The following is a 288,358-nucleotide window of genomic DNA, read 5'->3' as shown; positions in this document are numbered from 1 at the left end:
TCCGGCTGCTTCTGTCCTGTGTCACATCATCAAAAAACACTAGTGACCCAGTGCCACTGGCAGCCATGCATGCCCAAGCCATCACACTGTCTCCGCCGTGTTTTACAGATGATGTGGTATGCTTTGGATCATGAGCTGTACCACGCCTTTGTCATACTTTTTTCTTTCCATCATTCTGGTAGAGGTTGATCTTGGTTTCATCTGTCCAAAGAATGTTCTTGCAGAACTGTGCTGGCTTTTTTAGATGTTTTTTAGCAAAGTCCAATCTAGCCTTTTTATTTTTGTACCATGCCTTTGTCATACTTTTTTCTTTCCATCATTCTGTTAGAGGTTGATCTTGGTTTCATCTGTCCAAAGAATGTTCTTGCAGAACTGTGCTGGCTTTTTTAGATGTTTTTTAGCAAAGTCCAATCTAGCCTTTTTATTTTTGTACCACGCCTTTGTCATACTTTTTTCTTTCCATCATTCTGTTAGAGGTTGATCTTGGTTTCATCTGTCCAAAGAATGTTCTTGCAGAACTGTGCAGGCTTTTTTAGATGTTTTTTAGCAAAGTCCAATCTAGCCTTTTTATTTTTGAGGCTTATGAGTGGCTTGCACCGTGCAGTGAACCCTCTGTATTTATTTTCATGCAGTCTTCTCTTTATGGTAGATTTGGATATTGATACGCCTACCTCCTGGAGAGTGTTGTTCACTTGGTTGGCTGTTGTGAAGGGGTTTCTCTTCACCATGGAAATTATTCTGCGATCATCCACCACTGTTGTCTTCTGTGGGCATCCATGTCTTTTTGCATTGATGAGTTCACCAGTGCTTTCTTTCTTTCTCAGGATGTACCAGACTGTAGATTTTGTCACTCCTAATTATTGTAGCAATTTCTCGGATGGGTTTTTTTCTGTTTTCGCAGCTTAAGGATGGCTTGTTTCACCTGCATGGAGAGCTCCTTTGACTGCATGTTTTCTTCACAGCAAAATCTTCCAAATGTAAGCACCACACCTCAAATCAACTCCAGGCCTTTTATCTGCTTAATTGAGAATGACATAACGAAGGACTTGCCCACACCTGCCCATGAAATAGCCTTTGAGTCAATTGTCCAATTACTTTTGGTCCCTTTAAAAACAGGGTGGCACATGTTAAGGAGCTGAAACTCCTAAACCCTTCATCCAATTTTAATGTGGATACTCTCAAATGAAAGCTGAAAGTCTGGACTTTATGTCCATGTCCATTATATAACTATAACTTGAATATGTTTCAGTAAACAGGTAAAAAAACAAAATTTGTGTCAGTGTCCAAATATATATGGACCTAACTGTATCTACTGTAAGTTGTAGGACAGAGTGTGTTTCAAACTTCTATCGCTTCTTCTTTCTAACTAATTTTCTGATTGGTCTGGGAGATTCTCACTGTAAACATAGCGTGCGTGCGGCGTGCCATGAGTCCATTTAACCTACTGGAGAGATGAGTCTACTCTTTGGATGAGTCAGAGAACGGGCTCTGGATGAGTTAAGGTAGCGCGAAGTTTTTGCAGCAAAACTAAGCAAACCATATTCTAACAAACCCATTAAACTACATCGAATTAAACGATATTAAATTACTTTTCCAGATGGATATCAGACAATTCTTCTCATGAAGCAGAGACAGGGGCAGGGAAACAGTGACAGATGAGGAGGAGGGTGAGAGAGGTAAGACTAAGGCTGTAGGCTATGTGCTAGTCAGTCATAACTAACCAGCTGCATAATGATTGAAAAAAGATTGAAAAAAAAACAAGCATTAGCCTCCACTATACTGTTTAAGAAATGAAGTGACAAGTTGAAATGTTCCTTGGTTAACTTTTTCCACTAAATTGCTTCTTTACTCTTGTGGAATGTAATTGTCTCGTCTCGTCTCGTCGTCTTCCGCTTATCCGGGGCCGGGTCGCGGAGGCAGCAGTCTGAGCATGGAAGCCCAAACTTCCCTTTCCCCAGACACCTCGGCCAGCTCCTCGGGAAGAACACCGAGGCGTTCCCAGGCCGGCCGAGAGACATAGTCCCTCCAGCATGTCCTGGGTCTTCCCTGGGGCCTCTTCCCGGGGGGACATGCCTGGAACACCTCCCCAGGGAGGCGTCCAGGAGGCATCCGAAAGAGATGCCCGAGCCACCTCAGCTGATTCTTCTCGATGTGGAGGAGCAGCGGCTCTACTCCGAGCTCCTCCAGAGTGACTGTGCTTCTCACCCTATCTCTAAGGGACGGCCCAGCCACCCTGCGAAGGAAACTCATTTCAGCCGCTTGTATCCGCGATCTTGTTCTTTCGGTCATTACCCAAAGCTCATGACCATAGGTGAGAGTCGGAACGTAGATCGACCGGTAAATTGAGAGCTTCGCCTTTTGGCTCAGCTCCTTCTTCACCACAACGGACCGGTTAAGCAACCGCATCACTGCGGAGGCTGCACCGATCCGCCTGTCGACCTCACGCTCTATCCTTCCCTCACTCGTGAACAAGATCCCGAGATACTTAAACTACTCCACTTGAGGCAGGACTTCTCCACCAACCTGGTATTCTGTGGGGGGTGCTTCGGGAGTATGGGGTTCGGGGCTCTTTGCTAAGGGCTGTCCGGTCCCTGTACGAACGGAGCAGGAGTCTGGTTCGCATTGCCGGCAGTAGGTCAGACATGTTCCCAGTGCATGTTGGACTCCGGCAGGGCTGCCCTTTGTCACCGGCTCTGTTCATAATTTTTATGGACAGAATTTCTAGGCGCAGCCAGGGGCCAGAAGGAATCCTGTTTGGGAACCACAGGATTTCATCTCTGCTTTTTGCGGATGATGTTGTTCTGTTGGCTTCTTCAAACCAGGACCATGCACTGGGGTGGTTTGCAGCCGAATGTGAAGTGGCTGTGATGAGAATGAGCACCTCCAAGTCCGAGGCCATGGTTCTCGACCGGAAAAGGGTGGCTTGCCCTCTCCAGGTTGGTGGAATGTAATACAAATGCATAATAGAAAACTTGAATCAAATACATAACAAAATTAGTTAGGTTATTCAGCTGTTTAGCTGTTCCATGAAATGTTTGGCAGGTTTACTGCATATGAAAGACAATAGAGTATGTTTAAATAAGCATCTTAATGCATTCTTGAACAGACTCTCTCTTTTTAACTTTACCAGTAGATGTATATCAGGAACGTTAAGGTGCATTGTGTGTGTGTGTGTGTGTGTGTGGGGGGGGGGGGGGGGGGCAGTGCCCCAGTAAAGCTTAATTCCTAGTGACGCCCCTGACTTGTAGCTTAGCACTTTAAAGTAGCTTTCCCATCACTCTCTGCTATCAATATGTTTGGCAATAGATTGGAATCAGTGAAAGTATTGGTGTGTGTGTGTGTGTGTGTGTGTGTGTGTGTATGATGCAGCTTCCTGCTGAAGTTTGACAGGACACTGGAAATGTGCTGTATAATGTAAAATGTCTCTGATCTCCCAGACAAGGGAAGGTGTCAAACAGTAAACACCTATTTAGAGGAAATGAATATATTTGCTGGGGTTGGGGCTCCTAATTGCTCACAATTAAATTAAATGAGCCCATGTAGCTGAGGAGTAGGGAATCGGTGTTCAGGCACAGCAAGAATCAGTACAGTCAGAGGCCTATCTCAATATGTGCGTCTGTATTCATCGTTCTCCATTGCTTTGTTGTGCATGGTCTGAAAAATATGCTGGCTCGCACAAAAAAAGAATAATAAGGGATGAGGCTGTTTCATATGTGGAGCAGACATGTGGATGATTATGTGCTAATGCTGCTCATTGCTGCACTTTTGTTTTTTGGTCTCCTCCAGCAGGATGAATAATGAGTGGGGCTGGCTGCTACAGCGCAGGGAAAGTGGTCCATAAGGAGCTGCGCTAATTCAGAAAGTCCCTTATCAAAACAAGCTGATGTGCGCTGAGACGTGTCGAGGTTGTGCTCTGCTGAGACAGAGGCTCTACCCTCCCCCCTGTGCAGCCCAGCAGCCCTGCTAATTAACCGAGCTACACATTCATTCGATGTCAAACAACAAATGCATACCAGAGCAGGACCGCTCTGAATCCTTTCCAGATAAACACATGCACTATGTGGGCAAACACTAACACATGTATACACATACTTTATGTATATAGGAATACATAATTGCTCCTTTTTGTAAAGGAGATTTGAATTTTAAATTTAGAATCAGTCTCTTAACACAGCAGCAGGAATCGGCAACATGTTCAGAAAGGCTTTTTTTTTGTAGCCCTGTGGGAATTTGGGGTTATTGCATTCCTACGTGATACTTTTATTTTCATTTTTATTTTGTTTATTGACTTTTAAAATGTGAATGTTATTATGTTAAAACTATGTGTACACGTGAAAAGAATTAAGTTTGTAAAGCACTTATCTGTTATGTTGGCCAATCAGAGTTAGGGTTGGACGTCGAGAAGGAACAGGAAGTGGTGGTAGTGAGGAGAAGAGTGAACGGGAGAGAACGAGAGATTAGTAGGCAGTTACGCAGTGACACTGGTGAACTGTAGAGTTGGCAAAACGCTAATTTTATGTATGTAAGGGTAAATGTTTAGTGACAAACGGACAGTGAGTCGCGTATGGACATTCTGCCTGAGCATAGTAGTGTTACATGTGATTTATATGGAATACTTTGGCTAAAAGTTTCCCGCGAGGATACCGTGAGTGCTAGTCAACCCGACTTAGCTCGTTGGAGTTCTACTTGGACTGTGCAAGCGAGTGGCCTGCCCGGCCCTACTTCAGTGTTCAGACCAGCAGATTCTGATCCTCGGAGGCACATTCGTTTGGCTGTGATGACGATGCCTGTTTCCCCCAGCACCGCCAGTGCTGCGAGGCTACCGAGAGGCTGACTGCGACGATGACAGCAACAGCAGCAGTGAGTTTTATTTCATGCGCCATGGCGTGAAGCGGCCATGTTGTTTTAGGTCTCTCCGCTCCCAAGCCCCGCTACAGGCCTGCATCTCTCTCTGACTGACATCTTGCTTTGGTTGGGTACCCTTTTCATTTTCGTTTATTTGGTAATGTTTCAGTTTAGGTTTATAAACTGCCGGCTTTAGGATCAGGTTTAGCCTAGGGGTTTTATTTTTGCTATCGCTACTGAAGGGAAACTTTTGAGTTGAATTGCAATTGAAAGTGAACTGAACTATTTTGAAAGAACTGAACTGAAAAGAAAAAAGAATATTTTGTGTTTTGAAGCATATTGCTTGAATGTATATTATGTAAATCTAATTTTAAGTAAATAGTTCAACTTTATGTTTTGGTGCATATGTGCATATTTTATTTGGGTAATTCATACTGTAGTAACATTTGAATACTAAGTTTAAAGGTGTAAAGGGTAAAAAGTGTGAAAATTCTGAAAAGGTTAACATTCAGTTGAGGTACATAAGTCATGCAAGGGTTTACGATATATTAAGAAAGAGACTGGATTTCAAGGTTTATTCATTAATTTGACATTTGTATTATGTTAAAGGGTTACTGAAGGTAACCTCGTGCTATGATTAGTACCACTGATTAGTTCCAACAGTAACATTGTAAGTGATTCCTAATTACCTAAATTAGTGCATTAGTTAACTCTAGAGAGAGATATCTCTCACCACACATGGATTCGGGGAGCGCAGTCCAACACATAGCCAGGCCAGCTAGGGGGCACTACATTTTGTTAAAGTTTTTTTTTTTCATATATAGGGGGTTTATACATGGTATACATTCAACATTTGCCATGACTTGGCCTAGTGGTTAGCATGTCCACCTCTCGACCTGCAGATTGACTTCTACTCGTGATTGGGTCATACCAAAGACCATCTTAAAAATGGCACCTATGGCCATCTGGCGAGGCATGCCACAATACAGATGCGAGCAGGGAGCCAAACTCTCGTGGTTACCAGAGGACTAGCCCCCCCACTGTAACTCTAGCTATGAAAGGCCGAGGGCTATAGAAATGGAGATTGGCGCCGCCCAATGTGCCTAAGGGCCTGATTAGTGCTTAGTAATTAGTATGTAGTACTTAGTAATTAGTACTTGGTGGGAGATTGCCTGGGAAGACCAGGTGCTGGCATGGGAGGGATTTTGACTTCGACATTCAGCATTTGAAGATTTGAGGAATCACTCAGCTCCTGGGCCAGTGTCCATACAGCCCATAAACTTGACACATGTTCATGATGAACTCACTTAATAAAGCAAGGCTGTGGGGCTGAGGGTATTTCTGGACTGCTCGTCACCATAGTTACAATATTCTCCCATAATTAGTGTCTCGGCTCTCTCCCCTGCATCGATTTATATGATCTCCTTAAACAGCTGTAAGGAAGAGAAAAGGCCTCTGAGGACCTGTGAGCCTTTGAGGAAAAGAAAATCGAAAGGAAAGAATAGAAACAGGAGAAGAGAGAGAAAGAGAGATAGAGAATAAAGAAGAGACAACAATGGTGTAACAAACAAGCCCTGGCATTATTATACGATTGCATGCTTCCATTTTAAATAGGCATGGTGTAACCTGAGGCTGTATTGAATGTGACTGAGATAGATGGGCTGCCTTAAATAGAACTATTCCTCACAGCCAGGAGTAAACACAACTAATGTTCACAGGGCCTTCTTTGCTCACACACCCATATATAAACACTCAGGGTGATCCTCTCAGATGAAACACACACACACACACACACACACACACACACACACACACACACACACACGTATAGAAATATTAGGGAAAAGTTAAAAATGTGTATGATAGGGCAACATGTAAACATCTATTAGACCATATTCAGAACAGATTATATTAGTATGTTTAATAATAAAACATTCACAGTATGCTGCACATTGTAAGCATATACAGTACCAGGCAAAAGTTTGGACACCCCTACTCATTCACAGGTCTTTCTGTATTGTGGCTCTGTTCTACATTGTAGAACAATACTGAAGACATCAAAACTATGAAATAAGATATGGAACATGTATGGAATTATGTGGTAAACAAAAAGTGTTTAAAAAAACTAAATATGTTTTATATTTTAGATTCTGCAAAGTAGCCAGCGTTTACCTTGACACTTTGCACACTATTGGCATTATCTTAACCAGCTTCATGAGGTAGTCACCTGGAACACTTTTCAATTAATAGATGTGTCTTGTCAAAAGTTAATTAGTGCAATTTCTTGCCTTCTTAATGCGTTTGCGATCAAAGAGTAAATAATAAATAATAAAAATACAGTAAATAGCCCTATTCTGCAACTGTAGTAATCTATAGCTTTACAAAAATTTGAGGTTTCTGGCAGTCAGTTGCAATTCACCAAAGGCAACGTTACCACAAATTTGCAGCAAGGTCATACTTCCACATGCAAATTAGTTTTGTGGCAAAATTCTGGTGGACTTCTAGCTAACTTTGTGGAAAACTTATGGCAAACAACTCAGTCTAAATTCTATTTGTTGCTGCAGGTTTGCTAGAATGCTTACTGTCCATCCATCCATTATTCGTAGCCGCTTATCCTGTGCAGGCAAGCTGGAGCCTATCTCAGCTGACTATGGGCGAGAGGCGGGGTACACCCTGGACAAGTCGTCAGGTCATCGCAGGGCTGACACATCGAGACAAACAACCGTTCACATTCACACCTGTGATCAATTTAGAGCCACCAATTAGCCTAATCTGCATGTCTTTGGACTGTGGCGAAAACCGGAGCACCCGGAGGAAACCCACGCAGACACGGGGAGAACACGCAAACTCCACACTGAAAGGCTTCTGTCAGTCACTGGGCTTGAACCCAGAACCTTCTTGCTGTGAGATGACAGTGCTAACCATTATACCACTGTACCGCCTAGAATGCTTACTGTTTGCAGGAAATTCACATTTTATGTGTTTCTGGCAAATGTTTCTGTGGAGCTAAACTTCTTAATAAAAACCACTGCTGATTAAACACAGTATAATTGATTTAAAACATAAAACTGAATCAACCATAACAAAACACACACTAACAAATTTGCCTGTTAAATATCAGTAAACTACAGGCAGCTACAGTTGGCAGCATTAACCTGTTACTCTACAGTGTATCTACTGTAATCTACAACAGTTTATTACTGTAACAGTATTAATACTGTGCTGTATACAGCGCCCTCCACAGTTATTGGCACCCCTGGTTAAGATGTGTTAAAAGCCTTAAAATAAATTTAATTTTTATTGCAGAAGCATAATCTCACACTGAAAATTGTAGAAAAATGTAACCCTTAACTCAAGTAAATTAAAAAAAAAATCCCTGACTAAGAAATAATTATTTTTCATAAAATCACTAAAATCACCTGTTCCACGGGTGGCACGGTGGTGTAGTGGTTAGCGCTGTCGCTTCACAGCAAGAAGGTCCGGGTTTGAGCCCTGTGGCCGGCGAGGACCTTTCTGTGTGGAGTTTGCATGTTCTCCCCGTGTCCGCGTGGGTTTCCTCCGGGTGCTCCGGTTTCCCCCACAGTCCAAAAACATGCAGGTTAGGTTAACTGGTGACTCTAAATTGACCGTAGGTGTGAATGTGAGTGTGAATGGTTGTCTGTGTCTATGTGTCAGCCCTGTGATGACCCGGCGACTTGTCCAGAGTGTACCCCGCCTCTCGCCCGTAGTCAGCTGGGATAGGCTCCAGCTTGCCTGCGACCCTGTAGAACAGGATAAAGCGGCTAGAGATAATGAGATGAGACCTGTTCCACAATTATTGGCACCCATAACAATTCCTAGAAAATAAATGTAATTAAAGCATTTCTGTCATTTCTGCTGTAGTTTATAAAGTTGATCAGAGTATCTAGGAACCTTAAATTAGTAATTCATCACATCCTGTTTCCCTGGGGTATAAATATGATGTGACACAGTGGCCTATTTCTCTTATCCACTCTTCAACATGGGAAAGACAAGAGAACACACCATTCAAGTAAGGCAGATGCGTGTCAACCTTCATAAGCCAGGCAATGGCTACAAGAAAATAGCCACTCGCCTACACCTGCCCATATCTACAGTCAGAGGAATCATCAAGAAGTTTAAAACAACTGGAACAGTGGCAAACAAGCCTGGATGAGGATGCAAGTTTACCTTGCCACCATGCACAGTGAGGAGGATAAGAGAAGTAAAAAGTTCTCTGAAGCTCACTGTTAGAGAATTCCATCAAAGAGTAGCATCTTGGGGTCACAAAGTCTCCATAACAACCATCAGGCACTATCTACATGCCAACAAGCTGTTTAGGAGGCATGCACGGAAAAAGCCTTTTCTCACTTACAAGCATAAACGTAAACGTCTGGAGTTCGCTAAGCGGTACTGGGACTTCAACTGGGACTGCGTGCTTTGGTCAGATGAGACCAAGATAGAGCTTTTTGGCAACAAACACTCTAATACATCACAAAAGATGAGTATGCAGAAAAGCACCTCATGCCCACTGTAAAGTATGGGGGAGGATCGGTGATGCTGTGGGCCTGTTTCTCTTCCAAAGGCCCCGGGAACCTTGTTAGGGTGCATGGCATCATGAACTCTTTGAAATACCAGGAAATTTTAAATCAAAATCTGGTGGCCTCTGCCCAAAAGCTGAAGATGGGTCGTCACTGGGTCTTTCAGCAAGATAATGACCTTAAACATGTGGCCAAATCTACACAAAAATGGTTCACCAGACACAAAATCAAGCTCCTCCCATGGCCATCTCAGTCCCCAGACCTCAACCCAATTGAAAACCTGTGGGGTGAGCTGAAGAGGAGAGTGCATAGGAGAGGACCCAGGACTCTGGATGATTTAGAGAGATTGTGCAAAGAGGAATGGTTGAATATCCCTCTCTCTGTATTCTCCCATCTTGTGAAATGTTATCGGAGAATATTAAGTGTACTTGTTGGCAAAAGGGAGTTGTACAAAGTATTAACATCATGGGTGCCAATAATTGTGGCATACATGATTTCATGTAAAAGAATTATTTCTTAATGTGGGATTTTTTTCCCCACTGAATAAATGCACTTGAATTAAAGGTTGGATTTTTCTCTTTTTTTGCACTGTTGTCCTATATTATTAAAAAAAATTATTAGAAGCCTAAGAACATCTTAACGAGGGGTGCCAATAATTGTGGAAGACGCTGTAGAATATAAACTTTACAATATAATACTGTATTTTGAATTACAGTTTCTTACAGTTCTATTAAAATACATTAAAATGCTAATTACACAATACATTAAAGGCTAAATCATGACCATCACGCACATAAGGATAAATTTAATAAACATAACAGGATTCAAAATGGGGGCGACATGGTGGCGTAGTGGTTAGCACTGTCACCTCACAGCAAGAAGGTCCTGGGTTCAAGCCCAGTGGCCGAAGAGGGCCTTTCTGTGTGGAGTTCTCCCCATGTCTGCGTGGGTTTCCTTCAGGTGCTCCGGTTTCCCGCACAGTCCAAAGACATGCAGGTGAGGTTAACTGGTGACTCTAAATTAACCGTAGGTGTGAATGTGAGTGTGAATGGTTGTTTGTCTCTATGTGTCAGCCCTGCAATGACCTGGCAACTTGTCCAGGGTGTACCCCGCCTCTCGCCCATAGTCAGCTGGGATAGGCTCCAGCTTGCCTGCGACCCTGTAGAACAGGATAAGCGGCTACAGATAATGGATGGATGGATTATGGATGCTTAGATGATACGTATTCAAGCACATTATTGATTAAATAAAATTACATCACATTCACAACCTCAGAGTAAATACACTGAATGAGTGCAAACAATTTGGAAAAACTGAATTTGTAGCTGAACAAAATTTTGTAGGCACATAAGTACAGTGGCATGCAAATGTTTGGGCACCCTTACTGAAAATGTCTGTTACTATGAATAGTTAAGTGAGCAGAAAATGAACTGATCACCAAAAGGCATAAAGGTAAATACGACATTTCTTTTCAGCGTTTTCTGCAAGATTTGGGTATTATTTTTGTTTTGTACAATTGGAGATTGAAAAAAGAAAAGGAACACCATGTGAAAGTTTGGACAACCACAATACATTTGAGTTCTCAGGTAACTTTTACCAAGGTTCCAGACCTTAATTAAACCTTAAAAAAAAAGACACAGACCTTAAAAAAAAAAAAAAAAGACACAGCTCATTGAGCTGTGGCTTGTTCAAATTCTTCATTAGGAAAGGTCAGATGATACAGATTTCAAAGCTGTATAAATTCCCTGACTCAAACTTGTCCCTAAAATCAACAGCCATGGGCTCCTCTAAGCAACTCCCTCGTATTCAGTATAATAAAATAATTGATGCTCACAAAGCAGGAGAAGGCTACAAGAACATAGCAAAGTGTTTTCAGGTAGCCGTTTCCTCAGATTGTAATATTATTAAGAAATCTCAGTTAACAGAAACAGTGGAGATCAAGGTGAGGTCTGGAAGATGAAGAAAACTTTCTGAAAGAACTGCTCGTTGGATTGCTAGAAAGGCAAATAAAAACCCCTGTTAGACTGCAAAAGACCTTCAGAAAGATTTAGCAGACCCTGGAGTGGTGGTGCACTGTTCTACTATGCAGCGACACCTGAACAAATAAAACCCCGATTCCAAAAAAGTTGGGACAAAGTACAACTTGTAAATAAAAATGGAATGCAATAATTTACAAATCTCAAAAACTGATATTGTATTCACAATAGAACATAGACAACATATCAAATGTCGAAAGTAAGACATTTTGAAATTTCATGCCAAATATTGGCTCATTTGAAATTTCATGACAGCAACACATCTCAAAAAAGTTGGGACAGGGGCAATAAGAGGCTGGAAAAGTTAAAGGTACAAAAAAGGAACAGCTGGAGGACCAAATTGCAACTCATTAGGTCAATTGGCAATAGGTCATTAACATGACTGGGTATAAAAAGAGCATCTTGAAGTGGCAACGGCTCTCAGAAGTAAAGATGGGAAGAGGATCACCAATCCCCCTAATTATGCGCCGACAAATAGTGGCGCGATATCAGAAAGGAGTTCGACAGTGTAAAATTGCAAAGAATTTGAACATACCATCATCTACAGTGCATAATATCATCAAAAGATTCAGAGAATCTGGAAGAATCTCTGTGCGTAAGGGTCAAGGCCGGAAAACCATACTGAGTGCCCATGATCTTTGGGCCCTTAGATGGCACTGCATCACATACAGGCATGCTTCTGTATTGGAAATCACAAAATGGGCTCAGGAGTATTTCCAGAGAACATTATCTGTGAACACAATTCACCGTGCCATCCGCCGTTGCCAGCTAAAACTCTATAGTTCAAATTAGAAGCCGTATCTAAACATGATCCAGAAGCGCAGACGTCTTCTCTGGGCCAAGGCTCATTTAAAATGGACTGTGGCAAAGTGGAAAACTGTTCTGTGGTCAGACGAATCAAAATTTGAAGTTCTTTATGGAAATCAGGGACGCCGTGTCATTCGGACTAAAGAGGAGAAGGACGACCCAAGTTGTTATCAGCGCTCAGTTCAGAAGCCTGTATCTCTGATGGTATGGGGTTGCATTAGTGTGTGTGGCATGGGCAGCTTACACATCTGGAAAGACACCATCAATGCTGAAAGGTATATCCAGGTTCTAGAGCAACATATGCTCCCATCCAGACGATGTCTCTTTCAGGGAAGACCTTGCATTTTCCAACATGACAATGCCAAACCACATACTGCATCAATTACAGCATCATGGCTGCGTAGAAGAAGGGTCTGGGTACTGAACTGGCCAGCCTGCAGTCCAGATCTTTCACCCATAGAAAACATTTGGCGCATCATAAAACGGAAGATACGACAAAAAAGACCTAAGACAGGTGAGCAACTAGAATCCTACATTAGACAAGAATGGGTTAACATTCCTATTCCTAAACTTGAGCAACTTGTCTCCTCAGTCCCCAGACGTTTACAGACTGTTGTAAAGAGAAAAGGGGATGTCTCACAGTGGTAAACATGGCCTGGTCCCAACTTTTTTGAGATGTGTTGTTATCATGAAATTTAAAATCACCTAATTTTTCTCTTTAAATGATACATTTTCTCAGTTTAAACATATGATATGTCATCTATGTTCTATTCTGAATAAAATATGGAATTTTGAAACTTCCACATCATTGCATTCCATTTTTATTTACAATTTGTACTTTGTCCCAACTTTTTTGGAATCGGGGTTGTATGACCTTCACGGGAGAGTCATCAGAAGAAAACCTTTCCTGCCTCCTAGCCACAAAATTCAGCATCTGAAGTTTGCAAATGAACATCTAAATAAGCCTGATGCATTTTGGAAACAAGTCCTGTGGACTGATGAAATCAAAATTTTTTGGCCATAATGTGCAAAGGTATGTTTGGAGAAAAAAAGGGTGCCAAATTCCAGGAAAAGAACACCTCTCCAACTCTGAAGCATGGGTGTGGATCGATCATGCTTTGGGGTTGTGTTGCAGCCAATGGCACAGGGCACATTTCATTGGTTGCGGGAAGCATATATTTGAATAAATACCAGCAAATTCTCAAAGCAAACATCACACCATCTGTAAAAAAGTTTAAGTTAAAAAGAGGATCCAAAACACACCTCAAAATCTACAATGGAATACCTCAAGAGGCACAAGCTGAAGGTTTTGCCCTGGCCCTCACAGTCCCCTGACCTAAACATCATTGAAAATCTGTGGATAGATCTCAAAAGACCAGTGCATGCAAGACAGCTGAAGAAACTTGTAGAACTGGAAGCCTTTTGCAAGGACAAATGTGTGAAAATCCCCCAGGTAAGAACTGAAAGATTATTAGCTGGCTACAAAAAGTGTTTACAAGCTGTGATACTTGCCAAAGGGGGTGTTACTAGGTACTAATCATGCAGGGTGCCCAAACTTTTGCTTCGGGCCCTTTTCCTTTTTTGTCATTTTGAAAATGTAAAAGATGAAAATAAAAAATTGTTTTTGCTTAAAATATAAAGGGAATGATTCATCTTTAACTTTATGCCTTTTGGAGATCATTTCATCTTCAACTTGCTTAACTGTTCACAGTAACAGCAATTTTGACCAGGGGTGCCCAAACTTTTGCATACCACTGTACATGTAAACAGGAGACTTTTTTGGGGGGAGAAATCAGTAAAATCCAACTAAACTTTTCCTTCCTACAATTTTTTGTTTTAAAAACAAAATTCCAAATTGTCAGATTTCCAAAATCCTTTATAAATTTTTGTCTGCCTTAGTGCGAGTGTATGAAAACTTTCTTGCCTAAGTGAAATGCCACTGAAAGTCCATGAGATTCTTCAGGAGAGTGAAGACCTGAGGATTCACTGGCAGAGATTTCTTGTTGATGATTTTACCGTCGTCTTTGACACCACCTCACCCCGGCTCGTCTTTGAACCCCTCTCTGGGTTTATTTCAGTGCAGCATCTGCAAACAGCAGTATAGCAGCGATTATTTGGTGACTTTTAGAGTTGTGAAATGCAAAGAACAAAAAGAAAGTTAGGTTTCAGGAATAAGGTGTCTTACCTCTGAATGAACTCCACAGCACAAGAGGCTGCTACTGTAAACTGAACATGTAGTACACTGTGAACAAAATTGTAAGCCTAGTCAGGAATGTAGATAAGATGCTTTACAAACATCATGACCATCAAGACAGGCAGCACGGTGGTGTAGTGGTTAGCACTGTCGTCTCACAAGAAGGTTCTGGGTTCAAGCCCAGCGGCTGGCGAGGGCCTTTCTGTGTGGAGTTTGCATGTTCTCCCCATGTCTGCGTGGGTTTCCTCTGGGTGCTCCGGTTTCCTCCACAGTCCAAAGACATGAAGGTTAGGCTAATTGGTGGCTCTAAATTGACCGTAGGTGTGAATGGTTGTTTGTCTCAGTGTCAGCCCTGCGATAACCTGGCAAGTTGTCCCGGGTGTACCCTGCCTCTCACCCATAGTCAATTGAGATAGGCTCCAGCTTGCCTGCGACCCTGTAGAACAGGATAAGCGGCTACAGATAATGGATGGATGGATGACCGTCAAGACTAATCATTCAGCCTTGAACAACCAGCTTGGTTTCACCTGAGACTAGAGCCCTGCACTCCCGCGGGAGTCCCATGGGACTCGCGGGACCCGCCGCAAAGCAGTGCGGCGCGGGACAAATTTTGAAAGCTCATTGCGGGCGCGGGCGGGACCGGAAGTGCACATATGCGGTGGGGGCAGGAGCGGTGATAAGCTGCAGTCCCGCTAACTAAAAACGTGTTTGAAATAAAATTTATAAATTATTAATTTATGTCTATCATATATAATTTGTGCTGGATATTTTATTTGGCATTAATAAAAACATTTTAAGATGCCTAAATTTGCAGAGAGAGTCAGATTGCCAGATTGAGTGAGGAATGGCATCTTAAATTTGCCATTGATCACTCTAATGACTCGCCATTCACACCTAGCTAGCAAGAGAACCATGAGTGAAGTGATTCACTACTTGAGTTAGTCTACAACTCTAATCAGAGAGACAGGTTACACAGTGACGGTAGGCTTGACTCAATGCTATCCCAGAAATCCTTCCTGTAATATGCAAATTTGGCTGTCCAATCAGAGGAGGCCAAATTTGCACGTTACAGGAAGGATTTCTGGGATAGCATTGAGTCAAGCCTACCGTCACTGTGTAACCTGTCTCTCTGATTAGAGTTGTTCACTCATGGTTCTCTTGCTAGCTCTGCTTTGCAATTTAAAAAAAAAAAACATTGGTACAAAGCAAGCCCATTCTCTTTTTTATGCTGATCAGAGAATTACAATGGTTTCTCATCTCATTCTCTCTAGCCGCTTTATCCTGTTCTACAGGGTCGCAGGCAAGCTGGAGCCTATCCCAGCTGACTATGGGCGAAAGGCGGGGTACACCCTGGACAAGTCGCCAGGTCATCACAGGGCTGACACATAGACACAGACAACCATTCACATTCACACCTACAGTCAATTTAGAGTCACCAGTTAACCTAACCTGCATGTCTTTGGACTGTGGGGGAAACCGGAGCACCCGGAGGAAACCCACGCGGACACGGGGAGAACATGCAAACTCCGCACAGAAGGGCCCTTGCCGGCCCCGGGGCTCGAACCCAGGACCTTCTTGCTGTGAGGCGACAGCGCTAACCACTACACCACCGTGCCACCCCCACAATGGTTTCTCATGTGACAAAAATGTGCAATTCGCTATTAAATATTTTAATCGCTTGACAGCACTAATTATTATTAGAGACACTACATGCTGAATTCAGAAACAAGGTAAATAATAACAAACGTGAACGTGAGCTGTAGATATTTATGCTCAAATCCACTCAAAGTAGGGGGCGGGGCACCATCACGCTGTGTCAAGACAAGAACTTTCCTGAGAAATAACGCGAACGTCTGCATCATGCGGGATTTGCGGGCGGGAGCGGGACAAAATATGGCAGGCGCGGGCGGGAGCGGGACTGAAAATCATAATTCTTTGTGGGCGCGGGTGGGAGCGGGACTGAAAATCATAATTCTTTGCGAGTGCGGGCGGGAGTGGGACTGCACAATGCAGGCGCGGGCGGGAGCGGGACTGAAAAATCCGACCCGCGCAGACCTCTACCTGAGACTTTAATTTAAAAGACATTGTTTTAATTATTTATTGAAGATGCACTGTGTCATTAATGCAAAGCACCAATTTTGAATTTAGCCATTAAATTCCAAGTGAGTGACATGTCCAGGTGCAGTTTGCAAAGAAAAAGATGAAACATTTTCTACAAGCACTTATTTTATTGAAATATTACATTATTTAATAGATTACATTGCTTTGTTGAATAAAACTAATTAATAAAATAATGTATTCTATTCTAAATTGGGTTGGTTCGCATTAGTTAGCTACAGTAGCTACTAAACAAGGATTAGCATTAGCAAACCAGTCATCTCTCACATTCAATTCTACAACTAAAACTAACTTCATCATGTAGTACTGGTTTTCTTAGCGAGAGAGATAATCTCTTAATCGATCCAAAAGTTCCACACATAACAAAACAGCAATTTACTTCAATGACGTATCTTACCTTGTTAAGGGTGGAGAGAATAAACCCTGATGAATGTTTCCATAGCAACAGCAGTGTCTGACCAACTGAGCAGGAACGAGTTCTATAAAGTTGGAAAGATATTCATCAACTTGAAGGTTCTGGATCAATAAATCATAAGTGAAACATTGTTAAAATGCAAACGACACCTCTTTTCAATCATAGTAAGGTAAGCTACAAGCTAATTTTCATACAAACGCACAGTCCGCCGAGCTGGAGAAATAACACTGGTCTCTGTGCAGCCGGCTATGACGTGAGTGCTCAGTACAAAGTGCAACACTGAAAAGAGATACTACAAAAATATTGAATAAATTCACTCTTACACAGTGTAGTATCACCAAAATCACTTCACACAACAATCATTATAGAAAACAGATGAGATAAACACAATTTTATCAACAAAACAAAATGCAAACAAGGGAAAAAGGAAGGAAGGAAGGGAAAAAAAACCCTAACATTGGACAACATTGGCAAACTTGTGGCAATATTTTCAGCAAACTAATTTGTTTTCTGCAAATCAACCACAAGTATGCTGCAGATTTCTAAGAGATTGCTTTTATCAGGGATATTATGGCAAGAACCACTCAACCATGTAAAGAGAAATGATGGTCCATTATTATTTTAAGATATAAAATGTCTTTTAATTCATAAAATAATTAAACAAACCTGTAGAGTTGTGACGGATGGTCAGTGCTGATCAAACCTTCAAAGAGGGAATTACGACTACAAACTACGAACGCGGCGGCACAGTGGTGTAGTGGTTAGCACTGTCGCCTCACAGCAAGAAGGTCTGGGTTCGAGCCCCGTGGCCGGCGAGGGCCTTTCTGTGCGGAGTTTGCATGTTCTCCCCGTGTCCGCGTGGGTTTCCTCCGGGTGCTCCGGTTTCCCCCACAGTCCAAAGACATGCAAGTTAGGTTAACTGGTGACTCTAAATTGACCGTAGGTGTGAATGTGAATGGTTGTCTGTGTCTATGTGTCAGCCCTGTGATGACCTGGCGATTTGTCCAGGGTGTACCCCGCCTTTCACCCGTAGTCAGCTGGGATAGGCTCCAGCTTGCCTGCGACCCTGTAGAACAGGATAAAGCGGCTAGAGATAATGAGATGAGATGAGAGAACTACGAACGCAATTCTCCAGTTGTACAGGTATGCACTTTATGTTGTTATTAAATATCAGCGGATTAACAAACTAACCTTGGTCATCGCCTTTGCCCCCTGGGTGTTGTTGGATGCGGAGCACCTGCCTGAATCTCCGAGGCCTGTCTGGAGACCTCCACAGCTGGGACTTCGGGGCCTTGATCGAATGGAGTCGATCTCCACTGCAATCAACTCAGCCAGCAACGCGCCTCTGGTCATGAGACCCCAGTGAGGGCAGGTCAGCGAGACAGTACGTGGCCTAGCAATGATATCGCTGGTGCATTGACTGCTTGCACTGCACCGATTCATTCATGCGGTTCTAATAAAACCTCTGTTCCAAATCCGAGTACCACCATAGACAAAAAATGTAATTCAGATATTCCATCCACGCTGAAGGGAACCACGTTTGTGAAGTGTCTAAATCCTGCAATCTCCAAAAACTGGAAATGAAAACTTTTCCACACTGTCAACCACTCCAGAATCATCTGGGATCCCAAATCAAAACCCAAGGGTATCTTAGGTGGTCATCTGAATGTTAGAAGCCTTAAATCAAAAGCTGATGAAATTCACCATCTTTTATTAGACTCCAACCTAGACTTCTTGTGTTTAACTGAAACGTGGCTCAGTAAAAATTCACCTGCATCCATAGTAGATGTTCCAGGTTACAATGTCTTCAGGAAAGATAGAGTGGGTTCCAAAGGTGGTGGAGTTTTAATATTTGTGAAGGACAGTATTCAGTGTCATGAAATTTCATGGTCATGCAGTGAACAGCTGGAATGCATCGGGCTAAATTTTACTCTCTCCTCAAATATGTCATTCTCTTTGATTGCACTATGTCACCCCCCTTCCTCTAAAACTTCCTTTTATGAAAACCTTGAAAGAATTTTAAAGGAGTGCAATCTCAACAAAGAGGTGATAATCATGGGAGATCTTAATATAAATTGGGAGGAGAAATCATCAAGGAAAATGCTTAAACAGATTGCCAATGTTTTTGATCTCACTCAGTTAGTAAATGGGCCCACTAGAATAACAAATTCATCCCAAACTCAAATAGACCTAATATTTAGTAATAAACCAGAGAGGATCATCAAAACTTTCAACATGCTCACTGGAGTATCAGACCACAATATGACTCTCATAGCTAGGAAATTAACCAAAAAACGGTTTACTCCACTAGTTCAAGAGGAGGTAACTGCTAATATCCCTAAAAATAGATGTGAGAGTTTTAAAATAGCTGTTCAGAGCATTAACTGGGAGGATGTGTTGACAGGGGAAACCTTAGAATAAAACTGCAAATGGTTTTCTAGTATATTACAGAGCACTAGTGAAGAATTTACATCTATACAAAGACATAAGAAAAAGAATACTGTTCCTTGGATTAAGTCAAATATTATAAAACTTATGAAAGTAAGGGATCTGGCCTTAAAAACTGCCCTCAAAACCAAACTAAGACATGACAGACACAACTTCACTACACTACGAAACAGAGTCATTAAAGAACTTAGAACAGCAAAGGCAAACTTCTTAACTATAATTAATAATGCAGGGGAGAATGCAAAAATAATTTGGAGCCAGTTGAAAAAACTAATAGGACAAAATCATAATGAAATAAAAACACTTGAGCTTGCTGAAGCTGGCAAGACAATAAGCAATCCAATTGAGGTAGCTGATGCTCTTAATAATTACTTTATGGATTCAGTTGCCACAACTATAAAGTCTTTTAGCCCTGGGCACAGTGGTAATATCCCACAAATCATACCAACTGAACCAGTATTTAATATCAAAGCTATTACTCAGGCAGATGCAGTGGCGGCTGCTGGTTTTTAAAACAGGGGAAGCCCATTTTACGTATTCATCGTAAAACCTGTAGGCCGGATATCAAAGCATAGAAAGGTGTGCCCCATTAGCATAGTGAACTAGACAACCCTACCTAGTGGCAGAAAGTATTTTTGCTTGTACATTTCATGTTATAGTCTGGCTTGCCAGGCTAGTGCCTCATATCCTTAATCAAAAATATCAAACATCCAAAAATCACTGGCTATTCAATGAAGAGCCTTGAACAATCATACCCTGATATGCAACACAGAGTCTTTAACACAACACCCAGCTGTGCAACACATCCTTGAACATCTTCTGCAACACAGTCTGGAAATTCATAACCAGCCCAGGTAGGCTATGCAACACACAGAACCTTGAATATTATACCCAGGTATAACCTATAACACAGAGCCCACCATTCTCTTAACATTACTAAACAATATACACACTTCAGATTCATGAACATTATATGATGCACACTATTTATGCACAAATTCTGCCCTCCGCTCCTTTTCCAGAAAATGGTCTGTGACCCTGTAGCTGGTTGTGCTTTCCAGAGACTTTACCAATTTCTGTTAGCAGCTAGCACTGCAGATCCCAATAAGGCTCAAGCTAGCCTACAACCAGATTGAACTACAAATGAAATAAACGAGTGAATTCGCGAATGATCAAACTGATAGAATGGATGAAAGTTAACGGAGCACAACGAGTAATATTTACATTTATTTACAGAGTAATGTACAGAGACATCAATGAGAAGAAACGTTTATATGAAAAGAAATTCAAACAGCACTTTGGCACACGACTACACTTTCTCAACATCCGCTAGGGACTGATCATACTTCCGTGTTCCTTGCCGACGCCAAAGTACAGAGCCCGCCCTCCTCACTACCTCCAATAATCCTTCATCAGCCCGGCTTCTTGTCCCTCCCACTGTCTCGTTTAATCCCAGAGAAGCCCGGCTTACCTGGAAGTGATGATTTTGTCGATTTTAACCAATAACAACTAGCCGAAATTGGCTGTTCAGAGCCCTCTCATAGACTGCAACGGAAACCCGGCTGCCAGCATATAGAGCCCATTGAAATAAGAAAGGTTACAGCCAGTGTTGCCAGATTGGGCTGTTTTAAGTGCATTTTAGCGGGTTTTGAACATATTTTGGCTGGAAAACGTCAGCAGTATCTGGCAACGCTGGTTACAGCCTGGCAGCAAAGGTGATTCTCGTAGCGAACTGCAAGTTCATCAGACATCACTCAAATAAGTTACAGGATAGTTATGAACGTAAATACAATCTTGGGCATATATTATGTTATGCAAGTTATTGTTTTAATGAGAATTCAACGTCATAGATGCCGCAGTTTGGGGAGAGAATTTTAGGGGAAGCTTGGCTTCCCTTGTTGTCTCTGAGAAATCACCCCTGGGCAGATGTCATGAGAGTGGTGGGGGCTCTCAAGTCGTCAAGAGCTAAGGATGTCATTGGTATGACCTCAGTTATGCTCAAAGAGCTGTCAACACCTCTGCTCTGTCCCATCACAAAAATAGTAAACCTCTCAATAACAGAGGAAGTCTTCCCAAGTGTTTGGAAATTGGCTGCTGTCTCTCCCATTTTTAAAGGTGGAGATCGTCTCTCTGCCTGTAACTACAGACCAATCAGCATCCTTCCTGTTATATCCAAAGTCACTGAAAAACTTATAGCAGAACAAATTATTGCATTTTTAAACACATGCTCCTCTCCACTGCATCCAATGCAATTTGTCTTCCGTGCTAACCACTCAACTGAGACAGCAAACTGTTTTTTCACTGAAAAACTAAAATCCTTATTAGACCGAGGAGGAATTGTTGGGGCCAATTTTTTTTAGATCTATAAAAGGCATTTGACACCATTAATCATAGTGTTCTCTTGTCTAAATTATCTACTTTTAACTTTTCTACGCATTCCATTAATTGGATTGGTTCATATCTAGCAAATTGATCACAGTTTGTTAGAGTAAGGAGTTATCAATCACAACCCATTGGTATGCCTACTGATGTCCCACAGGGATCCATACTGGGTCCACTTTTATTCACCTTGTACATTAATGACCTGCCAACAGTTTGCCTTGATGTTAATATTCAAATGAATGCAGATGATACTGTAATCTTCATCCATGGTAGTAGTGCAGTACAAGTTGCTGGTCAGTTAACAAAGTTAATGCAACAGGTTACAACATGGCTAAAACACAACTGTCTGCAACTGAATGTGTCCAAAACAGTGTGCATGTTCTTTAGTAAGTCAAATAAACATTTCAATGAGCCAGATGTATATGTAGCAGGGGAAAGACTGCAGGTAGTCTCAGACAGACCCCGAAGCCGCCGCCAGGCACCGCTAAAACCGCCATTTAGAATTTGAGCCGCCGCCAGCCAATAATTTTGTAAGCCAATTTGAGCCGCTATCTAATAAAATTTGGATGAGCCACTAAGAATTGTGTACATCAAATAATGGGTTTATCCACATCATGAGCTACAAGAAAAGTGACACAAACATAATCAACTGTACACACTAGTAGTAACACAATAGAGACGTATAGGCATACACTGTAGAGATTTAGAACTGATATCACAGCACAGAGAGCCACCACAAGCTTGCCGTTGTGACTACCTGTCTGGCTTCCCGCCCCTCACACCGTTACCACGATACACCGGGGAACCCGGGAACCCACCCAGAGCATCAATTGACTCCGATATCGACGAGATGGCTGCATTCTTTGCCGCTGCTGAGGGAAAGTGTAAAGGTATTTTTTGTTTGTTTGTTTGTTTGTTTCACATACTTCGAGATTGATAAAAAAAAAAAGTACTCCACCACTCTACTTTCATCGTAGTAAGATAGCTGCCAGTCCTTCACTGGTCATTGCTAGTGAGAGTAGATAGCTAGATGCCTTCCTCGAACAATCCAGATTAGCTTATTATTAGCATTGAACTACAATCTTGCTAGATTTATATTTACAATGAAGTAAGAGACCAGGGGACCTGTGGTAAATATGATTTCACGTTAAATGACCCGTATGTGTGTGTGTGAGAGAGAGAGAGATAATAATAATACATCTAAGTACTTATAATAAATAAATAACTTATAATCAATAAATGCTATCATACATACACCATTTGTTGTAGTACAATCAGTTTTTAACCAAACTGTGTTGTGGAAATAGCCTATGTATCTGTGTAACCAGTACACTGCATCTTATAATCAATTGAACGTAGACCATAGGCGTGAAGAAACAGTATCAGCCATTTGTAGCCATAAACATTTTGGTGGCTGCAGCAGCCATTAAGGTTTTGGCTGAGTCAGCTAGCCAGCCAATAATTTCATCAGCCAGCCATTATCCTGAAAACAAACGGCTTCGGGGTCTAGTCTCAGAATTTAAATATCTTGGTGTTCTGATAGATAGAAATCTTTAATTTAAAGCTCAGATCAAAAAGGTTTGTCAGCGAGTTAAGTTCAACCTCGCAAACTTTAGATTCATCCGGAATTGTATGTCAACAGAGGCTGCAATTATGTATATGCATTCAATGATCTTTTCTCACATTACATATTGCTTAACAACCTGGTCTCAGGCCAATACAACATCTCTTATGCCCATCCACTCACTATATAAACAAACTCTCAAAATTTTTATAAAAAAAAAACATAGACATCACCATTGTCTAATTCTAACAAAATATAAACTACTGAGTTGGGAAAACCTTATCAAATACACAAACTTATGTTTAATATATAAGATTGTTAATGGGTGGGCGGCACGGTGGTGTAGTGGTTAGCGCTGTCGCCTCACAGCAAGAAGGTCCTGGGTTCGAGCCCCGGGGCCGGCGAGGGCCTTTCTGTGCGGAGTTTGCATGTTCTCCCCGTGTCCGCGTGGGTTTCCTCCGGGTGCTCCGGTTTCCCCCACAGTCCAAAGACATGCAGGTTAGGTTAACTGGTGACTCTAAATTGACCGTAGGTGTGAATGTGAGTGTGAATGGTTGTCTGTGTCTATGTGTCAGCCCTGCGATGACCTGGCGACTTGTCCAGGGTGTACCCCGCCTTTCGCCCATAGTCAGCTGGGATAGGCTCCAGCTTGCCTGCGACCCTGTAGAAGGATAAAGCGGCTAGAGATAATGAGATGAGATGAGATTGTTAATGGTCTTGCTCCTTCAGTTTTAAGACAATTCATAAAAACAGGGTCATCTGCAAATATATGTACACAAAGCACAGTGAGAGGGGACTGTCTAATTCAGCTCAGAAAAAGCAGTTTTGGCCAATCTGCATTTTCCATTAGAGCTGCACCTGAGTGGAACATAATACCATCCCACATCAGAGACATAAATACATATCATACATTCAAATACAATCTAAAGAAGTGGTTAGTTAGCCACCAAACATGTCAACACTAAACAGCTTTATACCACTAGCACCTCTACTGATCAGTTGTATCTGGACGTTGCTTTACCACCACTGCCATGTCAGCCATGTTCTTTCTTCTGCTTTTTTTTACCTTCTCTTTCTTCCCCCTATCTTTACTGTCCCTACTGTTATTGTATGTTTTATGTGGTAAGTGTCTTTTTACCTATTACTTTTACCATAATGTATGTGCAGTTTATGTATATTGATTCTTTTAATATGCATCAGACCTTTTAACACCGGTCCATGGACAACAGATGTAAAATAGCCATTTTGGCTAATTCTGGCACATTTACATTTTATGGTTATTAATGTGTACTGTCCATGTCAAATAAACTTGGGAAAAATAAATAAATAAATAAATAAATAAATAAATAAATAAAGAAAAACCATTGAATTTGAAGGTGTGTCCAAACTCTTCAATGGGACTATTTATGCTAAAACCCAAAACACGTACATTACCACTGAAAAATTTGTACACTTTTACACATTACTATGAATGAGTGTGTCCAAACTTTTGACTGGTAATATATATTGAGTGCCAGAAGGGAATTCTTAGCACCTTCCTAGTCTGTATTTTAAAATACAAAAATTAAATCCCTATCATTTGACCTTTTTTAATTAATTAATTAATTAATTAATTAATTAATTAATTAATTAATACTATCACCCTTTTTACATTTAATTATGGTTTGGCTGAAAATGAAAGGGTTAAAATATTAAAATGCCAATATGATATGCAATTATGCAATATTTTATTGTTGGGTTTTTTTCTTCACCAGAGTTTCAAACTCTACAGAATACAGCCAAGAAAACCTACCCATTGATTTTGATTTCGGGTACTGGACAGAAGGCCTTATATGTCCAGTTATCCACCACCATAATTAGGCCATGACAATAGAATCAACAGTGCAATAATGTCTTCATTTCCTATGAGTGAGACCATTTCATGAGAGAAAAACCTCACTTCAGGCTTTCTGGAAGGCTAGGCCACATTAATATCTGTGAACACAAGTTAACTAATAGCTGGACATTGCTTACACATTTTTCTGTACAGTCAGTAGCCATGTATGTGAAGGGTATAAGCTGTAAAGTTAAATTAGATCAACAAACTAGCTAGATTTGATGCCAAAAGAAGGGAGAAAATATATTTGTAAATGGGTGATCATTGCTACAGTTACCATCAACTCAGTGGTTAGTTACACTGCTGTTTCAAGTACAACTCCAGATCAGAAGAAGCTGGGATGGTAAGGAAAATGCAAATAAAAAAGAAAGCAATGATTTCTAAATTGTTGATGACTTGTATTTCATTGCAGATCCAAGATATTTCATGTTTTGTCTAATCAATTTCATGTAATTTTTTAATATACTGTACATCCATTCCTGCATTTCAAGCCTGCAGCACATTCCAAAAAAAAAAAAAATACTGAGATGCAAACAACTTTGGCTGAGTAATGAGATAAAACAATTAAATAATGATGGGCCTTGAAACAGGTGATGTCAGCATGTAAGGAGCAAAGATGGGTCAAAGATCTCCAGTTTGTCAACAAATGTGTGAGAAAATTATTGAAATGTTTAGAAACAATGTTCCTCAAAGAAAGATATGAAGGGATTTGGATATTTTGCCTTCTACAGGAAATAATATCATTAAACGATTCAAGGAAAATGGAGGAATCTCAGTGCATAAAGGGCAAGGGTATAAGCCTAAGCTGAACACCCATGATCTCCGATCCCTCAGACAGCACTGTATCAAAAACTGTCATTCATCTATACCTGATATAATGGGCTTGGGATTACTTTGGCAAACTGTTGTCAAGCACTACAATATGGAGTTACATCCACAAATGCCAGTAAAAATCTTTACTTTGCAAAAAGGAAGCCTTATATTCACTGTGTCCAGATGCACTGTTGACTTCTCTGGGCTTGGAAGCATCTGGAATGGACCATCACTAAGTGGAAACATGTACTGTGGTCAGACAAATCAGTATTCCAGGTCAGTGTTTTAGAACCCATTCACGATTTATGCCATCGATGGAGATCGTATTGGGACTGACATTGTTACTCACTGTACTGCTCTCCTTCCACTCCAAGTCAGTGCAGTACACCATGAGTCCATTTCCCTCATTGTCACAATTTTCAAATATCCAATTATCTTGGGATTTCCATACATGCATCTTCACAACCAGCAAATCTTCTGGCATAACAAGGAAATTACCAAATGGTCAGAACACTGTTTCCACAAATGTCTTCAAGTCCCACATCTCATCCTTGCATCTACATCTGTGGAAGGTCTGACTGGTCATCCCATCACTCCTATCCCTGAGGTGTGCCATGATCTAATGGCCCTTTTCCACTACCCTTTTTCAGCTCACTTCAGCTCGCTTCAGCCCGACACGGCTCGCGTTTCGACTACCTCAGAGCAGTACGACTCAGCCCGCTTCAGCCCTGCTTAGCACCCAAAACTCGCACGGTTTTGGAGTGGGGCTGAAGTGAGCCAAACCGAGCCAAGTGGGGCTAGGGGCGTGAGCAGACACTCCCCTGTGCACTGATTGGTGAGGAGGAGTGTCCTCACATGCCCACACACGCCCCGCGAGCACGCTGGGATCTGTCAACACCATAAACCCGGAAGAATTACGAATTACGAGAATTTCTGAAGCCTTATGCGCCTCGCCTCATCCATACGCTCTTGCCAGTATCTGTTGGCGTTGTCGGTGACAACAAGCCACAGCACCAAGACCAGCAACACTAACGACTCCATGTCCTCCATGTTTATTGTTTACTATCCAGGTCGTGAGACTACCGCTTAAAAGGTCACTGATGTCACTGTTTGCGCCGCCTAACGACATCACGTGATGTCCACCCACTTTCGCTAACTCCACCCAATGTGTCCACCCACTTCCAGCCAGCACGGTTCAGCGCGGTTGTAGTCGAAATACAACTCCAACAGCCCCACTCAGCTCGACTCAGCCCAACTCAGCACAGCACGGCTCAGCCCAACTCAGCCGCGTTTGTAGTGGAAAAGCGGCATAAGTGAAGTGTTTAGCAAAACCAAAGCGAATGGCCTGCCACTGCATCGACCCTATGAATAGTGCCATGGACCGTCTGCCTGTCACCACACTTCCTCACAACCATATTTACCTATTGTCCATCACAGAACAACATGCCATGGAAGAGTATGTGACAAAAGCCCTGTGGCAAGGGCAAATTCAAACCTCAACATCACCAGGGGTGATTTTAGAGTCTGTTGTGGCCCCAAGCAAAAATTTCCAGGGGGCCCTTCTGACCAGTGTTCATCACCAATATGTTACAAATAATCTGACACCAACGAAAAATGTATGAAACCAAAGTTTTTTAAATTCCAAATGTGAAAATACAATGGCAAAGAACAATAAAAACAATAAAAAAACAAAATAAATAAGCCCTCGGGCCCCGACTCTCGGGGGGCCCCTGGGCCAAGCAGTTACCTGCCTTGCCTGTTCATAAGCTGCGTGTCTGAACATCACCCACATCATCTTGCTTCTTCTTTGTGCAGAAGAAAGGGCAGCCTTGCATTGATTATCAGGGGCTAAATCAGATCACTGTCAAGTACCCCTACTCACTTTCATTAATCCTGTTGGCTCTAGAACAACTTCAGTCTACCAAGTATACTGACTGATATTCACCATCACATATTATCCTGTACCAGATATGCCCAAGTTATAGTTCCATGTACCTTGCCAGCAGGTAAACTTATGCCCTTGCCCACACCTCAGCACCCTCACTGACCTGCTCGAGTCCGAGGGTGACATGGTCATTATGGCAGTCATTGAACGGTTCTCAAACTCTCTGCACCTGATCCTGTTACCAGGCCTTTGAGATGGCTGAGCTCTTATTTAATCATGTGTTCCATTACTTGGGAATCCCTGAGGACATTGTCAGTGACTGTGAAGTACTGTTTACCTCTAGAGTAGGTAAGAGTTTCATGGAGAAGTTGGGGGTCTCCATGAATCCCACTTCTGTATACCACCCATAGGCTAATGGGTAGGTCAAAAAAGGCCAATCGGGAGATTGGTGTCATTGCAATCATTGGTCAATCCCTGTGCACCTTCTGCTCTGATAACCAGAGTGGGACTGGGTGCAGTTCCTTCCCTGGGCTGAATATGCCCAGGACACTCTGCCATGCATCTGACCCCTTTTCAATATGTGGTAGGCTACCAGTCCCCCCCCCACACACACACACACATATTCCCAAGGAATGTCACCTAAACTGACTCACCCACAGTGGACCACTGATTTAGGCAGAGAATTCACCAATGCTTTGAACATGCTGCTGACTGAACCAAGTGGTTTGCTGACCATCACAGGGACAAGACACCACAGTATAACCTGAGGGATCAGGTTTGGCTGTCAAAAAGGGATATTTGGGGTCCATAGGGTTGTAGGAAGCTTGTTCCCAGTTACATTGGCTCATACAGGATTCTGCAAAGAATAAATGGGGTCACCTACAAGCTTTGTTGTTTTGTACATTGCCTGATCTTTACATGAACCTGCCCTTGAGTTTGAATCACATGTTGGATTTTTCTGCCCTGATCTCTATTAAACTCTTCCACTGCTTTTGCATCTGACCTTACCTGACATTATCCTACCATGCATTATGTTTTCTGGTATTTTACTGAAAACCAAAACACTGCTGTAATTGCCCAATAATTTGCAGTATAATCCTGTACAGTTATCCCTCCATCCATTATCTATACCACTTATCTGTCAGGGTTGCAGGGGGAAGTGAATCCAATTCCAGCTGACTTCTGGTGAGAGGTAGGGTACACCCTGGGCAGGTTGCTAATCTATTGCAGGGCTAACACAGAGACAAACAACCATTCACATTCACAACTTTGGGCAATTTAGAGTAGCTACCTAATCCTCTTGGACTGTGGGAGGAAACCAGAGAGCCTGGAGGAAACCCATGCAGATACAGGGAGAAGATGCAAACTCTGCACAGAAAGGCCCTGGTCTGCCAAGAGGTTTGAACCCAGAATTTTCTTGCTGTGAGGTGACAGTGCTAACCACTGCACCACCACGCTGCCATCCTGTACAATAAAAACAATATATTGCTGCCAATTTATAGCAGTGGTTACAGTGGAAGGTAGTGGTATAAACTGTGGTTCTATCTATCTATCTATCTATCTATCTATCTATCTATCTATCTATCTATCTATCTATCTATCCGTCCATGCATCCATTATCTATCCCACTTATCCATCAAAGTCACAGGGGAAGCTGGAACCAATCCCAGCTGATTTAGGGTGAGAGGTTGGGTACACCTTGGGCAGGTCACAAGTAAGGAAAAAAACTGTAAATTACACTGAAATTACTAACATATTTTAATATGTGTAATAAATGACATAAACCCCTCATAGCTTAATAATTACTTACTAGTAACATGGTGGTAAGGGCAGACATATTCTCACTAAATGCCATGGAAAGGTTGCACATTTTACATATTAAACTTCCTTCCAATAGATTCCTTCCACCAGATATGATAAACAACCCAGTAAAATCATAGTGATAATAAACTCTTTTCTTTAGAGATCATATTGCAAATGTATTCTCAATTAAATAAAACTATTATTTTATAGCATTTTTAACAATAGTCATTGTCACAAAGCAGGTTTCCCAAAATCTGGATGTAGATTTAAATAAATGATCAACTAATAATCAACTCCAGATAACATGAGGAAGAAACCTTGAGAGGAACCAGACTCAAAAGGGAATGCTGATGCTTTACTAGCAGAGACCTTCCTCATAAAGGGCAGCCTCCTATACTACCATGCCTTTTGCCAAGGGGAGCCCACTGACCTACTGATTCTGCCATATACATCCTTTGGGAGAGGAGGACACATGCACAATAAAAACACTATAACAAACCTGCATGACAGGTTGTGCTGGCCCTTGTTGGTTGCTGAAATCTGAAACATTTTCCAGTGTTGTACAATATGCCTCTGCATCCTTGAAGATTGAGATAATTGAGGGTCACAGATTTGGTGGTGTTGCTATTTTGATGGTGTTTCATTATTATCCATCCATCCAATTTCAGTAACTGCTTTATCCTGATCAGGGTCACAACTTGGGAATACTGGAATTGGGAATACAAGTTAGGTATCAACCATAGATGGGATGCCAGTTCCTCATTCTTAAGTAATTATGAGGTACCTGTTGCCAATTTAGTTGAACAAAACATCCAGAAACATAGTATCTTAATTATGTTGATATCCTATCATTACTTGCTTAAAGGGGATATGTTATAAAAAGCTCACTTTTATAGTACTTGTACAGATACATTTGGATATCTGGAATACCCACCAACCTACACTGTAAAAAATGTCCGTAGAATTAACAGTGAATTTATGTAAAATCATGACATAAAAAAACTGTAAATACAAAAACAATGAAGCAGTGTGTAATTTACATCAATATACTGTAAAACTCCTAACCAAATACCACTGTTAATTTAACAGTAAGAATATGTTGAATTGATCATTTTTTTTGTAGAATTTACAAATTGTTGTAGTTTAAACACAGACAAACTGTAATACTAAAACAGAATGTGATAGTTAAAATTACATCATTGCCCTGTTAAAAAAAAAAAGGTCACCGTTGTGGCTCAGTCGACTAAGGCGCCATACCATGAATCTGGGGACCTGGGTTTGATTCTGACCCAAGGTCATTTCCTGATCTCTCTCCAGCTCATTTCCTGTCTCTACACTGTCCTATCCAATAAAGGTGAAAAAAGCCCCCCCAAAAATATCTGTCTAGTAGATCATTGCTTGTAACCATTTTGAATCATTGTTTATTGTACAATGAATATCCGTAAAATTAACAGTTACGTATTGATTATTGTACATTGAATACCTGCAAAATTTACATTTAGTTATCATTAATTGTGCATGGAATCCCAGTGAAATGTACAAGTTATTCTGTAATGTTGTTTACATTTCACTGTATTTTTAACAGGATTATTCTGGCAACCACAGCTGCCAGTGTTTTTCCGTAAAAACAACGGATTTTTTTTTACAGTGTACAAACTCTGAAATTAAACAACCCAGTCAGTTTCTTTTAGGCTGCCTATTTCAGAAAATGTGCTTAAAGACGCCATTCAGATTTGGCTTCCTGTTCTATGTCACAAGGGAAGCTCATTAGAATTCTGCTGCCTGATCATCTGAGTATCTCCACTAATGGGTTAAGAACTGCCTTTATGAATGAATATTCATGAGATAAGAGCTACCTGGTTGGCCACCAAAAGAGAGGGGTAGAGTGAGCAGTGGCTCATTATCATTTAAAGGAACAGGCACTCGAATTGGCCGTTTTGAATAGGGCTGTTCAGACAGGGTGAGAAAAGAGCTGTGGTGCTTTATCCTTATGGTATTTTGACCAAAGGACGTCTCAGATATTTCATTAAGACCTCAGGGAACTGTGTCAAGTTGTGGAAAAGGGGTATAATATGCCACCTTTAATATCCAAAACCTGTAAATTACACTTACTGAGATTATAATTAAGACATATGGTACTGTAAAATAGAGTATTACCAAGCTTTAGCTGTTAAACAAATATCAAATTGTAACAATGTAGACTGAATGTCAAAGCATGACAGCTGACAAGGGAGTTGAATGAGTGGAAAACCATCTTTTTGTTTCCTCTTTCATTTTGTTCTCTGATTCCACTGAGCTGTGAGTTGGCAGTAGCTCAGTAGCTCAGCACTGATGTGGTGGTGTGTTTGCGGGGGGATTTGGAGACCTGTAGGCAGAGCACACACTGGGGAGTTGTGGTGTTTGTCCTTGTGTCTGGAGAGTGTGTGTGTGTGTGAGAGAGAGAGAGAGAGAGAGAGAGAGAGAGATATGCAGGGTAATAGAGTTGTGATGGCAGATTAGTGAATTCTCAGACCAAAGGTGTGGTGAGGAAAAATGACCTGTGTTTAATTAAACAAGCAAACAAAGGAGACAGAACTAGGAGGACAGAGTACGTGAGGAGTGGGCAAGTATGTAATATTTATATGTAGACCTATGCTTACCTGATGAACAAACACTTTCTCTTTCTTTCCTTCCATTCAAGTCTATAGTAAATATTTACTCTTATTTGGGGCTATAATCTTATCCATGAGCCGGGATTAGTCTCGTTCCCCTCACACAGTCTCCATCTCATTTACGTTGTCCTGCTTTCTTTTAGTTCAAATTTACCACAGCCTCATACTTACTTGAAGCTGTCCTGCAAAGACTCAGTAAACTGCTTGGTATAATTCAGAAGGTAAAAAAATAATAACCCAAAAAAACCAAGAACTCCCAAGAGACTATCTCCAGAGCTACATTATTGAAATATTCCAAAAACATATCCTAAGTATAGAATACCAGCCAGTGTTCTTACACTGATGTGTCCCAGGGTACAAAAGCAATTTGCATAAATTATATATATATATATCATCTCATTATCTGTAGCTGCTTTATCCTGTTCTACAGGGTCGCAGGCAAGCTGGAGCCTATCCCAGCTGACTACGGGCGAAAGGCGGGGTACACCCTGGACAAGTCGCCAGGTCATCACAGGGCTGACACATAGACACAGACAACCATTCACACTCACACCTACGGTCAATTTAGAGTCACCAGTTAACCTAACCTTTGGACTGTGGGGGAAACCCACGCAGACATGGTGAGAACATGCAAACTCCACACAGAAAGGCCCTTGCCGGCCACGGGGCTTGAACCCAGACCTTCTTGCTGTGAGGCGACAGTGCTAACCACTACACCACCGTGCCGCCCATATATATATATATATATATATATATATAAGTTGCATCATTGCACAGAAATAGATCTGCTGTCATACTTTTAGAAAATATTATTTAAGAAAAAATTTGAGAGAATATGACATATTTAATATACTGTAAGTATACTGTATATGCTGCATGTCTTCAGTTATGATTGGCCATAAATTAATGAACTCAGATTTAATGTAGTGACAATAATAGTCACAATATTGACAGTAGGTGATTCTTACTGTGTCAGCTGCCTCTCATTAAAAGCCCAATGCATGACAGACACCACATAAGCGCCATGAAAGAGAACCCTTTAGAACTGTGGATTTATTTCCTGGAATTAATTTCCAAGTATAATTAAAGCCTTAATCTCCTTTTTACCCTCAACAAAACAATTTTGTACAAACCCAGAGAAGCAATCCAAAATTAATTTACCGCACCAGTGATTAGTATTAATGCTTTGGCAGGTTTTTTTTTTTTAGCTCACTTCTCCCTCTCTCTCTGAGTGTTCAGAAAAAGGGATAGGTCCTGTTGCAACACAGAATATTCACATGTAATTAATGTAAGCCCAGCAGTGCACAGGGGGCTAGCAAGCATGTACTCTTAATAGCCTTCATCCAGGGAATGGCAGCTTTATCGCTTTATGTCAGCGGTGGCCTGCTTCTGCTATGAGTCTGAAACCCTGTGCATCAAGCTTTCATATCAAAGAAAGCCATTTCTTCTAATGTTGGCCAAAAACATGTCTCATTTTCTACATGGAAGTGTTCCAGGTATTGGCAAGCAGGATGAACTAATGCAAGAAGTGTGAATATCCAGCAGGAGCCATAACAGAGTATGGTCAAAGTCTGACCTGTAAGAACTCAAGCTTTATGCATATGTACCTGTAATTGAAGACAGAAGGATCAGAGAGGCTTATTGCACCAAAGTGGTCATAGGAATGAATAAGCACCTTTCCATAATTATAAATTAAATGGCGTCCAAGAAGAACTGAAGGAGAAGGAGAAACAATTACGGAGGAGCTCTGTGTCTTAAGCACACACTGTCGTTTCTGATGAGTCTAGGCTAGCATTTTTCATCCAGTTCCTCAGGTGATGTCTAGCAGAGATGTAAAGCTTTATTTGATTGGACTAGACTCCTAACAGCATGTATAACGAGGTGATGAAAAAGTACTGAAACATGGATCAATGTGAAGAGTGAAGCCTGGTTTGTTAGTGTAGATGAGTGCACATCTTTGTGTTGTTTTGGAGGACAGAGAGGAAAGATCAATGGTGCATTTGCTTTGTGTAGGTAAATGATCATCGGAGGAATGGACAGGTATACTCTATCTTAAGGTCGTCAGGGGATTTAAGACAAATTGAACTAAAACTCTCATCATCCTTTTCACTCCCAATTCTGAATCTTAACACCGGCATTGACTACACGCCAAGCTCAAGCCAAGCACTGCCTCATTCTTTTCCAGCAATAAATGGTTTATTTACACACTATTTGCTGTCTTGTCCAAGGGCATTACCTAAAGGTAAATTTTAAATTTTATATTAACAAACAGTTGCTTTTTATGTCTTACAAAAAATTTCCATATGAACGTTGATATCAAGTATCCAGCAGGCATAAATCTAAGCAACCAGATATGGGTAAAAGATCCTAACAAATGTTAGTTACCTTTTTTTTTTTAAAAGAACTTGATAAATGAAAATCCTTACAGTGATATTGATATCACATGTTTTCTTTTAACTCACAGTACACAAAAAAATACAAATCCACAATAACACTTGAAGCTACCTTCAATTATCTGTTTAACAACTCACAGGTCACTAAGCAGGAACTAAACAGGAATGAGTGAGTAGTTCTTAATTAATACTTATCTTACTCCTATTAACTACTATGAACTACTAGTTAGTTACTCAGCAAGTATGTTAGTAAGAGTTCATTATTACTGAGGCTTACATTTCTCTTGCAGAACTACTGGCCAGCTATGGCTCTTTGATAATAACTACTGATTAATTGCTGATCACATTGACACTAAGCCCATGTTTACATTAGACTGTATCAGCGGATCATCAGATTAACGTTTTTAAAACGATTAGTGTGCACACAGCAACACCAATACACGATTCGCGTGCACACAACAATACCAATACGCGGATACGCTCGGCTCCGCAGGCATCCTGCGCTCCAAATCACTCCGCCCTGAACAGCGAGTGCCCTCTGGAGGGTGCGCACTCCGGCCCTGCGCAGCTCACAGAGCGCGCGAGTGAAGCACACTAGCAGTGTTTTCGGGACTGAGCCGCTGTGTGTGTGATCCCAGCGCATATCACTTAACACTTGCAAGTGGAAGGATGGCAAGCCTAAAGACAATCATAACTACACAATGGGCAGTATTTGCATCAGTATTTGCAGTATTTTCATACTTTTATACTCTTTAATGAAAGATGATACAAGGCGGAAGTCCGCGCCGTTTTTCAGCAGTTGCGTCACATGACCAACGCCAGCGAATCAGGAAGGTGGATGTCACAGTGACGTTGTCTAATGAGGATGCCAGCTAGAGCTCAGCACAGCGTATTCGCGTATCTCAATGTTTACACAGCACCGGACCAGACACGATCTAGATTGAATACGTGGACGCTGGCGGATTCCCGTTTCCCGGCGTTTCCAGGTGGTTTAATGTAAACGGACAGTGCATCTGCGAAGAAAACGAGACAGATACGGTCTAATGTAAACGTAGCCTAATTCCCAATACCTCTCTCCAGGAGACCTACTACCTAATATACCGTAACTTATTCCAATACCTGTGTGTCTAAAATGTAATTGTCCACCTGAGCTATTATACAGTACTGTGCAAAAAGTCTTAGGCACATGTAAAGAAATGCTGTAGAACAAAAATGGCTTAAAAATAATGACATTAAATATTTCAACATTAAAAAAAAAAATTATAAACAGCAGTAAGCCATAATAAATGAAACAAAGCCAATATTTGGTGTGAGACAACCCTTTGCTTCAAAAATAAATAAATAAATAAATAAATAAATAGTAGTCTCAGGCACAGTTAGTGCAGTTTTATAAGGAAATGAGTTGTAGGTTTTACTAAGCATCTTACAGAACCAGCCACAGTTCTTCTGGACACTTTCATGGTCATACTTGCTTCTTAATTTTGCACCAAAACCCAGCAGCCTTCATTATGTTTTCTTTTTTAATCTGAAAAGTGGTCTCTTATGTAATATGCTGCTCAGATATAAACTTTTTTTTCTGTAACATTTAATTTTGTGCTGGAAAATGAACGTTTGGACTCGAAAATGTTTTCTTACTGACTTGTTAATGCAGAAGTCATTTAAACGAATCACACCGCACTCACGATGAAAAGGTGCAAAACAAAACCAAAAGACTGTTAAAACAAGAAAAAATGTCTGCACACTTAGATCCTTTTATTCATTTAATTGCCAAGCTTTCGGTCAGAGACCTTCCTCAGGGCGCCCTGAGGAAGGTCTTTGACCGAAAGCTTGGCAATTAAATGAATAAAAGGATCTAAGTGTGCAGACATTTTTTCTTGTTTTAATGTAGAAGTCATAAAATAAATCTATAACAAAGTTTGTATGAAAAAAAAAAACGGGTGCCTAAGACTTTTGCACAGTACTGTAGGAGCACTGCATCAGTGTGTTGATTTTATTTAGCCAGTCAAGGTCTAAAAAAAAAAAAAAAAACAAGCTGCAATGTAGCAATGAGCAACAAATATTTTCCATTAACATACTTTCAAAAGTGTTGTGAATAATTTACTTTTAAACAAATAAACACTACTGTTTCAATAATTAGTCCTGAATTACCATGTGTAACATGGTTGTTGATTACCATTACTAACTGAACAACAACAACAACGTAACACTTCAGTCATTAATAATGAGTTTCCATGTGTTTCACTTTACAATAAGGTTCGTAGATTCATCATTAACTACTGAATTATAATGCAATAAAACTTCAATCATTAGTAATCAGCTAATGAAGAACTACTCAGTCATCACTGCTTAGTTATCTATGGGTTGTTGAACAATATTATAATTACAATTACTGGTACCCTTCAATGGACCAAATGGTTGTATAAAATACACATAATACACAATGATTAAAATTTCCACTCAAACAAATAGAGAAACTGCAGTAACTGAAATTTATCAGAAAGTAAACTCAGATGCATACTACACCTGCATACAGTGATGAAGCAAAGAACATCAGAAAGATCACAATGTTAAAATTGGACAGTTGGATTCTTCAGGTTGTCAAGTTTTAAAATAAACATCTCCGTAACAAAATGCTGTTTTGTAGGAGAGGAAAGAAGAAGATGATGAGTGCAACCTACAAAATGAAGTGACTGAACTTCATTAATGGTGAATGCACCTGAAGTACAATTGGACTTGTGTGATGTACTCAGTTGAGACCAAAACCAAAAGATCACCATTTTTCACCACAAACACCTTCTGTATTTTCTTTATAGTAAAACGATGGTTATGTATGTAACCGCGGTTCTATGAATTTCGGATGACCGCCAGAGGCGGTGCTTAAAGCACCCGGATGTCCATCACATGCGCATGCAGTTCGAGTGTGTATACCAACAAAGTCGCTTGCGACAGGTGTGACGTATGTCACTGCACCGGTACTTAAGGTGCGTTCACCCCGGAAGCATTCTCTTGGCAGTCTTCTCGTCAGCCTTCCGAGTGACGGCCAAGCTCTGGCGGTCATCCGAAATTCATAGAACTGCGGTTACATACGTGACCATCATTCTATTTCATTTCTCCTGACCGCCAGAGGCGGTGCTTAAAGCACCCGGATGACTAATACCAACAGGGTCACGAGGAAGACCTACTTACCCTATGAATGGCTGAAAAGGGTGGCTGTGGCCAGTGGATTGTGCATGGCCACATTAACCCTATAAAACCTTGCAAACATGCAAGTTGAGACCCATGAGGCAGCGGCGCAGATATCAGAGAGTGGAACTCCACGTAGAGCCGCCCATGATGCAGCCACACTCTGAGTGGAGTGGCCTCGGATGTGGGGAGGGACTGGGAGGCTGCTGCTAGTGTAGGCATGGCTAATGACCTCCACGATCCAGTTCGATATTTTCTGTTTGGACAACGCGTGGCCGTGCCTATGTCCAGTGTGACACACAAACAGTGCATCCGACTGTCGGAATGCAGCAGTCGTTTCAATGTATGTCCTCAGTGCTTGAACTGGGCAAAAGAAGGACGTGATCTTGGCCCTGCACATTCTCCTCAGGCGGTGGTCTGAAGGCTTCCAGGCTGAGGGACTGATTGGTGTACGAAGAGGAGAAGTTCTTGGGCCGAAACGAAGGGTTAGGCCACAATGTTACACCCGTGCCATCGGGGCTCCATCGTAAGCACTCCTGGCCGATAGACAGGGCGTGTAGTTCACCCGCTCTCTTAGCCGATTCCATAGCTAAAAAGAATGCTGTCTTTAAAGATAGCCACTTGAGCTCCGTCCCCTATAGGGGTTCAAATGGAGGTTTACATAGTGCACTTAAACCCACGTCCCAAGCAAGTCCCAAGCTGGTCTTGGACTGCATTGAGGGGGTCTTATGCGCTGAGCACCTTTAAGAAAGCAGCTCACCAGTGTGTGGGATCCCACAGTCAGCCCGTCTACCCTATTGTGCATTGCGGATATAGCCGCTACCTACACCTTGATGGTGGAGGGTGCAAGGCCCTCGTCCAGACGAGACTGTAAAAAGCTGAGAATCACCAGTATCAGGCAACATGCCAGTTCCTGATGGCGTGCTTGGCACCAACTCACAAAGAGCTTCCACCTATTGGCATAGAGCGCATTGGTGGAAGGTGTGCGGGAACATGGATGGTCCGCACAGCGGTCGACTCACATTCTGCTAGCAGTGAGTCGGGCCCTTCAGAGGCCACACCCACAGCCGCAACCGTGCTGGGTTCGGATGCCAAATTTGACCCCCCATCTGTGAGAGGAGGTCCATCTGTGCAGGGAGACACCAAGGCTCCTTGTACAGCAACCTGTACAGGGTAGGGAACCAGACTCTCTCCGGCCAATAGGGGGCCATCAACAGCACCCTGTGGCCCTCCTTGAGGATCCTCTCGAGAGTGGGCAGAATTAGCAGGAGTGGTGGGAAAGCATACAGGAGCTGCTGTGGCCACTCGTGTGCCAGTGCGTCTTGGCCCAAGGGGCTTGACGTTTCTTTCAGTGTAAACCACAGGGGACAATGTGTCATGGCCTGGGAGGCGAAAAGGTCCACCTCTGCCCTGCCGTATCGCAGCCAAATACTCTGCACCACTTCCGGGTGCAGCTTCCACTCCCCCAGGTCGGGGTTCTGTCGTGACAGAAGAACCGCAGCAGTGTTCCTTACTCCTGGTAAATGCATTGCCCTCAGGCTCACCAGACGAGGGTAAGCCCATGTCATCAGGTGCCGAGTGAGCTTTCAGGGAAGGTAGTGACCTGGTGCCGCCCAGGTGGTTTATATGATAGACCACAGATGTATTGTCGGTCTTTATAAGGACATGCTGACCCACTAAAACTGGAAGGAAATGTTTCAGGGCGAGGAAGACGGCCCGCAGCTCTAACACATTGATGTGTTGTCCTCGCTGTTGTTGAGCCCATATGCCCCGGGCAGTCTTGCACTGCCACACTGCGCCCCAGCCGATCAGTGACGCATCGGTGGGGACTACTTCTCTGCGAGAGGGTATGGACCCCATGAGGACCCCCCCGCATTAGAAAAGAGCACTCTCTCAATGGGCATAGACATGAGGAGCAACTGGCCGTGATTCTGACTGGCCTGTGCCTGTGATGTTGTGGATGTAAACCAAGGCTGTTCATCCAGATTTGTAGAGGCCTGAGTGTGAGGAGGCCCAACGGAACTACCGATGAGGCCGCAGTGAGCATACCTAGTAGTGTCTGGAAAGACCTGAAGGTCGGGGTTCGTCCCTTCCTGAAGCGATGTAACCGTCGGACAATATCGCTCACCCGTCGCTGAGACAGGATTGCCCTCAACAGCTGAGAATCCAGCTCAAGGCCAAGGAAAACAGTCTTCTGGCTGGGTGTGAGAGAGCTCTTGGTGTGGTTCACCCTGAGCCCAAGTTTGGTGATGTGAGAAACCAGCACAGCTGGGTCGCTGAGCGCGTCTACCCTTGACTGAGAACAAAATCAACCAGTCGTTCAGGTAGGGGAGGATACGCATTCCCCTGCTCTGAAGTAGGGACAGTGCTACCGTGATGAATCTCAAAGATTCTGGGAAGTATGCATCCTTCAGATTGATGGTTGTGAACCAATCGTCCCGTCTGATGCTGTTTAAGACGTCGGATGTGTGCAGCATACGGAATTTGAAGACCTTGAGGTGGTCGTTCAAATGTCTCAGATCCAGTATGGGGCGAAGCCCACCCCCTTTTTTTGGGATGGTGAAATAGGTGGAATAAAACCCACTGTTTTGTGAAGGTGGATCTAATGGCTCGATGGCACCCTTTTCAGGAGGGTCAAGACCTCCTGGCGTAGTGCCAGAGCTTTGGCCTGGTCTTTTACTATAGTCATTTTGACCCCTTGAACTCTCGGCGGTCGGCATCTGAATTGTATGCTGTAACCCTGAGAGAGGGTGGATATAACCCAGGGGTCCGATGTTACCACTTCCCAGTAGGCGAGTTATTGACTGGTGAAGTGTCCGACCACTGGAGTGGAGTAGTCAACATCTGCCTCCACGCCCCCTATGAGCCCTGGGGGGGGGGAATTGTACCCCGACGTGCCTGTGCGGCGGCACCAAAGAGCTGTCCCGGAATCACTGGGAGAGTGCGGAGGGCCCTCCTGCAGGGTTCTGAGAGTGGTGACTGAGCCAACCATACCTGACGCCTGGCGAGAGTTAAAGACGACATTAGTCTGCCCAGCTCCCTGGACATGAAAGCAAATGCCTGCAGCGAGGCCTCGCTTAGGCTTTGCAGTGATGGGTCTGCTCCAGAAGACTGAAGAGCCTGAGACTGGGCCAGGATCAGGTGAGATAACGAATTGCCTGTGTGTGCAGCCCGTGCTGCAGCGTCATAGCTCTTCCCGATGAAGTCATCGGTCAAACGACACTGTGGCCGTGGACAGTGAGCGTCGGGTCTCAACGCCTCATCCGGCGAAAGGATCAGGGCCACAAGGGCTTGTTCGATATTTGGCATGCTGACCAGACCCTGACTGGATGCATCCTGCATCTCTACAGCTCCTCAACAAAGGGGGCTGAAGGTGGAACAGTGAAAACAGCAGAGGGGGAGTCTAAAAAAGGCACTCTGCATCCGTACTTCAGATGGCGCCGTGTCCCACCCCAGGCGGGCTAGCGCCATTTTTATCGCGGGCTTGACCATTGTGGAAAGCACGTCCTCCTCTCGAAGCTCCGTGGCCGGGGACAGCACCGGAGGCTGTGGCTCAGGAGGAGTAAATGAGGCAGCAGAGGTGAGAGCATCAGCAGGCCATGCCTCAGGCAGTTGTAGGTTATAGATCAAAGCCTTAATCTCAGCAAGCTCTGAAGGACCACAATGGAAATAAGTATTTTTACTTTTGTGTTATCCTCCGCAATATTTATATTATGTTTACATGTTATGTATATGTTTTTATTGTGAAATAAATCAATACAATACAAAAAGAAGCCAAGGTGCTCACTCGTTGCGCCAAGGGGTCCACCTTCTGCTACTTGGGCCTACAGGGAGCCTCATGTGACGGCTGCTTAGGGCGCTTCCTAGACTTCGGAGGCAGAGCGTAGTCGCTTGGTGCTGGGGGCAGTCAAGAGCCCAAACTGCTTTCCAGCTGAGCAAGCCTAGCAGTGCATCAAGCAAACAAAACGAAATATCCGCGGCGGAGTCAGGAGCGAACATACTCATCCAACCGCGTTCAGGTAATCAGCAATCAAAGCTGAAATAAACAAGCTACAGCGCGAATCAAAAGCGTACAAAAGCACCAAATAAGTATCACACTTGCAACAAAACGATACTTATTAGACCGCTACAAGGCGAGAAAATATCCATATGATCGCGGTGAAACTTATAATTAGAAGCTGCTGGCTGCCGAAGTCCGAGCGAACTCACTCATAACCGGTTTAGTTGAAAATACTTTACTTACCTTAAAGCTTTGAGACAATCAGCCCATAAACATGACCACTGTTTATTCTACTTACCTGAATATGGATTAGGTGACGGTAAACAAGCAGTGTCGAAGTACCAATACAGAGCCAAGCAACCAAAATGAAATATCCGTGGCAGAGTCAGGAGCGAACACACTCACCCAGCCGCGTTTAGGTAATCAGCAATCAGCTGAAGTAAACAAGCTACAGTGCGAATCAAAAGCGCACACAAGCACCAATTAAGTATCATACTTGCAACAAAACGATACTTATTAGATCGCTACAAGGTGAGAAAACACCCCTATGATCGCGGTAAAACTGAAACTTATAATTAGAAGTTGCTATCTGCCGAAGTCAGAGCGAATTTACTCAGCAATCAGCTGAAGTAAACAAGCTACAGTGCGAATCAGGAGCGCACACAAGCACCAAATAAGTGTCATACTTGCAACAAAACGATACTTATTAGATCGCTACAAGGCGAGAAAACACCCCTATGATCGCAGTAAAACTGAAATTTATAATTAGAAGTTGCTAGCTGCCGAAGTCAGAGCGAACTCACTCAGCAATCAGCTGAAGTAAACAAGCTACAGTGCGAATCAGAAGCGCACACAAGCACCAAATAAGTGTCATATTTGCAACAAAACGATACTTATTAGATCGCTACAAGGCGAGAAAACACCCCTATGATCGCGGTAAAACTGAAATTTATAATTAGAAGTTGCTAGCTGCCGAAGTCAGCGAACTCACTCATAAACGGTTTTTTACCTTAACCAAATGGCAAATCGCAGTCTTAAGAGGGCGAAAAAAAATGCAGCTCCAACCCGTTAAGGGTTTGTAAGACTCCAGTGATTGCTCTTAGAAAAATAATATAACTCGAAAACCTGCTCTGCACGAGAAGATGCAAGAGAACGCTTCCGGGGTGAACGCACCTTAAGTACCGGTGCAGTGACATACGTCACCCCTGTCGCAAGCGACTTTGTTGGTATACACACTCGAACTGCATGCACATGTGATGGACATCCGGGTGCTTTAAGCACCGCCTCTGGCGGTCAGGAGAAATGAAATAGAACAATGGCATTTTGTACAGTACAATGATCCCCTATAACCACTATAATATGGTAGTGGAGCATTACTTGGTGGTGGATCTTGAAGAGTGGAGCTTAATGGCAGCATGAATTCCACCAAGTGCCAGCCAAAAACCTGGTTGCTTCTGCCAAATAGTAAAACTTCATCACAAATGGATCACCAAATGTACATCCAAATCAAATAGAAATACAGGAACACAGAATCACTGTTATTCAATGGCCAGTTTCGTCTTGAATGTTATTGTAAACCGGTAGTCTTAGTTGAAAAAGGGCATTGCATATGCACAAATCTCATAATATAAAGGAACGGAAATGTTCAAGCTTAGTCCCATGTAAGCGTTACCAAATATTATTTGTTGGGTGGCAAAAATTTTACAACCAGAGCTTTGTGAAACAAAACAAAATCTTAAAACTTTTTATGCACCAAAAAATTGTGTTTAAATAAAACTATACAGCTTCTCCATATGTACTGTATCAGCTCAAAATGCTAATTGGATGTGATACTTCATTCATTCATTCATTCATTCATTTAAAGTCACCACTATATCCTGATTGGGGTTGTGGTGGCTCCAGAGCCTACCAGGCACACTGGGAGTGAAGCAGGAATACACCTGCTACTGTTACTTATTTCATATATTACGTTTTGCTTATTTTTCTAAATGGTAAATTTTTCTAAATTCAAGAGCTGAGTATAAGTGCAATGCATTATATTTAAAAAAAGTGGAGCTATTCCTCATAAGCATTAAAACACAATGAAGGCTGTTTGTTGAAGAAAGAAATATTTATTAATAATCATATTAATCATGATGATAGTAATCATAAGATAATGATATAATAAATAGTACTGGTTGTCCGAAGCACATTGGAAGCATACAGAAAGAGAACAACTCAAATGCAAAGTTAGACTCAGAACAGTCTTTTCATTTTCAATATTGATTTTTCTGCTTATTTTTCTAAACTTGTAGTTATTTGGAACAACTGCAAAATATATATGAAGAAAATAACCTGAAAATATTAAAAATAGCTTTGTTGTTACATTGAGCCAGTGTAGCACAATAAGAACACTGTTTTTTTAAATTTTTTTTATTTTGCTTTTTTAATATAACACATTTTGTATTGAGCTGACAGTAGAAGGAGATTTTGTACATTTGTAGAAAATAAAGGGGCTGGAAGCACATAGACACTGGACAGACTGACAGATGAATGGAAGGACTCATTTTGTTTGGGTACTCTTTCACTGAGAAGGCCTTCTCACACCCCACTCAAAACCTTTGTGCTTAGGGGAACTGGTGAAGACACAGATGGCTGCAGGTTGTGGAGAGGGTGTGTGACTGCTGAACTAGATTTAGGTTTGTGTTCATAAAGATTGGACTCCTTCATCAATCTGAGTTTGACAAAGTTATCTGCATAACTGCTCTTGGGCCTGGTAGGAAGACAAATTTTGGATGAGGGAATGTCGGAGGAGCACACGTTTCATTTCGTCTTAAGCTAAAGGGAGGAATATGAGCACACTACAGTTTGCATTGCCTTTTGACTTTGGGTTGAGGAAGACAGGGTGAGCTGACTTTGGTGCTTAGGTGGACATGTCTTCAGACGTCAAGGAAGAAAAAAGAGCACAGGATGAAGACAACAAGCCAAAAGCTACAGTGCAAGGGCTGATACCTTACAGCGGTCTAAAACCAGGACATGTAAACAAGATATATGTCATACAGACAAAAGCAAGTAAATAAATCCAGAGGTCTTGGATCTCTGTGAAATTGACATCTTTTGTTACTTTGTTCAGTTACAGTCTCTTTCAGTACAGAATCGTCCAGCCGGATTTAATGTCCCTGAAACAGCTTGTCTTGACGGTTAGCTCCCATCCGCCACTGCTGATGCATGCTGATGCTCCATAACTCTCCTCTAACAGGTGAACAAGTGCCTCCATTTTCCATTGTATAGTTACCTTTAATGTACTACAATCGCTGAGATACGAGTTGCCAGCTTGATAGAAAAACAAAGTATTGTTCTGAAAGCAAAAAAATGCAGCGAAGAGGAGTTATATTTTCATGGTGTGGAACGTGTAAGTTCTGTCTTGACATAACACCTGAGTCCAAGGAAGCTCATGATTTTGCAAAGCTTGGGAATGGCATCTGGAGAAGAAGTTTACCTACACACTATTAAATGTACCATTCTTTGACTGAACCAAAATCCTGGAAAATCAGCATGTCTGATTTGCATGTCACATTAAAAAAAAAAAATTCATGTTTTAATTTCACATACAGAGTAATACATCTTAACAGGAAGCTTTTGTATGTAAGTAAATTTTTCACATTTTGCATCAACAAAAACATTTTGCTGTTTTTTTTTTGTTAACCTCAGCACATTGTTCCTTTTCTCGAAGCACATTGGTGAACCAATTCTGACTGATCACACTGTCCTGGTGTGCTCCTTTTTATTGTATAACAGTAGTTAACACAGACATCTCCATTAGAACTCAGGTCCAGTATCAGAACAGAGACTAGCTAGACCATGTACATACATTTACAAAGTACTATTTAAAAAATAAGGACATATACCTAAAAAGTTCAAGAGTTTGAAGTACATTCAATAGCTGAAACGAAGAATCAGACAGACAGAGAAATGCCACCGAAGTAAAAATCTCTCAGTACACTGACAGTGCAAAACCTGAACCACCATTGAAAACAAGAAATAAAATCATCGTTTGAAGGGTCGCAAAGTCACAAATAGATATATTCATATAGAAATGTTTTTTTTTCTCCATACTCGTAATACAATAATACAACATTAGTAAATGGCTACAATTGACATTTGACCCATGCTCAGCAGCATGTTATTAGTACAATGTTTTACTATATATGGATATCACTAAAGTGGAGCTCAGTAGAAGTAGAAAGGTAACAGACTTTAGTAAAATTTCGCTTGCAACCCTTTGACTACTGCCCATCTCACTTTGTTTCCCACATTATAGCCGGCAAGAGCCCATTTTCAAGATGGATGGCCAAACTCCTGTGACAATACAAAGCAGACAGCTCCAATTGTCTTAATTTGTAGCCCCCTGACACCATATACAAAAGTGGTTTACTACACAACATGGCCAACTCCACAACAACACTACAATGTAATGCTTTTTGGTAGCACTGGGGCCACGAATCAGTGAAGCCCCTTTCCACCCATTTCCCACTTACTCCCCTGTGACCATTCCATGCTCTCTCTTTCTCACTCTCTCTCTCTCTCTCTCTCTCTCACACACACACTCACACACAGCCTTGTATGTCTCAGCGCACCCATTTTTCTTCACTAGGCCTTTATACATTGTGCTACTGAAAACAGAGGGTTGTCAGACAGCATGAATGCCTGTATGAACTGCATCTTTTCATTCGGGGATGGAGATGGTCATTAGATGGTCTTGTAGCTTGAGCAATGGCCATACTTAACCATAACCATTAAATAATTGATAATGATGATTTATCATACACTGCATGGGAACAGCCTCAAAGACATCTCTGGCACTCCATTTTTTTGTGGACAGGCTTTTGGTGGTATATTTACAGTATCTTGACTTGCCCTGCCTCTCCTATTTAAATATTATATGATCTTAACAAACTTTAAAGTCTTTTAAAAGTATCATCTATTGACATTGGCATGAAACGTAATTACAGTACAGTGGATCTATATTTGCAAAATTCAAATTAAAAATGATTTATTTTCAAATTCGTGTCAAGTTTATAAAACTGCTTTAAGCCATCGTTGACATTTAGGAGAAATGGAGGGTGAAGGTGTGAATAAAAGCTTCTTTTTCAGGCCTACATCAATGACTAAAGGCCCTTGACCTTTCTCTCTGGGATGTAATGCTGTTCAACAGGAACTTAGCCTTTGTCCACCAAGGCATTAGCTGTCACTTCTGACCCATAGCAGAAGGTCAGTGATGGAAGACTCAGGCCTACCACACACTGGAGCCCTAGAAGAAGCCAGGCTGCATGGGCTTGTGTCTAAAGAGGCTGCAGCCCATTTGTCTTACCCTATTCCCTCCACCCAGTGTTAAGGGCAGGATAAGCTAGTCTGCAAAAGGAGGGGGAGGTGAGGAAACAACCATGCCCCCTCAACCCCCTCTCCAACAGCGCTGCATTCATGCATCGTTTACCTCTGCTGACTTTTTTTTAAACATTTTATAACATATTTATACATACATATATCGCTATATAGATTTATATATATATATTTATATACACTCATCTTTTACTCTTTTTGAGATCACAAACTTAAAAAAGTTTAGAAAAATAAAAAAGGTTTTTATGATGAACTCTTGTCTCGTCCTCCACCCAGCCAGGCTGTCCCAGGTGAAGGCTACTTCTTCTTCTGTCCACTTCACAGCTTGGCTGTCGTTCATGTCTCCATCACAATATGATGCCTTCAACTCACAGCCTTGGTGGAAGGGATCCTTCTTTTTATGTGTTTTTGTATTTTTATGTATTTTGTTTTGTATCACCTCCTTAATCCTTCTTGTCGTCCACTATTTAGCTGATATCCGTCTCTTCTACGATCCTTCTTTTTCTCTTTTATTTACTAGAAACATAAAAACAGGCCGATTAGTGGAATGTTATCCTGTAAGCTATTGAATGTTAGCATGCACTTGTTAAATAGCTGAACTAATTAAACAATAAAACAAAACCTATTGCAATGAAAAAAAAAGCTGCTTATTATGTTCTGCTAATTGCATGGTCTCAGAAATTATATCAGAAATATCAGACATAATCCCTGGATATAATGCTAAACATGCATTTTGGGATTATCCCCTGAATCCTAATACAGAGGGGCTGAACTGAATGCAAGACACATTAAAGGAGCTTTGTCAAAACTGAGGATAAAAAAAGTAGCTTTCTGAAGGACGACAATAAACAAGAAGACCGACAGTTTCCACAGTGAAATCCGGGCAGATGTTAGACAGTCGGAGAAACAGAACAACAGAGAGAGGGTGAGAGGAGGAGAAGATCAGGAGCAAGCCTGGGAGTCCAAGGTGTCCTGGGGCTCTCTTCCTGACAGAAGCTCTCTAATTTAGGGAGATGTGGCACAGCACTGAAAAGGCTCACAAGAGCATGCAGGCCAACTTTAATTTTAACATCACTTTGTTGTTGCTCAGCCCTCCCTGGAGGAGCCCACAGATGTGCTCTGGCATACTGATCAAGCCCTATGATGGGCTTCTGTTCTCGACATGAGCCACTTTATCTCTTACACAGACTCATGATGGGCTCTGCTCTCTCGCTTGACAAACACAGACAGAAATAGACTCCGAGAAAGAGGTACCAGAGCTGCCCGAGCTGCTGCCTACTGAACTGTGACTGGGTACAGATTCTCTTTCAAATGATTGTGCCATAGAAGTTGTAACACTTCCAATCTCTGAGTTCACTAATAACCAAAATCAGCTTTCATATACAGTGTATTTATATATACAGTACCAGTGAAAATTTTGAACACAGCTACTCATTCATAGGTTTTTTTGATTATTCTCTACATTGGAGAACAATACTGAAGACATCAGAAGTATTAAATAACATATGGGACATGTATGGAATTAGATGGTAAACAAAAAAAAGTGTTAAAAAAATCAAACTGTTTCATATTTTGGATTCTTCAACGTAGCCACCATTTACCTTGATGACGCTTTGTACACTATTGGCATTATCTTAACCAGCTTCATGACGTAGTCACCTGGAATGGTTTTCAATTAACAGGTGTGCCTTGTCAAACGGTAATGAATGGAATTTCTTGCTTTGTTAATGCGTTTGCGATCAAACAGTAAATAATAAATAATAAAAATACAGTAAATAGCCCTATTTTGCAACTGTAGTAATCTATATCATTACAAAAATTTGAGGTTTCTAGCAGTCAGTTGCAATTCACCTAAGGCAACATTGCCGCAAATTTGCAGCAAGGTCATACTTTCACATGCAAATTAGTTTTGTGGCAAAATTCTGGTGGACTTCTAGCTAATCCATGTCAAAAATCACTCAACTAAGGCCATGTACACACGTAGCCGGGTATTTTTAAAACCGAACATTTTCCCCCCCTCCGTTTATAAAAATGTTTTATCCACACCACCTCGTCTTCGAAAAAAATCCCTTCCACACATAACCGAACATCTGCGTTTTCAATCACATTCATAAGCATTCCAAACATGTAGATGGCATTATTTCCCCAAATCCTACCCCCTAATCACATCAGAATAGCCCTCTGTTGGCGTCACTTCCGCCTAAACATAAAACATGGCGCCAAGCTCGTTCGTCTGGACAGACTCGGAGACAGAATTGCTTCTAAACACAATTTTGGAGTATAAACTTCAAAAGACGCAAGAAAACGTTGATTGGGAATCTTGTCAGTAGTTGGGCTTCTAAAATTAAACATGTAACTAGCACCTGCACAATAATTAACACTTTCAAGGCACTACTCCGATCCATTACTCTTTGTCCATGCTTAATCTGGCTTCTGCAGTAAACAAAGGTCGCACGTTTGACGTCAGGGCAGATTTGTTGTCATTTTTTGGCGCAGATTGTGACGTTCTAAAACGCAAAACTCCGGTTATCTCTGTCTACACGAAAAGGCATACACGGAGTTTTCAAAAATCTTCACTTTGCCCGGAGTTTTTTTAAATATTCGTTTTTGATGTGTTTTCATGTGGATGACAGGCCAAAACGTAGAAAAATATCTTCGATTTAGCAGATACCCGGCTACGTGTGGACGGGGTCTAAGTAAAGAGAAATGACATTCATCATTACTTTAAGACATGAAGTGTCTTTTAATAAAAATAAGGAAACAACATTGAATTTACATTGTAGTAGGTGTGTCTAAACTTTTGACTGGCACTGTTTAAATAAATAAATAAATAAATAAATAAATAAGTGTGTGTGTGTGTGTGTGTGTGTGTGTGTGTGTGAAGAATAGGCTATGTATGGTGTATGGTTTAAATTTTAATTTCAAGCTCAATTACATTCATATATGACGACACATCCTAGAATTCAATTTTTATTTCGACACAAAAACATATCTTTACAATACTATACTGTACAGAAGTATACAGAACTATAACTACAGAATCGTCAGAGTCCATAAGCAATAGATATGTGTAAAATTTTACTACCAGTCAATGTATTGAACATACAGTATGATCTGAAACATTGAAAATGTCCAGTACACATAGCACAGGAGCTGAGCAGCAAATACACAGGTGACAGATTATACATATAAAAGAAGATCTAATAGTGTAATATACTGTATACAAGTATTCATTATTATATATAATGTAATTATATAATTACAAAAAACTGCCTGTTGAAATGAAAAAAAAAGTGTGTGCATGTGTCAAATGTTAAGAGCGCATAGGGCATATACAGTGGTGCTTGAAAGTTTGTGAACCCTTTAGAATTTTCTATATTTCTGCATAAATATGATGTAAAACATCATCAGATTTTCACACAAGTCCTAAAAGTAGATAAAGAGAACCCAGTTAAACAAATGAGACAAAAATATTATACTTGGTCATTTATTTATTGAGGAAAATGATCCAATATTACATATCTGTGAGTGGCAAAAGTATGTGAACCTTTGCTTTCAGTATGTGGTGTGACCCCCTTGTGCAGCAATAACTGCAACTAAACATTTCCGGTAACTGTTGATCAGTCCTGCACACCGGCTTGGAGGAATTTTAGCCCATTCCTCCGTACAGAACAGCTTCAACTCTGGGATGTTGGTGGGTTTCCTCACATGAACTGCTCGCTTCAGGTCCTTCCACAACATATCGATTGGATTAAGGTCAGGACTTTGACTTGGCTATTCCAAAACATTAACTTTGTTCTTCTTTAACCATTCTTTGGTAGAACGACTTGTGTGCTTAGGGTCATTGTCTTGCTGCATGACCCACCTTCTCTTGAGATTCAGTTCATAGACAGATGTCCTGACGTTTTCCTTTAGAATTTGCTGGTATAATTCAGAATTCATTGTTCCATCAATGATGGCAAGCCGTCCTGGCCTAGATGCAGCAAAACAGGCCCAAACCATGATACTACCACCACCATGTTTCACAGATGGGATAAGGTTCTTATGCTGGAATGCAGTGTTTCCCTTTCTCCAAACATAACGCTTCTCATTTAAACCAAAAAGTTCTATTTTGGTCTCATCCATCCACAAAACATTTTTCCAATAGCCTTCTGGCTTGTCCACATGATCTTTAGCAAACTGCAGATGAGCAGCAATGTTCTTTTTGGAGAGCAGTGGCTTTCTCCTTGCAACCCTGCCATGCACACCATTGTTGTTCAGTGTTTTCCTTATGGTGGACTCATGAACATTAGCATTAGCCAATGTGAGAGAGAGGCCTTCAGTTGCTTAGAAGTTACCCTGGGTTCCTTTGTAACTCGCTGACTATTACACACCTTGCTCTTGGAGTGATCTTTGTTGGTCAACCACTCCTGGGGAGGGTAACAATGGTCTTGGATTTCCTCCATTTGTACACAATCTGTCTGACTGTATATTGGTGGAGTCCAAACTCTTTAGAGATGGTTTTGTAACCTTTTCCAGCCTGATGAGCATCAACAATGCTTTTTCTGAGGTCCTTAGAAATCTCCTTTGTTCGTGCCATGATACACTTCCACAAACATGTGTTGTGAAGATCAGACTTTGATAGCTCCCTGTTCTTTAAATAAAACAGGGTGCCCACTCACACCTGATTGTCATCCCATTGATTGAAAACACCTGACTCTAATTTCACCTTCAAATTAACTGCTCATCCTAGAGGTTCACATACTTTTGCCACTCACAGATATGTAATATTGGATCATTTTCCTCAATAAATAAATGACCAAGTATAATATTTTTGTCTTATTTGTTTAACTGGCTTCTCTTTATCTACTTTTAGGACTTGTGTGAAAATCTGATGATGTTTTAGGTCACATTTATGCAGAAATATAGAAAATTCTTAAGGGTTCACAAACTTTCAAGCACCACTGAATACAGTGGCATGCAAAAGTTTGGGCACCCTTGCTGAAAATGTCTGTTACTATGAATAGTTAAGTGAGCAGAAGATGAACTGATCACCAAAAGGCATAAGGGTAAAGATGACATTTCTTTAATATTTTCTGCAAGATTGCATTTTTATTTCCATCATTTACAGGCGTAAAATACCAAAAAATGAAAAGGACGTGAAGCAAAAGTTTGGGCACCTGACATGGTCAGTACTTAGTAACACCCCCTTTGGCAAGTATCACAGCTTGTAAACACTTTTTGTAGCCAGTTAATAATCTTTCAGTTCTTACCTGGGGGATTTTCATGCATTCGTCCTTACAAAAGGCTTCCAGTTCTACAAGTTTCTTGGGCTGTCTTGCATGCACTGCTCTTTTGAGATCTATCCACAGATTTTCAATGATGTTTAGGTCAGGGGACTGTGAGGGCCAGGGCAAAACCTTCAGCTTGTGCCTCTTGAGGTATTCCATTGTAGATTTTGATTAGATTAGATTAAATAAAACTTTATTGATCCCTTTGGGAGGGTTCCCTTTGAGATGTGTTTTGGATCATCATCTTATTGTAGGACCCATCCTCTTTTTAACTTCAACTTTTTTACAGATGGTGTGATGTTTGCTTCCAGAGTTTGCTGGTATTTATTCAAATCCATGCTTCCCTCGACCAATGAAATGTGCCCTGTGCCACTGGCTGCAACACAACCCCAAAGCATGATCGATCCACACCCATGCTTCAGAGTTGGAGAGGTGTTCTTTTCCTGGAATTTAGTACCCTTTTTTCTCCAAACATACCTTTGCACATTGTGGCCAAAAAGTTCTATTTTGATTTCATCAGTCCGCAGGACTTGTTTCCAAAATGCATCAGGCTTGCTTAGATGTTCATTTGCAAACTTCAGACACTGAATTTTGTGGCTAGGATGCAGGAACGGTTTTCTTCTGATGACTCTCTCATGAAGGTCATATTTGTTCAGGTGTCGCTGCATAGTAGAACAGTGCACCATCACTTCAGGGTCTGCTAAATCTTTCTGAAGGTCTTTTGCAGTCAAACAGGGGGTTTTATTTGCCTTTCTAGCAATCCATCGAGCAGTTCTTTCAGAAAGTTTTCTTCATCTTCCAGACCTCACCTTGATCTCCACTGTTTCTGTGAACTGCCATTTCTTAATTCCATTATGATCTGTAGAAATAGCTATCTGAAAACACTTTGCTATGTTCTTGTAGCATTCTTCTGCTTTGTGAGCATCAATTATTTTATTATACTGAATGCGAGGGAGTTGCTTAGAGGAGCCCATGGCTGTTGATTTTAGGGACAAGTTTGAGGAGTCAGAGAATTTATACAGCTTTGAAATCTGCATCATCTGACTTTTTCTAACGAAGAATTTGAACAAGCCACAGCTCAATCAGCCAATTAAGGTCTGGAACCGTGGTAAAAGTTACCTGAGAACTCAAATATATTGGGGTGCCCAAATGTTCGCATGGTGTTCCTTTTCTTCTTTCACTCTCCAATTGTACAAAACAAAAATAATACACAAATCTTGCATAAAACGCTGAAAAGAAATGTCTAGTCTTTACCTTTATGCCTTTTGGTGATCAGTTCATCTTCTGTTCACTTAACTATTCACAGTAACAGACATTTTCAGCAAGGGTGCCCAAACTTGTGCATGCCACTGTATATATATATATATATATATATATATATATATATATATATATATATATATATATACACACACATACACACACACACACACCCTATGCGTTCTAGACATTTTAATTGCACACACACACACACACACACACACACACACACACACACACACACACACACACACTTTAAATCACTCTGCAATTGCATACCTAAATTAAAAGTGCATCAATGACAGTCTTTATGTAGCAGCAATTCAGGGGGTGTACATGTTTGCTTCACATTACTGAGGTGTACAAATGTGTCACACTTTTGTTGCCATTTGTTGTCAGTTTCTACTGCATGTTATCATTCCATGTTCTTTCACTATATTATTGCATTTCAAAACATTTCAGGCAAATTACAGCTCTCAGAAAATGATCATTACTTATCTTTACTTTGTGAAACTGGTGATTATTTTAAAACTTTTGTCATAATAATTAGAAAAAAACTGGATTACATAAATGACGCTGCCATTTTGTACTGGCCCTTGGCCCATGGTGCTATCTTACAAATGACTGCATTAACAGAGCCAATTAGACGGGCAATCTTTTAATGGCTCACTGCAGCATCCGTGCAAAATGAAGACTTCCATCATGACAATCTGCAAGCTCACACATTCATTTTGATGCCAGCAAACTGTCCTCTAAGCACTCATCTCTTTTTCAGCACTATTTAGCCTCACACTCTAAATACTGGATCACACAAATGGCTAATGGAGTTATAATTGAGTAATAATACAGTATGATGCATATAATTCTGTTTAATATAGACAAAATGCCTATACAGAAAATGAGAGGTTTTAGTAAGAACCACTGAAATCAAAATGAATTTTTTGTTCATTTCTGCATTGTAATGTATCAATAGGATTCTGGAAATGAACTTGTGGAAATTGACATTTATTTTAGAAAGGTTTGAATGTTAAATATTTGGGCTCTGATTTAATAAAATCCAAAACAACGAGCACTCATTTCTGTGTTCAGTGGGGTAAATTGTGCATGCAGAGAGTGGGCGTGCTGCAGATGATTTACAAAGAATAATTGTGTGAATTACATCATATGCAAAGTAGGGGGAGGAAACATTATGGAAATGAGGTTTCCTGCATGTGCTAAATATTCCTGGCAGCCGCAGTGAATATGGATCTCCCAACGATTCCCAGAAAAGTAAACTAAACATGAAACTCAAGTACAGTGCCAACTACAGTCAAGCGAGGCAGGTCAAAAAAACATATTAAAATATGTTACGCATAAATGAATAAGTGTATGTGGAGCCATAAGTGTAGATTATGTCTATAAAGTATTTGTGAAAGAAAACCTTTACAATGGCTGTTTACATGGACAGTACGAATATGCAGCAAATATCTTAGTAATAAACTTAATAATACCGCAGTAATAAGTAATAATAAGTCATAATTTTGAGCATCTACATTATCAACTCATTATTACAACTTTGTAACTATTCTAACCTTGTCTTCATTTGGTGGAAATGGGCCTCCACACTTTTGATGCCCCATGCGCTCTGGACATAGTAATTTGCGGACACAATCGACATTCCTGAAGTGGCATACAGGGTTGGTAAATTACAATATTGCTGCCAAATTAATTGATTTACATTTTGCGCCTTGACTTCCTACCCAAATAGCATGTTTAAAATACCCACAATGAACAAGACATGTTATGAGGCCAATGTGAAAAACACGATTCTTTGTAGATCCCGTCAGAGTGCAGATTTAGTTTTTTGAGTCTTATCAAATTTGAAAAAAAATTTTTTTTTACACATGCAAACCTTTAGTAAATCAGGACCTGTGTGTTAGAATGAGAAAAACTTAATTTAGCTTTTATTTTGTGTTATAGTTGGTAGAATGACAGTGGAGTCTTTTAAACCTGTCTTTACTTAAAACGAAAATGAAACCAATGTCAGAGGGCAGCTTTAATACCTTCAAGTTACTTGGAAACATCATATAAACACATTTAAATTGCCCAACTGCACAGCACAGAGTTATTAGTATAACACAATTTGACATAATCAGTTCTCGTTTCTCTTTATGAAAAAAAGTATAAAGAAATATGATTTATTAACATAGTTATATAAAAAATCACAATGTAATATATGTTGGCTTATAATATTAGTTTAGAAAAGGAAGAATACATAATTTACTTTGTTTCTTGAAGTTTGAAGTACTACAGCAGAGCTATACTTTCTTAAATATGCTAACACATCTATTGTTACACACAAGTATACATCTTATCTATGTAGGCTTGACTTTGTTAGAAAAATGGTTATGTACATAGATGAATAAAAACAACAACAACAACAACAAGAAACTGTTTAAAACTAATAAAGTGCAAGCATGGATGTAGAACATATTTCAGTGTTATTTACAGGTTATGTTAGCAGTCATTTGGTAGCACTAGCCTTGTATTCCATTCCCACAGAGAAAGAGCTTGGTTGTTATCTAAGAAAAGATAGCAACATTTTCAGCTTGGAGGCACTGTGTAGTACCATGTACTTTGAGGTACCATCCAGATATATATATATATATATATATATATATATATATATATATATATATATATATATATATATATATATATATATATATAGTCATTCTATTTTAAAGCAAATAAACTTCATGTCTATGTGTCAAAATTGAAATATGGCAGGAAAATGTCTGGCATGTGTTGAAATGCTTGGTTTAAGCTTCAGCACTTATTTCTTACTCTCTAATAATTTTGTTGATGTATCAGTATGCTTTAAAAAACATTTAACAATGATAAATGCGTTAATAATTGTACTTGATGTTACCATCATTATCTTTGCAGTGTTCATAAGAAACTAATTAAATATTTAACCAGCATTATAAGGAAAGTAAGGAAAGGGTTGGGCTCAACTGCTCATTTTTTATTTCTTTTTATCAACACAAAACAGATGCTCTTTAAAGCAGAAGATGAAGCTCATAGAGGTGGTGGTGGATGTGAAGAGAGTGCTTATTTAAGTGAAATATTACGTTGTAAGGTAAATTTTTTCTTCAAAGAAGAGGAAGCACTGCATCCAATCACCGTTTTACAATGGGCTGCATGTGATTTCAGTCTAGCAGGAGAATGGTGTGTCTGAAGCCACAACTGCTATGGTAATAGAACGAGCCGAACAGCAGCGCTACGCGCAGAGTAAGCCTGGTGTATCTTCAAATGAGATCAGTGGTTATTGACTCAATGGTGTTATCTTTAATCTGTGGAGTAAATTGCTTTGGATGCTGCCCCTCCGTCCTGAGTCTTTTCTCCCTTTCTTCTATAACTCCCACCTTTCTATTCCATTTGAAGTGAGCAGGCAGCTATTTACTGGGCAGGGTGTGTGTCAGTGTATGGGGATGTGAGCTGCTTCTGAGCCTCAGGGACATGATCAACACCCTGAACAACTTGGAAACGAGAGAGGCCCTATTTCACAGAAAGGATTATTGGCTTCTCCCACTCTTTTTCTCTCTTACACACACACACACACACACACACACACACACACACACACACACACACACACACACACACACACACACACACACTCATAGTATGTTCTCTAAAGGCCTAGCATGTCTTATCACAGGCTTTCTACAAAGTGCTGGGTATGAGCATAATGTCACCTTGAGAGAGAGAGCTTCTCACCTGTGAACTTCTCCATTGGGAAGAAGAATGGCATGAATCATAAGAAGCACTGCCAGAATGCTCGAACACACCCATATTTAGTGGTATGTTCATGTAAAATCATGATATCAGATGACAGACTAAATATATTTAAAGGTAAAAACCACTCTCTCAGGGTGATTCAATCCCGGATAGTGTGACATGGTTAACCTATGGATCTTACCTGAGAGGAGGTACAGACCATGTCTGATAAGGTTCAATTGATTTTCTCAAAACTCAGCCCGTTCATCTTACTCTCCCTTCCTGTTTGAAAGAAGTCTTAAATCTTTGTTGTCTTATTAAGGATTCTGAAGCCACCTATACATTTTTGGCCAGCTAATAATGTTCCAGAAATATATGACTTGGTGGGACACACCAAGCACTTAACAAGTACTTCAACAGCAAATCAATACCTGAGCATGTTGCTCAGTACCCTATGGTGCTTCATCTCTGCAAAATGTGCAGAATCTCAAAGGAAAGGGAAGCCTCCTTGTTTCTCATTTTAAACTTACTTGGCACTTTTTGCCCCCTTTTTTTATTTTTACAGTTTTATCTCGTTATTGTATTTCAGCATCTCATTGCAAGTGTGACCTTTAAGAAGAAGTGTGTGCCACAACAGCAATGAATATTTCAACAGCGCACTGCTCTACCTTCACTGTCTTCATTTAAGCTGCAGTGGGATTTCAAGATTTTATCAGCTAGAGGGTGCAACAGACCATGTAGTTCCAAAACGCTCTTCATTTGTGATATTAATACTCTGTGTTTATTTACAGAATGATATAAGAGCTGGAGATAATAGCTGTGATTAAGCACACACTTGTGCTGGGAAGTCTTGCTCAGGGCACTTGATCATGAATATAAGAAGTCTATTCCCCTGAAAGAGTATTGTTTTGTTCTATTTAGATTTGAATAAAATTTTATTTAACGAAGTTTATGTTTCATATATTATATATGCTTCGAAAACATTTTTGTGTCAATCAATTACTTGAGAACATCAGCAGTTAATGTGAAAGATGAACAAGAAGGAAAAAAAAATGAACTGCATTCACTATTTCTGAAAATATTATGCTGGTCTGTAGCAATGGAATACATTTAGATTAACAGTATATCATTTCTTGACAGGAATACTGTAAAACTCCACATTAATATCAGCATGGGTTTGTGAAAAAGGGTTCAATAAAAGAGTAAAAATGACACAAAGACATTGCATTGGTTCCTGGAAGGTGAGGAGAGAGCTGTGCCAATGAGTATTTTGAAGTAAAAGAGAAATTGAAATATTATACATTATAACAGATGCACAATCAGCAAAAGGGAAGCTTAGCTACTCTACCATAAGGAGGAATGCAGCTTTTGGAACAAATCCCTTCGGGAATTTTCATTTCCCTCTAAAATTGCTTTAGAAAAGTGGTTAAAATGAGTTTGAAGGATGCACTCACTCTGATAGTCTAGCACCACTTTGAAAAAGATAACAAATCCCCCAAACAATGGTGACATATTCATACTGTACACATCATTCCTACCAAGTCACAATTGGAACGCTTGTGATACAACCAGATGGCTTCTTTTTTGTATCAATCAAGCAAGAGCAGAGAATTAAGTATGCTTGTGTTTCTGGCCAGACAGTTGCTTTGCCCGTGTTGCTTAGTGCAGTGCCATTGAGTAATACACATAAAGCCAATGCAAGGCTCTCTTCCTTCACTCCCTCATAACATAAATCAGCTGAGCTCATGCCCATAAATCTTAGGCCAGACTAAATGAGAAAGCTCATTGAACAGCACCTCTCCTCCCCACAAGCTGTCATTCAGCTCCTCCTGCCTTGGCCTACGCATTTCAATACAAACAAAACAGATTCCAAATCAATACAGTGGTGTCTCTCTCTCTCTCTCTCTCTCTCTCTCTCTCTCACACACACACACACACACACACACACACACACACACACACACACACACACACACACGAGAAAATTGCACAAATGCTAAGATGTTTGACTTGATAAGTTGTACAAGGTGGGGGTCGGTGGTAACCTGGAAGCATTTTGTTCTATTTAGTTTCCCAGGAAAGGAGAAGGTAGGTTGTTTGCGTTTTTGTTTGCTTTTTGTTTTGTCTGGGGATGAATTTTCTGTCTTTAGTATGGAGTGAAGCGACTGTACCCTCCTCTGTATAGGCTAGCCTGCAACATCAAAGATGAAAAAAAAAAGGTTCCAATCAGTGTAAAGTATTTGGGTTCTGTTTTCTTCCATTTCTTCTTCCTTTTTCTTACTAAATCATTTATTTGCTTCGCAGTGGCAGGTTTAATTCCATGGCTAATGTGTTTCTGAGCTGAAGGGTACTCTTAAAGTTAATGTTGTCTCCGGGTCAAAAATGACCCGAAACTGTGTTTAACAAGGGGTGTATACAGAAAACGAAGACAACAGGAGGGTTAAACCAGGTAGCGACTAAAGCAGTTCGCACAATCTTCAGGTAAAACATATATCTTATTACATTTTAGAAAAAAAATCCAATAGCACTAAATGATTTATAGCTATATAAACGTGATTAAAAGCCTTTATCCTGGCCTAACAACTCACTTCAAACCCACAGAGAGCAAAAAGGAGATGGTTCTCTTTAAAGGCTCAATATAGTTCTCTTGCCCAGAGGATAGTTTCTCTAGTCCTCGGGTTTATTTGATCAGAGATGTCCTGGGATATATTAAGCACTTTCTCACTACTCTGTTTTAGCTGGACTGCTGCTCAAACCCAGTGTATCAACTTCAAAGTCTCCATCTCCAGCCTTTCTAAAAAAATACAAAACTTCATGCCTCAAAACTTGGCATGAATTCTCATCAATTCTGCTCTCAGAGATTCAGCTAAAACTATCTTACTTTACCCTGTTTGAGACTCATTATTAAATTTATTTATACTTGATCTGATGATCAAATATGCTTAAAGTCTATGCTCTTGGTGCCAGTCCCAAGCCCGGATAAATGGAAAGGGTTGCGTCAGGAAGGGCATCCGGCGTAAAACTGTGCCAAATCTAACATGCGGATTGAGATCCGTTGTGGCGACCCCTAATCGGGAGTAGCCAAAAGAAGAAGAAGAAGAAGAATTTCACTGACTGGAGATTCAGTTGTGGTTCCTATCAACTTCTTTATTCGCTACCAGTTTGCCCTGTACACTAGTGAGAGCTGTAAAGAACTACTATTGCCCCATATCCAGCTCCAAATTTGATAATTTGTTGTGCTTTAGACCAACAAATTATGGTCTTGAGAAAGGGAGGATATTTTGAAAAAGGAAGAGGAAGAAGGAAGGGAAAAAAATCAACACAGGCCACAGTTTTAATTAAGTAAATGAAGAGGAAAAAATGGTCTTAATTAATGAAAGCTTTTAGCTAGCAGCTGCACTGGGGAATAATACTGTTTTGAGAATCACACGCATGTCAGCTTGGTAAATTCCAGCCATTTGTCTTAGGCAGAGTGTTTGTCCAATAAGCCCCATGGGCATGGGAAGGTGAATGCAATGAAATCTTTTTGGTCTTTCCTGCTCTCTATATCTTTTGCTATTCTTTAGTATCCCTTGGCACGCTGCTGCACGCGCTTGATGGTCATAAATCTTTAGATATATCCCTACCCACACCCGTAAAAACAACCAAAAACCCAAAATAAAAACATATTGTACAATTGTTTCGTTTGCACGGATAGGAGTTTTAGAATTTTTCATCTTTGATGTTAGCTGCAAAAGCTAGCTAAAAACAAACATTAACAGAACAACTATCCTCACAACATTTTGAGTGTTCTCATATGGAAAGTAAAATGGGTTGGACTTAACTCTTAAATCAGACTGACTTAATCAAAGTCAGCTCAATATCGACTTTGAGACCGAACATCCCCTTTCAATTACGAGGGAATTGAGATTCAATCTTCAATTATTCTGGACAAACTGATACATACCTGGGAAGATGAATAAAATGAGGCAAGTAAAAATATTCTCAGTTGTCAGGTTCATAGGCTGTGTTTGCGGTCACTAAACACAATCTACAACCACCCCAACTTCATATGTTTATTACTATGTTGACACTAAATCCAGTATTGTGAAAGTCCACTTTCATCTATGCCTTGCCACAATTACTTGCTTTGCTTCTTTGTAATTGGATCACACATTTTGAGCATCAACTGCTCGAGTAACATCATGAAAACGTCAGGAGTATTTCAGTCATCAGGAATATGATCAATTTGTGTCTGCAATTTCATGTTTCGGAAAGCAAGACTTACCATAGTGCCAACACTGTATGTGGCTGCAGGTCCAATCGTGTGGTGATAAGGGTCTGCTGTTGCATAGACTCTGCCATAGCTGTATAAAGAGGCGAGAATAGAGGTTATCCATTAATATTTCAAGAAGTGGATCAGCTTCTTCTTTTAATTCCCATTATTCTTTTATCTCTTGATTTTTTTGTGCGAAAATGCTACTGTCACTTTGATTAAATATACAGTATAGTATAAAGGTAAAGGTAGGTGGAAAACATGTTTGCAGTCATTGGCGTTTAGGTGAAAAAGTAGTTAGCATTTTATCTCTTTCAGGATGTGGTAAAAGTTATATTAATTTGAGTGGGACATGTGAATGGAGAAAATGAATAAAAAGAACAGGAGGGAAGCTGGAAGAGTGAGTGCACTTCAGATAGATTTTGTGTGTACGTGTATGCGTGTGTGTGTGTGTGTGTGTGTGTGTAGCTCTTTTCATTCTGGCCATGCTCCTCTGCCCTGCCTTGTTTGCCCAGCCTGCACTGGGGATGGCTGTTTCTCTAACTCTTTTCATTGTTGGCGGGTTGGAACTAATTCCTCCAAGATGGGCCTCACTTGTTCGCTTATTTATTTATTTACTTCCAACACTTCCCTTCTTCATTTGTTTACTTTCCCCCAACACACGCTTGCAAATGAGGGCCTGTGGGGAGCAGATAAGGCAGTGCAAGGCCAGGGCTAAGGGCAGGGACCGAGAGAGGAGAAAAGAAGAGACGGGGGGAAATCCTCAGCCCAGACATGGCTATTTCACATGGAAATGCTATCGGATCTGACCAGGTTTTTGTCATGCAGGATTTTCAGTGTCTGTGTGTGGTTTACCCGGGAATCCCCAGGTCAATATGGAGCTTGGCCATTCTGAACAAATTAGCATTACTCTGTAAAATATCAGCAGGTAAATCACTAAAGCCCCACACCAAAATGCAGTTTACTGCGAGTATATTCATTCATCATTTTACATACTAAATGGCTTTAAAAAAATAATTTTAGGTGTGAACGTGCTATGAGTCTTAAACACATAGCATCACCATCGACAAAGTTATTCCTCTCGAGTTAGCATAAGTTCTACAGAGTTCATATTCCTCCACTCTTGACAGAGTTCATATTAAAAGAACGGTTTAGAGGAAAATAAAGTCAATGCTAACTCTCTATTTAAAGGAGAACTGAAGGCAATTTTTTTATTAGCAAAATTCTATTTATCTCATTTTATTAAATGTAGAAATGCATTTTTGATAGCTATTTTGTCACTGCTATAGCAAGTTATGAGTGTTTGAAATATGCTATGTAATATATCAGTCCAAATGTCAAAGCAATGGCCGTAAATGAGATTCGTTGAGACCTGTGCAAGACATCGTAGAACGGAAGTAAAACGTACAGTGGAAATCAAAGTGACCAACATCTGCCAACATTGTCAAAAGACGCGCGCCCTCTTTTGAATGCTGATGTAATCAAGCCGGAAGTTTTGTTTGTTTTGATAGCAATCAGGTAAGTTTGAAAAAAGTAGGCAGTAATCGTCATTTAAACTCGTTTTTGTGCAATATTTCGTTTGGAAAACAGTTTTCAAAATGGCGGCGCTGACACCTGGCTGACAGTTCGTGTTTTGAAGTCTCGCATAAGCCTCGTGAAGCGACGCCTGCCATGGACCAAACGAACTAAATTCAACATGGCTAAAAACCGAATAGGCCAATAAGTATAATATTTAATTGCAAGTAGTTGCCAATATGGGGGAGCACGGTGGTGTAGTGGTTAGCACTGTCGCCTCACAGCAAGAAGGTCCTGGGTTCGAGCCCAGCAGCAGACGAGGGCCTTTCTGTGCGGAGTTTGCATGTTCTCCCCGTGTCCGCGTGGGTTTCCTCCGGGTGCTCTGGTTTCCCCCACAGTCCAAAGACATGCAGGTTAGGTTAACTGGTGACTCTAAATTGAGCGTAGGTGTGAATGTGAGTGTGAATGGTTGTCTGTGTCTATGTGTCAGCCCTGCGATGACCTGGCGACTTGTCCAGGGTGTACCCCGCCTTTCGCCCGTAGTCAGTTGGGATAGGCTCCAGCTTGCCTGCGACCCTGTTGGACAGGATAAGCGGCTACAGATAATGGATGGATAGTTGCCAATATGAGTCACGATATAAGGTTACTAAAACCGAAAACGTAATTGAATAACACGTTAATTAAGAAATAAAGCAAGTTTAAAAATGACTTCAGTTCTCCTTTAACTCATTTTAAGCAATCAACTGAAATATGTTTGATGCCAAAATGCAGGTTGTGCTGTATTTTCCCATGGAGCTCGTTGTTGAAAATAATAAAAACAATGTAGTTATCATGAAGCATGAAAATAACATAGCTATTTAGCGTCATCCGTCCATCCATTATCCGTAACTGCAGGGTCGCAGGCAAGCTGGAGCCTATCCCAGCTGACTACAGGCAAGAGGCGGGGTACACCCTAGAAAAGTCGCCAGATCATTGCAGGGCTGACACATACTGTAGAGACAAACAACCATTCACACTCACATTCACACCTACGGTTAAATTAGAGCAACCAATTAGCCTAACCTGCATGTCTTTGGACTGTGGGAGAAACCGGAGCACCCAGAGGAAACCCACACAGACACGGGGAGAACATGCAAACTCCACACAGAAAGGCCCTCGCCGGCCGCTGGGCTCGAACCCAGAACCTTCTTGCTGTGAGGCGACAGTGCTAACCTCTATGCCACCTATTTAGCATCATGCATAGTGTAAATGGAAGTTCTTAGAGACTTGCCTTGAATGACATTGTCAAACTAAGCTGTACACAATAAATAACTTATGATAGGTTTTGATCTGTCTGTACTGAAGAAAGTTGAATTGACAAAGTATGATCTAGGAATGTAGACGCCTGCCGCCTAGGAGATCCTGCCTCACGGATATCCAGGAGCAACAGTCACTGATGCAGCCACAGCTGTTCAGAGATGTTTCTCATTTTATTGAAAGACAAACAAGAATACAGTATATATCCACATTCAAGACCGTGTTGGAGCTACGGTAAATGATTGGAAGATGGGATCTAAGAGTGTGGTGTAGTTATATGCTTGGAAGATGTGATGTACGAAGTTGAGTTATCTGTGTATAACGGTAACGTCAACGGGTGATGAAGCATTACATCACTGGTCAGGATAGTGTTATGAAAATGGACCAGATGTGCGAGCGAAGATAAGTTTGAAGGATTTAACTGGAACTAGCCAAAACAAGTCGCAATCAAACCAGCCAGAACCAGTTGCAAGCATACTAAACAGATATCTCTATCAGCTTACAATAAACATATCCTATATTTCAAATGACAAATCTGTAAATGGCTGATAAATTGAAAGTTAAAACCAACATAGTGTATTAGTATGGTTTGGGGCCAATACAAGTCACAAGAAGAGGTTCCAAGGTCCTTGAAATAAATTCTCTGTCACTGTACTGGAGAGATGAACACCATTCTTCCTCAAGATATTCCCTCAAAAACTAGTGGACTCAAACCGTGGCAGCAAAATGCACAATATAACAGAGTTTTTCCTTTAATTTGGAACATGTCTGTATGTAAATCAAGTACTTATGTATTCAGTGATACATAACATTGACGCACAAGAACAGAAACCAAAGACAAATCTATTTGTCCTGGTTTGAGGCAAATGTTTGATGATTTTGTCTTGCAGTCTATATGCTGCTAATTGGTATTCACAAGCTTCTGTTACTTGTTAGCTACGTTAGCCTTGTAGTATCAGTCCAAATTTGAATAAACCATATATATTATAGAGTCACTTTAGTATCTGAGCTAAGCAAAATAAAAAAAAATTAGATTTTGTAGCTGTAACACACTTCCTACAGTAATCTGCTCCATAAAATATCAAATATATAAACATCACGTAGAGAGGACCTGTTAAATAATAAAGAGAATACAGAAGAAATGCTTTTTTTTGCTGAAGAAGGCTTGTGGGAGGACAGAATGATAGAGTAAGAGGCAACGGGAGGAATGAGAGTGTGAAGAGAAGAGGCGGCTGAAATCACTGCAGCAGAACGCCAGTCTCTTCACCTGCTCTGATGTGGATCAGCGCTTGCCTCTGATAAATCTTACATTATCTGTGCTCTTCAGGCTAGTGGGCAGGGCTGGGCCTTATCACCACTGACACGCTCAATCTCGCCCAGATTAAACCAGCGCCTGCTCTGATCCAACCTGACAGGGTCCCCACAGGTCTCAGATAAATTACTGACAACACAGCACCACCCTGTTTCTCAAACACACATCCCACCATGGCAAACACACACACACACACACACCTCCAAGCCTGAGATAAGTGGCCAAAGCTCTGGGAAGTAAGCTCACTGAGGTGTAAGATTATGTATGTATATATACGGTATATATATATATATATATATATATATATATATATATATATATATATATATATATATATATACAAGATTTTATATATATATATATATATATATATATATATATATATATATATATATATATATATATATAATTATCTATCTATCTATCTATCTATCTATCTATCTATCTATCTATCTATCTATCTATCTGACATGCTAATACAATTTATACCACAGTACTGTTTATTGATTTTCTACAACAGCAAGGCTCTGCCAGTAGTTCTAGCTATAATCGAAATCACACAATCAGGCATATTATATATTAATGCTCTTGTTCTAATATGTTACTGTTTCTATAGAAACTCATTCACAGGGAGTTATATGGCAGACGCTCCATAAGGCTAATATTAACTGGATTTAAAAAAAAGCATTATTGTTTATCAAAGAACAGAATCATTGATATGATGATCCTTTCTTTTAGGAGACATTTGATTAACATATATCAAATTAGTCTCAAGTGGCAGCACTTTATAATGGTCAGTTTGCAATACAGGAAAGAATCTATAGCCTAGCGGTTACAGGAGCAGCTTTAGGACCAAAAGGTTGCTGGTTCGATTCCCTGGATCAGCAGGAATGGCTGCTAACCTATCCCCTAACTGCTCCCCAGGCTGCTCTAGGTATGTTGTACAGTACATTGCTCTGGATAAGAGTGTCTGCTAAATGGCAGTAATGTAATGAAATAAACTTTCTGATTTCTCAGTCACATGACAAGCTGCTTTTTTTGTTTTATCAAATAGACGCTGGTGAGAAATGACTTTTAATAGCTACATTACCCTAAGTGATAACACAAACTTGCTTAACTTGTGAATGTACTACATCACATCACACAATGTTAATTTTTTTCTTTTTTTTTCAGCAGGCCTGGTCATGTTTTATTCCTTACTTACGAGACAAACACAATTAACTACTTAACCTTCCAGATTATTATTTGCTTATTCATTTATTCACAAAAGGTATGTAGCTATGTGAGTGATGAAAGCCTGGACTCACAATCAAACTCTACAGAGACGAGAATTATTGTCCCTGTCCAAACATGCTTGTAATTCCAAATGTTATCAACTTCTTTATATGGATGATTTACTTATTGGTGTACTAATGTGCACTGGGAGAAGTTCAAGCTATATCACTGGAAAAATACCAGATGTGAGGACATCTGCTACCGTTCCAAATAGAATTAAACATGAGAAATTCTACTGAGGACAGCAAATGTAAGCAATAAGCAATAATGCCCTGGGACAGAGAGGGTGCTGGAAGACTCTTACCTGTCACTGTAAGCTGCTGCAGCTGCTGCGGCTGGTTGGGCATATCTGTATGCCGCATAGCCACCCTATCAAACACAGGCGGTAGAAAACATTAGCCATATAATAAACAACCAAACAAACATGGGAAACATTGTAAATGGTTGAAAATGAGCTAGCTTTTACAGAAAATGAATCTGTGATACAAAGTTCCAGTTCCCTAGTTAATAAAAGTGCACAACTCCACACAATAGTTACCAGAGTGAACTAATCAAGCACATATATCTATCTACTCTGTGTGCAGTCAGTGATAGCCGCACTACCTGCTACATTCCTGTCTGCACAACATCAATTCAGTCAATCGAAATGGTAGCACTGGATGCCTATCGATCAGCATTTTAAGTGGGAATCTGGTATAAACATTTAAAACAGGTCAATGCTTGCTTACTGTGAACAAAACCAAATGAAAGATTTGGCTGAGGGTATTGGAGGACCTTTTAATTAATGTGGCTGGCCAATACAAATCCTTTGGCATGATGCCCGAGGGAGCTGTCCTGACAGGAAATGTGTTGCACAGAAGCCAAAGCATGACAAACACGAAATATTGCTTGTGTAAGCATTAGATGACATCTGAAAAAGCTATTAATTGCTCCACATAAGTCTGCTATTAATAGGCATGCTGCAAGCGGCATCAAATATCATTAGCTGTGATCATTAACCACCAAAGAAGATCAGCAATCCAGCTGGTTTTGGCTGATAACCATGTGCTCAGAACAAGCTTCGTGGGCAAATGCAATGCAAATATGCCTGGCTGTAAAGACACTTGAATGAATGTGCTTGCTGGAGAGCAAGTATCTTTAGTCACTTAAATGTTGATCCAAGTGTCTATTTAAATGAAACAGCTCTCCTCTTCCATCTCCACTTTGCTATTGCATTCTATGACATCTCGTCTATATATTATAGTGGAGTTGGCACAGTGTGTGTCAGACCAAGCAGAGCCTCCGACACAAGATTCAACACTAAATTATATATGCTCTCTCTCAGTTTTCAGTTGCGGATTAAAGTCAGACAGTCATTTGTGTAGATCAAGTGCTGCACAGCGAGGAGAAAAAGAAATCAGGTCACTGTAAGAACCGTATACAGACTGTATGGAGGTTTTGTTTTTCTTTAGCACCCTAGTGAAGTCCACTGTTTACATTTCACTATGAGATGAATGTTGAAGCAGCTATAGATATCTCTAGTTATAGATCTACCCAAAACACATGTTGGAATGGACATCATTATTCTGTCTTGGATGCTTTCCCTTTCTTTAGATCTGAAAGTTGAATTCCTTCCCATTTTCCCTCTAGTGACATAATCCTGGGAAAGGAGGCATGCTTTCTCACTCCCTCTGATCACCTGACTGTCTAATGCCTTCTGACATCCTGTCAAGAATAATTGTGCTTGGGCATGGGTCTGGCATTGAATGGGAGAATTTTTGGCTATAATTTAATATGAACTGAGAGGAGTAGATAAGAATGTGCTTCACAAAACAAAACAAAAACACTCAAGCAGCCAGCTTATCTAACATGATATGGCCCTTCCTCACAGTAAAATCAATCAGCTCCAGCAGCTGAGGAAACACAGATGAGTCAGAAGCCAAGAAATGGGGAGAGAGGGGGTGTTCATGTCTATATGTCTATGGTTCATATAACCAGCACAACAGCTTAAAAATGAGGGCATGTCTGGTTTCACTTCATGTAGTTTTGATGTGTCACCTTGGGAAAGAAGTTCATGTATAGAAGACCTTGACAAGGCTCTTGGTGACCATGAAAGGGTTGTCCTAGTGGATTTGTGCAAGCTACCTGCATTGACCCTAGCCTTATGAAAGATTCAGCAGCAGCTGTTCAGCCAGAGCAGAGAGATAAGATGCTAGCAATACTGGAGAGAGTTGCTCATGGAGGCTAGAGTTCTCCATCAGGCCATTGACAGGGCATGCAAGGGCGTCATCCTAACGACCCAAGAAGTGTGGTGACATGCAGACATGACTACAGAAACGTGCACAAGCACTGTTTTCTTTCTGTCTGTTTACAGAATCGGAACAAAGAGCAATGGCAAAAAAGGCAGAGGAAAGGCACTCACATAGATCTCGGCACCATAGAAACCATCTTGGTAAACCACACTGTGAATAAAAAAGGCAAAAATAAAAACAAGAAAGTGGATATGCAGCTTCTTTTGCTGTCGAAATAACAGTAATGAAATAATTCAAAGGGCAAAACAAAGAAAAAGTGTGCTTTAGGCTGAGAAGAGGAAATGCTGCAGCAAATGAGAAATGATGGTCATTTTCAGATTGTAGAGTAACTTATGTTCTGCTAGAAAACTATTGTTGTTTTCTGATGTCCTCTGCTTTATTACCAAGCTGATATGCCAGTGATTTAGTTCATCATTTGACTGAGAAACAAATCAGTTTAACTGTAAATATAAGGGCAATTTAAGTTAACAGTATTCTTTCTGAAGTTGAAGGAATACTTTTTTTTTTAAATCACGCAGACCTGCAAGGACCAAACAAAGCTTACAGTGTTATAATAATAGCTGCATTACAACAATCATAGGCTTGCTTAGCCCCAGAAAAATATTCTAGGACATTAACGTAAATTATATTATGTAGCGGAACTCACGCTCCATAAGTAGGAATAGGAGGAGGTGGAGGTGCGGCACGGAATGTGTTGTAGACTGCACGACCCCGGCCCCTCAAGTGGGCACCTCTATATGCCACGGTTGCCCCTGTAGTTGGGTATGGGAAGCCTGTGACTAGAGAAGAGAAGAGAAGAGAAGAGAAGAGAAGAGAAGAGAAGAGAAGAGAAGAGAAGGTTTTCTTAATTTAACTGTGCTCCCCATAGGTTGAAAACCAGTGGCTTAGGTCAAGTATTCACATCCATCCATCCATCCATCCATCCATCCATCCATCCATCCATCCATCCATCTATCTATCTATCTATCTATCTATCTATCTATCTATCTATCTATCAAAAGATGCATCAATGTGTGTTGGTGATCTGGTTGGATTTCATTTTATTTTGTGTCATAAGAAAATGTACAAATTCATACACCACCCCTAACTCTATGAATATGAAATATGGTGTGACACAGTGAGGCCACAGAGCTTCATAAATAGCATCCAATTGTATCTCTATTCTATCCACAGGATTCCAGGTAAAGCTAATGCTACACCTCCATACATTGTGATCTGAGGTATACCAGAGTAAATACATTCACCAGCCACTTTAATAGGAACTCATTCTGGATTCTAAAGTTTTGATTCTTGATTCTCAGCTGGCAGGAGTGGAACTCAATGTGGTCTTCTGCTGTTGCAGAAGATGCTTTTCTGCTCACCACAGTTGTAAAGAGTGATTATGTGAGTTACTATATCTTTCCTGGCAGCTTGAACCAATCTGGCCATTTTCCTCTGACCTCTCTTGTCGACAAGGCATTTCCATCCACAGAACTGTCGCTCCCTCGATGTTTTTTGTTTTTCGCACCATTCTGTGTACACTCTAGAGACTGTTGTGTTTGAAAACCCCAGGAGATCAGCAGTTTCTGAAATACTCAAATAAGCCAGTCCATCTGACTCAAATCAACACCCATGCCACAGTGAAAGAAAGTCACATTTTGAGATCACAATTTTTCCCATTCTCATGTTTGAAGTGAACATTAACTGAAGCTCTTGATTTGTATCTGCATGATTTGATGCATGGTGCTGCTGTCAAGAGATTGGCTGATTAGATAACTGCATCAAACAGCAGGTGGATGGGTGTACCTAATAAAGTGGCTGGTGAGTGTATTATTAGGAATACTTCCTAACTGATTCGGTTCTTCCTTTAAGCATTACTGAAAGACACGAAAGCTGTGTGTAGTTCTTTACTGCTACATGTATGTAGCCATTTTGATACCAACCATAACTCTGACATTACAATACATTTATTTGCATTTCTTGTGTAGCTAATATAGAATACACACAGCAGTGTTTGGAATTCAGTCAAGCTTTTTGTGGACTGTTTTGTTTTCTGAAGGAACACCTGGATCTTTGTTCTACCTTAAGCATGTTCCAGGCATCCAAACTGCAGTCCAAATGCTTGGCTGTACCTCTAGGCAGATGTGTACCAAATACTTAATTTTGTTAATGACTGCTAATAAAGGCTGGCTCTTGAAATAAAAAGGAGAGAATTCAGTGAGGCAAAGAATAATGTTCAGCTACGGGGTGGTGTGTAGTGCCCCTTTATCTGATGCAGAAGAAAGACAGATGGCAGAAGGTAAGGAGTTTGGTGTTTCATTTTGATATAGAGTGAAGCTGTTGACATTTTAATTTGTCCCTCCTAAGCTATGGACGGCAGTGTTAATATGCCAAACAGCAGTGGTCTGTGATATATGCCAGGCTATGGTCAATTTATCCTGAATTTCCCTTTGTATGCACTGCTCTTATTTTTTCCTCTTTGATTTTCTGTGTGCATTGTGTGTGCTATGATGTACACAAATGTAATCTCATAATGAGCTATGGGTCTGCATGCTGCACTGATTCAATAATATGCCATAAATCACCACAGCCAGTTATGACACCCCATAAAGCCCATGAAGCAGCAAAACTATACGGGTGCATAAATTGACTAATACCTCATATGTTGCTGTTATTTTGACTGGCAGCATGATTAAAAAGAAGACCAAACAATGCCCTAAGCAGAGAGAGTAACAGTACATAACATGTAAACCTTCAACGAAAATGTATTGATATAACTGGATGTGTTAGAAAAAAAAAACTCAGAAGACAATAACTAATGGCAGTAGTGGCACAAAAATACAACATTTGTCTAAATATAAAGTGTCATCATACTACCTAAAAAGCTTCCCTTGCAGTTTAGTGCAATGACATCCCCCATTAGGAGTCATTCATTGACAATGGGCTTGTTACCCCCCTCCCTGGGTCTTCATATTAAAATTCATTTCAAGAATTCCTTCACTGTGTTTTCAATAATTAAGATCAAGAGATGTACATTTACCAAACTGATCCTGCAGTCCTTTAATGTAATTTTCTTGCATTGTTTTAAAATTTAATTTCAATTAAATTAATATAAATGTATCTGTTTAGTGCGCCAAATATCCATATATGAGTGCATCTCAAACAATTAGAATATTGTGAAAAAGTTCAATATTTTCCATCAGTTATTTAAGAAAGTGAAAATGTAATATATTTTAGACTTGTTACACAAACTAAAATGTTTCAAGCATTTTTCTATTTTAATTTTGATAATTATGGCCTACAGTGCAAAAAGTAAAAACAATCTTAAAACATTAGAATATTTCATTTTGAGTTTGAGTAAAACAGTACAAAGACCATGCATCTCTTGGTTTAGTTCAGTACACACAATCACAATCATGGGGAAGACTGCTGACTTGAGAGTTGACCAGAAGATGATCATTGACACCCTCCACAAGGAGGATAAGCCACAGAAAGTCATTGCTGAAAAGGCTGGCTGGAAAAGGTGCACAAGCAACAGGGATGACCGCAGCCTTGAGAGGATTGTCAAGAAAAGTCGATTCAAGAACTTGGGAGAGCTTCACAAGGAGTGGACTGAGGCTGGTGTCAGTACCTCAAGAGCCACCACACACAGACATCTTCAGGAAAGGGGCAACAACTGTCGCATTCCTAATATCAAGCCACTCCTGAACCAGAGACAATGTTAGAAGTGTCTTACCTGGACTGTTGCTCAGTGGTCCAAAGTCCTCTTTTCAGATGAAAGTAAATTTTGCATTTCATTTTGAAATTAAGATCCTAGAGTATGGAGGAAGAGTGGAGAGGCACAGAATCCAAGGTGTTTGAAGTCCAGTGTGAAGTTTCTGCAGTCTGTGATAATTTGGGGTGCCATGTCATCTGCTGGTGTTGGTCCACTGTGTTTTATCAAGTTCAAAATCAACACAACCATCTACCAGGAGATTTTAGAGCACTTCATGCTTCCATCTGCTGACAAGCTTGATGGAAATGCTGATTTCCTTTTCCAGCAGGGCTTAGCGCCTGCCCACAGTGCCAAAACTACTACCAATGGTTTGCTGACCATGATATTACTGTGCTTGATTAGCCACCCAACTTACCTGACCTGAACCCCAGAGAGAATCTATGGGATATTGACAGGAGGAAGATAAGAAACACCCAACCCAAAAATACAGACAAGCTGAAGGCCGCCATCAAAGCAACCTGGGCTTCAATAATGGCTCAGCAGTGCCACAGGCCGATCGCCTCCATGGCATGCCACGTTGATGCAGTAATTTGTGGTAAAGGAGCTTCAACCAAGTACTGAGTGTATAAATTAACATCCTTTTCAGAAAATCCTTTTCTGATTGATCTTAGGAAATATTCTAACAATTTGAGATACTGGATTTCTGATTTTCATGAGCTATAAGCCATAATCATCAAAAATAAAACAAAAAAGGCTTCAAATATTTCACTTTACATGTAATTAATGTAGAATATATGAAAGTTTACCTTTCTGAATTAAATCCTGCTTGCACAGTGAATATTTTGTTTGTTCCTGCCTACAATATTTTGAATACTACTTGGTTCTATTTTCCAAAATATAAACAAACCAGTCCCTAAATTTTAATGACCACAAACATGACTGGAGCATTAGTAAGGATGAATAAAGGAACGCTGTAAATGTATTGCACAACAGTACACATTCATGTTAATGAACATTTTTGTTTGTTTGACTGCTCTCTCATGGCCACATAAAAGTAAAATCCTTTTTGTTTCATCCCACAGGGTCTGCATCCCAGTGCACATCTGTACTCTCAGTTGCTCTGTGAACCTTTCTGGTGAGCTTTCTATATAAACCCCCCCCAAAAAAAACTCAAGAAACAAATACTGTACCTCCTATTCATATCTGGTTTTGTATCTGTTGAGAACGCATTATCTGGCCATACTGAATAATGTATTTGTATTCAGTTCCATTACTAACCCTTATATATACATAGAGGCTGTTATGTGTGACAGTGCTATTCAGTAATCACAGATGAGGTCACCCAGAGGCGTCTTTGCAAAGTTGGATCAGTTAGGTATGACTGGGAGCAAATACATGTCACACTGTCCCTTGGAAATGTTTTAGTGTCTTCTTAAAACTAAAACCAAAAAAAAAAAAAAACCCAAAAAACCACCACCCCAAAACCCCCAGCACTATTAATATTTCCCTCCCATCTACTTTGCATTTTAATCTCATGTTGTTGGTCTTGACTCAACGTGCTGCCAAGCACTGAATACATTGTCTGAAGACACAGTCAATCAATCAATATTACATTTCCCCTGGTGTCCTTCATGCACGTGTACCCAGCATGGGCTGACATACTCAAGAGAAAAGACCCTAGATTACACAATTAAGTTCTCCAGGCAGGGATCACTGGCTCAGCCCTCAGCCCTGACTTAGCTCTATTCACTCTGCTTAGGCTGAGGAGAACAAAGAGACACTAAGGATGACAGGAAGGACTGGCACAGATACGGGGAATGGGAGAAGGAAAAAGTAAAGCAGAAAGGGCAAAACAGAAACATCATGTGTGTAAAGGAGAAGGAGGTGCGTGTGAGAACAACAGGTTTGGGGCCAGGAGGAGTGAGAGGTGGTGAGAAGAGAATAGAGGGACGGGATGGAGGAATGACAGTGTATTTCATTCAGTGTAGAAAGGGATGGAAGGATGACAGAGATGTGTGAAGGAGATGGAGGGATGGATGGTCTAGCTGCAGGAGGGAGAAGCCCGACTTCCCTGGAACAGGTTAAAAGCAGGCGATCGGAGGCCCTCATCCGTCATTCTCCTGAATGGGATTTGAGGACAATAAACCTGTAGCGCCAGGACGAATGGAGACGGAGTGCGCTGTCAGCACAACACGATTTATGGTGCCCAATTTCGCTGATCTCCCGCACAGAAACTAGGACTGATAAACAGTGATTAATCACTTTTACATCCGATTTCAGCCCCCCCATCCCCCAAAGTATATTAAATGTAGCCATAATTATACCAGAAAAAATGCACTGACCAGTCTTTTTGTTGTTTGTCTCTTTTTTTTTGAAAGATAGAAGGATCATGTGGGAGGGAGGAGGGCGATTTTGGATGGAGCTTTTCGAGAACCATCCTTATTAGTCAGGGAAATCTATATCTTATTTCCATTTTGTAGTTTCTCCACTGCTGTCCCTGGGGGCATGAGAGGCATATGGTGTCATTTAGGCTTGGCAAACTTTAGTGGTGTGTTAAGAAGACATGAAAAATTAGCATCCAATAAATCAAACATTCTGGCTCCCCAAGCCAAGAGGCTGAAGTGGTGGACCACAGTAAATCTGACTTGATGGTGACTTTTTAGAAAGTGCACGCTCATATGCTAGTGTATGAGTACATTATCATGGATGAGGAGGAGATGCGTATTTGTATACATTTCATATGTTGTTGGTGTGTCTTATGTTTCAACACATTGCCACAAACTTAAGACAGATTACATGGATCATACTGTAAAATATTTGTATTTTTCGGTAACTGCTTTATCCCGGGACACAGAACTATCCTGGGAACACTGGGTGCAAGGGGAAATAACAACTTTGATGGGATGATAGTCTATTGCAGTGCACCAGGCATGTACACCATCACACCTATGGGCAATCTAGAGTCTCTAATCTACTATTGGGAGGTGGGAGGAAACAGGAAAACCAAAAGGGAAGCCACATAAAAAACAAGCAAAACTCCACACAGAGAGTAACCTGAGCTCAGGTTTCTCCTGCAGGCCCTGGAGCTTTGAGATGGCAGCACTGCCCACTACACCACTGTGCCACCTCATAATTAAATTTTTCCCCCATAAATGTTTAATGAGTGAACAACTCCCATGCATGTGTCTGATACTACATAAGCTCATATGAGCAGATGAATGAGGGAGTGGAATTTTGCATAATGATATGCAGTTGATTGTGTGAACATGTATCAGCAGGTATTTGAGGCAGAAAGTGAAGGGTAGGGTGAGAGAGAGAGAGAGAGAGAGAGAGAAGAGAAGGAGAGCAGGAGGTAGGGTAGGGGGAAGGAGTGAAATGAAAATGATAAATGACTGCTTTCTGTCACAGGCGGTTATTTAGAGGTTCGTTGTAAAGCTGTCCTGGAATGAACAGATTTTAGTCTAATGAGCAAAAAGGCAGGCCGTTAAAGTGATGCGATGTGCTCAGCACTTCTTCCAAATGAAATAATACCATTTCCCCCTCATTAGGATGCAAAAGATCCAAAGAACACACAGCAATAAAGAAATCAGAAAATAGGGGTGGAGGGTGGGCAGCAATATGCCAGAAAGTCAACACTTTTCATTTAAACTAAACCACCAAAGTTATCTAAACTGCTATGTGTGCGCAAGACAAGTAAATACAGGTCTTGTTTTCATCTCATTAGCTTTTTAGCGGGCAGAAGATGCTGTTTGTGAAATAAACAGCATAGCAAGAACCTATAGAAGATGCTGGAATTGACATTATGGTATTTATGAAGCCATTCAAATAAGAGCTACTTTTTAAGTGCCATTCAACTTAACTTTCAATTATGTAATGTAAACAACACAATAAGTGTTTATCTGTGCTTAAAACAAAGACCCTGTAATGGTCCAAAAAGGAAATGCTGAAGCGTTGCTATTAGCTTTTATTAGCCATTAGCTTTGACTGTAATAGCATATGACAAGGTTAAAAATGCATTCTTTATGTTATACAAATAATATTGGTATTATTATCTTTGAAATATTGCTGAGATTTCTGACCTCATGCATCTTAGGTGTTAAGAATAAATCAGCAACGTGTTTTTGAAAGCTTTATTTATCAGCCAACTGTCAGAAATATCACAATAAGATGCTTCAATGTTCTCATCACTCGAGAGCCACAACTGTTGATGATACACATTAACCCCTTTCACTCCAATGAGCAGTTCACTGGTCAAAACAAATGTCATAGTATGCTGCGTTCAGTGTCCTGTCTAAGGCTACGTTTACACTAGACCGTATCTGTCTCGTTTTCTTCGCGGACGCACTGTCCGTTTACATTAACCCCCCTGAAAAAGCGGGGAAACGGGAATCCGCCAGCGTCCACGTATTCAATCTAGATCGTATCAGCTCCGGTGCTGTGTAAACATTGAGAATACGCGAATACGCTGTGCTGAGCTCTAGCTGGCGTCTCATTGGACAACGTCACTGTGACATCCACCTTCCTGATTCGCTGGCGTTGGTCATGTGACGCGACTGCTGAAAAACGGCGCAGACTTCCGCCTTGTATCACCTTTCATTAAAGAGTATAAAAGTATGAAAATACTGCAAATACTGATGCAAATACTGCCCATTGTGTAGTTATGATTGTCTTTAGGCTTGCCATCCTTCCACTTGCAAGTAATAAGTGATATGCGCTGGGATCTCACACACAGCGGCTCAGTCCCGAATCGTGGCTTGTTCACTTCACTCGCGCGCTGTGTGAGCTGCGCAGGGCCGGAGTGCGCACCCTCCAGAGGGCACTCGCTGTTCAGGGCGGAGTGATTTGGAGCGCAGGATGCCTGCGGAGCCGAGCGTATTCGCGTATTGGTGTTGCTGTGTGTACGGCTAACGGTTTTAGTGTCAACGCGAATCGTTTTAAGAACGTTAATCTGATGATCCGCTGATTCGACGTAATGTAAACGTAGCCTAATACTGTTACTCATCTAATGGCTCGTGTGCTATGTTATTTGCATGAATACTTGTTATATATTCACACCTCTGGCTGGCTAAACTGTGTTTTGTTATACTGTACACTGAACTATCTTTCAAAACAAAGATGTCTTTTGAAACTCAAGGATCTATTGATTGTAGCTGACAAGAATAGTCACCTAATAATATTTGACCAGATGTACTATTTTTGTTTTGTTTCTTACATTCCAGAAAGACCCGAGATGCAAAATGCAGTGCTGCTGTGAGTCAGAATGTGGTCCTTTAAGAGGCAGTTCATTCTAATGCCCAGATGATTTTCTTTTAATATCAATAAAGAAAACTTATTTAGGAACAACAAAAAAGATACAAAAAGGGCATGCTTATTTCATATATTTTAAATTAATTAAATGATTACTAAATAAAAGCATTTTTCTTTGATGCAATTCAGTCCAGTTTGTTAAAAAAATATGGTAGAAATATTGTATGGTTTTATTTTGGAGCTCAGAAAGAAATTGATTAGGTTGAGTTATTAGACAAAACAAAATAAAACATGAATAGTGAGCTTCCTAATCATAACTGAATTTGTATTTGTGTAAAAAAAATTATATATATATATATATATATATATATATATATATATATATATATATATATATATATACACACACACACACACAAAATGTATGTATGTGTACCACCACAGGGAACCTGATCATAAGTGCAAGGCAACGTATCTCATAAACACTTGACAACCGGACAATGAAATTTGTATTTTTATTTACATAAGATAGATGGCTTATTTTTAATTGTTAAAAAAATAATGTGGGATTATTTATTAACACATTTTACATTCATAGGGAGCTCCACTTTTAGGCAGTGCCCATATATGTTTAAACAGTTAAGAGATTAATTAGTTTACCTGCATAAAATTCAGGACCATAGACAGCTCCCACCACTGGGTTCAGTTTCCAGCCTACGCGGAACACACAAAGGGAGATTTATCAATGTTTAATGCTGGAATTCTTAATGCCTTAACCTAGCAAGTATTTTAAGAAAACTTTGTAGTCTAGCTCTGAGTGGGATCAAACAAGCAACAAAAGGTAATGCTTCAAATATAAAAGAAAAAAAAATGTAAAGAAGGACAAGATGAAATAATAAAGTGGTGTCAAAGTAGAGGAAAGGGCAGAGAATAGATTAACACAGAATATTGGAGGAAGAGTTTCTGAGAAAGGTTGCACTGGAGCAGTCTGAAAATTGCGAGATGCAGAATGAGAGCGAGGGATAGAGATGGGGGCATGAGAGAGAAAGAGGGAGAAGTGAAAGTTATCTAGTGTGCTGTCAGTGATGGATGGAGGCTGTAAAATGGCCTCCTCTTTCTCTCCATATTGGCTGACTGGAGCAGTGCTGGGGGGTCTGTGTTGCTTTCTTTCTCTGTCTTACTGCTCTCCCTCTCTACCAATCTACAGCAATAAGTTTCTGTGAGGTGCACTAAGCTTGGCAAAGCATCTTGTATAGAGTGACCCCTAGCTTCTCTGTGTGGTACATTCTGTATACTAGCTCCAGCTAAATTTGATAGGGGTTATGGCAGAGGTGGAAAAGCCACAAAGTTGCTTGTGTGCTGGCAGCATGCACTTCAATGTGGAGCTACATTTTTCAGGATGCTGTTATTTAGAGGTGTGTAAACTTTGAAGTAATGCAGCCTAATGTATAAAAGGAAAAGTGAGGAAAAAGCACTTACCGTTAGTGTAGGGGTTAGCCACTTTTTTGTTTGTCATTACTCGTGCTGTTGCATTATTTACCTGAATGAAATACGATCCACAGTGTTAGACGATATAAGAAGCAAATAAAGGTATACTAGCATGCAAACAGTAACTCACACTGTCGTGGAGAACAGAAAATGCAATGTCTGTATGTACATAAAGGTGACCATGCAAGATTTATAGCAGCTAGATGTGTTATCTCATCCAGCAAGTAAAACAAATTTTATTAGAATTCCTAATGAGCAAGGATGTCTGCTTCAGATTCCCTCTAGCAAGCCTATCTACAATGTTGTCTCGAACAGGGGGATCCAGTGTCAGTCCTGGAGGTTCAGAGCTCTACACAGTTTGGTGATTTTCCTGCTTAAAGCAGCGGTTCTCAAAGCATCGCCAGAAGCTCTGAGGTTTTAAAATTCTGTTGCTGTGGTGGAAATCACAAGCCACCATTATCAAAGTCATTATCATTGAGTTCTTTTAGCTATTAAACTGTTAATTGTATTGAACAAGATTAATTCAATGCTCAATAACTAAAAAAAAGAAGTAGTCCTATAAATAATGTCAACTTGGACCTAATGTGCTCTTTTAATGGAATGTTCTGGAGTAAAATGCTCTGTGGCTTCAATAAATATCCAAAATGTTATTGGACAGAATTATTGGTTTATTACATTTTATTGTTAAAATAAAAAGGCTGATATTTGAATAGTTGGATTATAAATCTACACTGAGGAGTATTAAGTTTACTCTTAATTAAAGGAGTCCCAAGCTGCAAAATGTTTGAGACCCTTGGCTTAAAAGACACTTAATTAGAGAAAAATCACCAAAATGTGTCCCTCCACAGGAATCCAGAGGTCACCCTTGGTGCAGGTGCGTATTATCAAACATGGTATCCCTTAAGGCAAGAGTAGTAATCATGAGCTCTAAACTGAACCTCAAGACGAAACAAGTATTTTGTCTGAGCTCAGCCAAACAGTATGCAACACAGAGAGTGAGAGCTTCTACAAAGGTGGGGGCTGCTGTGGGAATTCAAACATAGCCAATGGCAACAAGAACCATGTTAGTATTTCACCCTCACGTTAATTAGCGTTAATAGCTTTCCTTTCTACAGGGCCACTGGAGGTCATTTAGCTTTAGGAAACAACTGGCTTCGACTTTCCCTTGATATATAGGTCTTGGTATTATTTGTATATTATGTGAATTATCTTAATTGCCCTATGGAAAATCTTAATAGGCTTGTAGAAAGGGAGGATATGAGAGAGCCAGAGAAAGAAAGAGAGAGAGAGAGAGAGAGAGAGAGAGAGAGAGAGAGAATGCTGCATGTGCCCTAGGGAGTATGGCATATAGTAGATATAAGCACTATCTGTTTGAGATAAACAACTGAAATTTAAAACATCATTGGCAGCACTTTGATTTCCCAAGATGAGCTTAATTAAAACATATACTAAGCTTGGCATGCACTTATACGTTTTGCATCCAACTACAAAAAATCCAAACAACCCCTGAAACAAGTTTGCCCATGTATATGAGGCTGCCAAGATGAAACCCCAAGCCATTTAGAACACTTATATAAAAGTGGTTCTGATCATACGTGTTTAAATTCATTCAGCATCTGAAACTATTAATTTTATTGCAGTATTAATAAAGAAAACCTCACAAAATCTTGGCCAAGTGAGCAGTGTAAGATTAAGAATATACATGGCAATAACTTCTACACACAACAGATATAATTCCAGATAACAGCTTACAGTTAATATCCCACAAACACAAAGATTTATTCAAAACACACACATACACACATGCATCATGCGAAAACAGGCATCAGGTACAGTATTAGGAGAGCAGAATAAGAGAAAGAGGCAGGCAGGAAAGTAGGAAATTAGGAAAGCACCTCAATTTTGCGTCCCTCTACGATTGTACCATTTAGTTTCTCCCTTGCACGGTCTGCATCTGCACTTGTTTCAAAAGTTACAAAACCAAAGCCCTAATTGTGATAGGAGTGGCCAAAACAAATAAAGCAAGTAAGAAGTAAAGGAAAAGAGACAGAGAAAGGAAAAAGACACTGTAAGCGGAGTTGCAAGAGGGAAATGCATTAGTCACAGGTGAACTTTCAAAGAGGAAGTGATTCAGAGACTCTAAAACAGAACCTACAGATTTGTAAATAATAATTGCAAAGAGTTATCATAAAGTGACATACAAAACTAATCAATTTGCCAAACACAACTTTGATTTATGTACGTTATGTATGACGTTTACTTTACTAGTTTGACTTAAATTTGCCTTCTGTAAATAGCCACATGCTCATTGCAAATAAACCCCTTGCCCCACACACAGATAGATAAAGAGAGAGAACGTGAGAGATAAACCCAAGTACTCATTTTTTCTTCCCTCCTTGGCTGCTGTCAGCTCTAAATTATGGTCAGCCACAGCCCAAACACCATATCAAGTGCTGGCAATTAGACATTCATGGCAAACTAGAGCTTGGTTCAAGCTCCAGTCATTTACTTCATATACAGGGCACTATGTATTGCCTAGTAATTGCTTTGAAAGATAATGCATGGAAGACGGTGGCAGCCGACATGATCTCACATGTACAACCCCGATTCCAAAAAAGTTGGGACAAAGTACAAATTGTAAATAAAAACGGAATGCAATGATGTGGAAGTTTCAAAATTCCATATTTTATTCAGAATAGAATATAGATGACATAACAAATGTTTAAACTGAGAAAATGTACCATTTAAAGAGAAAAATTAGGTGATTTTAAATTTCATGACAACAACACATCTCAAAAAAGTTGGGACAAGGCCATGTTTACCACTGTGAGACATCCCCTTTTCTCTTTACAACAGTCTGTAAACGTCTGGGGACTGAGGAGACAAATTGCTCAAGTTTAGGGATAGGAATGTTAACCCATTCTTGTCTAATGTAGGATTCTAGTTGCTCAACTGTCTTAGGTCTTTTTTGTCGTATCTTCCGTTTTACGATGCGCCAAATGTTTTCTATGGGTGAAAGATCTGGACTGCAGGCTGGCCAGTTCAGTACCCGGACCCTTCTTCTACACAGCCATGATGCTGTAATTGATGCAGTATGTGGTTTGGCATTGTCATGTTGGAAAATGCAAGGTCTTCCCTGAAAGAGACGTCATCTGGATGGGAGCATATGTTGCTCTAGAACCTGGATATACCTTTCAGCATTGATGGTGTCTTTCCAGATGTGTAAGCTGCCCATGCCACACGCACTAATGCAACCCCATACCATCAGAGATGCAGGCTTCTGAACTGAGCGCTGATAACTTGGGTCGTCCTTCTCCTCTTTAGTCCGAATGACACGGTGTCCCTGATTTCCATAAAGAACTTCAAATTTTGATTCGTCTGACCACAGAACAGTTTTCCACTTTGCCACAGTCCATTTTAAATGAGCCTTGGCCCAGAGAAGACGTCTGCGCTTCTGGATCATGTTTAGATACGGCTTCTTCTTTGAACTATAGAGTTTTAGCTGGCAACGGCGGATGGCACGGTGAATTGTGTTCACAGATAATGTTCTCTGGAAATATTCCTGAGCCCATTTTGTGATTTCCAATACAGAAGCATGCCTGTATGTGATGCAGTGCCGTCTAAGGGCCCGAAGATCACGGGCACCCAGTATGGTTTTCCGGCCTTGACCCTTACGCACAGAGATTCTTCCAGATTCTCTGAATCTTTTGATGATATTATGCACTGTAGATGATGATATGTTCAAACTCTTTGCAGTTTTACACTGTCGAACTCCTTTCTGATATCGCGCCACTATTTGTCGGTGCAGAATTAGGGGGATTGGTGATCCTCTTCCCATCTTTACTTCTGAGAGCCGCTGCCATTCCAAGATGCTCTTTTTATACCGAGTCATGTTAATGACCTATTGCCAATTGACCTAATGAGTTGCAATTTGGTCCTCCAGCTGTTCCTTTTTTGTACCTTTAACTTTTCCAGCCTCTTATTGCCCCTGTCCCAACTTTTTTGAGATGTGTTGCTGTCATGAAATTTCAAATGAGCCAATATTTGGCATGAAATTTCAAAATGTCTCACTTTCGACATTTGATATGTTGTCTATGTTCTATTGTGAATATAATATCAGTTTTTGAGATTTGTAAATTATTGCATTCCGTTTTTATTTACAATTTGTACTTTGTTCCAACTTTTTTGGAATCGGGGTTGTACACACAAGACCTTCTACAGCCATGATTTTCAACCACTGTGCTGTGGCACACCAGTGTGCCATGAGAGCTGTGTCATGGGAAATTGTCCAATTTCACTTAATCGGTCCAAAAAATTTATTATTTAGTTGCTGCAAATAAATTGCCATTGTTGAGTGTCTGCGCCTGCAATGTAGTGGCTGGCTAAGTAATTAAATACTCTTCCGTGTCAGTGGGTGGCAGTAGGTAGCGCAATAATGTCCTTGTTAATTTAAGACAATAGAATTAAGTGATTATTAAGTGGCAGTGACAAGACATACAACAGCGATGGATAAATATTTGAAAAGGAAAAATGCAGACTCTGAACTGGGCCCTGGACAAAATTCTAACCCAGATGAAGAGCCTAGTATGAGTGGTGGTCAAAACAAGAAAGCAAAAATGGTGAGCTCGAGGAAATACAGTGAAAGTTATCTTTTGTTTGGATTTACTTTCACCGGGAATCTGAGTGCACTGACTCCATTATGCTTGGTGTGTGGGGGAAAAGCTATCCAACAGTGCCATGGTCCCAAGCAAGCTTAACCGTCATCTCCAAACGAAACACCTGTCACTTCAAAACAAGAACACGGACTATTTTGTTCACCTGCATGAACATACTGAGAAACAGTTAACTTTAATGAGAAAAACAATAAAGGTGTCTGAGAGAGCTCTCAAAGTTAGCTACTTAGTAGCGGAACTCATAGCCAAATCAAAAAAGTCACACACTGTGGCAGAGACATTAAAGGTAGACTGCCTTTCAGATTTTTCACATTTAGGTCATAAAAAGAATTTTCCCCGACACCCAATTTTTTTTTAGTGGACTGAAAGCTACTGAATTTGAATCACAGACTTCTGATTTTATTACTTTTTTCCCTAAAAGAACTATTAATGAATTTCCACCGTAATTTTCTTGCTTCACCGTGACCTCATTCAAGATACTACATCATGCATCACATGGTGGGTTTTCCCTGTTTGTGCAAGGCATTGTGGGATACAAATATGAAACGGGAGAGAAAAATGGAGGACATGAGTATGTGAATGAAACGTCGAAGACCGACTACAGTAACGGAAAGCGAGAAGAAAAGACGTTATGTTGCGAAGTAAAGGAAATGCAGGACCAAACTAATAAATATTGGCGGTCAGCAGGCACCTCAGTGTGATCAGCTGTTTGTTTAGTGACAGAATGATGCAACTGTCAGTGCACGGTCAGGGTAAACCTGTAGATGGTAGTAATGCAACACCGGATGCCGACTACTGTAAAACCCAAAAGATGAAGAAGACGACGATGACTCAGGTAAGTGTGTGCATGCACACTTGGACTTCCTCTGTCTGCTTGACTGCGCGAAGCGAGCGATTTCATGCACATTATTTGCTAGAGAATCCCCTCAAATTAAATAACTTCCCAGCCACAGAATGGCCTGTTTTTTAAAAGATATTACAAAAATAAACATATATCACAGGCGGCATGGTGGTGTAATGGTTAGCGCTGTCGCCTCACAGCAAGAAGGTCCTGGGTTCGAGCCCCGTGGCCGGCGAGGGCCTTTCTGTGTGGAGTTTGCATGTTCTCCCCATGTCTGCGTGGGTTTCCTCTGGGTGCTCCAGTTTCCCCCACAGTCCAAAGACATGCAGGTTAGGTTAACTGGTGACTCTAAATTGACCGTAGGTGTGAATGTGAGTGTGAATGGTTGTCTGTGTCTATGTGTCAGCCCTGTGATGACCTGGCGACTTGTCCAGGGTGTACCCTGCCTTTCGCCCGTAGTCAGCTGGGATAGGCTCCAGCTTGCCTGCGACCCTGTAGAACAGGATAAAGCAGCTAGAGATAATGAGATGAGACATATATCACAATGACCAAATTTCAGAGGGAACTAAATTTCACCGATTTTATGAAATCAAAAGGCCGTCTACTTTTAACACTACCTGCCTGCGAAGCCATTGTGAACGAGATGCTCGGCCCTGATGTGATTAAAGAAGTAGCTAAAGTCTACAGAGAGAAGCTGAGAGCTGTTGAGGGAGAGCTTCATGTATGCCTTTCTTCAGTTCCTGCCTGGATATCAGCTTTGTGTTCATCTAAACAGGCCCGGGTTTCACACTGAGTGAATATAAACAAGTTGAGAAACTAAACTGTCATTATATATGCTGTATTCGGCAACAATGAGTCATTTTGTAACTTTTTTGATTGGTGGTGTGCCGCGGGATTTTTTTCAATGTAAAAAATATTCCGTGGCTCAAAAATGGTTGAAAAACGCTGTTCTTCAGGTCAGATGTAAACATAAGCTAGGCTGTGTTTAAAAAAGAAAAAAAAACAACAACCATGAGTAGCATGAATACTTAAAATAAGTGGTTTTTTTCATCCATCCATCCATTATCCATAAGCGCTTATCCTGTGCAGGGTCGCAGGCAAGCTGGAGCCTATCGCAGCTGACTACGGGCGAAAGGTGGGGTACACCCTGGACAAGTCGCCAGGTCATCGCAGGGCTGACACATAGACACAGACAAGCATTCACACTCACATTCACACCTACGGTCAATTTAGAGTCACCAGTTAACCTAACCTGCATGTCTTTGGACTGTGGGGGAAACCGGAGCACCCGGAGGAAACCCACACGGACACGGGGAGAACATGCAAACTCCGCACAGAAAGGCCCCCGTCAGCCACTGGGCTCGAACCCACAACCTTCTTGCTGTGAGGCAACAGTGTGAACCACTACACTACCGTGCTGCCTGTTTTTTTTCAATTAGCATTATTATACTAAGTTATTTAACAGCTTTAAACAAAGAAACTCAGGTAAGAGCAACTCTTCCTGGATAATGAGCCCTCTACTGTCTGCAGTTTTATCTGGAAGAATGTCAATCTGCGAGACTGCTTTTACATTTCCCCACCAGCTAATACATGAAATTTCCAAGACCCGAACAGCCAAGTTGGTTTAAATCAGTGTATGACAGCTTTAAAAGGAGAATCACTGTGCACTGGTCAGATACTTCATTGAATTATAACTGGGTGAGTTGACACTAATTTAGCTGAAACCTCTCAGTTGTCTGTGTGCACAGCTACCTTTGAGTGAGTGTGGCTTGGCACAGTGCTATGTGCATGTGCATATGTGTGTGTGTGTGTCACTTTGTGGCTGCCGTGTGAGAGCTGTAATTACTCGGCTCATGAAGGGAAAGGGGACCTGTGTGGAGAGAGAGGGATGAAGTGACAAAGAGCTGCTCTTCCAGCTGACTTACCTTAGAGCCCCGCTCGTTAAAAATAATTTCCACATCTAAAATTTTCCCAAATTGCTGCAGAAAGAAAGGGAGGGGGGGAAGAAAGAGAAAGGAGAGACGGAGTAATTAGAACTCATCTCTTTTGCACTTTGTCACGAAACTTGAGCACATGATTGCATAGCTAACTAAAATAGAATACCCCCTGCTCAATGGAGCTACTTCCAAAGTAAATAAGCTTCACAATTCACTTTCTGTTGGACCAAAATTATGCAGAGAAACTGGACTCAAACACTTCTAACAGTTACCCATCATCGAAATGTGCTAAACGAGGCCAGCTGATGTGACTGTACCTCTGTGGAGAGTCGTGTCTACGCACTGTAGAGGGAATGAACCGGTTATTTTGCTGATGGCTGAAAAATTTTCAGAAGAGCACTATCATGCTGTGTATGCACCAGTGCTCTTAATGACACACTATGGCTTGTTATTTTCTGTGGTGTTCTCCCTGATAAAAAAAAAAAAGAAGAAGCTGGATGAAACCACAAGACAACGTATTTCTGGCGAGATTTAACACCCACCACCTCCTCTCAATTAAAATGGATAATTGGATGTAGGGGAGCCATCATAGCCGATGATAAACCATGTATTTGTTTATTATTACCATGACGAATACTGTCTCTGTAATTACATGTCACATTGGTTATTATTTTCCAGCCATTTGCATTGTGCAACTTTATCTGATGCCCCTGAAATGCCCAATCCCTCCTTTTTATTCGCTAATTAGAATTAGGGAGCATGTGCTGACCACAGACAAGGCACAGCTGAGATTGTGTTTTCGACACAACCTATAGTTTATGGATTTGCAGCCTGGATACCTGCCAGAAGAAGAAACCCGAACATTCCACCATGACTAACCTTTGATTCAGATCCTTGCAGCTTCAGTGAGGGCTGTACTCTTTGGTGTGTAGCAAAGTTTTGTGTCAAAGGACGCATCAGGCCTAAAGGTAAACTATGTGAGGGTAAGCTGGCCTGCTGATTTATTAGCACTGATAAAGGCCTTCTTCTCTGGAAGGTGAATTTGTTACTCCGCTCAACTCAGTGCTTTTTGGTTACTCCCACTCTCTGCATACGTTATGTTAATCAGTAGCCATTGCTAAGAATCTCCACTTTGAGACCATGAATCAACTTGCTTAATTTCAATAAATGAGTGAAAATATCTGTGTAAGCAAAGCGCTTGTGTTCACAGGTAAGACACATTATGGCGAAGAAGAATCTATTCTAAGCGAGAGTGCGAATTTTTTTTGTTTCTCCTACACCTTGGCGGTTACTTGTAAGAGGTAACAGGCAGGCATACTGCATATACTGTATGTTCTCTAGGGACAAAGGACCTAAGGATCCCATTTAAGTGGTCTTGCTTTGGGGATCATTAAGGAACGCAGCAGAATGAAAGTAAAACCTTAAGTTCCTCTAATGGGTGGAATGAAAGCAGGTTTTAATTGCTGTCTACAATGGCCATATTATTTCATTAAAACTAATTACCCTGTCAAGCAGGCCACGGCAGCTTCATTTCAGCACAACAGGGAAGAAATGGGCCTTCCAGGCACTGTGCAGCTCAATGGGATTGATCGAGGGCCTGGATCACTAATAAGGTTAAGAAGAGCTGCCTTTTATCCTTCCAGCTGTGGGGAGAGACGAGTACCAAATTTGTATGTGCATGCATCTGTGTCTTTATTGAAGGTGAGGAGGGGGTTTTGTCAACAAATTTAGAGCATGGCTCTAATCTTAACTGACTCCGCATGTGCTGGGAAAGAATAGCTAGTTTACTGGTGAACGTGCCAATTTCTGTTCAGCTTAGCTTGTTACAGGTCCTAGCCTCTATCCTCTTACACTTGTTCCTCCAAGCTCATTTTCCTCAGTCCAATTCAAATTTCAGAGCGAAATACAAACAATTGCTACTTGACACAAATATGTTCCATTTGTTCAAATTAAGGCAAATTAAGTCTGCCAGAAACAGCATCAAGTGTGTCCATTTGGATCTCAGTGTGAAGTCATTCGTGACCACAGCCATCACTCTTAACAAAATCTGTGGATGCTCAAGGTTGTAATCCACCCTAATGGGGTAACCAAGCTCTGAAATATTTCCCCAGTGAAGGCTCTCCCACACACCTTAGGTGAGTGCCCCCGCTGCAGACCCACCACAGTGGGCTTTCCACAATCACCTGATGGCAGACCGATTTCATAACCATACAGGTGAAATCAGGCTCACTCAGAGACTACAGTAAAGATTGTGGGCGGTTCTCATATTGTAAGAATTGGCAACTCCAGTCAGGCCATTTGGAGTAAATTAGCAAATATATCCACTATGAAAGGTGGAAGATACAGTGCATAAAAACAAGCCATCAGTGTATAATTCAATCTTTAACACTCTAAATACACAAAGCTACTAAACTAAGAAATTAGGAATAAGCAGGCATCATTATAAACACATTATACAAACACTTTAGTAACCTACAGAAACCATACGGTTCCAATCCTCTTCTCAGGCTCTGTAGATTGCAGTTAAAGTAGAGCCTGCCTGCGGGTGGCTAACTATTGGATTGAGTACTCAAACATCTGGGTGTCCACTAGGAATAACTTGCTTTCATCTAGGCTCTGGAATATCACTCTGTTAATTGGGCTTAATATGGAATTAGATGCAACACTGAGCTTTTCTCATTATTGTCATGATAGAACTTCAAAGTGCAGTTGGTGGCTGTCTTCACTGCCTGAGTAGTTACAGTTTAATGAAAGCTCCTCAGGCGCTAGATGCTTGGAGTCACAAAAAATACACAAGCTCTGGAGTGAGGAATCTGACATTTCAATCACGTTCCAGCAGCTCCTGTGTGGAATCGCCAAGGTGGTGCTTTAAACCCCATTTTATTCTCCAACATTAGGCCCACATATCCATTGGTGTAATTGCTTTGAATGTCTTTTTCTAATTATAAAATTAGGCTCAAATAAGGTTGGGTAATGAAGCCTGTTCAATTTTCATTCTTTGTTTGACTATGTCCCATGCCAATGTACTCATGTGAAAATAGAGTCATCAAATTAGAGGTTTGAGAATCTAAATTGAATTTTCATTCCTCTTGGATGAAAAGATCAAAAAAAGCCATCTCCTCACTAAAGCACAGGATTAAACCTTAAGATGAGATAAATTTATATTTTTGTATGGCTTTGATAGATTCTGCTGCTGGATGCCAAATGGTCGCTTCTAGCAAAATGGCTTACACTTTGATGAAGGTCTGAAAAAAAAAATTACATATCCTGATGAAAATAGAAGTCAGGAGATAGCTGGCGATGTGGCTGAAATTAGGCTCATTTTCTCGACCAAGAAAAGTCTAAATTTGGACCAAAATTGATTAAAAGTGTGAATCACATTCAATGCAGGACTAGATAAGAAACGGTTCAAAGTATAAAGAAATTGGGGTGGGTTTCCCGATAACGTTGCACTTTAGGGCTAAAGAGTGAGTTTAAAGATGCTCTTAAGCAAAGAAAGTTTTCTCTGTACATGGTTTTCCTGAACACACTCGTAAGAAGGTCTCTTAAGAGCAACTTTGCTAAGAGCTTCTTTGCAGCACACGTCCTCGCTAAAGGCATTAGTAGTTGCTAAGTCCAGTCAGTGAGGTCACATGGAGTTTGTTTTTAACCAAAAACCAATGAAATATAACATGCTTAAAACATGCTAATTGTTTCATCGTTAAATATTACATATATAATGTGGTAGTTAATAATTGAACCTATTTTACATTTTTGGACAATAACATTTTATTCCAAGCATGTTTTTTTAATTAAATGAACAAACATTCACACAAAAGAATGAGCAAATAATAAGCGAAATAATTCACTACAATGTTCTCCCTGTGCCTGCTCATTTCACTGTTTCCCAATCAAGAGCTTAAATGTCCTTTATAAATTGGCATGCAGCTGAGTGGGATTTAGCGTATGAAGGAGGTACAGTATAGTAACTATGGAGTCACCTGCCTCCTCCTCCCCAGACCACAGTGCCTCCCCACTCCCACCCCCATGGCCCCACTGCCTCCTCAGAGATACAGTTAGCATATCTGGGAACGTCCACAAAATGTCACATCCTTTCCTGTTGTGGGGGAAAACAGACCCTTTGCTACCATGCCGGAGAGTTGCTGTGCGGCTTTCTGCATGTTGAACAAACTGAAAAATCCAGAATTGAAATTGTTTAGAATTCTGAATCAAGCAACGGAACCAAATCAAAGATTTGGTCATGAGCTTTGGGTAATGACCGAAAGAACAAGATCACGGATACAAGCGGCCGAAATGAGTTTCCTTCGCAGGGTGGCTGGGCGCTCCCTTAGAGATAGGGTGAGAAGCACAGTCACTCGGGAGGAGCTCGGAGTAGAGCCGCTGCTCCTCCACATCGAGAGGAATCAGCTGAGGTGGCTCGGGCATCTTTTTCGGATGCCTCCTGGACGCCTCCCTGGGGAGGTGTTCCAGGCATGTCCCCCCGGGAAGAGGCCCCGGGGAAGACCCAGGACATGCTGGAGGGACTATGTCTCTCGGCTGGCCTGGGAACGCCTCGGTGGCCAGGTGTCTGGGGAAAGGGAAGTTTGGGCTTCCATGCTTAGACTGCTGCCTCCGCGACCCGGTCCCGGATAAGCGGAAGAAGACGAGACGAGACCAAATCAAAGAACACGGTGGTTGCAAGCCATCCAGCGCCAAGATGAATTCGGTCGCTTGTGGAATCCAGCATGCAAGCATGTTTATGTGTGTATTCGGCACTTCATTACAGCTGATGCTAACCAAGTTCGTTTTGTCCAAACAGTGTTAGATTTTTTTCAGGAACTACCCTGATTAGCATAAGCTTACCAACCTGAGTAATTTCGCAACACATTTTACAGCAACAACATGACACTGGTAGCTTCCTAGCTCCCTCCATTTAAAATGTACTGCCTGAGCTCATCTGCTCATTACCATTTTTTAAACTGTCTTGTTGTAGATTTAAAAAAGGATGATACAACTCACCCGGACTACACACCCTTGCTCTTCCTCAATAGAGAAACACACACTTCAACAGCCACAAAATTAAGATGGCTGGAAAGTAGGATGAAATGTGAACGTGTGCAGTGTCAGTCTCAGCCTATAGCCCTCAGTTCCACTCCCACAGCCCAACCAGAAACCCCAGTGACTCCTCCAGCATCTCAGTCTCTTCCAGGAGAACTGGGCCAACCAGACTGAACATGGTTTAAAAGAACAGCACGGCTTAGAAGAACAGCAGCTTATTGAGATGTACAATTTAAAGAGAGAGCGGGATGAGGCCAAGAAGGAGTGGGATGAAGCTGTCAGGCAACTTGAAAAGCCGAAATTTCTAGCAGACTGTGTTAGAGGCAATGACATTAAATGACATTAATTTGCACTGCGTGTAAATCCCTGTGTGATCAGCACATCGTCAAAACATGGCGAGTAACGTTAGCGCTGCTGCTGTCTCGAAACTGTGTATGGATGAATGGAATTCACTAAAACATGCTCATCCATTTCATCGTTGCATACATAGCTATATGGTGATGTTCTTATGATTAGTTTACTTAATAATATAAATTATGGTTAGTTTGCTTAATCATACCTGTGGGAGCCTAAATAAGGTAAATAGTGTAAGCAGGCAATTCAATCCAACTCTGGTTAGTTTTTGGATGTGTCTTTCTCTTTCAACTGACAGTCAGCCCTCTGTGTAAGACATGACACATTTGGAGCTTAAAAAACGTGCTTTCCCCATAGACATTATTACTTTTCCAGGAGGGGGGAAAGGATTGTTTTACCCCCATGCTGACTCTGCCCCCAAACTATGACTAGACCCCAACTGTATCTAACCTCTGGACCCTCTCAGCTGACCGCTTTCCATGCTGCAGCCAGCCGGAGTCTAGCTGGCTGAGAGTGCCAGTACAGCCGGGAGCTGTTCCAGTTACTCCGAGACCTGCATGACCAAAGGAAGCAGCACCATCAGGAGTGGATGGGCCTTAAATAGGCAAAACTAGATCTGCTGGCCAGGCAAGTGGGGCTTTGGAGTGGATTCGCTGGAGTGCACTCATGTTTATTTTAACTGTTATTTACAATGCTAAGTTGGCAATGTTTTGCCCATACATGTATACTGAGTGTGTGTGTGTGTGTGTGTGTGTGTGTGTGTGTGTGTTAACCCTGATTCCAAAAAAGTTGGGACAAAGTACAAATTGTAACTAAAAACGGAATGCAATAATTTACAAATCTCAAAAACTGATATTGTATTCACAATAGAACATAGACAACATATCACATGTCGAAAGTGAGACATTTTGAAATTTCATGCCAAATATTGGCTCATTTGAAATTTCATGACAGCAACACATCTCAAAAAAGTTGGGACAGGGGCAATAAGAGGCTGGAAAAGTTAAAGGTACAAAAAAGGAACAGCTGGAGGACCAAATTGCAACTCATTAGGTCAATTGGCAATAGGTCATTAACATGACTGGGTATAAAAAGAGCATCTTGGAATGGCAGCGGCTCTCAGAAGTAAAGATGGGAAGAGGATCACCAATCCCCCTAATTCTGCACCGACAAACAGTGGAGCAATATCAGAAAGGAGTTCGACAGTGTAAAATTGCAAAGAGTTTGAACATATCATCATCTACAGTGCATAATATCATCAAAAGATTCAGAGAATCTGGAAGAATCTCTGTGCGTAAGGGTCAAGGCCGGAAAACCATACTGGGTGCCCGTGATCTTCGGGCCCTTAGACGGCACTGCATCACATACAGGCATGCTTCTGTATTGGAAAACACAAAATGGGCTCAGGAATATTTCCAGAGAACATTATCTGTGAACACAATTCACCGTGCCATCCGCCGTTGCCAGCTAAAACTCTATAGTTCAAAGAAGAAGCCGTATCTAAACATGATCCAGAAGTGCAGACATCTTCTCTGGGCCAAGGCTCATTTAAAATGGACTGTGGCAAAGTGGAAAACTGTTCTGTGGTCAGACGAATCAAAATTTGAAGTTCTTTATGGAAATCAGGGACACCGTGTCATTCGGACTAAAGAGGAGAAGGATGACCCAAGTTGTTATCAGCGCTCAGTTCAGAAGCCTGCATCTCTGATGGCATGGGGTTGCATTAGTGCGTGTGGCATGGGCAGCTTACACATCTGGAAAGACACCATCAATGCTGAAAGGTATATCCAGGTTCTAGAGCAACATATGCTCCCATCCAGATGACGTCTCTTTCAGGGAAGACCTTGCATTTTCCAACATGACAATGCCAAACCACATACTGCATCAATTACAGCATCATGGCTGTGTAGAAGAAGGGTCTGGGTACTGAACTGGCCAGACTGCAGTCCAGATCTTTCACCCATAGAAAACATTTGGCGCATCATAAAACGGAAGAGACGACAAAAAAGACCTAAGACAGTTGAGCAACTAGAATCCTACATTAGACAAGAATGGGTTAACATTCCTATCCCTAAACTTGAGCAACTTGTCTCCTCAGTCCCCAGACGTTTACAGACTGTTGTAAAGAGAAAAGGGGATGTCTCACAGTGGTAAACATGGCCTTGTCCCAACTTTTTTGAGATGTGTTGTTGTCATGAAATTTAAAATCACCTAATTTTTCTCTTTAAATGATACATTTTCTCAGTTTAAACATTTGATATGTCATCTATGTTCTATTCTGAATAAAATATGGAATTTTGAAACTTCCACATCATTGCATTCCGTTTTTATTTACAATTTGTACTTTGTCCCAACTTTTTTGGAATCGGGGGTGTGTGTGTGTACACACACACACACACACACACACACACACACACACACACACGTATACATTCACTGGACATGAGCAATTGCATGCTCTGATTGGCTATTCTACTACTTGGCTATCAGTTCATATACCATGAGTAGAGAAAAACAAAATGGTGGAGCGTGTTGCTGAACCAACCAAGGACAAAATAAAAACTCTTCTTGAAAACAAAACACCAAAAATACAAAAAAAAAATATGCAACAAAATATGGAATGAAAGTCTTTAATGGTAAGAATGTATCTTTTTTTATTTTTCAATAATTATTATTCTAGCAATTTTCACAAATTGCTACTGTCATTTTGCCGGTTTATTTACATTCTTCATCTTTAAGCATTAAAATTTGTTGATTTTTTTTTTTAGACTGGATCAAAAGCTCAAAGAAGTTTGAGAATTACATCACTGAAATCTCCAAAGAAGAATTAAATAAATGTCTAAAGCTATTCTATACCTCAGCACGACAGCAAGATGGCACTTTCTACAACCCCCCCCCCCCAAAAAAAAAAAAAAATCAACAACAAAAAAACCCAACACTAAAGTCAATTCGTGCAGCCATCAATAGGTTTTTAAGAAGTCCGCCTAAGCGGAAATGATCGTCGGCTATCAGATCATGCATGACTCGATTTCGTGGAATAATTGTTTATATATATATGAGAATCATTTGCCTACTAATGGAGTTAAATTTGATTAAAACGTGGCAAAAATATCAATGTGACATTACCATATTTTATTTATTTATTTTTATTATTAATATATTCATATACAGTACAATTATACAAAACAATTATCATACAATTATACAAAAAATTAGAATTCAAATATAACACCGAATTTAAAATCAAGTGAAAAACCAAAATTAACAGTAAGGAATAATGTGTATATGGAGATATTTATTAATGTGTATATTGAGATATTATATGGAGATATTTATATTTCAGAGATTCACCCTGCGCACACACTTCTTTTAATGCAATACATTAGAGAAAGCCCACAATCTATCCATTTACATTCTTACATAGGACAAATATGGCGTATTGCATAATGGTCTGGAGTCGAGGTGTGGTGGGTCGTGGGGGGCGGGGGAGGCTGCTGGGGGCCCTGGGCCATGGACCGTGGGCTGGCTAACACACAGGGCCTTCCCTCTGCCATCTCATTGTGGTATATCTTGTGTGGGGGTGGGACGACACCGTGGCCATACTTGGGTGCCCAGGCAATCTGTATAATCAGTCAGTTAATCAAATTATTCCTATTCTTATCCCTATTCTTATTCCTCTTATTATTAACCTACATAAAGATAATAATACTCATTTCCTCTGAAACCCTCCTTCTCTGCGATCCAGCCTCCATCTCCCTGGCCCAACAGTAAGTCAGTACTACTCCTTATATACACACACACACACACACACACACACACGGACATCTCCATATTTTATTTAATACATGTCATTTCATAACATATTGAAATATATTCATAATGTTTTGCATATATTTATTTAATAATTAACTTGATGTACTTACAGTGCACAAGAAAAATCATTTAACACCAGCAGCAGATTCAACACCAGTTTCCACTCATTGATTATGAGTCCCTTGGAGGCGCATACACATTCTGTGTATTCAGCAGCGAGATGTTTTTTGTTGTGAAAGAGTGATCCAGGCCCATCATAAGTTAAGAGCAAACTAAAGTATTACGTTGGTTATGATGTTGTTTGGGAAAACTACGTTAGCTTAACAGTGGTTCTTAAGAGGCAGTTAAAGACACTCTTAGCGTTAAGAGTCTTTCAGGAAACCCAGCCCTGTTTCGTCATTCTAACGGACTTACAGTGTAAGATATACAACCCTGATTCCAAAAAAGTTGGGACAAAGTACAAATTGTAAATAAAAACGGAATGCAATGATGTGGAAGTTTCAAAATTCCATATTTTATTCAGAATAGAACATAGATGACATATCAAATGTTTAAACTGAGAAAATGTATCATTTAAAGAGAAAAATTAGGTGATTTTAAATTTCATGACAACAACACATCTCAAAAAAGTTGGGACAAGGCCATGTTTACCACTGTGAGACATCCCCTTTTCTCTTTACAACGGTCTGTAAACGTCTGGGGACTGAGGAGACAAGTTGCTCAAGTTTAGGAATAGGAATGTTAACCCATTCTTGTCTAACATAGGATTCTAGTTGCTCAACTGTCTTAGGTCTTTTTTGTCGTATCTTCCGTTTTATGATGCACCAAATGTTTTCTATGGGTGAAAGATCTGGACTGCAGGCTGGCCAGTTCAGTACCCGGACTCTTCTTCTACGCAGCCATGATGCTGTAATTGATGCAGTATGTGGTTTGGCATTGTCATGTTGGAAAATGCAAGGTCTTCCCTGAAAGAGACGTCGTCTGGATGGCAGCATATGTTGCTCTAGAACCTGGATATACCTTTCAGCATTGATGGTGTCTTTCCAGATGTGTAAGCTGCCCATGCCACACACACTAATGCAACCCCATACCATCAGAGATGCAGGCTTCTGAACTGAACACTGATAACAACTTGGGTCGTCCTTCTCCTCTTTAGTCCGAATGACACGGTGTCCCTGATTTCCATAAAGAACTTCAAATTTTGATTCGTCTGACCACAGAACAGTTTTTCACTTTGCCACAGTCCATTTTAAATGAGCCTTGGCCCAGAGAAGATGTCTGCACTTCTGGATCATGTTTAGATACGGCTTCTTCTTTGAACTATAGAGTTTTAGCTGGCAACGGCGGATGGCACGGTGAATTGTGTTCACAGATAATGTTCTCTGGAAATATTCCTGAGCCCATTTTGTGATTTCCAATACAGAAGCATGCCTGTATGTGATGCAGTGCTATCTAAGGGCCCGAAGATCACGGGCACCCAGTATGGTTTTCCGGCCTTGACCCTTACGCACAGAGATTCTTCCAGATTCTCTTAATCTTTTGATGATATTATGCACTGTAGATGATGATATGTTCAAACTCTTTGCAATTTTACACTGTCAAACTCGTTTCTGATATTGCTCCACTATTTGTCGGTGCAGAATTAGGGGGATTGGTGATCCTCTTCCCATCTTTACTTCTGAGAGCTGCTGCCACTCCAAGATGCTCTTTTTATACCCAGTCATGTTAATGACCTATTGCCAATTGACCTAATGAGTTGCAATTTGGTCCTCCAGCTGTTCCTTTTTTGTACCTTTAACTTTTCCAGCCTCTTATTGCCCCTGTCCCAACTTTTTTGAGATGTCTTGCTGTCATGAAATTTCAAATGAGCCAATATTTGGCATGAAATTTCAAAATGTCTCACTTTCGACATGTGATATGTTGTCTATGTTGTATTGTGAATACAATATCAGTTTTTGAGATTTGTAAATTATTGCATTCCGTTTTTATTTACAATTTGTACTTTGTCCCAACTTTTTTGGAATCGGGGTTGTAAAATAGTCTTAACATTCTATTTAGAATTAACTTAACAGCAGTGGGACACCTGAGGGGACCCCCCCCAGACCTTTCAGTCTGAACAGACATCTCACTGAAGAACTGTGTGAGTTTTTGGTGGTTTTAATAATTTTAAGAAACCCATGGCCCTGCACTGCTGTTTTTCTCTCCACTGGTCTGTCCAAAACTCTTCCAGCCTCCAAGGTTTCTGTGTTCATGTAGAATGCTAGAGTGATGCACCATGACTATCTATGCCATCCATTCCCACTAGTCTATCGATGACATGCAATAATTGTGCCCTTGGGTCCTTGCAAGATTTCACAGCAAGTGTTGCAACAGCTCTTACACACACACAGGAGCTGTCAGCAAACAAGCAGCTAATGAGAATCCAACTCTCACTTTTTAAGTACACTGAAAAGTCTCCGCTGGAGGAGACCCTGCTCCTCACATCAATACTGGGCAGAGGAGAAGAGAAGAGAAGTGAAGAAGACCATCTCTCTAAGAGAGAACAAAGAGGGAACAGATGTTCTCCAAGCTCAGCACTCACTGTGAATCCACAGCGCTTCATCAGATTAAAAATGCTACTGTCGCTTATACTTTGCCTTAAGTAAACACTAGCTCCAACTCTTAACAAGCTAAGACTAACAGCAATATGCTTTTTTGTATCCTCCCAGTCATGTTTGTAGTTTCCAGTAACAAGCTGCCAGTACGCAGGAGCTGAATGCTAGTAATTTAAAGTCAAACTATATCTTTCTCTGTCTTAGAGAGACACATATGAGTATTAAAAAAGCATATTCATTCAAAGGGTTCTATAAAACTGTAAGACATGCATGCATAGACTATGTTGACTGTCTCACACGCATATGGTACAACACAACCTTCTATCATGTCCATAAACATCTATACCTTTCTGCAAGTGATTTATTATGTGTATTTTTAAATGTCCATACTGGCTATATTGTATTATTCTATCCACATTCACTGGATATGAGCAATTGTGCACTCTGATTGGCTACTCTACTACTAGGATATCAGCTCATATACCATGAGTAGAGAAAAACAAAATGGCAGAGTGTGTTTCTGAACCAACCGAGGACGAAATAAAAACTCTAGTCAAAAACAAAACTCCCAAAAATACAAAAAGAAAAGCAACAAAATATGGAATAAAAGTATTTGATGGTAAAACGTATATTTTTTTATTTTTCAATAATTATTATAGCGTTTTTCACAAATTACTACTGTCATTTCACCGGTTTGTTTACAATCTAAGCAAAATTATTTTGTCAGACGTTTTGTATAAGCTTTTTATTTATCGAATTTGAAAAAAAAAATAGAAATGCCTTGTTTCTCAAAATCCAGTGAATGTGGATAGAATAAAACAGTTATTCCATTCAATCTCGTTGTACATGGCTTATAGCTATCAGCTCATGTATGACTCAGTTTCATGGAATAACTGTTAATTATATCCCTGATCAAAAAGGTCCTGTGCAGGGATTGGCCAAGGATGGCTCATGTGACATAAAATGGTTCCATCATTGATTAAGCAATGTATCTCGTGACATCAAAAATAAAATAAAAAAATGGATGTGGTGTGAGTCAGTCATGGTATATCCTGGATATACCATGAACTGACATCACATTTTCAAGCTATATGACTCACTTGAGTCACAGCTATGGCTTTGTGAGAATTTCTATGTGTAAATATGTTCTGGTTTGTTGGAATGTTTTGCCATTTGGATTTTCTAGATTTTTGTGCTCAGGTACAGTTTGGAACTTTGGAAAGTCTTTTTCAATTTGGATATTTTGACACTTGCATAGTGGAGAGGAACAAAGACGGTGAGATAGACCTCTAATTTTTTTCAGATTTATTTCTAATTCTTTGTAGTTAACACTTTTAGCTTGGAATTTTGTTGATGAGGGATATTTAACAGTTATTCCATGAAATCGAGTTGTACATGAGCTGATAGCCGAGGAGGCATGTGGCGCTGAGTCAGCTATAAGCCATGTACGACGAGAGTGAATGGAATAACTGTTTTATTCTATCCACATTCCCTGGATTTTGAGAAACAGAACATTTTTATTTTTTTGTAAATTCAATAAATAAAAACTTCATACAAAACACCCGACAAAATAATTTCCACTTAGACTGTAAACAAACCGGCGAAATAACAGTAGCAATTTGTGAAAAATGTGATAATAATAATTCTTGAAAAATAAAAAATATGTTCTTACCATCAAATACTTTTATTCCATATTTTGTTGCTTTTTTTGTATTTTCGGGGGTTTTGTTTTCGAGCAGAGTTTTTATTTCGTTCTCAGTTGGTTCAGTAACACGAGCCGCCATTTTCTTCTTCTTTTTTTTTTTGGCGATTGGCAAACCAACTTAAAGATGCATTACTACCACCGACTGGGCTGGAGTGTGAAGCAAGAGATATTGGGGGGTGGTTGGGGGGGGGAACGACGACTATCTTCTTTTAGCTCTTTATGTTTCTTTTAAATACTTGATAACAAAGTGATATATCTGACTTGATGTGCGCTGCCATTTTGTTTTTCTCTACTCATGGTATATGAGCTGATATCCTAGTAGTAGAGTAGCCAATCAGAGCGTGTGATTGCTCATTTTCAGTGAATGTGGATCGAATAAAAATAAAATATACCATGCACTGAGAGGCACCGGTAATTGTGGATTCTCTTCGGTGACTGGCATAGTGCTATTTTCTTTGGTGCTGCGCCCTTTACAAAATAGTACTGTGCCAGTCATCTAAAAGAATCCATAATTTCAACCAGAGCCTCTCAGCGCATGGTATATTTGATTACTGTTGGCCACTGTGCAGGATATTTTCCAAATGGAGAAGTTCTTTGAATTCTTTGCCGGATTTGATAACTTTGTTACGTACTCTCTTTATATTTGGTATGAAACCTTGGAAAAGAAATAGATTTTCTGTTCTGATGAAAACCAGCAGGTTTTACTGGCTGTACTGTGGCTTTAATTTGCCAGTTAGCTTAGTAACTTATGAGGTATCTATCATGTACTGTTCAATGCCACACACCTTCAGTAAGAGAAGGTAATGTATTAATATAACTATATCCATTTTATGTGCCTGTTTTATGTTCCATCTTAAAGCAGTAATTTTCGAGATGATACGCAGCCTTACTTTCCCAGCTAGTTTGCCAGTTTACTGTGCTCTAAAGCAATGCCCTGTGGTTGTACAAAATACATGCAAAAGCACACATTTCAGGTTATTTGCAGATTCAGTCAGATATCCACAGTTACTATAGGAGAATGGTCTTGATTATATGGTTTTTAAAATTCCTGTAAATATTTATATTCCAGTTATCTGCTCTAGTCATAGTTTTCTCAATATTAACCCAAGGACAATCTATATCACTGATGTGAAGGATAACTTTTACAGCGAACTCAAAAGTGAAGTACATTGGTCTGGGGGGAATATTCGGATGGCTGACCTGATTATTTTTAGATGGGATAATTGAAGCCTATCCTTGTCAAAATGTCGAAGTTGTTCTGCCTTACTAGCAGTATTTTATTGACAGCAAAATGATTAGAATGAACAAAGGTATTAAATATTTCTGTTTATAGATCACTGACAGCTCTGTCTGTACAGTGGCACCAGAGAAACTATCCTAGCTGCAGGCATTTATTTAATGAGTGTCGTAAATCGTTGATGTTTTCCCAGATGATAAAAATGTGCATTATATTCAAAAGTAATCTGTGTTTGATATGCTGTATATAAGTAGCTCAATAAGTGCTTTAAGTGTTGGGCTGCTCAAACAGAGTGAACACTGAATGAACATTGCCTGCTTGAGTACGACAGGAGAATGAATGCCGTGTTCACATACAGTTTGTTATTCTTCAGATCCTCCTGGTGTGGGTTCAAGTCTTCCCTTTCAACAGGGGAGGAACTTAATCTGGCTAGTTCTATGATTGTATGATCTATCTCACACATGGGTTAAGGCTGTAATGTAAAGTTCAAGGGAATAAATGCAAAAAGGGGGAAAAAACACTACACCACTATCATGTATTTAACCACAGAGCTCAAATTTGTAAAATGTACATTGTAAGTTTTCCAGTTGTTGCTGATTCTCAGAAATATTTTTTATGCACTAAATGGTCTTTGCAATTCATGAAACACATCACAAGTGTATGGCTGGGCAGAGATACTCACCCCGAACATTTGCCGGAGATCCGGGTCACGGAATCGGAATGGAATGTTGGAGACGTGTAACCGCTTGGGCTGCTGCTTCTCCGAAGAGTCTGATGGCTGGAGCTGGAGCTGCTGGGAGCCCTCTGTCTGCGCCACCTCATCTGCCTGCTGGAGACAAACACAACAATCTTAATTATATACACCTGAGATTAAAAAAAAAAGTGCTGAGACAAGTGGCCTTTGGTTTCTTTTATTCCAGGCCAAGTGAAGGAGGTAAGAGGAGAAGATAAGAATTTACCCGAGGAGTGACAGAGATCAAGGAGCACCAGTGGCGCATTACAAATTCCCTCTTCCTGGCCAACATTTGTATGTGGCACTGAAGATTAAAGAAGCTGTCACGAAATGTGGATACAGATTTAAAAGAAAATACCTCTGACATGTTGAGACCAGAGGATTCATTTACTGAGCGGCAGCCTATGAAGACCTGAGGGGACAAGAAAGCAAAGGGGGGTGCTGGCGGGAGCCATCAGGCTCAAAGTTGGTATGCTCATCTGTCTATCATAGAGAGAAAAAAAAAAGCCAGCATAGTGCTCTAGGATGGACGGCTGAGTGTGACACACATTCATCTAAGTTCTCACCTACCTGGCTCCAGCACTCCATCCCTGTCCCCTCCCTCCCTCCCTCCCTCCCTCCCTCCCTCCCTCTCTCTCTCCCTCCCTCTAGGTAGATATCGAACAAATGTCACAGTATGTATCACAGCATGTATGCATGTATAAATGTGTCATCTGGGGCTTTTGTTGTCTGATGTGACATTATTCCACTGGATTCTGTTTGTGCTGCACTTTTATAGATAGAGTCATTTGGTACATGGTAATGTATGGCCTGAAGACCCAGAGCGAGCCTGAGGCAACAGTGACTACAACGAACAAGGCAAAAAAAAAAACCACCACAGACTTTAAAGAGTGCTGTTTTGATTTCAAATTAAACAAAGGTAAAACATTATCTTAGCCAACACATTTGAGACGCAGTCATAACTGTCACAGAGCAAATTGATGAGCAAGCTACAGTAAGCGCAATTTAACATCTGACAGATGAAAGCAGCATATGAAGGCACTGATCTTCTGAATGGTCATTAATTTCAGACTTATCTTGTTTTGGGCCTGTTGTGTGCAGACATGCTCAGTGGAGGAAAAAGCATGTTGAGCAGAGAAGACAAGCAGCATCCCTTCATGTGCATAATGAATTAGAATAACATGGGTAGAGCAGATGAAAAGATGATGTCAGCTAAACATCCCCAGGATTAGCAAGATCAATGAGAGAGAAGTGCTGAAGGCAGCTACATTTGGCCTGGCCGTGGTCGGCAAGATGCATAGTTCTTCAGACAGAGAGAGGGAAATGGGTAGGGTCAGGAGTGAGGGGTGGGGGGAGTGAGGGAAAGGGTAATGTTATAATAAAACATTCAGAAGGAAATATAGAGACAGAAAGAAAAATCCAGAGGGAAATACAATAGTATGAAATATTTATATAAAGTAAAAGATTAGCATATATTCGCTGTGTATACGCAGACACAGAGAGCAGGAACAAACAGAACTTGTGTGCATGTGTGGCAGCAACTATCATATTATATACAGAACTGCAGGGTCAGTTGAAGTATGTTGAGATGCCACAGGGACTCAACACAAGCACCTGACATCTAAAGCAGAGATCAGTCAGCAGCTTCAGTACTGCATGAACTAAGGGCCACAGTCGGGAGTCAGACCCTATGCGTAGCACACAGAGAGGCCTCATACTGTGATTTTGACAGGCAGTGCAAAGATGAACTTATCTTTGATAGAAAAAACCAAAAAAACCCAACAACAATGGCAGTGGGTAATACCTTGTTGATGTTCTGATGTTATCTAATTTCAGATGTTTAGACGAATTTAAATATATACATCTGATTTGCCTTTATTTACAGTTGCATTTACATTTACAGCATTTGTCAGACACATTAAACAAAATGATTTGTGGTAAACATATACTCATGCTGTTGAAGCAGATTTCCACAAATCCGATTTGTCAGAGTCTGAAGAAGCCGACTGCCAAAAACAGGAGTGGTTGCTGATACACAAGTGGAAAAAATGACTATTTTGTTTCTTTCTTTTCCATTTAAAAATCAAATGCATGAATGTATTCGTTAAGTGCTTTTTGATAAGGTTCTTCAGTCTGCATTTCAGTGTACACACACACACACACACACACACACACACACACACACACACACACACACACACACACACACACCACCCGCTGGCCTTGAACACAAAGGCAGACAAGGATGTATGTGAGTCACAAGCTACATAATGAAGATGTAATGAAATATCCATCACGACATTTTTTTCCCCTCTATGATTTGGATTAAAAAAATAGCAAAGAGGGGTAAATGCAATGAAGACAGCTAATAACATAATGCTAACTGAAATATAAAAGACTTTGAGCTGCAAGGCATTCCTTTCTTTCACTCCTGACCAAGAGAAAAGGTGAAAATGACAGAGTACAATAATAGCTGAAATGAAATTTTAAAGCTGAACTTGCAAAAAGAAATTATTATTACAGCTGAGACACTGTGCGTCTTTATTGCAGGATCTGTACCTCTCACGTTTAGTTTTTTTATTTATTAGGATTTTTCTCTTTGTTCAAAATCAATCGTTTTCCTCATTAAAGATATCATTAACACAGTGGAACATTAAAATAAAATTTTTAAACAGCACTGTTAAAAATGTTTATATACACTCTTAGTATATTTACAACCCTTAATGGTTTTTCGGTTATCTCTCTGCGGGAACGCTTAAATGTTCTGTGTACAACCCTACAACACTTTGTTATCTTAACAGAAAAGGTTTCATGTAGAATCCTTATTAGGAAGCTAAAAAGCCTACATTATCCAATAAACCCTAAAGAACCCTTGAACTTCTCACCCCCGCAAAAGAGTGTATAATATGAGTTTGAAGTTGCTTCAGCCTGCATTAATGTGAAAAGGTGGATTACAATACTACAACAATCACTCATAGAGATTGCAGCTTTATCATCGATTTAAGCATTAGCCATAACAAGGATCTCAGATGCAGCACAAAAGGAATTTTCTTGCCTTTGGGGTTGAGAAGGGGATGGTAAATGCACTCTGCTTTGATAGCAGAAGGAAACGCTTTCTAAAATCTCCTTCCAGTTCATTCACCACCATTCACAGTCCTGCACCGAGGTCTCCATGGTCAGAAAGCTGCTACCCTGTCTGACCTTCCTGGTGCTTTCTCTTTCCCTGTCTCTCTGGAATAAGCCTGGGCTGGACTCCAACTCGAGACTCCAGCATGGCTGATTGAGGTTCTGCAGGTTAAACACATCACATACTCAGTGGAGAATCACGCAGCCTTGTCCAGACAGTGACTGCTGCTCCACTGCACTCACAGCAGCTCAGGCTCACCTGGAAATACATGTACGGTATATAACACTCTCAAGTGGTGTCAAATTCATGGTAATGCTCAAAAGCATGCCATGTTGGGATGTTAAAAATGAACATTCATAATCTTTACACTTAAGCAGAGGTGGACAGAAACGAAGTACATTTACTTGAGTATGCTTTTTGAGTATCTGTACTTTACTTGAGTATTATTTATTTTAGGACTTTAACTTCACTACATTTGAAAGACAAATATCGTACTTTTCACTCCACTACATTTCTATCAAGGTTCTCGTTACTTGTTACGATGAAGCAGCTTCGAAAGTGGTATTTTTTTTCTTTTCTTTTCTAAAACGTGATTGGCTTTCTCAGTGTCACCTGCGGAACCCCCCCCAAACTATCAGTTAATCACTAGGGTCACATCACGTCCATAAACTCTATAAAATCAAGTTCAGTGATTTCTCAGCAGTGTTATTTGAACATGATCAGTTGATGGCAGAATGAAAGAAGGCAGTTCTTCTGGGGAATGCACACACTCATGGCTATACCTAGAACCCATGTTTCAGTTTTCTGAAAGGATTAAAGATTCGTTTTGTTTTAATTGTTTGCTTTGGTTGCCTAAAATGAACCATATCACGGCCTATGAAAACTCGCCATCCAACCTGCAGAAGGATATTGAGGTATGTAAACGTTTATTCCAAGAGAAAGCTTATAATGAAGTTGTCTGCGCTTTAGAGCTAGCGGTAACATTGTGATAGCGATGCAGTCTGGTTAGTCAAATGACTTTCTATGGATTTGCCCGTCAAGTTGCCGTAGCCTTGTCCACAGCTAACGATAACACATAGCTAGTTAACTTGGACACTGTTAGATAGCATGTAAAAATGGAGTTATGCTAACATGAATAACGTTACCTTATCTGAAGTCCTTTCAGAAACATGTTTCAGCATAATCTTGCCAAATAAACAGAATGTAGAAATCTGTGTTTATCGGTGATTAAAGGTGTTTATTCTACAGATTCTACAAACTAGTCAGTAAATCCAGTAGGTTGCTTCAGAGGCATTAGATTTTGTAAGGGTTGTGTCAATAATACAACAATGCATTGACAGAAAATGTACTTTTAATACTTAAGTATTTTTAAAAGCAAGTACTTCAGTACTTTAACTTGAGTAAAAATTTGACTGGACAACTTTCACTTGTATTGGAGTAATATGTGACCAGTGGGATCTGTACTTTGACTTAACTAATGAAGTTGGGTACTTTGTCCACCTCTGCACTTAAACAATGCAGACAGCAAACATTCAAAAGTTCATGTAGGGCGGTTTACTTTTCCTGTAGTCTGAAAATGTCAGCTTGTTTCAGTAAATCATAATGCAGTTCAGTGTATATTCAACACTAATGGTATTCGCATTTAGTGGAAAGTTTTTGGAGCGGTGAAAGGATTAATATGTTTTTCTGGTCAATGGTAAAAAGGTTGCTCTAAGAAATTTGATTAAAGGGGTACAAAACATAATATATACGGTTGCTGATGTGACAAAGTAACGTATTCTTAAGTATTCTATCAAATTTATGTACTAGAAAACAACGAAATATCTTGGTAATTGTAAATATAATACTTTATATGCTAAACCGCACAAGAGTCGCCATTTTTAAAAGACCGTGACGTCAGCACTACCCACTGCACTAGCGGAACTCTCCGAAATAGAGGAGATAAGCGTGTAATCATGGCGTCGGGCGCATCAAGTGAAAGCGACAGCTCTGTCGAATCATACGAAGAGATCCTGCAAGACACACTGCAAGCAGGCTATGGTTTAGAAGGGTACCGGTTTGAACCTAGGAGAGGTACTGTCGACTCCGGTGATGAAATAAGAGAAGAAAGCTCGGATGACGGTGAGGATGAGACTGATGCCGACCATGGGCATGGCGAGCGTGGGGCAGAGCGTCTGCGTGCAGGTGACACGGCGTGGTGCTCGTGCGGAAAATGTAACGTGGAGTTGCTCACGAGTCCAGCAGAATTTATTTGCTGCAATGAGATAGGCGCCACCCGTGGACTTGCGAAATCGTCGCAAGAGGCAGAAACAGGTATTTCACACGTGCTATTCCCAACCTCAATGAGCCAACACAACTGGGCACATACATACGTCATGAGTGTTACGCAGAGAAAATGAACGTGCATTCTGATTGGTTAAAATTAATATTATGGCGGGCTGTTCAAACTGCGGAAATAGTTTGCTTGAGCTACTCTCAAAACACTATAACTTTCCAACCTTAGAACAAAAAACTTTTGTAAGTCTTGAATAAGGTTTGTTAATGTGTGTTTTATTGTTATATTTACTCTATATATTGCCCTCTGTTCCCCTTTAAACTACAGTTCAATTGGGATTTTATGTTCATAACACTTTTTTTTACAATACAGATTTACAGAAGGTGAAATTGATTGATTGATTGATTGATTGATTGATTGATTGATTGATTGATTGATTGATTGGTGAGTCTGTGTTCTGAGATCTTCTTTACAACTGGTCGTTTCCTGAATCTTGTATCTTGATTGGACAAAAAAATTGCTGTCACAAATAAAGGGTTTTTCCTAGTGTTTACACATTTAGAAGCTGTAGGCCTCCATAGTTTTTAAATCAGTTACATCATGTGAGCACAGCTTTTGTGGATGTTATCAAATTTATTAAACCTTCAGTGAATTATGGCCGGGTGGCATGGTGGTGTAGTGGTTAGCACTGTCGCCTCACAGGAAGAAGGTTCTGGATTTGAGGCCAGTGGCTGACAGGCCTTTCTGTGTGGAGTTTGCATGTTCTCCTCATGTCTGTGTGAGTTTCCTCCGGGTGCTCCGGTTTCCCCCACAGTCCAAAGACATGCAGGTTAGATTAGATTAGATTAGATAAAACTTTATTGATCCCTTTGGGAGGGTTCCCTCAGGCAAATTAAGATTCCAGCAGCATCATTACAGATAAACAGAGAAAAGAAATAGAGAACTTCTCGATAAATTAAAATAAATTAAGCATTTACATATACAAATATAAAAGCAGGAAAGATTGGTGGCTCTAAATTGACTGTAGGTGTGAACGTGAGTGTGAATCGTTGTTTGTCTCTACATGTCAGCCCTGTGATGACCTGGCGACTTGTCCAGGGTGTACCCCGCCTCTCGCCCATAATCAGCTGGGATAGGCTCCAGCTTGCCAACAACCCTGCACAGGATAAGCGGTTACAGATAATTATTAAAGGATAAATTATGGCCATAATATACAGTATTCTGAGGGGTTGACTGTACTTACATTTCTAAACCATCTGGCAAAGATGTGTGTCAGACAGCTCAGGTGGTTTGAATGATATTTAAATAATGTTCGATGGCATTGAGTGGTACTGTATATCAGATATATTCCATTCAGCGAGCATGATATTGAATGATTCCAAGATAAGTTCAATATCATGCTAGCTGAATGGAATACATTTAATATACCATGGAAAAAGCCATTATTATTATTATTATTATTATTATTATTATACATACACACTCTTTTTTTCCAGTTTTTCAATGTCCGTTGGTATGTTTTTCTCTTGTAAATATGCATGAAGAATATCTAATGAAGTTTTGGTAGCCTTTTGGGTGTTCAACGTGTCTTTCTCTTTCCCGGTGAATAAAGAAATGCTTCTGCGCATGCGCAGCAGGAAGCGTTCTCATTGAATATATTATAAGATAGGAAAAATATAAAATAAGAAATGAAAGTGAAAGTAAGGTTGTTTTCATAATGTGTTATAAAGATACAAACATTTTAGATATAAAGAAAGAAAGAGAAACGTATCCAGATCTGATTTGGGGTTAAATAGTTGAAAGATCACATTGAGAAGATTCATGTAGTTCTGTTCTGTTGTTTTGTTGGTCAAGAAGGTGGTCAGTTTGATTCACCTGTGTTGTTTGGGATGAGGGTGGAAGCAGAATGGGGGTGAAGACATCACAAGTCAGCAATTAAGATAGCAAGGGAAGAGCGCTCGTATTGTTATCTGAGTACATAATCAGTAACTAGAAGGAACCCTAGTTAAAAACGTTACTACACATTTACTCATGAACTTTGCTTATTGGGGTGAATGTCAGTGTGTGGTTGTTTGTGTAACAGTAAGCTGAAGTGAACTGCAGGCCAGAGGAGAGCACGCCTGACTGAGAAGGACTGAGTGCACTTTCTGATGAAGAGTTCATCACTACTGTTGCAAGGTTTTCTTCTTTGAAGTCCACCGAGGATTCTCCAGCTAAACTTGAGTTTGACTGGCTGGGCTTCGGTTATGTGGAGCAGAGGATTTCTCCAGCTGAACTGTGAAACTGCTGTGCCTTTTCTTTGTGATAGGAGAGGATTTCTGTTGGCCGCACCCCACCTGAGCATCATCCAGGCCTGCAACTTTTTTTTCCCTGTTCCTCTACTTTATCGAGCTATTAAGTATGATGGAAATAGTGTGAACAGATACTGTGAATAGAATTTATGTTTTTGGGCATTTAAGGACATTTAAGGATTGAGAGCTACCTTAGAGTATTTTGTAACATATTTTTGTGAAAAGCCCATTGAGAGGTACATTTGTTTGATGAAGTAATTTCTTTGATAATTGGTGTAAATAATTGGTTTATTGAAAGAGGTATCCATCCATCTATTATCTGTAGCTGCGTATATTCTACAGGGTCACAGCCAAGCTGGAGCCTATCCCAACTGACTTTAGGCGAGAGGCGGGGTACACCCTGGACAAGTCGCCAGGTCATCGCAGGGCTGACACATAGAGACAAACAACCATTCACACTCACATTCACACCTACAATCATTTTAGAGCCACCAATTAGCCTAACCTGCATGTCTTTGGACTGTGGGGGAAACCGGAGAACCTGGAGGAAACCCATGCAGACACAAGGAGAACATGCAAACTCCACACAGAAAGGTCCCCGTCAGCCACTGGGCTCAAACCCAGAACCTTCTTGCTGTGAGGCAACAGTGTTAACCACTACACTGCCGTGCCACCCCTGAAAGGGGTACCGTTTATTTATTTTAAGGAGGTCTAATCTGTGGTATTTGGGAATTTTTTTTTGTGCTTAACTTCAATCTTAAAGGACAAATATTTGTCTCATCTCATTATCTCTAGCCGCTTTATCATTCTACAGGGTCGCAGGCAAGCTGGAGCCTATCCCAGCTGACTACGGGCGAAAGGCGGGGTACACCCTGGACAAGTCGCCAGGTCATCACAGGGCTGACACATAGACACAGACAACCATTCGCACTCACATCCACACCTACGGTCAATTTAGAGTCACCAGTTAACCTAACCTGCATGTCTTTGGACTGTGGGGGAAACCGGAGCACCCGGAGGAAACCCACGCGGACACGGGGAGAACATGCAAACTCCACACAGAAAGGCCCTTGCCGGCTACGGGGCTCGAACCCAGATCTTCTTGCTGTGAGGCGACAGCGCTAACCACTACACCACCGTGCCGCCCCACAAATATTTGTATTGTAGCAAAATTTTAAGTAAACTGTTATTTGATTTCTTTTACAAAGTTGTCTGGGGGCGGCACGGTTGTGTAGTGGTTAGCGCTGTTGCCTCACAGCAAGAATGTCCGGGTTCGAGCCCCGTGGCCGGCGAGGGCCTTTCTGTGTGGAGTTTGCATGTTCTCCCCGTGTCCGCGTGGGTTTCCTCTGGGTGCTCCGGTTTCCTCCACAGTCCAAAGACATGCAGGTTAGGTTAACTGGTGACTCCAAACTGACCGTAGGTGTGAGTGTGAATGGTTGTCTGTGTCTATGTGTCAGCCCTGTGATGACCTGGCGACTTGTCCAGGGTGTACCCTGCCTTTCGCCCGTAGTCAGCTGGGATAGGCTCCAGCTTGCCTGCGACCCTGTAGAAGGATAAAGTGGCTAGAGATAATGAGATGAGATGAGTATTAGCGCACTCAAAGCAGGTAAACCTTCATGGTAGCTACCTTAACACATAATGAACCCAAAATCACCCCATCAGTCTAGTCATAGTCAGCTTGCAGCATCTTAGGCCCTGGTCACACTACAGCTCGTGATGGGTTTGCGAATACTCGGCGATGAAAATTTGGTAGCATTGCCACCAATTATTCAATACACAGTGATTGTTCTTTGAGCTTCATGAGTTGTTTTTTGCTGTGTCTCCGCCTCATGAGTGGCCAAAACGTTGTGAAAAAATTCATTCATTGAAATTTGGTGGCGATGTTTTTGTCGGCAAACTAAGCAGTGAATACTTGCAGATGGGTTTGGGAATATTTCATGAAGCTTGGGGAACCTTCTTTGAGCCTCTTGAGATTTATTTGTCTCGAATCCATGTCCCAGATGCTCACGGGAGCCTCATCAACACAGCGGCTCAGCAGAGCCTAACCTTCACAGAGACTTAAAAAGTGCATTTACATTTGGGAATCCTTCAGAGCATGTGGTGCGCGCGCTTGGGACACAGTCATGATGGGAAACACCTGATGCTGATTTGAGCACAATCAGCATGCGCATATCATGACACTTTTTTTATACAGAGACTTTGCAAGTATTCTGTCAGGTATGTGGTGGTAGACATATCTAAATGCAGGAAGAGTGTTTATTAGCAGGTGTGATATTTCCAAAAACAAAACACAAACGAAATTGAAAGCAGAGTCATAAACATGGCTATAAACAAACATGACAATGGTCATGATAATACCTCGCAAAGCTTCTATGTCCTTATATGTGTGTGCTGATTGCATTCAAATCATCATCAGGTGTTTCCCATAACGACTGGGTCCTGTGAGCGAGCATGGCCTCTCAAGCGTGCGAAGGCATGACAGTCAAGTGTTTGTTTGCTCTGTGACCACAACTTTTAGGTCGCTTGTATATTGCCATCCATTGTCAACAAAACCCATCGCAAAGCATCGCGAGCTGTAGTGTGACCGTAGGTTTAGATGTAGAGTGGTGGGGTGCTACAATGGGTTTATGTTCTCAAACCAAACATGGCCCTAGTCTTTGCTGACTATCTATTGCCGCTTTTCCACTACAAACGCGGCTGAGTCGGGCTGAGCCGTGCCGTGCTGAGTCGAGCTGAGTGAGGCTATTGGAGTTGCATTTCGACTACAACCGCGCTGAACCGTGCTGGCTGGAAGTGGGTGGACACATTGGGTGGAGTTAGCGAAAGTGGGTGGACGTCACGTGATGTCGTTAAGCAGCGCAAACAGTGACATCAGTGAGCTTTTAAGCGGTAGTCTCACGACCCGGATAGTAAACAATAAACATGGACATGGAGTCGTTAGTGTTGCTGGTCTTGGTTCTGTGGCTTGTTGTCACCGACAACGCCAACAGATACTGGCAAGAGCGTATAGATGAGGCGAGGCACATAAGGCTTCAGAAATTCTCGTAATTCTTAATTCTTCTTCTTCCGGGTTTACGGTGTTTACAGATCCCAGCGTGCTCGCGGGGCGTGTGTGGGCATGTGAGGACACTCCTCCTCACCAATCAGTGCACAGGGGAGTGTCTGCTCACGCCCCCAGCCTCACTCGGCTCGCTTTGGCTCGCTTCAGCCCCACTCCAAAACAGTGCAAGTTTTAGGGGCTAAGCAGGGCTGAAGCGAGCTGAGTCGTGCTGTTTTTTGGTAGTCGAAACGCGAGCCGTGTCGGGCTGAAGTGAGCTGAAGCAAGCTGAAGTGAGCTGAAAAGGGTAGTGGAAAAGGGCCATATAAGAAAAGCTATTGTTTACCACCAGTGTGGCATTATCCATCATTGATACTATGCATCGATACTGGGTCTGTTAAGATAAAGCACATAGAACAACTCTAACCCTCCAGCCTGTACCCCTGCCCCTTACACACAGGGTCTGTGGTCGATCTCCCAACTTCAGCTCCAGAGTGGAGACATAAGCATGGCTTGGCAGATCGATGGGCCAAAAGGAGGCGCAATTAGCCCTTAGTGCCCCTTCTCCCAGGGCCGCACCTTCACTTGGGCCCTCTTTCACCATTCATCATAAATGTTCCATCGGTCATTCACATGCTTTATCTGCAGCTGCTCCGGCAGGACTCGTGCTATCCATCATGTCTAACAGGTGAGTGGTGCACTATTGCAGGCTCTCCCATTACAGAGCAGCTGAGCATGGCCTCACAGAGCCTCCAATGCCTTTCTCAGCTCAGTGGAGCTCTGTGTGATGAAGCCTTTGATTTGTTCATATTATGGAAACATGCACCAAATGAGGTGTGAGGAAGTGTGTGAGTCCAAATGTGGATGCAATCGTTCTGTGACATCACCTCTTCTTATATTGCTGCAATAATTAAGACGCAAATTGCATTGTTGCAATGTCATTTCTTCCCCAATACTTGGTTATGCCTCTCTTCACCTTAATAACATCATGAATCCTGTCAGGTAAGGATGCCACCAGTGTCTTGAGTGTTCCTGTCTATTCTACCCCACTCTTCCACTGACTGGATGTGCAGTTCAGCCAGAGTTGGTGGATGACTATTTTGGAGTTTCACCTGCTGTTCTCAATAATCCAGAAATAAATACGTTTTTTATGGGCTTGAGCTCTGGTAATTTTTGCAGGACAAAATTTCTCAGTGTTCCATCATTCTTGTCGAAAAAGTCACACGCACAGATTTGGCTCAATACACCCTATAGTTGTCATCCTGAAATATCCTGAGAATGGGAGTATCAAGTTTGTGTGAAGCACACATATGAACCTCAGGCTTTGGCAAACAACTGATCAGGTTTTTATGCTTTAAAGCTATGCGGCCTTTTGATTTCATAAAATCGCTGAAATTTAGTTCCCTCTGAAATTTGTTCATTGTGATATCTGTTGATTTCTGTAATATCTCACAAAATATCAGGCCATTCTGTGGCTGGGAAGTTATTTAATTTGAGGGGATTCTCTAGCAAATAATGTGCATGAAATCGCTCACTTCGTGCAGTCAAACAGACAGAGGAAGTCCGTGTGCGCATGCACAGGTTTATGTTCTTCTTCTTTTGGGTTTTACGGCAGCTGGCATTTGCAAATGTTGCATTACTGCCATCTACAGGTTTACCTTGACCGTGCACTGACAGTTACTTCATTCTGTCGCTAAACAAACAGCTGATCACACCGAGGTGCTCGCTGACCACCGATATTTATTAGTTTGGCCCTGCGTTTCCTTTCCTTCGAAACATAACATCTTTTCTTCTCGCTTTCCGTTAATGTAGTCGGTCTTTCATGTTTCATTCACACACTCACATCCTCTATTTTTCTCTCCTGTTTCAAATTTGTATCTCATAATGCCTTTTGTGAATGGGGAAAGCCCACCACGTGATGCATGACGTAGTATCTTGAATAGGGTCATGGTGAAGCAGGAAAAAATAGCGGAGAATTTAAGGTCACGTGGCCCTAAATTCATTAATTGTTCTATTTTAAAAATGAATACAATTGGAAGTCTGTGATCCGAATTCAGTAGCTTTTGGTCCACTAAACAAAAATAATTGGGTGTCAGGGAAAATTCTTTTTATGACCTACACTTGAAAAATCTCAAAGGTAGTCTACCTTTAAGTTCTTATTCACCAAGGTGCATAATCTGATGATGCTGTGCATTAAGGTGCTGGAGTTAAACTTCTTTTTGTTTGTATTTCTTTCAGATAAGGAACTGGCTATTCAATTTACCTTGTATACACTCTTGAACCAGAGAACACACAAGTGCAGCCAACACGCTAAGTCACTGTGATGTAATCTTCTGTTGTTCATTCAGAACTATTCCCTACCTCATGAGGCATAAATGGAGTCAAGCTCTCCTCTGGAGGAGGTGACATTAAGTCAGGAGTGGGAGTAAAAAGGTAAGCACTCATGAATTCACATATCTATGATCTAATTAGCTCATTTCCACTGCTAAGCAGCCATCTATGGGGGGTTCATCTGTGTGATTTGCTTTTAATTTGTGTTAATTGAATGTTAATTATATTGCAACTAGAGTGTGCCGCATCTGTCTCATTCAGAGGCCCGGTTTCTGAGGGCGGCACTCCCTTCGGTCCACCGCCAAGGTGGAAAGTAATTAAAAATACTTCTTTTTTGTCGACGGCAACTTGGGCTGCTTGGTCTCGTACCAAAAGAGACAAGAAAATGCTGGTACAAAGGGTTTGGTGCCTTGCATACCTTTGAAGCTCTTTACTCTAATGTTTGGGGAGAAATTGCTCCACAGAAAGTAAGCACACACCAAACACACTGTAACCGAGGCTGCATCTTCCAGGCCTTACTGCACACAAAATCTATTACTGTTACCAATGAAATGGACATGAATCTTTTTCTTGAGCTAATGCTTTAAAGGAGATTCCACTCCGGAAATATGCCAAAATATGATAACTTTATGGTCTTTGAAAAAAAAATAAATAAAAAGCTCCCCAAATCAGCATTAAGTAGGTGCATTACCTCAGTAAAGGTTTATGATTTCCCATTACCCCGATTGAAGCCTGGAACGTAGTCTAACAAAATTTTATACACATGCTGCTGCCAGGGATTATAAGTGTGCTAAATGATTTATTGGGTGACAGGAATTGTCTGGTTTATTGGTCTACCTTCTTCTGTCCAACACATTATCTGCACGCTTTAAAACATTCTGTACATAGGAGGACTGACAAAGCTATTATTGACTGGCTGGTTTATGTGACCTTAGCTATTGACACCTGCTCAAGCATACTCTAAACCTGAGTAAACCCAGCCATATTAATGCAGTCACATACAGGGAGGATCCCAATAAACTTCTATTGCACACACACAAAGAGAGAGAGAGAGAGAGAGCGAGAGAGAGAGAGCAAATGACAGTAATTTCTCACTTTTCTTCATGCTTAAAGGAGAACTGAAGGTAAATTTTTTATTATCAAAATTCTATTTATCTCGTTTTATTAAATATAGGAATACATTTTTGATAGCTATTTTTTCACTGCTATAGCAAGTTTGAAATATGTTATACAATATATCAGTCCATATGTCAAAGCAATGGCTGTAAACGAGATTCGTTGAGACCTGTGCGAGACATCGTAGGACGGAAGTAAAACATACAGCGGAAATCAAAGTGACTAACATTTGCCAACATTGTCAAAAGACACACGTGCCCTCCTTCAAATGCTGATGTAATCAAGCTGGAAGTTTTGTTTGTTTTGATAGCAATCAGAAAAGTTTGAATAAAGTAGGCAGTAATCGTCCTTTAAACTCGTTTCTGTGCAATATTTTGTTTGGAAAACAGGTTTCAAAATGGCAACACTGACACCTGGCTGACACTTCACGTTTCGAAGTCTCGCACAAGTCTCGTGAAGATCACGCAGATAAGCGACGCCTGCCGTGGACCAAACGAACTAAATTCAACACGGCTAAAAACCAAATAGGCTGATAAGTATAATATTTAATTGCAATTAGTTGCCAATACAAGTCATGATATAAGGTTACTAAAACCAAAAACGTTATTGAATAACACGTTAATTAAGAAATAAAGCAAGTTTAAAAATGACTTCAGTTCTCCTTTAAGTTCTTATCCTGGCATTTATACCGGTTCTGGGGTGCTGGTTTTTATATATGTGAGGGACCAAATGTCCTCTTTACTTTTTTTCTCTCCCTAATTTAGTCATGGAAAATTCCCATCCACTAGACAGTTCTCCCCTATCACACAACTGCTACCAACCAGGGAGAGAGAAGGCTATCGCTGGCCTCCTCCGAGGTATGTAACACCAGCCAACTGCATCTTTTTGATCTTCTGCCTATGCAACATCTGGGGTGGCATAACACACATGGAGGAAAGCGCTGTCCGCCCACTTCTGTATGCAGGAGCTTACAGATGCCCATGATTGGCTAATGTTGCTGTAATTAACAGGGGTGAGAGAGTATGCGACCCCTCCCTCCCTGAGAGCACAGGCCAGTTTTGCTCTCCTGGTCTCCCGGCCACAGATGGCTGTGGCAACATCAGAATCTGAATTAACAATCACTGGCTGATAGGGCTAGTGCTTCCCTGTTGTGCCGCTTGGAAGCCTGAATAGTTGCCAGTTTTAACTGAAGTTAAGGTGAGGTTTAGATTGAGGTCTAGGCATAGCATTAATGCATAATAATTATGTCCCTGGCAGGTTCTCACAAGGATAATACGACAAATGTATGTTTTCTAACAGACCTGTGCTAAAGAGGCATTTTTCTTTTGTTAGCGTCTATGGAAGGTATCATCTCAGCACGTGAAAATGATCATACCCACCCAACCTTCTGTGAAGAGAGAAGAAGCCCTTTCCTTTTATCTCCTTCCCATTCTCCGTGTCATAAACGGAGTGTAAGCATGTGTATGGTGGGTGCAGGGCTTCGTCCCACTCCTCTTGTTCAGTGATTTCTCAAACGTACACATTCAGTGTTATCTGCAAATCACTTTCAAAGTGCTCCGCTCAGCACTTCCACCCTTCCCAATGCCACTACAACCACATAATTGAAACTATCTGATTGGAAAGCTGCCAAGCAGGTAGATTACATCCGATTAGGGTGAAACTGGTGCTTCACTTAACGGGATTAGACTGAGATGCTTTATTTCCCCCCTCCCCCACTACAACTTTTCATGTGACAATCTCTGAAGAATAGGCAGTCAAAACTCTTTTGTCACTAGTCTGTGTGTGTGTGTGTGTGTGTAAGGGATATTTAAGTTGATTAGCATGCAGTACTAATAGGATGTTTACTTCAGCTAAAGAAACATGAAGCTGTGGTTAACCATATCACACCAACGAGACAGAATTCCACAGATCACTTTAAATGTCACTGCTTGGGTTTGCAATGCTACATGATGCATTGCTCTTTTTATGACTTTGTATATAGAGACTGCATCTCAGTTTTACGGAGGTGATTATCGGAAATCGCGCGTGCTGATTGGTCGAGAGATTCAGACTATTTCTCGATAACCACCTCAAGCGACTCACCAAAATGGCGGTCAATCACTTCGTCACCGTAAGTGAGGAAGAATTACAAATTATGAAAGAGAATGCTGTTCCTAAAAGCACTAAAGATGTCACGAAGTTTGGTCTAAAACTATTTAAAGGTAAGGTGGAAATGTGATTTATTTTATCGGTTTCAAAACAAAGTATTTTATGTGACTCAACATACCAGTAGGTAAGTGACACAAGTCTGCGTGCATTACATTTGCATGCTGCTTTTGAAGATTCATCATCTCATCTCATTATCTCTAGCCGCTTTATCCTGTTTTACAGGGTCGCAGGCAAGCTGGAGCCTATCTCAGCTGACTACGGGCGAAAGGCGGGGTACACCCTGGACAAGTCGGCAGGTCATCACAGGGCTCATATTATTATTATTAGGGGCGGTACGGTGGTGTAGTGGTTAGCGCTGTCACCTCAAAGCAATAAGGTCTGGGTTCGAGCCCCGTGGCTGACGAGGGCCTTTCTGTGCGGAGTTTGCATGTTCTCCCCGTGTCCGCGTGGGTTTCCTCCAGGTGCTCCGGTTTCCCCCACAGTCCAAAGACATGCAGGTTAGGTTAACTGGTGGCTCTAAATTGACCGTAGGTGTGAATGTGAGTGTGAATGGTTGTCTGTGTCTATGTGTCAGCCCTGTGATGACCTGGCGACTTGTCCAGGGTGTACCCCGCCTTTCGCCCGTAGTCAGCTGGGATAGGCTCCAGCTTGCCTGTGACCCTGTAGAACAGGATAAAGCAGCTAGAGATAATGAGATGAGATTATTATTATTATTATTATTATTATTATCTGTGTATTTATACTAAAATAATTATCCACCCCAGGCTCAGTGAATATCTGTGATTATTATACATACAGGCCACTTTTTCCATGGAATAAAAACATGTATTCTATTCCCTTCTAGTGGGTTTATTGATGGCATGCAGCATTGTTATATATCACTTATCCTCCATGTATTACACCACTCTGCCCAATGAAGAATGAGCATGCAATATTGTCATAATATTGCACATTGTCAAGACAACATGACGTCACACGTCAAAGCTCCAATGACAAAATTTTTCTGTTGCGCATGCACATAATCATTTCTTTGTCAGCCAGGAGAGAGAGAAGATGGGGTTAATTCAGTGCTCAGTTTAAGCACGAAATAAATAAACTGAAAACTGAAACTAAAGACGCGCTGAACACCCAAAAGGGTATTAAAACTTCATCATATATTCTTCATGCATATTTACAAGAGAAAAACATACCAACGGACATTGAAAAACTGGAAAAGAGACATGTCAGAGATGTAAAACTTCAGCGCTTGCGAGTGACTCTGACAGTTTGGACACAAACATGGCCACAAGGTTTGTTTCATTAAAAGTGGAAGATTTAAAGAGACAGATGCGCTGAACACCCGAAAGGCTACCAAAACTTCACTGGATATTCTTCACACATAGTTACAAGAGAAAAACAGACCAACAGACATCGAAAAACTGGAAAAGAGAGCAATGGAGGAAATATTGTCAAAGTTCTACTTGGAGGTGAGGAAAAGTGACGGAGACTTTTACAAGAGGACTTCACTCGTGGACTTCACTCAGCAAAGCCCTTTTATTTTGAACAACTGCAATGTAACAATTAACTACGACCAAAAGTAACTTTGAACTTGAACTGTCAACCTGTATATAGCTTGTATATAAGTTGGGTTGTTGTTCAGGCTTTTTGGACTTGCATCATTTTTATTGTTAGAACTTTGACTTTGTACATTGGATTGACAGAATGTTGAATTACATTCAATTAGAATCAGCATTCAATATTAGTAAGTTACCCCCTGTTCTTAACTTTTTGTAAAATCTGTAATTGTTCCATTGAATGTGTATGTATAATAATAATGATTTTTTTTTCATGGTATATGAGATATATTCCATTCAGCTAGCATGATATTGAACTCATCTTCAATTCATTCAATATCATGCTAGCTGAATGGAATATATCTGATATACCACTAAAAACCAGCCAATATTATTTAAATAATTACCTTGACTGTGTCTCAGTTATTATTCACCGATATTCACCTCACCTTCAGCAAATAATTGTTAAATAAGTGACGTTTAAAAAAAAAAGTCTTGTTTAAATCTTTTGCCTTTGGTAGGTTGCTCCACCAAAATAATGACACATGATGAACAGTGGATGACCGCGAGCTGGTCTAGTGGTTAGCATGTCCGCCTCATGACTGGGAGGTCATGAGTTCTATTCATGGTCGGGTTTTATTAAAGACCATCATAAAAATGGTACCTACTGCCATCTGGCAAGGCATGCTGCAATACAGATGTGCATAGGGAGTCAAACTCTCGCAGTAACCAGAGGACTAGCCCCTACTGTAACCCTAGCTATATAATAGGTGAGAGGCCGAGGGCTACTGAAACGGAGATCAGTGGCGCACCTGTGCGCCTCAAGATCTGGGTAGTACTGGGACAGGAGAGTGCCTGGGAAGACCAGATCCTGGCACAGGAGGGACTTTGACTTGATAAACAGTGGATAGCAAAAGAAATAACTCAGGTTAACTTAAATACATTTTTAAAAATTCTAAACCAAAGTTTAAGTTAATGAGAGACTGTTGATAGAGACTGTGTTTGCATGTTTGAAGTATAGCACTCTTTCTGAGATCAGGATCCAAGTTTTAAGCTGACCTCTCTCTAAAGTAGACAGAACTAATAGACATTGAAAGCTTATCCTGAAAAATATTCCTCTCATCTTCTCTCTGATGTGTCTTCTCCAATCTGATCTGATCTGATCTAATTTAAGAATATCTGCATGTATTTCCAGACCATAGCTCCATATACTGGATTGAGATACTCTCCATCCACATGGAATTAGAGAGAATTAAAATGCCTTTTAATCCCCAGCATTAATGTGAAAAAATACACTTTCCCGAGTCCAAGTCTTACATCTTTCTTTTTTCCACACTACACTCATCTCTAAGGCTTTCATGTTAGGATGTCTGAACTTTCTGAGGTCCCTCAGAAATGTACAAAGTCGAAGTTTATAGAGGATAAATTGAAACTTCCCCAAACAGGCCTTTATTAAATCTAATAACCTGCAGGGAATTGCAACTCAGCAGGCCTAATTCAGATTCTTTTCAGTCAGAATAATAGAATAATATTTGTTACAGTGGTTGTAAGTGCTGATTTGGCTATTGCTGGTGTGTGTGTGTGTGTGTGTGTGTGTGTGTGTGTGTGTAACCAGAGGTCTATGGGAAGTAAAATGGGAAGAGCAGAAAAATATTTCCAGGCAATAGTACAGGAATGACAGCATACACCACTACCAAAGGAATCAGGGTTCAGAGCGACATATGGATATGCAAGTGTGCGTGCACACACACACACACACACACAGTACTGAATGTCATTTATTCCATCATAAGCCTGCTATATATATTGGGACTGTTATAGTAAGTGGTCCACTGAAATTTTCATAGAGTGGTAAATGGTTCCAAGGGGTTTGATGGTTGGAGCAGTGGACTTCACGGTCATGACACAATAGATCAAACAGACAGTTAGGACTCTGTTGTCTGCTCCTGGGAGAGCATAAAAAAAAACCCCTCTTCATATTCTCTTAAGTCTTCATCTCGCCCATTTTCTCCTTTCATTTTTGCCCTTTAAATGTGGTTTAATACACAGAGACACTACAGTCATCATTCACACTAATCTGTAATCATCCTATAATCACTCAGACCGCTGAGAGCACTACAGCACTTCTGTCATCTCATTTTGGCAATAGAAGGAAAATAAGGCTCATGTCTCTGGTGATAAAAACTATTTACACGGGTCCTTTTAGACACCTTACATAGAGGTTGTATCTGATAAGATTTTAACTACATGCATCTTCATTTGTAGTCCCCAGTTAGCCACACTGAATTCAACTCAAAACACAAGATGGTTTCTGAGTGGTGCAACAGTAAAATGTACGCTTTATCACTGGAAGACTGTGAGTTCAAATCCCAACAACGTGACAGCCATCAGTAGCTGGGAACCAAGAGATTAAAACAGACCGTGTTCTTTAGGTGGGAGGGATGGCATGCTGTCTCTCTCCCCTGTCAATTACAGCAATCAGGAATTATGTATGTAGAAGAGGGTAGTTAGCATTTTCCTTTAAAGGAGAACTCAAGGCAAATTTTTTTAATCATCAAAATTCTATTTATCTCATTTTATTAAATATAGCATTTTTGATTGCTATTTTGTCACTGCTATAGCAAGCTATGAGTGTTTGAAATATGCTATGTAAAGCCTCGGTCACAACCGGCCGTACGTGCTCCTACGGCCGGTCTACGTGCAAAAGACGCAAGAAACGCACGGAGGGCGCACGTGTGACGTGCTGAATTTTGAGCCGTAGACTGGTCGCAGACCGGCCGCAGAGGTTCTTTGTCATGTCAAACAAACTCTACGGGCACTTACGTTTTTTTCAGGATGCAAGACAAACTTATGGCCAACGTGCATCTTTCTCCATGAACAAAAAAAATGCAGCGATTTAGGAAACGCCAAAAATCGCACGGCCAAAAAATCGTACGTCCGGTTGTGACCTAGGCTTAATATATCAATTCATATGTCAAAGTAATGGCCGTAAACGAGATTCATTGAGACCTGTGCGAGACATCGTAGGACGGAAGTAAAACGTACAGCGGAAATCAAAGTGACGAACATCTGCCAACGTTGTCAAAAGACGTGCGCGCCCTCTTTCGAATGCTGACGTAATCAAGCCAGAAGTTTTGTTTGTTTTGATAGCGATCAGGAAAGTTTGAAAAAAGTAGGCAGTAATCGTCATTTAAACTCATTTTTTGTGCAATATTTTGTTTGGAAAACAGTTTTCAAAATGGCGACACTGACACCTGGCTGACACTTCACATTTCAAAGTCTTGCACAAGTCTCGTGAAGATCGCGCGGATAAGCGACGCCTGCGGTGGACCAAACGAACTAAATTCAACATGGCTAAAAACCAAATAGGCTGATGAGTATAATATTTAATTGCAATTAGTTGCCAATACAAGTCACGATATAAGGTTACTAAAACCGAAACTGAATAACACGTTAATTAAGAAATAAAGCAAGTTTAAAAATGACTTCAGTTCCCCTTGAAGTGTTGCCTGTGATACAGCATGAGAAGCAGTTTGAAAAGGCGTATTTGACCGGCATGAAGTGTCTTGAAGAAAGCACAGGTTAACCTTCACACTGCTTGGTTGGTAGTTGTTGTATGATAGGTGATTAACGGCTGGTGGGTTGCAATTGGCAGATAAGCAAATTCGGGAGGAAAAATATGGAAATAAAAATTAAATACAAAACACTAGACAGCCAAGTACATTATTTTTTTATAAATAATTTATAATTAAAAAAGATGGTATATGATTTGGCATGGGATTTGAAAATGTATTGTATACAGACATGGGGATCATCATACAAGTGATGCACTGGGAGGGATTTTGTCAAATATGGCTTGGAGAGATGAATATATCTATTTACACTTGTATGACAAATTGGACTGATGCTCAACATGAAATCTGATCTCACTGTCTAGACTTAGGTTACACATATCAGATGTGTGTCAGCTTTCAGTCACCAAGATCACGTGTGGTAAATTGTAATTTAATGCTAGATTCAGTGGGACTTTTTGCCAGTAAACAGGAAATCATCATGAAAAGAATTCTGTCAAATACGAGGTATCAGATTTTGGGTGTAAACATACCTAAGTGGCCAACGACTTTTAACTAATCATGATATGGTGAATAGTGGATGTACTCACTGGTACATTGCAGGGTGCTGTGAGTGAGGACGTGCTGTTCTCAGTACCAGTTGGATCACTGTGTGTCTGTGTGGTTGTATAGATGGTGAGGGCAGCTGCATGCTCAGGCACCGGGTTCGGCCCTGTGTACTCCTGCCCGGGGTGGGCATACTCGCCGGGCAGCCCATTCTGAGGCGGGGGAGGGGGGTATTGCGCTGGGGCATACGGCTGAGCCATGGCCTCTGGAGGGGCTGGTGCCTCCTGGTTACCCTAGCGAGAGAGAAAGAGAGAGAGAGAGAGATATGTAAAAACTTCAGTCTCAGATATACATCACCACCTATTCACAGTGTAACCAAAAGCACCAGCTTGGTAGTAGCATCAGACAGTATCATAGATAATAAGAGATGACAGAAACAATCACGAATCTGTCCGTCTCAACTCTAATATCACATGATAAGAGGAAATATGGGTGCTAATTTCATGATCGTTCTGATAGAATATCCTGCAGAACCTGCCACAACTGTAACTGACAGATTGAGCCATGGAGATGCACACTGAATATCCTCCGGCAATGAAGACACAAACCCGATCTTGATTAAAGGAACAGAAAGCAGACAGTGATGTAAATCCTTTGTGTAAATTCTACTGAGAGAGAATTCAGGGTGCCACAAACAACCTGTAGCCCGTCTACACTAATGTCATCCATGAATAAAGCAGTACGCCTTCCGGCACATTGTAAGTAATATATGATGCAATTTAGCATATTTTATTTTATTTTTTATTTCCAGCGCAGTGCTGTAAAGAAGCTGAATGGATTTGTACATCATAGTAACTCGCAGAGCACATTACAGCATTGTCATTACTGGTCAGTAGACTTTATTTTGTACCACACTGCTTGATGGATAAACATAGCTCGAGTGAGTAGAAATTGCTCTCCTGGTAAGTACCATGTGGCAGATCAATTATCCAATTTGTTTTTGATTATAACCTTTGATTTAAATGATGGGTTTGTAATACTTGCCACCCCTTTTTCACTTCACAGGCCTGCACGTCCTCATGACACTCTCATTCCCTCTCTATGACTTTTTACATGCTGGAATTCAATGAGTATCTACCTCCTTTATTTAGCTTGCTTGTGATATCTCTTTCCTCACACTGTCTGTCATTCTCTCTGTGTATCAGCATGGAAATGAGAGCACTGCCTCTTTCTTCTCCCTCATTTCTCTCCACTGGAGTGGATGTAAATGAGATATTTTTTTCCTCTCTCTCTCTCTTTCTTTTTTTGCTCTCATTTGTTTTGAATAACAGAGGTACCCAATGTTTTCTCATCCATCTATGAAAATTAGGATACACAAGTGTTTCATTTCTCTCTCTTTGTCTGGCAGCTATTTTGGAAAATGTGCCTTTTTTATTTGGTCATGCCCTTGACTGTAGGAGTGAGCGTGTGTGTTGACTGATGAGGGTTAATTTCTACAGTAGAGTGCAGGTCTGTGCGTGCCTCTGTTTATGTGTTTGTTTGTCTGTGTTGACAGATGAGGGCAACTCTGTGGAGCGGAGTGCTGTTGTCAGCACAGGTGCGGTCGGGTCATCAGTACTCTCGTTGTGTGTGTGTGTGTGTGTGCATGTTGCAGTCGTACAAAGAGCAGCTTGCCTCGAACACCTCATATCAGGGTATTAATATAATACAAATAGGTGGAGACAGGAGGTTGACCACTGCTAAGCTGATGGCAAAGACAAGCAATAACACAGCATATAATCTGGAACTGCTTAATCAGGTTAATAAACTGGGGCACTCCTAATTAATTAATTTCATTGATGAGCTTGAGATGTCAGGCTTTCTGAATCAACAGTACCGGTAGTCACAAACGATTCCCTGTTGGAGCACAATAATTAACAGATACAGTGGGAAGATGGTTAAAGGAGAACCGAAGTCATTTTTAAACTTGCTTTATTTCTTAATTAACGTGTTTTTCAATTACGTTTTCGGTTTTAGTAACCTTATATCGTGACTCATATTGGCAACTAATTGCAATTAAATATTATAGGCCTACTTATCGGCCTATTCGGTTTTTAGCCGTGTTGAATTTAGTTCGTTTGGTCCACAGCAGGCGTCGCTTATCCACGCGATCTTCACGAGACTTGTGCGAGACTTCGAAACGTGAAGTGTCAGCTAGTTTTTTTTTTCTTTCTTTTTTATCAGACATCTAGTTTTTAGGTTTGTTTACCTGACATGTTTCGACGTACGACTGTCGTCTTCCTCAGAGTGTCACCGGATGTTATTGGTGACGCATCTTTTTATCTGTAAGCGAAGCCCGAGGACCATCAACCGGGATGAGGGAGCATACATGCTCTCCCATACCTGGAGTGCCATCTTGCAGGGGACGAACAGACAGTAGAAGGCGTGACCGACCTGTCAAACCAGACAGGAAGGCCACGCCTTCGGAAACATCAGCTGATAAAAGATGCGTCACCAATAACATCCGGTGACACTCTGAGGAAGACGACAGTCGTACGTTGAAACATGTCAGGTAAACAAACCTAAAAACTAGATCTCATCTCATTATCTCTAGCCGCTTTATCCTTCTACAGGGTCGCAGGCAAGCTGGAGCCTATCCCAGCTGACTACGGGCAAAAGGCGGGGTACACCCTAGACAAGTCGCCAGGTTATCACAGGGCTGACACATAGACACAGACAACCATTCACACTCACATTTACACCTACGGTCAATTTAGAGTCACCAGTTAACCTAACCTGCATGTCTTTGGACTGTGGGGGAAACCGGAGCACCCGGAGGAAACCCACGTGGACACGGGGGGAACATGCAAACTCCGCACAGAAAGGCCCTCGCCGGCCCCGGGGCTCGAACCCAGGACCTTCTTGCTGTGAGGCGACAGCGCTAACCACTACACCACCTCCTAAAAACTAGATGTCTGATAAAAAAGAAAAAAAAAACTAACTATATTTAATATAAGACATAATGAACGTAATCGAAAGGTGAAATGTCAGCGCCGCCATTTTGAAAACTATTTTCCAAAAGAAATATTGCACAAAAAAAAAAAAAAGAGTTTAAATGACAATAACTGTCTACTTTTTTCAAACTTTCCTGATTGCTATCAAAACAAACAAAACTTCCGGCTTGATTACATCAGCATTCGAAAGAGGGCGCGCGCGTCTTTTGACAACGTTGGCAGATGTTCGTCACTGATTTCTGCTGTACATTTTACTTCCGTCCTACAATGTCTCGCACAGGTCTCAACGAATCTCGTTTACGTCCATTGTTTTGACATATGGACTGATATATTACAGAGCGTATTTCAAATACTCATAACTTGCTATAGCAGTGACAAAATAGCTATCAAAAATGCATTCCTATATTTAATAAAATGAGATAAATAGAATGTTGATAATATAAAAAAAATTGCCTTCAGTTCTCCTTTAAACTATAGATTCAAAAATATCTTCATGCTTCTTCATTACAACATGGGCGTGATACAGATGAAATCCCGTACAACGCCTACAAGATACCTCATTCTCATTAAGAGATAATGGGTAATGAAAAAAAATTAAGTTGTGAAGGGAAGCATTGCAAGTTTTTTTTTTTCTCAACAATCTTTTATCCAGGACCTATTGCATGGTGAAATCAAGCTTTTTTTCCTGCCCTTTTCCTTGATTACTATTAACCTTTTTGTTTCACTGACTAAGCAGCATTAGGCAGCAGCAGTGGGCTGCAGAAATGGCCTGCAGAAGTCTACAGTTTAATAGGAGTGGAGAGAATTGCATTAATGCAAATGTAGTGGAAACAATGAGAGGCCTGGCCATTGACATGTTGGCAAACAAATGAGACCGTCCTCTCAATTAGGGCCAATGCTCCATTATCCAAATGAAAAACGCACTCGTCCATGACTTACACACGATGGCCAGGCATGGAGAGTGACTGAAAGAGAGTGAAAGACAAAACAAAGACAGATCCAGAATGAGTAAGCGAGACAAAGACCTTTTTCAAGGGGTCAGTAAGAAAACCAGGGACACTCGTTTTCAAGTCGTTCAGTTTTTTAAATTCATTTTATGATTGTAGTAATCTTGATGCACTTCATGCTACGTGACACTCCCTGTCTGTGTGTGACTTGCTGCACAAACCATAGTTTAATTTACTGTGTGATTGTTTGTACTCCAAATAATGGGGAAGCCATGGCCTAAAGGTTAGAGAGACAGCTTTGGAACCAAAAGGTTGCCGGTTGATTCCCTGAACCAGCAGGAATAGCTGAAGTGCCCTTGAGCAAGGCACCTAACCCCCAGGCTGCTCTGGGTACGTTGTACGTCACTCTGGATAAGAGCGTCTGCTAAATGCCTGTAATGTAATGTAAATATTAGACCAGATATGCTTTTTTTAAACACTGAGTATTACCAAACCACTTTTTGGTTTGCAGTACATTTTGAAGCCAGAATCCCTGCACGTAACTTATATCGTAGTTGGACATTCATTCAAATATAAGGAACACAGCCAGAAGTGATGCACAGATAGAAATGAAAGGAAAAACTCACATAATGCCTTAGTAAGACATTGAGTTCTCATGAGCCTCCAAGACAGCATAAATGTTCTTTGACACACATTTTACAAGTCTCTGGAACAACTAGGGGAATGAACATGGTTCTTCCAAAAGGTTTTCCCTTAACTGGTGTTTGGAGGATGGTGGTGGAGAGTGCTGTTTAACGTATCAGTTCAAAATCTCACCTTGGATCAAGATCTGGTGACTGAAGACCATAATATAGGAGTTACATCATTTTCATACTCATTAAACCATTCACCAAGCCCTCATGGCTTGTTAATAGAGATGAGGTCATCTTAAAAGAAGAAGAACAACAGCAACAACTTTATGAAATTCCTCTCTGCATTTAACCCATCTGAAGCAGTGAACACATGCATGCACACACACATGAGCAATGAGTACACACACATACCCAGAGCAGTGGGCAGCCATGCTAACAGGGCCCGGGGAGCAGTTGGGGGGGTAGGTGCCTCACTCAAGGGCACCTCAGCCTAAGGCGGCCCCATGGTAACCTCACCACATGTCTTTGGACTGTAGGGGAAACCGGAGCACCCAGAAGAAACCCACGCAGACATGGGGAGAACATGCAAACTCCACACAGAAAGGCCCTTGCCGGCCACTGGGCTCGAACCCAGAACCTTCTTGCTGTGAGGTGACAGTGCTAACCACTACATCATTGTGCTTTTACACAGGCACCGGGAACAAGTTGTGCCTGGAACAAGTTGTGCCTACTTTCCTTTGTGTTTACACGCTCACTCTTTATTGGTGGCAATCCAGAGGTTAGACAGGTGATAGACTGGTACCAAAAATTAAAAAAAAGTGCTTATTTAAGGAGTTAAAGGCATTTTTGAGACAAAGTCGGCAAACAGTCTTATTTTGTCAATTTGGGTGTGCCGAATTCAAATCTGCAATATGCCGAGCTCTATCTGACCTCTGTTAACCTCTAGAGGTCATTGAACTTTGGGCCTGTAAACGTCTCAGCTGAACCCAGTTTCTCAGCTTTCTAAGGAATGAAATGTACTAAAATGATTAATGAAGTTAGCAAATGGCCTTGTTTGTTAAATGTTTGGGTGCTGAATTCATTTTTCATTTGTAAAACGACATATGACCTCTGATAACCTCAAGGTCATTAAACTTGGCCTATTGGCCTATGCATTTAACGGCATTTTTAAACTGACTTTACTCCCCCAAAAAGAATATGAACAGACAAAAAACAAATAGAAAGGAACAAATACAACATTAAATGCCAGTCCATGTACATGTGACTTACTTTTCACAATGAGAATGCCTAGGCGATCACCTTACATAACATTGCATTACATTTAGCTGTTATTGTTTATACAAAGCTACTGAAAAAAGGACAGATTCAGCAGCATACAAAATGTGGGGGCATACAGGGTATACAGGTTAATCAGGGTTAGTATATATGAGAGTTTTTTTCTTTGTTGTTTGTTTTTTGTTTTGTTTTAAACGGGGTAAAGCCTTTACAAAAAACAAACAACAAAGAAAAAAACTCTCATATATACTAACCCTGATTAACCTGTATACCCTGTATGCCCCCACATTTTGTATGCTGCTGAATCTGTCCTTTTTTCAGTAGCTTTGTATAAACAATAACCGCTAAATGTAATGCAATGTTATGTAAGGTGATCGCCTAGGCATTCTCATTGTGAAAAGTAAGTCACATGTACATGGACTGGCATTTAATGTTGCATTTGTTCCTTTCTATTTGTTTTTTGTCTGTTCATATTCTTTTTGGGGGAGTAAAGTCAGTTTAAAAATGCCGTTAAATGCATAGGCCTATAGGCCAAGTTTAATGACCTTGAGGTTATCAGAGGTCATATGTCGTTTTACAAATGAAAAATGAATTCAGCACCCAAACATTTAACAAACAAGGCCATTTGTTAACTTCATTAATCATTTTAGTACATTTCATTCCTTAGAAAGCTGAGAAACTGGGTTCAGCTGAGACGTTTACAGGCCCAAAGTTCAATGACCTCTAGAGGTCAACAGAGGTCAGATAGAGCTCGGCATATTGCAGATTTGAATTCGGCACACCCAAATTGACAAAATAAGACTGTTTGCCGACTTTGTCTCAAAAATGCCTTTGGGTGTCACAATTCTGGATTTTGGTACCAGTCTATGAACACAAAAGTGTGCATGTGCAAATCAGTGATCAGAAACTTGTTTTAGATGTCCTCTTGCTGCTCGTTTCTGCTTAAACATTTGGTGATTTGGCAGTAAATCAGCTCGTTGCAGCCCAATTTCTCCAAATCCAACTGGGTATCTGTATCTCCCCACAACTGGATGAGGGTAAGAACTTCTTCTTTAATCCAGTTATCACTGCGATTGGCTTGGGAATCACTTGACTCCATCATTTAAAGGTGGAGAAGTTTGACAAGGAACAGCACTTGAGAAGAACTGACAATTGAACTTGCTGCAAAGCGGTCTTGTCTGGATGATAAATGACCCGGATGAATGCTACCGCACACATGTAAGCCCTCCTACTTGCCAACGATTGTGTTTAGATGGTAAACAGGAGCAAGTTGTGCCCAGAACAAGATATTCTGGAGCAAGTTGTGCCACCTCGTAAAACGGAGCAAGCTGCACCCACGGGTGCCAAATTGTTCTGGAACAAATCGTGTTTAGACAGGCTGTTCCACCAGGGAAACTTGTTCTGGGAGAAACTTATTCCAGTGCAAGTGCCCATGGAAAAGCAGGTTTAGAAGAGACTTCTCACATCAGGATAGACATGTTAATAGGATAACAGTGATCATTCAGAAGAACTTTGGGTTGATTTGCAGTAACTCGTCTATCGAAGGGGACAAGTGGACCCACACCATGCCAGCAAGATGACTCCTACAGCACAACAGAACCACTTTTCCTTAAATTTGTCACCCTTCTGTACACACACACACACACACACACACACACACACACACACACACACCATTTTATATTACAGGTGTGCACAATGACAGGTTCTTTCTTTCATCTTTCATTTTTGCAGGTTGTGTTTGATTAAACTTTACTGAGGTGATGTGCTGGTGATTTTTTTCCCTTAAAGGATAAGGCAACTTTTGTACAAAATCACCACAAATAGATAGATAAATATATAAAGTAATCGATCATGGAATTTATAGAGAAAGAACAGACCGCATAACAGTATCTTTTAACTTTTAATAATCTGGGCTTGCGCTGAGCTCAGCGAAGATGCGTTCCGCCATATTGATCTACTGCGTGACGTCATGCGGCCCACCACTGAAAAGAACTCTTCAGTGCTTCATGGTAATAAGGTAAAAAACCAGTACAATCGCTTCTTCAAAGTTTCACCAAATGGTTTTATTTATGCAACTTAAAGCTCATAATACTGTATAACTTTGGTTGAGTAAAAACACGGAGCAAAAACATGGCTGAATCCTGAATGACTCCTATTTGGATTTGTCCTACCAAGCCTACTGCGCATGCGTGAAGCGGCTCGGCTCGGTTTTCCCTTTCGGGCGCTCTCGTTTTCTGTTAGAATTTGGTAAAGAAAAAAAAAATATATTATTTACCAGCTTACCGGGTCCATGAACATAAATCTGACAGCTGACAAGGTCGGGATAGAAACGAATCGAATACAAGCCACCCGCCGAGACTCCTAATCACAGTGATCTGCTTGTAAACACTGTTTTCATGGGCCCAGTGACATCACAGATCAGAGAGAGGCGCATTAACGAAAGATTCTGATTGGTTTATAGTTGCCCACAATCTCAAAATGGCTGACTCCTCCAACTTTGACTCCTCTGTGTCAATTCATGATTTCAAAGTTAAAAATATTTTTTCATGTTCGATATATAATGGAAATAATTAATGGAATTGATTACGTATATGTTTTTCTCCTATTACACACCTGGTTTTGTACAAAAGTTGCCTTTTCCTTTAAATCTCACAAATAAAACACTGTTATGGATGGGGTGATATCAAAAGAGATGATACCTTTTCAGCCAGTTATACAGTATTACTGTATATATTTCAGCACCAAGATTTGTGCTAAAGCTTGTAGTAAATAAAAAAAGAAGAATGAGAGGGAGGAAGAGAAAAACAATGTGCAGCTCATTAGCTTTCACTGTTAAAATGTGTCGCTTGTTTAAAAATAGAACCACTGTATTTGGGACCTTCTGTAAGCTATATGGTTTGAGTTTCACACTAATACTGATACGGTATGAAAGTGTAAGCATTATTCGATCAGAAAACAATAAAAGCCATGAGCAGGCTACAACTGAGTTTTTGACCTAGAATATGGGCGATTGCAACCTCAGACTCAAAACAATAAAAAGTCATATTCTGTGCAGCTCTGTGCACGTGTCCCAATATTGTGTCCCAGTAGGGGACCAGTCTGGGGTGCTGTATCAGAAATTTGACGAGCTATTTTGACATGTACAGATGTTCTATTGAGTCGATGTGTGAGTATGCCTTTCTCTGCCAATGCATCTGTATAGCTATCATTCTCGATTCTTCTGCTTTCTTCTGTCCCTTCTTTCCATCTCTTTCTCTTTTTATGTTGTGCTTCCAAAGCTGTGTCTTGCTCTCTCTGTGGTGATGTCAGAAAAAAAAAAAAGTGGTCGTAGCCTGAGGAAGGTATTGTAATTCACTGAAACATCGAGTGTTATTGATGCACTTCCCTGCCTCAAAGCACCAGCAGAGGAGAGGGCTGTCCAGGCGGTCTGAAAAACAGCACATAAAGCAGGCAGAGAGGGCATGAATGTGGCCCTGCCAGGGCTCTGAGGAGGGGCGGGGGTTCACAAAACCATAAAGTCGGTAGAAAATGTCTGCTGCTCAACATTACATTATTATTGCTCAGCGTGTGGACTCCATCCCATGAAATATTCAGAGAGGTAAATGGAGGCACAAGCAACATTTTCCAAAGCCAAACTAAGTGCAAGAGAGCAGCTTCCTTTGCATCAGGTGGGTGGGTGGTGAGCTGCCCAATACACTGCAACATACCATCATGCCGCAATTTTTCCACCACTATATATTTTTTTAATTATATTTTATTTTGTTCCCGCACCTGCAAAGCGTGCAATGTACTCAGTCTTTCCTAACAGCTGTGCTGTGAACAGTAGGTTCTATTTCTGCCATGCTGACCTATGATTTTCCATTTACTCTCATTCCATTTGTTTTTGAAAAGGTTAAAAGAGAGTGACCTGGGAAAGCTAATGCCTGATTACTTCCCATTAGTCCAGTATGTGGTCACTGAGAGCCTGTGCGATGCCTTAAACCCATAACTAGCACACAGAGTACAAATAGCAAATTCGAATGCAATGGACCTGTCCATCATATCGGTGGACGGAAAGTGGCCACTTTATGATGGGGGTGTGCAGAGAGATGAAAAAAGGAGGGATGAGATAGGAGGTCTGCTGCGACTTACTTGAAATAATCTTGCCTCAAGTATTTGTATGTGCAGGAAAGGCTAGCATCGTCGACAGACACGGGGTGTTGCTCCCTACTGCAGTGCTGAAAAGAGTTCAGCACGGCAGCCAGCTCCCATGTTATACACACTCAAAAGACTGCCAATGCTGAACTCCTGCCTTTGTTGCCAATCCAAAGAGCTTTCCTTTTCACTAAAGTTTCTACAGTGCAGACAATACAGAGTTTAGAAGTTGTATCGAACTTTCTCTGTGATTTGTAGTCTATAACACTTGTTCTGTGAAGTGACAGAGCAAACACATACATCAACAAACAATTTAAAAAAATATTACACTATGATGTGATTTGAAATGGTAGCAAAAATAAATTCTCACACTACACCATATCTCAACCTTCACCTAATAAAGCGAGACTGAGAGGCTATCAACCCCAGAGCTCCCTCGGCTAAATAAAACACATCATGGAGTTGGAGGAAGGAAAAGAAAAAAAAAATCTCCTGCCTAGAGGTTTTATTTCTGATAAACTTAAATCAGCTACTGATATTTAATACAGTTCTCCACTGCTTCGCTTTTAATTCACTTAGTGCCCTTTCCATATAGTTCTGCAGGTCCGATGTCTGACAGTTTATAAATGTGAAAGAGAGGGAGCCAGAGAAAGAGAGAGAGTTGAAAGTGAGGAGAGGAAGAAAGGATCTCCATCATGGTGACTGAAGTGATGCCACAGTAAAAACATCCCCAGATCCTTGTCGACAAATTGCGCTGGTAAATGATTTCTCCGATGAGCTAAATCGTATTATCTGTCCCTCCCCTCTCTCTCCACCATCTCTCAGCTGAATCAGTGCCAAGCGGCCAAGTGATCGCACGATAAATGAGTTTATTTCCCCTAAGAAAGGGATCGAGGGAGTGGGTTGGAACAGACAACTACGCTTCTCATCTTAACATTTAACCCCTCGTATACGAGGTAGCTTGGTACATCAACAACCATTCTGTGCAACACACCTGGGGCAACTACAAATACTCTCGTGCTTATTTTTAAAACTAAAACACGTTTTTTTTAAAAGTTGCTATGCGTCTGGGTGTTCAGGAAAAGCAGCAGCCGTGCAGTGCGAATGTCCTTTAGCTGGAACACCAGAGGAAACCTAAGTGAACTCCTGAGCAAGGAGGAGAGAGTATGCACAGCGTGGTGCGTTAAGTTTGAGATGCTTCCAGAGTGAGTTTGACAGGCGTGTAAGTGACTGTCAGAGTGCCAGCGGTGATAGAAAGCCTGCTCCATGCACTACGACATTAACTTGACCATATCAGTGGCTTAACATTCACCTCTGAGTCATCTACAGTCAGTTTCACATGCACATGCTATTAAGCTGGCAGTGTTGTATTTGACAGCTATTGGAGGGGAAAACAAATTACATCCAGTGAGTATAAAAAAAAAATAATGCAATTAATTAATCTGAATTTAACTAGGGGCAGGGGCCCATAGCCTGGACTGTTTACAACACGACAGCAGGCTCCTGTGTCTTTTAATGACTCATATGATCCTGCCAGCCCTGAATCACAGTCAGAACAGTATAGGCTGCTTGAGGGGGTATGGGCTTTGGGGAGAGGGTTGTGAAAGCCAGGTTCTTCTGTGCGTGTGTGTGTGTGTGTGTGTGTGCTAAGAGAGCAAGGTGTAGTTGGGGCCAGGCATTATCGATCCTTTCTCAGCAGAGCGCTTCCATAGCCGTGGGCCCTGCGCCACACCTCCAGACTGATTACTGACGAGCACTCTGCTAGTGCAAATTGGATTGAAAAAAACAAAAAACAAAACTCCCAACCACACTTAGGGAGTCATTTCCAAGACTACCATCATCATCTCCTCCTCCTCCTCCTCCTCTAGCAGCCAAGCTGAAGGCCCTCCCCATGCCCACAGGCACACTGGGTACCAAGTGTGTGTTTGAATATCTATGACAAGACCTACACCCTAAAGGCCGGGCTCTCCCTTGAAAATAGAGATGCAGTGCAATCTTATATGTGTCACTGCTACATTTCAGTGACTCTCTCGGGCTCATAGTGTCAGTCTGTGCCTTGAAAGTAATATATTTTTGTGCAGATTTTCCTCCACCTCCTGGCGTGCACATGTGTAATCTTGTGTAAGACTGCAAGCCTTAGTGGTGTGTCTGTGCCAGTTATTTACAACACTATGACAGAATAGTTGTATCATGGGTAATATTTAGCGGCATGGCAGTGCCATAGTTACAATGGGTTCAAATGGCAGATGCAGTGGCAGTGCTGTTATTCTACTGTTTTTCCTCATGACAGCACTCTCTGGTGACATGAGTGTGTGGAGCGTGTCTGAGTGATTTCCCTCGTAGATGGAAAACAGGGCCGCAGTTCCATGTCGCCTCTCGGAGCAAGTAGGAAAGGAGACAAAGGTACGAGGAGGAGGGAGTAAATATGTGAGCATCACTCCCTATACTTCATGCAGCTATAATATTCTACTCGGTTTCAGTTGGCTGATGAAGAGAGAGACACGACATATGCCGTGGAGGTCTATAAATCTTTTTTTCTTTCTCTCACACGCCTCACTTCCATGCTTTCTCTCTCAAAGGGTCAACTTTTAGCAGAGTTCTCAATTGGGGGATGGAGCTGTTTCTTGATATGCAGACTCTGAAAATTAAAATGACTAATAACACCTCCTCCTCCTCCTCCTCACTACCCCATGTTCCCTTGTGTTCCTCATGCCCGTGTGTTTGCGAGATCCTTACAGTGCACTCAGAGGACCCAAGCACATGCTTCCAAATCCTCAAACCTCCTTATGTGTGTGTGTGTGTGTGTGTGTGTGTGTGTGTGTGTCCTCTAAAGCAGTAAACAAGCATAACAGACTGTTTCTCTTCCTTCAAAGAGAGTTCAGAGTATCACATAAATAAGACATGTTATACTCTTTTGAAGTCCAGTAAGAGCAAAGAAAGTTATAATTAAAAGGAACACAAGGAACGACATCCCTGCTGGCATTTCTATATTATGAATGCCACACACCACCACCACCACCACCATTACCACAGTCAAGAACATGCAGATATGCGTGCAAACACCCATAGCCCACCCCGGACTAGTGCATAAACAGAAACGGATGCTTAATATTGGTGCCGAGTTTCAGACTTCAGACAGCAGGAAAGACCAGAGGGATAATTTCACAAAACACAGCAGACATTTAGGCAGTAAACAAAAATACCAGCGGTATAGCTGGATCCATTTTAATTAGACAAATCACACCATTTTCCTCTTCTACTCTTAATTCTCTTCTCTCCTACTTCCTATTCCCTAGTTAAAATGTTACAGCTTCTACTAATAAAAGAGTGCACTGTTCCACAGTGACAAATCCATTTGGAGCAGTTTGGAATAATTTACTTTTGATCTTCTAGTAATTACAAAAAAAAAAAAAACCAACAACAACAAAAAAACAACAACAACAACAACAACCTATACAGCAGATAAGTCTAAAAATGCAGTTTTGTGAATGGTCCTATCCATGTAGGGTAGGATCATCCCTAAAAGTTACACTTCCCAATAATAGTTTTGTTCACATCTCATCCTTTCTTCAGTGTAGCCTGGGCCCGCCCATCCTAAGCGTGACGCAACACGAGGGCCTGTTCCGAGCTTAGTCTGGCCAGGCAAGGTATCTACAGCTCTTCCAAGCTCCCGAAAAATCGGGAGCCAATCAACTTTGAGCATCTCCAACGGCCCTGGGTAGAGGCGTGTTCAAGGCAGTGACGTACATGTAGTAGAACTGCGACCGGAAGCCATAGATTGTTTACAGAATCTATGCCGGAAGCGCTTCATTCACATCACGAACATGGAGCAGCGGCAAGCCTTTGACACAGAGGTAGATGCTGTATTGAAAGCATTCAACGGGAAGTTCTCATTGAAAACGGAGCAAAGAGCAGCCCTGGAGGTATTTATTCTCCTCCTTCTTCTTCCTGTTACTCAAGCAGTTTCCGTCGCGTCACATACGTCAGAGGAAAGAGTGATGTGATTGGTTTAAGCTTCGTCACAGCCTTTTCTGGCTTCGACCAGTAGCAAACTGAGGCATTTCAGGGAGGCGGGTCAACCACGCGCTTTGGGAAACGGTTGGGCTTAATATCTTTGCCAGACCAAATGCTCGCAGAGCTTTGAAGTCGCGTTAGCCAGACTATCTTCAGTTGATACCCAAGAACTGCTGCTGGACTAATCAAGATAATCCATTCAAAACACATAGTATTGTCTGACATTATAGTATATAGTTGTAGCACCCTATTATCTGGTGTCACCTAAAAGAGGATGGATTCCCTGTGACCTCTGACTCGCTCATTCGGGGTCTAAATGTACATCTGTAAAACTGCTTTGTGACAATTGATCAAAGTGCGAGACAAATGGATTCAGATCAACTGAATGAAACGAACGTGGTGAATAGAAGAGAGATGCGTGCAAAATACAAAGAGGCATGGGAAAGCTAATGTCGGAGATATTATCCTTTTCACGTCTTTTATATTAACGTTGTAACAACATTGATTGTGGCAATCAATGTCCATGTTAGCGAAGCAATGTAAAATAAACGTGTTAAGGGATGGAATACATTATGGATGGAATTTTCCATGAAGCCTGATAAAATATTAAGAAAAATGAACATCATTTCATGGTTCTAAGTGTCAAGTGGGACATGGTGATGAGGAGTGAAAGCTAATGGAGGTCCATTACACGCATGAGCAAAAACACTGCTCTTTTCTATTCTGCCTGGGTTATATACTGGTTACTTCCTATTCCTGTAATGTGCCAAGTCATGGAAGCAGCCATGTGATCAACAGTGAGCAGTTAACATATTACTCCTTCTTCTTGTCTTACTAGCAAAAGACAGAAATGTTACTTTTTCATGAAGATCCATTAAAACTAGAGGAAGCCATGGCCTAAAGGTTAGAGAAGCAGCTTTGGGACCAAAAGGTTGTTGGTTTGATTCCCTGGGCCAGCAGGAATAGCTGAAGTGCCCTTGAGCAAGGCACCTGCTCCCCAGGCTGCTCTGGGTATGTTGTACGTCGCTCTGGATAAGATAAGAGTGTCTGCTAAATGCCGTTAATGTAATTAAAACTACACTTTTCAGAAACATAATTAAGTACATATCAAAGTTCCAAAGAACAGATCGCAAAACACTGACGTGAGCTTGACCAAGGCCTAATCCGTCTCACCACCATCCTCCTCTCAGCTCTACCTGAGCACCTTCATCATTCCTTCTGTCTGATTCACTTTGTCCTCTGACAACAGTTTTTAATAACTTTTATTAATTAGGGCTGTCCAATGGCCTGTCAGGAGAATATTATTTCATTCAGGGATCATTAGGCTGTCCTGTTACTTCAATGAAAGGAAGGGAAGGAAAAGTCAGAGACAAAGAAAGGAAAGAGTATGGAGAGAAATAGAGGTAGAGAGAAGGAAAGAGATCTATATTTCTTATGTAAAGACCTGCTACGCTGACAGCCGTATTAGCATGATTAAATGCACAAACTTGCATGCATAAAAATTCACAAAAACACAGTCATTGTAGAAATATTACTTTCAATCTAAGATTAGATTTTAAAAAACAAAAAAATTAAAATATCAGGTGATTAAACTGGAACTGATAAGAAAACGTAAAGTTAACATTTATAACTTCAAGCTAATTGTTATGATTTTATAAGCGTGCAGCTATTTTGTACAAAACACACACACACACACACACACACTCTCAAATATTCTACACAACACCTGCAGTGCTGCAGTAATGTACGTAGCTATTACAGTGATTAAAGACTTGAAAAGAGCAATTAAAGAATGTACATGTCCTCTAAAATACACACCATCTGGTTAAAGTGTTGTACCTAATTTCCTGTAGAAAAGCATTTGTATTTTTCTTTTGATCTTAATGGGCTGAAAATGTGTGCTTTCTTCCCCTCATTTATCAGCACTTCATTTGTATGGTACTCATCACCGCTACATTGGAGCAACTGTGTTAAAGTGCAGTAATGTGGAACTTCAGTGGAAGAAACTGAGGCTACATCCACACGACAACGGCAACGAGATGTTATTAAAAAAAAATATCGTGTCCACATGGGCAACGGATCAGTAAAATATCAGGTACATATGGCAACGCAACGCTTGCTGAAAATGATGCAATACACATGCCACACCTCTAGGGGCGCTGTAAGACGGTCCCTTCGGAGACACCAGAACAATAGAAGTAGTAAGGACGCATGCGCATAAACTATTATGCATGAGACTTCATATTAGCCACAAAGTCAGAAAAATCTGTTCGTAAAATTACATTATAATGACCAAATACAATGAAAAGTATTTTTCCAGTCTCACCTGTGAAAGGTAATCCCATATGATCTCGTTTGGACGGCAAACCTGTTGGTACAGTTAAACGCAGCACATGAATGAGGCATCTTTATTCTCCGCTTTGACCCATCCAATATGGCGGCGAGGATGACGTATGATTCTACGCGGAAGGCGGCGTCTTTAATGGTCCGGAATAAATTGAATGCTACACGTTGATGGATTAATTTGTTCTTCTACGCCCTTTTTGAGGAATGTATTGTAGGACTTAAACCAACATCTGAAGAGGTGAGATCGCTCCTTTTTTTCCCTATTTTTGCTGGCGGGATTGACTCTGCCCTAAGAGCTATTCTCTCTCTCTCTCTCTTTGCACCATTACACAATAAATATTCACAGTGAAAATATTTTGTAAGCGCGTTTCATGAACCAAGTTATAGGATTTGTTGACAACTCGCATCGAGTTCGTTACACTTCTACCCGGCGTGAAGCACATGTGGTTGTGACGTCATCGTAAACAAATGCGTTCTACTCATCCAGACGACTTCGCAATGGTGCCATTGTCAGATCTTTCCACTCTGGAACCCGTTCTCAAAAGATTTCGTTTTGGGGCACCCAAAACGCCGGTGCCGTGTGGACGCCAGGCTGAAACGATAAACAATTTTATCGGATTCACCTGAATCCGTTGCCGTGTGGACAGGGCCTGAGGCTACATCCACACGACAACGGCAACGAGATTTTATTTAAAAAAATATCGCGTCCACATGGGCAACGGATCAGTAAAATATCAGGTACATATGGCAACACAACGCTTGCTGAAAACGATGCAATACACATGCCACACCTCTAGGGGCGCTGTAAGACGGTCCCATCGGAGACACCAGAACAATAGAAGAAGTAGACGCACGCGCATAAACCCCTTCTTCTACCCGGTGTGAAGCACTGTCAGGAACAAACACACAACAACAAGAAGATGGCTGCGACTACGTGAGGAAATCGTGCCTTCTGTGTGTACAAATTAGTTTTATTAGTGTGCATAATTTTATATAACTTAATTTTCTTATTGTGTGTGAACATTTTGAAAAGCATTTTTATAGAATTTATATAACTTTTTATATTGTGTGTGAACATTTTGAAAAGCAGTCTTATCCAATAAAAAAAGAAATTCAAGAAATGGTTCAGTTACTTGTTTATTTAAAAGAAAAGCTGTATACAAAAGTGAATGCAATGCAGTGGTTCATACAAAACAGCGAGAGTGCTGCTTGTTCTAGTCATGTGGTTGTGACGTCATCATAAACAAATCCGTTCTACTCATCCAGACGACTTCGCAACGGCGCCGTTGCCAGATTTTTCCACTCTGGAACCCGTTCTCAAAAAATATCGTTGTGGGGCACCCAAAACGCCGGTGCCGTGTGGACGCCAGGCCGAAACAATAAACAATTTTATCAGATTCACCTGAATCCGTTGCCGTGTGGACAGGGCCTAAGTGACGTTCGCATTTCACACAGAAGGCACGATTTCCTCGCGTAGTCGCAGCCATCTTCTTGTTGTTGTGTGTTTGTTCCTGACAGTGCTTCACACCAGGTAGAAGAAGGGGTTTATGCGCATGCGTCTACTTCTTCTATTGTTCTGGTGTCTCCGATGGGACCGTCTTACAGCGCCCCTAGAGGTGTGGCATGTATATTGTATCGTTTTCAGCAAGCGTTGCGTTGCCATATGTACCTGATATTTTACTGATCCGTTGCCCATGTGGACGCGATATTTTTTTTAATAAAATCTCGTTGCCGTGTGGATGTAGCCTAAGTCGCTAGTCAACTGTCTGAGGTTTGCCAATGCAGCACTTCATTGAACACCAGCAGGAAGCAGTTTACAGTCTCAAGTCTGTCTATTTACTAACTAGGGAAAAAATAAATCTAAAGAGATTCAAACTGACTGATAACATGCTACACTGGAGTGTGTGAAGAAACTCTCTCGAGACTTGTGGAGTCATATAAAGAGAAAAGTTCATGATGATTGAGCAATTTAGGTTGGAAGTCAATGTTTATTGCAGTTTTGAGTGAACAATATTCCCCATATATATACCAGTAATCAAACAGTGTGCACGGCTCTCAGCAGACTGGGTGCGATCGATGTCTTCCTACTACAGTGAAACAATACATCAGAGATCTAACAAGGTATCCGTAGATAGGTGGTGGTGATGAGTGGGATTACTGCAAGGCCCAAAATATGGCCTGAAGTCTAAATCAGAGCAGCTTCATATATATATATATATATATATATATATATATATATATATATATATATATATATATATATATGTGTGTGTGTGTGTGTGTATCAGTAGCCTAGGTTCACAGTGGTCTATGGGCTACATTGTGCCAATGGAGATGCAGAGGAATCTAATTTAACAGTCGAGTGAGTACCAATCATCCGACACTGCTTGGCCCACACAAATATATATGTGTGCACACAGACATTTCTGCATGTACACACACACACACACACACACACTGAAAGCCAAGGTGGGGACATATCCTTGCCTCCAGACTAGAACTCAAACTCACTTCAGATAGGGAGGGACTGAGGGGAGATAAAAAAAAAAACAACAACAACAACAACAAAAAACTTGAAACAGAAAGAAGAGCTTCAAAAGAGGAAGAAAAAAAATCCAGATTAAAAATCAAAAAGAGGGGGAAGAAGGAGATAAAAGATATGAGTGAAGGGATCACAGAGAGACAGAGAGGAAGCATAGTGTATGAGTTCGAGAGAGAGAGAGAGAGAGAGAGAGAGAGAGAGGCTCAGGGGGAAATAGAGCGCATGGGGCAGAGCTGCTTGTAATTCCAGCCAAGTCTTCTGTCAGGCCGGTCGCTGCTCCCTCTAGACTTGCTACATGATATTCACTAACCTCCGTAACAATGGCAAACATATGTAAATCAGAAGCAGTCCCGGATCCAATCAAGCCTCATCACAAAGCCAGTGCCACACTCCTCCCAGGCAGTGAGAGCCACCATACACACCCCGACTGGTTTACACACACACACACACACACACACACACACACACACACACACACACACACACACACACACTTTATTCCAATTCTTTTTCAGATCGTCTTCAATTCATACAGTGACTTTTTTCCTGATTTTGGAGTCATTTCTTTAAGTTCCCCACCAATATATTTTCCTTCTTTCGTTAATTGTCTGTTTTTTGAAATAGAGAAATGAAAAAAGCTGACAAAATGCATTAAATCAGCCACTGGCTCTAATTATAGAGATTTCACACACAGACAACTGCAACCGATGAAACCTCATTTATCTGACATACATTAAAATACGTCTTAGTTTCCTTTTTTCCATTCAGTCCAGAACACATAAGAAAGAAACATCTACTAACGATACTAACGATACTAATGATCCATGAATCTCATCTCCTTAATGAGAGGGATGACTAACTGTATCCGTCAGAGGAAAACCACTGGCAGAAAAACAATCTTTCGCAAAGCTGAGTGAATGAAGGATGACTGGAATGGATAGAGGAATACAGTTGATCTAAGGAGTGATGAAAGGAATGATGCAAGAAAAACAAACAAACAAACGCCTGCATATGTAAGTGTTGTCTGACTGCCTGAGAAAGAGAAAGCAATAAACATGAAGAGGAAGAATGTTCAGAAAAACGTAACATGGATTGATGATTGGAGTGTGACCTCCTGTTTCACTGTGTGCTGATGAGTAAAATGTGAGTACATATTGTTCACTGAGTAACGCGATGCTTCAATAGATCACTTTTACGCAGAATAGCGACTTCTGTTTTTGTTAGCTATGCGAGTTTTACAGCTACTCAAGAAACAGTCCACCTATTTGCTTATTCCAAAGACATGCGGGTATGTTAAAGTGCATATTCTGGACCAATTTCGTGTTTTTTTTTATATGAAAGAATGTCCCTTTACACACTCATCCAGAAGGGTAATTTTGCACAAGGCCATCTGTCTACAGCAGAAAAAAATAAAATAACAAAACGCATCTGGAAAAATCCCAAGGGAGTCTGGAGCCAGATTCATGATGTTATCTGCGGAAGCGCCAGCAGGCTGCAAGAGCTTGCAGGGTTTCAGTGCACAGCCTGTGTAGACCAAGCGCTCCCATTTCTCTCTCGTTGTCCGGTCTTTTGGAAAACGATGAGTACTACTTCCATCAAGATTGGTGTTGCTACACCCTTCTACGATACATCTGTTAACCATTTTAATAATTACGTGATAACATTGAAGAAATTTGCAGAAAACCACCAGGTCGTTTTCTCATAAACAAACCAGCGCCGACGTAGGATTCAGAGGGAGGCGTCCCGCAGATGACGTCACGAAAATCAATGTTTGCCGGGAAATTCAAATGCCAAGTTTTTTCAGAGGCAGATCAATTCGCCTCAAATGACTTGATTTCAACTGAATTTTTCTGGTATTGCGCAAGGTAAAAAAAAATTGCAGAGAATGCAGAATGTTACAGATATTTGACCAAAATTTAATATAAAATAGGAGAATTACATTGATCTTGCTCCTGAATTTACCCATGATATGCATTTTAACATGTGGTAGCCATGGCCTGAGGTTGGGCTGAAGGGCCCTTGAGCAAGGCACCTAACCCCAACTGCTCCCCGGGCACTGTAGCATAGCTGCCCACTGCTCTGGGTATGTGTGTGTGTATGCGCCCTCATTGCTCATTTATGTGTTCACTGCTTCAGAAGGGTTAAATGCAGAGGAGGAATTTCACTGTGCTTAAGTCTGTGCTTGAGTGTACATGTGATAAATAAAGGCTTCCTGGCTTCTTGCTTCTTGTCTTGCCTTATTCATTCATCTTCACTAACTGCTTTATCCTGGTCAGGGTTGTGGTGGATTCATCCTCAGGTAGCCAACATCCTGGGAACACTGGGCATGATGCAGCAATACACCCTGGATGGGACACCAGCCCATCGCAGGGCACCATAGACACATACTCACTCACATCTAGGGCATACCTGTCAACCCTCCCGTTTTTCCCGGGAAATCCCTTATTTTGACTTATTTCCCGCTGTCTTCCGGTTTTTTTATTTTCCCGAAAATATCCCGTATTTTCACATTATATAAAAGTCCCGTATTTTTACAATATAAAAAAGTCAGTAGGTCCAGAATTCATGACGCGCCTCTGACAGGAGTTTACAGCAGGAAGTCGGGCCATGAATTCATGTCCCCGCCCTCTCAGGCATCAGTAATTATATAACTACGTCCGGAGGCGAGGCTGAGCAAATGATTAGGTCCAGTGTTGCCAGATTGGGCGGTTTCCCGCCCAAGTTGGGCGGTTTCAAGTGCATTTTGGCGGGTTTTGAACATATTTTGGGCTGGAAAACGTCAGCAGTATCTGGCAACACTGATTAGGTCTGAGGTGAAGATGGCGATGCTAATAGCTAAGAAAAACAGCCTCTCTTTCTTTGATGATTTCAACAAGTGCGTGGCTGGAATGTTCCCAGACTCTTCCATCGCAAATAAATTTTCCATGGGGAAAACGAAAGCCTCCCAAATAATCAAAGGTAAGCTACACATGTTTACATTAAGTATGTCCTGGCTAAGACCTCATAAATAGCCTAGTGTAAACTAATTGGTGTATTAACTGTTTTATCCACTCATTGTCTATTTTATTTTCTATCTGAAACTTACCCATTTTAAATCACTCTTGGTTTAATATCTTATATTACTCTCTCTTTATTACATCTAGTTTCTCTTTATTACATCTATCTATCTATCTATCTATCTATCTATCTATCTATCTATCTATCTATCTATCTATCTATCTATCTATCTATCTATCTATCTATCTATCTATCTATCTATCTATCTATCTATCTAGTGTTCCGAGGCCATGACTACGGTAAAACCATAATAAATTGCAATGGAATTGAATTTTGACTGGTTATATAATGACCTTTCTTATTTTAACATAAGATACGTATTTTAGCCCTTAATTTGAGAAATAACTGGTACCACTGAAAGCAAATAAAAATAAATGTATAGTTTATTCACAAATGCACTCTATAAACCATAAGCATATTGAGTTTGGGTCTTGGCTATCACCAACATGCACCAGAGTACAGGAAATCACAAATACTAGATAGAAAATTGCCCCCCATTCAACTACACACCCACTTTTGGTGAAGGGTATGACTTTCCGAAATGTTCCCTTATTCTGAGTTAAAAATCTGGGAAATATCCCTTTTTTTCAAACCTCAAAGTTGACAGGTATGATCTAGGGGCAATTTAGAGTCGCCAATTAACCTACTACAGCGGTGGCTAGTTATTGATAGTCCATAATTATCGACACCTTTTCAGATTTACCAATAAAAAACAATTTTACAAAGGTGAGTTTCAGTTACCACAATTATTATTGGTTAATTAATCAACCGGAAGACCCCCGTCACCCTTTGATCTTGTCGTCTGATGACAGAGCTGAGATGGAATTTTTTCAGCATGTTCAGCAATTTGAGGAAAATCCGGACATTATCATCACAGGTAAGCACGGTGGAAAGATCATGGACATGTTTTTACTGATCAAATTCACCGCTATTTCATGATCTCCTCGTCGAAACCTACTTTGTTTCTTACTCTTTCATTTGACAGTCGCCATTTTGTATCTAAATGCGTGTTTGAGAAGTCACGTGAGGTGTTGATAAGAGTGATCACTTTCACCAGTGTCCACCATTATCGACACCCTGTGGAATTAAGTGACATTTACAACTGTTACGGATTGATCTTGTGTAACATTGTTGAAGTAGATGAAGTACTTTAAAAAAATAAAAGTGCTGTGATTTATAATAATTTTTTTTCTGATTCAGAACAGAACGGAATGTTTATAGAGTATTTGGAATCCTATTGCAATAAATAGAATTAGACCATTAAATTCCTAGCATATAAAAAATTACAAGTTTGAAAATATTCAGATTTTTCTATTCCATTCAGAATTTTTTTTTTGCAGTTTGTTGTAAATATCTGCCACATATTACAATATCAGTGGGCATTTTATATTTTTAGATGTAAATTTAAAATCTCAATTTAAAAAAAAAAAAAAATCAACCTTTGACCTGGATTTTCATGCGGTTACAATGTCAATTGCCTGTTGACATTTATTGGTAAACTCCAAAACTAGAAATGAATACAAACAACAACGAATGATTAACAAAATGTGATCTACGAAAATACTTAGAAAGTGGGTAGAAAGTGGAACAAAAGGATTTTCTGATACAGGTTAAACATTATCAGTTCATTTGTTTACAAACATTAGAATTACTTCCTCATTTACGTCAGCACCGACATCGATATATTTATATAAAAGATATTTTGTACTAAATATAAGTCTATGTAAAACAAATTTTAAATAAAAACTATGTTTTGTTAACTTAATACCACATGGCGATTTTTTAAAAATAAATAATCATCTGCGTTTCGATAATTGTCGAATGGTGTCGATAACTGTGGACAAAGGCGTCAATAGTTGTGGAACGGTGTCATGTGATCTGATATGCTAAGTAATCGGGAATCAACTAATTTTTTTCCAGTGGAGGTTTGAATAATTATTCATGCACAATTTACATATTGAAGGTCTTGTTTACTTTTGCAATGGCCAAAAGATTGTTATGGTGTTGATAATTGTAGCCGCCGCTCTAGTCTGTTTTTCAGAACATACACACCTCCTGAAGCTATGAGACAGCAAAACTACCCACTTTGCCACCATGCTGCCCACTTATCTGATAAAGACTACCATTAAATTGTGCAAGCAGATAGAGAGGTCACTTCCTGCAGAGATGTAGAACAACAAGTTAATAAAACTGACTGGGAATCTCTTCGAAATCTACTTCTCCTAGTCCTCTTGAACTCTGCAGTGAGGCAAGACTTTCCCCCTGAAGAGCTTGAGCTTATTGCAGAGTAAACAAGGACTGTTCTGTCTCTGCCTATTAAATGTTCAAGAGTGGGTGTATGCGTATGTGAAATTTGTATTCCATATGTTTTACCATGCATGTATGCTACACCAGTGATATCTGCCCTCTCTCATCTATAGCAGCGTGTGAAGTTTGCCCCGTGTTTACTGTGTCTAGGACTGTGTGAAGATTGACAGCAGGAAAGAGAGAGAGAAATGTGAGGCGAACTAATGGTGCAAAGTTTTTCCCACAGTTTACTGACAGTTGTGTTAGGTGAACTTCACAACCTTTATATGCTTCTGTACAGTATAAATTTCTTTCTGATGTATATGATGCATCTCTCGCTCTGACTCTTCCAGCCTTCTCAGACATTCGCTCCGTATTAAAGGTGAGTCTTGGGTACAGAGAGCCACCAGCTGCCTTGGTCACCTCTTTAATGGAGACAAGCTGTTAAATCTTTCATGCTTTAAGACTGTTTCACTGTAAACGAGGGCCGGCTGCTGGTTGATAACAATGACATATTATTCATGTGGCCCTCGGGCACTCTTAAGCCCACTCGTCCCTTGGTTCTGGATGGATTGGGATGGGAAAAAAGAGAGAAGCGAATGAGGGAGAAAAATTACCACAGACTACCCTATCTGTTCATCAGTGATCACATAAGTTTTAGTTTAAGTGAACTCACCTACCTTTCTTGTCTTAGAGCCTCTAGAACCACAAATGCTACAAGAAACCACAAAAGCTTTCCTGAGAAAGGGTTTCATTTACAGAAAAAAAAAATGACTACAGATTTTAAAATGGGCAGCATGGTGGTGTAAGTGGTTAGCACGGTTGCCTCACAGCAAGAAGGTTTTGAGTTCGAGCCCAGTGGCTGGCGGGGGCCTTTCTGTGTGGAGTTTGCATGTTCTCCCCATGTCTGCGTGGGTTTCCTCGGGGTGCCCCGGCTTCCCCCACAGTCCAAAGACATGTGGTTAGGTTAATATGGGACAGTCTTGGGCTGGGGTGCCCTTGAGCGAGGCACCTGGCTCCCAGCTGCTCCCTGAGCGCTGTTAGCATGGCTGCCCACTGCTCTGTGCATGTGTGTGTTCACTGCTTCAGATGGATTAAATGCAGAGAGGAATTTCACAAGTGTGTGATGAATAAAGTTGTTCTTTCTTTCTTTCTTTCTTTCTTTCTTTCTTAAAACCGGACTAAATATCATATCAGTATGATATAAGGAACACTTTCAATATCAGATATCTGTCTGGTAACACTAAGCCTTACACTACAAGTGATATTCTCAGCACAAATAGCAAACAAAAACAATCAAATATGTCATGGTACCAGAGTCAGCCAGTGCACTTAACATGCAATTTATTTGCAGCACCTCCTATTAGATAAATACTGCAAGCTAGCCTAGTGGTTAGCGCATCCACCTCTCGATCAGGAGATCACGAGTTCTACTCATGGTCGGATCATACCAAAGACCATCATAAAAATGGTACTAACTGCCATTTGGCAAGGCATGTTGCAATACAGATGCAAGTGGGGAGTCAAACTCTTGCGGTTACCAGAGGACTAGCACCCCACTGTAACCCTAGCTGTACAGGTGAGAGGCTGAGGGCTATGGAAGCAGAGATCGGTGCCACCCAATGTGCCTTAAGGTGCATATCACGGGTAAATTCAGGAGCAAGATCAATGTAATTCTCCTATTTTATATTAAACTTTGGTCAAATATCTGTAACATACTGCATTCTCTGCAATTTTTTTACCTTGTGCAATACCAGAAATATTCAGTTGAAATCAAGCCATTTGAGGTGAATTGGTCCGCCTCTGAAAAAACTTGGCATTTGAATTTCCCAGCAAACATTGATTTTCGTGACGTCGCGTGCGGGACACCTCCCTCTGAATCCTATGTCAGCGCTGGTTTGTTTATGAGAAAACGACCTGGTGATTTTCTGCAAATTTCTTCAACGTTATCACATAATTATTAAAATGGTTAACAGATGTATTGTAGGAGGGTGTAGCAACACCAATCTTGATGGGATTAGTACTCATCGTTTTCCAAAAGACCGGGCAATGAGAGAGAAATGGGAGCGCTTGGTCTACACAGGCTGTGCACTGAAACCGTGGAAAGCTCGCGTAGCCTGCTGGCGCTTCCGCAGATAACGTAACGATTCTGGCTCCAGACTCCCTTGGGATTTTTCCAGATGCGTTTTGTTATTTTATTTTTTTCTCCTGTAGACAGATGGCCTTGTGCAAAATTACCCTTCTGGATGAGTGTGTAAAGGGACATACTTTCATATAAAAAAAAAAACATGAAATTGGTCCAGAATACGCACTTTAAAGACCTGGTTAGTACTGGGATGGGAGACTGCCTGGGAAGACCAGGTCCTGGCACGGGAAGGACTTTGACTTTTGACTAAATGTCAAATCTCATCAATTTATTTCTATCACACTTTTAACAATAGACATTGTTGCAAAACAGCTTGACAGAACTATAAAGATTTCAAACATCCATCCATTATCTGTAGCCACTTATCCTGTGCAGGTTCACAGGAGTCTATCCCAGCTGACTATGGTCGAGACACGGGGTACACCCTGGACAAGTCACCAGGTCATCACAGGGCTGACACATAGAGACAAAACAGCCATTCACACCTACAGTCAATTTAGAGCCACCAATTAGCCTAACCTGCATGTCTTTGGACTGTGGGGGAAACCAGAGCACCTGGAGGAAACCCACACAGATACGGGGAGAACATGCAAACTCCACACAGAAAGGCCCTCGTCGGCCATTGGGCTTGAACCCAGGCCCTTCTTGCTGTGAGGCAACAGTGCTAACCACTCCACCACCATGCTACCCAAGCTTAAACATATGAACTAATAAATTTATCCCTAATAAATGTATTTATCCTTGAGGAACAAACCTGAGGCGACGGTGGCAAGGAGAAACTCCCTGAAATGACATAAGGACGAAACCTTGAGAGGAATCAGACTCAAAAGGGATGATATCCTCATTTGGGTGATGAGAGAATGTTATTAGATATAACTCGCTTCTATAACTGTGTCCTGTAGTCACAAAGTGTAACCAGGAAATTCATTACAGTTTTAGCATGAAGTCTATTTTGTTGAAGTTATCAACTGTTTACTGATGGTGACTTGAGTGCAAGATTGCAATGCAATACCAACAATCTTTCACAAGCCCACAGTCGCTCGATATCAACCTATCAGACTTTCACTAGACTGCTCCGTAGGTCACAGTGTGCACCAAGATATAGAAGGTGCTGCAAATAAGTTGTATGAAAGTTTTTTTTCTTTCTAAGAGACTGGGTTGTTTATAGTTGCCCCATTTGATGCTGAGCAGAAGCAGTTGCACAGCTGATTGTTCTCAGTGAAACTCTTTTAATTAGCTTCAGTGGCCTATTCCTGGTTTCACTTACTGCTTCTACCCAGATCCATGCTGATCAATGAGCTAATGGAGCTGAGAGCCTGGCTCAAACTAGGGCCAGGCCAGTGACAGGATTTAGGGTCCACAGCCATTCTCCAGTCTGTGCCTGATCAATTTATTAATTCTCTCATTTTCTATTTTGGATTGTGTTTCAGTCCCTGAGGAGCATGGCTGATGAAAATCCAGTTGTAGATACATGTGGACTTTTAAATTTACTGTATATGCGAGGTGGTCCAGAAATAAGATGGTGGAAGTTGCTAGAGCCAAATTTAAAAAATGATGAAAATCTGGTTTTGATGACTAAAATTCAATCTTTATGCCAGTCATACGGTATACTTTGACAAATATAATTTCTCAAGATTTGATCAGGTTTTTGGACGGTTACACACCATAGTGAAATGTAATCGGTTCAGTTTGTAATCAGATATTTGCTGTCAAACATCTGTGATGCTCCTGCACCTTCACATCTTTATCAAAACAGAGAAGAGTTCCTCTGCACTCCGCAAGGATGACAATGGGCAACTGTTTAAAAATGTTTAAATGGCCTAATAAAAGACATGAATAGCAAGAAATTTCTGTCGACCAATTATTTCACTGATTATTATTATTACATCAGTGTTAGCGTGAACAATGTTGAGTTGAGTGAAGAAAAGATGATGAGGCTTTTACCTTAGGTGATGAGACAAAGACTGATGTAATTGATGCTGATAATCAAAGTGATAATCAGCAATTATATTTTAAAATACAAAACAAACAAACAAAAAGTTTAATAGTTTTCACCAGGGATCTCATTCTCATCTCATTATCTGTAGCCGCTTTATCCTTCTACAGGGTCGCAGGCAAGCTGGAGCCTATCCCAGCTGACTACGGGCGAGAGGCGGGGTACACCCTGGACAAGTCGCCAGGTCATCACAGGGCTGACACATAGACACAGACAACCATTCACACTCACATTCACACCTACGGTCAATTTAGAGTCACCAGTTAACCTAACCTGCATGTCTTTGGACTGTGGGGGAAACCGGAGCACCCAGAGGAAACCCACGCGGACACGGGGAGAATATGCAAACTCCGCACAGAAAGGCCCTCGCCGGCCACGGGGCTCGAACCCGGACCTTCTTGCTGTGAGGCGACAGCGCTAACCACTACACCACCGTGCCGCCTTTCACCAGGGATATTCAACTAAAAATTGTAAAGCTCCAGTTACAGAACATTTGTTGCTTACAAATGTGCAGATAAGCAGCTAACATGACTGAGTAGTGACAATGACTGAATAGTGAATAATGGCTGGAAATAAAACAATCTGAAGTGGTTATGTTTCATTTTGTAGTGGTGCTTCATGTTCACACTTTTGTCCATGAACCCTCTGTTCTGAATTTAACATGAAGAAAATAAACACATACATCGAACTCCATTCATTTTTTTATTGTGTTTATGATCAGCTATTTTTAAATGCCATATTGTTTGCAACCCAGTATAGAATTGGGCTCTATGGTTATATATTGCCAAGTAAATTCATTCATATGTTACTATTTTCCCTTCTCTTTCACGGACAAAAAGTCAGAAGAAGCGTATCATTCTATTAGAGCTGCAACTAAAACTTACGGTTGAAATCCAGTTTAAAATTGTGCTCGGTTCACTAAATAACGTGTCAGTCAAAGTATTTTCGCTAAAACTTAGTTCTTATTGGTTGTATCAGCCGATGCAGATTTCTGATTGGGGGAGGGCATTGAGTCCCAACCCTTCCAGGTCGAAGTTGACGACAGGAAGGGAGAAAGAAAAACGACATGAATGGATGAATGTTATTTAAGTTAGAAACGAGCTGTAATACAAGAATTGGTAGTGGATAACTTGCTAAACAGACTTCAAGATGACACTTATGCAAAGAGAGAGGGGATTAAAGGATCTGTATGCCAGGAGTTAACCACTTTTGGCAGTGGCTTGGCTTGGTTTTTGAGATTCCCTGGAAATAGATTTTGGATTATCCTTGATGAAGGAGATGGCGAGCCAGAACTGAACCAGATCACCTCCTTATCCAAGGAGCTGGGCAAGAACTGGGCAAGAACACCTTTCATCTGAAGAGGAGACCCCCCCCCCCCATTTCTTCATTCATCACTTGGATACAGCAGCGTGGTAGGATACTATTTGACGACTTCTCTTTTGATGGTGCAGAACACTCAGGAACTGAAACTGACTTGAGACTCCCCTGTCTGACTAAAGCTAGCTGAACTGACAACAACAAAGGGTCAAAGTTGAACTGAAATGAATGGACCAAAGGAAATCTGAACTCTATTCCATGCAAAGAGACATTTTCTTCCATTGCAAGTGAATTGTATTAAAGTAACCAGTTTATGTTTTTTATTTATTTGTTTTTTTTCAAACTGTGAAACACTGTCAAAGCATTTATTGTGGTATTGAGTGCATTGCATCCATATGTTAGTTAACACTAGAATTCTGGCTTAATGAGAGAGAACTTTTCATCTCATCTCATCTCATTATCTCTAGCTGCTTTATCCTGTTCTACAGGGTCCCAGGCAAGCTGGAGCCTATCCCAGCTGACTATGGGCGAAAGGCGGGGTACACCCTGGACAAGTCGCCAGGTCATCACAGGGCTGACACATAGACACAGACAACCATTCACACTCACATTCACACCTACGGTCAATTTAGAGTCACCAGTTAGCCTAACCTGCATGTCTTTGGATTGTGGGGGAAACCGGAGCACCCGGAGGAAACCCACGCGGACACGGGGAGAACATGCAAACTCCGCACAGAAAGGCCCTCGCCGGCCACAGGGCTCGAACCCAGGACCTTCTTGCTGTGAGGTGACAGCGCTAACCACTACACCATCGTGCCGCCCGAGAGAACTTTTATTTGGTTTAATTTTTTTTTCTGAAAAGACCTTTAATACAACGTATTTTAAGTTTAAAGTACCCTGTGGCTCCAGTTTCTTATAGATAACTTGCAACCACATGAACAAAATGTGCTATGTCATGAGTGTCTGCCATGATGGTGGATATACAAAACAACTAGGATGGCGGCCACTGAAAGAGTGTCTGTAAACAGTGCTGAATTTTCTCAGTATTACCACGATTTGAACGCTCGAGTGAAGATTCGATATAAAGAGACGATAGATATATGTGTGGTTTTGACCCATATTGTTTAAAAAAGTCAGACTTTTCTGAAGATAAGACGCTTCTACCAACCATCGAGTACCCAGATATTGCGTTCTATCTGGTTTGGCTGCCGAAGAATCAAGTCCAACCTTGGATGAAACAGTCCATTTTTTGAGTGGGTGCCCAGTCTGGATTGTTTCTATTGTATAATTTTGCTGGCGCTTCTAGAAGTGAAATGGTAATACACGTTAAAATTATAACAGCAGCAACAACCGAATGAACCACGACAAGAGAACACTCATTTTATAGCAAAATTCTAGCAACACGAAATAAAATTCTTCCATGATATTATTGAGAAAGCTTTTGAATCTCACCTGAGATAAAATGATTACTGCAAACATGAGCTGTTTTGGTTTTAGTCTCTGTTAGATCAGCCCTGCCGATGTTGTTCAGCCGTGCTCGTCTCCTCTCCGTACTCAGAGTTTCCTCACCCTCTTTACGAATCATGGACAGAATTCTAAAAAATCGGAACGTGCCCCAGTCACGAGTACTGTTGTGACCACAACCATACACAGCACAAAGATATGGCATAGCTAAAAGAACGCTTAAAGCAGTGGAAAAACAAAGAGAGTTGTGCACGCGTGATTATAGTGTTTTGTATGGAATGTCGCTTGACCCCGCATTTGTATATCCATCAACATGGCTGACATCTGGGTTTCTATTTTGCTTTGATGTCACTCGTAAGTCAAAGATTGTCAAGTCAAGTCAAGTTTATTTATATAGCGCTTTTAACAATAAACATTCTGTAAAGCTGCTTTGCGACAATTTGAATGACTTAAAACATGAGCTAATTTTATCCCTAACCTATCCCCAATGAACAAGCCTGTGGCGACAGTGGCAAGGAAAAACTCCCTCAGGTGACATGAGGAAGAAACCTTGAGAAGAACCAGACTCAAAAGGGAACCCATCCTCATTTGGGCAACAACAGACAACATGACTATCACATTAACAGTTTTAACATGAAGTCTGTTTCGTTGATGTTATAACTCTTCATTGATGGAAACTTGAGTGCAAAACTGTTCATGACGACTGCAGTCCTAAAGTTAGCAAGTCAACTGACGTCCACAGCCATAAAAGCGTTACTGTACAGGTAAGTGTCCAGAGCGTCCTCCAAGTGTGACTTTCAACTGTCCATATGGGGCTGTCCTCCACAGGAGCGATGCAATGAGACTCCAACCAGACATAGGGCATCAGGATAGATCAGCCAGGTCCGAGGAGCAGAAGAGGTCAGCACCTCGATCTCAGGATTAACATGTAACTCAGAAGGACAGATTGGGGGGTGGGGGTGTCTATCATTCTCTCTTTTAACCCCTCCTATGAACTTAGACACTGGTCCTATACATTTGAGTATTCTGTGAACCTTAGGTGGGTTACATTTTGGTTTGCTAATCAAACCAGAGATAGTAAATGAAATCAAAACTTGATGAAACGCTTCCCTTTCTGAATGAATACCTCTGGGCCTGTAACAACTCTCTAGTCCAACGTGCTGCCTTCAGCTAAATAATTAACATAAACGCATGTGCTGTTATTGGATGAACAATAACAGAGGGGCTGCTACATAAGCCGTACTGGTTCAAGTTTAGAAAACTAGCGTTGCTGAACTGCAGACAGTTTTTTTTTTTTGCATACATTGCTCTCCGGGCGGCACGGTGGTGTAGTGGTTAGCGCTGTCGCCTCACAATAAGAAGGTCTGGGTTCGAGCCCCGTGGCCGGCGAGGGCCTTTCTGTGCGGAGTTTGCATGTTCTCCCCGTGTCCGCGTGGGTTTCCTCCGGGTGCTCCGGTTTCCCCCACAGTCCAAAGACATGCAGGTTAGGTTAACTGGTGACTCTAAATTGACCGTAGGTGTGAATGTGAGTGTGAATGGTTGTCTGTGTCTATGTGTCAGCCCTGTGATGACCTGGCGACTTGTCCAGGGTGTACCCCGCCTTTCGCCCATAGTCAGCTGGGATAGGCTCCAGCTTGCCTGCGACCCTGTAGAAGGATAAAGCGGCTAGAGATAATGAGATGAGATGAGAGACATTGCTCTCCTCTGCTTCAGTATTTTTTTCAAGCATTTGGTTTAGTCCACTGAAATACTTTCCTGAGTTGTTGAGCCGCAGTTTACAAGTTTACACTCAAATGTATAATTAAATTCAAGATAAATAACTTTAGCCTCTGATATGTCAATGCAATATTCCCACATGTGCTTTTTAGTTGAACGTTCTTTCACTGCAGACACCAAATTGAAAGTGATATACGTATGATCCATCTTCTGTATCTCAACTTTCTGCAGTTGGAGATGGAGAATTCTGATGAAGTAAGTGATTGACTGACTCCAAACTCTTCTGAGACACAGGTCATGTTCTGACATCAAAGTACACAAAGTTGCTCCAAAGCAAATCTTCAGAGAGAGTTCTAGCAGTTTCCATAAAAAAAAAAAAAAATCAACAACAAACAGCCAACGTACTTGGCTTGAACTCGTGTCTTAAGCATGAATCTTTTATAGGCAGAAAGGAAGAAGGGAATCTCCACTTACAATATCTTTGATTTGGATTTTCTTTTAATATCAAATTGACTGAAGGTACAACAGCCTTATCAGCAGTGACAGTGCCGAAGGGGCTCAGGCTTACACGGAACCAGTGTTTTCTTTTCAGCCTGAGTGTAGATTACACTCACTGAGCCACACTGCAAGAGCACTGTATTTTCTCATGACTGTGATTTCTGGAGAGTGCTTATCTACGCTGGCTGAGAGGAAAACAGAGAGAGAGAGAGAGAGAGAGAGAGAGAGAGTTTCCCTCCCTCTTCTCCCAAGCCAAAAAATCAGCAGCTCTTATCGATGTAACTGCTGAACATAAGTGCAGGGCTGCTCCAAGCACACACTCGACTCCTGGTGAGATTTGGGTTAGTGATGTTGAAGTGGCAGGATGAGCCCTCGGGGCGCACACACACACACACACACACACACACACACACACACACACACACACACACAGAGAGAGACCTCATGACTGCAAATTCAAATGGATTTGCATAAACTCTGACCTCATTTGAGGGCCATCCAAAGAAACCATCTTCGCTAGTCATAATTCCTGTGAACTTTCAGAGCGAAATGATAATAACAGCTTTCAGTTTGCACAAAGCAAAACTGTGATTCAGATCTCAACCCACTAGACACTACTTCCTCCTGTTCCTAGGGAAAATAGAGAGCTAGTACAGCTTTTCCCTTTAACTAAACGTGTAGGATTTTTTTTGTCACTTGTCCCTGTCCAGAATCGGCGTGTCGAGGTTGATAGAGCGGGGCGGATCTCAACAGCACGTTAAGGTTGAAGGTCAGCTTTTAATTGAGTGAGTAGAGGAGATGAAGAGCAGAGAGGCCCTCTATCATACTCTCAGCCACTAATGTTAATTCACTTGGGGTCGGGACTGCTGACGCTGGCGTGATTGCACTAATATGGAGTGCAATGTGAGCTTAAAAAAGGGGGGGGGGGGGGATCATGGTGAATAAACCTCCACTATCTCCTCTGACCACAAGGCCTCTCTGTACCGGATGATTCATCATGTCAGACGATAATATCCTTAAAGGTCATATGAAGTTATAAAGGGGGGAAGGTATGCTTTTTTAATGTTTTTTTTTAACTCCGCAATTCTTCTTTTATTATACTCTTGGCAAAGATAAGCAACACGTAAGGGGATTGGACATGATCTTTCTGAAATGATTGATACAATGACCATTATACAGTCCAATAAGTTTTATTTTATCAGACATGCAGCTACTGAATAAGCTCCAAAAGCTTTCATGTTTCTGAGACAGAAAGAAACAATAGGTAACCTATGGGTACATGTGGCTACTGCTTATAAATAAAATAGTTTTCTGATACCATGTCCATACAGTAAATATAGCATATATATTTACTCTGTGAGGCAGTAGCCACAAAAATGAAGTGTAATCTAAAAATCTCATCTCTCATCTCATTATCTCTAGCCGCTTTATCCTTCTACAGGGTCGCAGGCAAGCTGGAGCCTATCCCAGCTGACTACGGGCGAAAGGCGGGGTACACCCTGGACAAGTCGCCAGGTCATCACAGGGCTGACACATAGACACAGACAACCATTCACACTCACATTCACACCTACGGTCAATTTAGAGTCACCAGTTAACCTAACCTGCATGTCTTTGGACTGTGGGGGAAACTGGAGCACCTGGAGGAAACCCACGCGGACACGGGGACAACATGCAAGCTCTGCACAGAAAGGCCCTCGCCGGCCACGGGGCTCGAACCCGGACCTTCTTGCTGTGAGGCGACAGCGCTAACCACTACACCACCATGCCGCCGTAATCTAAAAATGAACAAATTAAAAATCACAGAAGTAAAATATACCAAGTGTCTGCACTTTATATTATTCTACTCTTACCTCTTACAGTTTTCGAAACTGAAACCTCCGAACTGAGGGTGACCTACACACGCTGTCGCCATGACCGAAACTCTTATTTCCCGGAAATGGCCTGGCGCTAGAGCTCAGTGGTCTCAATACTCTTTTTGACAATTTCCAGTAACAACTTGGAAGTGCATCACTTTACATTACACATGGGACCACTGGCCGAAGAAGGCAAGGAAAGGGGGGCGACCTGGAGTATCTCATCTCATTATCTCTAGCCGCTTTATCCTGTTCTACAGGGTCACAGGCAAGCTGGAGCCTATCCCAGCTGACTACGGGCAAAAGGCGGGGTACACCCTGGACAAGTCGCCAGGTCATCACAGGGCTGACACACAGACAACCATTCACACTCACATTCACACCTACGGTCAATTTAGAGTCACCAGTTAACCTAACCTGCATGTCTTTGGACTGTGGGGGAAACCGGAGCACCCGGAGGAAACCCACGTGGACACGGGGAGAACATGCAAACTCCGCACAGAAAGGCCCTCGCCGGCCACGGGGCTCCAACCCGGACCTTCTTGCTGTGAGGCGACAGCGCTAACCACTACACCACCGTGCTGCCCGACCTGGAGTATATTTTAAAATAAGAACACACTTTCCCTTGGTAATAAGCCTAAACATGTCTGAAAGCGATTTCTTTAGTCTAGTCCATTCATTTCAAATGGTGAACTGGATTGTATACACTCACCGGTCATTTTAATAGTAACACCTGTATGCATATGCGCAATACGCTATTGCTACACTCATTCTTACATTCTCACAACACGATGACATAGTGGCTTCCGCCTCTATATGAAGCAGTAGCCACAAAAAAAAAGAGAGATGTTTGACTGGAAAAGAGTTGTTCCTGTTCTCAAATTCTTACAATTAAGTCAGGACAGGACAAATTACTGGCTTAAAACTCCACTTGGCAATCAAAAGATGAGGTGGAAATTAATTTCCCAGCATCTCATTACATCTTTAAAATGATGAGAGGCTTGCTGCTGCATTTGCATAGACTCAGGGAAACCTTCCTTCACTATCATTACCTTTTCCATCTTCAACTACATCTATAGTTGTGCTGAATTTTTAAAAAACAGACAGAAACAAGAGGCGTCTGCCGAGCCAGAGGCGGCTACACAGACACGATCGCTTTACACATGCTAAAACACTTGTGCTCTCTTTGCGGGATCTGTTTCAAAGAGATTTTTAATGAGGTATATGGAACTCAGCACACTAGATAAGGAAGTAGTAATTGTGAAAGTACAAAACATGTAGATAACGAGGTATGAAAGGTGAGAAAGGGGAAAAGAGAGTTTGAGAGACAGATCAAGAAAGAATACCCAGTGAGATAAGAGGGCTGGAGAGGGAAGAGGAAAGGAGTGGGAGAGAAGAGAAGGGGCTGAGACAGGCTAATCGCTGGCTCCTCTATGTGGAAAGTGCGGCGTTTGTGGTTCGATCTAGCCTTCTTCTAGTGCTAATGACTGTCAACATGGTGAGCGGGGCTGTGAAGGGGGAGAAAATTACTAGCTGAAAAGCAATTGACTGATCCCCATCATTTCTCAGGAAAGCAGTGACCTGTGAATATTTCATTATGGGCGAAAGTCGTGCGGCTCATACTGATGGGGGCATGGGGAGCTTTGGAGCGGCCCAGCCGGAGTGAGAGAGGTGAGCTGAAACACTGGCCTTTATTTCCCTTTTCTCCTCCACGCTGTCATCAGCAGGTGAGGAAGTGCTCGATGCCAAGATGCACACTTCCTCTGATTTACAGCAATATACACACACCAGACTATGAAGACAACTGACAGTATGGACAGTGGAAGATTACGAGTCCACGGTTTTTTTTAAAATGCCTTTCTTTGCTTCTATGTGCACCACATGCTCATTTAGAATAATTTGACCATCCAGCTCTGCTACTTACCTTGTATGTACTTAACAACTGACTTATCAATCATCCAGTGTTAATTGTGGCACTGTATTCAGGAGATACACCGACGCTAATTAGTGTTAACTGGAGAAATTGAGCTCTGATGAGGGAAAGTGCTGAACCAGGACCAGTACTCACAGGCATGGATCTTCATTTTCAGTTATCACGAAGCACACCCATACAGCCAGAAAATGAATCAGTGAATGCAGACAGATGGATCTGACAGCCCTTTCATAAGCAGAAGCCCAACAAGATCAATGTGATATTTTATACATGCCACAAGGTAAATATTTAGTGCTGCTTAACTGTCTGAACCTCACCTGCTTTCAGTGATAAGAAAAGGAAAAGCCTCTATGATGTAACCAAAAAAGTAAAAGTGTAAACCGATACAATATGAATATAGAATAAAACTCCCTTCAGGACTAAGTTCCTGAAAATAATTTGTTTTGATCACACTAAAAATAAAGAATATTTTTCTATCCACATTCACTGAATATAAGCAATCGCATGCTCTGATTGGCTACTCTACTACTAGGATATCAGCTCATATACCGTGAGTAGAAAAAAACAAAACGGCGGAGCGTGTTGCTGAACCAACCAAGGACGAAATAAAAACTCCACTTGAAAACAAAACCCCAAAAAATCCCCCAAAAAAGCAGCAACAAAATATGGAATGAGAGTATTTGATGGTAAGAACATATCTTTTTTATTTTTCAATAATTATTATCGCATTTTTCACAAATTGCTACTGTCATTTCGCTGGTTTGGGGGTGGCACGGTGGTGTAGTGGTTAGCGCTGTCGCCTCACAGCAAGACGGTCCGGGTTCGAGCCCCGTGGCCGGCGAGGGCCTTTCTGTGTGGAGTTTGCATGTTCTCCCCGTGTCCGCGTGGGTTTCCTCCGGGTGCTCCGGTTTCCCCCACAGTCCAAAGACATGCAGGTTAGGTTAACTGGTGACTCTAAATTGACCGTAGGTGTGAATGTGAGTGTGAATGGTTGTCTGTGTCTATGTGTCAGCCCTGTGATGACCTGGCGACTTGTCCAGGGTGTACCCCGCCTTTCGCCCATAGTCAGCTGGGATAGGCTCCAGCTTGCCTGAGACCCTGTAGAACAGGATAAAGCGGCTACAGATAATGAGATGAGATGAGATGGTTCAAAAGCTCAAAGAAGTTTGAAAATTACATCACTGAAATGTCCAAGGAAGAATTCAATAAATGTCTAAAGCTATTCTATACCTCGGCACAACAGCAAGACACACTTTCTACAAAAAACCCCCAGCACTAAAGTCAATTTGTGCAGCCATTGATAGGTTTTTAAGAAGTCCACCAAGCGGAAATTATTTTGTCGGACGTTTTGTATAAAGTTTGTATTTATTGGATTTGCAAAAAATGCTCTTTTTCTCAAAATCCGGTGAATGTGGCTAGAATGAAACAGTTATTCCACTCAATCTCATTGTACATGGCTTATAGCCGACGAGGCGTGTAGCGCCTCGTGGGCTATCGGCTCGATTTCATGGAATAATTGTAAATAAATATACAATTCTTTTTTGAGCTACATGAAGATCGCACAAAGTCAGCAAACAGAACATCACCATACATTTACAACAAGACCCCCATCTTTACTGAGGCGATGGGATAAAGAACTGTCGAAACCGGACTCGTCATAAAAGATGATGGGGGGGATTATGTGTCTGAAATTAAAGAAATTGATTTGACTTTTTATACATCTCATACGGACAGCTAATATATCCTTCAGACACCTATGCAGGAAAGTGTAGAATTAATGCTTAATTAAAAGACTGTCAGAGAGTTTAAAAAGAGAAATAGTATGAGCACTAAATAAATCATGTCAGCAATTGACAGACACAATTAATCCATGACAGTGAAAGAAATTATACTTTCACTGTGATTGATGGCTGTGGTAAAAATTTTTGTTAAATGAAAACTTATTAAAATTAGAATTAATAATGTACCAAATCTTTGCACTTCTGCAGTTTCTATTAAAGCATGAATTTACAATCTCAGCCATAATTGACAAGAAATGTTATGTGATCTAATTATATTTCTATTTGCTAGGTGACCCGAAGTCAGATCAGAAAGAGAATCCAAGGACGACTGCAGTCAGAAGTCGATAACGATATATAACTTCCTCCCTTATAATTCCTTTAAGACGTCTCCAACGTTCTTGCTTTATTCTCATTCACTCTGTGTCACACATACAGGAGCATGTCCTTTCTAACCTCAAACAAACATGGTTTCATTTGTGCAAGCATCACATGGTGAGATGAGCCTCTATCTGTTGTCTCAAAGGATCTCTGCAAAACTCGCCTCAATCATGGCCGTGCCACATGGCAAGGGCACGAGTTTGTGCCAGACAACACGGCAGCCCTGGTGCTCCGAGCAATTCCACCTCTGGATACTGAAACTGAGCAGAGCAGGAAGGACAGGAGATGAGACAGAGAGAGGAGGAGTGTGTGTGTGAAGTGTGTGTGTGCGTGCACGCGTGCGTTGAGCCCAGAGTAGAATGCAGAACGCGTGAAGAAGAGATTAAATACAAGAAAAAGTGAGAAATAAACAAACATGGGTAGGCAATGACACAGTAGCTGATGTAATTGAAGTGCAGAAAAATGCTCCGTGTGTGTGTGTGTGTGTGTGTGTGTGTGTGTGTGTGTGTGTGTGTGAGAGAGAGATGAGAAGAAAAATGATGGGAGCCTCGTCTATGCCATGTCTCAAGCTCTACAGCTGAAATAAAGTTATACAGCCATATCACAGCCTGGACATTTTTTCCACATAGAGCCTTAGGATTGTTGTATTACTTTCCTCTATTTTTATATCTACTAGTCGTTATTGTCTGTGAACCTGATTTCCTCTGAATGGTACTCTCCACAGACTTGGCCCTAGCGGAAGTCTCCGGTGAGGAGTGCTGATTGCAAGGTCCCGTACAATCGAAACTCTCAGGTGAATGGGGAGGGGATTCCCTGCCGAGGCTGTGCGCAGTATGTTAGCATGAGCATGTAGCCTATGGGAAATGAACAGTGTGTTGGATTAGCACTAATCTCATGTTTTGGAAAACTGAAAATGTTGCCTTGGGCCCCTCTGGGGTGTCACCAATCCATGTGCAAAGTATGGAGTATGTGTGTCCAGCCGTGTTGATTTGCATAGGTGAACAGACAGCGAGACAGACAGCCTTCCTTTTGTAGTATAGATATTTAAAAAAAAAATTAAAGGAGAACTGAAGGCAAATTTTTTATTAGCAAAATTCGATTCTCATTTTATTAAATATAGGAATGCATTTTTGATAGCTATTTTGTCAATGCTAGAGCAAGTTATGAGTGTTTGAAATATGCTATGTAATACATCAGTCCATATGTCAAAGCAATGGCCGTAAATGAGATTCGCTGAGACCTGTGCGAGACATCGTAGGACGGAAGTAAAACGTACAGTGGAAATCAAAGTGACCAACCCTGTGTCCGAAATCGCTCACTCGTTCCCTACTCCCTATATAGGGAATTACTATATAGAGGACTATATAGTGAGCTCATTGGGAAAATGAAAAAATGCTTTCGGACACTAGTCCGTCGTGCTGGTATTTACGTCATTACTGTGGCACAATTAAAATGTGCCAGATCGGTCGGCTGGTGGGTTTTCAAAATAATAAATACATGCATGTATTTTTGTGATAAATACATAATTATACTGAGCGTATTTCATACATTAATAAATACAATGTATCTGTATTTTTCAGTTCTTTTAAATCAAGGCTGAATACTTTCTTCTTTGCCGCTGCCTTTTATTAAATCAAATTTAAGACTTTTAATTTGATTTCTTTCAGCACGACCACAATGCATGATGGGATATATTGCTTTGGTCAGTGACCATCGGTTGTACACTACTTTTCGTGATGCACTGTGGGATACTTTGAGTGCACTATATAGGGTGTAAATAATCCTCTCTAAGGTTTCGGACAGCACTACAAAATAGCGTCCTCACTAATATAGTGCCCTATATAGTGAGTAGGGAGCGATTTCGGACACAGGGAAAGTGACTAATATCTGCCAACGTTGTCAAAAGACGCGCGCGCCCTCTTTCGAATGCTGATGTAATCAAGCCGGAAGTTTTGTTTGTTTTGATAGCGATCAGGAAAGTTTTGAAAAAAGTAGGCAGTAATCGTCATTTAAACTCGTTTTTGTGCAATATTTCGTTTGGAAAACAGTTTTCAAAATGGCGGCACTGACACCTGGCTGATACGTCACGTTTCGAAGTCTTGCACAAGTCTCGTGAAGATCGTGCGGATAAGCGACGCCTGCTGTGGACCAAACGAACTAAATTCAACACGGCTAAAAAACGAATAGGCCGATAAGTATAATATTTAATTGCCAATACGAGTCATGATATAAGGGTGGCACGGTGGTGTAGTGGTTAGCGCTGTCGCCTCATAGCAAGAAGGTCCGGGTTCGAGCCCCGTGGCCGGCGAGAGCCTTTCTGTGCGGAGTTTGCATGTTCTCCCCGTGTCCGCGTGGGTTTCCTCCGGGTGCTCTGGTTTCCCCCACAGTCCAAAGACATGCAGGTTAGGTTAACTGGTGACTCTAAATTGAGCGTAGGTGTGAATGTGAGTGTGAATGGTTGTCTGTGTCTATGTGTCAGCCCTGTGATGACCTGGCGACTTGTCCAGGGTGTACCCCGCCTTTCGCCCGTAGTCAGCTGGGATAGGCTCCAGCTTGCCTGCGACCCTGTAGGACAGGATAAAGCGGCTAGAGATAGTGAGATGTGATGAGATGAGTCATGATATAAGGTTACTAAAACTGAAAACGTAATTGAATAACACATTAAGAAATAAAGCAAGTTTAAAAATGACTTCAGTTCTCCTTTAATATAATATAATGACAAAAAAACCCAAACAAACATAGAATTATATGTTTCCCATTTGATCAAACACTATTGTTGATGTAAATAAAGTAACTGTATCTCTGAGTAGTTAAAGATGTACTCACACTAGTCATCGACTCATCCCTATTCATGGTAGCTACAAAATACAAATGTCTATTTTTGATTTTTTTTTTTTTCCACAGAGAGTTTCTTTCGAAATAAAATGTAAACACTATTTGATATTCAGTACTATGTATCTGGGGTGTTCATATCTATTGCACTGCTGAATCATTGCGATGAATCATTGTATTTACTCTGCTTCCACCCACCTGCTCCTTAACATGCCAGTGATTCACAGTGAATATTTAAACCAACAAAGTCATTATAATTCTCACTCTCAGCTCGCCATGCTCGTTTACATTTCTGATTATAAATCAGGAAACAGACTGTGTCAGAAAACAACAATGCTTTCATTTTCTTTCTTTTTCTCTTTTGACATCATGATGTCAAGGTGTGCACACCTTCTCGCACTTTAGTTTTCCTTTTCTATTTCCTTCTCTTTTTCACACACACACAAGCAAAGAAGACTTCTTCCTTCTTCCCTCCTGTAAGATATACTATTTAATCAGTAGGCTATCTGTACCCAAATGAAAGGCTGAGTGATAGAAAATTCAGAAAACGAAGTATCAATTATTCAAAAGCGAACATTTTGCACTTATTACTTAACCAAATCTAGTGGCTCCGATGACAGCTTATGGGAATGAATCATTTTTATCTCCTCACAGACTCCATTCCTTCTGCACTGTCCAACACACACCCCCTCTCAAAGCCACACTTGCTCACACACTTTCTCTCTCTCTCTCTTTGTCTGTACTTGTCTTTCATCATCATGCTGTATCAAAGTGTCACCCACAGATGGAGCTAATGTACACACAGTACACAGATATCGCACTTAGATGTGAACGTTCAATTCCAATCTTAGGAGGTGATCCAGTCATATAATCTATTTTCTATAAAGCAGTTACTTAGATGTTCAAATCTACACTTATTATTTTTAAAGCATTTATATGGTGCATTTCTCTCTATGGCCAAATCAGAGAAGAATCAGTGTTGTTTAGCATAACCTATACTGTCTGTAAGCTGGGTGCCAATACATTTTCCACTGTTTGAGGTTGCTCACTCACAGCAGGGTCTTACTGTATTTGTGAATTCAATTATTTTACGTGAATAACAGGTGATCACATGTAAAAACGACATGCCCTGTGTACAAAATAACATAAAACACACACACACACACACACACACACACACACACACACACTGTATATATGAAAAGTGAAAAATATTTGAAACATAACATGTAAAGTGAGTACATGCCGAAAAACCACGTGTAAAATTCACATACGAATATTGTGTCACTTTTATGTGACGTTTCTGTTACACTTAATATTGGTTTTAAAAAAAAGTACTTTTTTTTCTCTGTTTCTACAGTACCTCTTTCACTTTCTTCTGATTACATGTGTGAGACAGTTAAGGTTTCATATGTGGAAAATGTACGATATTTTTGTAAATTAACATGTTACAGAGGCTCACTACTGTCGTGACAACCATGTAGACCCAGTAATTTTCTAATATTTAACAAATCGTAGGCTTTTTTTTTTTTGACGCCAACTTATTTAATTGTTTTTGTGTCAGGAAAATATTCCCAAATTCAAAAAGAAAAAAAATTAATAAAACAAAACAGGTGAGGTCCTGAGAGGACCCTGCGCTCAACACAGTGCACAGAGATTCCGAAACAAACGTTTATTAAACCTTTGCTATTTGGGCTGAATCATTCAAATGGTCATCTTTCAAGCCTGCCAAAATGTCCACTGCTGATATTACAAAGGTATATCCTCTCGGGGTTGCTGTGGTGCCAGGCACACACTGGTTTGAACGGAGTCCATGGCCCTATCTGCAGGCATGAGGCGTGTATTTAAAGCCAGCTCATGGCTACCTGCTGACTGGCCAAGCCGACTCTTTGGAACAGGAAGACAGCCTGCTCCCACTTCCTGGCTCCCAGCAGCCCATCTGCACCCGGAGCAGCAGGGTCGCTGTGGGGACCGGCACTCATCTATCTCTCTCGCTCTCTTCAGCCTTCCGCTCTGACAGCTGTGGTTTTGTTACCAGGACTCGATCCATAAACCACACACTCACTATGGTTTTCCACCACTCCCATTAAATATATATGCTCCAAACCATTAGGCTGCCTGCTCCACCTTACCCACCCTGGTGGGGCCTATGCTCTCAGTCATACACACACACGTGCACACACACGAATGCATGCTATAACACACTGCCACAAGGTGTGTATTTTTTCTACTGTAAAATAGATTAGCAGTAAAATTGATTAAATGATCCCAGAACACCATAAAGTGCACAGCAGGCCAAGTCTGTTCCTCCCCACATTTTGGCTAAAATATTGGATTGGCATGGATGAGATCGAGCTCTGGTTTACAGTTAAAGCAGCAGTGTGTAATTTTTAGAGATCCCTACTGTATGTGAGGTAATTACAACTGCAAAGAAAAGACGAAACCTTGTTCGTTCTCAGGGCTGGATCCAGCTCTTACGAACAGGGTGGGCAAGGAAGATTTTTTATTTTTTCGGTGGGCAATATTATGCATATATATATATATATATATATATATATATATATATATATATGACATTTTTCTCTCTCTCTGCCCCTCGGGGTGGGTGGGCCAGCCTTGTGATTGGGTGGGCCAGGCCCATCCTGGCCCACCCTAGGGCCCGGGCCCATTCATTCCCCTTGTTGAATCTACATAAGAGAAAAGCACTTCACAGCTAATTTCAGGGCCAGAAAATATAGAACCCCATTTCCAAAAAGTTGGGACGCTGTGTAGAACATATATGAAAACAGAACGCAATAATATACAAATCATGGAAACCCTTTATTTAATTGAAAATAGTACAAAGACAACATATCAAATGTTGAAACTGAGAATTTTTTTGGGGGGGAAAAATATATGCTCATTTTGAATGAGATGCAAGCAACACATTTAAAAAAAATTGGGACAGGGGCATGTTTACCACTGTGTTCCATCAACTATTCTTTTTAACAACATTCTGTAAAAATGTGAGAACTGAGGAAATCAGTTGCTATAATTTTGAAAGTGAAATGTTGTTCTATTTTTGCCTGATATACAATTTCAGCTGCTTCACAGTTCGGGGTCTCCTTTGTCATATTTTGAGTTTCGTAATGCACCCAATATTTTCAATGGGAGACAGGTCTGAACTGGAGGCAGGCTAATATGTGTATATATATATATATATATATATATATATATATATATATATACACACACACACACACACACAATATCTCATCTCATCATCTCTAGCCGCTTTATCCTTCTACAGGATCGCAGGCAAGCTGGAGCCTATCCCAGCTGACTACGGGCGAAAGGCGGGGTACACCCTGGACAAGTCGCCAGGTCATCACAGGGCTGACACATAGACACAGACAACCATTCACACTCACACCTACGGTCAATTTAGAGTCACCAGTTAACCTAACCTGCATGTCTTTGGACTGTGGGGGAAACCGGAGCACCCGGAGGAAGCCCACGCGGACACGGGGAGAACATGCAAACTCCACACAGAAAGGCCCTCGCCGGCCACGGGGCTCGAACCCGGACCTTCTTGCTGTGAGGCGACAGCGCTAACCACTACACCACCGTGCCGCCCACACACAATATATATATATATTAGTATATATATAGTTATATAACTGTGCACTGATAACAAGCCGGATGATCCTTCTCCTTTAGCCTGGAGGACACAGTGTCCATGATTTCCAAAAATAATTTCAAATTTCGATTCGTCACACCACAGGACAATTTTCCACTTCGCCTCAGTCCATTGTAAAAGAGCTCGGGCCCAGAGAAGGTGGTGGTGTTTCTGAATATTGTTACCTTGCCCAGGACAGAGTCCACCAGGGGGTGAGGTATTGTTTTCGGTCGGGTTTCTTTGTTTGTTTCTTTGTTTTTTTTTGTTAACAATATTACAGGAAAACGGCTAGACCAATCTTCATGAAACTTTCAGGATAGATGAGCATTGGTCTCAAATATAACCTCCATTTTGAGGAACATTATTCTTAAATTGTTGCATTGTTTGGCCATGTAGTCTTTCACAGAGCGATGAACCCCTCCCCATCTTTACTTCTGAGAGACTCCGTCTCTCTGGGATGCTCTTTTTATACCCAATCATGTTACTGACCTGTTGCCAATTAACCTAATTAGTTTTCTTTAGCATGACACAACTTTTACAGTCTTTTGTTGCCCCGTCCCAAATTTTTTTGAAACGTGTTGCTGGCAGTAAATTCAAAATAGTATATATAGATAAAAAACAACAATAACAAAACAATACAATTTCTCAGTTTCAGCATTTGATATGTTGTCTTTATACTATATTCAATGAAATATACGGTTTCCATGATTTGAAAATCATCACATTCTGTTTTTATTTACAGTTTACACAGCGTCCCAACTTTAGAAGAAACCACTAAAATCATTTTATAGCAATGACACAAACCAAGATTTTTCAAAAGTAACATTTGAAATATGATTATTACAAGTGGGGCGGCACGGTGGTGTAGTGGTTAGCGCTGTCGCCTCACAGCAAGAAGGTCCGGGTTCGAGCCCCATGGCCGGCGAGGGCCTTTCTGTGTGGAGTTTGCATGTTCTCCCCGTGTCCGCGTGGGTTTCCTCCGGGTGCTCCGGTTTCCCCCACAGTCCAAAGACATGCAGGTTAGGTTAACTGGTGACTCTAAATTGACCGTAGGTGTGAATGTGAGTGTGAATGGTTGTCTGTGTTTATGTGTCAGCCCTGCGATGACCTGGTGACTTGTCCAGGGTGTACCCCGCCTTTCGCCCGTAGTCAGCTGGGATAGGCTCCAGCTTGCCTGCGACCCTGTAGAAGGATAAAGCGGCTAGAGATAATGAGAATGAATGAGATTATTACAAGTGTATGCTTTAGTAAGCTACAAACTTTTGATCATTGCAGATCATAGATATTTGTCAACTACAAACCACACTTTTAAACACATTCAAAGACCTGCTCCAGAGACGTGCAGAAAATCACAGGTCAGAACCAAAGTAGCTTTGTTGAAATATGACCCAATTCAAACCCTACAGGAATGTCTCTTGTTTCACGTCCAACTCTGCTGTGCAGAAAATTGATCAATAAAGCCAGCTGGTCACAAACCTGGAAAATACTTTGGATCCAAACATGTACTGACTGCTGAAAGTAAATGCACATTCATGTGAAACACGTGGACTGAAGTGCAGGTGTGAGTGTGCCTGGAGTGAACTCTTGACCCTAAAACAACTGCTCAGACACCCAATAACAAATCCCTAGTCGGCCCTCACTGACTCTCTCCATGGCCCTTGTCTCACAATCAGTTTCATGCCCCTTCTTTTTTTTTTTTTTTTACAATTCACCCATTCAGCAGCCACAATAATGATTGCTACCCATGCTCAGGGCTGACTCAATAGCCAATATGAGAAGGAGAGACTGGCTGCTATGGGCTTAAACGGTGAAAACTATTGTGTTTAGAAAGAATCAATCAGTCCTTTTCAGAGTAATTCGATTCTATTCACAAAGGAGTAGGAAGCAATTTGAAAATGGAAATGCCACTTGACTTTGAGAGGCGGGAGGAGAGGAAGGCGGGAAGAAGAGACGAGAGGTACTTCTGGAGGAGTATGCACAGCAAATAAAGAGAGGGAAAAACACTCCAGCAGACGTCGAGATTCAATCCGCACATGGTATTGCTCGACGAAACAGTAGCATTTGTTCAACAGGTTAGCCTATTAAGCTGTGTGAAAAGAGCAGCCGTCGCCTGGTTTGGGACACAAAATACCAGCCTGCTCTGCGTCGCAGCTCAGTAAATATCAAAAGGAAGCAGCAGTATCCTTTCATCTTCAAATGCACACAGCAGCCAAACAATCAGGGAAATCTACTTGTCGGCATAACCGCAGACTTCGATGAAGGTGTTATTAAATTTAGATTAACGCCACCTTTTAAGTTGCGCAGGGATGATGGATTAAGGGATAAGGCACTGCTTACGGCACACTCCATCATCTCATTTCACCGGTCAAGAGAGAGGAACTAATTAAGTGCTAACTAACTGCCGATTAGGCCTCAATTAATCACCTATTAGAAGAGTTGAAGAGAGGTCAGAATAACATAAAATTACACAGAGTGCTGCACTTGAAAGAGCTGAGCTGCTGAATGGGAAAATGACCCTGACACATGTAGTTTCAACACACGTGCAGAATTTTTGTAGCTTTTTGGAAACCTGTACATCTAGTTTAAAGTGATAGGCTAATAACATGGACTTTCATCACACTGTAAATAGAATATAGTAGAGCAGCGGCTACAATTATCAACAGTCAATAATTATCAACACCTTTTCAGATTTACCAATAAAAAACAATTTTACAAAGGTGAGTTTCCATTACAACAGCTGTTATTGGTTAATTCATCAACCGGAAGACCCCCCCCCCCCATCCTTTGATCTTGTCGTCTGATGACGCAGCTCGTTACCTGAGATGGAACTTTTTTAGCACAATCAGCAATTTGAGGAAAACCGTGGAAAGATCATGGACATGTTTTTACTTCTCAAATTCACCGATATTTCATGATCTCCTTGTCGAAACCTACTTTGTTTCTTACTCTTTCATTTGACAGTTGCCATTGCGTATCTAAACGCGCATTTGAAAAGTCACGTGAGGTGTCAATAATAGTGATCACTTTCACCGGTGTCCACCATTATCGACACCCTGTGGAATTAAGTGACATTTACAGCGGTTATGGATCGATCTTTGTGTAACACTGTTGACGTAGATGAAGTACTTTTTAAAAAAATTAAATAAATAAAAGTGCTGTGATTTATATATTTTTTTCTGATTCATAACAGAATGGAATGTTTATAGAGTATATGGAATCCTCTTGCAATAAATAGAATTAGACCAGAATTAAATTCCTATATATAAAAAATTACATACTTGAAATATTCAGATTTTTCTATTCCATTCAGAATTTTTTTTTTTGTTGCAGTTTGTTGTAAATATCGACCACATATTATAATATCAGTAGACATTTTATATTTTGGTTCGAGGAATGACATGCGACCTTCGACCTGGATTTTCATGCGGTTACAATGTCAATTACCTGTTGACGTTTATTGGTAAACTCCAAAACTAGAAATTAATACAAACAACAACGAATGATTAACAAAATGTGATCTATGAAAATACTTAGAAAGTGGGTAAAAAGTGGAACAAAAAGATTTTCTGACACAGGTTCAACATGATCAGTTGATTTGTTTACAAACATTAGAATTACTTCCTCATTTACGTCAGCACCGACATCGATATATTTATATAAAAGATATTTTGTCCTAAATATAAGTATGTAAAACAAATTTTAAATAAAAGCTATGTTTTGTTAACTTAATACCACATACTGATTATTATTATTATTTTTAAATAAATAATCATCTGGGTGTCGATAACTGTGGACAAAGGTGTCAATAATTGTGGAATGGTGTCATGTGATTTGATATGCTAAGTAATCAGGAATCAACTTTTTTTTTTTCCAGTGGAAGTTTGAGTAATTATTCATGCACAGTTTACGTATTGAAAGTCTTTTCTACTTTTGCAATGGCCAAAAGATCGTTAAGGTGTTGGTAATTGTAGGCGCCACTCTAGTGATCTCATCTCATCTCATTATCTCTAGCCGCTTTATCCTTCTACAGGGTCGCAGGCAAGCTGGAGCCTATCCCAGCTGACTACGGGCGAAAGGCGGGGTACACCCTGGACAAGTCGCCAGGTCATCACAGGGCTGACACATAGACACAGACAACCATTCACACTCACATTCACACCTACGGTCAATTTAGAGTCACCGGTTAACCTAACCTGCATGTCTTTGGACTGTGGGGGAAACCAGAGCACCCGGAGGAAACCCACGCGGACACGGGGAGAACATGCAAACTCCACACAGAAAGGCCCTCGCCGGCCCCGGGGCTCGAACCCAGGACCTTCTTGCTGTGAGGCGACAGCGCTAACCACTACACCACCGTGCCACCCGCTCTAGTGATCTATGTAGTTTTTTTTTCCGCAAAGCCATTTTTGTAATAATCTCCCCAAAATTCAGTGCATTCTGTGCTTATATCTGAAATTTCACAATGAGTGCTCTCATCACAGAAAACATACGGTCCAAAAATAAGGGAATGCTTTGCTCAGGAATAATCCACATGTGAATGAGACAGTGGCCTGAAAAGCTGGCTAATGATAAGCAGATTATCAGAGCATTAGGGTCTTTAGACCGTGTGTGTGTGCTTGTACTTGCTACATATTGAGGACCAGAATACGCTTTTTTTTTAAGGACTGTGGCAGTGGGGGCGTGAATGGAGGGTGGGACCCGGGAAGGTGAATGGCAAAGTCAGTACACCTGTTGTCAATTAACGCTGTGTCTGTGTGTGTATTGCAGTAAGGATGGAAGGTAGAAAAGGAGTGAGAGAGCGACGAGAGAGGACCTCTCCTAACCAGAGCACATGTCTGTGTGTTGTGTGAGACTGAATATGTTGAGCGAAAGCTGAAAAGCCAAGTGAAGAGAATTCTAATAAAAGTCTTTGTTAACATTATTTCCTGCCTGCCGTGCTTCAGTATTCCACCCACGTCAGGGATATATTACAAGCACATTTTTGGGAAGTGAGAACATTTTAGCTGGTCCTTGCTTCTTCAAAGGGCTGTGTGAGGGTTAAGACTTTATGTTTTACGGTTCAGGTTAGAATTAGGTTTAGGTTAGGGTAAGGGTTGGGGTGAGGCATTTAGTTGTGATGGTTAAAGTTAGGATAAGGGGCTGGGGAATGTATTATGTCATTGAGAGTCCCCATGAAGACAGAGCTGTGTGTGTGTGTGTGTGTGTGTGGCATATTTTCTGGAGCAGATGGCAGGATCTTGTCTTATCTGCATCAGTGAGAGGTGTGGTTGACCCGGTCATATAGCTGAATGCTATCTGCATAGCTGTGTGTGTGTGTGTGTGTGAGCAATAGAGCTCTCCTGTACTGGAGTGTATACCTCAGAGGGCTCTAGGCATGGAGGCCCCAGGAGTGATAGAGTTTCTGCCTCAGTCCAAGAGTGCTGGCAGGGCAGATACAGAGCCCCACACGGCTCCCCTGGCCTGTTGAATCATTGATGGATTGAGTCAGCGCTCTCTTCATCTCTCTCTCTCTCTCTCTCTCTCTCTCTCTTTCTCTCTCTCTCACACACACAGTGAAATATGTAATCCATTTTGCTCAATCTATGAAAATACTTTTGTTAAAATTCAAGTTGCACTGCAAGACTCATGCAGTGTGCAATTCTCTTTGGAAAGTGTCTTTAGTTACTAAAACATGACATGTGAAGCCCATAGGAGTCAGAGCTCATGCATTACATGTGTGTTAACGACTGGACATTTCAACACAGTCTCAGTGCTCAGGGATCACACATCACCCTTGTGTAGGTAAACCTGTGGCTAAAGATGACATTCAGAGAACTATATGTCTCTCTCTCTCTCTCTCTCTCTCTCTCTCTTGCAGTCTCCTTGAATCACTGAGCAGCCAGTCAATAAGCCCAGATGGTCAAGCCCCAGGATAGGGTGCAGCATGCCCTGCCAGCACCACCCCCGCCATGGCCACACACGCACAAACACATACACATAAACAACAACAACAACCACCACCACCACCTTCACTACCACCACCAGTGCTATAGATGACCAGCTGTACACATCCAGGATCTCAAGGTTGAGTATGTGTGAGAAGTTTTACTTTATACTTTGTACAGTTATGTGTTAGAGGGGATGTGAGCTGAATAATGTAGGATACTCCTTTCTGTGGTTAAGATAAACAAACACACACACACACACACACACACACACACACACACACACACACGGGTGCATTCAAAAACGACGGCCAGTCATCCAGGCAGTCAACATGTCCTCATTGTCAGTGTGGGAGGAAGACCGGAGAGAGAAGATGATGAACAGTAGATGCCTGATTATTATTGCACACAACAGAGATGATACCCAACAAAGTGTGCCAATAACAGGACCATGACTCAAGGTTATAATTTTTCAAATATTGCTTTTTATTTTCAGATATCAGGGCATGAGCGGCACAGTGGTGTAGTGGTTAGCACTGTCTCCTCACAGCAAGATGGTTCTGGGTTTGAGCCCAAGTGACCGGTGAGGGCCTTTCTGTGTGGAGTTTGCATGTTCTCCCCGTGTCTGCGTGGGTTTCCTCCGGGCGCTCCGGTTTCCACCACAGTCCAAAGCCATGCAGGTTAGGCTAATTGGTGGCTCTAAATTCATCGTGAGTATGAATGGTTGTGTCTCTATGTGTCAACCCTGTGATAATTTGGCGACTTGTCCAGGGTGTACTCCACCTCTTGCCCATAGTCAGCTGGGATAGGCTCCAGCTTGTCCCCGACCCTGCACAAGATAAGCGGCTATGGATGGATATCGAGGCACTTTGATGGTTGCGATCTCACTTACGGTCATGTTTATATCCAGTATGTGTTGCTATGTATTATTAAATAAATATATAAACAGCAAAGTTGTTATTTTATATTTAGCTAATTTTCTATTCCTCTAATCAATTCATGCCTGCCAGCCAATAAGAAATGAGTATTCGGCCAATAAAACTCCTGCTGATGTCTGTGATAAAGTCTCGACTAACAGTGCAGAACAAGTAGAAATCACAGAGAGAGACTGACACATTTCTAATAAAAGTAAATCAATAGATGATGTGAATTATGTCATCTCTCCACTTTCCATCCAAAAAAGTCCATCTCTCTCTCTCTCTCTCTCTGAAACACACAAATATCTCTTACACACTCTCTGTTACGCACATACACTTACAGACTCTGAAAGCCAGAGGGGCTACTGGTGTGGGCGTCTCTGTAGAGGCCAGGGCCGAGGCTGAGGAATTAATTGAGGTAGTTTGTTTCACACCGGGGAGTCTATTAAATGCCATGTCACGGCAATGCCATGGGGAGTAACAGGCAAACAGTACCCAAAGTCTGAGGAGAGGGAAGAAAAAAAGCTGCAGAACAGAGAAAAGGGAAAAGGAAGAGTGATAGAGACAGAGAGATTAAACAGCGAGAAAAAGAGATAAAAGAGGCTGGGTGAAGTTGAGGTGCTAGTGTTGTCTGCCATCCTTGCTAATCAGCAGACTTCATCCTCTTCTCCTCGTTTTTTCCTTCCTCTCTGGCTATCGATCGTGTGCTCTGCCATTCCGGACCCCATTCAGAAGGTGCGGTGGGGAGCCAAGACTATCATGGCTCTCCATTGTCTTTTTATTGCCCTGCTGTTTTACATTAAGACCTGTCCTGCAAGAGAGAGGCCCAGTACCAATCACAGCATCCTTAAACCCTCGTCCCTGAGGTGGGAGCTCAGTGTCTGTGACAGTCCTATCAACTCTGGTGCATGCCACACACACACACACACACACACACACACACACACACACACACACACACACACACTCATTTGTCCACTGGACACAATCCATTGGCCACACTGCTCAGCAAGACACAAGATAATTCTCTGGATCACCTTCGGAGAGGATAATTATCCACCGCTGTCCCTGTACACACTAGAAAAATAGAGATCTCTCTTTTTTTTTTTAACAGACCAAACATCAGTTTAAAGTCACCCAACTTTAAACTTCCTCAAAAGGCCATACATATATTTTTTTTCTATATGCAGTGATAAATTGCTTGATGTGCCGAGCATGTTTACTTTCATCATGTAAACTAGATTCTATAAATATGCAAATTAGATACGACTCCAGTCCTACAAACGCTCTTCCCATGGCAAACTGCTGTTGAATGAATCTGCATATAGGAAATTTTACAACACAGTCACACTTGCCTGTTTCATATTTAATACTGACTCTGATTTCCCAGTGAGATTATCATACATCCCATATTTCATAAACGAATGCAAAACCAACCCAGTGACAGTGTTCATACTTTCACCAGACTGCACACTTAATGTAATTCCCCAGACAGAATTTAATCATAAATAAAACATTTATACATATATTGTATAGTGTGCTTAAATAAATAAATAAATATATATATATATATATATATATATATATATATATATATATATATATATAAATGCCATGATATGCAGCACAAAACACACTGTGTGAGGTATAAATCATGATTTTAAAGCCAATGTGAAGTGATGGAAAAAATCCCATCTGACAAGCAGCATTAAGAGACATATGATAAAAGTTTGTGTGAATGACCCCCCCCCCCCCCCCCAAAAAAAAAAAAGACACTTTGAAAGCTCAAAATTAACCTAATTTTGTGGGAAAATGACATACGTCGTAACATTTTCCCATAAGGTTCTGAATTACACCAGTAATTTACATGTGGTTTTGGGAGGCAGAAAAATGACAGACAAAACTGCCAATAATTGCTTAAAATTCATATAAAAGACAATATGCACAGGGAATCAGCTGCACTTTACAATTCCCCACACTTTTGCTATGCCGACTTCATAATTTTTGCCCACTTCTCCATGAAACGCATATGTATGATGACAAGAAGCACACTTCAAACATAATCCTACATTTAAAATGTTTTAGCTGAGGCTCTGCTACTGATGGCATGAAATTGCTGTTTTGCAATGTTGAACTGCAATGTTGCATGATTTGCTCTGGATGGTTTTGAGGAGAGGACGGCATCTCTAAGGATAGAGGAGAAGTGCTGTTTCTCATGCAGTCAAAAGCACAGTGTCTTTCTTGATAGAAATTGTGATATGTTTCATTAGATTCAATGTATTACCACACTTACCAGACAAAGGCGGCATTTTAAGGATCTGACACTGCCTTCACGAAACTTTACAAAGTATGGACAGATGTTAGGCGTCTAGCGGCTGGGATATGTTTGTATGTTTATCTGACTTTTTAAGAAGAAGAAGAACTTTATTCATCACATGCTTGTGAAATTCCTCTCTGCATTTAACCCATCTGAAAACAGTGAACACACACACATACCGTACCCAGAGCAGTGGGCAGCCATGCTAGCAGTGCCCAGGGAGCAGTTGGGAGTTAGGTGCCTCGCTCAAGGGCACTTCAGCCCGAGGCCATCCCATATTAACCTAACCGCATGAACTGTGGGGGAAACCGGAGCACCCGGAGGAAACCCACGCAGACATGGGGAGAACATGCAAACTCCACACAGAAAGGCCCCCGTTGGCCACTAGGCTTGAACCCAGAACCTTCTTGCTGTGAGGCAACTGTGCTAACAACTTACACCACTGTACCACCCATTTTATTGCATTAAAATGGTATTTAAAAGAGGCTTGCTGTAGTAACATTTTCTTACCTTGTCTATTTTTTTGCATTACATTACAGGGATTTAGCAGACGCTCTTATACAAAGCGACATACAAGATACTCAGAGCAGCCTGGTCCAGGGAATCGAACTGGTGACCTTTTGGTCCCCAAAGCTGCTTCTCTAAACCTTAAGGCCATGGCTTCCCCATTTATTATTATTGTTATTTGTGTGTGTGTGTGAACATTGCATTAAATTACAGGCATCTAGCAGATGCTCTTATCCAGCACACCGCAAGCTAGCCTAGTGGTTAGCGTGTTCGCCTCTCGATTGGGAGATTGTGAGTTCTACTTGTGGTTGGGCCATCATAAAAATGGTACCTACTGCTGTCTGGAAAGGCACGCTGCAACACAGATGTGAATGGGGAGTCAAACTCTTACGATTACCAGAGGACTAGCCCCCCACTGTAACCCTAGCTGAACAGGCAAGAGGCCGAGGGCTATAGAAGTGGAGCTAGGCACTGCCCAATGTGCCTTAAGGGCCTGGGATGGGAGACTGCCTGGGAAGACCAGGTCCTGGCATGGGAAGGACTTATCCAGAGTAACGTATGTTGGGGGTTAGGTGTGGCCTTGCTCAAGAGCACTTCAGCCATTCCTATTGGTACAGGGAATCGAACCAGTGACCTTTTGGTCCCAAAGCTTCTTCTCTAACCTTTAGATCATGGCTTCCCCAATTTAACCCATTTATAAATTATCTACATGTTTGTAATGGAACTGAATGGGAAAGGCAATAAGTGCAAGTCAGAATCGAAGTCCTGGGACTGAGGGCAATACGTCTTGGAAAATGATCAGAAGAGCCCACAAGCTAATGCATTACCAGGAAAGGGGGTGTTGTCTTGTTAGCAATTAATTCGAAGACATGGTGAAAATTTTGAGGTGGCTAATTTAGTACTCTGACTGGAAGAAAGCTGAAAATCAGTGAAGAAGAATAGAAGAACTTGGAGAGATCTTGAAATAAAGAACTTGTCTTTTGTGGCAAGAAAATTCGACACCTTTTTTGTATTATAGTCCACTTTAGACACTCATCAGATTATCTATAGACTGTCATTAACCAACCTGTTAACTGATTCTCAACATATCGGATGACATAGACTGTATCTTTGGCATAAAGAGACTATATGAATCTGAAAATGTGATAGGATGAGGGACGTGTTGATGGTCTATAGATGAATACATTCAAGATAAAAAGGGACAAGTTGATAGGCTGGTTGATGACATACTGTTGACTGGCTGACTAACCATTAGTTGACTGTGACAAAAGAGGACCATTTACTAATTACCAGCACAGAAAGCTGTGTAAGGAGTTTGAAATGTAAATTCCAACACTTATTGTGAATTCCCACACTTACTGAGAAAATGTGAATGTGTGCATTTTGGAACAATGCAATCTACAATGTAAATGCTGCATCATATTAACTGTAAATGTTTGCTAATAAAGCCCTGCGATAATTTGGTGACTTGTCCAGGGTGTACCCCGCCTCTCGCCCATAGTCAGCTGGGATAGGCTCCAGCTTGCCCACGACTCTGCACAGGATAAGCGGCTACAGATAATGGATGGATGGATGTTTGCTATGGATGGATGGATGGAGCCTATCCCAGCTGACTACGGGCGAAAGGTGGAGTACACCCTGGACAAGTCGCCAGGTCATCACAGGGCTGACACATAGACACAGACAACCATTCACACTCACATTCACACCTACGGTCAATTTAGAGTCACCAGTTAACCTAACCTGCATGTCTTTGGACTGTGGGGGAAACCGGAGCACCCGGAGGAAACCCACGCAGACACGGGGAGAACATGCAAACTCCACACAGAAAGGCCCTCGCCGGCCACGGGGCTCGAACCCGGACCTTCTTGCAGTGAGGCGACAGCGCTAACCACTACACCACCATGCCGCCCCAACGTGAAAACTGTATTTGTGTATTCTCCAGTAAAAGCAATATGCAGTTATATGACCTACTGAGTTTAACTGAATTTTATACCCACCTCTCATAACACATAAAGAAAACTGAGCAGAGATATGTGCTCTCCTCAATCTCATCCTATTACCTGTGTCCAGACATTACTGTGACAGGTCAAAGCCTCTCAGCCCCCTCAGTCTTTCCCTCACACACAGTTTGCAGAGGCATGTTGGCCTATCTCCAGTTGGCCATCAGAGGACTTACTGCAGGACTTACCCTACACCTGTTTCAGCAACTTTAGCTTTGGCAAGTATTTTGCCCAATCAAATTAATTTCCTGCAAGACAGGCTGAAGGTGATGCTTCAGATAATGAAGGCTGGAAAGAGGGAACGGCTTGAGAGCAAACAGCCCAGTCATGAGTGCATAAGGAGGGATGGAATGGTAGTGGACTATGGAAAAAAAATGGAGACACAACCATGAAGTACATATTCATTCATGCGAGAGGACTTCCAGTCATTGAAAACAAAGTGGTCATAAATTATTAGGAGAGACAGCAGAGGGAAGTCAAAGAGGAGAGGGCAGAACATGTTTGTTCATTGAAAGCAAACATTGCTCTTTTGTCCTTCTGTCCACCCATCCAGGAGGTTTACAGAACTCCTACTGGTCTCCTCTCTGCTCCTGACCACTCTCCTTTCCACATGCCTCGCTTACTCATTAGCACAACGTAAGCGTACGGTCTAAACCGCTGGCCTCCTTCGAGCCAACTCAAGCCAAACACTGCAGTGAAAGGCTGTGGGACACTTCCTCAAATCAAGACTCTTACTTATATAATTCCACCAACTGCTCTAAGAATAAAGACTGCACCGTAATGACCTGAGCTGACAAGCCAAGAGCAAGACAAGGTGTGTGTGTGTGCGTGCAAGGCTCCAACTCATGAATATCACAACAGAAAACAACAAAACTGCTTGGGTTTCCATGAGGTATGTGGGAGAGAGGCTGAGAAATAAGAATTGCCTATTTAAAGGTACTGAAGGCAGCTGTTTGCAAAACCTCGCCCTGCTGAGCTGTCTGACAAAAGTACAGGAAGGGTAAATAATGTTTGCTTCTGATGGTCACTGTGTGACTCTAGACATCCAGTCTGCCGAATCCGACTTCATTCACTTGCTTAGAGTTGAGCATTGAATAAAATATTTATCGGTTAAGTAGTACAGTATTTGCCAGTGGAGGAGCTCATGAAATTTTTAGACTATTATGAAAAAAGGGAGAATTGGAAAATAGTAGTTTGTCCTAAGTAATGAGAACTGAAGGGTGTAGGAGCACTGCATGTGTGAGTATTTGTGCGTGTGTGTGGGTTTATGCATGCAATGTTGTTTTGATTGTGCAGTTACAGAGAGAGCACTGGGAGAGGTATTGGAGCGCAGTGTGTGTACAGGTGTAGGGACAGCCATTAGAAAGCTGTGCAGCACTATAATGGAGAGAGGAGCAGATGTGACACACTTACTGCAAGCTTGACAGCAGAAAACACACACACACACACACACACACAAGCAAAAGAGCAGCAACATATGGACACACAGTATTCACAAACAAGTGCAAGCTTCACTGTAGACTCCTCCTGTGAAACCGTAACATGAGTCGTGTCAGACAAGAGTATCACTTCGGCACCAGCTCATTAGCGTAGCAGATAAAGTAACTGTTGGCAAGAGTGAACAGTGTAAATCAGCAGGTACACGAGAGAGTCGGACTTTTTTGTGCACCAAAGGCTTTCGGAGATTACGCTTCAAACCTCGACCTCATCACTTTTTATGCAAAAGCATTCAAATTTTTAAACCAAATATAAATACAGTAGTATGCTCTAAATTCATTAACTGCAGGTTGGAAGATCATTATAAACTCATTCACTTCTTCCAGCTTGTCCCACTTCTGGATGTGGAGTCACTGCCACATGGACCCTGTTGATCTACAGTGGTGCTTGAAAGTTTGTGAACCCTTTAGAATTTTCTATATTTCTGCATAAATATGGCCTAAAACATCATCAGATTTTCACACAAGTCCTAAAAATAGATAAAGAGAACCCAGTTAAACAAATGAGACAAAAATATTATACTTGGTCATTTATTTATTGAGGAAAATGATCCAATATTACATATCTGTGAGTGGCAAAAGTATGTGAACCTTTGCTTTCAGTATCTGGTGTGACCCCCTTGTGCAGCAATAACTGCAACTAAATGTTTCTGGTAACTGTTGATCAGTCCTGCACACCGGCTTGGAGGAATTTTAGCCCGTTCCTCCGTACAGAACAGCTTCAACTCTGGGATGTTGGTGGGTTTCCTCACATGAACTGCTCGCTTCAGGCCCTTCCACAACATTTCCATTGGATTAAGGTCAGGACTTTGACTTGGCCATTCCAAAACATTAACTTTATTATTCTTTAACCATTCTTTGGTAGAATGACTTGTGTGCTTAGGGTCGTTGTCTTGCTGCATGACCCACCTTCTCTTGAGATTCAGTTCATGGACAGATGTCCTGACATTTTCCTTTAGAATTCGCTGGTATAATTCAGAATTCACTGTTCCATCAATGATGGCAAGCCATCCTGGCCCAGATGCAGCAAAACAGGCCCAAACCATGATACTACCACCACCATGTTTCACAGATGGGATAAGGTTCTTTTGCTGGAATGCAGTGTTTTCCTTTCTCCAAACATAATGCTTCTCATTTAAACCAAAACTTTCTATTTTGGTCTCATCCGTTCACAAAACATTTTTCCAATAGCCTTCTGGCTTGTCCAGGTGATCTTTAGCAAACTGCAGACGAGCAGCAATGTTCTTTTTAGAGAGCAGTGGTTTTCTCCTTGCAACCCTGCCATGCACACCATTGTTGTTCAGTGTTCTCCTAATGGTGGACTCATGAACATTAACATTAGCCAATGTGAGAGAGGCCTTCAGTTGATTAGAAGTTACCCTGGGGTCCTTTGTGACCTCGCCGACTATTACACGCCTTGCTCTTGGAGTGATCTTTGTCGGTCAACCACTCCTGGGGAGGGTTACAGTGGTCTTGAATTTCCTCCATTTATACACAATCTGTCTGACTGTGGATTGGTGGAGTCCAAGCTCTTTAGAGATGGTTTTGTAATCTTTTCTGGCCTGATGAGCATCAACAACGCTTTTTCTGAGGTCCTCAGAAATCTCCTTTGTTCATGCCATGATACACTTCCACGAACATGTGTTGTGAAGATCAGACTTTGATAGATCCCTGTTCTTTAAATAAAACAGGGTGCCCACTCACACCTGATTGTCATCCCATTGATTGAAAACACCTGACTCTAATTTCACCTTCAAATCAACTGCTAATCCTTGAGGTTCACATACTTTCGCCACTCACAGATATGTAATATTGGATCATTTCCCTCAATAAATAAATGACCAAGTATAATATTTTTGGGGGCGGCACGGTGGTGTAGTGGTTAGCGCTGTCGCCTCACAGCAAGAAGGTCCTGGGTTCGAGCCCCGTGGCCGGCGAGGGCCTTTCTGTGTGGAGTTTGCATGTTCTCCCCGTGTCCGCGTGGGTTTCCTCCGGGTGCTCCGGTTTCCCCCACAGTCCAAAGACATGCAGGTTAGGTTAACTGGTGACTCTAAATTGACCGTAGGTGTGAATGTGAGTGTGAATGGTTGTCTGTGTCTATGTGTCAGCCCTGTGATGACCTGGCGACTTGTCCAGGGTGTACCCTGCCTTTCGCCCGTAGTCAGCTGGGATGGGCTCCAGCTTGCCTGCGACCCTGTAGAAGGATAAAGTGGCTAGAGATGATGAGATGAGATAATATTTTTGTCTCATTTGTTTAACTGGGCTCTCTTTATCTATTTTTAGGACTTGTGTGAAAATCTGATTTTGTTTTAGGTCATATTTATGCAGAAATATAGAAAATTCTAAAGGGTTCACAAACTTTCAAGCACCACTGTACATGTCATATTAATTGGAGCATAGTTTGACACCGGATGCCCTTCCTGCTACAGTCCTCCCATTGTCAGGTGTGGGAAACAACCATTCACACTTATGGACAATTTAAAGTAGCCAGTTAAAGGGGAACTCAAGTCATTTTTAAACTTGCTTCATTTCTTAATTAACGTGTTATTCAATAACGTTTTTGGTTTTAGTAACCTTATATCGTGACTCATATTGGCAACTAATTGCAATTAAATATCATACTCATCGGCCTATTTGGTTTTTAGCCATGTTGAATTTAGCTCGTTTGGTCCATGGCAGGTGTCACTTATCCGCACGATGTTCACGAGACTTGTGCGAGACTTCGAAACGTGAAGTGTCAGCCAGGTGTCAGTGCCGCCATTTTGAAAACTGTTTTCCAAACGAAATATTGCACAAAAACGAGTTTAAATGATGATTACTGCCTACTTTTTTCAAACTTTCCTGATTGCTATCAAAACAAACAAAACTTCTGGCTTAATTACATCAGCATTCGAAAGAGGGCGCGCGCGTCTTTTGACAATGTTGGTCACTTTCCCTATGTCCGAAATCGCTCCCTACTCACTGTATAGGGCACTATATAGTGGGGATGCCATTTTGTAGTGCTGTCTGAAACCTTAGTGAGGATTATTTACACCCTATATAGTGCACTCAAAGTATCCCACAATGCATCACGGAAAGTAGTGTACAACTGATGGTCACTAACCAAAGCAATATATCCCATCATGCACTGCGGCCACGCTGAAAGAAATCAAATTAAAAGTCTCAAATTTGATTTAATAAAAGGCAGCGGCAAAGCAAAAAGTATTCAGCCTTGATTTAAAAAAACTGAAAGATGCAGGTACTTTGTATTGATTAATGTAGGAAATACACTCAGTGTAATATGTATTTATCACAAAAACACATGCATGCATTTATAATTTTGAAAAGCCACCAGCCGACTGATCTGGCACGTTTTAAATGTGCGACAGTAATGACGTAAATACCAGCACGACGAACTAGTGTCCGAAAGCATTTTTTCATTTTACCAATGAGCTCGCTATATAGTCATTCCTTATACAGGGAGTATAGAGTAGTGAACGAGTGAGCGATTTTGGACACGGAATGTTGGCAGACGTTGGTCACTTTGATTTCCGCTGTACGTTTTACTTCCATCCTACGATGTCTCGCACAGGTCTCAACGAATCTCATTTATGGCCATTGCTATAGACTGATATATTACATAGCATATTTCAAACACTCATAACTTGCTATAGCAGTGACAAAATAGCTATCAAAAATGCATTCCTATATTTAATAAAATGAGATAAATAGAATTTTGATAATAGATAAATTTGCCTTCAGTTCCTCTTTAACCTAACCTGCATGTCTTTGGGAGAAACCAGAACACCTAGAGGAAATCCACACGGACACAGGGAGAACATTGCCGGCCACTGGGCTCAAACCCAGAACCTTGTTGCTGTCAGTGCTAACCACTGCACCACTGTGTCGCCCAAGATCATTATAAACTGTCTTCAAATATTATACAAGAGTCATTAAGTTCAGAGAGCCATGCAGTTCACCATCTTGCGCACCATCCTCCGGGTGTTCCGGTTTCCCCCACAGTCCAAAGACATGCAGGTTAGGCTAATTGGTGGCTCTAAATTGACCGTAGGTATGAATGTGAGTGTGAATGGTTGTTTGTCTCTATGTGTCAGCCCTGTGATGATCTGGCGACTTGTCCAGGGTGTACCCTGCCTCTCGCCCATCATCAACTAGGATAGGCTCCAGCTTGCCCATGACCCTATACAGGATAAGTGGTTACAGATAATGGATGGATGGATAAAAAGGCCACAATGCAAGGACCTCTGCTCAAGGAAGTATGCTCAAACACTTTTATTGTAAATAAATAGCAAAATCTAATAAGAGCAGCATTATTTCTTTAACCATACTTTAAATGCAGTAACTACCTATAAATAAGCCCTCTTTATGGTTAGTGAAAACATCCAGGGCTCCAGTGTTCACTGTCTTCCACGTCATTACAGCTCCATCATGTAAGCACACTTCTCAAATAAAGCAGACCTTTACTCACTGGCCTGTTCTCCCTCCCATAAACTGCACTCATTTGGCGTCTGATTGTTGGTGGCAGCTGTTTGATGAGGTGAATAAAAATGCAGTAAATAATACATGGCTCAGATCCTCTGTTCATTTGGTGTTCTACACATACACATAGACACATATGCATGCACTTGCACAGATACACGGACGTACAAAGACTAGTGCCTTTGGTTCAGATAGCACAACATATTTCATGACTAATGATGGACTCAGATCAATAACGTTGGCTTTTTATCTTCAGAATACAACAACAACAACAACAAAAAAAAAACTGTGGGGATAAACAAACCAATAAATACATTTATTTTAAAATGTTGAAGGTGTAATTAAAAAAAAAAGCCGAATAGCTTCTCTTGTCTTTGATCAACACTGATTGCTAAACACACTCACTTCCACCATATGTAAGGGTGGGGTTCCAAATGCCGTCCTTTTGTCAACTCCATTGCTTAATTGATTTGGATCCGGTTTGAGGTGGAGGGGGTAAGATAAAACTGGGAGTCTGGTAAAAATGAAATTGAGGCAGGCATCTGTTCCCCTATAACTGGCCATAGTTAGCCAGATTTCATCTGAGCTGTGAGGACCTATTCATGGAAGCATTAGCTGTGCGAAAATGGCCGCATCCAGCCGGACTTCTCTCCCTCTGGCCCTCACTGCCCAGCTGGCCTGTCCAGCCTGCCTGCAATCCTCTGCCACCGAGCACCTGATAAACTCCTTTTTCCACCTGATCAACACTCATTTCCCATTGAGTGAACGTAATTCCCGAATCTCCTTTTGCTTAGCTAATTTATAGCCCTATGCAGGCAATTTTCCTCTGCGCCATATGAGGCGAGCTTTGCCTGCTCTCAATTACCGTAAATTGTCTGCAAGTGGATGAGTGTATGAGACCTGAATTGAGGGGAAGGAAGGGAAGGCATGTGTGGGATGAGGTGGGATGGGGGTAGGGTTGTTGGACCGTGTGTGTGTGTGTTCGTCATGGCTAGGTATGGCTATGCGGTGGTGGGTCTCAGGCAGCAGGGGGAAACTGATTGCTGATTTACAGTTTAGGTTCCACTGAGACCCTACCCACCCAGAGCCCGACGCTCACCCGCCCACACCCACACACATTCAGCCAGTGAATGTCTGACCTCTTTATAGTGTGTATGATATACGTTGCAGGTGCAGGCTGGGTTATCTATTATGAATGAGACATGTATTGCTCGGAACATTAGTAATGTATGAGCTGGGCTTTTGTGGAAAACAACTATGGGTCCTCGAAGCAGTCCCAGCCCTTGCTTCTTTTTCTCCGCCTTACCCTCTCACATACACACACACAGACTCTGATAGTAGCACTAACTCATGTTACGAGCCGTAGCACATGACAGCTTCTGCACATTCAGCACGGCCTATCCGATTTGGACGCTGGGAGTTCTGCCTCAGGGGCCGCGGTCTACCTCCTCAGCTTTTCTGAGCTGAGATGAGATGAGATGAGGAAAAGACAGGATAGAAGGAGTGCAACGTGGACAAGTCCCTCCATCGAGTTTGCTGTCTAGCTATAATTTATCCACCATGTGCACATCTTGAATTATCTTGACAATGAGCTCCCCCTACCTCTCTAGCTCTCTCTGCCAGGGCGCGATGCCTTTTAAGCATTTTTATCACTGACATTTAGATTTGGAGTCCATATCTAGGCTGCGTTCGCCTGCAAGACAGAAGCGAGGGAAGTCTTACTGGTCGCATCACTAACTCGCAAAAATGCTCTCAGAAAATGTCGCCCACCTTCATAATTGATGAAGCGAGTCTGGCTCTGTGGACGTCAGACTGGTACAGCCTTCACTACTCCAGCCTAGCCAACTTTACAGAACATGTCTACACACCCCTACCATCCACACACCCTTCTTTTCTATCTCTTCAGCTTTCTCTCGGAGTCTCTCTCTCTTACGCTCTCTCCCCTCACTACTCCGTTCAGATGAATTAGTAAAACTCGCATTAATAATGCAGGCTTGTTTGAAGCCACAAAAACCAGAAATGGAGAGCGAGTGAAGGAGTGAACAGCCGAGAGAGAGTGAGGGCAGGAGAACTCTGTTCTGCTCAGATATCATGTTATAAATGTGAGACGAAATACCATCAACTATACTGTGTGTAGAGAGGAGTAGCGCTGAGACAGGGAGGAACGGCAGCATGGAGCGATTATGACAGGAGGCATCACTCAGCAGCTGTTTAGAGGGGTGGAAAAGGAGCCATAAATCAATTTCACACCGATTATGACACAATGGCGAGCTGTGTGAAAGTCTAAGAATTAGGCGGTACGCAGCAGAGGATCGTGTTGAGCTAAATTGATCGTCATGAAGAAAAGAACGAGAGAGAGAGAGAGAGTGTAGTGGGAAGGGAAGTATAAAGCACCAAATGAAGAGAGAATAAGAGGCAAAGGAGGACACACACGCAAAGGAGTACACATAGTAAGAAGAGTGCAGAGAGACAGATGAAGTGAAGACAGATGAGGAAAAATAAAGAAAGAGAGGGATGGAGATGGAGATAAAGAGGAGAAGAGTGAGCGTTTCGGTAAAGACAATCATAGTGATGTGTAAACAGCACACGTGTCATGTACGTGCCACTGTGACCGCATGCAAACCGCATGAATCAGTAGTGTCTATAGAGTTGTGTCTATGAACAAGAACATCTCACACACACACACACACGCTAAAAGAATCACAATTTCTGACTCTCACTGACACAAAATGAAAAATATTGACACTAAGCAGCAGAACTGCCACTGTGGACAGGCACACACACACACACGTACACGTATATTAGCATGCAACATGCTGCCAAACATCAAATGCCAATTTAAGTCTTTTGATTAGTTTTGACTCAGACTGCTGATATTACGTGCCATCACTGCAAATTCATCTAAATGTCCTTTATGGCATTAACCTCCCCCAAAACTGTAGTTTCAATTGTCACTACATGCATAGTTGCCAAAAAGTGACCATGAAGGCAATACAAAGCTTCTGCGCTCAGAAAATTTCCTCTACAAACATCAAATCTGTAATAACAGCTATGCTCGCCAAATTTTAATGAGGCCTACAGAAGCACTTAAAAGAACATATCTCACAATCACTTATAATGCATAATTCATCAGCCCAGATGAAACAGCAGTTCTTGTCTCAACAGATAACTCTAATTTGAGTGATAACTCTGGAGCCTGGGCAGGGATCTCCTCAGATCCGCAGGAGGCCGGGCCGAGATCACACAGAGGCTGCGAGAACCTGTGTGCCAGCGTCTGCTGTTCCTCTGCAGATGTACCATGCAAATAAGTGTAGCAATGCAAGCAGCCCTTAAGCAATTATCTCAGCATTAAATAATCATTAAGCAGCCTCACCAGGGTACATGAAGCCTGCATATTAAATGCTGTCAGAGAAGAGGGGAGCTCTGTGAGTTGTACAGGAATTGAAGTTGCTGAATACTGAGTGCTTTCTGGACAGACACACATGACGAGGTAATGTTTAAATAAGGAACAAGAGGCATGCGATCTTGGGCAGTACCACTAATGCAGGACACTGAAGGCTGATTTCTAAATCAGTTAAAAACAAATTAAACTAATAATTGTTTTGTTAAAAAAAAAACTGCTGCAAATGTGCAATATTTATTTTAGAGTAAAACATGGTTAGGGGATTGTACTGTAAATGATTGGGCAGTGCTCCTAACCTTTTAGGTAGGAGTGAAAATGTTCTCCTTGTACGGACATGTGCAATTGGGGGATTGATTTTGTATGCTTTATACTAGTACTTATCCTAGGAGAAAAAGATTTGCTTTAATAACGCACTGAGATTTGTATTTAAGTGAGAATGAATTGAAATGGTGAATTGGTTGAATCAATGCAAAATAATTCAGTGCAAAGGGAAGTGGCGACTCAGTTTTTAATGCTCTGAGCTATAGATCAGAAGGTTGAGAGTTCAAATCCTAACACTGCCATGTTGCCGTGGTTGGGTCCTTGAGCAAGACCCTAAACATTCAACTTCTCTGTTGTATCCTGCCCCAGGTGTAAGCCACTTTAAGATAAAGGCTTCAGGCAAATGTAGTGGATTATATTATATTATATTATCTCATCTCATTATCTGTAGCCGCTTTATCCTGTTCTACAGGGTCGCAGGCAAGCTGGAGCCTATCCCAGCTGACTACGGGCGAAAGGCGGGGTACACCCTGGACAAGTCGCCAGGTCATCACAGGGCTGACACATAGACACAGACAACTATTCACACTCACATTCACACCTACGGTCAATTTAGAGTCACCAGTTAGCCTAACCTGCATGTCTTTGGACTGTGGGGGAAACCGGAGCACCCGGAGGAAACCCACGCGGACACGGAGAGAACATGCAAACTCCGCACAGAAAGGCCCTCACTGGCCACAGGGCTCGAACCCGGACCTTCTTGCTGTGAGGCGACAGCGCTAACCACTACACCACCGTGCCGCCCTATATTATATTATATCATATTTAAATAACATTGGCTGGCATTGAGTGATAGATATTCAGCTAGCATGATATTAAATGAGTCAAAGATGAGTTCAATATCATGCTAGCTGAATGGAATAGATCTGACGTACCACACAAAAAAAAAATCCAGCCAATATTTTTATTTTACCGTACATACAGTGGTGCTTGAAAGTTTGTGAACCCTTTAGAATTTCCTATATTTCTGCATAAATATGAACTAAAACATCATCAGATTTTCACACAAGTCCTAAAAGTAGATAAAGAGAACCCAGTTAAACAAATGAGACAAAAATATTATACTTGGTCACTTATTCATTGAGGAAAATGATCCAATATTACATATCTGTGAGTGGCAAAAGTATGCGAACGTCTAGGATTAGCAGTTAATTTGAAGGTGAAATTAAAGTCAGGTGTTTTCATTCAATGGGATGACAATCAGGTGTGAGTGGGCACCCTGTTTTATTTAAAGAACAGGGATCTATCAAAGTCTGATCTTCACAACACATGTTTGTGGAAGTGTATTATGACACGAACAAAGGAGATTTCTGAGGATCTCAGAAAAAGCGTTGTTGATGCTCATCAGGCTGGAAAAGGTTACAAAACCATCTCTAAAGAGTTTGGACTCCACCAATCCACAGTCAGACAGGTTGCGTACAAATGGAGGAAATTCAAGACCATTGTTACCCTCCCCAGGAGTGGTTGACCAACAAAGATCACTCCATGAGCAAGGTGTGTAATAGTCGGTGAGGTCACAAAGGACCCCAAGGTAACTTCTAATCAACTGAAGACCTCTCTCACATTAACATTAGCCAATGTTCATGAGTCCACCATCAGGAGAACACTGAACAACAATGGTGTGCATGGCAGGGTTGCAAGGAGAAAGCCACTGCTCTCCAAAAAGAACATTGCTGCTCATCTGCAGTTTGCTAAAGATCATGTGGACAAGCCAGAAGGCTATTGGAAAATGTTTTGTGGACAAATGAGATCAAAATAGAACTTTTTAGTTTCAATGAGAAGCGTTATATTTGGAGAAAGGAAAGCACTGCATTCCAACATAAGAACCTTATCCCATCTGTGAAACATGGTGGTGGTAGTATCACGGTTTGGGCCTGTTTTGCTGCGTCTGGGCCAGGATGGTTTGCCATCATTGTTGGAACAAGGAATTCTGAATTATACCAGCAAATTCTAAAGGAAAATATCAGGACATCTGTTCATGAACTAAATCTCAAGAGAAGGTGGGTCATGCAGCAAGACAGCAACCCTAAGGATACAAGTCGTTCTACCAAAGAATGGTTAAAGAAGAATAAAGTTAATGTTTTGGAATAGCCAAGTCAAAGTCCTGACCTTAATCCAATGGAAATGTTGTGGAAGGACCTGAAGCGAGCAGTTCATGTGAGGAAACCCACCAACATCCCAGAGTTGAAGCTGTTCTGTACGGAGGAATGGGCTAAAATTCCTCCAAGCCGGTGTGCAGGACTGATCAACAGTTACCACAAATGTTAGTTATTGCTGCACAAGGGGGTCACACCAGATACTGAATGCAAAGGTTCACATACTTTTGCCACTCACAGATATGTAATATTGGATGATTTTCCTCAATAAATAAATTACCAAGTATAATATTTTTATCTCATTTGTTTAACTGGGTTCTCTTTATCTATTTTTAGGACTTGTGTGAAAATCTGATGATGTTTTAGGTCATATTTATGCAGAAATATAGAAAATTCTAAAGGGTTCACAAACTTTCAAGCACCACTGTACACATCCCTTTCAGGTGTTCAATGCATCTTTCTCTTTCAAAATTCTCTCAAAATTTTCCGTATTTAACGAAGCAAACCTGGCCGCCATGTTTGTTTACAAATTGTCACAGTCGCTCGCTAGTGCGGAGGTTTTACGTCTCTGATGTGTGATGTCATGTTGTCTTGACAACCATACAATATCATAAACCATATTCAACACTCATTCTCCATTGGATAGAGTGACGTAATACATGTAGAATAAGCGATATGCTAACAATATTGCATGCTATCAAACCAAATGAATGAAACTCGCTAGAAGGGAATAGAATACATGTTTTTATTGCATCGAAAAAGTGTCCTGTATGTATAATATTATATTTTACTTTATACTTCATATTTAAATTTACACCGTAATTATATTTCCAAGTACACTTACCGGACACTTTAATAGAAACTTGTTCTTGATTCTAAGGTTCCTGTTCTTGGCTGGCAGGAGTGGAACCCAATGTGGTCTTCTGCTGTTGCATGCTGAGATGCTTTTCTGCTCATCACGGTTGTAAACAGTGATTATATGAGTTACGATATCCTTCCTGGCAGCTTGAACCAATCTGGCCATTTTCTTCTAACCATTCTTATCAACAAGTCGTTTGTTTCCACCCACAGAACTGTCACTCACTCGATGCTTTTTGTTTTTCACACCATTCTGTTTAAACTCAAGAGACTGTTGCGTGTGAAAACCCCAGGAGATCAGCAGTTTCTGAAATATTCAAATAAACCAGTCCATCTGGCTTAAATCAACACCCATGCCACAGTGAAAGAAAGTCACACTTTGAAATCACAATTTTTCCCATTCTGATGTTTGAAAGGAACATTAACTGAAGCTCTTGATTTGTATCTGCATGGCTTTATGCATTGTGTTGCTGTCAAGGGATCGGCTGATTAGAGAACGGCATAAAGCAGCAGGTGGATGGGTGTACCTAATAAAGTGGCCAGTGACTGCATTTACACTAAATGCACTCTCCTTTCAGAAAATTACTGTTGAATTATCAGGAAAATGTACAGGATATTACTGGAAATATACAGTGATCTACTGTAAAAAAAAGGAAAATACCTACATGTAAATATTACTTACCTTTTCGCAATTCTTTTTTTTTTTTTTACAAATTATTTTAAATTGGTGAATTATTGCCGATTTACTTTACAAGCAGTAAATTACTGTAAATATTACATTTATTTATTTATTTAGGTGTGCTGAAAATGGGATCTGCAATGACCCAATGACAATGAAGTACTATTACTTCTTATTTTGTCCATTAGGCTGTCAACTGATGAAAATGATGACGATGATGCATGGGCTCTAGGCATACAAAGTGACACTGTTGTTTAAATGTTGTTGTGGTCTTAAACCTTTGTGTATTCCTGTTTGAGTTTTCTCTGCACTGTTTCATTATGTACTGTTGCTGCCAACTTCTTCGAAACATTTTTATTATTCTCCATGGAGCCTTCAAAGTTCAGGCTGGATTTTGGCTCGTTCTACCCAAACAGCAATAAGCACCTGTGCCTCTTCATCTAATCATTCGGCTTGGGTTTCTATCTGCTTAGCTTTTGGCGTCTTGCTGCATGGAAATACACCAAGGCCCAGCACAGCTTAAAAATAAATAAATCAAAAATAAATAAAACTATTCCTAACATATGTGGTTCTCTATAGAGACAGCAGCTTGGCCATTAAAAGGTCTTCTCCGAGCCCTACTCCGTTTCCCTTTCTCCTCAGAGTTCATTTAAAGAGTGCAGCAACAGGGCCATGAGAGACCGAATGTTTTCAGTGCAAGTAAATTAATGGAAACTCATTCTCTCCAAAGTGCTGCATGTGTAATTAAGGCTTGGATTGGTCAGCTGGGGGCTTCCTACCTGCTTAGCAAAGCATGCCTGCCTGTGTGTGGGAAAGAGATTATGTGGCACTGGGCCATGTATGTGTGTGTAAGAGTCCATGTGCATGCATGCGTGGGTGTGTGTTTATCTCCGGGTGTGCAGTGCGTTTGTTGGAGTGTGACAGCAGGGGTGACTCAGGGCGTGTGAAGCACACCTCCCACATGCAGGGTTACATTCATTCCACTAGTACAGATGAAGTAATATCTGGAGGCTAGTGTAATTAGTGCAAATTCAATTGGACTCAAATACTTCATTATATACCTGCCAACAGAATCCGAGATTGATAGCCATATTTTCCTTTTTTTTCCCAATTTCCTTTTTTCTTTGATTCATTAATGGTTTGGAATTAATGAAATGGCATGGCGCAGTCAGGCAGTGTTCAAGAACAGCATTTCAGCTGTAACATGTAACTGAGCTAGGAATACTGAATACTGAATAATGAACAAAGGCTTGCCAAGCATTTTAGTGATTGCCTAACGAGGTACACATGGGAATAAGAGTGTAAAACATACACCATGTACAATACTGTTAATGCAATTTTAATTACTGTTAATGCAATTTTAAAGACTGTTTTACTTTGATTGTAAGTCGTAATTACAGATGTTACCATCGTACAAATGTGAGAATGGGCTAACTTTGCCAACTCAGTGTGTAACTTTGCCAATTAGCAGCATAGAATCACTTTTAAACCAGTTATGCAACTTTTCCATCTTTTCTTTCAGCATTTCCCGTTAGCCTATAGAATGACTAGCAGTGGGAGGAATATGATTGGAGGTGTAGTTGCAGAGGAGTGCCCCAGTCCCAGGGCTGGTCATGTTTCGGCACTTTGGGCCAGTATAATCTACTGCATTGCCCATAACACACCAGGAGCTCTGTGCCCTGTGTACCATCTGCATTCATTTTGCCCAGCTCTGGAGACCCTGTGTAATACTGTCTCTCGGAAAGTAAACCGTGAGTCTTATTGAATTATTTTACTCCCTTGTTATATTCGGAGCTGGTGGAACCAGGTCTCACTCTGCATAACACACACACACACACACACACACACACACACACACACACACACACTGCACACACATCTGTACACCATGACGCCTCAACCCAGGCGCTGTTGTCTCATTGAATTTTTTTTCTTTTCTTTCTTTCTTTTTTTTTCCAAGGCTCAGTGGCATTTAATCTTGAGGGGATGCGATTTTATATTTGTCTATGCTAGATTTACTTCTCAACTCTCACTCTGTTTACCCAGTGTAATTGACAAGCCATTTAGAGGAATGGAAAAAGGAAAGTGGTGCAGCATGCCCTGTGCATCAGTATGTCTCCAGCAGACTGCCAGTGTGTGAATGTGTGTATGTTTGTTTAGCAGTGAGTACATTCGTCTGATATAGTGGGGACTCTCTGTGCATTCTGAGGACATGTAGCTGAATGTCCTAACCCAATGAAAAGAAGGAAAAGAAAGACGTGATTTCTCACAGGATGAATCTCTTCTGTTTTTAAGTAATTCTCAAAAGATGGTTGTAATACATTTTATTATTAATCAAGCTCCACTTTGCTTTAAAAGCAATCTCAGTGCCTGAGACACAACAGCAAACCAGGCAAATGATCATCATTATTTAAAACCTCAATAAAACAATGGGTAGAATGGAGAAGCCGCTGCTTCTTGACACAATCATATCTTGATATCTATATTTTTAACATATTGGTCATCATATCAGCCATAAACAGTTGAGCAAGTCATGTTAAGCTGGCATAAGTTTGCTAGCAAGGCTAAGCCTACATATCTTTCAAAGATAAAACAGCATCAATACAAGGGCGATTGCTCTAAGACAACGAGGGAGGCTCAGCCTCCTCTAAAAATGACGAACATCGTGTAGGATGAATTGCGCTAGGCTTATGTTATAGCCGACCTTTTAACATTGCTATTTCAGATCCAGAATCATAGAAATGTATGTGCTCAACCCAACTACAGTGCGAAATCATTCCGTTATAACTTTCCCCAGTTCGCCTAATGTGTGCGTGAGTTTTTCCCCCTCGTGACAACGCGATGCAGCCCAGCCTCAGTGGACTTCAATGGCATTTGGGAGCTATGCGCTTTTCAATATCAAAATGCAAGACGATTATTGGACAAATACTGCGAAAACGCCCGCCCACGGAGTCTCACGGACTCCCAGCCTCAGTGGACTTCAATGGCATTTGGGAGCTATGCGCTTTTCAATCTCAAAATGCAAGACGGTTATTGGACAAATACTGCGAAAATGCCCGCCCACGGACTCCGAGCCTCACAGTGGGAGGGACATGGCAGTTTCCGCGAGGGGACTGGTGATTGGTGAAAGCGGCCGGATATTTTCTTTGATTGACAGCTCGTTTCAACTATAGACAGGCAGCGGTGAATTTCAGTTCAGTCCCATGCAGATTCACAAGTGCTGTGGTGTATTGTAAGAGATCAGCTTACATTTCGATTTCATTCATTACATACGGTTTCTACCAGCTTTTTTAGTTTGTATATATTTTCATTGTAAATAAAGTGTAAATATAGTGTTGTCAAGTTTGCTTTCTTAGTTCCAGAAATTTCGTTTATTTGAGTGACTGAACTTGAACTTGAGGGGGCTAGTCAGCTAGCAAGAAAGCTGCGCACGGATGCCAAGCATTGCTGATTTAATTTTGGTGAAGCCATTTGCCAGTCTTCCTTTCAAGGAAAAAATTAAAATTAAAGAGCAGGGTAGACCAACGCCTCAAATTGACTTGGTGAAAAAGGTAGGGAATAATACTCGTTCCTTTCAGCTCTCCTGGTACGAGAAAGTGAATTGGCCAACAGCAAGTGACCCACATCAACAACAGTAAATAGGCTACTTTAGTAATATGTCATGGATGGACCAAAAATATAGAATCTATTTAAAATGTTTATGCTGAGTATATTATATTGGAATATATATTTCTCTGGATATGAATTAAACACAGCTACAATTTGGAAAACATTTTTAAACAAAAACACAGCCGAGAACATTTCACACTACAGACCTGGATTAAAAGTCAAGGGTTATCAAAATTGTCAATAAAACATTTCTCAGTCAAAATAAGTAAAATATAGGGAAAGTGTCATTGAATGAAATGTGTGGCACCCAGCTCTACTGCTGAGGTTCCTGACAAAGAGCTGCTTTCAATAATGATCAATTTTTAAACAACATGCCACAATTTTAAAATATAAAATGTTAAAATATACCCCTCCCCCCAACACCACCATCATGTATATTGGACAGTAGGCTAATGGGCCAAAAGAACCTGTTATTTCACAGTTTGTGACCCTGCCAACAATCAGCCAGATCAGAGGCAAGAGTATGGGCAAAATTTATGTGTTTTTTCTTTTTTCTTTTAAAATCTGGAAATATCGTAACCGACCAGCCTCCCCTGTTTGAAAGACTACCAGCCACCACTGCATCAATATAAGGCTTCATTTTTGCTCCCCACCACAGATTATTTTGGTGTTAACAAAATTCAGGTTATTTTGAACCATCAATGGTCATAAACAATTCACAGAATGGTATGAAGAAGTGAGGCTGGGCTGGTTTCTTTCTAGTCAAGACTATAGATTCATGCAGTCAATAGCCCATTTTAAACATAGATCCCAGTTAAAAAGACTCAATATGCAGGCTTTGGTTGTTTACACTGAACCCAACAAATCTAGCTTAAAGCCACCCCAGTGTGTGCTTTTAGATAGCATATTGGCATTCTGGAACCAGAGGCATTACGTACAACACAACGTGTTAGCCTTTGCTAGCCCTGCTAACTTCATGTTACTCAGATTAACAGATATCTGTTTCTTCAGAGGGGGTGACATGGTGGTGTAGTGGTTAGCACTGTCGCCTCACAGCAAGAAGGTTCTGGGTTTGAGCCCAGTGGCCGATGGGGGCCTTTCTGTATGGAGTTTGCATGTTCTCCCCGTGTCTGTGTGGGTTTCCTCCAGGTGCTCTGGTTTCCCCCACAGTCCAAAGACATGCAGGTTAGGCTAATTGGTGGCTCTAAATTGACCGTCGATGTGACTGTTAGTGTGAATGGTTGTTTGTCTCTATGTGTCAGCCCTGTGATGACCTGGCGACTTGTCCAGGGTGTACCCTGCCTCTTGCCCATAGTCAGCTGGGATAGGCTCCAGCTTGCCTGCGACCCTGCACAGGATAAGTGGCTACAGATAATGGATGGATGGATGGATGGATGGATGCTTCTTCAGAGATTTTTAAATCCCCTGGTGGTGGGTCTTACACATAACACGGCAACAAAGTGTCACACTCCTGTGTTGCCATGCTAGTGTTCTGAATAGTTTTCCTACCTAAAACCTTTCTCTACCCATTGCATAAATTTATAACCATATCTGTTATTTTGTCCAACCTTGAGAGAATATCCTATCAGCATAAATATCTGCGTCCCTTAGTGTTTAAGGTGGGAGTACATTATTGTAGATAAAAACACACCATAAACATGTGCTTTCTATAGTGTTTAAAGTGGTAGTACATTCTTGTGGGAACTGTGAGTGGTTAGTGTGTCCACTTCTCGACTGGGAGATCGTGAGTTCTACCAAAGACCATCATAAAAACTGTCATGTGGTGAAGTATGCTGCAATACAGATGCAAGTAGGGAGTCAAACTCTTGCACTTATCAGAAGACTGGCCTCCTGCTGTAATAGGTGGGAGGTCGAGGACTATAGAAACAAAGATTGGTGCTGCCCAATACACCTTAAGGGCCTGGTTAGTACTGGGATGGGAGACTGTTTGGGAAGACCAGGTCCTGGCACAGGAGGGACTTTGAATCTTTTATAGTCGGATTAGTACAAACATTCTTCATTTGTTGGAAGTACAATAGTTTACTGAAACGAAACACACAAACAGAAGTCTTCTTTCTTTTTCAACAGATAATAATGAGAGATACGCTACGATTTCTCACGTAACATGTTTTAGAATGAAAGATGAACCGCCATCATGATATCATATATATATATATATATATATATTATAGACATTTGGCAGACGCTCTGATCCAGAGCGACGCACAACATACCCAGAGCAGTCTGGGGAGCAGTTGGGGGTTTGGTGCCTTGCTCAAGGGCACTTCAGCCATTCCTGCTAGTCCAGGGAATTGAACCAGCGACCTTTTGGCCCCTATGTTGCTTCTCTAACCTTTAGGAATCATAGAGACATGCACTGTTTTGCAAGCTATAGATATTGCAAACCCTGTGAGTTAATGTCGTACATGACCAAGTTTTAAAGCGCGTCAAATGTCATATGGTTAATTTGCAGTCCTAGGCTATAGTGTCCTCAAACCGCACTCAGATACAGCATATCTCATGCACGTGGTAATTTGAAAATGTATGACACACAAACCTATATCAACATGAGTCCTGAGAAGTTCACATCTACAATGTACAGGCTACATATTCCACATATAGGCAGGTAAATAATTAATAATTGCATGAATATTACAAAATACTAGCAAACTAACCTTGTTTCGTCATCTAAAGGCAGGAAATCAATGGTCATTCAATTCTTTCGATGCCAGCTTATATTTATGAGTGTGTATGAAATGATTTGCTGTGCATTTGCGCAGTTAACTCAGGCAGTGTCATTTTCATAGGTAGGAAGAAATTTTAAAACACTGTCTCTACCTTTTACACAGATGTCAGTTCGGCTCTGTGACGACCTCCGCTGCCGGCTCAGAGACGGAACAACATTGACCCCCATTCTTTGTTTGTACGTGTTATACAGAACGGCGAGGTGAAATGAAGGTGGAATAAACTTTCCCACCTTGACCATAAAAGTATAAAAGGGGCTAATCAGTAATAGTCATGTAAAACACTCCCTAGATTTGATCTCCATTTGAGTTGGCACTTTTCATCCCCGATCACTGAGACAACCGTAACATGTCATTAGCAGTGGTTGAGAAGGTGCGTTAGAAACACAGTCATGGGTGTAATGAATGTGACCGAGATGGGTTATTTAATTCATTATCCATTCTATCTGAAAATGCCTTTGTAGGAGAAATTAAAAGTAGACAGACTAAACACATTGTTCAATAAATTGACTAATCACGCAAAAGGAAAAAAAAACAAAATGGGATAACCAGAATATTAGGGTTGTTTTTTTTTTGGAAAAAAAGGGTTACAACGTTTCCATTCACCATGTTTTCTTCAGAGGAAACACTAGTACATGAAACAGTAAAAAGAAAGAAAGAAAGAAAGAAAGAAAGAAAGAAAGAAAGAAAGAAAGAAAGAAAGAAAGAAAGAAAGAATCATGAATGCAGCTGCCTCTCTGCATTTAAGTGTGGATGTAATAGTTTGACCTTCATCATTCCCTAACTCTCAGAGTTTCATTGTTGTGCTATTGAAAGATATTAGATTTCAGCCCTTCTCTCTAACATCATGACCCATGATCACTGATGTTAGTATTATTTGTTTCCACTTGCCCCCTGGAGGAGAGGCTAAACTTTTGGAGAAGCTACGTGTATGAGCTTGTGCAAAGGTTTCAGTGCCAGTCCAGCAGTAAGCTTTTGACATGGCACAACAACAGTTCAATATTCATCCAGCTCAAGCCCCCGTGTGTTTGACAGGGAAGCAGGTAACAGAGATGACTCGGTACCTGCTCTCTGAAATGCTTGTGACTACTCTCAGTCAGGGCGCCAGGGGGTGGAATGCTGGCTGATGTGAAAGCTATCTTTGATCTGAATAAAAAGCTGAAGGCTCTGAAGGGCACACTTCGCCATTATTCACGGGAACTTCAAAGCCTCCATAATTAAATTGGAAGAATACCTAACAAAGAAACAGCCACAATGCAAAACTGAACGGTTGGTTGGGAGGAGGGAGGATGGGGGAGAGAACAAGTGCTAATACAAAGGAGAAGCAGCGAGAAGCTGTATGTCTCTACAACATTGTCCGGGAGATCCTGCGGGACGGTAGGAAGTGCTGAAGCCCCGGAGCACATGAGGATTTGGAGAGGAAAGATGCCTGCGGTGAATCCCATGCTACCACCAGGGATCATGGGCATGTCAGATCCTTTCTTCGCTCTCCCTTATTCCTTAATGCCAGTGAGGGAAAAACGGATAGGCTTTTCGTTTGGCTGCTTTCAGAGCCAGTTGAACCAGGCTGAAAGAGACTGGATTACTGAGATGCAGGCTTCCCAAAGCTCTGAGTGTCCCAGGGAGACCACACCCTGCTAGACTTCCCCTTTACCCCATCAAAACAACTCCCTATCCATCATCCATCTCATTTATGATGGAACAAGAGAGCTAATCGATAGGTGGGCTCCCACAGCTGCCAATGTCAAGGATTTTTTCCTTCGTCAGAAGTTCTGGGTTAAAAGTGCTGAGTCGCTTGTCTCACGCAGACTTTATTCATCTTATCAAATTACAGCCACCTCATATAACCATCTCGTGGGACCTAACAGACGGGGACAGGATTTCTCAATATTTCCAACCCATGCCTGATTTCATTGTTTTTCTGATGAATGTTGTATGTGGAATGCATGAATGTGATGAGCTTCTGCTGTCTCTTGATACTAAAAGACTTCTGCAGTGTTGCAAAACGACATTGTGTAGTTGACAAAAGGGGGGGAAAAAAACCTGCCATGCAACCAACCAGCAACTACATGGCTTAATCTGACACAAATCTCTGTTTATTCTCTTAACTTAAAAACTCTTCAGCTTATTGTTTAAATTTCCATGATAATACAATAGCAGCCAATTTGGGATGCATTGTTTTTGCATTCTGGTGTTCATACAAATGAATATTACTTTGTTAATTTGAAGTAACTGCTTTATCCTGGTCAGTGTTGCAGTAGATACAGTATGAAAGCACCATACATTCACAAACACATTCATACCTGGGGCAATTTCTTATTGCCAACCCACCTTCTTTGGGAGGTGGGAGGAAAGCAGAGAACCTGGAGGAAACCCACGCAGGCACAGAGAGAACATGGAAAACTTTGCCCAGACAATAACCCAAGCTCAAGATCGAATGGGGGCCCCTGGAGCTGTGAGGCTGCAAAGTTACCTACTGCGCCACCACACAACATGAATATTATTTTCAAAAAACAAAATTATTTTCCCTGATTTTCTCTCTAATTTAGAATGTAGTCATGGCCAATTACCACCTTACCAGACAACTCTCCCCTATCACAAGACAGCTACCAACCAGGGAGGGCAAATGCTATCACATGCTTCCTCCGAGACACGTGACACCAGCCGCACACATCTTTTAGAACTGCTGCTCATGTAACGTCAGGGGTGGTGAACACACTCAGAGGGAAGCGCTATCCACCCACCTCTGCACGCATGAGCTCACAGATGCTCATGAGACAGCTAGTGTCACTTTAATTGACAGGTGAGAGAGAGTATGCCACCCCTCCCTCCCTGAGAGCATGGCCAATTTGCTGTCTTGGGCTCCTGGCCACAGATGGCTGTGGCATGATCAGGATTCGAACTCACAACCTCTGGATGACTGCGCCACTCGAAAGCCAAAATACAATTAAAATATAATCCTGAGCCAGCATTTCTTCAAATAAGTACAAAGGAGAAGAGGGCTTGTGTGTTTTAGCCTCATGGTGATGGATGGCTGTGGGATCAAACCGGGTTCCATGAAAACTTTTAAGCAATAGTTTTACTTAGGAGCATCTTGTTAACTTTGCTTAACTTTCAATTCAGCTAAATAAACATAATGGGAAATGGTTTCAGGTCAGTGGCGGCTGGTAGTCTTTCAAACAGGGGAGGCTGGTCGGTTACGATATTTCCAGATTTTAAAAGAAAAAACATCAATTTTGCCCATACTCTTGCCTCTGATCTGGCTGATTGTTGGCAGGGTCACAAACTGTGAAATAACAGGTTCTTTTGGCCCATTAGCCTACTGTCCAATATACATGATGGTGGTGTTGGGGGGAGGGGTATATTTTAACATTTTATATTTTAAAATTGTGGCATGTTGTTTAAAAATTGATCATTATTGAAAGCAGCTCTTTGTCAGGAACCTCAGCAGTAGAGCTGGGTGCCACACATTTCATTCAATGATACTTTCCCTATATTTTACTTATTTTGACTGAGAAATGTTTTATTGACAATTTTGATAACCCTTCACTTTTAATCCAGGTCTGTAGTGTGAAATGTTCTCGGCTGTGTTTTTGTTTAAAAATATTTTCCAAATTGTAGCTGTGTTTAATTCATATCCAGAAAAAAATATATATTCCAATATAATATACTCAGCATAAACATTTTAAATAGATTCTATATTTTTGGTCCATCCATGACATATTACTAAAGTAGCCTATTTACTGTTGTTGATGTGGGTCACTTGCTGTTAGCCAATTCACTTTCTCGTACCAGGAGAGCTGAAAGGAACGAGTATTATTCCCTACCTTTTTCACCAAGTCAATTTGAGGCGTTGGTCTACCCTGCTCTTTAATTTTAATTTTTTCCTCGAAAGGAAGACTGGCAAATGGCTTCACCAAAATTAAATCAGCAATGCTTGGCATCCGTGCGCAGCTTTCTTGCTAGCTGACTAGCCCCCTCAAGTTCAAGTTCAGTCACTCAAATAAACGAAATTTCTGGAGCTAAAATAGCAAACTTGACAACACTATATTTACACTTTATTTACAATGAAAATAAATACAAACTAAAAAAGCTGGTAGAAACCGTATGTAATGAATGAAATCGAAATGTAAGCTGATCTCTTACAATACACCACAGCACTTGCGAATCCGCATGGGACTGAACTGAAATTCACCGCTGCCTGTCTATAGTTGAAATGAGCTGTCAATCAAAGAAAATATCCGGCCGCTTTCACCAATCACCAGTCTCCTCGCGGAAACTGCCATGTCCCTCCCATGTGAGGCTCGGAGTCCGTAGGTGGGCATTTTCGCAGTATTTGTCCAATAATCATCTTGCATTTTGATATTGAAAAGCGCATAGCTCCCAAATGCCATTGAAGTCCACTGAGGCTGGGAGTCCGTGAGACTCCGTGGGCGGGCGTTTTCGCAGTATTTGTCCAATAATCGTCTTGCATTCAGTGTTGCCAGATTGGGCGGTTTTAAGTGCATTTTGGTGGGTTTTGAACATATTTTGGGCTGGAAAACGTCAGCAGTATCTGGCAACACTGCTTGCATTTTGATATTGAAAGCGCATAGCTCCCAAATGCCATTGAAGTCCACTGAGGCTGCGCTGCATCGCGCTGTCACGAGGGGGAAAAACTCACGCACACATTAAAGTTATAAGGGAATGATTTCGCACTGTAGTTGGGTTGAGCACATATATTTCTATGATTCTGGATCTGAAATAGCAATGTTATAAGGTCGGCTATAACATAAGCCTAGCGCAATTCATCCTACTCATTCTTAGAGGAGGCTGAGCCTCCCTCGTTGTCTTAGAGCAATCGCCCGTGTTTCAGGTACAGTATCAGCATTGGTAACTGAAATGTTGATTGCTAGCAGGTGGACTGACAGATGTTCCACAGTGCAGTCAGTCAGTGCAGGGTACTAGATCCTCAGTTCTGTGTATGAGGAGTTGGATGTCACATAGTCCCTCCATCCAGATGATTAAAGTATTTACACAGGACAAGCAGAACACCACCATCTCAGAAAGTCCCACCTCTCTCCTGCTTTCATCACAATGCAGCTCCCTCCCTCTCTCTCTTCCTCACACACACACACACACACACACACACACACACACACACACACACACACACACACACACACAGCTACTGATCAGCCTCAACAGCAATCATCTTAATTTCTAATTATCCTCGATTAATTTATGCAAATGGGGGTTAATCTAAACTTATTGAAACCATTTCAGAGTGCACTTTTAGAGACTGGCTCTATCAATTAACATCAATATTTGTCTTGATTTTATTATTTAATTTTCACCTCGTTCTCATGTTAATCGCCACAATTAGCAGTAATTAAGAGCTTCCACTCAAAGAACAGAGTGAGGCCTGTTGATTAGCAGCATATTGAAAGGTGCCAAGCCGTTGGTCTCTCTTGCAGCTTCTCTCCTTCCTGGACCAGATACATTCCCAGAAATGATCTGAGACAGAGACAGAACTGCAAAAACAGATGTTTACAAGCAACCTGATCTCATGAAGAATTTGTACGAATCCAAACAAGCTTGCTGTTGAAGGGTGGGTGTAAAAGTCCCCCGAGTTTGACGTTAGATTTTAACAAGCAGAATCTTAGAATCACAGAGGAGCAACAATCTGAGCATGTATTTCATTAAATTCCCCCATTTCAGTGTTTCTCTATGATGTGCTATAAAAGGATTTGTTAATATGAGGCATATGTTGGATTATTCATTACATGCATGATAATGTCATTATTGAGTATGCAAGGCTACTGGGACCAACTCGATTTTCAGTAAATATGTAGAACAGAGACTAATAATCCATTTAGCACAACACTGTAATAATATCTCCAGATGGATTATAAACACTGATTTTTTCTTTCAGCATCTAAATAAGATTTAGCCTATTCTAGAACAAGGCTGAATGAGAAACAAAAGTGATCAATCGATTGATGTAAGAATCACAAAGTGATCAATGGACATAAAACTGTGACTGATTAAACTCTACATTACACTGACTGTGACTTAATAATTATGTATTGTATTATTAGAGAGCTCATGGCAAAGTGGTTTGTGTAGTGCTAATTGTTAGGAAGGTGTGTGTGTGTGTGTGTGTGTGTGTGTGTGTGTGTGTGTGTGTGTGTTGTGCCAACACTATGTTATTGCCAGTACCCGCTGGGATTTCAAGCTCATTCATCCAATGACAGTGATAGCTGGAAGTAGGAATTCATAAATTGTTGAAGCCCAGCGATAAACGGAGAGCTGCTGTGGAGAGAGATGACACATCTCATAGAGACTCCAAGACTGGCAACTAGAGAGATCTCTCCACATCCTTTTTCAGTATAAACACGCCAGAGGTCAAAGGTCAGACATCTTAAAATATCACCCATGTCAATTTCCATTGCACATTTTCAATGTCACTTGTGAGTGTCCACTTTCTTTGATGTCAGTGTCAGCAGGCTGCCATGCCTGACAGCTGACTGATGCCATGAGAGAACACGAAGCTAATCGCACTCTGAGAACTGCACCATGGTCACTATTACAATGCACCTACACACTAATCTTCTAGAAGCCAAACAGAGCACAAATAGTGTCACATATCCTTCTCCGCCATGGTGTGTAAGGCCTAAAGCCATGCTAATTAAAAACACCATCTCATGCTAACCTTTAAAGTGCTAACATCTGTTTTAATGCCCTTTAGATGGCTTGCCACATATGCCATCGAGCTATGCTCCCATGTCAAACCAAGCTTCACCTATACACTGCTTCTTTTCAATTAACGGATATGGAATGAGAAGCTGAGAGAGAGAGAGAGAGAGAGAGAGAGAGAGAGAGAGAGAGAGAGAGCGCACAACGGAGGCTCATTTTTATGTGAACAGCGACTTGAGGAAAGCTGTCTATAGACCCTTAATTTATAGTAGTGCAAAAGTGGCTAAGCAGATGGAGACAGATACAGTAGGACACGAGCTGTCTCTTACACATGCACATGCTCCCCACCCCACCCACCCACCCATACATGCACATAGACCGCCACACGCATTCCCGCTACCATAAATTGCACTGAGGAATGGAGAATTTATGAGGCACAAATATCTCACTACCAGCCTATCATTTCCTAAGCACTGTCACTGTAATTCTTCCCCAGCCTGTCTAAATACACAGATAAAGCAGACCTGCACTCCAGCAGAAAGCCAGCATAGACACATCCCGGAAGATGACTGGGTAAAAGAACGAACGAGTACTGCTAGCGTGTCAAAGGCTAGGGTGTCAATTTTTTCCCCCCTTTAAACTCAAAAAAATCCCATCAGTTTGTGAAATGTCTCACCTGCCTGTTACACCATGAAATATTTACGCATCCACTTGGAACAGGTGAAACAGTTTATGTACAGTTTGGTATCATTAGTCAACGAAGGATGAGAGATGAACTTTAAAATAGATAGATAGATAGATAGATAGATAGATAGATAGATAGATAGATAGATAGATAGATAGATAGATAGATAGATAGATAGAATAACATTTTCAAATTACTCCTAGGCTGTAGGATATAGTGAGATAATACAGAGCCAGAAAGGTGTTGTACTTTCAATAAAAAGAATTGGCCCCAACAAATGGCTAGGAAATGGTATGGTGTTTAACAGAGGCGAGATAGGAGAAAAAAAAAAGAGGATCATTATACTTCGGCTCTGACTTTATGGCAGGACTGTGTGTTCAGGATGAACCTCGGCTTATAGGGGCTTATTAGAAAGGACAGGAGAAAAGCGTGAAGTGTTCTTGATACTCACCAAGTCTAAATTCTCAGCTATGAACAGAAAGCAAAGCAGAGACTCGGCAAGCAACAGTCTCCAATTTACACAGCAATTTTCTGCTCACTCACTGGGGAACTAAAGTACTCTGCGTCTCTGGTATTAAAACGAAGCCACCTAACATAGTTAATTAGCTCGTCTAGGAGACACAACGGGAAAAAAAGGGATGCTGCAGTTGAATCATCTCGAATAGTCGCTCACTCGAGCTGATCAAGAGCAAGAGGATTAAAACATGCTGCCTCAGTGATGATGGTGATCTCCTTCTGTTGGGAAAATGTGTCATTGAACTGTGAGACACTGATAGCTAACAGCAACAGTGTGTGTGTGTGTGTCCTTGTTGGTGCTGAATAATATATGGTTTGTTAATTGTTATCATAATATTGGCTTTTGCAGAAGGGATATACAATGTGTAAATGAGCATCCTGAGAAAAACAACGTCTTTAATTGTGGCCTGTGAGCACTGTGTGACCAATTGGAGATATTCCATATTCATGCGTTAATAAATCTGACATTTTTGTGATCTGAATAAAACAAACAAGCAAAATTACTATTCAGTTATTCAATTACAATTGAATATCACATGTTCTCCCTGTGTGTGGGTTTCCTCTGGGTTCTCCAATTTCCTCCCAAAAACAAGCCAGGTAGATTGGCTAATCTGAATTGCCCTTAGGCTTGACTGAGTGTGTGTGTGAATGTGTGTATGGTCCCAGCAAAGGTAAGGTAGGTGGGATAGGCTCCAGATCCACTCTGGCCCTGATCATGATAAGTGCTTACTGAACATGAATGAATGAATGACTGAATTTTGGTCAAATGCAGGCCAATATGCAAATACAACACAATATTTGTTTACCTGTTTGTTTTAAATATATTGCAAGGCATATCCATGATGCAACGTATCATAATATAATAAAAATATTGCTATTTTTGTTCATATTGAGCACATATACCTCTACATCAGGGGCTACATAACTAGTGTGGGGTTACATGGTTTACAAGTGGGGTCATGACAGAAACACTTTTTTTGAATAAAGATTTAAATCCTAAACTATAAATCAGAAATAATAATAATAATAATAATAATAATATAGGCAGCACGGTGGTGTAGTGGTTAGCGCTGTCACCTCACGGCAAGAAGGTCCGGGTTCGAGCCCCGTGGCCGATGAGGGCCTTTCTGTGAGGAGTTTGCATGTTCTCCCCGTGTCCCCGTGGGTTTCCTCTGGGTGCTCCGGTTTCCCCCACAGTCCAAAGACATGCAGGTTAGGCTAACTGGTGACTCTAAGGCCAAGTTTACATTAGACCATATCTGTCTCGTTTTCTTCGTGGATGCACTGTCCGTTTACATTAAAACGCCTGGAAACGCCGGGAAACGGGAATCCGCCAGCGTCCACGTATTCAATCCAGATCGTGTCTGATCCGGTGCTATGTAAACATTGAGAATACGCGGATACGCTGTGCTGAGCTCTAGCTGGCGTCGTCATTGGACAACGTCACTGTGACATCCACCTTCCTGATTCGCTGGCGTTGGTCATGTGACGCGACTGCTGAAAAACGGCGCGGACTTCCGCCTTGTATCACCTTTCATTAAAGAGTATAAAAGTATGAAAATACTGCAAATACTGATGCAAATACTGCCCATTGTGTAGTTATGATTGTCTTTAGGCTTGCCATCCTTCCACTTGCAAGTGGTAAGTGATATGCACTGAGATCACACACACAGCAGCTCAGTCCCAAATCACTGCTCGTACGCTATACTCGCGCGCTCTGTGAGCTGCGCAGGGCCGGAGTGCGCACCCTCCAGAGGGCACTCGCTGTTCAGGGCGGAGTGATTTGGAGCGCAGGATGCCTGCGGAGCCGAGCGTATCCATGTATTGGCGTTGCTGTGTGCAGGCGAATCGTGTATTGGCGTTGCTGTGTGCATGTTAATCATTTTAAAAACGTTAATCTGATGATCTGCTGATACGGTCTAATGTAAACCCCACCTAAATTGACCGTAGGTGTGAATGTGAGTGTGAATGGTTGTCTGTGTCTATGTGTCAGCCCTGTGATGGCCTGGCGACTTGTCCAGGGTGTACCCCGCCTTTCGCCCGTAGTCAGCTGGGATAGGCTCCAGCTTGCCTGCGACCCTGCAGAACAGGATAAAGCGGCTAGAGATAATGAGATGAGAATAATAACATAGAAGGTGATTAAGACTTGGGGTTCATAAGGTCCATTTGGGGTCGTGTGCCTCAAAAGTTTTGGAATGCCTGCTCTATAGCCTACAGAGCCCCGGAAGGGTTATGGTTTAAAAAAATAAAAAAGCGCCATACTTTTATGAGATCCTGCAAAGTTTTTGTGAGATCTTGCAAAAGTTGTTTTTTTTATTATTTTTTTTACCACATCCCTTCTGGGGCTCCATAATATCCATATATGTTTGTACACTGATAAAAATGACATTTTTTCCGAGCTGATGAATGTTTTATTAAAGTTTGCACCAACAAAATTACAGTCTAGATGAGTAAAATGTCTTAATTTAAATAAGCTTATTCTCAGTATGGGTCGAATATCACCTGCTACCTGAACAGCTAATGACAATCTAAAGTGCTGACACTTTAATGGCGCAGAATACAACAGCGCAATAAATAAAAGTCTTTTATATGTTAACTCTCATAATTCAAAAATGTGTTAAATATGACAACTGAGGACTTGAAGGCAGCTCTTGTTCATTTTATGCCTGCTATAATTTCTGCCACCTTCATAAGGCCAGACATAGAGGTCAGTGTCTCTATCCCATGGGGGTGGACTGAGAGGAGACATAAACTACTTCTGGACTGTGCTATAAGATATGGCGCACACACACACACACACACACACACATACAAATGCATTTTGCTTTAAACCCCTTCAAGCATTACAGGGTCTTTGGAGACTCTGAGACTATCCTGAGAATAGTATAGTTCCCTTGCAAAGCCCCAAAGGACATGAGCTCTCCCACAATTCCCACTTTTGGACCCAACTGTGGTGCAAAGCCAGCAGCATTCCAGTATGCACTGCAGCAGAGCATAGAAACAACAAAGCTGGGGCACACACTCAGCAACTAAGCACATGAGTATATCACTCACTTCTTTCTGTATGTAGACTTACAATGTACATGTGCGCGCACACACACACACACACACGCCTTTTACTGCAGTCCATACTACAAACATACCTCTGAAATACATACTGTATGTTCATGCTACTCATAAATCCGGATTTATACCTGTAATTATTAAAGGAGAACTGAAGGCAAGTTTTTTTTTATTATCAAAATTCTATTTATCTCATCTCATTATCTCTAGTCGCTTTATCCTGTTCTACAGGGTCGCAGGCAAGCTGGAGCCTATCCCAGCTGACTACGGGCGAAAGGCGGGGTACACCCTGGACAAGTCGCCAGGTCATCACAGGGCTGACACATAGACACAGACAACCATTCACACTCACATTCACACCTACGGTCAATTTAGAGTCACCAGTTAACCTAACCTGCATGTCTTTGGACTGTGGGGGAAACCGGAGCACCCGGAGGAAACCCACGCGGACACGGGGAGAACATGCAAACTCCGCACAGAAAGGCCCTCGCCGGCCACGGGGCTCGAACCCGGACCTTCTTGCTGTGAGGCGACAGCGCTAACCATTACACCACCGTGCCGCCCCGTGTTTGAAATATGCTATGTAATATATCAGTCGATATGTCAAAGCAATGGCTGTAAATGAGATTCATTGAGACCTGTGCGAGACATCGTAGGATGGAAGTAAAACGTACAGCGGAAATCAAAGTGACCAACATCTGCCAACATTGTCAAAAGACACGCGTGCCCTCCTTCGAACGCTGGCGTAATCAAGCCGGAAATTTTGTTTGTTTTGATAGCAATCAGGAAAGTTTGAAAAAAGTAGGCAGTAATCATCATTTAAACTAATTTTTGTGCAATATTTCGTTTGGAAAACAGTTTTCAAAAATGGCGGCACTGACACCTGGCTGACACTTCACATTTTGAAGTCTCTCACAAGTCTCGTGAAGATCGCACAGATAAGCGATGCCTGCGGTGGACCAAATGAACTAAATTCAACATGGCTAAAAACCGAATAGGCCAATAAGTATAATATTTAATTGCAATTAGTTGCCAATACGAGTCACGATATAAGGCTACTAAAACCGAAAATGTAATTGAATAGCATGTAATTTAAGAAATAAAGCAAGTTTAAAATCTTCTTTAAATAACATTGATAACACTTTCAATGAAGTCCATATATATATATATATATATATATATATATATATATATGGTAACCTATGAATACAATCCTAATATGTTATAATGCATTTATCAGACATCATACACATTGTTAATCATTTATGAAGACATTTACAATTTATAGCAATGTTTATAATGCATTTATACATGAGTAACAATGCATTATAAGCTGTGTTTATAGTCATACAGGGTTTTTCTAGTCCTATGACACACAGGCAAGGTTTTTTTTTTTGATACTGTAATGTTTTGTAGTGTGATTTACCTTAAGTGAGAATAATTTTTAAAGAAAACAAAAATCCAAAAAGGTCTCATGATGCACTAAATAAAGTTTTAGCTCGGTTTATTTGACATTGGTGATATAACATGTTATGCACGTTTATAACATGAATAATAACACATCATTATAACAATTCATAATAACTATAGCTACAGTACAGTGTAATGTGTTTTCATAAACACATACAGTAACAAGGTGCATAAATACCTTATGAATGTGTAATAACATGATATAAATGTGTCTGTAGTTCATTATCATGTTAACCTTCATAGAAAGTGTTACCATGTTTTATAAATTGTTACATGTAATTGTACGGTATAATGTCTAGAAGTTTCATTAGCAGTTAAACTGAGAAAGAAAGAAAGAAAGAAAAAAAACAAGTATTGCAGGAGAAAATATGGTAAGAACATGACCTTTCCTTTTTTTTTTTTACATCAAATGACATGCAGTATGACAACTCTTTTAGATAATTATGAAAAAAAAAACTTCTCTGAGGATGTTTGAAATAAAATGTCTTATATCTGCTAATTATCAAGGATGAAATGCCTCAAAGTAAGGAAACAGATGAGAGGGGGAATTTTCAGCCAGCACAGTTGGTATGACACACTACTGGGGCTGAAAATGTTTTTAGATAATTATAAATCAGGAAATTGTATGTAGATAGTACATAGAAAAAAAAAATCAAGGGTCCAATTAAACAATAACACCTTTGCTTTAAGAGTTTTACAAAAAGTGGTTACAACCATGTGATTAAAAGCTGATTTATTACCTCTTTTTATAGAACTGTTCATTAAAACCAAAATCAGAGTTTAGCAGTAGCTACAGTGAATAAAATAAAGAGTGAAGCAGATTTTCCCGAAACGTACACATACTGTATAAGGGAGAGTGGAGCGACTTGGGACGGGGGAGACTTCGGACAGTTTGTATTCCCATAAATTTATTTCAACCAATCAGGTTTTTGATTACATCAGAAGTTAGATGTTGCCTGTTAGAGTAACCTACTAAGACCCCGTCCACACGTAGCTGAGTATCTGCTAAATCGAAGATATTTTTCTACGTTTTGGCCTGTCATCCACATGAAAACACATCAAAAACGAATATTTAAAAAAACTCCGGGCAAAGTGAAGATTTTTGAAAACTCCGTGTATGCCTTTTCGTGTAGACAGAGATAACCGGAGTTTTGCGTTTTAGAACGTCACAATCTGCGCCAAAAAAATGACAACAAATCTGCCCCGACGTCAAATGTGCGACCTTTGTTTACTGCAGAAGCCAGATTAAGCATGGACAAAGAGTAATGGATCGGAGTAGTGCCTTGAAAGCGTTAATTATTGTGCAGGTGCTATTCTGATGTGATTGGGGGTAGGATTTGGGGAAATAATGCCATCTACAGGTTTGGAATGCTTATGAATGTGATTGAAAATGCAGATGTTCGGTTATGTGTGGAAGGGATTTTTTTCGAAGACGAGGTGGTGTGGATAAAACATTTTTATAAACGGGGGGGGGGGGGGGGGGGGGGGGATGTTCGGTTTTAAAAATACCCGGCTACGTGTGTACATGGCCTGAATTTGGAGCCATGAAGCTGGCCACTGCAGTACGGTTTGTGCAGTTCAATATTTTTGTCAACCAAAACTTGTATTTTCTACTTCACCTCCACCTCCATTCTATGGTGTAATGTACGCTGCCGAATTCAGGATGTGTTAGGAATTAAAGTCTGTAGCCTAGAGTTACCAGATATAGTATTATTTATTAGAATTAAATTCTGGGGATAAAAACATTTAAGGATTTTCTTTTTTCAAAATGGCCAGATGGGAAGAGTTGGGACAGTTCATTGTGTTCCAGGTTTTTTCTTCTGGTTTACAAATATAAAATTGTTTAAAATTGTTGTTAAAAATGCAGCCGTCTACCTGCATGAGGATTAAACTGATTTCATTCCTTCTTGAGAATGAAACTGTTTTGTCGAGTCAGGTTTTGAGTCAACTCATGTTTCTACCAGCACTGTGTGTTTATACAGTTCATATGTTACAAGTTTTGATAATAAATAAAAATTAAACCTAGGTATTTTATTTTTGGTCCATGTCTCCCCACTCTGTCCCAAGTCTCTCAACATAAATGTCCCATGTCTCCCCTCAGTGCCTCATGTCTCCCTGTAAAACAATAATGAGAAAAAAAAAACGTGAAGCCTGAAGGCCAGTACATGTAACAAGCTGAGAAACTAATGTCGTGGTAAGAGGATATAGTAACTCCTCTCTAATGCAATATGAGGGCGGAATGGTGGTGTAGTGGTTAGCACTATTGCCTCACAGTAAGAAGGTTCTGGGTTCAAGCCCAGTGGCCAACAGGGGCCTTTTCTGTGTGGAGTTTGCATATTCTGTCTGTGTGGGTTTCCTCCAGGTGCTCCGGTTTCTTCCCACAGTCCAAAGACATGTGGATTAGGTCGATTGGCTACTCTACACGCCACCAGATGAGGGTTTGAGTCCCTCTGGTGTGCTCTAATCACCCAAGAGAATTCAAGGAAGATAGTTGATAGCTTCCTGGCTCGCTGACCCTCAACTATGAGGATGACAACAGACAGACAGGCAGAATGCAATATGAATGTGACGCCACCTGCAAATAATTTCACGCAATCTACAAAAGCTAAAAACCTGTCCCAAATCTCCCTGCTCTCCCCTAGCTTGTCTTTCATGTCATGACCATGACATATCTAGCATAATTAAAAACCACAAGCTTAGAATCTGTAGCTAAATGCGAGGTATGTGTACCGTATGTGACTCTGTTGTGTTGTGATGAAATGCCTTGTGATTGTGCTGCAAACCAATTTCCCCACAGGGCCGAATAAAGTATCTATATAATTCTAGAATGCCTTTACAGTATGATTATAATACAATACACTGCCTCAAGATTATCTGCATCATTAATCATCATCTGACATATATATATATATATATATATATATATATATATAGAGAGAGAGAGAGAGAGAGAGAGAGAGAGGGTTAGTCAAAATTATATTAACACTTAAATGGTAGAAGCCATTTATTCACAAAACATACATCATATGTGCAAGATGATTTACAGGATGGTCTCAACCTGTTCGCCATCGTATTCAACACACAAAAACCAGCGAGCAACAGTACCATTTAAAGCCCGGGCACACATTTCGCGGGGAACAGATGATACCACAGTCCTTATTCTGTCCTTGAGGTCATTGATATCACAAACTTTCCTGCCATACATGCTCTCCTTCACCATACCCCATCACCAGAAATCACAGGGCGTCAAATCAGGGGAGTGTGGAGGCCACGGCAATGGTCCAACGCGACCTATCCATCGACCTGGAAATGTATGGTCGAGAAAAGCACGAACAATACGGCCAAAATGCGGCGGTGCGCCATCCTGTTGAAAATACGCTGCCAATCGGATCTGTAGTGGAAGTTCATCAATGACGTACTGCTGCACCATCTGTAAGTAGACGTCTGACGTCACTGTTAGGGTGTCAAAAACGTAGGGCCCATTTATGCCAGCAGTGGTCACGGTGCACCACACATTCAGGTGAAAAATAATCCATTAGTGTTAACGTAATTTTGACTAATTATATATATATATATATATATATATATATATATATATATATATATATATATATATATATATATATATATATATGTATGTATGTGTGTATGTGTGTATGGTGTCTAATGAAGCCACAGAGAGCTGAAATCTTCTCTATAGCTTGCATCTGCCCACGACAATAGGAGAGAGCAGACAGAGACAAATGCTGGCACTTTCCTGGTGTTTTAATCAATAATTTAGTGAAGCTGATAGAAGCCATACTTTAATCAGAGCTAGACTACATCACATTACAGAGAGAGAAACCTATAGAGAACACTCTCATTTAGTATTGATATGAAAATGCTCGGTTCACTTTGCATCGGTGAAGTGCAATACTCGCCTAGGGAAAACAGCCGTATAAGTTTGTGTGTGTGTGTGTGTGTGTGTGTGTGTGTGTGTGTGTGTGTGTGTGTGTGTGTGTGTGTGTGTGTGTTCACCTACAGCTCTGCAGTGCTAACAGAGCGCTCTCGCTTCAGTTTCTCTGTCTACTGGAAACAGGTTTTCACTCTGGTGAACTTAAATTCACATAGATGCCCGTCTCGGTGTTTAGTCATTAGTGATTTTAAATTAAAACAACAGCATGATGTTTTGAGAAAATATGCTGCTGAAGTAAATTAAAACCCTACACAAATCTCTCCAGTAATTGGCAGAACCTTGAAATGCAGTTGACATGGCTTTATACAGTTCAGCTATAAATCATCTTCAAATTCGGCTCACTATCCAGTACTTACTTTTGAAAGAAAATTATGACAAAATGTGTGCTGTTCGGTCACTGATACATATTGAATACTTATTCAACACACACAAGCTATTCATATACATATGAACCATTTCTGCTGCTCATGTGCATTAGCGTGATCAGCATCAGCTGAGCTTTAGTCCCTTGACTCACCACTGAAGCATTACGTCATCCATTATTGACAGGCCCATTTCTTAACGATGTAGTGAGCACTCTGTTACAGTCACTCAGTGTGCTAAAGAGAACAAACGAACGAATGAACCCCTGCAGAGTTCAAGAGAGACACACATGCGCATCGATGCATGCATGCGTACGTGGACATGCATAACCAAACACAAAGAGAGAGGTGTTGAAAATATGTGGGGATAATTAGTGGGGGCAGTGTCAAGCGGCAGGCAAACGGGAGTCTCGGGAGGAATCAGCGTACACTTGCTCGCTCGCCTCCAGCAGGGTAAGAGCAGAACAGAATCCTAGGTGCTATTAAGATCTCAGCCCTGCCTCATTCGTCTGCATTTCTTCCCTTCACAGCTTCCCTGAATGCTTTCCAATCTCTCTCACTCACTATTTCTCATTATAAGCCAGATGTCAGCTCTTGGAATCTTTTGCTTACACTTGTTTTCATGAAGCCGTGTATAGTTTTACATTGTACGAGTGGGCTTGAGCCTCCTTGGTCTTTTATTCATTGTTTTTTTTTTTTTTTTACTTGTATGTGTGTGTGTGTGTGTGTGTGTGTGTGTGTGTGTGTGTGTGTGTGAGATTATTCAGCAGGTCTCTGCTACAAGACTTGAGCCAGTGGAAAAAATTCCAATATATTTACAATAGTGGGAATTGTTTCACTATCCTGAGCACATGTAAAGATTTCTGTCCTCCGGGGAATGAGAGATGCTTGCACAAGCAAATTTACTGCTCTGTATTGACTTAAGCTCTGAAAAGCAGCCGCTACTAAAAAATAAATAAATAAATAAATAAATAAATAAAAGTTTGATGGGGGAAAATCCTGTACACTAAATCTCAAGGTAAATACAGATGGGGTGTCAAATAAATAAATAAATAAATAAATAAATAGGAACATACTCATGGAGAAATTAATCCTGGATCACTTCTGGGACGCTATCTGTCAGTCGCTTGCTCATTATTTTTTGAACCACTTGATAAAACCAAAATAATAAAGGGCTCTCTTCAAAACACCACTCCACGTCTTCTTTCAGTCCGTCCTCCTCTCCTCCACCTCGCTCTTTTTTCTGTGATGTTTTAAATTCAAAGAAATGAACAGAAACTCTTCTTCATATCTGCACATTCATGCGTTCATGGATACATACTCACACTAACAAAGAAGGCAGACCAAGAAAGGAAAGCTGTAAATAAAAATGGGCTGCATGCTGGAATGAGCTGAAACTTTTCCCTTTAACTGAAACAAAAGCTCAGTCTGGCACTCCCGATAATCCCTTATCCAGTAAAAGCAAGCAGGAACGCAGCTGCAGACAAGTGAGCAGCAATTACACACACATATGCGCAGATACACACAATATACCAGCACTCTTGCATGGAGCCTGAAGTAAGACACACACACAAAAATTCTCTCATCACAGTGGTGAGAAAACACTACAAAAAACAAACTATATATATATATATATATATATATATATATATATATATATATATATATATATATATATATACACACACACAGAGTTCTTCAGAGGTGCTACATCACAGCGCTCATATAATACAGTCAAGTAAAAAGCCCCAAACGATGACACAAGCCATATTAGTGTTGATAAAAAAAATTCCAAAATGCTTCAAAACCATAAAAACTAAAACTACAATTATTTACCATACTGGACTCATAGGAACGAGTTATCTTTTAGGGCAATATCCACCATGTTAAAAGAAGTGACTCACTAAAAACTAAAAAGTGCCATCTTAACAGCTAAAAGCATCACTGTAAAGGTAAAACTACATGAATTTGTTCGATTTAATAGGTGGATTTTTATCTTTCATTTTATGTATTAAATCTTGTTCACGATAATTTTTTTAAACAAGCAGCATAGCTCTCGGAAATGTGTTTTGAAGAAAGGACTGCAGTTTGTGTCGCTCCATCAAAAGAGGCACATTGAAATAAATGCAGCTGTGACCCACGATCAGTTGAGGAAAATATGAAAAAGGAAGAGAAATGAATGAATGAATGAATGAATGAATGAATGAATGAAAGACAAATGTACAAACAACATGTACTGTATAACCTTCGATAAGTAGATCGAGATGAAATGGCAAGTATTATAGATCAGGATTGAAAAAAAAAATCTGAAGTACTGAAACACTGTCATGGAGAATTTTGCAAGTGTGTGTTATACAAACTGGAAAGAAATGTGAATTTCAGACAGCCACGCTTTTTCCGAAAAGCGTCCCAGGCATTTAGCTCACTGGATCATAATTTGACAAAAAGTGTAAAAATTAATCGAGTACAGCAGGATAAAATAAAATCCGACACATTTCTGTTTCTGCTCTTAGAGTAAAAGGAAAATGTATGAAACTACACACACACACACACACACACACACACACACACACACACACACACACACACACACAAATAGAATAGACATTCTTATTCTTGCCCACATTATATACAGTATGTGTTTCCCAAACCACCAACAATTCATTTGCACAAAGACACAGAAGAAAAGTAAGTAGGACGGCAGAGGCCGGACAGCTGGTTTTGTGTGTGTGTGTGTGTGTGTGTGCATGTGCGCACTGGGACAAGGGGCTGTTAAGGTGATGAGTGTGGGGCGATTTGGAAGCAGAGCGCGGCAGGTTATGTCTCAACAGTCTTATCACTTTTATATCTCTGCAATAACACTGTCGAGAAGAAAGGCACAGGCTGCCATTGCACATGTTGCCTGTAGTAAAACAGACATGCACTCTCTCTCTCACACACACACACACACACACACACACACACACACACACACACACACACACACACACACACACACACGACTGCATGCCAGAATTCACACACAAATTCCAGGCACCTTCAGAAAAGTCAGCCAGCCTTCATTTAGTTGGAGTTTGGCGACTCTCCGTTGTCGAGAAGACAGAGAGTCCTGCCAAGAAGCGCTCTCACAACTTCTGATCAGCGAGCGCTCCGCCGTGCATTCAAATAATCTGCGTGTAAACATGTTTGTGTGCTTCATTCTATCAACCTGAATTATGTCATGCAATTCTGTTAATTTTTCTTTCGCAATCATAAAAAAATACAGTTGGATAAAAGTATTTTCAGATGCATTCTGTAGCAGTGACTGTACACTGCTTCAGAATGTAGAAAGTGTGGAAATGTGTACAAAGATGATGCAGAATGAATAAAGTTTGACTTTCAGAAATAAACCAAATGAACAAAAATATACATTTTTAAATTATATAGTGAGAAGTAGTTTGAAGACTTTACTTTCAATATTTCACTATATACTGTAAACACACACACTATATATATATATATATATATATATATATATATATATATATATATATATATATATATATATATATATATATACACACATTAGTAGTAAAGCAGTAAAACTACTTCTCACTATCTAAAAAAGAAAAGAAACTTTGCACATAATTGATTCCGAAAAAGAGTGCACATTTTCCAAACTCATAGCCCAAAATCAAAGTGGGACAACCCCCACTGAAGGCTCAAGAGGGGGGTGGGAGTGGTGTGGAGGGAGGGGGATTGACACAACGCCAACACGTGCTACCCGTGAGGTGGAAAAGAGAACACGAATGAAAGAGAGAGAGAGAGTGGAGGATTGCCTTACCTCGGTCAGATAGAGGAACGCAGGTGGACACTGGAGCGAGTGAGGTAACAGCCCAGAGCCGGAGAGCAGCACGCAGCCCGTGTTCGCCATGGAGCACAGCATGTGGTAACGGGACGTTTTGCGCATCAAGCTGGGAGATGCTGATCTCTCTCTCTCTTTCTCTCACACACTCTCTTTCCCTCCCTCTCTCTCTCTCTCTCTCCCTCTATCTCTCTCTCACTGTGTCTCTTTCTGAGCTTCCTCTTTCTGACGGGCTTTTCTCTCCTCCTCTTTGCCTTTGCTTTCTCTGTGTTGTTGGTGTCGGACTCAGCTGCTCTGTGTGTGCTGGGGAGGTGTGCTGAGCGTTGGAATGGTCCAGGGCCCTCTGTCATCAAGCCTCTGCCGTGCACTTTCACACACGCGCGCGTATACACACACACACACAAGCCAATGTGAGCCCACAGAGACAGAAAGGGGGAGGTTCTGATGGCAAGAGGAGAAAGGGAGGAGGGAGGAGGAAAGCAGAGAGGAACAGTGAGCAGGAGGGAGCGAGAGAGGGATGGAAGGAAAGAAGGAGGGAGGACGGTCTGGTGGGTATTCAAAGATCAAACGGCCCCACTGTAGAAAATGAAGGGAATGTATAATGACATTAGACCAGCTGATCCCTGCCATTAATTGCGTTCTCTTTCATTGTTTGTGCTGCTGCGTGTCTGCTTTTCTCACACACACACACTTTCTACAGCATCTCTTTCTCTTTCTCTCTCACTCTCTCTCTCTCTCACACACACACACACACACACACACACACACACACACACACACACACACACACTATTTCAAATATGCTGAATATTTAAAAATGGACTTTTACATACATAATTTTCAAACACATCTTGGGAGACTTTCTTTTATGTTTATTGCACAAATCGATGAAATATAGTCATATCTCAAATAATAAAATAAAATCACAAATCAATGCTGACGTATTCCCAGACAATTGTAGTGCAGCATCAGTGCAGTTTCAGTGCGGGATACAAAAAGCTGGAGAAGATATGCGACACCGTGTGCTCTTTTGCACTTTGGCGGGGTTAGAGGTATTTCCCATTGGAATCAGACAGAGCAGCTGTGGCCCAACGTAGAACAACAAACCTCCATTTTAACGTCTGATGCCCAGCCCTTTATGGGACAGACATTCACTGAACACTGCAAGGTGTTAATGTTACAAGGTTCTCTTTGGCATTTTGGGCAAAAATGAGTTCAGCATGCCTTCAGTATTGGTACATATTTAATTCTTATTTGGAGTTTATTTCATTTATCTATTGATTTACGTGTCTCATGCGTAAACAAACATGGGTATTTCACACAACCAATTATAATTCTGGATAAATCAGTGTCGGATTATACTCTGGAGGTCGCATGACGACAGGTTAATACGTATTTTTGGCTCGCAGAAGAAAGTAAAACATTGAAGTGTACCTAATTTTCTACATGAACACTTAGTTTGGTATTTTGATTGTTCACTTTCTGATATAAGTAGGTTAGCTAATATTTCAGTACTTGCGTTGTGTTCTGGAACTAATGATTTAATTAATGGAATAAAATAAACGATGTAATGCCACTAATATTTTACATTTTAGAATATTTTTCATGATGCCAATTAAATATTAAATTACTTAACATATGGTATGTTTCAAAATAGTTTGCATGTACAACAAAAACACCTTAACCCTTTGGTGACTGACCCCTTGAAAATGGTTCCTCCAGGAACGATGACGTTTCAGTTGTCAAGACAACGGAAAAACTAAAATACAAGAGCATTTTGTTTTGTGCACAAGAGCATTGTGACGTATCTTTCTGTTTTTGTATTTTAGTTTTTCCGTTGTCTTGACAACTGAAAAGTCATCGTTCCTGGAGGAACCATTTTCAAGGGGTCAGTCACGAAAGGGTTAAATAAGGTAATATACACTCACTGGCCACTTTATTAGGAACACCCATCCACCTGCTGTCTGTTTTATGCCGTTCTCTAATCAGCCGATCCCTTGACAGCAACAAAATGCATAAAATCATGCAGATACAAATCAAGAGTTTCAGTTAATGTTCGAATGGGAAAAATTGTGATCTCAAAGTGTGACTTTCTTTCACTGTGGCATGGGTGTCGGGTTGAGCCAGATGGACTGGTTTATTTGAGTGTTTCGGAAACTGCTGATCTCCTGGGGTTTTTGCACACAACACTCTCTAGAGTTTACACAGAAGGTTTGAAAAACAAAAATCACTGAGTGAGCGACAGTTCTGTGGGTGGAAACAAACGCCTTGTTAATAAGAGAGGGCAGAGGAAAATGGCCAGATTGATTTGAGCTGCCAGGAAGGATATAGTAACTCATATCATCACTCTTTACAACCGTGGTGAGCAGAAAAGCATCTCAGCATGCAACAGCAGAAGACCGCATTGGGTTCCACTCCTGCAGCCAAGAACAGGAATCTTAGAATCAAGAACAAGTTTCTATTAAAGTGGCCGGTGAGTGTATTGTGCGCAGGAGTGTGACTGTGGGTTTCTGAATACCAGGTGAAAGTGCAAAACCTCTCAGTTACTCTGCTGTAATCTCATAGAACACTACTTCTTTGGACAGTGCCTCACAGTATCGAATGAGGTAAGCAATTTACATGAGGCTCGGAATTTATCCAATACTCTTATACACACACACACACACACACACACACACACACACACACACACACGCACACACGCCAACTAACTCTATCTAGTTATATCAGATACGATGTAGAGAACAATACTGTCACCTCTGGTCCTTTGTATTTCAAATTTAATGTGTGCATTTTGTTCTCCAGCTTGTCAAAAACATTTCAAATATCTATCTTTCTGTCTCTTCTGATTGGCTGCCAGCACCTGCTAGTCACAATGTAGACAGACTTCTTTCATGACTATAGCTGGGATAAGATTCACTCGATGTATCTACACTGCCATATGTTATATACATACAAATTTCCCAACAATTCTGTCCTGACACCCCTGATATAGCACCGAATGTGAATGACAATTACGAGATTGTCAGAGAGACACACAGCACCTCACGAACACCATATTAGAGCATTGTGGGAGTATTTTTTGTCCCATGACTCAATCTTTTTCTTCATTTTTACAAAAAAAAACAAACAAGTAAACAAACAAACAACCCCCTATAACTGCACATTTAATTTTCATTTTTATTTCTAAACCTAACAGAAATTTTCTCTAAAAAGAAATTCCTAACGCGAACAGGCTTGGATCATTTCTTTAAAACACATTACAACGAGGAGAAAGAACATCATCAGACATGAAAGGAAGCAATTGCAATGCAGAATCAAGCCAGCCTGAGGATATATAAATTCTACACGTAGACAAAATGTGGAAACAAATGTAAATATGATTGATCAGAGGCACTAAGTAAAACTGAAATAAACCACAGTCTGTGTTATGGCCTACCTTCCAAATACTGATATTTCCCAGGGTACAAATTGAAATTTTATTTCCGGTACCAGATCCATGCGGGCACGTATACAATACAAAACTGCATCCCTGTAGACATAACCACGCCAACACATAATGACTACAGATTTCTGACACTATCAATCCAAACTCATGCTAGAACTTCAAAGGCAGTCAGGTAGTAGAACATATTCATCCCTCAGCAGACCTCATAAATCAGAAACACATTCCCACTGCTCCAATCAAACTCGAAATAACAGTCGATTTGTTTTTATTCTGGCGATAACAAATGAAAATGAATAGTTCTATTTTTTCAGCATCAAGGGGTATAAATATACGTTTAAACATCAAAAAACAAAAACACTTTTCACGTGTTAGAATAATATAAGGGCTGATTTTAGATATAATAATAGTGTTATTGATCTGAGTTTAGCAGTTTCTCCAAAGTTGAAGGTGAGTCCCAGTGGCGTCTTTATGAGACCCTAAAAACCCTGTGACATTGAGAAGTTCAAAGCTCTAGTGCTATAACTTCAAAGATGGTTTAAAGGTAGGGCTTTTTTTTTTTTTAACCTTTCTTATGGCAGATAGTGTTTTTGTTTGTTGCCACAATGCAAAAAAGGGCTGCACTATACTGGGCCTGGGTGAAAGTTGAAGTCAACAACTAGTGTCGATCGATTTTAAAGCAGTCGAAAGAGCTGTCGACTTTCAGAGAGCTTTATTAATGACAAGTATATGCAAAATAAATACATTAAAAAAATAAATAAAAAATAAAAAATAAAACAAGCTGTTGTCCATAAGAAAGTCACTTTCAAATGCAGCATTCCCAGCTGGAGGAGTCAGTGTTTGAAATGGGAATCAAAGCGGCCATTGCCTGACAGGAGGCTTTCACATTAGGAATTCTTTTCCCTTCATCCCCTAAGGTGCTTGTCCTCTGCAAGGTGGAACAACAGCGAGAACGAAAGTCATGCCTTTCTCCTTCACTTGGGAACTTACTGCACAGTTTAGTTTTGGAGACTTTTGGAGACTAAAAGTGCATAGAATCACATGGCTCTGAGCACGTGGGTCATATCCTACGACATACCAATAAGCATAAAAAAGGGAATCAATTTCCAGTGATACAAGGTAAATAATTTTAGATTTACCTTTTGTTTCATCAGGAACGCAGGCCTCAAAAAAGCTTAAGCAGAAGCCGCACACGTGCTGAACAGCGAGATACTTTCATTTACAAGCGTCTAAACCAGCTGTTCGCTCATAAGCTTGAAATTAATTTCAGTAAGGCTAGTCATAACTATAACACTAGATTTAACAGTAATAGTCAAAATCAGCAGCCAGTAGAAACTGGGGCTTGTGGACATCTACAAGTTTTGCTGTAGACGATTTGAACAAGTGAGATAGGTCCTTGAGGGAAGTGACATCATTAAGAAAGTTTTTAAAAGGCTTCTGCAAAGTAGTTTTCTAGTATGGTATGTTTTGCCTAAATAGTCTCTCTCTCTCTCTCTAAAAAACAAAAACAAAAAAATCAAACACAAAAAAACGACTTATTTTATCTCATTATTATTATTTTTAGTGGAGTGATTTTACATTAACCCTTGAAATCTAGGTTAATCCTTTTTAGCTTACTGTACTTCAGTTGTAGAATTTATTTTTCAGTACTCTCTAATCCACTGACTTGATTGGCCGGACTTGTCTCATCTCATCTCATTATCTCAAGCCGCTTTATCCTTCTACAGGGTCGCAGGCAAGCTGGAGCCTATCCCAGCTGACTACGGGCGAGAGGCGGGGTACACCCTGGACAAGTCGGCAGGTCATCACAGGGCTGACACATAGACACAGACAACCATTCACACTCACATTCACACCTACGGTCAATTTAGAGTCACCAGTTACACCCCCAGAGTCACTTTGGACTGTGGGGGAAACCGGAGCACCCGGAGGAAACCCACGCGGACACGGGGAGAACATGCAAACTCCACACAGAAAGGCCCTCGCCGGCCCCGGGGCTCGAACCCAGGACCTTCTTGCTGTGAGGCGACAGCGCTAACCACTACACCACCGTGCCGCCCTTGGTCGGACTTGTGTTCTTCACTTTTATGGTGGTGTAGCGGTTAGCACTGTTGCCTCATAGCAAGAAGGTTCTGGGTTCTAGCCCAGTGGCCAGCGAGGGCCTTTCTGTGTGGAGTTTGCATGTTCTGCCCGTGTCTGCATGGGTTTCCTCTGGGTGCTCCGGTTTCCCCTACAGTACAAAAACATGTGGTTGGGTTAACATGGGGCGGCCTTGGGCTGAAGTGCCCTTGAGCAAGGTACCAAACCCCCAACTGTTTCCCGGGTGCTGTAGTATGGCTGCCCACTGCTCTGGGTGTGTGTGCGTGTGTTCACTGCTTCAGATGGGTTAAATGCAGAGGATGAATTTCACTGTGTGCTTGATTGTGCATGTGACAAATAAAGGCTTCTTCTTCTTTTTCTTCTAGTTACACTTTATTTCATGGGTTGATGTAAACTACTCTACTAACTTATGTGTTTTTCATATTTTATTTTGTATCACTTGTATTTTATAGTTTTTAATGTATTTATATTTTTTGAAGACCCGTCTGTAAATCACTTCTGTGACGCTGACATCCTCAACAAAGATCATAATTCAAATTATTCATACAAGTTGACATGTTTTGTTTTGAATGATAGCACAATGTTGCTGAACTCTCTGATCTAATCCTGAAGGTGTTAATAACGGCGCAGCTCTAACAATATAGGTTTAAACCAATATGCTTGTTCTAACACCTTATCATTTCTAGTTTCACCATACAGTGACTTGTATAGTGGATGCCCATATAACTGAAAGCTAATAATAAATAGATTAAAAATGTTGATATTTAACAAAAAATCATATAAATCATACAACCCCGATTCCAAAAAAGTTGGGACAAAGTACAAATTGTAAATAAAAACAGAATGCTATGATGTGGAAGTTTCAAAATTCCATATTTTATTCAGAATAGAACATAGATGACATATCAAATGTTTAAACTGAGAAAATGTATAATTAAAGAGAAAAATTAGGTGATTTTAAATTTCATGATGACAACACATCTCAAAAAAGTTGGGACAAGGCCATGTTTACCACTGTGAGACATCCCCTTTTCTCTTTACAACAGTCTGTAAACGTCTGGGGACTGAGGAGACAAGTTGCTCAAGTTTAGGGATAGGAATGTTAACCCATTCTTGTCTAATGTAGGATTCTAGTTGCTCAACTGTCTTAGGTCTTTTTTGTCGTATCTTCCGTTTTATGATGCGCCAAATGTTTTCTATGGGTGAAAGATCTGGACTGTAGGCTGGCCAGTTCAGTACCCGGACCCTTCTTCTACGCAGCCATGATGCTGTAATTGATGCAGTATGTGGTTTGGCATTGTCATGTTGGAAAATGCAAGGTCTTCCCTGAAAGAGACGTCGTCTGGATGGGAGCATATGTTGCTCTAGAACCTGGATATACCTTTCAGCATTGATGGTGTCTTTCCAGATGTGCAAGTTGTCCATGCCACACACACTAATGCAACCCCATACCATCAGAGATGCAGGCTTCTGAACTGAGCGCTGATAACAACTTGGGTCGTCCTTCTCCTCTTTAGTCCGAATGACACGGCGTGCCTGATTTCCATAAAGAACTTCAAATTTTGATTCAGTTTTCCACTTTGCCACAGTCCATTTTAAATGAGCCTTGGCCCAGAGAAGACGTCTGCGCTTCTGGATCATGTTTAGATACGGCTTCTTCTTTGAACTATACAGTTTTAGCTGGCAACGGCGGATGGCACAGTGAATTGTGTTCACAGATAATGTTCTCTGGAAATATTCCTGAGCCCATTTTGTGATTTCCAATACAGAAGCATGCCTGTATGTGATGCAGTGCCGTCTAAGGGCCCGAAGATCACGGGCACCCAGTATGGTTTTCCGGCCTTGACCCTTACGCACAGAGATTCTTCCAGATTCTCTGAATCTTTTGATGATATTATGCACTGTAGATGATGATATGTTCAAACTCTTTGCAATTTTACACTGTCGAACTCCTTTCTGATATTGCTCCACTATTTGTCGGTGCAGAATTAGGGGGATTGGTGATCCTCTTCCCATCTTTACTTCTGAGAGCTGCTGCCACTCCAAGATGCTCTTTTTATACCCAGTCATGTTAATGACCTATTGCCAGTTGACCTAATGAGTTGCAATTTGGTCCTCCAGCTGTTCCTTTTTTGTACCTTTAACTTTTCCAGCCTCTTATTGCCCCTGTCCCAACTTTTTTGAGATGTGTTGCTGTCATGAAATTTCAAATGAGCCAATATTTGGCATGAAATTTCAAAATGTCTCACTTTCGACATTTGATATGTTGTCTATGTTCTACTGTGAATACAATATCAGTTTTTGAGATTTGTAAATTATTGCATTCCGTTTTTATTTACAATTTGTACTTTGTCCCAACTTTTTTGGAATCTGGGTTGTAGTTTTCTGTACAGAAGTGTTTATTCACTATTTATAGAAGTTGTCTCAAATGTCAGATGTTAAAAATGATGATATTTAACAACAAAAAAAAAATCATATAAATCGTAGTTTTCTGTCCAGAAGCGTTTATTCACTATTTATAGAAGTTGTCTCAGATGTCAGCACATTGTAACGGTCAGTAGGTTTTCTGTCATGGTGAAGTCTTCAGGACAGAGGAGCTTACACTTTCCATTTTCTCAGTAATGAAAGTCATTTTATTTCTTACTGACTTCAAGAGAGAGAAAAAGAGAGGCTTACAGTATGACGGAACAGCTGTTTATAGTTACAAGGTAAATGATAACAGGAACACTGTAAAAAATGATTTGTTGTTTTAACTTAAAAAAACAAAATTAGTAACTGGGCTGCCTTAAAATTTTGAGTTCACTGAAATTCATATAGTAAGTTAAATTGTTCGCCTCATTGTGTTAACTTACTATATGAATTTCGATGAACTCAAAATTTTAAGGCAGCCCAGTTACTAACTTTTTCAAGTTAAAACAACGAATCAGTTTTTACAGTGAACGGACTTGTCTTGCTGACATTCCACAACATTAACTGTAATTATAAATGGTTAAAAGTATGATGTCATTCATTTTAATGAAGTATAAAAATCACAATCGTTTGCAAATTGATGTGATATAAGAGGAATAAAACACTTCAAGGATGGAAAATAATCCGCTTCCACTTCATCCCACTGCACTGTCATGGATTATTATTTGTTTGAACAGCATTGTGTTTTGTTCCTTAATTAATGTACTTACATTCTAAAAGAAAAAAAAGGCTAAAGTGGCATATATACAGTATATGTGTGAAATAAACTGTGTTTCTTACAGGGATGTTTCATTTAATTCATAAAATTTCATTCAGTCAGCACTTTTCAGGGAGGATTCTTCTGCTACACTGTTTCTGGTCAGCCTTAATGTCATATCAGCATCTAAATTAATTTGTGTAATTGCTTAATTAGCTGTCTCCTTACTACCTTTTTACTAGCACACCAAGCACAGTTTTCCCACTCACACAAATCACCTTGATGACTATTAAGCTGTACTACACACTTTACAAGGAGGGACCCACATCCAACTCAAACATGCAGGCCAAACGAATAGACTCTCACTTCCACTGTCCAAGAAACAGATGATTCTCAGTTTCTGTTCGAGACAACCTCTGCTGTTTGGATGCAAACGCTGCTAGGGCTTAGAATAAGCCCCCTTATCATTAACCTTGCAGCCGCTCTTGAGCCAGGCACCGTTTCAGTGGACTACAACTACTTCTGGCAATCCTCACAATACCCAGGCATAAGAGACAGCAGGTCTGTTACTTTGACCTGCCACATATTTCTTCTGGATTCCTGAAATCTAAATTTGGCTTCACTATTGATCCAGGCATCATCAGATAGCCTTGTGCCATTTCACACCTGACCGTAAACCTTGGTATTGATTATTGATATCTTCCCTCTTACCTTTTGGCCATGCTCTCGACAGGCATGTAATCTGCCTCAGTGGATGATACAGGAAAATGTGTTGATTCTGTTTATCCTGCTCACAATACGTTCCCTAGGAGCATCATTAGACATTTAACTGATTCCAAAACGGTGTGCTGGGAAGCGCTACTGAGGCTCTCATCATATGTGGTCACAACAGGTCAACATCTGCTCTGAAAAATCAGACATGAAAGGCAATAATGGCTTAAAAAGATTTCACCCATTCTTTATGTTATAATAATCTACTGGTGTTGCAACGTGTATTATCCTGCCATCATGTGCTACGCTTACTGCACAATTTGGGCTGCGTTTATAGTTGGAGACTTAATTCTAAAATTTAAGGTCAACAGAAACAGGAAAAAGATTCTGACTTGTGCTTTGCCTGCAATGACCTGGTGACTTGTCCAGGGTGTACCCCGCCTCTCGCCCATAGTCAGCTGGGATAGGCTCCAGCTTGCCTGCGACCCTGTACAGGATAAGTGGCTACAGATAATGGATGGATGGATGGATGGATGGATGGATTTGTGCTTTGCCAAGTCATTCAGACAATCTGATTATTGAAATGACGTGTTTTCTTATGTTTTTTTTTTGTGAATAGGCCAACACATTGAAAACAAGAACTTGTATTTAAGCCCAAAGAAAACTGGGTGATAGAAAATGCACACTGACAAAGTAGATCAAATTCAGATAGATTTTGGAAATGAAATCCTTTATCAGTTGCACTGTGAAGTAATCTAAAAGCAAAGGACACAGCGAATGGAAATAAAATGGCATAACATAAAGGTTAGACTTATATATGACAATATTCAAATAAGAAGATTAAAAAGTAACAGTAGTCTAATATACTGAATATATACTACATTTAATGAATATATATATAGTAAATGACTCTAGTCAGGATAATCACATTAATTTGACATCACATTAATCTTTAGATTTGTCTTAGTTGAGCAATTTGGATTAGACTGCATTATGTGTATTTTTACGAAGGCATCTTTGTATTTAGCATTGCATTAACTGAATGAAGATGCTGATGCATTAAGGCACTGATGACTGGGACTTAATAAATCTCACATCCCCTCCGAAAGAACCAGAATGGAAAGCAAACATTTTACATGGTGGGACACAGAGAGCGGATAGGTGTTGCTCTTAGGGTTTAAGGTCATCGTTTAGCATCTGGCACAGATCAGAGATTGCCAGCTTGTCAAATCAAAATACATTCATACACTGCCAGTGTACATAAATGGCAACACATCTATTCAAATAATGGAAATGCTTTGCTTCCTGCATCCAGGTCTGTGTTTGGAGAGGTAAAGTATTACATGAAATGAATGGTTTGATTACAACTGAGCAGGTGGTGGTGTTATAGGATAACATTTTAATCGCTTTCTTCTCTCATGTTGTAGTATTATAATAATAATAATAATAATAATTATTATTATTATCTCATCTCATTATCTCTAGCCGCTTTATCCTGTTCTACAGGGGGTACACCCTGGACAAGTTGCCAGGTCATCACAGGGCTGACACATAGACACAGACAACCATTCACACTCACATTCACACCTACGGTCAATTTAGAGTCACCAGTTAACCTAACCTGCATGTCTTTGGACTGTGGGGGAAACCGGAGCACCTGGAGGAAACCCACTCGGACACCATGCAAACTCCGCACCGAAAGGCCCTCGCCGGCCACGGGGCTCGAACCCGAACCCTTCTTGCTGTGAGGCGACAGCGCTAACCACTACACCACCGTGCCACCAATAATTATTATTATTATTACTATTATTATGGGGTGGTACGGTGGTGTAATGGTTAGCATTGTCGCCTCACAGCAGGAAGGTCTGGGTTCGAGCTCAGCGGCTGGCGAGGGCCTTTCTGTGCGGAGTTTGCATGTTCTCCCCATGTCTGTGTGGGTTTCCTCCGGGTGCTCTGGTTTCCCCCACAGTCCAAAGACATTCAGGTTAGGTTAATTGATGGCTCTAAATTGACTGTAGGTGTGAATGTGAGTGTGAATGATTGCTTGTCTGTGTCAGCCCTGCGATAACCTGGTTACTTGTCCAGGGTGTACCCCACCTCTCACCCATAGTCAACTGGGATAGGCTTCAGCTGGCCTGTGACCCTGTAGAACAGGATAACTGGCTACAGATAATGGATGGATGGATTATTATTATTTTATTTTTTGTTTATTTATTTGCATTATTATCCTTATGTAACTGATTGTCCTATTCACTTAGATTGAAACGGTCTTTTTTTTTTTACCACCTATAGACCTTAATGGTACTTGTACGAACTAGCATTTGACTCATCTTTCAGGTTATGAATTAATGATTAATTAACTTTTCATGTTTCATAATTCTATGAATAAGAATGGCTGCTAAATGGCTAAATATAAATGTAAGAGATGGCCAGGTTTTGGATGATATATGATCAGTTCTTAATTGTTCAACTACTCCCTGACAGAACTGGCCATTTCATATAGGGGCAATCTGAATTGATAGGCAATAAGTAATAATCTGAATTTCATGATCTGAAAAATCAAACTTTATTAAAACAAAATTAAAAGAGTTTTTTTTATCACCTTTGGCAGCAAAAACAGACAAATCCGAATTTAGTATTTAACTTCAAAATGTGGTGGCACGGTGGTGTAGTGGTTAGCACTGTCGCCTCACAGCAAGAAGGTCTGGGTTCAAGCCCCGCGGCCGACGAGGGCCTTTCTGTGTGGAGTTTGCATGTTCTCCCCGTGTCCGCGTGGGTTTCCTCTGGGTGCTCCGGTTTCCCCCACAGTCCAAAGACATGCAGGTTAGGTTAACTGGTGACTCTAAATTGAGCGTAGGTGTGAATGTGAGTGTGAATGGTTGTCTGTGTCTATGTGTCAGCCCTGTGATGACCTGGCGACTTGTCCAGGGTGTACCCCGCCTTTCGCCCGTAGTCAGCTGGGATAGGCTCCAGCTTGCCTGCGACCCTGTAGAAGGATAAAGCGGCTAGAGATAATGAGATGAGAACTTCAAAATGCAATAAAATGGCAATTATGATGACTGATTGTTAATGATTCAAGAAAAATGAGTCTGATTTTCCCACGATAAAGCCAAGGCCCAACCAACAAGGTAGTCATTCAGGATTGTATCTGACGTGTCACGTAGCATTGCATTGCACTCCAAGTTGGATTCCTTCACAAAAAAAAGTCACCTGTAATAAAAGGAAAGCAGAATGACAGGGCTTCACTGAAGATTTTTGCAAGATTTTGACTTCTACATAGTAGCCCCAAAAAGTGTCCCTGGGCTATTTTTCAAGTGAGTGCAGAAGAGATTTGTGCACTGTAACCAGTTTAAATTTGGGATTAAGAGGAATATCCATCTTATGTGTATAAAAATGAAATGCACATTCTGTTAGCAATTACTGATTCTTTTCTCCATTGACTGGCTGACTAGCCTGATGTCTATGATGACTGTAGCGTGACATCTTCTTTTAACCTTATCAGAAGATGAATGGATCTGATCATGGGCAAAGGTGAGGCCTTCATTAGATAGGGAAGTTGCGATGCACAGGTTATGTTCATTGTGTCTGAAATGTGGGCAGCTTTTCCCACGCTGCTATGACATCCTTTTATTTAACTGCTTTTTTTAATGCCCAACCTGCAAATCTGTTCATCAATATCGTTAATGTTTTCCATGTTTTAATGCAGTATTTGGTGAAATAAATGGCAATTTATGAAGTGATGACCGCAGCGATGATGCATGACGTCACTAGCTTTGGAGTGCTGATTTGCTGAAAAGGAGTTGTTGGCATCTGCAGAAAATGGGACATGACAGATGTCAGTTTCTGAAGCAAAACCCTGAATATAGTGGGATCTTACAACAGAAACGTCTGGTTTTGTGAAAAACAAACCTGCTGAACAGAAACATGGTGCCACAGGAAGATGCTGATGATACTGGTTCAATTTATTCCAAGTTGGAGTTTGTTAGCATTTGTGCTTGAACTCTTCAAATGTAGGGAGTGTGATTGTTCTGGAACTATAGCTGCAGTCTTTAATGCTGATGAGTGCATTTATATCTTGATTATTGACTGAATTGTGCTGTTATGATTTAAAAACAATTTTAAAAATTTACTTTTATTGTGAAGGTAAAAATAACGATCGAGGTATAGGAGAAGACATTGAAATGTGACAATTTATTTGTTTATTTATTTATTTATTTAGACATCCATCCGTCCATTATCTATACTGTTTATCCATCAGGATCACAGGGGAAACTGGAGCCAATCCCAGCTGACTTCGGGTGAGGTGGAGTACACCTTGGACAGGTCGCCAATTTATTGCAAGGCTAACACAGAAACAAACCACCACACACACACACACACACACACACACACACACCTAAGAGCAATTTAGGATAGCCAGTTGATCTAATCTGCATGTCTTTGGATTGTCGGAGGAAACCGGAGCACCTGGAGGAAACCCACACAGGCATGGGGAGAACATGCAAACTCCACACAGAAAGGCCCCAGTTGGCTGCAGGGTTTGGCACCAGAACCTTCTTGCTGGCCGACGAGGGCCTTTCTGTGTGGAGTTTGCATGTTCTCCCCGTGTCCGCGTGGGTTTCCTCCGGGTGCTCCGGTTTCCCCCGCAGTCCAAAGACATGCAGGTTACGTTAACTGGTGACTCTAAATTGACCGTAGGTGTGAATGAGAGTGTGAATGGTTGTCTGTGTTTATGTGTCAGCCCTGTGATGACCTGGCGACTTGTCCAGGGTGTACCCCGCCTTTCGCCCGTAGTCAGCTGGGATAGGCTCCAGCTTGCCTGTGACCCTGTAGGACAGGATAAAGCAGCTAGAGATAATGAGATGAGAGATGAGACCTTCTTGCTGTGAGGCGATAGTACTAACCACTGCATCACCGTGATGCCAATTAGGCTATTTACTAACTAACTAACTAACTAACTAACTAATGAAGACACACTTGAAGTCTATCAAGAAAAACACTTGACAAATGTCGAACAGAAAATAAACAATTCTTGTTTAGACAAACTGCCTTACTCATCTCATCTCATTATCTGTAGCCACTTTATCCTTCTACAGGGTCGCAGGCAAGCTGGAGCCTATCCCAGCTGACTACGGGCGAAAGGCGGGGTACACCCTGGACAAGTCGCCAGGTCATCACAGGGCTGACACGTAGACACAGACAACCATTCACACTCACATTCACACCTACGGTCAATTTAGAGTCACCAGTTAACCTAACCTGCATGTCTTTGGACTGTGGGGGAAACCGGAGCACCCGGAGGAAACCCACGCGGACACGGGGAGAACATGCAAACTCCACACAGAAAGGCCCTCGCCGGCCCCGGGGCTCGAATCCAGGACCTTCTTGCTGTGAGGCGACAGCGCTAACCACTACACCACCGTGCCGCCTGCCTTACTCATGTAGTTGTTAAATCAACACTTAAGTTCATAGATAAATGTTAAGCCTGCAATGATCTGGTGACTTGTCCAGGGTGTGCCCCGCCTCTCGCCCATAGTCAACTGGGCACTGCAAAAAATGATATCTTAGCAAGTGAAAATATCTTGAAAATAGTTGAAATGATCTAGAATTTCCTATTAGAAGAATGCAAGACACCAATTCTGAGATTATTAAACCTAGTTCTAGATTGCAACCAACTTATTCTAAGATGTCTTATCAAGTAAAAATATCTATCCATGCTGCAAGATACTTTCACTAGTATTAAGTAATTTTCTCCTCAAATTCAGTTTTCATTTTTTTGCAGTGGGAAAGGCTCCAGCTTGCCCGTCACCCTGCACAGGATAAGCAGTTACAAATAATGGATGGATGGATAAATGTTAATTCTGAATACAGATATGCACATGTTGACTATTAACTCATCTCTAATTTATTTAATTAAAAAACACAAAATAAGCAGTTGCCTGTTATTAATTGAAGAGTCAGGTTTTAACAGCGCTAGGTGCTTATTGCACCCTCATCTAATCCAGCAGCAATGGGGTGGGGGACCCTGCATGAATATAAACCCAGCATGATGATGAAAAGTTTGTGCTTATTTTTCCATTTCACAAAGCAAAATGTAATCTGACCTCATACTGCGCCGGACTGCCTCAGCACAAAGGGTAACCTGTGATTATCTGAGTACAATGGTTTGATTCGGGCAAAACAAAATATAATTGCGAGTGAATTGGCTTGCTGTTATGCAAAGTTTATATTGAGGTGATTAGCTTTGGGATCTACTGAGTTGTGTTTTAAATTGAAACACCTCAACAGTGATTTGGGACGTATGGATAGACATAGTACAGCAGGAATTTCCAACGTGAAACTTTTGAATCAATTCATTTTAGTTAACTGGATATTTCCATACATGTAGAATGCGTTAGGATTTACAACACACCCAGGTCAGGAGAGAGTAGTGAAAGTTAGTGTACCATAAATTTCAGAATTTGACAGGAAGCACACAACACTACCCAATCTGCATTACTGTAATAGTGTTACACGCCAAATGACAAGACTGATCTATTTGACCCATTCACCTTACACCTTGGTAGCATATGTTGCTTGGGACAGGGGCAAAACCCCTTCCTGCAACTAATGAATAGTTTCCTAGTGTAAGGTGGTAGACAGGTATGAAAGAAACCTCTCTCACACTCTTTTTCTCTCTCTGAGCCCCTCTCCATCTGCCTGTCTGAAAAGCCCAGCGGCTTCCACAGCCTTTTAATGTTCAGCAAATCTGCTCAAAGTCCATCCATCATCCGATGCAGTGCACTGAGACACAGCTCCATCGCCTTCGTCAGCTACTCCATCATACTCTCCATCATATGCTCCTTTCTTCTCTTTCCTCTCTTTTCCTCAGAAATAAAGAATTCTACACCTCTGTGTGTGCTTGGGAAAAAAAAGGAAGCAAACATGATCAGCACTATTCCCCAACAACGCTCCATTCAGAATCAAAAGTGAATTCCCTGGCTTCGAGTTTTGGTCCAGCGACTTTGTATATTCTCACATCACTTGGAAATACAATTCTCCAAAGCAATCTGGCCTTTTCTCATTTGCGTCTCACTGCTGCCTGGATATAATACATCTCTGAGGGAATTTAGGGACACCTCCATCAACATTTGCATTTGATTGTATACAATTTATAGATGTTACTCAGGTTCACAATGTCCTAATTGCAACCTTCATCCAAAATCTTTGGCGAGTTTATAAACTATACATTTTTGGAAAGTTTAGAGTATGATGAACCCCAAAACCAGTCTTTCCATTTTTTTTTAAAAGTCTCTGTGGTTGACACTTTGGACTTTCAAAATGGCCACCTCCCGGGGCTTGTTTTAGCAAGATCCCCATGATAAATCAAATTGGCTTCTGAGTTAAGTGGCTAATTGGATATTTTGCAAGCTCAGGAAACAAATGGGGTCATTTGCAACACATTAAGATAAACTCTGATGCTGCACCTGCTTATAAGATGTTTTGGAACAGGTAAATAATGCTGTATCTCTTGTAGAACATTAGGACTTTCGACAGGACCTCACCTGACAGAGTGACGGAGAGCTTCAAGATAAAGGCCCACACTTGCATTGGTTTGTTGAGTATCTGTGAGTCAAATCAACTTCCTTCCATGTTTGAAAACAAAGTAAACCTAGAAGTATTGTATTTTACTTGGATAAAATTTTCATATACTTTTTTGAAATGCTCAAGTTTTAAGGCTACATCGAAGTCAGCATTAAAAGACATACAGTATAGAGCTCTCAGACATGCAGTTAGGTTAACGTGGGGCTGCCTTGGGCTGAGATGCCCTTGAGCAAGGTACCGAACCCCTGACTGCTCCCCGGGCACTCTAGTGTGGCTGCCCACTGCTCTGGGTGTGTGCGCGCATGTGTTAACTGCTTCAGATGGGTTAAATGCAGAGGATGAATTTCACTGTGCTTGAAGTGCGCATGTGACAAATAAAGGTTTCTTCTTCTACTGCTGTAGTTAATCACTATAAACTATATTAATTCATTAACAACAAATTTACACAGGCACAGATCTTTCATATTTGTAACTTTCATTGCTTTTTGCTTGTAGGCCTTTAACGGAGCATGGCCACATCAGCATTGCCACAACTGGGTCCATAGCCAGATGAAACAATCAACTGGAAAAACTGCATTTTGTGCCAAAAAGAGACTGGCTAGTTAGTGTTACAGCCAAGATGAGATTCTTACCTTAATTTTTTGTCTGCAATCAAAGGGAAAATGAATCATTCAAGTTTACAGAACGCTACAGGACTGCACAACAGAAACTCTGAAGTGCAATAATGCTCACTGGCACAACAAGTGTTCACTCCAGTGGCACCAATAACATTCACATGCGGCGGCACGGTGGTGTAGTGGTTAGCACTGTCGCCTCACAGCAAGAAGGTGCTGGATTTGAGCCCAGCAGCCGACAAGGGTCTTCCTGTATGGAGTTTGCATGTTCTGCCCATGTCTGTATGGGTTTCCTCTGGGTGCTCTGGTTTCCCCCACAGTCCAAAGACATGCAGGTTAGGCTAATTGGTGGCTCTAAATTGACTGTAGGTGTGAGTGTGCATGGTTGTTTGTGTCAGCCCTGCGATGATCTGGCAACTTGTCCAGGGTGTACCCCGCCTCTCACCCATAGTCAGCTGGAATAGGCTCCAGCTTGTGCACAATCCTGCTCAGGATAAGCAGCAATAGATAATGGCTGGATGAAGGGATGTTCACATGCAGCATGCTAGAGATTAAAACTTTGATGAGGTAATTCTTTTGTTTGACACACACAAGCCTGATTCCTTGAAGACTACAACAAAGGCAGATGAGGTGTCAGGGAAAGGATCCTGTCCAGTACCAAATCAGAGATGAGACAAGTATCAAGCATATTACCATGAGCAGATTCTTATTGCATGGGGGGAGGCTGATTTGACTGAGTACTTGGCAGCAAAGACAATTACAGCCAAAATTCCCCGAAGCTGGTCATCACCTCAGTATCAGGTTGCACAAAGAGCAACAAAGATGTTGAAAGCTTCCCTGAAAATGACCACGAGGGAGCTGACACCTTAATGATCTGCCTTGTTGTATCTGCAACAAAACAAAACTCTGTAGATGATTTCTCTTCTGACAGAGATGTCCTGATTTTGGCAATAGCCAACTATGACATGTTGTCAAAGAACACTGTAATCTTGATGGCATCAAGCGTTCTGCAGATCCAACCATTCTGGGACATTTTAGGTCCAATGCAAAAACATTACTTGCACTCCTTGCATTCTCTGGTGTTGACAAAACTGGAAGATTTAAAAGAATGGATGAAGCAACATAGTTCAAGATCTTCCTTGAAGCTGAGGAGGATATCATTGAAGCTGTGAGGATGATTTCATATGACTCCAAACTAATGGAGGAACAACAGAAATGTTAAGAGATATGACAGAGTGACAGCTTACAGAGCATGCCTTGAAACATCACATTGGTAGGGTACCAGTGCAAGCTCAAGTTTGGGGCCAGACAAGCATTGAGCTGCAAGTACTTTTGATTCCTCTGCAAAATGCTACTACAAGGATGATAAAGTCCAATACCACTGAGGTACTACCAGCTCTTAAGGCCATTATTGAAATGGTGAAATGCCACTGCAAAGAGGCTGTTCACAAAGATGTTCCTGTAGGTCAGGAAACTTACAATGCTGTAGGTCAAGAAACTTTTGTCTTTGCAGTACACAATGTGAGAATGAAGAGGACTTGAGATCTGAAAGCCGGCATTCAGATGACAGTGATGATGATGATGATGATGATGATGAATGAAATTATGAGTTTACAGACAATCACTAAAAAAGTTAAAGTTATAAATAGAATGTTTGAATTTCAAGATGATTTGACAAAGAAATTTTTCTTTTGGATGCTTGAGTTTTTATTTGAAAATGATGTCATTATATTAAATATCTTTAATTTATGTGATATCCAAGCAATTTTCCTTAGTTTGTGAGAATTCCTAAAAAAATAAAATATATGTTTAGCCACCGAAAGTAAACACCTGCATAGCTTGGACATTTACATTTTGGTGGGAAAAAAAATGTTTTGAACAGTTGCCATTTTTAAAATTCAAAATGGCTGACCTGGAGACTTTGAGAAAAATGGAAAAGGTTCATTTTCATATTTATTATGTTTGAATGATTCCAAGAATGTATAGTTTATCAACTCCACAAGAATTTTGAATGAAAATACATCAGGAACTGGACTATATGGGGCATCATGGGGAACTCTTGAGGTGAACAGAACACCCCAGATCGCTGCATCACTTTTACTGATTTCAGACCAGCTGTTGCAACAATACTGCATAAAAAATACTGCATTTAGTCCTAGGTATGACTTGAAACTGCAACCAGTGGTGAGTCTGAGGTCTGGGAGGATTTGAGTATTTGGGGAAAGTGGAGTTACCCCTTAATCACCATTACTCCCAGATCTGCTCAGACCTGGAGTGGTAGCACCTGCTTGGGTTCCAGCTAAGGGTTAAATAGTACATCACCAATAAGGCACTGGCAGCAGGGTGCTTTTTGGTGCAATGTGGCAGATGAACCCAGCAGGGTCAATGGTGCACCACTCGGGCAACTTCCATACCCATCAGGTCTGTGGAACTTTTGTGCACCACTTGGCATCAAGTCCGGAGGTCCAGAGGGACAACACGATGGGGGCATGACATCGTTTGTCCTACCTTACTGTGCAAGGTGTTTCATTCGGAGAGGAGCTCTGGTGTGGGCCTAGTGACACATCTGTGTTTCTGTGCATCCTAATGAAACAGTCACCATCGCTAGCGATGGACAGCCGCTGCCGACTGCGTAAAGAAATTATTTTGCCAAGCTTGCTCACACATTACCAGACAATTGATAGTATTTCCCAAACGACATACTGTGGATTTGAAAATATTTGAACTGAGCAGTTAATATGTTTTATAATTGATGTTACCACAATGTAGAAATGATCAAAAACAGGAGCAATAAATACAGAATGAAAAGAAAAGAAAAAGAATTGAGCAGACAACGAGACAGAAATAACATTCCGTCACCTGCTTAACATCCTATTACCATAAACTTCATTTCTCACCACAAGCACTCAGTAAATAAGAGAAGAGAATGAGTGAACAAACTCATCGGTGACAAAACGGTGACGGGAAAGAAGAAAGGATACACGGCGAGGCCTGTTAAAGGAACTGTGACATGCACAAGTAAAGACTTCTGTAATATAAATCAAGTCTGATGTGTAAATTTCTTCCCTTTATCGATGTTGATTTATTCTCAGCTCAGAAGGTATTTCAGTATCTCTCAAAGAACTACTTAGGCTGTATAGTCATACTTTAGGCTGCAGTTTTTCTTACTCCAAAAGTTAAATCATTGTAACACCTCAGCATTGCAACGGTGGTGGCCCACTGAGAGGCTTGATAAACAGTCAACAGCAGCAACAGTAGCAGCGGCGGTGGTGCAATTGTCAGACCTGAACAGGTGTGAGGGATGAGGCCTCTCTCTCTGGATCTCTAATGCCCATTGGCACAGGCTACATCCGCAGCATGCCGCTGCTCTCTGCCACAATGACGGCGAACAGCTGGCATGGCGGGATGGGCATGCGGAGGGGGAACACAGCCTGCGAGCTGGCCGCCAGCTCCATCCGAGCGCCTTCTCAAGTCATCCGGACCAGTGCAGCTGTGTCACCAGCCAGCGGCACATTCAACGTGACAACAACCATCCTCTCCCTGTGCCCATGCCGACTTTGGAATTTTGACTGCATGCCCCAAACCTCTGACTCTGCCCGCTGGAGATGTTTCATGCTTTAGAAATGCTAAATGCTTCAAATATTGACGATTTAAGATAATTAAAGAAATAAACCAGATCCAATAAGTCAGTATTTAGCCAAATACCAATTAGAAACATTGCTTCGATGGATAATTTCACCAAGATAGTGTAGATTTAGTACCCAAAATGACTAAATACTGTAACTGCTGTAAGTAGATCACAGTACCCTGTGCTTATCTCAAGACTCTTATTCACAATACAATACTTTCAGACCACTATGAACTGATTTGTTTTACAGTATACAGGTGTATATTTAACAGTTATTCCACAAAATCGAGTAGTGCATGAGCTGATAGCTGACGAGGCACTTATAAATAAATAACTTTATATAAAACGTCCGAGAAAATCATCTTTGCTTAGAAAGTAAACAAACCGGTGAAATCTCAGGAGCAATTTGTGAAAAATGCTATAATAATAAATCTTGAAAAAAAAAAAAAGACGCTCTTACCATCAAATACTTTCATTCTATATTTTGTTGCTTTTTTGGTATTTTTTGGGGTTTTGTTTTCGAGTAGAGTTTTTATTTTGTCCTCAGTCGGTTCAGCGACACGCTCCACCATTTTGTTTTTCTCTACTCATGGTACGATATATGAACTGATATCCTAGTAGTAGAGTAGCCAATCAGAGTGCGCGATTGCTCATATCCAGTGAATGTGGATAGAATAACAGTGTATCGTCCTACTATCTGGTGTCGCCTAGAAGAGGACAGGTTCCCTTTTGAATCTAGTTCCTCTTGACATTTCTTTTGATGTCATCTCCGTGAGTTTTTCATTGTCACTGTTGCCTCAGGTTTGCTCATTAGGGATTTAAACATACAGATTTCTGCAAAGCTGCTTTGTAACACTGTCTATTGTTTAAAACGATATGCAAATAAAATAAGTTTGAGCTGAATATAAGCTGAAATGTACCGGTATGTGGAATCAAACGAGAAATACACAGAGGTCTCTCTTTTGCCACAAATGCAGTATGCTAAATTGCTTGCTATAAACTTCTTTTACTTGTTATCGACATTAGACCAGCAAAGTTCTAAAATAAAGCATGCATTGTTCTGGCTTCTAGTCTCAGTATGAAAAAAACAAACAAACAAAAAACTCGGTGAAATTCAATTTTTCTCCAAATTGCTACTTGAACATTGATGTGTGATTAACAGATGTGTCAGCATGAAAATAACATAAATCATGAGGGGATCAGAGCAGATTATGTCCTTTAGTATAGAGTTACTTGTGTCACTGCAGACTACCTGCAATATGTGTTTCACCCTCAAAGCCTCTAAAGGTTTAGTGCACCAGCAATTTATCGGCCGCAAGGAAAAGCCACTCTGCATTACTCCCCCATACACACACACACACACACACACACACACACACACACACACACACACACACACACACACACAAACCTCTCTAAATAAATGGCATGCAATCCATCGCCTTGGACTCATTCAATTTCAGCGGGTTCTCAAGCGCAAGTCATTTCCTGCACTTAATATCACGAATGAATGTTTCTGAAGAAAGACAGAGAAAGAAGGGAGAAGAAAAGAAAAACAAGGTGGAACATTTCACGACGCGACATGACAGATTAATCATTGAACATGTCACAGCAAATTTAATTACTCCCTAAACCATAGAGGGAAGCTTTGCTTTGTTTTTGATCATTTGAGGATCTGCCTCTCCAAAGATAATTTCACAGGTCTTTAGGCTTGCGCTAATCCTGCACATTTACACTGGGCTGCCTGGCAGAGCTACGACCACGAAGATACCATCTCCACATGAGCATGAGACCAAATTAATTCCACCCAAATGATTAATAAAAACAAACGGCCTTTCCAGGATCACACTTTCTTTCATCTGCTGCTGAAATAGACAGTTGTCAACTTCACTGAATTCAATGAAAATGAGTGAAAATTGACGCGGTTTGATCCAGCTTTCACAAACCGTGGTCTCAGAAGCGGACTTGTTTACCATATATTGCTTTGAAAAGGAAATGTCAAATGAGCTGTGAAAAGCTGAAATAAGATATTAACACAGAGGACACATAGTATACATATGTATGAGTCAGCTTCAAAGTCTTCTCCGTTTTCCCCAAGTCCCAAATGTAGTTAGTTCAGTCAAATACTTTACAACATTTGCATAAAATAGACTTTTGTACTGAGTTAAATGGCTAGCATACAGTCCTGTGCATGCGTGCATGTGCGTGCGCACACACACACACACACACACACACACACACACACACACACACACACACACACAGTATTACTTCAGGTCTGTACAGTAGAAACCTTTCAGCGTCTTCGTCAGGAGGTGAGGACAAGAGTGTAGAAAGGGTGACTTTAAATGGCATTTTGTAGTGGCATTAGAATTCTAAGTATTTAAGTAGTGAGTATAAAAGAAGGTCCTGTGAGTCTGATCTCTCTAATCTACAAATGGCTTCTTGCTATTAAACTGCTAATTCAGGGGATTAAAGGATCCCTGAGAACACAATCCTCTTTCCCACTTTTTTGCGAGTTTGCAGAAGGTGTGGGTTTAAATATTAATGAGGAGGATAAGGCAAAGCTCGAGAGTGCAGAAATTAGAGGCATGGAAATTCACTGGCCAAAAAAAAAAGGGTCTGGCTATCCTCATTGAAACCTACGAGTGCCGCCAAAACAATGCAGACACACACACACACGCACACACACACACGCACGTAACCCTACCAGCCAAATACACACATACAAACACATTTAAAGCACCCATATTCGGAACATATATCTCAAAACAGTATTATCTGCCAGTTAGCTGCACACAGTATACGATACATTCACACACAGCACTGAAAGCAACCCTGTTTGCTGTGAGCCTGGAGAAGCAGAAGCATTAAACTTTAACAAGCTGGAATAACTATGGGCAGATTTCTAACAGTTGTGCTGCACTGCAAATTGATCGTTGCTTCTTTCCATTTGTTTTTAGTCTGCTGCTCTCTCTCCTCTCGCACTGCGGCGGGTCCCTGAACGGCAGCTTGACGCTTTGCCTCTCCTACACACATGGAAAAGGTCAGCCATGTTTCTGACGAGCTCCTTTAACAGGAGAACAAGCTCCCACTGATTTCCTGTCCTCTTGCAGGCATCTCCACACCATTACGGCAATCTGAATCGAATAAGCTGTGTACTTTGTGTCAGAAAGTAAACCTCCAAGGAGGAATGATCACTGTTGCGTGCACTTCTCAGTGTAGTGATTTATATGGCTTATACAAACATGGCAGATGGAATAATACTCTTCATAATGAAGACAACAACGGGGGGAACTGGAAACACGCAAGCCCTGGCCACTGCTGTTGGTGATTGATGTGTCACTTGAGACTTCATACGCAGCACGTGAACTACTGCGACAATCTATTAATCTTGATAGGATGTGACCAGCTGCCAAAAAATCATTTGTTCTTCTTCAGGAGGTTGGTACTGATCAGGTATCTCACACAAAAAGGATAATTTTGATCCGAGGACTTAAAATGAGGTATGCTACTATTTAAAATCTAATTAAAATTTTTATTTCTATGGCTGATCAGTTCTCAAACTTACGAAGGTCTTAAGGACCATGTATTTTCTGTGGTCTGTAAAGCCACATATTGTGGTCTGCTTTATATACCTTTATATACCTTATAAATACCTATTGGTTTTTTTGCTCTTTTTTTTAGATATTTATTTTAATTGAATTGTTTCCTCTGTTATATTGTGGTTTGTATAGTTTATGCACGTATTATTATAAAATACTGTGTGTGTGTGTGTGTGTGTGTGATTTAAAAAAAATAAAATTAGTTCAATTTATTAAAGTATAAATAAAAAAATAAGAAATAATTAAAGCTAAATAAAAATTAATAATAAAATAAAACATTTTATGGGCAAAGTCTATTTTTGTATTTGCTTTAAGTTATTTGATCATGTTCAGTTTTTGTTTTCAGTTTCATTCATCCTCAGTAAATGCTTTATCTTGTTTAAGGGTGCAGAAACTCTTCTGTGCACACTGAGCACAAGCAGAGAATTCACCCTGGAATCTCATGCTAATCTATATATCTATAATTAATTTACTTATTTACTTACTGACCATCACAAGGTCATTTGTCATGTGCTATTATTATTTTTTATTTATTTACTTATTTACTTACATTTGTGAACTGTATAAAATTATAATTATCATCATAATAATAACACACACACACACATACATATATATATATATATATATATATATATATATATATATATATATATATATATATATATATATACACACACACACTGCCTTCCATGATTATTGGCACTCCTCGTATAGATTAGCAAAAAGGGTCAGAAAAAAAAAATCCACCTGTTGAGGAAGTAGCTTCTTGTCACACTGAAAAAATGAGAAAAATCCAACCTTAAATACATTTATTCAGAGAAAAACAAATCTCTCATCAAGAAATAATTATTTTAAAGAAAACATATGTGCCACTATTATTGGCACCCCTGAAAATTATAGTGAACACAATGTAACTGAAGCATGTTTCCCATTAAATTGTACATTTTTGAGCTGATTGACGTTTTAAGCTGTAAGCCATGACTTCCTGTACATTTATATATATAAATAATGTGTGTGTGTGTGTGTGTGTGTGTGTGTGTGTGTGTGTGTGTGTGTGTGTGTGTGCTTAACTGGGAAGTCTGCCACTTGTATTTTTCATACCAACTGCATTCAGTATAATTAAGTAACATATTTTTCAATATTTTCACTCATAAGGAAATCGATGAATTTTATTAACTTGTGTATAACCCCGATTCCAAAAAAGTTGGGACAAAGTACAAATTGTAAATAAAAACGGAATGCAATAATTTACAAATCTCAAAAACTGATATTGTATTCACAGTAGAACATAGACAACATATCACATGTCGAAAGTGAGACATTTTGAAATTTCATGCCAAATATTGGCTCATTTGAAATTTCATGACAGCAACACATCTCAAAAAAGTTGGGACAGGGGCAATAAGAGCCTGGAAAAGTTAAAGGTACAAAAAAGGAACAGCTGGAGGACCAAATTGCAACTCATTAGGTCAATTGGCAATAGGTCATTAACATGACTGGGTATAAAAAGAACATCTTGGAGTGGCAGCGGCTCTTAGAAGTAAAGATGGGAAGAGGATCACCAATCCCCCTAATTCTGCGCCGACAAATAGTGGAGCAATATCAGAAAGGAGTTCGACAGTGTAAAATTGCAAAGAGTTTGAACATATCATCATCTACAGTGCATAATATCATCAAAAGATTCAGAGAATCTGGAAGAATCTCTGTGCGTAAGGGTCAAGGCCGGAAAACCATACTGGGTGCCCGTGATCTTCGGGCCCTTAGACGGCACTGCATCACATACAGGCATGCTTCTGTATTGGAAATCACAAAATGGGCTCAGGAATATTTTCAGAGAACATTATCTGTGAACACAATTCACCGTGCCATCCGCCGTTGCCAGCTAAAACTCTATAGTTCAAATTAGAAGCCGTATCTAAACATGATCCAGAAGCGCAGACGTCTTCTCTGGGCCAAGGCTCATTTAAAATGGACTGTGGCAAAGTGGAAAACCATTCTGTGGTCAGACGAATCAAAATTTGAAGTTCTTTATGGAAATCAGGGACGCCGTGTCATTTGGACTAAAGAGGAGAAGGACAACCAAAGTTGTTATCAGCACTCAGTTCAGAAGCCTGCATCTCTGATGGTATGGGGTTGCATTAGTGCGTGTGGCATGGGCAGCTTACACATCTGGAAAGACGCCATCAATGCTGAAAGGTATATCCAGGTTCTAGAGCAACATATGCTCCCATCCAGACGACGTCTCTTTCAGGGAAGACCTTGCATTTTCCAACATGACAATGCCAAACCACATACTGCATCAATTACAACATCATGGCTGCGTAGAAGAAGGGTCTGGGTACTGAACTGGCCAGACTGCAGTCCAGATCTTTCACCCATAGAAAACATTTGGCGCATCATAAAACGGAAGATACGACAAAAAAGACCTAAGACAGTTGAGCAACTAGAATCCTACATTAGACAAGAATGGGTTAACATTCCTATCCCTAAACTTGAGCAACTTGTCTCCTCAGTCCCCAGACTGTTGTAAAGAGAAAAGGGGATGTCTCACAGTGGTAAACATGGCTTTGTCCCAACTTTTTTGAGATGTGTTGTCTCATCTCATCTCATTATCTCTAGCCTGTTCTACAGGGTCGCAGGCAAGCTGGAGCCTATCCCAGCTGACTACGAGCGAAAGGCGGGGTACACCCTGGACAAGTCACCAGGTCATCACAGGGCTGACACATAGACACAGACAACCATTCACACTCACATTCACACCTACAGTCAATTTAGAGTCACCAGTTAACCTAACCTGCATGTCTTTGGACTGTGGGGGAAACCGGAGCACCCGGAGGAAACCCACGTGGACACGGGGAGAACATGCAAACTCCGCACAGAAAGGCCCTCACCGGCCATGGGGATCGAACCCGGACCTTCTTGCTGTGAGGCGACAGCGCTAACCACTACACCACCGTGCCACCCGAGATGTGTTGTTGTCATGAAATTTAAAATCACCTAATTTTTCTCTTTAAATGATACATTTTCTCAGTTTAAACATTTGATATGTCATCTATGTTCTATTCTGAATAAAATATGGAATTTTGAAACTTCCACATCATTGCATTCTGTTTTTATTTACAATTTGTACTTTGTCCCAACTTTTTTTGGAATCGGGGCTGTAGTTTTTTTTGTGAATGTGTCTATATAATAAAAAGAAAATCACATGTTGGCTTGAAGATATGAAGTTTATCTTCTCGTGTTGAAAAACTCATATTTTTCATATGAAATACATCGCAGAACTGAGTGACAAATTTTCCAATATTTCACTCCGATGACGTCACTCCCAGTGTTTTCCCGCTGACTGCACAGGCATTGTCAAAATAAAAATTCTTTTGATTACCTTGTGTATTTTTTTGTGGATGTGTGCATATAATATAAAGAACATTACACAGTGGTGCAAAGATATGAAGTTTATTTTCTCGCGTTGAAAAATATTTCCCTTGTTCGCTTTGCTCACTCGTAAAAAATGTTAATCACTTGAAGATAAACTTCATATCTTTGCACAACCATATAATATCCCTCTCTCTCTCATATGTGTTGCTGCATGATGACATTCAGTGATGCAGGAATTTGAGGTCCTGGGTTTGAAAAGTCAGTGAATACAGAGACTCACCTGTATAATGAACATTTTACTGAACCTCGTGCCAGCAGTGTTTTGCATTTTAATTCCAAATATACATTACAAGTGCTATTATGAGGAATCTTTTAGAAATCCAATTACTACACATGATATTAATTCCAGTATAATTACCTGTGGAGTGAAAGGACCGTACATTGAGATGAAGTCAAGTGAATGTGTGCCCAGTGTTGTCTAATCGGGCGACCATTTGGACAAAATCCCATTATAGAATTAATGGAACTGACTTCTTTCAGTCAGCCAAAAACAATGGGGGACATGTATTAAATTCAATTAGATATGCCAATGAGGAGAAGGAGTTTTATTTCAATTCTCCTGAGGAAGCAGTGTCGGCTTAAAATTCCATTTGAAATTCACAATCATGTTTGAATCACACTGGTCTCAGATGTGTACAAAACTGGGAGAACTGATCAAAATACTCCCTCTTGGGATTATTCATTCATTTATTTTCTATGCTGCTTATCCATTGCAGGTCGTGGATGAGCTAGAGCCAATCCCAGCTGACATTGGGCAAGTTGGGGGTGTACACCCTGGATAAATTGACAATCACAAGGCTACAAGACAGCCACTCACACCCACGTTCTCATCTTTGGACAATTTGAGTACCTCTTGGGATTATTTAAATATATTATTTATTATATATTATTATTATTATTTAAATTATTTAAATGAAGTAAATAAAATAAATATGTATTATTTTCAGTCAGTTAAAAAAAAAAAACTAAAGCCAATTCATCCAGTCAAGTAAAGCTGTCAGAAAGGCAGAGAATGAACATATAATGTGGTATTTCTAGCAAAAAAAGTAATGCCAAAAAAAAAAAATCGATACATGTTCAGTCAAAAGAAACTGAATTCAGTTTGAATTAGAGAAGAATATACCTCAGAAAGATTTGACCTTACTGACATTAGAAAAGACAATGGAACTGCCGATTCATCTACTTTTGTCTCACTGGAAGTCTCTGAATAATAACATACATGAAATGAAACTGAGAAAAATGCAAAAGTGCCGTATTTAGATCAATGGATTTGTTGGAAACCCATCAGGAAGGCTGTGCATGTAAACCAATCTTCGGTAAATATCAACCATGATGCAAATGTCTATCTTTGTCACCTGCCACTATATCCAGGCTGTCTCACTGGAATCTGACACTTCCTTTGTATTCCAGATAAGACCAGTTTCTCATTTACTTTCTTCCCTTCCAAACTAGCAGTGCTTCAGTGCTTTAATACAGTGCGTTCAATAGCAAATAATTCACTGCCGAAAAACTACAGTAACAGGAAAAACATGACTAGAAATATGTAAAATCTGACCGAGTCCCAGTTAAACACTATACGATATACTTTTTTCATATGATAATTTTAAATACATTTATTTTTTTCCTTTTTTCTCTGTTCTTTGTAATATTTAATATTTTATTGCTCCCTTTTCTTTTCCTATTATGTTCTTATTGTTATTAATATTATTATTGTCATTAATGTTACTTTTGTTATTATTCTTTTTTTAAAGCTTCCTGTGAACAAGTGCTGAAAATTAGCATGTATGCTAACACACTCAAGCAATGCATTTGGTTCGTCCAATGTAATTGTCCATGTCATGTCCATGTCAAATAAAAGAAATACTATTCTTATTCTTCGTATTCTTCTTATTTAATATACAGTACCAGTCCGAAGTTTGGACACATCAGATTTTTTCTGCATTGTGACTATTTTCTACATTGTAGAACAATACTGAAGACATCAAAACAATGAAAAAACAAATGGAATGGATATGGAATTATGTGGGCGACAAAAAGTGTCAAAATAAGAAAAAAATGTTTCATATTTCAGATTCTTCAAAGTAGCCACCGTTTACCTTGATGACGCTTTGCACACTATTAGCATTATCTTAACCAGCTTCATGAGGTAGTCACCTGGAACGCTTTTCAGTTAAAAGGTGTGCCTCGTCAAAAGTTAATTAGTGCAATTCCTTGCCTTCTTAATGTGTTTGGGATCAAATAGTAAACAGTAAATAATAAAAATACAGTAAATAGCTCTATTTCACAACTGTAGCAATCCATATTATGGCAGGAACTGCTCAACTACTTGTAAATCATGACTTTAAGGAATGAAGTGTCTTTTAATTAATAAAAGTAAAGAAAGAAACATTGAATTAGAAGGTGTGTTCAAACTTTTGACAGGTACCGTAGTCAGAATGTCTCATAACCTTTCACCTTATGCTATGATGAACATGTTACAGTATCTGTGATCCAGGGCTAGGCCAGGAAGCAACGATGCATCGAAAGCAAGTGAGGAAGACAAAAGCTGGTACAGGAAAGAGGAAATATTTCGAGGCCTATAGAATCAAAACAGACTGGAGAACCCCTATTGCATCTCATTAAAATCCAGATCTTCACACATAGGGATTTAGTTAAGCGGCAGACGAAGTGCAATGTGAAAATGGTACAGTATGTGTGTAGAATTCATCTGGCCAAATGAGTAAACAGATAACTCCCAGGAGGACTAGCTTCAGTGATGCAAGAGCGAGCGATATATAAAGGCTCAGCCTTCCAAAACTAACAGTGTTCACACAGCAACACTAGTCAACATGGCCTTCCTCCCTAACAAATCAACACAAACAAGAAGCAGCTCACATTCCTGTCACTGACCAGTCTCAGCAACTGTCACAATACTGCTGAGGATCGGAATAAATCAATACACAGAGAGATGGGGAGTGAGAGACTGACAATATTAGAAATAATGGAAAGCAGATGTGCGTGAAGCAGGTAAAAATACAGTAAACAAACACAGTGTATTTCTGTTCGAGACATCGCTCCCCCTCTTCAGCATTTCTCCCTTCACCATGCCTCCACTCTGTCCTGCCTCCTGCATTCTGAATGCATGCTGTTCTCCAAAACCCAAACAGAGGCCCATTAAAAAGGCTTTTAGACAAAGTTACTTAAATCTGCAAGGCCTCAGACAGAGCCCATTAGGCATGAAGAGTAGACAGCTGAACAAAAAAACATTAGCCTTATAGGACTTTGGGAGCCAGTTGTGCTGCCTGAGTTCACAAGCCAGCTCTGAAAAGGACATAGTGTGGCCTTTCCATTTGCACTCTGATTACTGACAGCACTAGGCATTTCATACAGCAATGTCCTGGCCAGGTGAGGTTTCTAGGATGCTACAGTTTGATTATTTTTAAAGTCCAAAACTATCGGCAGTGTCTTACATGGCGTAAATTCTGGCAAACTGTAATAAATGATCCTGCAAAATATCCATCCATTATCTGTAGCTGCTTCTCCTGTTCTACAGGGTCGCAGGCAAGCTGGAGCCTATCCCAGGTGACTACGGGCGAGAGGCGGGGTACACCCTGGACAAGTCGCCAGGCCATCACAGGGCTGACACATAGACACAGGCAACCATTCACACTCACATTCACACCTACGGTCAATTTAGAGTCACCAGTTAACCTAACCTGCATGTCTTTGGACTGTGGGGGAAACCGGAGCACCCGGAGGAAACCCACACGGACAGAACATGCAAACTCCATACAGAAAGGCCCTTGTCGGCCACTGGGCTCGAACCCAGGACCTTCTTGCTGTGAGGCAACAGTGCTAACCACTACACCCCGTGCCACCCTCCTGCGAAATATAAATATTTCAATTTCCAACCGGATTAAAAGACATATACAGGATATTAAATGTAAAATTCTATGCAATTGACCGCCTTTGAGTTCATTTTGGCCGATACGCTTTTTATCTGTGATTGTGTATTATTTACTTGGACCAGAATATAAAAGAATCTTAGATGAAGACGATAAGCAAAAACTCAGATAATTAAAGAGATAACAATTATCCAGGAACAAAAATAATATCAACTAAACAATAAAACAAACAATAAAGTATTTTTAAATCCTTGATCTTCATTTGAGATGTTACACTGGATCAGAATGAGAGAAAAAAAAGTTGGAAGCCTAAATCTGACACTGGTTAAAAGATTTGTGTTGCAGCTGCAGGCAGTTCTTTGTGATATAATCTACATATCTAATTTAATCGACACTAATCTAATTATAATTGGCAGTTGTTGAATATAGCCTGTCGTATATAAGCCTGAAAATAAAACTCCATCTTTGTTATGTTCAGAAGACTCCAGCGAAACTGATCCTTCTGGAAATGGCTACAAGTAATCAGAATCAGAATCGGAATTACTTTATTAATCCCCGGAGGGAAATTCAAAATTGCAACCAAGCTCCTGAATCAAGGAAGAAGTAAATATGTCTTAAAATAGAAGATAAAATAGTCCTTAAAAAAGAATAAATAAAAATAAAATAAATTTAAATAAGTTCAGGAAGAAGAATCGATTTACAGGAATCTTGTCGAAAGATGCAATCATACTAGTAGCTGCTTTATTATAATTTGAGATAATTACATAAGCATGATTTCTTACATACATGCATTAAGTTGTGGGAAAAGATGCAACAGAATCCAAACAAAGGCTCACTTTGTAGCTGACCTGAACACACCAAGAGCCAAGAAGTGTGCAGAAGAGCTGTAAGCAGGAAATGCAGCAAGTCCGATTAAAAAAAAAAAATGGTGAGAGTTCTCCTTGACTGTTTTCTTGTAAAATTTCAGAGGAAAGTTAATGGTGATTTGGAACTGTGGAGTGAAGGTGTGGAATCAGCCTTATTTCTTTCATTCACTTTGACACTATCTCTTGATTTGCACCATAAATCCGTTTTGATAGGTCAATAACCTATAATGTTAATGTCACAGTCCTGCCATTAGTTTTATAGCTTGTGTGTCCCTTCTGTATCTTAATGACCCGTAGCTGGCAGAGCTGCAGATGTCCCAGGCCCACAGCTAAACTCCATGTCCCCTAACCCCAGAGTGTCCTCCAGTCCTGCACGCACAGGGGCACTCTTCCCCCATTCCTCAAATCACTCTCTCTTCCTTTTCTCTGCCCAGTGCCCTACCCATAGGTTTGTCCTTTTAAATTCCCATGTTCAGTGTGTCACATTCTCGCTGCTGCACTTGTTTGCATTTTGTTTTAATGAAGTATGCTCCCATGTAATACAGCATGGCCAAATTGCCATAATCAGTTAGCGCTAGGAAGTGTGCTGATTCTGGAACTCTTTGAGTAATTATGCTCATTGCCTTTATGCCTTCTCCCAGTGCTCATTTCACGGTCAGCCTCCCTCTGAGGGAGGATGCACAAGCTCTCAGTGTGACCTTGCTCTCTGTTCCTAGGCCTGACCACAGCACTATTGATTCATGGATCTATCCAGCCTATGAGCTGCACTCATCGTACTCGGAGCCCAGTGACTTGGCCACTGATCTCCAATTCTGGACTTCCCACTTAAGTCCCAGTGCCACAGCCCATTAGAACGGTGTCGGACTTTAAGCGGTGTTTTGGATAAAGCTGTCGACTCACACCTCCAGGGGGAATATGAGAAGTATGAGTGAGATAGAGAGAAAGAGATAGAGGGAAACGGAGATAATGGAGCATCCTTGTAATGGCCTTTCTCTGGGAAACCCTGTGTAAACACAGCTAATGATATCAAAGTGCGATAAGCTCACAGCTGTAGTCATGGACGTTTCTCTGTCTCTCTCTCATTATCCGTGGAACAGTGTGACCCAATCTGCATAGATTGTTTACAGTCGGGGATAAATCCCTCTAGTGGTCTGCTGTTTAATCGTCTTATCAGGGGTGCAAGAGAGATTAGGACATGCCAAGCATGTAAGACACGGTGTGAGGCAATAGGATTACACAGTGTACTGAGTGGACCAGGAACACGAAGAGTTGAGATGGATGGAGAGTTTCAGAAATCTTCTTGAGCCGTAAAAAGTCCTACCACCACTAAAATCATGCTGCTACACTTTGGTGTGTGTGGGGGGGAGGACTGTATGTCTGCTGCGTGTCTACTGAGCTAATCATATTGTTCTGAATTAAGTGAGGGGCATCAAACCCAAACAAGCAGAAAGGAGGCTTAATAATGACCTTACAGAAACACAGTTTTGCTGTGCATGCATTAGTAAATGTCAGGGCTGAAAATAGATTTTCGTCGACGTGGATTGGGAAAAGAGTGAGAAAACAAGCTTGTGCAAGTGTAGGTCATAAAAGCAAAGCTGAAGGCCTCAGCGAGACAACAGGGCAAATGGAAACTTATTCCAGCTGTCAAGCAGGCTCGTGGAGGCACGGCGCTGGAGATGAATACACAGGCGGAGCGCTACAGGACCCACAGTATGTGACTGGAGAACACAGATCAATTAATGTGGTGACAAATTAGCACAAGCACTTCATTTAGCAATATGACACCAGTGGCAGCCGCTCTCCACTCCGAATTACATGGCTGATCGACGCCGCTTCCGAAAGATGCTGCATTCAATGAATACGGAGAGCTCAGAGAGAGTGTCAACAGAGCCAGACCTTTTCAGGCAGGTCTACATCGCTACCTGAACGCAATTCCGTTACTCAAAACAGGAGCAACACAGACATTTATGACATCAGTGACTCTATTGACGGAACAAGGACACACGCCTCGCTCAACATTCATTTCTAACACACATCAGTAACCTAAAGCCAGGTTAAATATGTTTATATATTTTTAACACCTATGTTTTGGCATCTCAGCTGCAAATTCATCAGATTTTAATCGAGAATGAAGAGTTAACAAATGTCCGTGTTAGAAAGGTGAAGGGTCCAGAGCTGTTCTTACAACTTGTATGGAATCTAACATGGTTCCTCATTCTTGTTCGAATTCATATAAACCTGACTTAGATTAGTTTTACTATAAAAAAAAAGACAAAAGCATGCTCAGGTTAAATATACAGTACATCACCTGGAGGTATATGTACACTGTGTTATATAATCAACTTATTAAATGATCTATTAAACAGTACACAGAGAGTGAATGAGACATGTGTTGTCTTAGACTATGCGAGCTTAAAATCAGGCCAATGAGTTGCATTTAGCCTTGATATAAAAAGTTAGTGGTGTGTTCTCCCATCAGTACATGTGCTCACCCAGAAACATGCCCCTGCACTGAGCACTCAATTATTCAGGAGAAGGGAAAAGCCATCTCTCTCTCGCCTTTTTTTGTTTCTTGTGTTTTGCGTCTTGAGCGAGCAAAACATCAGCAGAGCTTTATTTCTCTCTACTTTCAGAAATTGGCCCTCACAGAAATTGAGGGTAAAACTGTACTGGATATTGCCTCAGTCCAAAAAAAAAAAAAAAAACCCGCAACAAAAACCTGCAACAAAAACCCCAAAACATACATGATACTGTATAGACACATAACACCTGAAACCTCACCACGCACTGCTATCGTCTTCAAATACAAGAGCTCTGCTTACATTAGCAAAGCAGCTTCAGGATGTCTGACATGGGTGAATTTTATCTCTTTTCTTGCACTTCCTGGCGGCCAGCTGAAAGTGATCCCCGATTAGATTAGGTGTGTGAGTGGCACAGTGCCGGCGCAGGGCCAGGCCGCGTGGCGCCGTAGCCCAGGCTGAACAGGCAGCGTGCACTCTGGGCTTTGGCACACTGGAATGATGAAGGAGAATGATTAATGACCAGCCCTCGCTATCAAAGCGCCGCACCGAGCTCGAAGATGAGAGATTGCTTTCTGACGATCATTAAATCCTGTTTGCCACATCTGCGGGTGCGCACTTTTCATCTGGCCTCTAACGGGCAGGGGAGGGAGGGAGGGCTGAACCACACGGCGACCAGGCTGACGGAAGAGGATGCTGGGTGGAGTGAGGACGGGAGGAATCCTCCATCCCTGTGCTAACGTTAGTTAAAAGCTCGTTTCCTGAGCAGTTGGATTTCACCCACTCTCACTCCTATTCCACACACCTCTGCTTTCATTACATTGTGATGCTGAGGCTTCACACTGTCATTTACAGATACTTGTAAAATGTGAAAAAAAAACCCAACTTAAGATATACGGTAAAATATTAAAAATATTAAAACCTTTAAACAGAAAAGTTGCAAAATTAATATTGCTTAGTATTCACATTCTGCTAAACACAAGCTGAAGAAGAAGGAAACTGAGAGCAGTAAGAGAAATCCTAAGATAAAACCCTTTTATCAGAGAGAGATATAGCTATATGTGACAGCAAATTCATGTTAAACAAATTTGCACGACACTGGATTTCCATCCACTCACCCTATTTCATATTTGAACATGCTCCTTCAGTGATCTGAGAAATTGGCAGGTCCCTGCAGAATCAGGTTATATGATCCTCTTTCTTTATACTGAACATCAATAAAACATTCCTGTACTGATACAGCTGGATTCCCATCTCCCTTCAGACCAGCACTACAGAACAGGGCCCTTCAGTGAGGGGTATATTAAACACAACTCAGAAACTCAACTTAGGGAAGAGAAAGAAAACAGAAAATGCACATATACTTAAAAATAACAAAAAGAGAAATGATGAGAGAGAGAGAGAGAGAGAACGTTTTGAACCTGAAACTACAAGCTACTACTCTATCCTCATTTTGTGATTTTAACTCATCCAGCCATACTCTGAACAGGAAGGGACGATGGCTAGTAGGCCACCATGATGGGTAAAGGCATGTTACTCACCCAAAAATACATCATCATTTCGGCCAGAGGACAGGTGAACACGACCCAAAGGGGAAAAAAAAAGACGTAAGGGAGATGTGATGGCCACCTGAGCGCAGTGGGACGGGCCAAAAGTCCGAGTGGTTTTCTGTTTGTATAGCTGTTCTTCTTTCTTCTCAGGTGCTGTGAAAACACGTCTCTTTTACTGAGTCCCCTCCTCTTCTTTTTAGTAACGTGAGAGATTTTTTTGGTCCGGGGCAAAAAAAAAAAAAGAAAGAAAGAAAGGGATGGGGAGAAAGGGAGGTGGAAAACCACTGCCTGATCTTACTTTGCACCTTCTATTAGCTCCTTTCGTCTTCTTGATGATCACACAAACTGCTTTTAGTTCTTCTTTAACACACACACACGCACGCACGCACACACACACACACACTCCACACTCTCTCTCTCTCTGGTCATGTGCGCTCGGTCTCTCCTGATGTCAGCACACTGGCTGCTTCGCGCTCTTATTGCTGAGTGGGAAAGCTGTGCTTCTAGGGTAGGCACTCCAGAAGCTGTTCGACAGCACTCTCCAGCATTGCTCCAGTGATGTATTGCTCCTTGCCAGCATGGAAGATCTTGCTTTAGTAACTGATATAACCAGATCTTCACAATAGCTACTCTTCCAGGCCAGGACAGAGGAGGAATGGAGGAGCACACACACGTGTCTGCCACCTCTGCTATAGAGAGGAGCTGAGGAGAGGTGTGTCTCACTGAGCAGCTGCAGGAGAATTCTCTCTTCACAGTCTCGTATTACCCAGCGCAAAAAAAGTCACCCACAGCAACAGCCAAGAAGCAAACAGCTGATAAAAGCAAGAGGAGTAAAACTGTAAGTGCACATAAAAGGCGCAGATCAGTCTCGTTCTTCTTTTCCCATGCTTGTTTTTCTCTCTTTCATGTGGCTCTTTTTTCCTAGTGCTTTTTTCCTGGTGCAATGCTAGTGAAAAAGATGCAGCTGGGGGAGAGAGAGGGTTCGGTGGATTCCAGCACTCCACACTTTGGCCAATCAGCAGTCAGCAAATGCTGGTAGAGAGCCGAGGGAGTCGCTTGACAGGCTCCATGCAGTGAGTAGGTAGCTGCTCTTTGGGTTGGCAGAGGCAAAGACCTGTATGTGTGTGTGTCCATCAGTGAGTATGTTTGCACTGGAGTACTGTCGAGGTACAGCGGGGGATAGAGGAAGAGGGGGTTAACATGCGTATAAGCCTGTCTCAGCAAATTTCACTTCATATATTCAATCTGCAGGTCGAACCCTCGTAAATTGTAACCTTAAGCTTGCCAAATATCCTTCGATGGATTGGAAAGTACCTTCATTTCACTAGTGACGCAGTGGAGAAATATAAAACACCTTATTGGGTTATGAAACATCTTACTGGGTTGAAGCCTTACGTGCAAAATCATTCGTTTTCATTTGAGGTTTTAATCAATAGATCAGAATACTACATCTGATTTGAATCCACCATTATCAGTGCTCAGTATATTACAAAACAAATGAAGTAATATAGTTATGCATGCATTTTTTATGGATTTGTTTTTACCAGAGTCAGCTTCTTCTCTCTACTAGTGTCCACAGGGAAACGGGAAATGCTGAAGTTAAATCCTTCAGGATATCGGATTAAAGATACCATCTCTATCAAAAATAGTACTATTTCAAGTCTTGGTCATAAATAAGTGAAAAGAAAGTGATGCCTGTGCTGGAGCTAAAACCTGCTAGACACTGATTTTCAAGAACACAGAGGGAAAAAGGTAAGTTTGAAAGAAGAAATAAATGAGTAGAACATAAAGTAGAGACTTTAATAAAAACATTCACTAGGCCGATCGCGCATGGAAAAGATAATCAAAAAGTGAATAAAAAGGTATTCAGTATCATAAGCATGCTCATCATGAGCAGGATAACTTGGATTTGTTTCTTCCACTTTTTGTTTTCTCTTTCAACCATCATTTTACTCGACCAGTTTTGTTCCTCAACCAATACCTCTTTATTTTCTACATTTAAGTAACACTTTCATTTATTTCTTGTTTGAATTTTTTTTTTTTTTGCTGTCTCTCTCACTTCCTTTTTGTACTCCAGCTCTATTGGAAACATCATCTTGCATGCTCATAGTGCTGCTTGTTCAGGTTAAGTACTAAGCGGACAAATGGCCCTCGGGACATCATTTTCCATTACAGAGACAAGAAACCTTTCCTTTGAGACGAAGGAGGGAAGAATAGTCAGAGACCTGAATAGGTTATGCATCTTGTCGTGTTCTCTTTTTCAATGTACCCGCAATCCATTTACTCAATATTTAATGCCAGCATTGTTCAGTCCATGGGTTTGATCTCTGTTTTTAATGTGAGCTTCTCGTCAAGTCCTAAAGCCTCATCACTAACTTGATATAACAATTTATAAGAGCTCAATAATGGGTATTATTTAGAAAACTTTGACCTTTCTTATCCCTTCATACAAGTAGAAAAGTAGGTCTGCTATTCCCGGTACACACATGACCACCTATCCTAGTCATCATGTTCTCAACTGACCTACATTCCTTCCCATGCATATACTCCATTACCATGTGTTAAAGTTATTCTGAGCTTAGTTACTAATAAGACACAAACTGGGGATAAGGAGCAGCACTGAAGATTGGGACAAACCCAAAAATCAGGAATCAACGTGATCATTTCCTCTCACCTGAACCCAGGTGTCAAGCTGAGTCAAGGTGAGCAGAATGAGCCAGTAGCATTTTTCTTCTTTAAGCAGGGCAGATGAGCCAGGCTTTGGCCAGGCTGAGCCAATGTCCATGCCAGACCATCTTAATTAGGAGCCAGTGGCGGCCAACAGCAGGTGAACACATCTGGGAGGCCATATTGGCCGCAAGCATAGTGAGCTTTGGAAATAGTGCAAGCCTAAGAATATTTCAAAGTAGCAAAACAAGTGAACACACACACACACACACACACACATATATATAATTATTTTTTTAAATTAAAAAACCCAGAATTGAATTGTAATATAACCACACATAATGCAATGTAAAGGTTCATCACCACATCAGTATGGCAGATATTAAAAAGCCTCTGTGATGGCAGAGTTGTGCTTATGTTGTATGATTCGAAGACCTAAGAAGCCCAAGAGTGCTATCAATTACATATTTTCTGCTGAACAGCTGAAATTTGGCTCTGACAGCCAGCTGACAGTGTTCAGCATTATCCAGCCATCTATATGATGCCAGCGACAGTGATTGGACATTCCCATTCCAGTAATCCCTTCTCACCTACCCACCTCGTTTTCATCAGCCGTGAAGTGGGGACCCGTCAAGCCGTTTCCACATGCAAACCATGTACCTAACACACCCCGTAATGAGGACTCGTCCCACTCCCTCACACACACACACACACACATACACACACACGCGCTCACTAGTGTGCACACATAGTGCGCAGAGTTCTCAATGCACTGTAACTGTTAGTCCTGTCAGCTAGTCCGCATCAGTCTGCCCTGCCTTCTTCATTAGCGCTTTAGCCAGCGTCATCATTTCTGCCTCCATAAACTCAGTGGAGCTGCATGCCTCTTTCCCCCACTCACTGGGCACTCTTTTCCTTTCCAATTACCGCTACAATTCATTTATTCATTAACCCGCCATGGAAAATCAAGGGAGACCAAGTTTGAAAAACAAGTGTGCTCCATTTTTCTCAATTTGCTGGTGGTTCTCGATGTTTTGAACACCTTGGAGAGACAGTTAAAATGCAGATTAGTGGAAGCAGCTTTGTACTGGAATGGAGACTGGATAACTGGACAGGAGCGTTTCTACACAACCTGCTTGAGTCCAAGCTAAGACAACAGCTGCCATGCATTTCGAAATCACTCCATGCTAATAATTACACATTTTCTCTTACCGCAGGACAGACACATACATGTCAACCTATACGGAATGTCCGTATTTTATACGGATTTGATTCAATAAACGTAGTATACGGGCGTACAAATAAAGTTATACGGATTCTTTAAAAAAAACTTCAATATTTATTTAGAACTATAATCAATTCCCACGATGATAAAAGAGCGCATAACATTTACAAACATACTGTACACCACACAAAGCACAGACAGCCAGTAAAGAGTCTTATGAAATCGCACGTTATCTTGTGGTAGCGAGACTTCGTTCCACTTCTGATCATGTGCACACCGCATTGCGAGAATCCCGCCAACCGGGAAGTAACATTTTGTTTGAAAAGCGTATTTCCACCTGAGTGACTTTCACTAGCGACTGAAAAGATTCTGAATGGGCACTCCGGCAAGATCAACACGGACACTTGCTGTGACATGCAGCCTAGTGAGGTATTGGTGCAGAGCGCTAAAAAAGCTGTCATGGAGTACAATTCAGAACATTAGAGTGACACTGTGTTTTTGTCAAACATTGGAGCTTTGTATTCATTCTGAAGGTTTATTGTTATTAATATTGAATAAAAAGTAACTTGGATATATCATTGTTAATTATCATTCAAATTTTAGGTAAATTATTTTAATTTGCATCTTATACGGATTTTATAAGGGAAATACGGATTTTGGAGGTTGGTTATACAGGTTTGATTGACCAAAGGTTGACATGTATGTAGACAACGAATTTGGTTCATTTGAAAGAAAACTCACATGGTCAGAGCACACTAAATTAAACACAGCCTTTATCAAGGCATGACAACTCATACAAAATCACTGTCACTAATCACAATACACTATAATTGCCTTCACTTAAATTGCAGGCAGCAGCTGAACAGTTTCTGAACAGGCAAACTTTACAGTTAAAAGGAGATTTTTCTTCTGAGTCTGCTAATACGAGTCAGTGAATTATTATATGGAAATTGCATTCATGATAAATAACAGAACATATATAACATTTGTACTGCAAAATATGCACCCAGATGCTAAATTATATCGACCGAGCTGCCTCTTTGAAAGTCATCACTTCAGGTCCATGGCTCAGGTATGACATGCGCTGCTCTCATGCTGTTTTATTGAAACGCTGTGTAGGCATCCTGATCATTTTTTCACTGCTCGAGAGACCTTTGAAAATAACATCATAAAGACAACACACTGAAAAACATTTAAGATGTCTCAGTGCCCTGCTCAGCACATCTTAATCAGAGCCGATGATGGCAAACGGAAAGTAGCATGCATGTCGCTAAAAAAGACTCCTGAAAGAAAAAAAAAAACCCTCATCCAGCCATTAATCAGTGTACTACAGGACTATGACAAGTTTTAGTTTGACATCCCTTCTATTCCATACTGAAATTGAAATGCTTGCTACAAGTGATCTTCTTAATCATTTCAACATCTAAAAAACAACACACACACACACACACACACACACACACACACACACACACACACACACACACAAAGGCTTACAGCTGTGAACAAGTTGCATTTTCACTCCGATGAGCATGTTTGCTGCTATTCCTGGAGGAAGTCTACATTAATGCACACCAATTCTTAATAAAAACTCACACTTTATGAGGCAGTGATGTGTGCAAAGGTTACAGTCCAATTAAATCTATATTACTCTTAATATTCACAACCGGAAAGTTTCATGAATGTATTCAATTATCTAGTGCAGCGGCACAACATGTACACTGCCTGGTCAAAAAAAAAAAAAAGTCACCATTTGGATTTAAATAAGCAAATACTTAAGCGTCTTTAATTGGATAATTACTGCAGTGATTAGTATGTTTCAGCTGGCAACAAATCTTTTAACCCGAACTGATGCAGTGAGTAGTTTCTCATTTCTTAAATAACCATGTCGGAAGATGGATCCCGTGATCATGGAAAAGGTGTTACTGTGTTTCAGAAGGGTCAAATTATCGGCCTGCATCAAGCAAAGAAAACAATTATGGAGATTACTGAAATTGGCTTAAGAACTGTCCAAAACATTATTAAAACCTGGAAGGATAGTAGTGGCTAGGCAACATCCCAGAAGAAATGTGGTTGGAAAAAAAAATGACTAAGTGATCTCTGATCACAGTCAAACACATGAAGTTGAATCATAAAAAAATCAACAGTAGAACTCAAGACTGTGTGTAACAGTGAAAGTTTCCATATGTGCAATGCAACGAAAACTCTCAGGAGTGGGACTAAACAGCTGTGTCGCCCGAAGAAAACCACTTGTTAGTGAGGCTAATCAGGAGAAAAGGCTTCAATTTGCTAAGGAGCATAAAGATTGGGTTCTGGAGCAATGGAAAAAGGTCATGTGGTTTGATGAGTCCAGATTTACTTTATTCCAGAGCAATTGGCGCATCAGGGTAAGGAGGGAAGTGCATGACTTGATGCACCATCATGCGGCCGCTGTACAAGCCTCTGGAGGTAGTGATATGATCTGAGGTTGCCTCACTTGGTCAAGTTTAGTCTCAGTAACATTATATGGTAATAAAATGAAATCAGTTGAATGTACTGAATGACCATATTATTCCATCAATGGATTTTTTTTCTTCCCTGATGGCACAGGTATGTTCTAAGATGACAATGCCAGGATTCATTGGGCTCAAATTGTGAAAGAGTGGTTCAGGACACATGAGGAATCATTATCATGTATGAATTGGCCACCACAGAGTCCTGACCTTAGCCCCATTCAAAGTCTTGTGAAAGGAATGTGCTGGAGAAGATTTTACGGAGTGGTTTGACTCTCCCGTCATCAATACAAGATCCCAGCGAAAAGTTAATGCAACGATAGATGGAAATAAATGTTGCATAAAATTGTTGACACAATGCCACAGTGAATCCATGCTGTAAACAAAGCTAAAGGTGATCCAGTGAAATATTAGTGTGCAGGTTTTTTGTTTTTTTGGCCAGGAAAGGTATGATTAAATAATTATACAATTCATTTATAATTTATAAAATGATTTTTGCCTATTTTTGACAGTAATGAAGGTCATGACTAGAGGGAGGTCTTACAGCATTAACTTCACATCCACTCCCACTTTCTGTCACAGCACACAGAGAAAAGGGAGCACAAAATATGAAGCCTGCAATGCCAAAGTCCCGCAGTCACACTGACAGAACGACAGCCTTTGTACATCTATGTAATTCAGTTTGTTCATACAACCACCATAAGATAAATCTTGCTCACAGTGTTTCATTGGTAAGATAAAAATCCGAACTGCTATAGCATTATGGACTTTTCCTGGATTTTGAAATTCCATCATTTTTTACTGCAAACCATAAAATAAAACCAGAAGCGTCTTTGAATACTTGTCACACGTTTTCAGCCTATACGCTGCCTAAAACGCAGTAAGAGCCAAGCCACGGCTGCAAGTGGATATGACATGGATGTGGATCGACGATGAAAGCATATAGCAGGAAATTACTCACCAGTCTTGTGACGAGGGGAACCCCAAAATGCCAAAAATGATCGTTCAGCAGCCCACTGTACACTACGTTTCCAAAGAGAGCAATGTTTCCGGTTTTACACAGCCCGTTTCCTGGTTTAGTTTCTGGAGGAAAACAGAGAAATAGCACATGTTTAGCACACATTTCTTCAAACCTGTAGCACTTATCATTACTACTGCATACTTCGTGTAGGAGGAGGTGTTTTGAAAAATCCTTTTAACAGGTGGAAAAACACACACATACACATATACATATGGTCAAAAGTGTATGGACACATCAACATCACACCTGTATGTGGGCCTTCCTCAGACTGTTGGCACATAATTGAATAAAATGTCTTGGAAATGTATGCTGGGGTTTTACAATTGCCCTTTACTGAAACTAAGGTAGATCTGGGTATGACTTTAAACTGCAACCGGTGGTGAGTCTCAGGTCCGGGAAGACTTGAGTATTGGGGAAAATGGAGTTACTGCTTAATCACCATTGCTCCCAGGTCCACTCAGACCCGGAGTGTTAGCACCTGCCTGGGTTCCAGCTATGGGTTAAATAGTACATTACCAATAAGGCGCTGGCAGCAGGGCGCTTTTCAGTGCAATGTGGCAGATGAACCCAATAGGGTCAATGGCGCACCACCTGATGGCATACGGAAGAGCCACTCAAATGGCCAATGGATGGCATCACTCGGCAAGTCAGTTGTCACTGCAGGGCAACTTCCATACCCATCAGGTCTGTGGAACTTTTGTGCACCACTTGGCATCAGGTCTGGAGGTCCAGAGAGACAACACGATGGGGGCACAACATCGTTTTCTTACCTTACTGTGCAAGGCGCTTGATTAGGAAAGGAGAATAAGTCTGGTGCACTCTGGTGCGGGCCTCACGATCCATCTGTGTGTCTATGCATCCTAATGAAGTAGTCATCATCGCTAGTGATGGACAGCTGCTGCCGCCTGATACCAAGACATACGTACTAACAGTTACGTGAATGGCAATGCCCTTTTGCACAAAGCGAGCTCCATGATGACGTGGCTTGCCAAGGTTGGAGTGGAAGAATTTGAGTGGCCTGAACAGAGTCCTGACCTCAACCCCAATAAACATCTTTGGGATGAACTGGAACGCAGACTGCACCCTAAATCTCCTCACCTGACATCAGTGACTGATCTCATTAATGCAAGTCCCCACAGCCATGCTCCAAAATCAAGTGGATGTTATTTTAACAGGAAAGGGGGACTAGATCTGGAATGGGATGTTCAAAAAGCACATATGGGTGTGATGGTCAGGTGTCCACAAAATTTTAGCCATATATATGTATGACATGAACGAACGAACACGCACACACACACACACACACAGCCACGGCTGAGAAGTCAAGTGGGCTTACAAATTCATATACATGTACACAGAGCATAGGTTTTGTCCATTTTTTGTGAATATAGCATAAACTACAAAAAAAAAAGTCATGTACAATTATATTAAAACTAATTACCAAAAAACAATATTCTTTCTATGTAATCTCGGTCTCATACTGTTTTCATACAAACCTATTTACACTTTACATCCACATGGAGCTTACTATTACACACATCCATTTCTCTCTCTCTCTCTCTCTCTCCCCCCATTTCATCTCTCACAAGCATCTTCCCTGAAGATGTTTGAAACATGACTTGGAGAGAACACATAAAGGAAGCCACGTGCAGTACATTAAATTATTCTCCATAAATGCCAACTACAGCAAAAATATGCATTGTGCCTCAAAACAACAGGGAGGCACATATTGTGTGCTGCATCACAGCAAACCGTGCACTCATTATTGAAAAACAAAAGGAAAAAAGCCCTATTAAAATGTCACTTGTACTCTTTGTGGCCAGGGCGGCGTATGAGTTTTAGAGTTATTAATGGGCCTGGTGTGTGTGATTGTTTATGGTGACTGCCTGCCGCAGGCTCTATGGGCCTGTCTGTAAAGTCCACAGATCATATAGCAGCACACTCCCCCTCTCTTTACATCACCCCATGAATATGCATGTGCATAGGCCATGCTCCAGCGAATTGATCATGGATATAGCACATTTATATCTGTGCCACGTGGCTGATTTTTATAAAATGATATAGCCTAATTAGCAATAAAATCCATCACTCCATAGCTGCTTTAATGCAGGGGACAATGCATGCACAAGAGACTTTGCAGTAAAAAAAAAAAAAAAAGTGCATTCCTGGTGATGTTCTTTTTTTTTTTTTTTCCAGGTGATGTAACTTGATCAGAACAGACGTGGTTGCATCAGTGCCTGAGAGGAGCATGAAGTTGAGAAAGCAGAAGGATTCAGGTGGCATAGCTGGCAGGCATCATTTTGGAAGATCCCCTCTCATCCATAGGAATTCTGTTCATCATGCCTCATTGTGTGATGAGTTATTGACAGTGAGATGAGAATGCTGAGAGTAGTGCGGTACGATGTAGCTCCACACTGCCAACCCCCAGGCTACTCCATCAGCTTCTCTTAGTCTCTGCCTCACTTTCCATACCCCTCAGCTTTACACTTACTCGACTCCCACTTTTCTTCTCTTTCCTGTTCCTCTCTATGGCATTGTTTCTATTTCTTCTCTCTCTCTGACAACTTTTTTTCTTACCCATCTCTCTCTCTCTCTCTTAGTTTGAAAAAAAAAGCTTTGAAATGTCAAAGTTGTCATAAACAGTACATGAGGGTGAGCTTTTGTTTGAAAAGAATGCACTAATTGTGTTGTTTACAACACAGAGAGCAACTTTTTACTGTTTACTTCAATCAGCTTACCCATACACACACACACACACACACACACACACACTGAGTAAATGATGCCTCCTTGCTCTATAAGATCGTAGCCCATGTAGATAGTAGACATGAAACTTTCACGTTCAACTTTGTGTGTAATATTAAATCAGCAATAAAAGTACAAAAACGTGACATTGAAAGTGAATTCAATTTACAGATAAATTACAAAAATGGTATGCATAACTTGAGCCGAAGAAAAAATGTCAAAATCAGTAGCATAAATGACATTTCCTGATGAACAAGAACATATACAGGACCAGTGAAAAAAGTGTCGACACATTTTCTAATTCAATGTTTCCATTCATCCATTATCGGTAACCGCTTATCCTGTGCAGGGTCATGGGTAAGCTGGAGCCTATCCCAGCTGACTATGGGCGAGAGGCGGGGTACACCCTGGACAAGTCGCCAGGTCATCACAGGGCTGACACATAGACATAGACAACCATTCACACTCACATTCACACCTACGGTCAATTTAGAGTCACCAGTTAACCTAACCTGCATGTCTTTGGACTGTGGGGGAAACCGGAGCACCCGGAGGAAACCCACGCGGACACGGGGAGAACATGCAAACTCCGCACAGAAAGGCCCCTGTCAGCCACTGGGCTCGAACCCAGGACCTTCTTGCTGTGAGGAAACCCCTAATTCAAAGTTTATTTTTTCTTTATTTTTATTAATTAAAAGACACTTGATGTCTTAAAGTAATCATCTATGTCGTTTCTCTTTACTTAGCTGAGCGGTTCTTGACATAATATAGATTACTACAGTTGTGGAATCGGGCTATTTACTGTATTTTTATTATTTACTATTTACTGTTTGATCTCAAACACATTAAGAAGGTAAGAAATTGCACTAATTAATTTTTGACGAGACATTCCAGGTGACTACCTCATGAAGCTGGTTAAAAAAATGCCAGTAGTGTGTAAAGCATCATCAAGGTAAACAGTGGCTGCTTTGAAGAATCTAAAATCTGAAACATTTTAACACTTTTTTGTCTCATCTCATCTCATTATCTCTAGCCGCTTTATCCTTCTACAGGGTCGCAGGCAAGCTGGAGCCTATCCCAGCTGACTACGGGTGAAAGGCGGGGTACACCCTGGACAAGTCGCCAGGTCATCGCAAGGCCGACACATAGACACAGACAACCATTCGCACTCACATTCACACCTACGGTCAATTTAGAGTCACCAGTTAACCTAACCTGCATGTCTTTGGACTGTGGGGGAAACCGGAGCACCCGGAGGAAACCCACGCGGACACGGGGAGAACATGCAAACTCCACACAGAAAGGCCCTCGCCGGCCACGGGGCTCGAACCCGGACCTTCTTGCTGTGAGGCAACATCGCTAACCACTACACCACCGTGCCGCCCTACACTTTTTTGCTTACCACATAATTCCATATTATGTTCCAAATGTTGTTTCATAGTTGTGATGTCTTCAGTATTATTCTACAGTGTAGAAAATAGTCAAAATACAGAAAAAAACACCTATGAATGAGTAGGGGTGTACAAACTTTTGACTGGTACTGTATTTCTGCTGTTAGTACTTTTGATGCACACTTCAATGAATAAAGCAGCTCAACTCACAATCACACTGTACTCATGGTTAAAAATTCCAAATACTGCTAATACCATTAAATAGTCAACAGACATTGAGCTGGAACGCCAAGCATCACTCTGTAATTGTATGTCCTTGTTGCTCTTTAATTAGGACCTTTTCCCTCCTGAAACCTCTGAAATCTGTCCCCCTGGCTTCAGGCCTCATGCTCTGGTCCCAGCCCCCGACTGTTTCTCCAGCCCACGCTCTGTTCTGGTATTGCTGAGTGAACACAAGCAGGTCTGGAACTTCCTCTCCACAGGACACTCCTGTCAGCACCTCAAGCCAACTCAAACACACCAGCCCTTCCATATGGCCATAGCACCTTGCCCGCTCCTGGGCTGGAGCCGAAGCCAGCAGGGCCAGAGTGATCAGAGCCTTCCAGAGGCCTCTCCAGGGCTTCATGCCACCTCTCCAAAAGATGTATTCATTACCCCTCCTGTACCCTGGGGATATTCCATAGCCTCTTTACAAAGCGTGCAGTGTGGTAGAGGCTGTTTAAACACGACTCCGGGACCAGTTCATCATGCGCAGTGTGCAGCCACTCTGATTAATGCAGAAAGGGGGGCCACGGCAGCAGTCAGAGCTGCAAGGGATTCGGTGCATTAATAAGACCAAGCTATTGCCAATGCTGGCACCTCTGCCCTCTCTTTCTCTCTTACACACACACACACACACACACACACACACACACACACACACACACACACACACACACAAGGAATAATAAAAAGAGAAGATCATCATGATATATTGTCAGTAAATGCGAGGAACATGCTTTCATTAGTCTTTCACTAATGAAAGTGACATACATTAAAATGAATGATTTTTGTATATGCAATCAATTTATTTTTCACTTAAGTGGAATGATGTGGAGGCAGAAATTGATTAGATCATTCTTCAACATTTTGGCTGCATGTTGCTTTTATCATGTGGCAGCATTGCAATGCATACCATCATGAACATCAAGTGATCAGGAGGGCCAGTTAATATTCATATTAAAACATCAGAATGGAGAGAGAAAAAGTGATCTCAGTGGCTTTGACCATGTCTTCATTATTCTTCATCTCCTGGGACTTTCATGATCAGTCTATAGAGATTACACAGATTACACGGTGCAAAAAAAAAACAAAAAAAACCTCAGTTTTGAGTGTGGAAAGAATGCACTTGAGTGTGCCTTATTGATGAGAGACGTCAGAGGAGACTGGACAGTCATGTTCGTGGAAATAATAACTCTTTACAAATGTGGTGAGCAGAAAAGAATCCATCCATCCATTATCTGTAGCCGCTTATCCTGTTCTACAAGGTCGCAGGCAAGCTGGAGCCTATCCCAGCTGACTATGGGCAAGAGGCGGGGTACACCCTGGACAAGTCGCCAGGGTGTGTCATCGCAGGGCTGACACATAGAGACAAACAATCATTCACACCTATGATCAATTTAGAGCTACCAATTAGCCTAACCTGCATGTCTTTGGACTGTGGGGGAAACCGGAGCACCCGGAGGAAACCCACGCAGACACGGGGAGAACATGCAAACTCCACACAGAAAGGCCCTCGCCAGCCACGGGGCTCGAACCCGGACCTTCTTGCTTGAACCCAGGACCTTCTTGCACTACACCACCGTGCCGCCAGCAGAAAGGAATTTCAGAGATGAAATAAAAGTGGAGAACCCAGAGAAAACCCCATGGACACAGAGAGAATGTGTGAAAGATCAGACCTGGGGACCTTGGAGCCGTAAGGCAGCAATGTTACCTGATGTTTACTGAACTCATATTTTCCCATTGGCTTTAATATGATGGTCTAGATATGATTTTAAAATTTGTTGCACAGAATGCATCTTTAATATAGATTCCTGAGAGAAAATAACCTCAATATCAGTATTACCTGCAGAGAATAATGTCATGACACCATGCAACTTTCTGTTATCAGTTTGACATGTTTGATATGAGTCGAGAGAAGACAGAGGAAGATTTTTTTGCGCTTGACCACGCTATTGATGAGAACATTCAGCAAAGACAACGTCATAAGTTACACCTCAAATTTGCCAAGGTCTCTAAGCTGGGGGAAAAAAAATCCCCCAGAAGGCAATATCAGTAGATTGTGGGAAGGGATAAAATCCAGGAAAATAAGTTTATGGAACATTTTTTGTTCAGAGAGTAGAGATTATTGGTTGTTTGTTGTGTATTGTTTGTTGGCATAACTGATCCATTGCACCATAGAAAAAGACTCACACCTACTGCTCACGTCTGTCTTTCTCCCATTTCCAGCATTTTAAAAGTCTCCAGTGGACGGAGGTTTAGAAATCTTATGTTCCAATCTAATTTATTAATACGATATGGTTAAATCAGTGCTCGATTCCCTTATAGATTACTTCAAAATCATAAAAAGAGCCTTGACAGGAATAGCAGAGTACTACAATTTAATTAAACTCTGTATCCTCCCCCTGTGCAGCAGCCTGATTAAAGTTGCAGTCAAATAATACAGCATTTAATTGGCATACACCACAAAAGCTGTTTGCATGTTTATTTAACATTGTGGCATATTAATAAAAATTTAGAGCCCTAATTGGGTAAACTTGGGCAGGCAAGACTGAGGTTCCTGGCTCCACAATGAAACCCCCCACCCCCCACCCCCACACACTGTTTAATGGACTATGACTGAAAAACGATCCCTGGCTAGTTTAATATTTCTGCAGTCATACTTGATGAAAATCCCTGCTCTCATTGGCTAAGAGCCACACATTAAAAAGCAATCATAGCTACCTGGACCTGCTGGTGAGAATCCCCAGCGGAGTGAACCACTTGGACAGGCCTGGTGGAGCGCGGCATTCCGGCATGGGGAGGATCATTAGCATCACGCGTATCTCGAGTGTGGCGTTCCGCTAGCCCATCCCCAGCCGGCCTCCTCTTGTGGGCCCTTGCCATCATCACTTGGCATGGCACCAGAGACAGCTGGAGAGCTTGGCCTTGCCTTCCGCCCTCACCACTCCTCCCTCTCCCCACTCTTTCCTGACTCCTGTCAGTTTAGCGTGCTGGGCACCCGAATGAGTAGCCCTTTGATCAACTACCAAACAGGCAGAGCACAGCAGAGCACAGGCCCTGAGCAATCAGCCCCTCACTGTTACTGAGAGAAAGGAGATGAAGCCAGGGGCCTGAGCAGCAGGCCCAGAGAAAACAATGCCAAGACTATGAGTTTTTACCCCATGCCAGGACTACATGAGAGTATAATACATGTCTCATGTACAGAATAAGCAACCACACACATTCTCTCTCTCTCTCTCTCTCTCTCTCTCTCTCACACACTTGTTGGGTTAAATACAGCTACAAGGCATTAATTTACAGGAAAACTAGAAAATTCTCTAAGAATTTAGTTACAGCTCTTGAGTTGTTAAAAACACCTTTCGGCAAGGTTTTGACATAATATAAGAGCTCGAGCCTGTATTTTTTATATGATGAGATGGTAATTTACTTGATGCTCTTCAGCAATTCAGAGATCGACAAATTACTAGCCTGGGCACCTCTAAGTGGTAGAGGCAGTATGCGTTCAGGTTGTTTGTCTATCCATCTGTCTGTCTGTCTGTCTGTCTGTCTGTCTGTTTATTTGTAGGATTTCGATGGAATTATCATTGTAATAAGCAGATTAGATTTTGGAATTGATCCAAAAAAGATGACAGCAAGGTCAAATATCTGAAATATATTTTCTGCTGGGCGTCACGGTGGTGTAGTGGTTAGCGCTGTCGCCTCACAGCAAGAAGGTCCTAGGTTCGAGCCCCGGGGCCGGCGAGGGCCTTTCTGTGCGGAGTTTGCATGTTCTCCCCGTGTCCGCGTGGGTTTCCTCCGGGTGCTCCGGTTTCCCCCACAGTCCAAAGACATGCAGGTTAGGTTAACTGGTGACTCTAAATTGAGCGTAGGTGTGAATGTGAGTGTGAATGGTTGTCTGTGTCTATGTGTCAGCCCTGTGATGACCTGGCGACTTGTCCAGGGTGTACCCCGCCTTTCGCCCGTAGTCAGCTGGGATAGGCTCCAGCTTGCCTGCGACCCTGTAGAAGGATAAAGCGGCTAGAGATAATGAGATGAGATATTTTCTGCTATAGCTCTCTCTCTGTTTGTCATTCAGATATATTTCTTACATGGTCATGCTCACGAACTGAAGGACCATGTTTTGACTAGCTATAATTTTTGTCACTGGTGCATCTATGTGTCCATCTGTCCGCGTATCGGTCCGAGATTCGATATTCTCATCAGAATGAGTGGTTAAATATGTTTGTAGGACTTAAGTAACAGCAGATGAAGTGATTCTATTTCGGAATTGATACAAACAGGGTCAAGGTCACAAAAAAAAATCAATACTTTCCCATCAATAGTTTCCATGCTGTTTGAAATATATTTTAAACAGAGGGGAACCGTCAGGGCCTTCTTGGCCTTCAGAGACCGCCCAAACACATCAGCATTTCAAATGTTACATTTAATTTCTTTCATTCTTTAATCGCTTTCATTCTTTCATAATTTAATTATAATTATTCTCTTCTAATTCTAATTTGGCCTCATTTTCTATCAAATTTGCTTCAGAAATGAAAGGGTTACTGTCCTGAAAGCAATAAAATAGAGTTATTCAATGAGATTTTTTTCTTTGTTGTCTCTAGACTGAGAAGAGTTTAGAGCTGGCTCACTCATTGGTTAGGACTTCATTGCTGGGACAGAAGGCCATGGCAGTGTATGTTTATGTAGGAAGCGACAAATGAATTAACCAATCAGATTTTCATTTATAGTAGGAGGGACCAAAAATTTAATCACCCTAGGCCTCCTGGAAGGCCAGCGTGAGCTTAACCGTGAGTCAGCGCCGTCAGCGCAGCAGTGACGTCACCTTCCAGCAGGTGTAGCATTTATTAGTAGTGTTAGCGAAAGAAAGAAAGCACAACTTTATTCATCACACACTTGTGTAATTCCTCTCTGCATTTAACCCATCTGAAGCAGTGAACACACACACACATAGCAGTGGGCAGCCATGCTAACAGCACCCGGGGAGCAGTTGGGTGTTAGGTGCTGTTAGCATGGCTGCCCACTGCTATGTGTGTGTGTGTTCATTGCTCACGTGCATGTGTTCATTGCTCACGTGCATGTGTGTGTTCACTCAAGGGCACCTTAGCCCAAGGCTGTCCCATATTAACCTAACCGCATGTCTTTGGACTGTGGGGAAAACCGGAGCACACGGTGGAAACTCATGCAGACAACATGGAAACTCCATACAGAAAAGCCCCCGCTGGGCTCAAACCCAGAACCTTCTTGCTGTGAGGCAACCATGCTAACCACTTACACCACCATGCCGCCCATGCCAATGCTAATAAAACGGTCAAGCCAGTGCTATCGAGAGCAAATAGCACAGGTTAACGACTGAGAAACTAAGATTTCTGTCTCCAGACTCTTCTTCCATGCACACACGCTCGCCTCAGTATTTTTCATTCATACTTAAGCATCCATTTCCCTATGTAATTTACTTAGCTACTTTTAAACTCAACATCGACAGCTACACACAACGGAGCAACCTGGCACCCTGCTGCTAATCCCTTGCAAAATCCTTTGTCCTGTTGCGTTTTTGGTGTGTCTGGCTACATTTTGGCTGAGCTGAAGTCCCAGCTCTAACACTACGGTACGTTCACACTGCAAGGCTTAATGCTCAATTCCGATTTTTTTGTGAAATCCGATTTTTTTGTGAGGTCGTTCACATTAACAAATATATGCGACTTGTATGTGATCCTCAGTATGAACGAAAAACGACCTAAAAGTGTTCCGCATGCGCATTGCAGGATACGACGACGTCACACGCAGTGAGCATGGCCAGTGTTTACGGAAGTAACCTAAAGTTTCCTGTGTATGACAGTAGCCAGCATGGAGTACCTGGCGATGATGCAGTTGTTGTTGCGACAGAGCCAGAACATGCACAATAGCCTGATGTTAAGGAGGAGGTTGAGAAGGAAGAGGGCAAGGGTTTTGGCTCAGGCGTTCTGCGGGGTAGTGACTGCAACCTCCGTTCAAAGGAACGTGTGGGTGCGGAGTCGCATTGATGTCATGCACCATGTTGTTGTAACTTTTTTTGAGAGACCCGCCGCCTTCTTCAGCGCAGAATAGTGACATTTGTGGCTTGTTGATGACGTGTAAGTCGGATGAATGCGACCTGGCGGTTCAGACTGAAGTCGCATATGAAAAGATCGGATAGGAATCGGAATTAGGACCACATATCTAAACGGCCTGGGTCGGATTTGAAAAAATCGGATCTGTGTCGTTCATATTGTCAATAAAAGATTGGATACAGGTCACACATGGGCGAAAAAATCAGATTTGAGTCACTTCAGCCTGCAGTGTGAACGTAGTGTAATAGTAACAGTTCGCTACTGATTTTAAGGGTATTTCTGGAATGCAAATGAATAAGGCTACGTTCACACTGCAGGCTGAAGTGACTCAAATCCGATCTTTTCGCCCATATGTGACCTGTATCCGATCTTTTATTGACAATATGAACGACACAGATCCGATTTTTTCAAATCCGACCCAGGCCGTTTGGATATGTGGTCCTAATTCCGATTCCTATCCACTCTTTTCATATGCAACTTCAGTCTGAACCGCCAGGTCGCATTCATCCGACTTACACGTCATCAACAAGCCACAAACGTCACTATTCTGCGCTGAAGTAGGCGGCGGGTCTCTCAAAAAAAGTTACAACAACATGGCGCATAATCACGGGCGCAGATAGAGGGTGGGATTCGTCCCACCCAGATTTAAATTCACTTCGTTCGGTCCCCCCCACTTTGCATAAGGCAAACCTCACGGAAAAATCAAAAGACTAATTACCATTCGGTTTATTGAGGTGCACAGCAGTGTATACATAGTTGCAACAACTCACATAAAACAAAACAAAGACTGATATTCGGTTGGTTGAGCTGCGCAGACTGCACAGGTTGCGAGCTCGAGCTTGGTTGCTATAGTAACCCACAACAAGTTTGACAGGCATATCGGGGTTGGGGTTGGTTTGCTGGCAGCTTTGTCCCCCCCAGTTCAAAAAACGTATCTGCGCCCCTGCGCATGACATCAATGCGAGGGACGCTTCGGGCTGTGAAGGTTCTGAATCTTCTCAATGGAAGGACGCAGAGGTTAGGGAGCTGATTTCCATTTGGGGGGATACAGCTATTCAAGCTAGATTGGATGGGTCATACCGCAACCGGGCGGTTTTACTTCCATAAACACTGGCCATGCTCACTGCGTGTGACGTCGTCGTATCCTGCAATGCGCATGCGGAACACTTTTAGGTCGCTTTTCGTTCATACTGAGGATCACATACAAGTCGCATATATTTGTTAATGTGAACGACCTCACAAAAAAATCGGATTTCACAAAAAAATCGGAATTGAGCATTAAGCCTTGCAGTGTGAACGTAGCGTAACTAGACTAGGCTAGACTAGACCTGTTTGTGGTGGAGGCGTCCCCAATGATACCACTAGGGTGTAGTTCTTCTGGTTACTACTTGGATTAATTAGCTTGCACTGACAACAGATGTGTGGAAACATTGCAAAGCTCTCATAAGCTTACATGTATCCACCTCACAGTTAAACATATTGAGAGAAGACCAGACTCAATAATATATTTTATGTGCGAGTTGGTGAAGAAAGACTACAGCTCAGAGCTGAAACTTTGGCCAACAACTTACTGACTTTTTCTCAAGGGCTCAAACACAATACACCACATGAGAAACGTTGTTAGAAGAGAATAATGACATAGCTACACAGAGTCAGCCTCTAGCCAGGAATTCATATACTCAGCCATTTCCCTGTCTGTGTGAATGCATTTCATTAGCTAACTACTTCGTTATAGATTATTACATTATGTTAGCTACCCCTTTTTAGCCTCGTCAATTAGATTTCCAGGCAACCAAATCACAGGACTAGGCAGCACACTGGATTTTTCACTTGTCTAGTAGACTAGCTAATGAATTTATGATTTGTCCAGCCATACTACTTTAATGAACAAATCACTGAACTTGCAGAAATGGTTTTCTCTTCCTGTAGATGTACGGTAGCTCTCTGCATTCCCCCACTTTGTCACGTGACTAACATGTGCACAATTAGAGGATGGAAGTTACATATTGCCACGCAGTGTGAATTATATGGAATTAGTCAGGACATACCTGCAAAATTCACTCAGAACTTTCATCACTTCTTATAACCAAGTTCTCGTGCTAGTTGTTTGACTGTGGATCAACTTAAAACCTGAGAACATTGTAAATCATTCAGAACCTATATTTTACATGGCTAACCTACAGAAACGATGCTCATTCTCACAGTTCGCTAGCATGTAATTCCATATATCAAACTATTTTTAAATAATCTCTTAAATGCAAATAAAAAAAGTGCAAGCACCCAAGCCATGCACAAACTATAACATTAAAAAAAAAGTTAAAAGCATGTAGGACTTAATAATAATAATAATTAGTCCACTCTATGTTTGCAGGGACTGACATCTTTAATTAGACTGATTTTCCCAAAATGGCATGCTTTTGTATCCTTTAAAAGTTCATCCATATAAAGATCTCTTTCTATGCTTCTCTATAAGCATGATATGAAATGTTACTGTTAGGAAGTTTGTATTATCTGCTCCCTGTTCACAAAGAAATAGGAAAAAAAAAGGGGTGATCAATCTCACTATACTGTACAATGCTGTGTGATGTCGATTACCAAGCCCTTTTCCTAATATTTCTCCAAGTGAACTAAGTAATCTATAGGTTACTATTTGTGCAAAGTCTGGGGAATTATGTTGTAGAAATGCACATAGATCATAAATATTTCAATATACTGTATATCCATGTATATCACAGTGTGCACTGTGATTGATTTCAACGCTTGTAGGTCATTCTGTAACTTTACAGATTAAACACACACACACAAATGTGTGTGTTATCAACATTTATGGAGCACTACATACTGCAGTTTATTCTCCTTTCTCGCTTCCTCTGTGTATAGTATCGGAAAATCCAGCACAGAAGGTCTAACAGAGAAGTCAGTAAGAAAGGTCTATTAAAGATCAAAGCTGATTGATTGTTACTGACCTGGCAACCCATGATCTCCTGTGCAATGACCAAAAGGAGGTATTCCCTTGTTACCCATTGGTACCAAGACCCTCACATGCTCTATCACACACGCGCACACACACAAGTTCGGAACTGTGCAAAAGACTGTTTCTTTTGCTGCATTCAAGCTGAAGTTACTTGTAGTTCCCTGCCTACAACTGGTAAAACCCACTGAAAAAAACCCTTCAGCTTGAAATTTCAACTCTTCAATCTGGAGTAGTCTTCTCAACTACCAGTTCCCTCCCCATTTACTGAGTAACTTCAAATCAACACGGCTGCCCTAACTGTGAACAGTGTAATGTACCCCTTCTATTAGTTAGTTTATAGCAGTATTGGATTTCTCATCTCATCTCATTATCTGTAGCCGCTTTATCCTTCTACAGGGTCGCAGGCAAGCTGGAGCCTATCCCAGCTGACTACGGGCGAAAGGCGGGGTACACCCTGGACAAGTCGCCAGGTCATCACAGGGCTGACACATAGACACAGACAACCATTCACATTCACATTCACACCTACGGTCAATTTAGAGTCACCAGTTAACCTAACCTGCATGTCTTTGGACTGTGGGGGAAACCGGAGCACCCGGAGGAAACCCACGCGGACACGGGGAGAACATGCAAACTCCACACAGAAAGGCCCTCGCCGGCCCCGGGGCTCGAACCCAGGACCTTCTTGCTGTGAGGCGACAGCGCTAACCACTACACCACCGTGCCGCCCAGTATTGGATTTAGTTTACTTAATATACAGACATAGTACTTGGTTAAAACTAAAACATTGACTGTACTCATTTTGAGAAGATCATCATCATCATCATCATCATCAACATCAACATTACAGTTATCATTTACATTAACTGGCTAACTTGTTGCCAACCTACTCGCCATTGTCCTCTGTTGTTGATGTTCTGGGTAGTTCTTTGGTAATGGAATTACATTCACAGCAAAATGTGGTAACTTTTTTAGTTGCAGTACTCAAGATAATGGTACTAAATAAAAATTTCACACTGTATGGGGTGTCTTTTGACCCTAAAAAAGGATAGAAAATATAACTATGTTTAACTCTGAACAGGGCAGCACGGTGGTGTAGTGGTTAGCACTGTCACCTCACAGCAAGAAAGCTCTGGGTTCGAGCCCAGTGGCCAATGGGAGCCTTTCTTTGTGGAGTTTGCATGTTCTCCCCGTGTCTGTGTGGGTTTTCTCCAAGTGCTCCAGTCTCCCCCACAGTCCAAAAACATGCAGGTTAGGTTAATTGTTGATTCTAAATTGACCATAGGTGTGAATGTGAATGGTTGTTTGTCTCTATGTGTCAGCTCTGCGATGATTTGGTGACTTGTCCAGGGTGTACCCCGCCTCTTGTCCATAGTCAGATGGGATAGGCTCCAGCTTGCCTGCGACCCTGCACAGGATAAGTGGCTATGGATAATGGATGGATGGATGGATGGATGGATGGATGGAATTACGTCACAAAAAACTGAACTTTCATTTCTTAAAATTAAAACCAAGATTTCTCTGAAGCGACATTGCTATAATTGGGGTGATGCGTTTTAAATATGGTTTCCAGTACATTTTGCCTTAGATTCCATATTTCAGCAATATCACTGAGCTGACAAGTTAAGGCAATCTTAATAATTTCATAATTTTGCCCTCTCTTTGGATTTATGTCCACCATTTTGCATGAATATTTAAAGTTCACTAGGGTAGAACAGTAACAGAAGAAACTCAGGCCTGAAACTGTAAAAGTGCAATTAAAGTAGCTTTTTGTGTGCTCTAACACAGCAAATAAAAGACATGGTTTCACTAAGGTCTCTCTCTCTCTCTCTCTCTCTCTCTCTCTATATATATATATATATATATATATATATATATATATATATATATTTCTGGTAGGTGGGATGTTATTACAACCGTTTACAAATTACAGATTAAAACTTACAAGGGAGCAAGAATATTAAGTTGTTGGGCTGCCATGAGCCACCAGATCAGATTCAGTGCTCCTTGGCATATATTCTATATTGATCTAAAATCTGGTGACTGTGAAGGCCTTAGCATATGATTTATATCTATGTACTGATTTTCAATTACCCTTCATTCTCAGGGAACAAGTGGACCCAAACCATGCAAAAACAGACTCACCATTTTCCACTTTAACCACTAAAGAGGGCTTGAACAGAGGTTGATTTCATCGTGGTGTTCATTAGGATAATTCAAATAATTTTAGCCACATTATCCTGGGATATGAGAATATTATGAGGAATGTTTGCATCTCAGAGTGCAGCTAGTCTTGTAAAATCACCTGATATTTGTTGGCTACTTGATGATCATGCAAAGCAATCCTTTGACTGAACAATTTCCACAGGCTGGTTGGCAAAGCCATTATTGACCTCCCATTATACTTAAACTTGTCAGCAGACATTGTGGGTTGAAGTTATGCATTGACATTAGCTCCAAACATATTAAATCCATCCTGCTGAAAGAAATATGGTGAAAGTTGACAGAAACATGAATCAGACCATCGACTAAAGAAAACATGGATGGCATGGCTCCATTCTCTCCCATTCTATAGAAATGAAGCCAAAATACCTCCACCATGTTGTCAAATTTGGAGCCAGAGTCTGAGCAGGAGGGACTTTCTGCTGCTAGAATCTGTGCAGTAGAGACGAGAGTCGGCATTAGGTACACCCGCTTCTTTGGTGGGCCCGCCCCCTTCTCACAATGTTCACTAATAGAATTGATCAGATGAATACGGGCACAATCTCAAATTCTTTTTATTATGTCTATCCAGAGAGCTTAAATAACTTCAGCTGGAGATAGTTCATTAATACAGATGTGTCTAAGAAGGACATTTATCGCATTAACTGGAAATTTTCTGACACTGATGTGACTAACATTACCCATTCATGGCCAGTGAGTTAATAACTCATTATTATAAAATCCATCCTAATGTTATTGATATTGTATGTGTTCACTGACAAACAAATGGCTTTTGCACAAATTTCGATAGCCGGCTGGCTCATTAAAACCTGGTTAGGTAACTAGCATGATGAAACTAACCTTTTCCTATTAAACCTCTGAAACATTTCAAATGTTTTAACAGAAATGTCTAACAGTTTGTATTAGTGCATGTGTCTAGAAAGGTTCAAATAAGTAGGTATATGAAGTGAACAGGCAGGGTGCGATGAAGGTGCTACAGTCAGTCTCTTCTAGCCAAGGCTGTCAATCACTTCATTGCCAAGTGTATCCACATCTTCTTACAATATAGCAGAATAAAGTTTAAATGACAGTTCAGACGAGAAAAGTGAAATGGAAAAAAAAAAAAGCAAGCTATTCTGTCATTGAAACACACGGGGATGGGCGGTGCCAAATATAGTAATACAGCCAAGCAGCAGGGGTGCTAGACCTGTAGTGGCTTCACTTTTTAGAGATGATATGCTGTCCATGTTTTCTACAATCGATGCATCAGACACAATGACCCCCTGCCCCATTTCTCTGGGAACCAGGTTTTGTATTCCTTACACAATGTTATGCATCTTTACCCACTGGCTTTTGATACAAAAAGTTCCTGGATGGCAGACCTAGTATGAATTCCAGCTTTGTGAAGCTCACAATGTACAATTTTTGTTTAGACTGTGTAATAGTGCTCATCGGTCCTCGTTCAAGTCTGTGGTTATTATTATTATCCATCCATCCATCCATCCACTATCTGTAGCCGGTTATCTTGTGCAGGCTCGCAGGCAAGCTGGAGCCTATCCCAGATGACTATGGGTGAGAGGCGAGGTACACCCTGGACAAGTCGCCAGGTCATCACAGGGCTAACACAGAGACAAACAACCATTCTCACCTACGGTCAATTTAGAGCCACCAATTACAGTAGCCTAACCTGCATGTCTTTGGACTGTGGGGGAAACCGGAGAACCCAGAGGAAACCCACACAGACACAGGGAGAACATGCAAACTCCACACAGAAAGGCCCCCGTCGGCTGCTGGGCTCGAACCCAGAACCTTCTTGGTGTGAGGCGACGGCGCTAACCACTACACCACCCCACATAATTCCATTTCTGTTCTATATGTAATTTCATAGTTTTGATGTCTTCAGTATTGTTCTACAATGTAGAAAATAGTCAAACTACAGAGAAACCTATGAATGAGTAGGTGTGTCCAAATATTTGACTGGTACTGATCAACACTGCTTGCATTCCTTCCTTCCTTCCATCCATCCATCCATTATCTATGTTAATCAAATATACCATGCACTGAGAGGCACCGGTTGAAATTATAGATTCTCTGAGGTGACTGGCACAGTACTATTTTGTGAGGGGCGTAGCCCTAGTTGTGTGTAGTTGTGAACAGGAGCAGGAAGTGATTTAAAAGGGGACAAGGAGGTAACTTAATGCTCATGCTGCAAAATTCATATCCAAGGTCTCATCTCATCTCATTATCTCTAGCTGCTTTATCCTGTTCTACAGGGTCGCAGGCAAGCTGGAGCCTATCCCAGCTGACTACGGGCGAAAGGCGGGGTACACCCTGGACAAGTCGCCAGGTCATCACAGGGCTGACACATAGACAACCATTCACACTCACATTCACACCTACGGTCAATTAAGAGTCACCAGTTAACCTAACCTGCATGTCTTTGGACTGTGGGGGAAACCGGAGCACCCGGAGGAAACCCACACGGACACGGGGAGAACATGCAAACTCCACACAGAAAGGCCCTCGCCGACCACAGGGCTCAAACCCAGACCTTCTTGCTGTGAGGCGGCAGCGCAAACCACTACACCACCGTGCCGCCCCCATATCCAAGATATGACACATATTACATATTATTCTATCCACATTCACTGGATATGAGCAATTGCACGCTCTGATTGGCTACTCTACTACAAGGCTATCAGCTCATATTCCATGAATAGAGAAAAACAAAATGGCGGAGCGTGTTGCTCAACCAACCGAGGATGAAATAAAAACTGTACTCGAAAACAAAACTGCCGAAAATAAAAAAAGCAACAAAATATGGAATAAAAAGTATTTGATGGTAAGAACACATCTTTTTTTTTCAAGAATTATTATTGCATTTTTCACAAATTGCGACTGTCATTTTGCCAGTTTGTTTACATTCTAAGTGGTGATGATTTTGTCAGATGTTTTGTATAAAGTTTTTATTTATCGAATTTGCTAAAAATAAAAATGCTCTGTTTCTCAAAATCCAGTTTATGTAGATAGAGTAAAACAGTTAATCCACTCAATCTCATCATACATGGCTTATAGCCAACTCGGCGCTACGTGCCTTGTCAGCTATCAGCTCATGTACAACTCGATTTCATGGAATAACTGTTAACTGTACAGTGTATTATTCATTCTATTCATTTTAATTTTCATTCCCTATATGCATATCCTTTTGTATACAGTATGTGTGAGTGTGTTTGGTGGAGAAGAGCTTTAGAAAGGGAAATCTTTAGAGTATATTTCTAAAGAAAGTTTGTCAAGATACAACTGATATCATTCAGTATAGAGCTATCATTCAGTATAAAGTATCGAAATGTTTGAGGTGTAAGCTATCCAGTGCAAGGTCTACCCTTAGAAGGTGAGTTTAAAGGTCATAAATACTATTTGGCCTTCTAGAATGTAAAACTTGTTTTTGAGTTTGGAATCCATGGAGTTCTGGGTCAAAGAGGCCTCTTCTATACGCTTCCATCAGCGCCATCGTGTTGGAAGCTGTGGAAATGCAGAGGGCCTAGGTTTTCTCCCAAGGCTATCCTCTCGACCAGCCAGCGACTCGCCAAGCATCAATCAAGCCCTGTATCCTGGCATGGAACGGATCGATGGCCGACACTGCAGCTCATTGATAGAAGACAGCTCCTGACTAAGATATAGCATAACTTTTCTGCTGCCTAGTCCAGCAATAATCGCCAAGGTCAACTGGAGGTGTTCAAGATGGCAGTGCTACACTGATACTCAGGGTTTGCAGCCACCATGCACTTCAGGAAATCATTAAATCCATAATGCTCAGTTCAAAAGTGGCAAGACAGCGATTTTATGCATAAAATTCTGATCTTGCAAGTCTGTGAGGCTGAAAGAAGTCTGAAAGCCGCCCCATTCCTTCATTCCCATGGAAATGCGTAACATGTGTGGAGACTCTTGCCATGGTGGTGTGTGGCATGAGAGGAGCAGTGAGAGCTGGCCATTAGGGAAGAGCTATAGGTGTGCACTGGGCTCAGGTAATTAAGTGAGAGCACAAGCAGGGAAAGTAGGCCTCCAGATTTATGTGGCGTAATACTGCATACGCTGCACTCCCCTGTCTCCCCCTCCTCAGCCCAATCTCATAAAGCATTAACTACCGGACCATTCAAATGCACTCTATCATTCTCTTTTCAGCTCTCGTTTTTTTTTTTTCACCCTCCTGCATTCTCTCTCTCTCTCTCAGTCTCTCTTTCTCACTCTCCCTTTCGGCATGTCTGCTCTGCCAGCAGGTTTCTCTCCTCCTATGGCATAATGTGCCACCTGCCTATCTGACAACGGTAGGCCAAGACACATCAGTAACGGAGAAGAATAACAAGCCAGAATAACAAGTTGCTTTTCTCTCTCTTTTTCCCCACCCATGCCCCTCATTTTTCACTTCAACAGAGATTAAAGTCATTTCAGTTCAGGGTTGTTTGGGAGGTGGAGAGGTGCAAATTCGATCAGTCCTTCTCATCTTGGCAGGGATTCATGAAATCCATTGGCCCATATGTTTCCTTACAATGACTTACACACTACCTTTTGATGCAGGACACAAGTTTTACATTTAAAGTTTATATAACTTTAAATTATGGCCAGTGATAACGGCGAGACACTCATCTTTATCAGAAATATGAATCCAACATTCGAGCAGTATAAATAAACCATCATTTTATGGAATAAACAAAAGATCCAGGATAATATGCTGGTTAGAAACTTTGTCTCCATTTCATATACCATGCAATCATTTTGTAACATGAAACTAATGTGGACACAAAAAATACATTAAACAGAATAATGCTGCAGGTATGCTTTTCATGATTCAGTGGCTAATCTCTGTTTTTCCCTGATGTCTGAAATATTCAGAAACTGGAGCACTTCTGCAGCTGCTTTGCTCAGCATAGAATAACTTAAAACCTACAAAAAATCGTTTAACGTGATCAATACAAAATTATTTACCATATGCAACATTTTCTGCAAAATAAATTACCAGTATAATTTACATACAGACAAACGTGTCTAAGTGCCGACAAATGTAATATTGTCAGAGCATTTACAACGTGAGTGAAAAATCTGGAAGCTGGAAACAAATACCCCAACCATCACAAATATCATCAGATACATATTGTATTTAATAATTAAGATCAGTTACAGTGCAATGTCATTAACAGCAGTCTTATGGGGAGCTCCATGGTACAGACTGAGAATCCATTTACAAGTTTCGTAACAAGGCTCCGGAAGCTTCAATACTGACAAATAAACAGAGCAATGTGAACAGAGAGCTATCAGGAAGTATTATTGTATTCATAACACTCCTGCTTATTGCACACAGCTGGTGTGCACTCAGTCTGGCGTTCAAAATGGACTTCATTTAAGAGAATAAAGAGCTGTTATGAGGAGACCCCCTTCCTTTGAGATTGCGCTCTCAGTGGTTGGGTCTAGGTAATGTGTGTGTGTGTGTGTGTGTGAGACTGTGATTCAGGAATGAGATGTGCTCTCCTAACCTCTCCATATA

At 41.1% G+C, this 288,358-nt stretch overlaps 1 protein-coding gene across 1 annotated transcript; it reads right to left on the bottom strand.

Moving 5' to 3' along the window:
• Nucleotides 1-59,768: 59,768 nt before the first annotated feature.
• rbfox3a (RNA binding fox-1 homolog 3a) lies at nucleotides 59,769-222,695 on the bottom strand. The gene is made up of 12 exons (XM_060939027.1): nucleotides 222,625-222,695; nucleotides 124,960-125,208; nucleotides 102,869-103,015; nucleotides 87,435-87,488; nucleotides 81,891-81,983; nucleotides 79,987-80,047; nucleotides 79,168-79,221; nucleotides 70,213-70,345; nucleotides 69,677-69,716; nucleotides 67,580-67,644; nucleotides 61,890-61,968; nucleotides 59,769-59,813 (listed from the first exon to the last, which is right to left on the bottom strand). Exons 2-12 carry the CDS (start codon nucleotides 125,173-125,175, stop codon nucleotides 59,769-59,771), a joined length of 987 nt encoding a protein of 328 aa, XP_060795010.1. The 5' UTR covers nucleotides 125,176-125,208; nucleotides 222,625-222,695.
• Nucleotides 222,696-288,358: the final 65,663 nt, after the last annotated feature.

The sequence above is a fragment of the Neoarius graeffei genome, chromosome 14, assembly GCF_027579695.1.
Source record: "Neoarius graeffei isolate fNeoGra1 chromosome 14, fNeoGra1.pri, whole genome shotgun sequence".
Classification (NCBI taxonomy): Eukaryota; Metazoa; Chordata; class Actinopteri; order Siluriformes; family Ariidae; genus Neoarius; species Neoarius graeffei.
This window is presented reverse-complemented; position numbering and strand designations above follow the sequence as displayed.

Coding starts and splice junctions, on each gene's coding strand:
- rbfox3a (XM_060939027.1), bottom strand. CDS start 125,175: ATGGCTCAGCCGTATGCCCCAGCGCAATACCCCCCTCCCCCGCCTCAG. Junction 87,489..102,868: donor ATCTCCGGCAAATGTTCGGG/GTGAGTATCTCT, acceptor TTCTTTCTGCAG/CAATTTGGGAAAATTTTAGA. Junction 70,346..79,167: donor TGGTCCTGAATTTTATGCAG/GTAAACTAATTA, acceptor TCTCTTCTCTAG/TCACAGGCTTCCCATACCCA.